General features: G+C 41.4%; 5 protein-coding genes across 10 annotated transcripts; 1 reads left to right on the forward strand and 4 right to left on the reverse strand.

Moving 5' to 3' along the window:
- Nucleotides 1-24,488: 24,488 nt before the first annotated feature.
- Nucleotides 24,489-142,301, forward strand: IGF2BP3 (insulin like growth factor 2 mRNA binding protein 3). 2 transcript variants are annotated; one of them, XM_042801782.1, is made up of 16 exons: nt 24,489-24,803; nt 25,287-25,508; nt 26,834-26,894; nt 50,180-50,228; nt 96,975-97,026; nt 97,119-97,182; nt 105,656-105,940; nt 108,106-108,240; nt 108,741-108,863; nt 111,362-111,497; nt 113,355-113,486; nt 129,173-129,292; nt 133,374-133,448; nt 137,127-137,258; nt 138,633-138,746; nt 139,620-142,301. In XM_042801782.1, exons 2-16 carry the CDS (start codon nt 25,334-25,336, stop codon nt 139,719-139,721), a joined length of 1,755 nt encoding a protein of 584 aa, XP_042657716.1. In that variant the 5' UTR covers nt 24,489-24,803; nt 25,287-25,333; the 3' UTR covers nt 139,722-142,301. The 2 variants fall into 2 exon arrangements, with proteins under 2 accessions (XP_042657716.1, XP_042657717.1); XM_042801783.1 differs by lacking the exon at nt 24,489-24,803 and having other exon boundaries at nt 25,235-25,508.
- Nucleotides 142,302-144,470: 2,169 nt separating this feature from the next.
- Nucleotides 144,471-152,435, reverse strand: MALSU1 (mitochondrial assembly of ribosomal large subunit 1). Of its 2 annotated transcripts, XR_006166205.1 has the most exons (5): nt 152,231-152,435; nt 150,297-150,475; nt 147,266-147,347; nt 145,295-146,071; nt 144,471-144,612 (listed from the first exon to the last, which is right to left on the reverse strand). XR_006166205.1 is itself a non-coding variant. In XM_032991443.2 (4 exons), the coding sequence occupies exons 1-4, from the start codon at nt 152,412-152,414 to the stop codon at nt 145,893-145,895; spliced, it is 624 nt and encodes a 207-aa protein (XP_032847334.2). In that variant the 5' UTR covers nt 152,415-152,435; the 3' UTR covers nt 144,471-145,892. The 2 variants fall into 2 exon arrangements, 1 of the variants encoding a protein (XP_032847334.2); XM_032991443.2 differs by having other exon boundaries at nt 144,471-146,071.
- Nucleotides 152,436-154,066: 1,631 nt separating this feature from the next.
- GPNMB (glycoprotein nmb) lies at nt 154,067-173,068 on the reverse strand. 2 transcript variants are annotated; one of them, XM_009974691.3, is made up of 11 exons: nt 172,831-173,068; nt 167,742-167,888; nt 166,884-167,027; nt 165,362-165,541; nt 164,113-164,271; nt 163,336-163,644; nt 162,040-162,162; nt 161,214-161,316; nt 160,094-160,299; nt 157,577-157,664; nt 154,067-156,756 (listed from the first exon to the last, which is right to left on the reverse strand). In XM_009974691.3, exons 1-11 carry the CDS (start codon nt 172,898-172,900, stop codon nt 156,603-156,605), a joined length of 1,683 nt encoding a protein of 560 aa, XP_009972993.2. In that variant the 5' UTR covers nt 172,901-173,068; the 3' UTR covers nt 154,067-156,602. The 2 variants fall into 2 exon arrangements, with proteins under 2 accessions (XP_009972993.2, XP_032847440.1); XM_032991549.2 differs by lacking the exon at nt 172,831-173,068 and adding an exon at nt 172,134-172,174.
- A 20,109-nt stretch (nt 173,069-193,177) lies between these two features.
- On the reverse strand, nt 193,178-201,351 carry NUP42 (nucleoporin 42). 2 transcript variants are annotated; one of them, XM_042801672.1, is made up of 7 exons: nt 200,869-201,351; nt 199,863-200,115; nt 198,491-198,585; nt 198,134-198,210; nt 195,931-196,017; nt 194,136-194,220; nt 193,178-193,986 (listed from the first exon to the last, which is right to left on the reverse strand). In XM_042801672.1, the coding sequence occupies exons 3-7, from the start codon at nt 198,564-198,566 to the stop codon at nt 193,418-193,420; spliced, it is 894 nt and encodes a 297-aa protein (XP_042657606.1). In that variant the 5' UTR covers nt 198,567-198,585; nt 199,863-200,115; nt 200,869-201,351; the 3' UTR covers nt 193,178-193,417. The 2 variants fall into 2 exon arrangements, with proteins under 2 accessions (XP_042657606.1, XP_032847335.2); XM_032991444.2 differs by having other exon boundaries at nt 200,798-200,969.
- Nucleotides 201,352-202,109: 758 nt separating this feature from the next.
- On the reverse strand, nt 202,110-227,527 carry KLHL7 (kelch like family member 7). 2 transcript variants are annotated; one of them, XM_042801671.1, is made up of 12 exons: nt 227,136-227,223; nt 226,571-226,785; nt 222,656-222,758; nt 221,619-221,712; nt 220,316-220,440; nt 218,299-218,474; nt 215,500-215,674; nt 214,118-214,260; nt 208,592-208,832; nt 205,411-205,612; nt 205,028-205,125; nt 202,110-203,374 (listed from the first exon to the last, which is right to left on the reverse strand). In XM_042801671.1, exons 3-12 carry the CDS (start codon nt 222,732-222,734, stop codon nt 203,091-203,093), a joined length of 1,617 nt encoding a protein of 538 aa, XP_042657605.1. In that variant the 5' UTR covers nt 222,735-222,758; nt 226,571-226,785; nt 227,136-227,223; the 3' UTR covers nt 202,110-203,090. The 2 variants fall into 2 exon arrangements, with proteins under 2 accessions (XP_042657605.1, XP_042657604.1); XM_042801670.1 differs by lacking the exon at nt 226,571-226,785 and having other exon boundaries at nt 227,136-227,527.
- Nucleotides 227,528-250,717: the final 23,190 nt, after the last annotated feature.

The following is a 250,717-nucleotide window of genomic DNA, read 5'->3' on the forward strand; positions in this document are numbered from 1 at the left end:
GCCGCCTGGGACCTAAAGCCAGAGCGGAGTGTCTCAGTCCTTAGTTTGAAAATCGTTTGTTTCGACCTAACAAGGATGCTGTTTTGTCACGAGCCCATGTAAAGTTGTAAGTGGCAGCAGCGTTGGATTCCGGCGTGCGTTCTGTGCTTCGCGTTGGCCGATGAGATCGAGTCCTTCCAATGGACGGGTGAGAGCGGTGATCCTTACTGGATTGGAGATACTTGTGCGTGTAGGTAACGTGTGAATAACTGTTAGGCTTCAGTGACCATTTCTGAAACTGTCAATCCTGAGGCGGGAAGGATCGTTTGTAGCTGTTCCTTCATTTGTGTGGGGGTTTGGGGTTTTGGTTTTGGTTTTTTGTTGTTGGTCGGTTGTTTTTTTTAACCGCAATCAGTTGGGCAGAGATCTCAGTGTTAGCAGCTTTCTGTAACTTCTGTGGCTTGCGTTCTCCCCGGGGATGGGAGCCACGTGTGCTTCATTGTGAGTGGGTTTAGGAACGCTGTTTATATAAGCTGCTGATTCTGTTCACGAAATAAAATAGCCTGGGTAACTCTTGACGCTGTCTCTAAACACAGCTAGTTAAACAGATACATACTTTCTCTAGCCACTTTTATATTTTCTTCAGTTCTAGATAAGGAATTGTAAGCATAGCTGACTGATCATAGACTAATGTTTTGCAGCAAAGTAAAAATTGGTCAACCTAAGTAACAAAACTTAGCGTTACTCAGTGGCAGTATACAATAAGCCCAAGTTCACGATTGAATGTTTTGATAATAGCTTTAGACAAACCTGACAGGCCATCTAGGGTTTTGTGTAGCCTCAATTCTAGGCTTAGGATATAGAACACGAGATAATACTTGTGCTTAAAGATACTGTGTTCCCAAATGCTTCAGAGAAGTGGCCACAAGAAGTTCACAACAGCTGCTGCACAGGCTAGCCCGAGACTCTCCAATGGAAAATTTGCACCCGACGGCAACAGTTAAAGACGTACCGGTTTACATGTTGGGTCAAAATAGCCTCTGTGTGTGTAAAAGTGATGTGCGTAAGATGAAGTTTATTCAGGCTGTAATTTTGTCTTTTGTCCTATATAACTGTACTTCCAAAAAAGCAGCTTTTTTTGTTGGGGTAAATGATGTGAACCGTTCCTCCTCGTGCGTGCAGTCGGCACCCATGTCTTTTAAACAGCAGCGTGAAGGAGAACATGAAATGCAGACTCGAGCCACGCTGTCTGCAGTACCTGTAGGCACCATTTCTTGCACTGCTCACATTTTACGTCTGCATAAAGTGTTTCAGGCAGGACTACCTCTGTCGACAGACAAGTTCAGCGGGAGAATGTTTTTCTGTATCATACAGAGCTGCAAATAACAACACTTAAATTGCATTTATGTAAAAAGCAGAGTTTCCTTCAAATAGGTCAGTAGTACGTCCAGGCAGCTCAAAAAGTACCATCATCACACCTCCTCAGTTTGGATTAAACTTGATATTAAACTGGAACAAATAATGCTTTCCCTTCTACTGCTTCAGATGCACAAGGTGACATTCATTAAAAAATCTGGCAGTTACACTAGTGGCCTAGAAAAGACGATGAGCCACTTCAGTGGGTCTGTTGAATTTCATGAGAAAGTGAGAGACCGCCTTACACAGAGTGATTTCTTAACCCTGGTGGTAGCAGCTGAGGGTTACATCGTTGATATCTAATAGCAGATATCTTTCACATTCAAATTAACAAACATTTATTTGGCAAAACATTAAACAAGATCTTGGTTAACGAAGACCTGTAAATCTCTCTTTAAATCGGTTCTTGAAGAACAAGTGACTGGTGGAAGTAAGTTTCCCGCTGCGAAAAAGGCTAGTGGTGCTTCGTGTGTAAGATAACTAAGCTCAAAAAGTAGTTATTTCTCTATTGTCCCTTTTATTATTATTACTTCTTTAGTGAAGCTTTTCAACTGCGAAGGTGTCTGATGCATTAGGGATCAAGAGTGGAGAACTGTGATCACAAAGAATCAAGACTGCTATAACCGTTCCACCAGCCTCATCTGTGATTCCTCCCTCACCTTTCTCCCAGAACTGCGGTAGGACCAGGGTGCTTATTCTCTGCACAACATCACAAATGCAGTAACTTACGATCTGCCAAAACTTCCAGGCACAAGATAAGCCTCTAAAAGGCTTCAGTACCTTTATCTTTCAAGATTTACCCCAAAGGAAAGTACTGACGGAGAACTCCTTAAATTGCGTACAGATGTATCACAGGAGCTTGCGTAGGTCTTTATATTTCATTTAAATGAAGAAAACAAACGTACAAACAAACAAAAAAACAAAACAAAAAAACCCCAACACCAATAAAAAGCCCCAAACCCACATAGAAACTCATTGGAGTAGAACAATGGATCAGTGCTATGCAAGGACTGGTCTTGCACATACCTAGCTGGAGGAACCGTGGGCTCTTTGGAACCCCTCTATTTCACTGCTCCATTTGTGCTCTTGTACTCAGCATGCTGATAAGTAGTCAGTCTTTTACTGGTTTGGTTTGTGGATTCGAGGTTTTAAGAGAGATGCTTATTTACAGTGCTTCAGTAACTGTAAACTGGCTCTCTTTGACTCATGGTAGAAACCTTGTAAACTCCTGGAGCTAACGAGAACCTGAAGGACGGCTAAAGGTGCTTATACCCTATATGATACTTGACTTTATTAATCTGCCGTGGCTCCACTCTCTTTTCTAGGTTCTGTGGAAGCAGACATCCAACGCTCAGCAGAGCAGGAGAGAACCCCCCCTGGACGTGGTTACTGGGTCACTCTTGTTGATACGTGATTCCACTGCACTGGCAACACAGATCTTTAACAAATACTGTGTAGTGTCTTATCTCACGACAAGCACACAGAACGCCTTCATCAGGGAGCGTTCACCTGGCTGATGGCTGTTGGGTGCACTGCTGGGCTCTTTTGGGATGATTTGGACTGTGGCAGGACGGCAACGGGAGGTCTCTGTCAGCACCTGCTGCCTCCTGCTTGTCGACTTTCACAGTCTAATGTGCTTTCCTAACACTCCTATTTCTCTTCTGCTCCTTGCTCCAGATGTCAGTTTTTCTCCAGGCTACTGGGTTCAGTGTGGGATTGGGCAGAGAGGAGCAACATCTAAGGAACAAAAAGGTGATCTGTTTCACACTGAAAAATCCCAGATGCCAAATCCCATGGTTGTTTTACAACAGAATTCCTCCTGGTTGAGGATCCTCAACCAATTTGGATTTCTGTATTGTGGCTTTAACGATATTGTGTATTAAATGCTTAGAATGTGGACTCTTAAAACAAGCAAAAACATAAAAAAACCCAGCAACAACAAAAAAACACAACGCGCACCCCCCCACACACCCCTCCCAAGATTTTGACAGCGGATCAAATACAACTTCAGTATGATTTAATTATTTGTATAATTCCACAGGGCATGAACACCTCTGACAGGTTTTCTTCCTTCAGAGCAACTTACTCACTTTAGAGGAAGGTTAATTACAAGGCACTCAAGCTTCCCATTAGTGGAACACTGACTTCCCCAGCTGCTGTCCCTAGCCAGGTACAGGGTTGCTGCTCAGCTCTCCTCATTCTCACCGCCTTTCTTCCCCTGCTGCATGGTGTGCTGTACAGGGTAGTGCACTGAATTCTCTGTTCTCCTTGGCCAGAAGAGAGAGGGGGGAAAAGCAGAGATAACAGGTCCTAACCTGCATCTCACGTTCCAAAGACTTTCTTCCTCATGTATTGGTGGACATCTGAACAGCAAAGATGCCAGCTTCATCTCAAGGAATGAGACGTCCAAAGGAACATCTGTCTCTTTAAAACAAGTAAGAAAGAGTTATTTGCTAAGCTGAAAAGTTATTTGCTAAGCTGAAGACTAGTTTCTTCTGTCAAGTTGTCCTTCATGAGTTTACAAATATAAGTAATAATGAAAGTGGTTGATGCTGAATCTTCTTGAGTGGCGATGGCAGCACAGGTAACCGCGGCTGTTGCTGTGCGGCTGGGGTGGCCCCGGCCCTCCCAGGGAGTGTTTGGTACCATCACATGAGCTGCTAGTGCTCGAGGGAAAAGGTAGTGAGAGCAAAGCTTCACTAAAACCCAAAAATCTAGTGCTGGGCTCACACTCACAGTGGAACATAAAGTGTAGGGATCTTTTCTTGGGTTAAAATAAAGCATCCTTTCAAAGTCTAGATTTCCAGACAGTTTTATATACAGTGTGCTTAATTTCCATCTACTAGAGGCTAGAAAGGAGCCCATGCAGCAACCCGTCTGAGGATTTCATAAAAAGGAGACAGGAACTTTAAGTCTTCAAAATATAAAAAGACAAAACCTTACAGAAGTTATCAATTGGATTAGTTATTGATATAGCTGAGAATATTCCCTGAAGAGGGAAGGTCAAGCAGGGTTAGAGTCACCTGATGTGGTGGGAATGTAGGAGGTCTGGATTCAGTTCCTTCCTCAGCCTGTGTGGGTAGCCTTGGACAGAATATTTAATCTCAGTTTTCCAATATTTAATCTCAGTTTTCCATGTGTGAAGACGAGTTTAATAAATGCTCTTCTTTCATAATTTTTTAATTTGTCTGTTCCAGCTTTGGAAGACAGTGGATGATTTGCAAGAGGGTCTGCGAAAGATGATTAAGCAACTTTATATAAATTTATAAAATCTGTACCAGTACTGACAGATGCAGAACATATAAGAGTGGCCACACGTGATATCCTTAAGGACTGGCCTATCTGGTTGCAAGCAGTCGCAGCAAAGAGGACGTGTTTTCAGAGAATCGAACACCAAGAGGTTTCTTCCTCATGTGGAGGTGGCTGATGAAGGAACACACAGCTTGCCTGGGTCTGGGGAAGGGGCTGAGCCCCATTTCTCAGCCCGTGCTTACCCCACCCCACCGCTGATGTTCCCACCCCAGTGCTGGTGGGGAGAGCCCCTCCTCGCTGAGCGCCCAGGCCGTGCCTGCAAGCTGCACGTTGCAGAGCAGTTGGAAACGCGTGCTCAAACACTAACGCTTTTTAAAAGTTACAGAATCCGTATTTTAACGTTCCCTTAAACTTCTGGGGTTTAGTGCACCTTCAATCATACCACACAGTTAGTTTAGCTCTCCAAAGCCAGATAAACCTGGGGTCTTTGCTACAGAAATGGTGGTTACCCGTGGGTTAATCAAAAAGCCGTTGTACAGCCCAGTACAGTCTCACCCACAAACCTCCCCCCAGTAGCACCCAAGTGGGCTCAGGCTCCTTCTCCCCCAGGCACCCCCCCCAGTGCCGCTGCCTGCTGCCAAGCAGGGGGCCCTGGGCTGCAGCCATTCCCCCCCCCCCCAAGCTGGGGGGCTGCTGCCACTGCTGTGGGCAAGGCCTGGGGGCTCCTCTCCCCCACCCAGCCCCGGGAAAGATAGAACACTCTCCCATTTCTCTGCTCCCTCAGCCACAACCAGGGCTCGAGCATTTCTAAGCTTGAAGCGCTGGTGCAGCTGAGCACCGAGCGATGCCGGCCGGGGGCACCCCGGGGGCACCCACCCTCTGCCCCCACCACTCGCAGGGGAAGGGGGAGCGAGAGCTGGGGCCCTGGGCCTGCCGGGGACCCTGCAGCTTCTTCCCCTGCGCTGGGGCAGCTCCCAACCCCCCCACCTGGCCCTGCTGCCAGCCCAGCTGCTCCAGCGGCTGCCTGGGCAGGTAGGACTGGGAGTAACCGGTGTCCCGTTCGGGTTGTGAGGAGGGGAAGTGTTGAGAAAGCTCGAATTGTGGCCATCGAATTTTGTTTGAGTCTTGGGGGAAGAAGGTGTTCCTTGAGCTCTTTTTTTTTTTTTATTTATTTTTAAATGGCCAGAGGGGTTCAGAGGTGAATGAACAAAAAAAAAATTAATTTGTTCCTCGTGAGGGTCCCCATTGCCCACCTCTGACAGGGGAACACAGAGCAAGAGTCACCCCAGCACCCCTGTCTGCTTCTGCCTCCTGCCAGCCAGCCCCCACCCCTCTGTGCTTAACCCCCTCCTCACCACACACCACCTATCCATGCCTTCCAGTCTGCTACCTTTTTCTTTGCCTTCCAGTTTGAGAAATGTATTTCTGTACTGCACCAACGAGGAGGAGTCAGCGGGGCGTTCGTGGGAGGCACAGGCACGCTGCAGCACTGCTGGCTCCAGGCGAGCCCACACAGTAGCCAGCTGGCATGGAGGGCCAGCTCGGGGGGCTCGGACCCCACACCCAGGCCCTCCCCAGGCTTTGCTGCCAGCCCCTCTGGGCTGTGTCCAGGTAAAACACCAAGTGATGGTTTGGCATCTACTATTTGTACTCCCAGAGGAGCAAGGGATAAACACGGTATCACCGGCTCTCCATGCCCGTATGCCTCCCAGCTGTCTCCTAAAGCAGAAAAGTGGGGGTCTCTGCTCAGAGCCTCCTGTAGTGGAGACCCCACTCAGGGCAGACACGTGAAATCCGGAGCCCTGGCTAGAGAGGAGACGAGAACAGTGAAACCAGGATGCTGATACCCAAGTAGGATGTATCAAAACTTCACACTGGGAAAACTTTGGATGAAATCATTCTACCTGAGTTCCCCAAGTGCAAAAAGGAACAGCTTCTCCAGGTAGTAGTGGATCCTCAGCTACTCACTGAGACAAAACCTTCATCACCTGTTGGAACAGCACAACAAGGGATGCAAAGGCTAGCAACCCCCTACTTCTTTTTCTTTGTGACTGCTGCAAGTCTTCTTTGACTAAGAGTATCATTAATCAATTTAATTAACAAATAGAGGCAGGTAGATGGGAAATTGCTAGACCTGTGAAGGACATGCCTGATTTTTAAATGAACTCCCAGCAGCAGGCAGATCCTTGTTTAATTGTTTCCTCCTTTAGCATCTTCAAAATATTTTCCACTGTGGGCATTGTACAGTTCTCCCTTGTTGTGGCCCTTTACACAGCCACTAGTGTCCCACTTTCTGGGACATTGTAAGTCGTGTTGGAAGTGGGAAAGTGGGCAAGGCATCTCTAATGCATAGGAGGAGTAAGTAAGCAAAAATAATGAGAATTAAGTAGATAATAGGGCTGGAGTAGCCAGGGTGGGAAAAACATGGAAGAACCAGCTAAATTAAAACTTAGCTAAAGTTTGCTGCAAAATGGGCAGGTCAAAACTTATCTAAAAACAAATGCTTTGTTTTCTAACCGTGGACCTATCCCTCTGCGAGGGATCCTGAGCCCAAACCCCATGGAGGAATGAATGAGCAGAAGTGCTGATGGTTTTGCACAAACCTGCCTCAGAACATGGGGATTTCCATACAGAAATGTACCTTTGAGGAGGTGGAGAGCATTAACACCAGCTTTGGAGCTTAGAGGGAAAGAAAGCCAATGGGAAAGAAGGTTTTTTAATGAGCTGGTCACCACAGAGATCTGGACAAGGTGGATCTTCAGGCATCCTGCAGACGTTGTCACGGAGGAGACTCCTGCAGTAAGGCTAGAGATGAGGGGTAGGTTAATAACAGACAAATAAGAACGGTCGCGTGCTGCCCTTAGTGACATATGTCACTCAAAATGCTTTTCTTATTGCTCCACTGTGACACGAGGAGCAAAACAGGGGCTTCTTTCCCCTACCCTGTGGTCAGAAACCTGCTGACCGTCCATAGGAGTTGGGACTCACCCTTCCAGACAGCAGAGAGCCAGAGTGGGGGAGTGTGGCTGTGATTTGAGTTACTGCCCTGCACCCCACGTGTCACCAGGAGCAAGGCTTCAGCTTTTTCCCTTCTGAGTAAGACCTAACTCAGCTCCAGCCTGGATTCAACCTCTTTCAAAATGCATTTTCGTCTTTTTCTTGACCGCAACATCTGGTCATACCTGTTTTTTAAGGAAGTGTTAATGGTGACTCCCTTTCTCCTGGAATAGGTGCAGTTTCTGTAAATCCCCGTGACATCTGTTAGTCTGCTAAAACAGAGGTGCTTCAAAGAGAAAGGAGGAGGAGGATGGGAGCAGGAATGTATCCTACCACTTGCTTCCCTGAGACAACTGCAGCTTCTGGCTCACTAGAGCGATAGACTGGGAGGTGTGGCAAACCAGAGTGTAGTATTTATTTATGCTCTTATTTTTAAACAGAACTGGTGAGGTTTGGCCATCTTTACCAGAGGGTTTTCATTTGTATAAAGTGTAGCAACCCTCTAAATGACAACAGTCAGTTCCAAGTCCACGCTGCCTGGAGTCATCACTCTTGGAGAGTCATCTCACCTCTGTCTGTCCTCCTCTACCCTGAAAAAAAAGCACGGAGCAGTATTTTTAAACAGTGAGCTTCCAAGGTGTCATAGGCGTTACCCTTTTTAAAAAAGCAGTCCAGATGATCAAATATCCCCTTTGAGAGAGTGTCACTCTGTCTCTCTACACAGATAGTCTGTGTTCCCCTGATGATGACCTGGGCTGGCTTAGCAGAGGATGAGCAGAACAGGTCCGATGGCTTCCCACCTCTGGGCTCTGGCTCCTGAGTTGAGACACTGTTTTCCTCCGTGGCTTCTGTACCCTGTTCAGCCCCTGTGGGACGTGATGTTAAGCAGAACTGCTGACACTCCAAGCATTTTAAGATACTCCTTTTGTAAGGTATGTATTTTTACATTAATATAGCCCATTCTGTTAATCTTTTTTGGCAGAAGGATGAAGAAGCAAAGTGTCCCAGGAGCGCTCTGTGCATCGTTTGAGTGCTGTGAAGGTGCCAGAGCTACCTTTACACGTTTGGAAACATACTTGTTGCTTGCAGGTGATTGGAGTACAGGAGTTCCCCTTTAGTAACACCATGGTAAAGTTTGCACACTCTTACAGGAGCAGTGTGGTTCCGAAGCTGTAACTGGGATGGCTTATGAGCACAAAGTTACTCAGGTGTTTTATGGACAGGAAAATTATGACACTATAAAAAAAAAAAAAACCTCTACAGCTTCTATAAGAGCTTCCTTCCTTTTGGGGATTGGTCTGGCTGCATTTTCCTGCAACACCTTGTTTTCTTCCCCCTTCTCCCTTTATCTTGTAAAGCACGCAGAGGGAAAGCATCCCCGGGAGCGCTGCGGAGAGCTCGTGCCTCCCACCCTGCCAGGCTTCCCGTCCTCCTGGGACAGACCAACACTCAGACCCCGCCAAAGCCCTGCTGTGTGTGTCGCAGCGATCCCTGTCCCTCTCAGGAGGAGCATCTGGCTCCTGCCCCCTGCCCTCCCAGCTTGTCCAGCTGCACGGTGCCGCGGGAGGAGCACCCGCTCGTGAGCCGCCTCTGCGTGTCCCCCCGTGGGCTGCAGGCGATAGAGTGACGGCTGCCTCCAGCAAAGTCCGTGTCCCAGAGGTGAAACCCACTCCCTTCCACAGCTGCTGGAGGAAAAAAGTAACTCCTGGCTGCTGCTCCTGTCGCAGCGCACCACACGGGGAAGCTTAGCAAAACCGAGGGAGAGGGCTGTTACCCTCTCTGGTTGAACGGAGAGAAGCTGCTGATGGATCCAGCTCTGGGCTTCACCACCCACCTACCCCACTGGGACTGGTGAAATGGATGGGGGGGGGGGGGGGTAACCAGGGTCTGAGCAGCATCTCTGCTCGTCTTCTGCTTAGCCTCGTAAGCAGCAGAGAGGATTTCTACTCAAATACTCCCCGAATAGCTAAAATCATCCTCTGCAGCAGGTGGAAATATAAACCTTCATTTTCCCGCCTGCGAAAGCCACCTGCTGTTGTCTCCTACTGTTTTCTGCTTTTAGCTCATTAGTTCCACCACGACTACACTGAGCTGTCTCGCTGCCTTTTACCGAAGGCATGTCAGAGGCAAATAAATGCATCCGAGCAACTGTTTGACCCGTTTGCTGCTGAAAAGCAGCGCGGACCAGTGTCGACTCCCTGCTGAATAACAGTCACGGGGAAGAAGCAGCCCCGAAACTCTGATGGCTCCAAACACTACCAAAGTCTTTTTGTCACAGTCTCTTCTCTAACATCTTCTGGGTGAGAAAGATGAGCCTCCGTGGCTATAGTGATAATTTTATGAGTTGGCTTCTTAAATATCAGCATGACAACTGCTCATTGAAGGGTGCTGCCAGCTTACTTTCTTGACGGCGATATCCATGCAAAAACTTCCCCTAATCTTCTACTAATCATGAGGAATGTGGGTGGGACCCTGAAGAGCTACTCAAGGATTTCCAAAATTTCACCAGGTGCATTAGATCAGGCTTAATGGCAAAAGGCTTCGCTTTGATTGCCTTCCTTGGGTGGGAAGGTGGTCTTCCTCTCTGACAAGAGAGAGCGTTATCTAAATCAGCATCACCTTTATACTCAAAATACAGTTCCTTCGTGACAAAGATGGAAGAGAAAAAGCGTCATGTGGAACAGAGTTAGACAGGCAGGGTTTGCTGGTTGTCTGGGTGTGTCGCAAAAGCTGAACGGCATTCATGAGCTTCAGTGGTGGGAAGAATAGTGAATGTACCAGAAACAGAGAGAAAGGAGGTGTAAGGAAGGAGTTTCTCATTGCTTTGTTAAAGCATACTGGAACATGGGCAAGGAGAGGGGGAAACAAGCTGCAAGGCTGAAGACAGCCGTGCAAACTGTAAAATTCAGAAGTAGCTCAGGCAGTGACTGAAGAAACAGGAAGGGGAAAGGGAAAGGGAAAGGGAGAGGGAAAGGGAAAGGAAAGTGGGGGACACAGTGAACAGGAGGAACTGGAGAGCAACGGTTTGTGGAGAGAGAAAATTCTGGTACACACCAGGGGACAATCACACTGAGGTGAGGGCAGGTGACTGCGGAAATTTTGTGATCGCTGCCTATGGATGAGAGTGGGACTGAGCAGGATGAAGATGTAGAAGACATTCTGTTTGTCCAAGAAGTGACCTCTGGCAGTGGATGACACTACCCGGAGCTTTCTGCTCGATCCACTTACCACAACCAGTGCTAAGACTTTCCCTACTTGCCAAGCCCTCTCACTGTCCCCTTGTCTCTCTGCAGCACCGAGAACTAAGTCACCTCCTTGCCTCCAGCAACAGTGAAGTTTCTTATTACGGAAAGTTGGTTTGTACTGAATCTACCTGTATGGTATTTTGCTGTGTACAAACTATTAACATTTGAATCAATAGCCATGGAACTTGTAAAATTGCAAAACAGCAGTGAGGTTTGCAGAGAGGAGAAGGTGGTGTTTGCAGTCGTAAAGGGTTAGTAATAATAAAGAAGGAAAAACTTCAGTTTCAGGGAGAGCTACAGAAATACTCTTAGTTTTCCTCTTGCAACTAATACCTTGTTTTTCTTATGGAGTCAGACAACTCTTCAGTTACTGAGTGAAGAATATGGATTTTTCACTATTGCCCTCCTCCTTTTTTTCTTTGCTTTATGCTGGCATGAATTTGCTCTTCCTGTCAGACATCAGTTACTGCAAACCCACAAAGATCTCATCTGCTTTCAACTTCCTCTTCTCGGCTCAGGGTCTGCACTGCTTCTTCTCCAGCATAGTGCCAGTTTCTTGCCAGAAACTGTCTCTGCTGTAGCCAGCATCTGCCCGAGCTTGAGAGCACGCTGACCCCAGCTTTTCCGTCGGCGGCAGCTCCGCGAGCCCACAGCTGCTCCACCCAAATCTCTGGTGAGACGTTACCACCACTGGAGTCCTCCTCACAGGAGGGCAGCCATCAAAACAGACCTGTAAAATATCCGAGTGCTGCTTTTGAAGAACAATCCCCTGAAGGGACTGCTCAGGCACGTTACATCGAACCACTCTTTCACTGCCCCTTGATACTGCTTCTTCTCTGCCCTGTCCAAACCCCAATTTGAACACACAGGGTTTCTTTCCCTAGAGCAGCAGTAAGGCTCCAGCAAACCTTGACTTTCACCAGATCTGTTCTGAGAGGCAGATGGGACCCCTGCAAACAAGGAAACCTACAGAGAGACGAGGAGTGCTCTTCCCCATCGTCTGTTGCCCAAAGCACAATCGTATTTGTGCTGATGGGAGCAAGCGTTGCACCAGCTACTGTGCCAGAAATCCTAAAAGCAGGGGCCAGGTAGAAGGCAGTGCCCTGCACAGGGATCCCCGGACAAGAACAGTGTGTAGAAATCCTGACAACAGACTTCAGTTTGTGACTTCAGCCTTCTGGCACGGATCAGGATGGCAATAGGATAAAACTCCTGCCAGAGGACATGGGTACCGACGCACAACAGGGCTGAAGCGAACTCCCCTTAAGGAGCAGGGGGATGGAGGCACAAAATACTGTTCAGTAAGGAGGAGAGGGGAGGGAAGCAGGTAGAGAGATGGAGAGGTGGAGATAACAGCTGGAGGAAGAAGATCGGGTGGGAGCTTAAGGTCAGTATTTGAAAAGGGAAATGGGGTGGAAATAAAACAGTTGAAACAGGAGCGACGTGGCTGTGAGTTGGGCAAAGGGAAGTAGACTGGGTATGAAAATAAGCAGCACCAGAGGTTCGTCATGCTTTTTCTGTGTAAATACACATCAAACTTCATGACTAGCTGCCTGTGTCGAACAGCAAGGATCCTGTTGCCCTGAGAACATGAATGTGAAGGCATCAAAGAGGATAGGACTGTATTTTACGAGAAGAGATGCTGAACGGGTCTGCAGTGACTGTGCCAGTACCTCAGGTGTGTTGAATCCAGCCTGTTTTGGGGTACAGCTCCCGCAAGGTGACTTGTTCTCTGTTTTAGTGCTTGCTACCCTTTTTCCTTTGGCTTTTGCTGGAGGAAGGGGAAGCACTTTGAAAATCATTGCCTAGGACATCAATCTTTCCAAGATCAGATTTACGTATAGCACTTGGGAAGGGTGGTGTGTTTTATCTATGCAGGCATGTAAAATCCACCTTCTTGGGAACCACACGTGTACACACTCTTCCTCTGGCTCCGCTATCTTCTCTTCAAGACCACAGCCAAAGAAAATAAGAGAAGCCAGCACCCCTGCTAGGGGCATATGTCTGAATAGGCACAAGCTTAATAACGTCCCTATTTAAATATGTATGGAGCCAATTGTGAATTGTTAATGTAAAGCACGAACAGGCTAAAACATTTTGGGGTGGTTTGGCTTTCCCTTGGCGCCAAGGTTAGGGCACCTTCCGCGAGGTCAACGCAAAGGAAAATATTGGTGTCTTCCCTTCTCCCGCTGCTTTGAAACCAGCATCTCTGTTGGTTTTATTCCCGGTCTTTTGTGACTACTGCAAAGGAGCATCGTCCAGAAGGCACCGTGTGCTGGTTCCTCAGCGGCTGCTGCCCTCCCGGCCCTTTTCCAGCCGGGGTCCCCTCGTCCCCGTCCCCCCCGTCCCCCCCCCCCCCCCCCGCCGCAATCTGCCAGCCCTCCCCGGCCCCGGCGGGGGCAGCCGGCCCGGCCAGGGGCTGCGGCCGGGAGGGGAAGGGGCTGGGAAGCCTTTCGGTGGGGTGTGAAGGGACACCGGGTGGGCGAGGGGGGATGGGAGAGCAGCAGGCAGCTGGGGAAGGAGGGGCGGCGGGGGGGGGGGGAACCTCGGGAAGGGGGGGGGGGGGGGGGGCCACGCTGGCGCGTCCCGGGGTGTGTGTGTGGGGGGGTGGGGGGTGGTTCCTCGTCCCGGCGCTCCCGCCGCTGCCCCACGGGCAGAAGCGAGCCGCCCCCGGCCCGCGGGGGCCGCCCGAAAGCCCACCGGCCATTTTTGGAAGGAAAGGCTCCCTCGGCTTTGTCTGGGTGGCCGGCGGGAGGGCGGCGCGCCCCGCGCTCCTCGCCCGTGGCGGGGTGCGAGGCGGCGAGCGGAGCAGCGCTACGGGGGTCGGGAGGGGGGGGTGTGTGTGTGTGTGTCCCCCCTCCCCGGGGATCCTCCGCACGTCCAGCCCGCGGGATGAACCTCACACGCTATTTCAATCAGTGAACCCCCCCCCCCCCCCCCTCCCCGCCTAAAAGCATCCTGACTGTTGTTGGAGGGGAAGGGAGCCCCGACGTGATCCCACGGAGTGTCCGACAACCCCAGAGCCACCTTTGTCCCCAGCGGCCCTGCTCCCCCCTTTTTGCCCGGGGTGGCATCAACCCTGGGCACCCCCAGGTCGAGCTCCGGGGCGGCTCTGCCTCCCCCCAGCCCTCCCTGCCCCGGACAGAAAGATGTCTCCTTCCCTGCTCAACCTCCCCAAGCAAACCGGTCCCCATAAGCTTCGGCAGGTCTCTTAATTAATCATTAGGTGGCAACTGTTGCTCCCAACGTGGGGGAAAAAAAGAAAAAAAAAAAAAAAAAAAAAAAAAAAGAGAGAGAAGGGAAAGCATCATCTATTAATTTTAAAAGCCTCCCCACTCATTTTTTGGGGTACTTTGTAGGGTCCTTTCAGTCAACAACCCACCTACTCAGCTGGATGTAGGGGAACCCAGCTCAGCCCAAAGAGTTTTCCGTTCAAGCGCCCGGCTGTGGGGGAACGGTGCCGACATAAACCCAAGTTCCACCACTGCCTTTAAATTATCTGTTAGATTGGCCGTGTGTCTGCAGAACCTGTTTTATGGGCTTGTAAACGCCATTAAATCTGTTGGGTTTTAGCAGGTACCGCACGTTTCTATCCAGCCTCTATTCGTGGACTTCCATAGTAAACCAGGAATATAGAAAATTTACATTTTGGAGTTAAAATGGTATATCTGGAGCCAGCTACCACCCACCATACCAGCATAATTTGACTCCACTGGTGGGGCATGGCTGTTCTTTTTGAAGAAATACTACACGATGAGTGGAAAAAGGATAGTTTCCCCCATTCCCAAAGGGCAGTTCTCCGTGGCCACAGGCAGGTGTTTTGGGATGCGTCAAAGAAAAGGCAGCATTTCATCTGTGATGCTAATGAGCTGCACTGGCCACTAGTGCTTTATTTTTCCTCTAGGACTTGGTTTCTCCAGTCAAAGGCAGCCCCACCACATCTATCCAGGACATTTCTTACTACATGACACCGTTGAGCTTTTTTCCTGAGAATTGTTGAACTTCTTCAAAGAATAAATTTGCTAGAAAGGAACCCATTCTTCTCTTAGGACAACTCCTTACTGTTAAGGAAGGACATCGGCCACAGCTGAAAGGCATTTATGATTTTGTGTTAACATATTCTCTCTCGGTGCTGTTTTCTGATGAATTTAGTTACATATAGATCAGAGTTTAAAACAGCAACTAACCCTAACGCAGGTTCTCCCTCTCAAGGCAAGGAAAGGTTTTCATCTGTCGCTTGATTTGCCACCAATGGGGATTTCTGATGCAGTCAGGAGTATGGTGTTTTGGCATATCTAAAACTTATTCCCAATTTATTTCAGGGAAGAGAATGGATTTCCTGGAAAGACTAAGTGCTGTATTCAGTATTTAACTGAAATAAATGCTTCACCTCTCATACAAAATAACAAACCACCCCTTTAATTTTACTCTGTTGTTGCTATTTCTTGATTTTTTTAGTTTATTTCTTAATTTTAGATGTACTTGTTCAGGACTTAAGAATGTTTGTATCCTTAAAGTGTATAAAAAGAAGATGAAGAAGAAGAAGAATAAAGATATAAAGTTGGGTTTGAGATAACAAAATTTTTTTAAAAATTTATCAGAAAATGTGTTACTAAAAAGTAATAGTAAATTAACACTTTAGCAAGAACAAATTAATCTAGGAGGAAAACGATACACTGACGGAATATAACGTAAGTCCAAAAGAAAATATTAGCTTTATTATTTTAGAAATTCCACAGTTTTGAAAATAAACCTTGGATTTAGTATGTATCCTTAAATTTTGAGTATGGGTTCTACATGTATGGTGTTTATAACCAGAAACAGTAATCTGATAACCAGATCTCGAAGGTGTTCAGAGCTTTCCACTGCTTGACCTACAACTTCAGGACTGCAAAGCAAGTCCTGTCTTGTTTTGCCTCTTCACCAGGCTCTGCAGAAGTTTTAAGATGAGACTATGTGTGCACAGATACAGTGTCCTGTGCTATAGGTTTTCCAACATCAAAAAAAAAAAAAAAAAAAAAAAAAAATCAGACCCCAACTTTTTGTACAAGAATAAAACTAATCAATTGCAACTTTATTTGCAGCAGATGGAAACAGTACATGTCTGTATACAATAGGGTTCTTGTGGGGATTTCAGGTATAAAATCTCCTATCTTTTTTGCTCCTTTTTTCACTCATAATTTATAGAGAAAACAAAATCTTCCCTTAGGCTACAGTTTGTCACGTTTTTGTTTTGGGTTTTAGTTTTTGGTTTTTTTTTTTTTTCCCCCTCTTCCTGTTCCAAACAGTTTCTAAGCTGTCTAGAAGCATGTATGGGGCAAAAAAAAATTTTTTCTTATTTGAAAAGAAGGTGCTGTTCCCTCTTTCCTAATTATTAAGACAATTGATCTTTGAAAGTCAACATTTCCCTGCTTCTCGTTAGAATACACCCATGAACCACTTCGAAGTTAGTTTTGAACCTCTGCAAGTTCCTTACAGGACATGGGGAAAACCATAAATTAGATTGACAGCATTTGCATCCAGAAAGCTGATCTGGTTTGTTCTGTTTCTTCAAAAGCCAGCATTTGAAAATCCCATTTACAGCTCGAGAGCACAACCTTTTAGCCAGGCCAGGGAGCGATTCCCTAAGAAACTGAGTGGGCACCTGTTGGCCTTTGACTTAACAGAGCAAGAAAACACTTTTGTCTTACTTTTGCCACTGCTTAGCTCCCTCTGCTCACACTTTTCTCTTTCTCAAAGTAAATAACAACAACTTGCTGAAAACATGTGCACATTCAGAACTAGCAGTATTAGAGCTCATTTTAGCTTCCTAAAGCTTAAGGCAGCGTTAAAAGTGTGCAATTAAAATTAAAAAGTCAGGATATTAAAAAAGTTATATTCAATCAAATTATTAGAATACTACTGAAATGAAACTTCCCCTTTTATTCCTATAATCTTAGAAATACAGGTTTAATTATTTTGATTTTTTTTTTCTTTTACTTTAAGAGAGAAAGCTTTTTTTTTACTAACTTGCCAGTGTTGCAGGAAATTTAACTAGAATTTCCAGATTTTCAGGGTTTAATTAAGCAACTTGAACACTCAATTCATTTAGGTTACTTTATGTCTGTGTTTCATTGCCATCAAAACTGATATTTGGATTTTTTTGTTTTGAAAAAAAAAAAAATTTGTATTTTGACTAGATCCATATTTCAGTTCAGAATTAGGATTTCATTACTGAGTATTGATATTAGAAACCCACACAGAGCTACAACAGGGAGGTACAAAACACTTCTGAATTTTCCTGGATGCATTATTTAATGTAGGAAAGGAGATTGAAGCATTCAATTAACATTTCTTTTTTCACCCAAAGAAGGAAAATAAATAAATTCTGGCATTTTTTTGTTAACACAAGTTTGGCTGTATTTTTACATTGTTAACTTATGGCAAATAAGGTAGGTTTTAGCCTTGCCTCTAGCTGTTGCCTATGAGAATGTTTCACTGACTGTTTACATATAGGCTAGGGCTTTATCACAGGTCTGATGCAAGAAAGCTGAATTTTTTCTCTGGCCTCTGTGACCCCATTATGGTACTTGTTAGTGTGCGTTCTGTGAGCTCAGCCTCACTCCTACAGCACGACTATAGGTTCAAACAATGGACTCAAAACAGACTTGCAAAAATAGCTTCAAACTAGACTTGCAGACTTCGGTTTACCTAAATATATAATTTGTTTCATGTTTTCCTACTTGATTCTCTAACTTTGGTTTAAGTGAAAGTTTAAAAACGTTTAAAAACTCACTTAAACTGTTTACTAATGCAAAAATTCACAGAAACAAAAAACATTTCCTGAAGAAAAATTTGAACCTGAAATTTGCAGAAACTGCTGCTTAGTCTAAGATATATTTGTGTGCCTCCAGTTGCATCAAGGATTGCTCAATTGAGATGTAAATTGAGCTTTAAAACAGGAATTAATTAGCATGAAAGTAACGCTATATGTATGCACTTCAATTTTGTTAGACTAAGACTTGTATTTATTTTCACAGGCTATGCCTTATGGGGGTGCAGGGAATTTCTGTTTTACAGATCTCTCTTCTCCTACTTAAATACTTACTTTTGTAGAAGTTTTAGTTACTTAGCTACTTTTGGCAATAACCAGGCTGAACATAAAATGTTTTAGAAAAAAAATGAGGTCAAACTTCATTGACTAGTTAACTGTCAGAGAAGCATAACTTGGGGGGGGAAAAAAAAATATAGGTATTTCCTCACATAAAAAGATTGTGCCAGCCATTTTATACTGACAATACCTACTCAAATGGATCTCTTGTAATCAAAGTTCCCTAACATTTTATGCCTAAAAAATATGTATGTTATACTAAGGTAACCCGTTGCAAATTAAACAGTTATATGGTATGGCTTTCATGAGGAACACAAAAGACTAATTTATTTTAACCAGATATGGAATAACTGAAACAAACTAATGGAATTATTCAGATACAAGCACTAATAAGATACTAAGCAGGAGGAGCCAACAATCCTGCAGCTCAGCCTTCAGCCTCACAGGTAGTTTAAAATTACCATATACTCTATAATTCACAGACTCAACTATTCAGTCTGTTTAAGAAGCAGAGCAAAAACAAAAACTCGACTGTATTTAATATTAGGTTGCTTTCTGATCTTGAGAAAAATATTAAGTAGCAAATTATAAAATATATACTGTGTTGGGAAAACACATTTTAAATACAAACATTTGTGACCACGTTCTTCAGAGCATACATGCATTAATGGCCAATTTAAACAGCTATTTTCATGAATGTTACATCAAAATTGGAACGCTTAGTCCTGATGAAATTTGTAAAAGACATAACCAAAATCTAAACCAAACTATTGCCTGAACTGGAAGGCAATGAATTCTTATCAACCCCAGGCAACAGAATAAATATATTTTAAGATATTCAACCAAATTAAAAGAAAAATAAAAAATAGTAAGCTCTAAATCTTCAGCAGCTAGAATCTCCAACTTTTTTTTTTTTTTTAATATAACAAAATAACTAATTTAAATCCAAAATAAAAATTTTTAATACTAAAACCAAAATGCTGCAGAGTCTCTTCAAAGGCCAGCATTACACCAGATTTTTTAGAGAACAAGAGGTGGACATTTTTTTCTTATTAATAAATAATGGCTACTTGGAAGGAACTCTGGGCATCAAAACCTAACCAATAGTAAGTATTAAAACGCAGATTTAACACTCTTTCCCTATAACTTTAAGATATGGAAGGTCCTGGGGCTGGATTCACCACAGCCCTATGATACTGCTAGCTGAAAACAGCACTATCGCACTAGTAAGGCAAAATATATTCTGGAGAGGAGGGTCTCATTGTTCTCGCCAAAGGGATTTCATGCTTGGGCTGCCGCCCCATTTCCCTCCCTTACTTGATAATTTTTTCCCCCCTTTGCAAAAGATCTCCTTGATCAAAGGAGGAGCAAACATGAAATATATTCTGATTTCTCTAAAATGTAAGAAAATAAAACAAAACAAAAACAGAACGAAACCCCATCTGATCTGAGTTAAAATACATTTAACTGGTGAGAAACACTTCTACTTCTGAAATAACACCTTCGTTTTCAGTTCTCCACTCCTTGTAAAAGCCCCACCAAATATTTTGTAGCTAGAGGAAGCCATGTTGGCAATTCTTCCTGTCACTTGATCAAATAAACTTCTGAATTTGTCTGGCTGTATTATACATGATATATTTATAATTTCTCCACATTCTTCTTCCACCACAATTGAAATGATCTCAGGTTTCAGATATCAGACTGAAATATGATAAGTTCTATTTTGAAAGCCCCATTTTAAATCCAGCTGTGCCAAGCAAAGTGAACACTGATGAAAAGTTTCTGTATATACGTATTCAAAAAGGACTGCAAGCTATTTTCACGTCACTTAAATGTACGTGATCAGGTTTTTGTTTTGCAAGATCTGTTTGCAAACGTTGGAAAGCTGAAAATAAGATAAACCTAGCAATCAGTACTCGAATAAAGAGGTCCCTGGACAAAATAGAAAAAATGAAATACTTACTTTCAAATCAGCATGCAGAGAATCATTCTAAGGCACAGTCACAATGTTTTATATACCGGAATAGTTATTTAGAAATAGTTTGTGTTATTTTAGTATAATAATACTGTGATAACGTCGCATGAGAAAATAAAGAATTCCTGTAACTTCCCGGTGAGCAAAACAGCACAGACAGCTAACCTCTTCATATATTTTTATTATTATTATTATTGGAAAAAAAGAACAAAACAAAACAAAAAAAGGACTCGAACAGAGCTGGCTACGATGTTTCATCTCAAGCCCTAAAACTTCCGATGCAACCGTGCAATTTATTTGTTTCCTTTCGCGACGGCTCAGCCGCCCGCCGCGCTCCCGCTCGCTCATTCACCGGCTTTTGCCGTATTTCGCGCCCGCAGCCCCGGGGCCGGAGCGGAGCGGAGCGGGTCCCCCCCCCCCGGCGCTCGGCGGGGCGCCTCGCCCTCCCGCCCGGGCGGCGCGGAGCCCGCCGCCGGTCCCGGTGTCCGGGCCGGCCGCCGGGGTTCGCGCTCCGGTACGGGCGGCCAGCCCCTCCGGTAGCGCCGCTCCAGCGTCCGCCGGCCGCCCCCCCCCAGACCCCGGTGGCCCCGCAGCTCCCCGGCGCGGGCACCGGCGGCGCTCCCCGCCGCTCCTTTGTTCGCCGCCCTCCCGGCACGGCTGAAGGGAGCGGCACCTGGGCTCCAGCCGCCGAGGACTGGAGACGCCCCCCCCCCACACACACTCCTCCCCACCGAAACCGGCACCTCAGCGGCGTGGCACCCACTTACCGCCGTCCAAAGCCCCGGCGCGCCGCCGGGCGGGAGCGGGGCCGGCTCATCCCGTCCCTGCCCTGCCCGGGGCCGCGGCCGCCTCGCCCCCCGCCCCTCCGCCGCGCCGCGCCCCGCCCCCCTCGCCGCCGCCGCCGCCGCTTTCGCGCCACGCGCCGCCGGGGCCGGGGCGGAAGCCAATGGGCGCCCGCGCCGCGGCGGCGGGCGGCGCTGGTAGGCGCAGGGCGCAGCCAATGGGAGGCGGCGCCGCGCCACGGCCCCGCACCGCTTTACTACGAGTTACTATGGCCGCCCGCCGCCGGGCGCGTGGGGCGCGGAGCCGCCCCCGGGGCTGGAGGCGCCTCGCGGAGGGGAGGGCGCGGGGCGGGGCTGCCCCGTCCCGTCCCGTCCCGTCCCGTCCCGTCCCGTCCCGTCCCGTCCCGTCGCGGGGGTGGCCGCCCCTTGCCCGCCGCGGAGGCCGGGAGCCCGGTGAGCGGGGTCCGCCCCGGCGGCGGTCAGCTCGGAGCGTGCTCGGCCGCCCCCCGCGCTGGCTGCCCGGCCCCCCGCCACCCACCGCCGGAGCGGCCGCGCCTCGGCCGCGAACCCAAGCGGGAGCCTGCCGTGGGCGGCGGTAATCCGAAAAAAAAAAAAAAAAAAACAAAACAAAAAAAACAAAAACAAAAAACACCCCCCCAAAAAAAACCAAACAACTACAAAAAAAAAAAAAAGAAAAAACCAAAAAAACACCGCCCTCAGAAAATACGTTTAGTGGTAAATATCGAGGCTGCGGAAGGTCCAACGTGCCACCCGCCCACCGTGCGTGGAAGGGGGGAGCCGGCAGGGGCGGGGCGGGGCGGGAGGGGGCTTCTGACCTGGGGAGGGGGGGAAGGAGGGAGCGTCGTGCCCGCCCGTGGCCGTGGAAGCGGGGGTGGACGGACACGGCGGAGGGTTTCCGCGGCTCACCCCGGAGGTGGGAAGAAGCACATGGTTGAGTTTTAATTCTAAATGGCAGACTGTCGTAAAAGCCCTTGCTAATTAAAGATTGGCTTTGCTTCCTTGTGTAGAATATTTATGTAAGTATTTTAACGTCTTCTTGGTTTGTGTGGGTGATAAACATAAACATGTGAAATCCAGAAAAAAAAAATTTAAAATTTTTATAATGCCTTTTCTTACAGAGGTGGCTCAAACAATGCGTTAACTGCGAGAGAGAATGCTCAGATGTGTGCTCATGCATTTGATTTGTGACTGCCAAAATAAATTACCTCTCGAATTGTAAAACTATATTCTCAATAACGTTAAGGTTTGGGAGCACCCAATTGATCTGAGCTGTGTTCATCTGTCCAGGGAAGAGGAGATTTGCCAGGCAGCATGAGCAAGTTTTTGTTGATTTGCCTTTTTTGGCATTTAAGATTTGGATTTACTCTTGAAACCACCAACCAACCCACTCTTCTTGACAAACAAAGCTATACATTATTTAGCTTTACAGAAAATATTTCAGCTTATTAGCAAGATGTTTTCAGAGTATCAAAAGAAAAAAAAAAAGATTGCTAATAAGCAAGGGCATTTTTTTCCCCAATCATCTGATTATAAAGCGGTTTATGATGTTGTTGGACAACTGGTGCATATTGTTATCATGAGCTCTCAATCTTAATTCCTTAAAAAAAAAAAAAAAAAAAAAAAAAAAAGGAAATCTTCCAGCAAAACAAATTATCAAACTAAAATATTAAATGAAATATATGCACCTTGTTTGGCAGTTTTAAGAGGAAATACCAGATAACGCTCTAGACCAACCATGTAGAAACGAGCACACGCAGACTGCCTTATAGATTCAGTACAAATCAAATTTATAAAGAATGCCATTAATTTGCAAGAACAGTGACTAAATCCTTTCACAAGTTTGACTGAGAATTCAGGAGTGAAGGGGGGGGCTGTTTTTAACTTGGACAGGCAATTGTTTATTTTAGCCAGACTACAGAGGATGGGGTTATGAAATAGAAATTCATTTAGGAAAAGTGCCACATCCAACATCGAAAAGTCATAACAGATTAATACCGTAGGAAAAAAAAAAAAAAAACAAAACAAAAACAAAAACCAAAAAACCACACAACATTTATTTCTATCCCCAAGACAATTATTCGCTAATTTTCTACAAAATGGAAGTTGTGATTAAATTCTGATGAGTGGAAGACAAAACACTCGCTTTCCTCAATCACAAGCTGACAATTAAAAGTTCATAAAAACAACACGGCGATTAAACAATGGCTTGAAATCCCCAATATTAGTTTTCCGCTAAGCCAAGCGCTTGGATGCGCCCAGCAGAAGGGCCGTGGCTCCAACTCGCTGCAACATTCCCCCCGGCCCCCGATCATCCCACAATGGGCTGGGGCTCCAGCCTTGATGGAAAGGACATGTCTCCTTGCATCATCCCACCACAAGCGAAATCTCCAGCGCCTTGCTCTCTCCCCCCGCGGCCCCTCCGAGCCCCGTGTGCCACCGCCGCCGCCGCCGAGCCGCCGCGGCCGGAGCCCGCGGGCAAAAAACCTGCCCCTCGCCCGGCTCCCGAGGGGATTTAAATCGCCCCCCCTTTCATTCTATACTTGCTAGAAGTTAGGCACGAAACTGTGAAGCGTTCCTGTTTACTACGGGTTTCCAGACGTACTACAGGACATGTGGAAATCCATTCACTGCTCGCTAATAAAAGCATTTAACCGTTTTCCGTGGATATACCTATTAAAACGTACCGCGAGCAGCCTACCACGGAATAAATGAAACCTTCGGCTAAAGTGCGTTGAATTATTAAACAAAACCTACTAGATCGCTATATTAAACACAGTGCTGGCTTTCATTTCCGTATCCTTTCTTCATCTTCAGGCAACATTTTGTTTGCACTGGAAAGGCTCCACACCCCCAAACCCCTCCCCCACAAGCCCACCATTGTATCTGTACGAATGTGGGGAATTATGAATGGTTCCTTAAACCGGGCCGGGGGCGGGAGGGGGGTGGAGGGGGTGGGGGGGGGTGGGGGGGAAGGAGGGGGGTCGCCAAATCCCTTTGTGTGCCGCTACCAGCCGAGGGCAACGGTGCCTTCGCGTTTCCCCCCGCGCCGTCCACCATTACGCAGATGGGAAGGGAGCGTGGTCCCCCCCGCCCCTCCCCGGGCCGGGCAGCGCCGGAGCGCGGCTCCCTCGCCCCAGGACTCTCCTCTTCTTCATCATCCTCCAACTCTTCTCCACCCCTTTGTCTTTTTTTTTTTTTTTTTTTTTTTTTCCTTTCTTTCTTTCTCTTTTCTTTCCTCTCCTTCTCTTTCTCCTCCTTTCCGTAAGGCTCAGCGCAAGGGGCACGGCGAGTAATGCAGAAACATTACCATATGGGGCTCCTCCGAGGCTGAAGAGACCCCCCGCCCCCGCCCCACGCAGCCCCCCCCCCCCCCCCCCCCCCCCACAGCACGCAGCCGCGGAGGCGCTGCGCGGGAGCGGATCCCCGCTCTCCCCCGCCGCCTTCCCCCACCCCCGTACACCCTCCCCCCTCTTTTTCTTCCCCCTCTTCTTCTTCCTCCTCCTCCTCCTCCCCACCCTCCCCCCCAGACCCACGGTGCCGGGGAGCGGGATCGCCCAGGCACGACCCCGATGAATAATCCCCACAGCCTGGCACGGCGGGGGAGGAGCGGGGCGGGGGGGGGGGGGGGGGGGGGCGGGCATTGCGGTGCCTTTTCCCCTCCCTCTCCGGGATCACACCCCTCTCGCACGGGGGGAGGTGCGGCTGCCCAGCCGTTTTTGGGCGGCGGGGGCGAGCGGCGCGGACTCCCCCGGTGGAAGGGCAGAGGCGGCGCGGAGCGAGGCCGGCGCCCACCCAACTCCGGTTTTCCTCTTCCCCCGCCCTCCAGCCCCCTCTAAACTTGTCCTGTCCTGTCCAGCCTCCCCCCAGCCCCCCCCCTCCCCGTCCTTCACCCCGGCCCTCCTTCTCCTCCTCCTCCTCCTCCTCCTGCTTCTCCGTGAGTGTGTGTGCGCCCCATCCACTCGCTAATTGAAGAGCTGGGATTCCTCACGTGAGAAGTTGATTTGTAGTTTGAACACGTGGCTCATTCAAAAAGCCGGAATATTCAAGTAATTTTTTTTTTCTTTCTCTCCCTCCCTCCTTCCCTCCCCCCTCCCCTTCTCTGTGTGGTTTTTTTTTTTTTTTTTTTATACTGAGAGGCGGCGCCTGCACGCACGTAGTGTGACATTTTCATAGTCCGCCTGCTGCTGCTAAAGGGGCTTGGGGGCAAGACAAAAAAAGTAGTTTTTTTTTCCCTCCCCTCCTCCTTTCCCTCTCCTCAGCCCGCCATCCGCGGTCCCGGCGCTGGGTGTTTCCCCCGCGCCCCCCATGCGCCCGGGTAGCACGGCAGGCACTTAGGGCTCCCGTTTGGATACGCTTTTTTTTTTTTTTTTTTTTTTTTTTTTTTTTTTACCCCTTGAGAGAGAGAGGGAGGGACACAAGCTGCAGATCTGATTTTTTTTTTTTTTTTTTTTTTCCCTGTCCTCTCTCTCTCTCCTTCCTCCATCGCATTTTGTTTTATTTCCCCCTTCCTCCCCACCTCCTCTCGCAAGACGAGGGTTGCAGCCCGCGGTGCGCGCCTCCCCGAGCCGCCAGGAAGATGAACAAGCTCTACATCGGCAACCTGGGCGAGAACGTCAGCCCCCTCGACCTGGAAAGTCTCTTTAAGGACTCCAAAATCCCCTTCTCGGGCCAGTTCCTGGTGAAGACGGGGTATGCCTTCGTGGACTGCCCCGACGAGACCTGGGCCATGAAGGCCATCGAGGCACTTTCAGGTGAGCGGCCCCTTCCACTCCCCCCCTCTCTGCAGCCCCGACGGCTCCCGCCGCCCGCGCTCCTCCGCGGCCGCGGAGCCGCTGCAGCGGCGGGCTGGGCCGCGCCGCCGCTTTGGGGATGTGTGGGGGGGGTGTCCCTACCCCCCCCCCCCCAGCCCCCAGGTGAGATGCAAACTGTTGTTTTCCTAGCGCGGCCGGAGCCGCCTGGCCTTCCCGCGGAGGCTTTGCGCGGGGCTTGCGCGGCGGTGGCCCCCCGGGAGGGGCCGGCCCGGCGTGGCGGGGGAGTGGGGCTGGGGAGGGGCGGGAGCCTGGGCCCACGGACCCGCGGCGCGGCGGCTCCCATGTTTTTCCACACCCCACGGCCAGCCCTGCCCGGCCGGGGGCCCTCACTGCATTGGGGGGGGGGGGTTCGAGGAGGGGAGAGCGGCGGGTGCAGTGAGGCGGAGGCGGGCTGCGGGCGCGGAGCCTTGCGCGGGGTGCGCTGCGCTCCGCGGGGCAGCGGCTGCACCCCCCCATCCACCCCCCCACTCCCCTTGGGCACAGCTGGACCCCCTCGCAGGGGCCGCCTCCCCCCGGAGCGGGCGGGGGCTCCCCGCGGCTTGGCGCAGGCCGCAGGGCTGGGGGCGAGCTGCCGAATTGCCCCAAACTTGGGAGGGGGGGGAGCCCTGCCTGCCCCCCTCCCTGCGCTGCCCTGCTCTGTATTTCGGTTTCTCTTCGCTGCTCTCACGCACCCATCACCGCCTCCAGCAGCGCGCCGGCTCCTGGCTCCGACATCCTGTTTTTGTGTGCTTAAAAAAAAAAAAAAAAAAAAAAAAATTTTTTTTTTTTTTTTTTTTTTTTTTTTTTTTCCGCGTGAAGCGGCTTTGCGGAGGTCTGCTGGGAGAGGCTGCCTCGGAAAAGATGGTCTCGGGCTGCGCTCGGTGTCTCGTTTCGGCTCCCTTCCCGCCCGCTTCCGCGCAGCAAACCGCCCGAAGTTGGAGGCCCGGCGGCGGCGCGGGGGGCGGCGGAGCCCCCGCTCTTCCCTCCCCCGAGATGGGGCCGCCACCGGCTCCCGCTCACGGCGTTTCACGGGGCGCTCGGAGCCCCGGGGCTGGGGCGGAGGAAGGGGCCCCGCTCCCCGGCGGCAGCGGCTCGGCCCCGGGCTCTGTCGCCTTCCCGGGCGCCGGGTCCCCGCTCCGCCGGTGCCCGGGCTGCCGATGAACCGGGCTAACGTGTTGCGCTCCCGTTCTCCGCTTTACACCCTTGCGAACCCTTTCCGGGAGATGGGGACGCGGGGGACTCGCAGCCGCGCTCCAATATTGTCCCCTTTCTGTTTATCTCTGCAGGTAAAGTGGAGCTGCATGGGAAACTCATAGAAGTTGAGCATTCAGTCCCTAAAAGACAAAGGTAATTCATTTTTATTTTTTTTTTTTTTTCCGCGCCCTTTGCCTTCGGTTACCCAGTGAGAAGCAATTCGAAAAATGCTTAGGTTGGTGTTTCTCTTCCCTGTAGATAAATGGACCGCTTTCTTAAACCCACAGGCGTGCACTCTGTGCTGTCCTAGAGGTTTTCTAGAATCACTCCATGTATTTCTAATGTAGTGTCTTGGCCGGGTAACAGTGGTAGTGTTTAATTTATGAAAAAAAAAAAAAAAAAAAAAGCTTTTTTGTGGGAGAAGCGAGTTATTATGGTCTGATGGCAAATGATTCAAAGATTTTTAAAATTTAAAGTTCTGTGAGAAGAGTTAAAATCTGGGTGTTAGCAGGAAATGAAATGTGGTGTTGTGTGAACTGTATAACGGGCAAGCACATGAGCCTTGCTCCAGAAGCAAAACGCATCTTCTAAATATACTGGTATACATATTTTTTTTTTTGATCCTGCCATGTTGGAGTCTGCAGCATTTTATAGGCATGTAGTAGAAGTCTCATCCGTATTTGAGAAGATTTTTCATCACTGTTTTGAGCTGGTCTATAGAAGTAGCAGGAAGAATGACTCCTTCCCAATAAGGACAGGATTTATGCATCCTTAATTTCTAAAAGTATGTTTAATTTTTGCAAGGCAGTAATTTTGTTGGGCCTCGTGTAGAAAAGCAATACTTGCAATAAAGCAGGGTAGAATTTTTATACTGCCTATAGCAATTCAGCCTGCTTCTTTCACAAATATTTAGATTATAGAAAACCTGGCATGCACTAGAGAGTAAAAGCAAAATAGATCAAACTTTCCACGTGCTTGTTCCTGTACTCCATTATTCAATCTGGGAAGTATGTCTGTGTAACTTTGTTAAAAGGGTCTTATGCTCTTTCAGGGTTATTTTTAAAAGTACAGTCTTTTTAAAATAGTTGTTTTGAAAAGGTGAATTAGCTGTCTTGAGGGACATTGTATCTTGGTATTTTGAGAAATAGAAGTTTAATCACTGTTTAGTGTTAGAGGAAAGCTTCCCCTAAAGTATGGAGGATTTTTGCTCTAGTTCAGGAGGGGAGGAACCACTCTCAGGACCAACTCATAGCATGTTAATCTTTATGGTAATAGATATTTGATACTTTTCATTGGAAATTAATATGCTGTGTGTGTTCTTTCTCAATATGCAAGGTATATGGTTTTGATTTACAGTAGCCTATATTTCAGATCTTTTGTATATAGAAATGCTGTTGTAGATGGAATATATTTTTAGATTTAAGAAGAAAATTGCACGTGACATATAAGAATTGATATTTTCCTATTAGTCTGTAATAAATAAAGGTATTATCATGCTTATTAGGCTTAAGCTTGCACAAGTAGTATTCTATTTATGCTGTTGAAAACAAATTAATTCATATAAAGGTAAATTTAAAATCACTGGTGCCCCCCCCTTTTTTTTTTTTTTAATCATTATTTAATGTGCTCGAAAGTATTTTTTTGTTCTTTCAGCTGTCAGCTGAAATGGTGTAAAAGTCCATTCTTCATATTGGGAAGCATGTCTTCCTATTTGTTTGTGAATTAGCAATTATCAGAAACATGCATCTGTCTAACTTGTTGAAAAGAATTCTGCACTGAACTTAAGCATTTTTCTAGGCATGCGTTGCCTACGTATAGGCATATTGAAAAAATTGGGAATGTAATTGTATCAGCATACCCGTATTGCTTCTCCCAAAGCCCTTATTTGTTAAAACACTACTTCATTGTGCAGTATCATGTTGGAATGTATTAGATATAGTTCAGATTTATACTGCTGTTTAACAGAAAATTAAATTGCATTTCTCATAACTGTACTTCATTCCCCTTTTGTTTCCGCTTCCCCTGTCCCAAAATCAAATATAGAAAGCCACTTAAATTTAATTGACTGGCCCCCGTATGTAAAAGTGACTATCTCGTTCCTTTTATAGATGTCTAATACTTTTGTTTTTTTTGGGGGGGGGGTGTGTTCAAAAAGTTGGAGATTTTTTCCATGTCTCTATAAACATTGCTTTCTGGGCTCATATTTAGAGTTGTTAGATACGTGTAAAAACAGTTTCCAAACGTTGACCATTTTGGTGAAGCTGGTTATTAAGGTGCTTTCAAAGTAACTTATTTGAAGTCTTTGTATCTTTTTACACAGGGGGAAGGTGTAGATGCAGCTGGGGTGTGGGGGGGTGTTGATCACCAGGCCCACCCAGTGTGTTTGCATGCTGCAGGGCCGGGGAGCGCTTTCCAGAGAGCCCTGTGCACTCCAGTGTGTGAGATACGGTTAGAGAAGTGACGCCATTTAAAAAAAAAAAAAAAAAAAAGTGGATGCGTCAAGTCTGTCTTTCAACATGAGTGTATGATTAATAGTTTGGTCAAATGATTACTTTATAAGAGCAAAAGTTGTTTTGTAGTGCACTGAAATTATTCAATACGTTGTATTGACCTCTGCTGCTGTAAGCCTGCTTCATGGAAAGTCCTAGCTCCCCTCCTTACAATCTCCTTAAATGCAATTTTTATTTTATTTTATTTTTTTAAGCAGAGTGCGTACATTATCACTTGCAAAGGTAGTTTGTGAGTGTCTTTCTCCAGAGGCCATTGAGGTGCATGGGAAGAAAGGGTAAGGGTTTGGTAATCCATATCCTTGTCACATAAAGGAAGGTCAAGAGGTGGTGTCAGCTAGGGTTGCCATAAAGTTGAGCTGAATCCAGAAGACGATGGAGTGTGCCTGGCTTGTTATTCGGGGTGAAATTCTTGGGCCCAGTAGTCACTGCATTCCAGCCCTTGCTGGATCTTCAGATTTGAAGTGGGCACACCCAGGTTTGCAAAATTACCTTCCTACCTGCTGTGGAAGGAAGGAGAGAGCCTGTGTGTGTGGCTTTCTCCCTCCCCTCCCCCCTGGAAGCGTTTAAAGACAGACAAGGGGATACACTGTCGTTGAAAGAAGGGGCCTGGTCAAGGTTTCCTTGATGGAAGGGTGGAAAATTATTTTTGGGGGAGGTGCAAAGTATTTAATAAGCTCCGAGTAGATTCCCGACTTACTATTGAAATCTCAAGGGAACGCCAAAGGAATGCAGCATTTCTGCATTCAGACCCCTCGGTGAGGAGGAAGGCTATTTCAGTATTTAAAGGTTTAGGTCACTTTATGCAAAAGTTGGAGACGGCATTGTGATAATGCTGACTGCTAGTCACGCTCTGCGAGGGAAGGCAGGGCACCGTTAGTCACGATCGCGACTTTGATGAGTTTTCTTCTCGCAGAGCAGCAGTGGCGGGCGGAGGGTGGTGGCAACCCGTAGCGTACGTGAGCCCCGTGCCCATGAGACCTGTGGCACGAGGCTTTGGGTACGACCTCGGCGCACTCCGAGAGCAGCTGGTATCTCGCAAGGCGGGGGGGGACCCTGCAATCTGATTATTCAAATGGCCCTGATGTCATTTGTGTGCGGTGAGGGGGGAGGGCAGGCGCTGACTCTGGGCGCCGGGTGCAGCCTCCAGGCCCCGGCTGCCATGTCCCGGTGGGCCTCCCGCCCAGGCCTGGCCTGCCCTGCCTGCTCCTGGGGCTTCCAGGTGCCTAAAATTCTCACACCGCCTCAGCTGTGGTAACGACAAGGTGTTTTTCCAATTAGAAGGTTAATTTTCTTCCCCCCCCACACCTGGAGGGCTCTTTGAGAAAATAGATTTAATACGTCTCTTGGGGGGGGGTTGGTTTGGGAGAGGAGCAGGAGAAAAGGGTAGCAAAGGTACACCTCGTAAGTAACTTTGCCTCTTAATGCGCTGTGCTACATGGAGCACAACGACCTGCCAGCTGCACCTGTAATGCTGAAATATCTGAAGGCTAATTTGAGGTAAACAGGCCCAAAATCCCTCATGTAACCACCTCTGTTCCAGGGGCGAGCGTTGCGCCGTTGGACGGGCGTGAGATTGTGTTGCTGATTTTCAGTATGATGAGGGTTTGTATCTTGTGCATTGCGAGGTGGTGGGAAATGACTTTGTGAGGCTAAAGTATGTGTGGTGGCTACAATGGTCACACTTGTTAAAAAAACAACAACAACAACAAAAAAACAAACAAACAACTCAGTGGTATTGATTTGATAGCTTGGCTTCTGTAAATATCAAGCAGGGAGAAACATGCTGAATGTAAGAAGACGTGATAGAAAATATGTCATGTATTAGCTGTATTTGTGCTCTTCTGCGGAAAGAGGCAGAGGACCACGCCTGAGTCCAAACTAGAATGTTTTTGAGAGTGAAGGGCCAAAACTATGCATAGTGATTTTTGGTTTTTTTATGCTATGTTTCCACATTTATTTTTGCAGATGTGAACAGGAATTTTTTTTTTTTTTTTTTAAATCTTTGAAAGTTTACAATTAGAGTGGAAACAAATCTGGATAGTTGTGATTCCTACACAGACAACAAGTCATTATGGCAAGAGCAGATAATTCTTCACTAATCATGTTAACTGTTATGCTGTTGGAAGTTTAATTTTTATAACTCCTCATACTGTTTGATCATTAAAAAAAATAATCCTTTCTTGTTGCAGTTTTTAAAAATAATCTAGTGTATATGAAACACAGCTCTAAACGTATGTCCTGAAAGATTGATCCTGTTCTCTTTTTGCTACCTTCCCTTTATAGAAGGTACACTGAGAACACACTTGTAGTGGATCTTAAACTGTGCGTAGATACGGTGAATTATGAAGGGGTGGAATAAAAAATAACATTTTGGAAGTGTAATTCAAGGGTATTAAAATATAATCAGGAAATGTTTAAAATTTTTTTTATTTCTCCTTTTTTTTTTCCTCTCAAGCATGGGGTAATAACATTTTCCACATTTTTGAGACCTTGAAGGTGGTATTTTTGTAAAATGGGGCTGTGTTCATTTCAGTTGCTCTTTTAAGTGCAGAGCATAGGACTCTACAGTGCTGGAGTCCTTTTATGGCTTCTGGCTAGCTACTGGGTAGACTTCAAATGAGTAGTTTTGACCTGAAAAATTCTTAAATGGCCTGGGATTTACCTACCTAACAGAAAATGTGAAGCTTCCCATAATGGCCATGTGAGAGGGACCCAGGCAGAATTAAAATACACCTAATACTTAATCACGAACAGAGCTAGCCCTTCAGGGAACCTCACAAAAAAGATTCTTCACTCTTTAACCTGCTCCTCTCTTTAATGTCGTCTCGGCTTTTAGGATTTGATTCTCCTGGGATTTTGGTAACATACATAGTGCCATGGAGCACAGTTAAAGACTCCCTTCTGGTGATTTCATCCTTACACGAGCCCTGTGAGATGGGCACAGGGCAATATTGATGTAGGATTTTTTTTTTTTCCTGTAATTTAAGCGTCAGATTTATTCTTGGAATTTGATTGTTCAGAATCAGTAAATAGATGGAGAATGGGTGCAAAAACTAAATGCTGTAAAATCTAAGTAAGGAAGATAACTTTTCATGTTTTATAGAGGGGGAAGGATAGGTGGAAAAGCTTGAATAAGATTGATGTACTTAGAGTTTAGTTCCAGAGTGCTTCAATACAATTCTCTTTCAATGCGTGTTCTCTCATTTTGTTTTCATACACAAAATGTTTATCTGCAGGTCAGCCCATTCTTTACTTCAGATGATGCAGTGTGTAGAATTATATGTTGAGCTATATGCTAATTACTGTTGAAAGCTAAGATAAAATCATAACTTTTCCTTATTTTGTCCAGAGATGTGGCATTGTTACCAGAAATACTTGTGCATTATTTGATAGTTTTAGTCTGAGGCTTCCATCCTTAACTTTTTTTTTCTTGGGCACGTCAAGTGTATGCATTTATTTGCCATTTCATCCCGTATCTTTCTGTATGAGTCTTATTTGCTGTCCAACTAACAAAAACATTGTTGAATGTGCTGTCCGGAATATCCCTGGGTGTACAGGTTTGGAGTGGGCTGGGGAGATCAGTAAGCTCAGTGCTTACTGGTGCCACCCAGCTTCTCTAGGCACTTTCATCCGTGTGGGTACTTCAGTGGCAGTTATTCTTTCTCATCACCTGAAGTAAGTAATTTGGCTTTGAAAAGTTTCTGTATGGGAGTAAGAGCTCCTGTGTGTTTGGGCATGTTTCACGTAATTAACAAAAAAAATACATTATTGTATTCTCTCCTGTTTTTGCTTCTTTCTATACCTGCAATATTGGTTTGTGAGTGTGTGTTGAAAGATGCATATGTTTAAGAAGAAAAACTTGATATTTGTACTTGGATACTTAACAAATGAAGTGTGTTATTAGGAGCAATATTAGAGTAAATATTAAAATACTGCACATATAATGGCAATAAGAATGGGGCTAAAAACTAGGTGGTGGTTTTTTTTTTTCTGTAAGTGCATTGAAATTTCAAAATGGAAAATGATATGAAATTATAATTGTTATTTTGATGAAGTGTATTATCATGGCAGCTGGCACAAGAGAAACCTATAGCATAAAAGCTGTCTCCTGTGCAGTGTAACCTTAGCTGCAATGTGCCTCCCCTATTGCCTGCCTTTTCATGGTGCAGTGAAATCAGCGTCTACTAAAACTATCTTTTTTCAAAACTGGATGGATGGAAAACTGCCTCTAACAGGTAAAATGAGGCATTCTGTATTTTTAAGTTAAAATTTGGATAAGAGCACAGATAACAATGAGTCAGGGATCTGACTCTTCTTGGGTATGGGACTAAGTAGTGAAATGACCCTGTCTTTAAATGAAAGGTCTTCAGCTGGGAAGGGCCCTACTTCACTTCGATTTTTTTTTTTTGGTATCTTGATCATTTTGTGACTATAGTCTGATTGGTGAGAAATAATGCAGAGAAGTGTTTCAAAGAGAATGTGTAAGTATATGTGTCTGTGTGTATATATATATATATATATACACATACATGCATTTCAAAAGATTATATTACCATAAAATAATTTTCAGTTTAAGACACCAGCTAAAAATATCTGGAGAATTTATAAAAGTAGTAAGGCTAGGGGTTTTTTGCTACTGCTAGTACACTTGAACACAACTGGAGCTGAATGCTTACTTTTGAAAGATTAACTTTCGTGCTTAGCTGAACTTTAGGAACGCTTTTTAAAAATATGTAGTCTACACCATGTGTCTAATACGTTTTTCCTTTTTGTGAAAATGGCAGTGCTTTGTGTTTTGGTAAACTGATTTTATTTTTAAATCTGAAATGTACAGGTTCTGTAGGTTTTCCATCAAAAATGGAACCCACTTTACGTTAATGGAGCCTTAAATATTGTAGTGCAGAAATCAAAATTCCAGATAGAGGGAACTCTCGTCTGTGCGAACAAAAATTTCTGATGAAAAAAAAAAAATTCAGTTATTAGTTGGGTTCACAATTACTTATTTTCTTGAAACTTCATGTTAAATAATTGTTAGGGATGAAGTTAAAAGCTGGTTGTGTTTGGATTTTGAATTATCTGCTAAATATCTAGCATGCATGGATCAAGACTGGACTCAAATTTTCTAGGGTTATGCAGGGCAGGAGAGCTAGATAGGAGGAGGACGGGAAAAAAAAAAATACCCCAGCTTCCAGTGAGTTGTGCTATGCTGTTGCTCCACGCAGGTTTCATCCTGGGGCCTGATCCTGTGTGCTCTCTGCCCCTTCTCCCCTGCCCTCGGAGGAAGTCCCCAGCATGATGTGGGGAGGCTCTTGGGAAACTGGGTTTGCAGAACTGCTCTAGCTTTAACAGGGAAAATGCATATATTGTCTAGAAAAGGCAAAAGATACAAGGGATGGTTTTTAAAAAACAGTAGTTTTAAAACAGTTACAGAACAGATCACCCAGAAACTTATTTTCAGTGAGCAAGTAGATTCTTTGGTTTATACATGTAGGGGGGATTCTCTATGTGATGGTGTCTTCCTGATTATAGTGGAAGAATAGTTCAATTTTTCCTCCTACATCTAGAGTAAAAATCACAAAACAATGTCTCTTTAAGGCAGTACTTGAAAAACATAATCTGTAGGATGTTTGAGGAATTTAGATAGTAGTTTAATCCAAGATAATAGACTATACTTATAATGTAAACCATGTCTTTTTCTTGACATGAATTAAAATTCTGATAAACATGCTTTAAATAATGATTCCAGTGAAAGTTTTGTGACAATCTTAAGCATGTAATGGTTAGGGGAAAAAAAAAAAGTAAAATTTATTTGTCTGTGTCTTGGAATATTGTTACTAATTTTGGAATAATTTTTCAGAGGAGTTCGCTAATTGCATATCAGCTTGCACAGATTCCCTTCTGTGTCAGGGTGCTGGTCTCTTACATATGTGTATTGCTGTGCTGTAAAGAGCGTGTGGGTCTTTCCTGCCGAGGGAACTGGACCCCTGGATGAAGCACATCTTTCTTTGTGGAAAACCAGCACTCCGGTGTGCAGAGGGAGCTATTCGCCAGGGTCAAGAGAGGGGGATTAAATGCAAAGTGTCTTTTAGTGGTATTGACCACAGTGGGTGCTGGTGCTGATCAGCAGCAAGAGTTCTTATGCAGTGAGCTTTGCATTAGGAGAAGTTCAGTTATTTAAGTAAGTTCTAATGGTAGTGGGCAGCAGCATAACTTGGTGACAGAGAGCTAAAAACTGCCATTACTAACCAGGAGGTACTCCTTTTGAGCCTAACAGAAGTGCTGGAATATCTCAATACTTGTTTGTTATACTGTTGTGTGAACTTTACACCCGCATTTTTCATGTAGGTTACTTTTCAGAAATGTGCAGCTTAAAGGATGACAGGCATTTAAATCTGCCCACAAATTCGGATTCTCTATCAATTTTAAATACATACTAAGAGATGGTAAGCACATGGTCTGTAGATCTATTAACACTTCATGAAGGAATTGGAGGATCCTAGGGTACAGCACAGGTATTTAGGTTGTTTCTAACAACCTGTACAAAACACATGAGAAATGGACAGCTCTTAAAGCCAGAGCAGAGATTTTTTTTGTAAAAATACTGTGTACTCATCATTAAATTTCATTACTGAGGTTAGTGCTGGTGCTCAGTAGAAGTGGTGTAAAATTGCTCTTATACTGTTAATACTAGTTCATTCGAAGATGCACCAGAATGCTTATTCTGTTAATTTTTTTAAAAAACAAAAACATCCCCCCATCCCACTCAAAAACCCCCAAACACCACAGCTAACACCCGACATTAAGTTGTAATAGTCAAAAAGTAGGTGACCATTTATTTATGAAATACTAAGTTTGTTTCTCAGTGGTGGTCTAAATCCTAATAGCAAATGGTGAGGTCCTGTTCTGTTTGGTAACTTTTTTTGTGTTCCTGCTTATTTTGTTTGCGTTAACAATGCGTTTGCTTAGAGGGAGTCATATACCTCTATTCAGAAGTTTTCTTTTTTCTTTTCTGCTATGCAGTTGAGAGGGGAATTTTTATAAAGGATGTGATTTCTGTCTTGCCTGCCGTCTTAAAGAAGAGGTGACTGTTGACATGTAAATATACCCCAAATCCTTCATTTAACGTAGAACTGTAAACTTTTATCTGAAGTTGTAGAGTATACACCCTTTGTACAAAAGATCTTGTTGACATTTGTTCAATTAAACTCGAATAATGAGCAAAATTAACTTTTCAGGTATGTCGTATGTGCTTAACCCACATAAGGAGTGATGGGTAGCTTCAACTTTGAAAGTAGTGATCCCGACCTTGGGAAAAGGTTTAGAAGATTGATCATTATAATTTGTAGAGTCCATCAAGCTTTTAGATTGATTTAAAGATTGTTTTATCTTTGTGTTTGACTAGCTTCAGTAAAATTACAAAATTGCATTCACTTTGCAGTGGTTGGTTTTTTGTCTGCCCCTGTGTCAAATAATAAGCTTATGTACATTGCTTTTCTTCCTGGCTCTTTTGCTCATATCACCTGATGCACATAGTTCACTTACTACGACTGTTACTGGTTTTGCATATGTTGGATTAAGTTCAGCATCTTAATGTGAAAATGCTACTTCTGAATGCATGAACGACAGTACAGATCCAGCATCGCATGTGTGGTTACGTCAGTCTCCCACTGTATAGCAGTGCTGTGTTTTGTACTGCAGCTCTTCAAAATGGCTTTTCAAATGAAAGTTTAAGCTATCTTAACTTTTTAGCTAGAGAGTGTTGTTAGAAATTGCATGTGGTTCTGTATTTCAGAAAGCCACTCTTTCATGTAGTTCTGCCTTGTGTCACTGGGTGTATCAATTTTGGCAGTACCTTTTTTTTTTTTTTAAAAAAAAAAAGAGGTAAAAAAGGGGAAAAAAAGACAAGGCATGGAAAAGTCTGTCCAAAACTTAGTCATGTTTCACCACAATGAAACCCTGCAAGTTCCTGAGGAAGAAATGATGTTTGAGCAGTGATAGTTTTTTGGAGATGGCTGTGGTGCGTGTCCTGCCTGATGAGACCCGGGCTAGATGAGGAGAGCTTGGCCTGGTTGTGGGGGGGCTGAGCAGGTGCTCTGACCTGTTTCTTTTCCTTCCAGCATCCAGCTCTCTGAACTTTCCTTGCACTCTGTGGATAACACGCATGTGGTTGCAAACTATTAAAGCATGTCTTTGAGGTTTGGGGGAGGAGATGGAGGGAGCGATTGCTTTGTTGTGAGGCTTTTGGTAGCTCTGGTTCTGGCTGTTACTGGTAGTTGTCTCATTGTGTAGTCCAGTACTAGGCATGAAACTGGTGCCAGCATGGTTCGAAATGAGTTGAATTTTTGGGGGTTGATGGTGGGGGAGTGAAGACATACAAACAGTAGTGTTAGCAGAAAATGATCAGTAACCCCTAAAGAAGGATAATTTCTTTCTGTGGTTGAATATTTATCTCATAACATCATAGTCTTCCTTATGCTGTTTTTGTTTGTTTGTTTTTGGTTTGTGGGTTTGGTTGTTTTTTTTTTTTTTTGTAATTCTGTATTTTTAGCTTTCTCCTGCTCTATTTCTTTAAAATGTTGTTCTTAAATCCTCAATTGTTAAGCATATCTATATGCAGGTGGAACAGTTGAATTTCAAAGCTTTAAAAGGCATATTTAAATTACGCCAAGATATGCTCTCAGGTAAAAGCAACTTGATCTACTTAGTGGGGGCAGGTACCACCTAATTTAGGTATCTCTGTTAATAAATCAGTACTGTATGATTGTAAAAATAAGATAGTAATTACTGCCTTGGTGTGATAATAAGTTTGCACATTTGTATACAAACTAAAATTGAAGTAATTAACTGCTAAATAATTTATTAAACTTGGTCAAAATTATCATCATCATTCATATGAACTTTGTTCCTAATCTCGATTTAAATATCTAGCAGAATGATGTGCATTTGAAAACTGCAAGTTACGAAATGCAAATAACCTTGATGTTAATGATGATTAACTTGTAAATTATACTTATGAATTAACTGGTTAGCTGTTGCATGATACAGGCCTTTTTCTCCATTTTGAAACGAACGCATCCAAATTTACAATTTTGCTCAGTTCAATAAAAAGTGAATTAAAATAATGTAAATGCCAAATGCTATTCTATGTTAAAAGTGAGGTTTTCAGTGCAGAACTGTAAACTATTTTTTGTTCTCTGATCATAACAGTGTATTTAAATATACAATGACAGTGAAAAAGTCAATGCTCACTGTGATCTTCATCCTCAAAACATGCACTATATTATGTTTTCTGTGAAAAAGGAAATGAGAAACAAGGCAGTTATTTAAAAGCTGATAGTGACTATCCTATAATTGCTTTTACGTGCTGCTTCTTAGTCAGGGCTGTTTTCTTAGAGTATTATGAAAACAGGGAAATTACTAAATATTAACTGTAAAGGTTGCTAAAGAAAATACACTTATACCTCTTATATTGAAAAAATCACTTGTATATAACTTGCCTTTGAAAGAAATCTTAAAATTGGAATGTTACATAATTTAAAATCTGTGAACAACTGAATTTCAGTTGTTGGCTTTTCCAGTTGGAGAGAACAAATTGATACTCTAAGGCTTTCATCAAGGCCTGGTATGAAACCTCAGGATTGCTTTCATATATTATATGTAGGCCTTTGTGCTCTCATCAAAGCTGTTATGACAAAAGCACAGAAGATTGTTTTAGTAAATCTTAAAAATGAAGTTTAATGAAAGATATATCTCTATTAAGTAAATATAAATAATTGCAAAAGACTTTACGCACAAGCTGTGGTGCTTTAACTATGCCAGTACAAAACTTGTGCTGTGAATGTGGATTTACTAGTGTGGACGTACTTACCTGGACCACAATTATAGCCCTATTAAAAAAAAAAGGAGAAAATAAAAAAGGAGAAAATAAACTTTGTAGAGGATAGAAAAACTTGCATGGTTGTTAGTACTTTATGAATTTAACTTCTTAAAACATGTGAATCAAAAAGTTGCATTTTTCTTTCTGAATACCTGTCTTTAGATCAAAACTTAATGTAGAATATGTTGTGGTTGTGTGCATATTATTTAGCTCTACACCCCAACTGGTACAGTGCATTCTACACTTTGAGGGTATAAAATTTTTTGAGGAGAGAGTATGCAGTTGTTCTAAATAACATGTAACTTCTTGCTGTCAATACAGATATGAAATAGTTTTATTTGGTGCTATTCTGTCCACACAGTTTTTGTGTAATTGCATAGGATTTCATTTTTTGTGGAGAACTCTTCAGAGAAAATTACTTAAAAGAAATGACAATCACATCTGAAAACCATAAGCCTAATTTGTTTCTCTTTGCAAGTAATTTAAGTATAGAAAAAGCAATGGCTTTTTTTAAACTCTGCGTCTGGTGACATTCAGCATAAAAATGACAAAGCCAAACAGCAGAGTGGTCACTTTCTGTGACTTTTGGGGTTTGATAGGGCAAGAGAAAAGAAGGAAAACTATTTGGTGATGATAGTTCAAAACACAGACATTCTAGAACTCCTAGGGTAAAGGTGTTATATCTCATCTGCTTTAGGTCACTTAATCAGTTTAAGGCCGTGTGGAATTGCCATTAGTAAGGGCCAGCACTTGAGTGCTATTTCTTCTTGTTGGTATTCAATTAGTTCAACAAAGTGTACTAGTAAAATAATTACTAGAACATCAAAGCAAGAATTGGTATCTGTGCAGTGTCTTAGCTATTGTGTGCTGCACCAGTTTATACTTTAAAAGTTTCTGTTTTGTTTGTTTGTTTGTTTTTTTAAACTTGTGTGAATAAGGTTTATTGTACTGAATCATTTGAGATGGAAGAACTTATTTTAAAGCAAAAATAATAGGGAATGTATGATAAATTTGATATTTCTTCTGTTGTAAAACAGATGAAGTATTCTACTTAATCTGTTCTTGTTATTGTGGTCTAGAAGATTTAAAAGAAGCTATTTGTCTTGCCAGCGCTTTTCAAACTTATCTTGGTTTGTCTTGAGTTTGAAGGGTGGAAAGTAGTAATGAGGAAATGTTTTTTTTAATTTAAGAAATCCTTAGCCACATGAACAGGCTAACTACAGGTCTTTGTTAGGTTTTGCTGGAACATCAAACTACGAGCATAGTGTATCTTACAAATGCTCAATTATCATGTCAGTATAAAGCTGTCCTCTTGCAAAGTTGAGTTATATACATATTTATGAAAAAAGTAATAAAAATGGAAGTTTCAGCCAGGATGGATGCAGAATGAAAGCCATGCATGCATGTGCATGTACACACAGACATGAACCACATTCTTTAAGGGTAGCTTTAAACACTGGAAAAAGCCTGAAATGTGCGGCTGTACATTTGAAAGTGTTGATTTATTCTGTGGTCTTGTTAACTTTGTTCTTTTAATCACTAGGACTCTATTAATATTTTTAGATATCACTATATAGACAGTTGTCTAAATGAAGTAGTTTGCCCTTGTTAATATCCCTTTATATCATGGGAATAGACTTGAAAATGCTAGCGAACTTGTCTATTAGCTGAAGTTTACATATACACTTAAATTCAGACTAAGCAAGATTTTTTTCCTTTGCTTTAGTTATAGCATATAAGCTTTTTGAAGTCAGATGGTGCTTTCAGCAGCATGAGTGCTTCAGTGTGTTTCCATTTCTCAGACCGCATGGGAATCTTTGTTTACTGAGATCATTTTAGGAATTGGACATTAATTTGTGTCATTATTTGTAAAGTAGCCTGAGAGTGGCAGAAAACAGTCTTTTCTTTAAAAAATTGTGTGTGTGTGTGGGTGAAACGGTGAGGCAGCGAAGTGTGTGCCAGGATGAGTCCTTGAACTACCCAAACACCTTGCTCAGTTCGAGCTCTAAAGTAGCTTGCTCTCAACCTGAAAGGTTGAAATCAGATATTATTAGCAAAAAAAAATAGCAAATACATGTTCTCTGCTCCATAAGCCTATGTAACAGAGGTCTTGCAATTGCATGGTCTAAGTTTACAGGCAGAGCAACTCCCACTGTTTCACTTCAAGACTTATTTTTCTCCCTTCCTCACCCCCCAAACCAGAACTGAATTTGACTGGTTAATCTGGAGCATACAGTGAATTTAAACTGGGTATGAACAACCTTAGTTTCACCTGAGCCTGACCTGAAAGGGATCAAAACAGCTTAGAGTCCCCGTCTATAGCTGTGGCATAAGGCGTCTGGAAAGCATTTGGGACATTCTCTGCAAACGCCGGGTCATGGTTGAGCAAGTTGGGCTCCGCAGAACGGTGGCTGCTAGTTTTATTTAGATGTTTCAATCTGAGAAGGGTGAATCACTGAGTTTTGGTTAAGAGAAGATCTAATCTGATGCCATACTTCCCGTACCAAAAAAGTTGCCAAAACTTTTGTGTTGTACGTGATATCTGGTCACTTATTTCTATCGGGCTTCTAACTGATGAGCAAATGTCTGTGTGATAAGCGATGGTGGTAGGGAAAATGTGCAAAATAAAAGCACTGTGAGGGTATATCCAGCAGCTTCTTCATGGAACAAAGTATCTTGTTGGGTTTTTGATTATTCAAGTTTTGGTACCCCTTTTTCTTCAGAAATGACACTGAAGTATCCTATACCATTTCTTTCTTCCTCCGGAGCTCTTTAAAAGGAGCTGAATTCACTGGAAAAAGGGGGAGAAAACCCAACCAAACAAAAAAACCCCACAACCAAAAAAAAACCCCAAAACATTCCTTCATTTCCTTATCTAGAGCTCCACAGTCCTTAACTTGGCCATGTACTACAGGGACATCATATGCAAGTTTCAGTCTAGAGCTGCTGCTTACAGCTGATGTAAAACTTCCTAGTTAGTCTGTAATGGAAATATTGACTACTCCAGCTAGCAGCTCCCATGGGCACTAGGAAAACAGGTGAAGGGAAAGAGGAAGCCTTTAGCTATTCTGGTGGCTGAAGGAAAGGAGGGGTGCGGAGGAGAAAGATAAAAGGTGGTGAGTATTGTGTCCCCTCATTAAGGGATTACTAGTTCATAGTGGTTAAGATTTTAAACCTTTTTTGCATGTTTAGAAGCACTTTTGCATTTAAAGAGGTTATTTTCAGTTTTTTGTATACCTCCTGAGTGTTTTCACTGTTATCCACATCCCAGTTAATTGCAAGTTAGTGGTGGGGTTGGAGAACAAATGGTGAGTGTCCATAGCTCTAATATGTTTGGTCAACAAAACCGGCTCAGTGGTTTAATTGTTTAAGGAATACAGACCCCTGCTCTGAGGAAAAGGTGGGAAAGAGAACCTGTGGTGCTTAGAAAAAAACCCAACAAAAAATCAAACCAACCAAACGAAAACCAAACACACGCATCCCCACCCAACAACTGGTGGGGGGAACACCCAAAACCAGCCCCCACAAAAAAATGCCATTTAAGTTTCTCCCAAGAGTTTTATCATGGGGGAAGAGAAAAGACCTGAAATGTCAGAAGCCACAAAGGTAGGTGAAAGCTTGTTTTCCTAAAGGATAACGGAACTTCCCATTAAATTTAAAGCAGTGCTTGATCCTTTAATTAAAAAAAAAAATAATAAACTTAACAGCTTTCTCTTGTTAACAACACCTGGAAAATGAAAGTTTTATGTGTGTGTTGGTGTGTGTTTTTTTTTTTTTTTTTTTTAATAAATGAGAAATTCAACATTAATATGGTAATGGCAGAAGCTTTAGAATTTTCTTTTTAAAATGTCTTTCTGGACCACTCAAGGGAATTTACAAATAATGAATATAAGCTTTTAGTCTAATTAGTGATGTGAAGAACTGTTAAACTGAAATCCTGAAGCAAATGGTAATAGGTGAAAGCCTACTATCTGGCTAATCTACATAAACATAAGACCTACAGTCAGGCTTACTTTGGTAGATTTACCTATTTTGCATGATGTAACTTGGAAGTGCCAATATAAATGTTCTGGTTGTGCTTCTTGAGCTATCGTATCCTGTCCACAAATACCCATTCTCTCTCCGAGTATTTGAGTTTATCCTGCAAGGAGGGTGCAGCCCTGTGCCCGGATCTGGCTGGTGGCTTTCGGGAGCGGGGCTGTGTGGTGTGCTGGCCCCGTGGACAGCTTGCCAATCGTTCAGAGAAGTAGTAAGCAAATGAGATGTTCGGCAGGCACTGGTAGGAAATTTGATCATCAGCACAGAGGGATCTGTGAGGTAATCCAAGAGCCAGATTTTCATCTTGAATGCTGAGATAATACACCTCTCCGAAGCGGCTACTTTGGTGGGTCGTATGTGCAAGATGAAAGGGGAAAAGTGTAGTTAGGAGCCAACCATTATGTCTTGCGTGAGCTTTGAGAAAAAATTTTCTTTGTGTAAATTTTGTGGAAAATCTTTATTCTGAATGGTAGTACAGAATGCTTTTAAATCCAGGTCTGGGATTAAATAATGAGGCAACACAAAGAGAAGTATTGCTGCAGTTTGCCTGTGGCTTAGCCAATCTTTGTCTGCTTGAATTGCTGAATTGGGTCTGAAATTGGAGCAGTAACATTTCCTCTTCAAGTATTCCGCTGTCCAGATCAGCGTGTAAAAAGAAAAAGTGGTGATATGTATTAACAAGTTGGTATTTGAAACCATTCCTCTTTTTTTCTGTAGGTAAGGCATCAAGATGAACTTTCTGGTTCACAAGCTAATGGTTTGATTTGATAAAATACAGTAACTGTGTCATCAGTGTGCCTTGTAATATACACTAGAAATGAATTACCTTTTAATAGAAGTGATACAAAACCCCCTGTTTATCACTTTACTGAACCTGAGTATGCGTTTAACAGAAATTCAGTATACCTTGTTCTTGGGTAGGGAGTGTGACCCTTTGCTTTTGTATTCATCAGAACTACTTGTTAAGAGTAGGCAAACTGAGATATATAATTGTGTGTGTATATACATATGTAATTTTATATATATAAAAAGATGGTTTAGAATGCACATTCAATAAGTTTTATTTGGATGATTTATTACTATTTGTTAGGTGCTTTCAGGAATCAAATATGAACAACTTAAACAGACTGAATAGGTTGTTTAAACCTCCAAAGTTTCAGTGTGAGGTGGGGAGGTAGGCAGAAACTGCAGCACCTCTTACAGAACAAGCTACTCCAGTGGCTTAATTTGTATTATTGCCTACATTTACCATGAAGAAAATGGTAAGGAGAGCTCCCTTTCCTCACCTTGTAACTAAAAATCTCCTCTGCTTTTTTCCCCCAACCACACTAATAGGAATTGAGAGTTAAGGATTGTTTATTTTGTCCTGTAAACCTGCTTTCCCACTAGAAGAGCATTAAAAACACTGATTCACTCTGTTGTGACCAAGCATCAGCTACTTGAGGCATCCTGAGGGGGAGAAACTAATAAACTCTGTGTGTGGGGGTAGCTTTTTGTGTTGGGGTTTTCTTGACTGTTTTTATTTTGGTGGCTGCAGAGTAAACAATAAGACACCTCTTCCCCTTCCCCTATAAATTCAGTTGATTACCATCAATTCTCCATTTGGCTCTAGGAGTTGCTAACTTTGTTTTTATGGCTGTTCAAGTCAGGATGTTTTATACAGAGGTTGTTTCTTACTGTATGGCATTAGCCACAGTCCATAGTGATGTTGTGTTTTTTTTTAATATTGCATCTCCAGCTGTCTATGTTAAATTTGTGTTGTCAGTGAAGTAAGCTTGAGAAACGATGATTTCTGTCTTCACGCAGCTCTTTGGAGCTGAGGGAGAAAGAGGTTTGTTTTGCCGAGTGGGTTTGCAGGGGCATCAAGCGTGGCTGTCGGAGCTGGGGGGCAGCACTGGGGAGTGACAACACGCGGTGCTGGGGCGCGTTGGCATTCTCTGCGCCTGCGCTGGTGGGCCCAGGTGCCAAGACTTTTTCGAGGCTATAGCGGTGCCTACCTCGGACGGACAAAATGAATAAGCACATTCCGAAGAGTGGAAAAGGTAGACCATTTACTTTCTCTCCCGGAGGTATTGAGTTCAAACAATTGAATGGACTAACATAGCCGATGCTCACTTGATCTCCTTTCAAACATATTTAACTCTTCACTTTTTTTTTTTTTTTTCCCCCCCTCCATAGACTCTTGTTTAAAAAGAGTAGGTTTGCGCCTTGCCAGTTTAAGGCATTAACACTGTGTAGATCATATGCTGCTGAAATAAGAGACTATTACGTCGTTTTATTGTTGAGAAATGGGAATTAAGGAGCAGGAGGCAGCAGGTCTCTGGGGGGAGGGAGGGAGGATGGTGAGAAGGGTCTGGTAAGCGCATGGGTACAAGGAAATCATTAAAGTGCAGTCACTTTGATACTTATGTATATGCTTCCCTCTCAGAGTAAAATTTTGAGACACGGTATATACAAGGTACAAAAAAATCTGAACTGTGAGCAAAAGCATGATACTTTATTGTTCTTTGCTTTATAATTGTCTGTCTTCTGTTTTTTTTTCAAATGATTGTCCCTTAAGGGGAGGTGTGGGTCTTATGTGATTTGCCTTTGCTAAATGTCACATAAAACATACGGTGAGATGGTATTATTGAGTGAAAGCGTATAGTGAAATTTTATTTAATGTGGGGATGTAATAATGGACAGTTTTTGCGATCTTTTTAACCCAAGAGGATTTTGATAGGTTAAAAAAAAAAAAAGTGATGTGTGTGGGGAGGGCAGAGAGAGGAAAAAAATGTACATGTAAAAGAAAGAGAATGCTGAAATCATGAGTTTTCTTCTTTCCTCCCACCACTTCTTTCCTCAGACATGTTTAGTGTTTTCATGTGTGTGGAAGGTTCTCATGGGTCAGGAGCACTAGTTGTCCCTGCACACATGTTCTCTGTATTTACATATGAGATCACCAAGATGGCTTTTAGTAAATTATCCATCTTTATGGTACTTCCCGCTTTCCGTCTCTGTGCACGTGTGTAGCACAAATATGCCGCTTGCTTTGTGAAGGGGCACAATTACATCTTTTTGTTTTACCTGATTTCTGTGTTGCAGAGATTTTCATGTCCTGCAAACGCAAGACTCTGTCTTAACATCCCCAGAATAAATATGTCGATGTATTGTCATCAGCAGTGGCTTGAAGTAACTGAATCCAGTTACCTGCATAATACCTGAAAAGAAGAATTAGAATACGTGCAATCCCTCTTAAGAAAAGCAAATCATTGCCAAATAATTCCTCATGGACTAACCTGATACAGAAGTTTTCTTCTTATCCAATAAAAGGTGTGTCTTTTGTAAAAGAGTAGCAAGTGGGAATACCTGCTTACACACTGTGAACTATATATAGGTAGCTTTCAAAAACCTTCATATGATACAGAGGATGCAATTTTTTTGCAGTTGACATCTATTTGCAATAGCTATTTAGAACGGAATAAATGAATTAAGAAATCTGCTTAAACTGGAAAAAGTGCATACACCAGGCTTACATGAGTCACATTGAGATATGCTGGCAATGTTTTATTTATTAGAGATCTAGGAAGTCTATGTGAGCTATATATTAAACAAAACTTTCATGGCATTTGAAAGGACTATTTCTTGTCTTACACAACTGGTGTGACTGCAAGTAGTTGTAAAGTAACAAAATTTAAGATTATTTCAAAACAAAAGAAAACGAAAACCTCCAGGTATTATGCTATTGTGTTGAGTTTTGCTCCTGTGCAAAAACGTGCTTTCTGAAATCAGAACCCATCCTAGCGGAAGCTGTTGCCACTCCGGTGAATTCAGTCGGAGCCAGCTTCATCCCTTACTCTTTGCTATACGCTTCCATTTGGTTTGGAATTTTTCTTGCCAGAGTGGAGAGCTGATTCCTTGTGGGTTCACGTGCAGGCAGCAGAGGGGACTGCAGATCGCTGTGCGGGGCTGCCAAAGCGCGGGAGAAGGACGGGAGGAGCGATATCTCCGAGCAGGAGCTGCGCAGGTTATCGCCGTGCGTGGGGATTCGGTCTCTGCCTGCTTGCTGCTAGTTCAGTGCTCGTTCTGGTCGTGGGAACCCAAAAATACCTCTGTTACTTCTGTCTGTTCTTTCTGTGTGGGGAGAAGGGCGGGGGGGGTTGGGAAAAAGGGTTACAAACTTTGTGTATTTTTAGGTAATCTTAAGAAATATGTATAGTTGTTTTTTTAATAGGAGCTGATAGTAATGGAGAAATCTCAAAGGTGCTTGTGATCTTTTATTTTACACTGATTTTGTGCGACTCCTCTCTTGGTTATGCAAAGTTTTATTCAATTTTTTTTTCTCTTACATTATTGCTGTATCACAATTAATATATAAAAAAAAATATTCACATGCATCAATAAACACTAGACTTCAAACTTGTGCGTTGGGTGACAAGCTAATATTACTTGCAGTGCAGCCAAGCAACTGATGAAGGTGTAAATAGTTTCAAATTAAATGGTTCATATAGCTATTCTTGTATTTTTGAAGTGACCTTTCAGCTTTGTACAATAGGTGTCTCACTATTGCCATGAACTAAGGTGCACAGTGGGACTGTACCCGTTTTGTACTTGGCTTGCCATTGCCTTTGGCTCTTTATGAATGTGGTAGAGGAACTGGTAATTTTAAGGCAGCATTTCTGTCTTGTTCCTCTCCCTTCTTCCTCCTCCTCCCTTTCAGGATGTTCAAGTTATTTCTGCGCTACAAATGTTGACTGGCAAAAGTTTTAAAGTGCATCAAACTTTTCAGACACTCGAAGTCATGTGGGAAGAAAAGAATCTCAAAACTTGATGTCCTTTATTGTTGAGTACATGTAGAGATTGTTTAAATGTAGAGATTGCCTTTTGTGTGTGTGTGTGTGTGTGTCTTTCAGGTGTCGGGCAGTAAAGGAGTGCATTATGTAGGTTTTCTTAAATGAAATGTGAGGTGGCAGTTGTGTTTGTGAAACGTGTATGTGCTTCTGAAAAGGACTTTTCCCCTTCTCACCAGTGGATATACACACTTCTCAGCATGAGCATTTGTTGCCGAGCTGGGGTGAGACCTGTTTTTGGACTGCTGGCTGGGTTATTACGTGCCTGGATCCTTCTGCGAGTGACACTCCTTGCTACGAAACTCATGAATTTTAATTTGAATCTACAAGTGTGAGAGACTAATGGCATGACACAGTTTGAAGCACATTGAATAGGGTATTGGCTGCCAATTTTGTGGTTTGGGATTTTTCTGCATTAAAATTTCCCAGTATTTTTAATATTGAATGAACATCCCTTTTTATGTTCTACTTTAGGACACAGCTTTCAAGTTTCAGGTTGCTGTGTGAGATTATTTTGATATTTCAGAGCAGAATATCACTACTTTAAGGTGATTGTGTTGTCGCAGTATCACTAGCTGAGATTATAGTTTAAGGAAATCTTTGCGGACTTCAAGGAAATTTCCTCCTCCCCCCCCCATTACAGTGGAGCAGCTCCTGACTCTTTCTTTGCTTTATTGGAAATGAAAGCTTAAATAGCGTTGTGTGCGGTTTGAGTTTTTGTTCTCCCTTCCTCGCCTATTTATATGATCAATCAAATGCTGAAATTGGCTCTTACTTGCTTGAGGGGGAATGAAAACAGCTGAGAAATGCTGCACAACTGAGACCTGATCATTTTTTTCTGGAGGAAGTGTGCTTGATGCTTGATCTCATGGTTGTTATAGTGTTGGGAGTGACACCTCCATGTAAGAAGTTTGGGCAAGGTGGCTTTGTGCTGTAAGCTCCGGCTGTGCCCCAAAAAAAGCCTGTTGAGAAGAGCATTTCAACATGTAAAACACTCACTGCAGGCCTGTGTGGGTGGGTGGTGGTGGTGTTAGGGAAAAGAGTGTATTTTAAAAGTATCTGAGGGGAAAAAAATGAAAGTTTTTGATTTTATTGCTAGACAGGAACATCTCTAAAACTTGTTTTGCTGCAAGATTTTACTGGCCTGTATAAGTTTAACAAACTTCTATTCTGTTATAAAAAGCCCTTAAAATGTGAAGCGTTTTTCTGTGAGAGGTCAGTATTGAGCAATTAAAGCACTAAGTAAAACTGAGTGTTTAAACACAAGACATTTATTTTAGCTGCTTTGGTGACCCAAAATGTAGTTGAGACCTAAGCTAGCTGGTTCTATTGTCCCCTCTCCCTTCCCCAGATCTTCCCAAGCCAGACAGACTGACCCAACAAACATGCCCTACCTGAGCCCAGCTGAAACTCTGCTAATCTACACATTCTTGCAAGTCCCAAGGGTTTTGTGGCATCTCTGGCATGTATTTGTTCTCTCACTTTGGGGGAAGGGAGGAGACAAAGGACTTGGCTGTGAAGGCAGCAAGCACATTGCCAGGCTTTGCAGTAGCACTTCAAAGTGAATGTTTTGTTTACTAGATAAGTGAAAACTGATGTAAATTTGGGGTGAAAATACAATGAATTTACTGATTCTTACCCCCTCCTCCTCCTGATCAGGGATGGAGAAGGTCAGATGTATAATTATTAGAAAACAGTCTGTTATTAGGTTAATGAGAAGCTTAATATCAAAGCAAATGTATTTATTAAAATTTGTATTCTCTTCCTTGAAGGGATGTAGAATCCTGAAGTATCTTCTTGGTGAATTAAGAAGAAAAAAAAAAAAGTGGAGAGGAATGCAGTACAAATACATGGGATTATAACCCATTTATAATGGAGACAGTTAGATACTGAGGGCCTTAAAGCTGAAATAGAACAAGTCTTCAAGAAAAGTGGAGACTCTATGGAATGTAACAACTGCCAAATGTGTAACAAGTATTTCTGTAACAGCTCTTTGGACTTGAAATTATTCTGACCTGACATTCCCCCGCAAGTGATCTGTTGGGTTTTTTGAGTTGTGTATTTGGTTTTGCCCCTCTTAGTACTACAGATGTTTAAATGTACTACAGTGCTATGTATAGTCTATCTTGCAATAATGTTTTCTTTCTGTTTTTTCTTAAACTATTTTCTTTAATTTATCTGCAGGAGTCGGAAGCTTCAGATCAGAAATATCCCGCCTCACTTGCAGTGGGAGGTAGGAAGTTACTTTAAAAATTGATATCTGTGCTTAAAACTGTGTTTCTGTTTCTCTCTTTATCCACAAGACTTCTCCCCTTCCCCCACCTTTCACTTGCTTCACACACCACCCATTCTGTTCTGGGGAAAAATCCTTTGGAAGAGGGAACAATAGAGCCTTCTAAGCAATTCAGATAACTGCCTTCATTTCTGCTCTCCGAGTTAACCATAAAAAATGTTGAAATGGATTCTTTGGTGAATGCTGACTTCCTGATGCAGTCACTCTCTTTGACTGAAAGCTTGTCCATTTTGGACCTTGCTGGTGTCTGGTGTATGAGTTCAGTAAATTTAACACAAGTTCGTATTTAAATACTTGGCCAAAACCTTTACAAAAGCAGAAATTTAATGCAGATCCTTTTTCTTTGATTTTTCTTGTTTTTGTTTGTGTTTTGGTTTTTCCTTGCTCTTCTACAGTGGTGGCATTATGGCAAATCATTCTTTCGTGCTATTACGGTTATTGGTTCTCACAGATAGGTGGTATACTTGCTGTTCACACTCCACAAATAGTGCTACAGTTTTTTCAGTAGATGGACTACTGTGAAGAACAGATCTGCTTTATTTACTGTTTTTCTACCTTGTATGTGTTTAAAACATTGTTTTCGCATTTTGCTAGTGATAAGTCATCCTTTTGCCTGAGGGAGATTAGAGAGGTGGAGGGTTTGAGGATAAAGCTCCTGTAGCATTCTCTGAACAGGTTTGGTTTGCCTTCTTCATCTGACTTTCTGCAGCTACATCTTTGTTTGCACTGCCTGCTTGCTTCCTAGTTTTGGAGGAAAAAATGGAGTCATTGCTCTGTCCAACTAGACTGTCAATGACAGGGTTTCTGTAAGATACCAGCACACACCTGCTCTCATTGCTTCAGCCTGTCCTTCTGGTATGTGCTGTCCATGTAAGCATTTCCTCTGTGCTTCCTGAACCTTGTGCTGCCCTCAGTTGAACTGTATCCACCTGATACCTTTTATTTCAAATTCATAACTGCCTTTTTTGTCAAGCTTTTGGGAAGAGTAGTAATAGAAATGGTTGAGGGTGACTGATCTGGGTATTAACTGATATTTTTGGTACAAACTTCCTCTGAGGATTTCGTGTAGGTGCAGTGAGTATCAGAACAGAGGCATATGAGTCAGAAAAATTTGAACAAACATGGATGTAAGCACTGTTGAGGAGAGTACATCAAAATGCTTCTACCTGCTCGTCCCTCCTTATGTGTATGCAGTTATTACTGCTTGTATGTTATAGGTATCTACCCTGTTTTCTATCTGCTTCCTGATCTTTAAATGATTTCTCTCTCCCATTACTGCTGTTTCTGTAGTGACATCTGGTCTTAGACAGATGTTCCCTCTGCCCCACCTTTTTAAAACACGGTGTCTTCCCAAAGTTTCCAAGGAAGAGTTAAAATTGTCCCTATTAACATAATCTCAGCCTTGTCTAGATGTCCTGAATTTGCTTGTACAGACATCACATTTTGTCTGGGCATGGAATTTATAGGGATGAGGCCCCAAAATAATGTCTACAATTCTTTTGTGTTCTCTTGCAACGTTAGGGCTGCTTGTCAAGTATGGTTTGTCCAGAAACTTCCTAAAGTTTCTCTTTGTAAATGCTGATGGTCTGTCTTTTCTACACTAAGCAGGTAAGTTTTGTGTGTTCTTAAGAGTGCTGATGACAAAATACGGCAACTGGTGACTAAATCCATCAGGGAATTGCCTTATGTCAAGTTTACCTTGGGCTCTGGTATCTTTGTTTTGGTGCTAAAGCACCTTGGAAAAACTTCCTCTGAGCTCTGTAAGAAAGTTTTTGATGATTCTCCCTTAAAACAAATCTTTCTTGCAACCAGTTGCTTGATAGGGAGAGTGAAAGATTATACATAGAGGGATTTATGTTCTTGCATAATATTTTCTGAGGGGATGGAGTGTGTGTGTGCATGTGTGGCAGCTGGAGCAATTTTACTTAAATTGTTTCTTATAGTCCCTCTGTGCCAATCTGCTTGCCTTGTCACTCCTTTGTTAATTGCTTGAATCAAGACTGACTTCTAATGGTTGTGAAATCCTTAAAACTAAACAAAAAAAAATTAGAGGTCTATAGGTTGGTTCAGTCTATAAGCCCTCATGTATGTTTGATCTTGAAATACAAAACAGAGTACCCTGCAACACCTTTCTTTTTACAGTGACATAAGGATATGTGAAAAGAACAGAAGGATTAATATTCTTGAGGTGGTTTTTTTTTCCTAGTATAACCATTATTAGGAAGGTTACCTTATAATTCTTTGCAAAAGTATTTTCTGTTGAAATAATTGTATTTTCTTAATTTTGTTCTTTATTGAAAACAAGCATTTTACATGGGATGCCTACAGGTATGCCCCTAGCAGTCGGTGTGCCTGTCTCTAGTTTGGTGCTTTGTAGGTTGCCAGTGTGTTACACAGTGGCACCTCTAAGTCCTGGTCCATGTGGGATTGGGACCCAGGGAGTGTCTCTGTGCAAACCCACACCCAACAGAGCTGATGTTTGGTTTATAACAAATGACCCACAAAACCTGTTGTAATAAGAAAGGTATCCATAATGTTCTCAAATGCAGCTTGTCAGGTTTGGAGAAAGCAGGTCTGGAAGACTGGTAGGGATGCTGGTCCCATGGGAATATTGCTGAAGTGTTTGTAGTGTGAAGTGTAACAGAGTTTGGTAGTAGCTCCCACTCCTGAACACCCCAGAGAATAGTATTGTCTCCTGGCTCTCAAAACCAGAAAAATACTCAGGAAATAAATTGAAGCTTAATCTGAATTGTGACTTTTTTGTGATACATCAGCTGTGGAAGGTGCTCCATTGTTGATATAGGGGCTTTGTTCTCCATGCAGATGGGAGCTGGCTCTTTAGATTCATGAAATGCTGGGGTAAATGAGTTTACTGTGAAAACCTTTAAACCGCTTCAGTGGTGTACCTTCTTAGCTTTACAAGAGGCATGTGCATTTATTTAGTAAAATCTAGTGTCTTGTAGTAGCGTGGAGAAGAGAAAACATTGAACTTCAGTGTTAAAAAAACCTTGACGCTTGACCCATTGTCATTACATATAGATTGGGAAATAAACAGTGGGTGTAAATGGTCCCAGAGTAACAAGCATTTGTTAACAAGACTTTTCATAAACCAAGTACACAAATTCAGATTAACTATTTGCTTTTCTGGAGGAAAAAAATTCCAACTAGTTTTTTCCTTCAGATAGATTGATGTTACCAAACAAAATACTGACTCTTACAACCAGTCACAACAATTGGACTTGCAGTTGTTTCCTCTGGGTAATGTGAGAGTTCACTGTGTACTTAACAGACCATCATTGTAAAAGTAAAAAAGGTAAGATAATCCTTTTAGACCATATTCTGGGCTAAGTGCTAGAATAAAGGAAGATAATGACCTGCTATAATCTGCGAGTACTACATTGAAACAAAACCACAGGGTTGCTATCCTGAAGAGCTCACTCTTAAAGTGCAGCTGTAGAAGATAAAATTCTAATGTATTCCAAGGCATTCAAGGTTAAATATGTACAAAAGTTGCCTGGTAATTAATTTGAACTTCACAAGAAGATTTTTGGCAAGGTTCTGCAGGCTTCTGTACCTGTGGGTTGGGTACTCTTGTACTCTTGGCCCAGCTAGGAGAAACTGGAGGTGGAGGGAAGGCAGCATCTCTGTCTGAACTAAGAAAATTTAGGACTTGCTTCAGACTGAAATTGGAGTCTCGACTGGTAGGGGCTTATCCAGGACATTGTTCTCTACTCATCCGTGAGGTCACTTCTGTCTTGCCCCTTTCCTTCCCTGGACTGTCTGGGTTTGAGGACTCTGGACCAGTGCCCATGTTCCATAAAAGCATCACCACTTCTGGAACACATCTTCTTCCTTTCATTCTGTTTGCATATAAATTGCATATAAAGTTTATTGTATCACTTTTGTAATTTGAAGGACATGTGCGTGATCAGAATCAATTGGTTTCACTTGTTATAAAGTTTGCTTGAAGTAAACCCTCAAGCAATTAGTGCACCTTTTTTGGTGATAATAGGTGGGTATAATTTTCCCCCTTGTTTCCTTACTCATCAAATACAAAGTCCAGATTGATGGTAAGAATTATGACAAGAGAAGGATTTGGCACATCACCTTTTCCAATTCTCCACACATCAGTCTCATCTCTTCCTCATTGGATACAAGCACCCTGGCTCTATGGTCTCTGCAGAAAAGTACATAGATCTCCTTACTCTTTCCTGAACTGCAATCTGCAACACAGTGTTTTGAGTCCTAATTTGTAACTACAAGTAATCTCTCACTTAGCTTGTTGAGTATTCAGCACTGAAGGTGTATTTGCAAGACAAGACAATATCCTTTCTAGAAGGAAGTCTAGGTGTGGTGATTTAAAACTGAAGTGACCTAGAATTTGTTTCTGATTCAATGTGATAGGGATCCAAGTAAAGTTCTTCTAAGAAGAAACTTATGTGAAAAGTCACCTTTTTTTCTTTATTTCTTTTAAAACATTTTAAAACTAGCTTCCTCAGTGTAGAAGATGCTTCAAGAGATTTTCTTTCCAAATATTTTTTTTCCATGTTTAGTGAATAAAGCAGTAGAGAACAGACTTTCAGGACACAGATGGTGCCAGAAACAGCACTTGCTGGCTCAGCAGGAAGGTAGCTGTTGAAGAGTTCCCACTTATCTTCTGTGGGCTTATTTCCTTATCAGTTTGTATGGAGCAGATAAACAGATACAGTGTTGACGAACTTCGTAACAAAAAAGGTAGACTAAAATCCCAGCCTGCGGAGTGTGAACCTGTTGAGTGAGCAGAGAAGTAAGAAAAATATTGTGAATGTGTGTTCCTAGCTTTGCTGTGAGACTTGCAGGTTGCTTTTGGGGACAGAAATGTGTGGGAAGGGAGGTCTGATTTAGCTCTTCCAAAGGCAAAAGGATGTTACTAAACAGGGTTTGCTTTTCCTCACTTTTTCATGGAAATGAAAAACAAAGTTTCATAGTTATGCTGAGACCTCTGGTGTTTTAGATTCTCCAAGCAGAAATAGTAATGAAAAGTATTTCTGGATCAGACTTGCAATGCGAGTGCAGGCTCTGCATTGAGATTTCTGTCAATGCAAGAAAGGTTTGAGCCATCTCCACCCATCTACATGTTTTGTAAGACAACTTTCATGTTTTTTTAAAAGAATCAAGAATGATTCTGATTGTGAATAAATGTTAGTAAATCTTCTAACAGTGCCTATAACTGACCTGAGGATCTGTAGTGGTGTATATAGTTTCTTTGATTAAAACAACTAAACTGTGTGGGGTGGGTGGTTTGTTGTTTGTACAGTTTTTAAATCTAGGGATGTGGCGTAAAAACCAATCTTGCTGAATGGTTATGGTGCAGCTTGTTCTAGAACACCAAGGATATGAAGAGAACAGGTGGGAAACTTGTGAAATTTAAGAAAATAAATGAAAAACTTGAAACCATTGCAACAAAGACTAAATTGGGATTATACAAAGCAGGTCATTCTCATAAAGCAAGATGTAAAGGGGAGATGCTGGAATGAGCTGAGCTACAATGAAAAGAATTCTAGAAGAAAGAGGAATCAACAGTAAAGAGGTTTAAAAAGTATTGAAATATGATCTTTCACCTGAAGCCTACTTCAAGAATCCTAACTTAATGTAGTGCTATAAAAATAATGTATAGCTATAAAAATGCTAACAGAATGCTAAGCATGCACAAATTATCTGCTGCTGTCTGCTAGGTGTGGGAATCTCTGGTAGGGATCTTTGTTTTCTGTTTCTTCCTCAGAGTGCTACATCAGGCACTAAGTTGTACTTTTTGCCAGTTACTACTAGTCCTACTAGTCGGGAAAAAGGAGAACATATTAGTCTGTTCTCTGCAGCAGTCTCTTTACATATGTGAAGACCTGTGATGTTTAGGGAGAGTTAAGGAAAGAGTTCTTTCAATCTCATCTTGGGACTGTTCTTCTGTCTCTCACCTGGGAATGTCCCATATGACTTCTCCAGAGTAGTTTCTGTAATTTAAGATCACTTTGAGCTCTTATCTTGTTCTCTGGTATATTTGCACTCCACTTCAGCCTTGTGCCATCTTCAGAGTCAATAAACACAAACCTGATACAACACCAGATGCGGCGGTCCCTGCAAACCCTGTGCAGTAGAGTTCTTTAGTTTGACAGTGGGCTGGTAATAACTATTACCTGGCAGTGATTATGTCAGCTTCTCGCCTGCTGTTGTAGCGTTGGTTGTGTTTACCTTATGAGTCTGCTATAGGGGACAGTGTCAAAAACCTTCTGAAGAGAGCTCCCCACCCACACATAGACTCTTATAATTCTCTTATAATGAGAAACTGGAGAGATTTATCAAGAATTATGCCCATCAAACAAAGGTTGAATGTTGATCACCTGCTTATTTTGATTTTTAACTGCAGGATAGAGGGTTGAGCAGCCCCTGGGGCAATGCAGAGACCCCGGGCAGCACTGCCTCCTCCTGGTCTTGGATCCATACCCAGGGGAGCATGGGGACTGCCAAAGGGAAAAGAGAGGATGGGCATCTTTCCTTTCTGCTATCTGACCTGGGCCCCACACTCTGAATTAACTATTTTGCCTGAGCTGCATGTATTTCCCATGGTCTAGCTGGGCTTAGCAGCAGGTGAGGCAATCGGATATAACAAAGTGACCATGTCTGTGGCAGACCACCCAGTTTTGCACTTAAGACAACGTACTAGCTTATGTGGAGATTTTAATTGCCTGGCTTAATTATAGGGAGGTGATATTTACAGGTATATGTGAGGTAATAAACACCTTTTGCAGGTGTTTAAAATACAGGGTGTGGGAGTGAACGTCCTTGGATAAACATGCAATAAGCATATTTCTCACCGAGAATGATTTATTCATACGAGTGTGTTGGCTACAGCAGTGCTGATAATCGTCTTACAGTTGTTATAAACAAGGGGAGAAATTTAATGGGGAAGGTAATTTTCTTTGGGAATTGGGCTACAACATTTTTTTACTTAAATCAGGATCTTATTAAAAGTAGTTGGTAGTGATGTTTTTATCAAAATCTGCCCCCATTTAAGAGTTAATATCCCAGGTGCTCTCACTGAAGATACTTAGAAAAGTATCATTGTCTTAGTTAACAATTTTTTCTTTAGGAAACTTGTATTGCATTAACTTAAGTAAGGAATAGAGAAGTTAGAGGTGAGGTCAAGGCTCTGTTGTGCTAAGCACCTAGAAGATATGAAAGGTGGTCTTCTAACCACGAGAACTACATGTAATGTTAGGACTCTGTTTCAAAGAAATCAGAAGTTATGAAGTCAGAGCTGGCTTGATTGACACAGTTTAGAGGTGTGAAAATTGTTCTTCCTCCAGGTGGCCAAGGTGATAAATTGAAAGATTAGGAAGTGGAAGACTTTGGCCTTGTGTTGCAGGAAATGTGGTGTCAGGCGGTTGTTCAGGCAGCCACTTTGACTCATATGGCAGAGGCAGGAAGGTTGACTGAGCAACTTTTGAAGAAGGTGCAGAAGTGCCACAGCTTTTTGACCAGAGTATTAAGCAAGCTTAGAAAAACTGCTGGCTTCTCTGAACATGCTGAGTAGTAAGCTGCAGTGACTTCAGGGCATGGTTTGTGAGTTGTTGGTTAACCCTGCTGTGGAAGGAGCAGGACAAGGGGTGGAGGGAAGCAGCCACTAGGACCTGAGACTTGTAATCTGTTGTCTCATCTGAGCCACACAGCTTTGTGAACCAGTGAGTTGTCTATATCTCTGTGTTAGAGTATGAACTGCTTTTGGCTGTGATGGACTCTAATGTCAAAGTGCAGAAAAACAGTGAGTTTCAAGTGTTAAACGTGGCCATTCCAACTATGACATGCAGATTTCTGTCTTTGGAGACTACGTTTATGGGCCTATCTCTTACTTTCCTTCCAACATTTAGTGAGAGAAATAGTTAAGTGAAGGGCTGAAAAAAAATAAATTTCAGTGTCACTGTTTGAGCCGTGCAACTGTTTGATCCAAACTTTGCCCCCATCCAAATCTGTTCCACTGTCCTGTGACTGAGATGGGAAAAATTATGTTTTCCTGAGTAGTTTTTTATTTTCTAGGATAAAGGAAGGCACAACCTGTGATCCCTTAACTTTTCAGAAATGTTCTAATACTTAAAACAGCTGTTAGTGTGTAACAATTTTGGCATTGTCACCATGGGTTGGTTGGCACTATTAGAACAATGTGTTGCTCACAAGCCTAGAATAATATGGTTACTTGTTTACCCTGTCACTAACAGTGACTCTAAAACTTGAGAAATCTTAAAAGACATGCAAAGCTTTCTTGATTCAAAACACTTTTTGGGAAACCAGACACCAAATCTTACTTTTATTTGCAATTCTAGAAAGGTGTCTGTGAAGACCTTTGTTCGAGGGCTCAGCTGCCAAAGCCTTGCACCCCTTAGCTGTATTTTTTACTTAAGGAGTCACTTTAATAATAGTGCAACCTCTTTATCCAGTGTTGTGATATGTCCTTTCACAGAATTACAAAATCATTCAGGTTGGAAGGGATCTCAGGAGATCTGTAGTTCAACTTTCTGCTCAAAGCAAGGTCTGTATTGAATTCAAACCACACTGCTTAGGGTTTTGTCCAGTCTTGGAAACCTCTAGGAATGCAGTTTGCGTAATCACTCTGGGTGACTAGTTCTAAGGATTAATTATTCTGTTAGTGAGAATTGTTTTCTTTATGCCTGGTGAGGACATCTGTCATGTCAACTTAAGCCTGTTGTCCCTTGTCCTCCCACCCTGCACCTCTGGGAAGAGTCTGGCTCTAGCTTCTCAATAAGCTGTGGAACAGGCTATGCTTCCCTCAGAGCTCTCTATTCCTGGGCTCCACAAGCCCAGTTCCCTCAGCCTCTTCTCACTGGAGAGGTATTCCAGCCCCCAACCATCTTGGTGGCCCTTCACTGAACTCATTCCAGGTTTTCAATGTGTTTCTTGTACTGGAGTTCCCAAAGCCAAGTGGAGTATCTGCATATGATTGATTATCCCCTTTTACTCAGTGTTCATTAACTTTCCTGCATCCACTGCCCGTGCTCCTGTTAACACATCCCAGGTTGTTGTTGACCTTTGCTGCCAGGACACAGACCTGGCTCATGTTCAGCTTGCTGTCCACCAACACCCTGCATAGTCTTTTCAGCAGAGCAGCTCTTCCACCAGGCAGTCCTTAGCCTTGTACCAATTTGCAGATGATTCTTCTTTCCCCTGTGCAGGACTTCAAGTTTGACCTTGTTAGATTTAATCAGGTTTCTGTTGACCCATTTCTCTACCCTGCCTAGGTCTCTCTGGGTGGCAGCCCTGCCCTCTGGCATGTTGACTTTTCCCCTCAGTTTGGGCTCAACCCCAAACTTGAGGAGGATGTGCTGCAACACCTCCTCCAGATCATGGACAAAGATGTTAAGCAGCCCCAGCCCTGGGACAAGCCACTTGTTACTGGCTGCTAGGAGCGTGGCCAGGTAGAGCACTGGCCTCTGAGCCTGGCTGTTACTCATTATAGCATGATTACCAGAAATTAAGCTGGATGTGGAGTCTCTGCAAGTCTGTCACCTGCACGCATAGGAGGGGAAACATGTCTGGCAATGGTACTGCATCTCTTCAAACAGAACCTAAGATGCATACCGCTGCTGGCTAAGTTTCCTTAAACACAGTGATAAATCAACCCATTGTTCAAACCATCCTTAAGTGAGACAGCCCGGAAGTGAAATAAGCAGAACCAACACACTGCTGCTTTCTTCATTTCACATGTAATCGTGATCTTGTTTCTGATGATCTTGTTTCTCACTGGTACTCTAATAACGTAAACAAACCACCAAGGGAGTACTTGGTGAAATACGTAGCTTCTGAAAACTCTTTCCGTTTTGAATGCAACCTCAGTTTATTTATCAAGTTGTAATGAAAGTCCCAAAGTATGTTTTTGACCTATGAAAGGATATACTTTTTTTGATAAAAAAAAATGTACTCATCCCTGTCAAAGCTATTGATGTAGCTTTTCTATGTGTAAAATTAGTCTATCCTAATCAGTTATTCATGCTGCCTGATATCTTAAATCTTGCCCACTTTGGTTCCTCATTTCACAGATTAAAACTAGTAGTTCTTACTGGTGTTTGTTTTTTTGTGGAAGTGCTGGTTTTAGATGCTGGGAGTGCAGCCTAAAAAATTCCTGATGAAATTAGATGTCAGAACCTTCTTTATTGGCATGTATAAAGCTGCTGATAAAGCTACATGTTTTTATAAACAAAGATGTCCTTCAAGTATTGTAAAATTAATGTGATTAAGAAACTAGTTACTTCTGTCCTGCTCCTGAAATTAGTTTAGAATTTCTCCAGTTACCTGCCTTGAAAGAAGATGTCATTATCAGGGACTGTCTCCAGACTTATTAGTTATATAATTTGAGAAGAATTGAAGGAAATGCACAAATGCATTGTGCCTCAGGCAATAATAGGAGAAATGTTATGATCTCCTGTTGATGGTAACCAAAGGAATAGAAAAATGTTAACTTCAAGTGGCCTCAGTGATTCTTTTCTTAATCCGCTTACTCAGCTTGTGCATAAAGAACATAAAACTAACAACACTAGGTCAGAAAAAATGTTTATGTAGTCTGGTATCCCACCTTTACTGTGCTTTGGGAGGCGTATGAGAATAAGGGTGAGGATATAGTGAGAGTTCACCAGAGCAGTCTCCTGGCTTTCAGAATTTTACAGCCCTCTAACCTACTGACCCAGAAAGGATGCCTTCGTATTTGACGAAGTCATCTAGAGTTTCTGCAAATATGTTGTTGAACCAATACAAACTCCTAGCACACACCATATACTGCAGTGAAGAATTGCACGGTTTTAGCACATGTTGCGGAGAGAACCATCTCATCTCTCATGCTTTGAACTTCCACCTGTCTCCCAGCTCCTGTATTGAAGGGAACAGTGAATGGTAGTACCTCTATGACCTTTTTCTTCCTCTTTCCCTTATTATTTTAAGGACCTTTATTCTTCAGCCATGTCTCTTACAGACTGGAGAGCTAGAGCCTACTTAGTTGTTTTTGTGTGGAAGCTGTTCTCCATCCTCTGATTATCTTTGTCCCATTCTTGGAAATGCTACTGAGTGATTCGGAGTTGAGGAACTGAATCTGCACACAGTTATGTCATTCATTTTATGTCCTTCTACTTTATGAAGGTAGTTGCTGTTTGGAGACCTTTGTGTTTGTCATCTTAGGTTTTGCTCCTTTTCATATACATATATATATATATAACAAACCAAATCAAACAGAAAACCAAAACAAAACAAACAAAAAAAAAAAAAACCCAAAACAACAAAACAAACCAGCAGTGAAAACAGTGGAAAGCTGATCAGCAGAATGGGGTTTGCTGCTTATGTCTCGAAAGATCAGCAGACTTTTTTTATAACAGCCATGGGAAAAATTGACATTATCAGTAGTGCAGATCCTCCTCTGGGCTTGCTGCTGGTTGCCAGGAAATGTTATATTTGAATCATATGCGTACCACATGTTGACCTAACTTTATGCAACTGGCTCTTGTGTGGAGGGAGGGAAACAAAATGTGCTTATTTCCAAGGGGTTGGCTAGTTCCAGCTCAGTTGATTCTGTAAAGCAATGGTAGTCAGCACATCTCTCCTCACACTTGTGCTTAGGTGTGTGGGATTTTTTTGTCTTGTTCACTAGACTAATAGAAAGTGGTTCTCCGGCTACCTCTCTGATGAGCAAGTCTGCTGAGACAGTTGTAAAGGCTGTGGTGCTGCTACTGCTATAAGCCTTCTACTTCACAGCTACTTGTACGAACACGGTGCTTCATGGCCTCTGCATTCCCCTTCCCCAGTGACTGTTGTGGTTGCAGTGTTGAAGTGGGCCATCCAAGACTGAGTCCCCATCTAGGTCTCTTCTCACAGCTCCTACTTGCTCTCATCTAGTACTACAGGAAAAGTCTTGGGTTGTTTTTTTGGATGTGTAGGGAATAGGATCAAGGTGAGCTCAGCTGCAGAATCTCCTGCAGAAAAAGGGAGATACGTGACCGAGGCAAGCAGTAAAGCTGTCGTACCAAGGAAGGGGAAATGCCACAGGCTTATGGGAAGGCAAGAAGGAAATCTACACCTGCATACTGCCATTTCATCCAGCAGCTAGCGCTCATTTCAAGAGCCTGGATGCTGTGGTGGGTCAGGTACTGGCTGCTGGGTTTGAGGCCTTGGAAGAGTGGCAGTGAGGACATGAAGAATAGGTAGGAGATCTTTAAGATGTAGGTGAACACCAGCGGAGCCAAAAGCTGTTGAGCAGGGGGAGGGAGGTGAAGTTGTGTTAATCTATTTCATTTTTTAAGTTTTTGTGTTATTCTAAAGCCTGAAGCTCCCTCTGATCCTGTGTCCCAAATTGGTAGCCAAGTACATGTGGGCAGGGAAGGAAGGGAATGTAACTTGAAATAGCTCCCTTATTTTCAGATGCTTTGGATGTTGTGGCAATCAAAAGGGGGGATGTGACTAAAAGCCATCAAAACCACTTCCAAGCATATGCTTTCTAGTGGAGCAAATGAGCAGGATTTTTAGAATATAATACAAACAGGAAATCACTCTGAAAACTGTAGCCCACCATTAACTTGGGGGGGAGGGAAGATATATTAAAACTATCCTTGCGAATAGCTGCCTTGTTATAAAGCCTAATAGGGGATTGAATGCATGTGTAAGAAACAAATCCAAATCAACATTTCTTGGGACACCTTTTATTGGGTGTTGGGGTTTTTTCGTTGCTCTTAGTAATAGAGTCAGGCTGTTATGTGAGTAGTAGATAGCTATTCATGCAACACTTTCACTTATTTGCTCACATAGTTCCCTTACTGAACTCAGTTACCCAGTGTGAGCAGCAAGCAGGAGGCCAACCTCAACTCTAGGTACTCTGAAGTGGAAGGTTCTGATAATGTACCAGTGGCTTCTAGGTAGGTGTTCCTTACTCCTTTGTTGCACTGGATGTATAACTGAATCTGTAGGCTTGAACTGATGCTATATGCATCTGTGCATATAGCAGCTGTTGCCATTTTTTTATGTGGTCTGAGTTACAAATCTGCTGTTGATGTTAGTGTGTGCTAGTGTCCTTTTGTAGGTTCAGCAAGCTTTTGGTCTGGGAAGCTTTCACATGCTACCGTGTCAGCACACCTTTCGTTTTCTTGGTATGTTGTTTTATGGTAACTGTTTCTCTGTCTAAATATGTAGGAACCTGTAGGAACCATTATTGTGAGCTTACACTGAAGTGATGTTTATTATATCCTAACTACAGGAATTCCCCCCGTTTTTGAGTATGGGACTTCTGTGGACCTGTAACATTCTTGCAGACAGTGTGAATACAGCTCATTATCCCTAACTTTATGATTTGTGGATATTTATTGTTGTACCCCAAATGGTTGCTGGTTTAGGTTACTATCACAAGCTGGGATGACATACTTGTTAAGTACTTGAGTGACTACATCTTTATAGGAAACTTTCTTGTTGCCCTTTCATATCAGACTCTTATATTCAGTAATTAGTGTCTTGTACCCCATCAGTAGGTTTGGGTTTCACACCCAGGAGGCATCTGTTCCTGGTGACATCCTGTTTTTTTTAAACATGTGGTAGAAGAAACAGTGCAGTGAGGGAGCTACTGAAGACTCGAAGCAGCTTTGTGTCTGGGACTGCAGTGGGTGTGTGCAGAGGGCATTCATTCTAGATTAGTGATTGGGACTCCTCTGACTGCAATCTCCAATGAGTTGTGATGGACTACAAACAATTTTAGGAATACATGCAGATGGCTGTATAGCAGATACGAATTTCCCTTAACTATGCTGTGTATACCCGCTACAACCAGCCCTCAGATCTCTGTGGTCCACAGCTCACTGGCTGTGAAATCCATTGTGGGATCTAGGAGGAGGGTAGAAGGACTACAAAAGGTGTCAGAAGAGAACCAGGACTTTTGCCAGCTCAGTAGTTGCTCCTGGGTATTAGAGACAAGTGCTCATGACTTCCACTGCTTTGCTATGTGACTTAACTTCTGGTCTAAGCCAATGTTCAGTGATGCCTTTGGACTCTGTAGAAATGCACATGTTGGTGATTGTTTTGTGTGGCCATATTTTAGGAAAGTAACTTCTGTCTTAATAAAACAGATAGGAGAGCTCTCAAAGTGATGTTCTTACCTGACTAATGAAATATGCTAACCTGCTTCAACATAGAAGTATGGTTTTATTTACAAAATAGATACAAGCTATGCAATGCTCTGTTTCAACATGTCAAACGGCAGTCTTGCAGCTTTCCCAGTTTGTGTGAAGCATTAATGTTCTTGCAACTGTCCTTTGCCTTACTCTTTAAAGTCTGAAGGCAATCCTCTCCTCCATCCTTCTGGGAAGTTGTTGTCTGTTGCAAAAGCAAAGACAGGAAGGACTTATTTTCTTATTTTCAAGGAATACATGATTTTCGTGAATCATGTACAGCTGCATGTCCAACAGTTCCCATTAATTTGCCAGAACCAGCCTGTTTAGTGGCCACCCTTCTGTTTGTTCACGAAACTACTATTAATTTCTCCACCATTCAGACAGTGCGTTAATGCAGCTTCACAGAGGAGAGCCAAGCAGTGGGTCATTGAGACTGTTACATGTAAGGGATGTTAGAGCCACCACCTCCAGTATCCTCGGGCTGCGTTGACTGCACTGCTCCCAATCCTTCTGCGTGGTATTAGCTTCTGAGCTTTGTGGGATTAAAAGCACTACCCTATTACATGTGGCTTGTTAGATGTTTGTCTTCTGCTTGATGAAGAAGGTACAGCGTTGCCTTTTGCATTTTTGTTGCAGCAAGACCAGCTGTTTTAGTAGTTGATGGGAGCTTCGCAAATCCAGAGGAGACTTTCTGGCCTTGAGATTAGGGAGGGAGCTCATCAGGTCTGTCTGATCACATGTGCTTTCTTGTGCTGGTGTAGTGGTGAGTCTGAGAATTTGCCCCTAGTGATGCCAGGCTGCGGATGCAAAGCTGCTTGGAGCTGACCCCAAGCTTATGCAAGGCAGGAGGTGTTGAAGGACAACAGGTTTGGGATGGCAGAGCCCAGAAGTGCTTGCGCTGCCCTCCTGTCGGAGATGGCTCCTGCAGCTCCTGAAATCCATCCCTTGCAGCGCCCTGTGCCAGGAAGGGTTACTATATGCACATGAATTACCCTGTTAGTGTGGTAGCAGACAAGCACTTCTGTAGCATGAGCGTATCTCCAAGCATTTTTAAGGCCTTTTAAAAAATATTTCTAATAAACATGAACACCATTGGATCAAATATATAAGCAAAAAGACCGTAGAGCTTCTCACTTGCAGCAGAATCTTGCCCCTTTGAGAAGCATGTGGTCAAATGGTGGAGTGGAAGTAAAGTTATATATGGTTTTCTGTACTGACACAATTGAAAAAAATTGCATTTGGGGAATGAGCAGATTGTAGATTGCACTGTAACTAGTGGAGTGACAAATCTGAGCTGCACTGGCATTTGATGCTTGCTCTTTGGATTTTTCATTTTAGTGGAAGTAAATGCAACCAGAATGATCAGCAGTGGTTCTAGAGGCACTTTGACTACCTCCTAGTGTGTATGTGGTAGAAAATATGGCCTCCCAACCTTCTTACATCTAACCATATCCAGGTGGCTGGGTTTGGGACAGGAAATTTCCATTTTGCAGCTAGTAGGAAAAGGTTGCCTTCAGTCTCGATGGGAAATTTTCAATGAGTAATGATAGCTCTAGTGCGTAAAATGTAAGAGCAGGCACTGCTGACACTTCTGCCAGAGGGCTGTGTGCATGTGTGGGGGAAACCCCTTAAAAAACCCTACTGACTTCTGCAGCACGTCAGCTTGGTTCACTGTTGCTCCTTTCAGTCGTGGCAAATCTGCTTTAACTGTAAAAGAAGAGTTTGAAGTTTTTGGAAGTGTTGAAAAAGAAATGCATCTTGAGAGTACTTATCTTTTGAGATCTAATTGGAGCAAATAAAGGTACCAACTTACTTCCTCATGAGTTTTCTCTCATTCAGGCAATGGTAGGTTTATAATCAAGTGAGGGATCATTTTAATAGTAGGTTTCAGGACAGTGATACCATCGCATTCAAATTGTGACTAACAAGTTAATTATAGATACTGTATATTAGTTCCGCTTTTCTTTTTGACATCTTAAACTTGGCAAAAGAAAAATGTAGATTATAAAAAGATTGAAAATGAAAGTCTCTAGTTGAGCTCCAACATTTCATGCACAGTGACTTAAACGTGAAAAAAAAAATCTTTTAAATAAATCTTTCCAGAATGTTAGTCTGATGCCAGGTGAACGGTTCAGGGGTATTTCTATAAATCAGCAAAAGAAAACTTTACCACGAGATGAATCCCAAATTTTGTCTGCAAAGTAGAAAAGTTAAAAAATCAAAACCTTCACACAAACAAACATAAAAAACCAGCCCCAAATGCCCTCCTTTGCTTGTCTTTGAACTTGCTAATAGGCATTTTCATAACATTATCTGAAACAAAACAACTGCGTTTGTCCATAAATTATTCTTTCATTTGAAGCCCCTGCCTTCCTCCTTGCAAAGTATTTGCTATTGACCTGTCCAGTTTTCTCTCTGAGCTGAGCAAAAAGCGAGTAAAATAAGCTTCCATTAACTTACCAGTTTGCTAACCTTTCTAATGTTGATGTTAGTAGAAAAGTAAGTGTAGTTGATGCACACCGGAGTCTGTTTTTTCAGCAGGCAATTCAAACTATGGCTTCTATGCTTTCAAACTGACCCAAACTATTGGGTGAGGCTTCTTACCTGAAGGCTTACTGTCCCAAAATAAAACTCCTAGCCTGTAAACCAAGGTCCTGTCTTTTTTGAGGGATAAGAGTGCTCTGTAATTTCTGTTTTCTTTCCATTTCAACTCACTGTTGGAGGAAGTGGCATTCTTCTTATGCTGTATTCTTTGGGTACTAGAGATCCACCTGGGATTTGTAGGACATGCAGCTTTTCTGTGGGTTTTGCTTCCATCAAAGACCAGGGCAGGGATGGGGACAGAGACCATCTCTTATCCTCATCCTCTTTGCTGGGGACCAGTGTCCGGTCACATTGGTACGGGGAAGATGTTTTATGAGCTTAAACTAAAGAGCTTTGGATCTGTGTGCGTGGATTTTTCAGTTTTTGTGTTTTCCTGATGCCGAAGCTGTAGTGCTTTCCAAATCATCTGGTAGTAGAAAGCTGGAGGATACAGAGACAGTTACCATACCAGCAGTGCTTGAAGATGCATATAGCAGAGGGGTAGGAAATCTTAAAACTATTATTTATTGAGAATATGAGGAATTAGTAGCTGGAACTATATAATTGTGAGTCTTTATTCCACAAAAATAGGTAGTCTTTGTGTTTTCTTGTTCTATTAAGAACATGACTTTAAAATGTTTTAGAAATACCATAGTTGTTTGTAGGCATAAGAAACACTTAGGGACGATGTTGCAAACTTTACTTTAGATTTAATAGATTACTACTACACTAGCAACTTTGTGGATACTTCCTATGAATTCAGTCTAAAATTTCTACTTCTATTTAATTTTAAGCAAAACTGGAATTAAGTTTCTAAATGCAAAAAAAAAAAAAAAAAATTCTCTATAACCAGAACTGCAAGGAAGTTTTATATTGTGCTGGCTAAAGGAGGTGTTCTTAATACAAAACCTTTATATTCTGTGCTAACCCACAAAAGGAATCTTTGCAGCTTTGATGTGTCAGCATGTATATCAGATGCACACAAGATTCTAAATTATTAAGACTTGTTATATTGTAGCTGTCTTGTGAATAAAGCTATAACCTTCATAGTACTCTGCCTCCATCAACTGTTTGAGGTCCATTAAGAGGACAAAAATCTACAAAATTGAATATAGAGGAGGGAAGTGACCATAAGTAATCATGCAGCTCCTAATTCCCTATCCATTACTATCAAGTCAAATTGTCCTACGGTTTTAGCAGATCAGTTGAATTCTGGGGGTGGGTGAGGAAATAAAATAAAAATTATTAGCACTACAAATGCTTCCTACAGAACTGATTGTGGGTTACATGGTTCTGCAAACTGCTTTTGGAATCAAATTCTAGAGGGATTTCCTGCAGTTCTGCAAATTACCTGCGTGTTCAGAAAAGCATGAGTAACACTTTCCTTGTTTACACTTTTCAAGGTCTACCTTACCTTGCTGTGTTCATAAAACTCCTTTTCTCACCCTACTGCATGTGCTGCTGCTTAACTATCCATCAGCTGACTGTAACTAATTTCTAGTGATCGGTGTGTTACGGTGATGCTTTTGTTTAGTCTTGCCAAGGTATGGTAATCACAGAGGTAACTATTGTGCTAATGTGCATTAACTTATCTTCTCCTTTATTTTTCCTAGCAAATCCATCTCATAGCTGCCTCTTGCATGCTTTTGTGGCTTTGGCATATCTGACAGCATATCTTGCAGAAGCGTTGCTTTTCATTTCCTTCTGAGAGCGATCCACATGTAGTAATGCTGTCTAAGGAAATCCTGCTGCTTGACTTCAGCTGCATCTGTAAGGGGGGTCATTAACATGGTCTTAGCTCTTTTCTGCTGCCCTGTGCTATTGTAGTTGTTGTCTCCTCTGTTGTGTGTCTGTTGAGCAGCCCACACCATCGCAGCTTATCAGTGAGAAGAGCTTTACTCCTGGGACCAAGGCGACAAAAAATTGGAGAACTGTGGTAAATTAAAGCATGTAGCTTTCTCCTTTTTGTTTTCTTGGGACTTAAGGTATATACAGTAACTTCAGAGTGCAAATGAACGTTGAATTTGTTTCTTACTCTTCATGGTTCCTTCATCAGAATGATCACTGAGTACCGTGAGTACATGCACTATCATTGAAATACGTGACCCACAGAGCCAGCACTTTGTAGGCTGCAGATACTGTGGTACATACAGCTTGCACTGGTATGATCCATATGAAGACTGTTTTGGGATCATAAAAAAGTAGTTTTAATGAGCAGGGAATTTACTCATTAATGCGTGACCTGCAAAAGGATGATGAGATGTTCCAGTGATTTTAGTGGAATCTGGAGTTGTGTGTAGATGTAATACTCTCCATAAATAAAGGTATTTGTTGTGGCTTTCTAGTTTTCTTCAGGTGAAGAATATATGTTTTTTACTTTTCGTAAATATTCCTGAAGCATGTTGGACATTTAGAGATTCTTGGCAGTGTCCTCTGTTGCTCAAGAAGAGTCCACTCTGTGTTTTGCAGTTTTTCATAGGTCCTTCTACAATAGTTGAGGGAAGTCTGCGTTCCTTGTTTTGTAACCTGTGATACTTCATTACAAAGGCTTCCCACTTCATCCTCCCTTGGTTTCTCTGGGCTCTGCTGCAGCTGGTGGGGCTTGCCAGGGTGTAGAGATGTGGTTTCCATCTTGGCAGGAGTCCTCTGGGTGGGTCTTGAGGCGTGCAACCCTCCCCAGCACAGGCAGGATCCCCGGGTTCAGCTGAGGCTGAGATGTTCCTAGAGTGCGAATGATGTATTTTGTGTGATCTGGATTGGGAGACTGCCCACTCAGCTACACCCCTCCCTTCCTCCCTCCCTCCCTCAGTAAGGGCCCAAAATAAACATTGCGCAAATCGTGTGTCCCTCAAACAAGCAATCAGTGAAAATTGCTGTGCTTCCACTAAGATTAAGACTAATCAAAGTGGTCAGTGATTGCAGGAGTTGGTCTTTGCTTGGAGTTTGTTCTAATGAAGTCTCTGCTGCCCCATGAAGGCACGGAAAGAATATGAAATGACACAACCTACAAAAACTTTACCACTAATTGCTTTTTGTGGTGTTCTGCTACACCACGTTCTCTCTTGGTCTCATTTTGGTGGAAAGCCCTTCTGGTAAAGAGGAGAATTTTGTGTAGGCTAAGTAGGAGACATTAAGTTTTTGCTGTGAGGTGGAACAAAACCTCTATGGTAAATGTAATTTTAAATTGTCATTAGTGAGCAAATCTTTAAAAAGAAAAAAAAAAAAGAGGGGGTGGGGATTTAAATCTGTAGATTCCTGTGTGTCTTTAATTAGTTAAAGAGTGGAAAAATAATTTGTATTGGAAATGTATACAGTTTCATTTTATGAAGTCTAGTTTACTGTGTGAATAATTTCTTATAAATATAGCTAGTGATTTAAGAGATGACTCATTAATGGTTTAAAAGCAGTATAGTAAAAATGAAACTTGGTTGTGTGTGAGAGCTATTTTTGTGTGGTGGTTTTTTGGTGGTGTTTTTTTTTTTTTTTTTAAAGTTATTTTGGGAGTTACTTTCAGTGGAATCCGTCTAACCATTCTCTACTGTGTAACTGTGACTGCCTACCTCACTGTTTTTTTCTTTGCCTTTAACACAATAACAGCAAACTGGGAAATGTTGATGTCAGGAGAGCAAAGTATGGATAAACGCACAGCTTAAAGGAAAGGCTAGAATGAAGCTGATCTTAAAATTATGGAAACTTTTGTTACTTGTTGCTGCACTAGATAATATCCTGTGACTGTACTGAAATCATGACTAAAAGCCAGTATAATTCTAACTTCTTGTATGTCATCTCGGTGAGTGAGGTGGTTGGTGTGCCTGACTTAACGCATATAGTTTTCCTTCCCTTTTATGTTTCGGTGATCCTTGGCTGACCAGTTCCACTATATGCAGGAAAATTCTTCTCCTTGAACAGCAGTAGTAATCTTAACAAGAAGAAGTTGTTCAGCTGTCATTAAGCTTGAGAAGAGTTAAAGCTCTGCATCTGTTCTTATATATGCTGTAATACCAGTTCTTCAGAGTGGGGCTTCTTTTTATGAGTAGTTATATAAATCACTCTGCTTTATTTGGCACTTTGCTGAGAGTATTGGACTTAAAAGCAGTATGCATATCTTCTAACATTTGCATCAGTATAGGAACTAAGTTACACTGATTAAAATAATTAATGTATTTAAATTTCAGAGAAGTGTCACTACCTGTCCATTCTTCTACAAAGGCTTGTCTATGCATGAAGTTGCAGGAGAAACAATTAATGGAGGCTGGGTTCTGCACTCGAGCAATGTGTCTCAGGAATATTGTTGCCTTCACATCTTCCAATTAGCAGAACTTAATTCTAAAGATAGACATTTAGGCTGGGCTTAAAGTAACGGGAACTCCAAATTCAGTGACTCGTAGGAGGTTCTAAACCAGTCTGCTTTTCTCAGCCTTGCCTCTTCATGTGTGTATAATCAGGTCTTGAAATCCATAGTGCTTTTCCATTATCTAAAAAATGTAAATGGTTTTGGGTGAAACTTCTGTCAGACCCTCTGCTCATCTGAAGAAAAAAAAAAAAAAAAAAAAGAAAAAAGAAATACCTCACATTTTCAGAACACTTCCAGTGAAGATTTGGAGTATTAACTGAAGTTTTAAAGTAAAACACTTGCCTTGTATAATGTTGTAATATTTTACTGCTCTGCAGATTAAAAGCACTGAGCTGTGATCTATAAGCAAGCCTATTGACTTGTTGGATATTCAGTCTGACAGTTTTAACAGATGCCACTGAAAAGTTGACGCATTTGTATTAAGACAGGTGGTCCTTTTAAGTCAATATTTGCCTTTTTCTAGGCAAATTAGTTCAGAATTCAGAATTTGCTTTTTGAATTACTTGATAGTTTGAGGCAAAGTGGAAAAATAACAAGTGTGAGCATAATCTTGATTCTTTCAACTTTATGCAACGATATACCTATTTCTTTCTCCCCCACAATTTTGGTGGGGTGTGGTTTTTTTTTTTTTGTTTTTTTTTTTTTTTTTTTTTCTCTCCTTTCCTGCTGCTTCTCTTCCCCGATTCTTGCCTGTTCTCCCTGGTTCCCTTCTCATCAGAGAGTGAAGCAGCACTGATGGACTTGGCTCCCGTGTGCTTGCCCCCCTCTCAAGGGTGCCCCAGAGAGGCAGAGCTGGTGGGCCAGTGGTGCTGGTGGGCTTTGCTGCTGGCAGAGGGTAGTTGAGGTTGGAACTGAGGGCAAAAAGGTGACCTGGGGTGAGGCGATTTGTGCTTCACATGATTGGGAGAGGTGGGAGGAGAAGGGCAAAGATAACCACATGCAATACTTGCAATCAAGGTTTTTAGGTCAACGTGCAGCTATGCAATTAGTAACTGCTTGGGTTTGGAGGGCAGATTACTCGTGCCCCTCACCCCTGATTTGTGGGCTTTAGACGGGTGTTCCTTCAGCAATAGGACATCCAAAAGCTGAAGGGTTGGACTCTCCCAACCGCAGCCATGTGGGTGCTCACAAAGCGGCCATGCTGGGCTGGTTTGTTAAAAAGTAAACTATGGTTTGTACAGATCACCGGAGTAATGGCACGGGAATACCATCACATTTAAGTATCTGGGGAGAGAAACTGTAGTATCGGGATCAGGCCTATGTCCCACTTTGTTTAAACAGGCACAGAAGTATCTTGTAACTTTGAACTGGTTTTTGTTTTATTCTGTTTTCCTTTGTTCTTTTAGCAGCATGTTCTGTGTAACGCGTTCTCTACAAGTGAGTATTGAAACTGAGGTGGTGTTAGGCAAACATCTGTTCCTATGGAAAATTAATGGGTTTTATGTTGCTCAGCAGCTTATTTACTAATGCAGCCAAAAAGGAGATGCAAATATCTCCTCACTCTCTTCTCCTCCCCCCTCCCCCCCCATGTTGGGCTTGTTTGCTTGCTTTGCTGGCAACAGTAATTTTGCACACTGGTTCCTGTGCTGTCCCTGTTCACTGTCCTAACAGCTCACTATGCAGGTAAGTCACAGCAGGCAAGGCCACATGAAGCTGCTAAAGCAACGCTGTCAGTCTGGTAACTCTTTAGAGCCATGTCTGTCTGCATCCTGTGCTGTCCATTCCTGCTTCCAACCTGTTTGCTGGTTGACCTTGTCTTCTTTCCTGATCTTTGTCTGTTATAGCACTGAATGTAGTTGTCACAGGTACCTGCTGTTGGAATATTTGTAGTCTGGGACCATACTGGTCAGCACACAACACTTAAATGATTCATTATCTACTAGAGTTGAAAAAGAAAACAATTATGTAAAGTTGTTCTTGAAAATCCATTGTAAAGTTCCCTAAAACTAAACTTAAAGTAATATCTCAAGCTAGTGAAAACAGATGATGAGTCAGTGTAGTAGTTGTGAAGAGTTTCTACACAAGTAGAAAATCCTAAATAAACTGACTAGGCTGGTTTTGGTTTTGTTTTTTTTGTTGGTGTGTGTTTGTTTGTTTGTTTGATGTTTTGTTTGTTGGCTTTTCGTTGTGGGTGTTTTGTTTTTTTTTTTTTTTTTTTTTTTTTGGTTTTTTTTTTTTTGTTTTTTTTTTTTTCCAAATTCTGTCTTCTGGATTCAGTCCTCATAACAGCTGAACAACCTCTTCCATTAAGGCTCTGGAGAACATGTAGCAGCTAATCTTAAAATAGTCTCTGACTTGATGTTTGTGTTTAGAATGTGCAGAGTGTACCACGGGCTATTAATTATTACCTGCTCTGGTATTTCTGTTCCTTGCAAACATGTTTAGGATGATGCAACCCATATACTTACTAAATTGTAAGGATTCTAGGTGGAACAAGAACAGACATAACTTTAATAAACCAACTTTTGGATACAGAAACCATTTAGTACCCTTGGGTAGAATGCTGCTTCTCTAGCTTGTACCTTTGTCCTATTAAAATAATATTTTTTATTTATTGTTGTGTTTATTGTCATATATCAGGTGGCTTAGTGCTTCATAGTTGTTCCATTCATTTATACATGGCATATCCTTTTGCTAGCTTTCTGCTTCAACCAGTGAGTGTTTGGCTACCTGACCTTGCCTCTGGCCAAATAATTTAACTGCTTGTAGGTGGCCTAAGCACAGCTCTCCTGGCACCCTTGAGCCACCAGAATGGAGGAAGAATTAATTTATATTCAGTTTTCCATACTGTCGTAGTTGCTTTGTTCATCTTTTAGTTAGCTGTTGTCTTCACCACTGCATAGCTTATTAGCCAAGTGTAAGGTTACTCAGTGAGTCTGCCAGTGCCGCACACTAAAGAATTTTCTTGAAACCATTCAAATGCTGTTTCAAATAAAGGACACTTGCTAGTGAAAAATGCAGCAGACTTGCCTGGGAGAGTGATTAGAGATGGTTGCAGGTGTATAGATACTACTTAAAGGTTATCTAGTAGCCTTCAAGTAGTATCTATACACCTGCATCTAATAACTTAGAAGGTTAAATGTTATATTTATTGGCAAAACCTTTGTTGTTTGATAACTAGTTTTATTAACAAATGAGAACTACTAGATAATGCATGACTTCACAGTATTATGCATTGTGATCTAGTTTTGGAAGTATTGAATAATATTAGAAATGGTGGCCAAGGTGGTAAGACTTTTTGATTCCTTTAGATGACTCTGTACAGACTTTCATCCACAGATGAAACAGTTTTCTGTTTTTTTTTTTTTTTTTTTTGAGTGGCTGATGCTGGAGGTACAGAAAAGTTTGATAAATAGTCATATGTGGAACCTAAACCAGATAACAAGTGTGGAAGGCAAGGGCTTTTTACAGTTATTCATTTTTTTTTTTTTTAAATTATTTTTGCAGACCCTTTATCATTCTTGCTTATCTGAAATATTTATTCTTCGGTTGAAAGAAATTAATTTAGTGCATTTGCTTTCAGTTTGTACTGCTCCAGCCTTCTTATGCTGTTTCAGGATTTTGAGTGCTATGCAGCCATTTCCTTCTGATAGCATCAATAACATTGAGTTCTGGGGCTGTCCTGGTGAGTCACCTGGTAAAACCAAAACAGTCCCATGAGATTCAGGCTCATCTATCTGTAAATAAGCATGTGCTTGTCTACCTTGTTTTTCCTGTAAACTGCTGAAGCAGTGAAAGTGCTTTCTAGGCATGTGCCCTTGACACACAATGCTAAAAATAGGTCAGTTTGGCATTGCTACAAACTTGCAGGCTTTGTAGTTGTCTAAAAAGATGCTCCCCTATTTAAGCAATTATTTGAAGGGACATGTGGGTGTTGGCTTTTTTTTTTTAATTTGTTTTGGTTTTGTTTATTTACTCACTTTCAGGAAAAAAAGTACTCAGATGTTCTGGTTTCTATGTGTCGTGTGTGTTGTTTTTTTTTTTTTGTGTGTGTATATGACTCAATACATAGAGCTTCTGAATAGATTTCTTCAAATTACAAAAAAGTTAGGTGGCATATCTGTTCATAACGCTCTCAGTAACTTTATAATCTCACTGGGAGAGAGCAGAGGTTGGTTTCAGTCTTTTTAAGGCATCTATGCTCGCTCTTTATGATGATAGTGCTTTTCTGACCATTCTTAAGTGGTGTTATTCTTGCTCGTGAAGTCACGTCGTCTTTCACGCTGGTTATTGTCACTGTTACTGAAACTACTTCAGATGCAGTTGAGACCCTGTTAGAAGAATAATCAGTTAAATTGGCCAAAGCTTTTCTATTTTTAGGACTGTGCTTTTGTGTCACCTTTCTTCCAAAAGAGCTGAACTAGTTAAGCCCATAAAAGCATTTCACGCTGTTTTTTACCAGTGTGACACTGTGTGCATCACGTGAAGGTTGCCATACCTCCCTCAGATGCATTCCTCAAAACCTGTGCTTTGGAGCCATGCGGTTTTGCTGTGTTACCAAACGGCGTTTCCCCCGGTCGTGCAGGAAGCGATCCCTCAAAGCACAGCCCAGGACTGATTGAAGTACAAAGCCCACGTCAGAGCCTGAACCAGAGAGGCGGCTTGCTGTGCTCAGAGTGGGAAGAGGGATGTTTGGAGCTGGGTGTATGACTCCTGGGGGAAGGGGAGGGGAAGAGAGATTTATTTTAACTAACTGTAAGCTTTATGTAGCTTCCTTCCTTCCTCGTTTCCTTTGCCCCCTGCTTTACCTTTACGGTAAGAGCATACAAGAGTCTATGTGGCTTTAAAGAAAGTTATCGCTGCTGCCCGAAAGCAATGGGTGTGTTTGCCCCAAATGGTCCCCAGGGTGCCTGTGACATGGGTCGGTGGTGTCTGGGTGGCAGACGCCTGGACAGGGGGGAGGGCTGGGACTGCAGCCCAGCTCGCTTCCCTCCGGGGGCGGCTGCTGTGCAAGGAGCGGAGCGAGGGCTTGGCCTTCGTCCCCCAGCCCAGGGGGAGAGGAAACACGGTGGTCTGGCAGCCCTGAAAGCTTGAAGGCAGCAGAGATGTGGTGTGTGGGGATGGGAACAGGCTGAGCAGCAGCATCCGTGGAGCGGGCTGTGAAAGCACAGGGTGATGAAAGCAAGTGCTGGTTTTGGCAAGGCAGGGCTTCGTTTTGCTACGTTGGTGCTGTTGCTGCTGATGAGAGAGCAGCGGCAGTGATCTCGTGGCCTCCTCACGTTGCCCCGCTGTTCAACCTCCCCTTCCCTTGGTGTAGTTGTAGCCTATTTACAGCTCAGCAGATCCACTGCTGAGGTGAAGCTCCCTGTGTCTCTTCTCTCTCTGCTCCCCCATACAGATCTGCAGACTGGAGACTTCCCTCAGGCTTCTCTTTTTGCTGCTGGTATGACTGCAAGTGTTTCCGTTGTTTTGTGGAGGTCATGTTTTGGGGGCTTTGGAGGGCTCTCACTCCTGTGCTGCAGATGCCTTTAAAGCAGTTTGTGTGTTTCTTCAAGTGGTGGCACATGGTGAGCAACTGGGGCTGAGGGGAAAGACCCAATAGGACTAGCTGGGGAGAGGGAAGAGCCATTGCAGGTTCAGTGCTGGGAAACAGCATTTACTGAGTCTTGTCTCTGCAAATATTATCTGACTTATTCCAAACTGATTGCCCTTGCAAACAAAAAGCTCTTAGTGCTTGTGCCGTATCCTGCCTTATACCAATTGTTAGTGTTGCACTGGATACCTTGACACCTATATCCATCAAACTCTTGAGTGGATTTCACTTTAAAATAATCCAAGATCCTTGGGAAAATGAATGTTTAGTCTCTGTACTTCATCATTCTCTATTGCTTTAGAAGCAGAACTGAGGAGTTTGCAAGCTGCGCTTAGTTTCCTTCCCAGCTTGAGCCACTATAAAGTACAAGTTACACAGCACTAAAAGACAGAGACCAGGCTGTAAAGCAGTCCAAATTAAGCTGTGCATTTCTAAATTGTGAATAATTCTGAAAACCCTGTTGTACAAGAGAAACGCATGTCCCTGTTTTGGCATTTTTGAATCAGATGCAGAAACAGCGTATGTCTGGGACAAAGAAAAAGAGGAAGAGGAATGTGACTTGTGGTGCATGAAAATATATATTTTACTGCACTCTTACAGCTCATAAGCAACAATCTGAAAGGAGAAGCAGCACGATTTTAAAGTAAAGAAGAATGATCTGTGGGCAAAAGGGCTCCCTTTGTCTGGAGCCAACAGGTTGACACCCTTGCTGGGGTGGCTGCTCAGCTGCCTTTTAAGTGGTGGCAGGGCTCGCTCGGTGAGGCTTAGGGCCAGCAGCCCCCGCTCGCCCCAAGGCTGGGCCGGAGCTGCGGTGCGGAGCCACGGTGTGGGAGGGCGCGGGCCGCTGCCAGCGGAGCTGCAGGCGCATGTCTGGCTCCTGCCTCCGACTTTCCTCCCTCCTCTGTCCCTGTTGCGAGGCTGCCTCTCCCTTCGTGCTGCTCCGGGGCGTGGGCGAGGGGCAGCTCTGCCCGCCGTGGCCGCCGCTACCGGGGGTCCTGCACGGGAAGCCTTTGAGGTCCGTTTTCGCCCTCGCGTGCTGCGAGCGCAGCCTCCTCGGCACGGATGAAGGTTGCAGGGCACGAGCTCGTTTTCACGACACTTCACACAGCTGCGCGAGGTTCGTTGGCTGTTTCTTGTTGCCAGTTCTGTGGTCTTTTCTAGCTTTTCTGGGGAAGTTATTGCTGTAAACAGGCATGTGCTTCACATATACGGTTTTGTGCTGGTGTTTCTAATGAGGAAAGAACATTGCACATTACTGGTGTAGCGTGTATTACAGTCGATATACAGATGGCCATATCCTCACGTGGTCTGTTTCATACCAGATTTACAACTGCGTGTTCATTATTAGACTTGGAGCTGTGTGCGAGTGGTGTTTGTGTAGTTGCCTGCGTATTTAGAGGTTATGCAGATACTGTTCTTCTTGGTAGTGCCTAGTAGAGAGCAATTTTCTTTATCTCATAGCAGACACTTGGAAAAAATGAATCTCAGTATACTTGCTGGGGGCCTTTGGTTTTCTAAAGCTAAATAAGTAAGACTGGACCCATTTTTGAGGATCTGGAATATTTTCTGTTTCTGCTGAGGCCAGGGGTGCTGAGCTCTTCTGCTGACTTGTTTTGGATTAAGGAATTTAACTTTTGACATCCAAGTTGGAAAACTATGCATTTTTTTTTTATCTGATAATTTGGTGGTTTGTAACCACTGTTACAGCACAACTTTGACTTGCATGGGGTAGTTTAGAAGTATGCACAATGGAGCGTTTATTCAGTTTTTATTATTATTGGCCAGTGTGAAGAGGTGATTGTATTTTAGATGAGAAAACATAATATTTCATCCTCTCCATGCATAATTTACCAGTTGGAATTTTGTAATTATGGTTCTAGTTAAGCTTGCAGTTGGTAACTCCAGAACTTGAACTGTTTGTCTTCTCTCTAACGGTTAGAAAATGAGTGTTTAATTGAATGGTTTATAGTGACCAATGTCTGCTCTTTCCTCCTGATGTAACAACTGAAGGACAAACATACAGATAGTTTCCTGCCTGGTATGTTTGTAGTGCTTCTTGGGGGTGATGGGCTGGTGATGTATGCTTATATATTGCAGTTGTAGCTTTAAAATTGGAATTGTAAGTTTTCCCCAAACTTCTCTAAGCAAATTGAATAGTAACTTTATTTTTCGAAGCTGGTTACAGTTAAGCATAAAGGATTTTGTAGTCCCTGATTGTGGTTCTCAGTGCACCTCTTAAAAACTCAGGTTGTCCTCTGTTGCATTCATAGCATTGCCACAAGTGGTAAGGTGTTCTCATGTTGTTACTTGCTGTTCTGCAGTGTTCTGAGTGCTAAGCGTTTTATGGTCAGTTCCTGTTGCCATATTTATAGACCTCAAAAAAAAAAAAAATCAATGGAAAAAAATTAATTTAAATGACAAAAAAAAAAGGGTCAACCTCGAAACCCTTAACCTTTACTGTCCTTTATATTTACAACTGTGATAAGCTGGATGTAACCTTAGCATTCACCAGGTCTAGAGCTTTGTTTTCCCTTTTTCTTCAAACCACTGCATACCTACTTGATACTCTTTCAGCAGTGCTTTTCATCTCCATTTAAGAACGCAATAGAACGTAGATTTTAGAAAACTGAAGGGGAGGAAAATGTCTAACTTGTTGTAAAAGTGCTTTTTTTTCCTTATACATTTTGTATTTTAACTGCAAGTGTGTTTACACAGCTGTCTGCATTCATGTACATGTCGGCTCCCCCAGTATGTGAACTGTGGAATAGATGGATGATATGCCTGTACACTCACATATAGATTTATAATAACAAATCATGTTTTGCTTTATGTCCCAGTTTCTGCCTTTTAATGCTGCATAACTTGCTCTTTATAGTTGGCTCAAACTGGGAATGAAACTAAGGAGCTTGCAAGCACCTTAGTACTGTTTCTAAAGCAATAGAGAATGATGAAGTGCAGAGTCTAAAACATTCACTTTCTGAAGTATCTTGGATGATTTTAAAGTGAAATTTATTCAAGGATTTGATGGATATAGGCTTACTCTAAACCAGTTACTGATACATCAAGTTATATTTGTAGACACAAGAGGTTTAGCAGATGATATTTTCCCAGTGCTGAGTGGAATGGCTGTAGGTATTTCCCTTCACTTCCTACTGCCACCTCCTTTGAGACAGCCGAGAGTCTCCCTGGAGCCCTGGGTTTGCTCTTCGTGTGCCATTGTAAGAAATATGTGGGCAGCTTTGAGGGCATCTCCAGTGGGGGAAGTAAAACCCAACTGAAACATGACCTCATAGAACGACCTGAAGTCGTTAAGTCTTTCCACTGTCTTCTGTGGAAATTAAAGTCTTGAAGTGTGTAACATGTTTTAATGTTTGTTGTAGACAAATGAAATGGTAGAAGTCTTAAATAATAAACATAAAAGATACGTTGATATGGGAAGGGTATCTCTAGCGGTGGGTGTCTAGAATTCATTCAGAAATCTCTGGTGGTACAGATTCAAACATTGGCTCAATTACTGAGATGAAGCTGATTGTACCCTATGCTGGGTAAAATGACTTGTTTAGATCTTGAGTAGCTCTGGTGGTGGTGTTTCTTACAGCTGTCTCCAGAATTTGGGGGTGGCATACCAGAAGTCAAAAACCACTTCAGTCCAGGATCTAATTCATTAGACCAATCTCAGTTCCAAAACCAGGTAGCTGTGGCTGTTATGGGACAAGTTCTAGATCTGGTCTTCCAGCTTCAGTCTTACTGTGGCATGAACATTGGTGGTTGGACTGACTGGACTTCAGCAGCTAGAGAAGGCCATTAAAAGCACTTGAACTTTAAGTCAGTGCTCTTTGCGTGCAAATTTCGGTGTGTCTGTATTGACATTCTCCTCTTTGAAGTAGTGGGGGATAAAAAAGACTGCAGGTCCCTCAATATTAGGATAAGGGAACACACGTACAGGGTATGTATGTGTACAGAGTACAGGGTTTCTGTGTCCCATGGTAAGATGCACATGAAGCCTGCCAGTTCATGGGGCTACTGTACATCTGTTTCCAAATTAGTCAGTCTTGTTTCTATCATGTTGTAAAACTTTTCCTGGTAGACCTGCTCACAACTGCTGATGTGAGTTCTAATCATGTTTTTTCCTCTTTGTCTGAGGAGTATTTAATTTTTAATATCTCTAGGAGGCCAGCTTGAGCTCTATTTATCAAACAGTTCAAGCCTATGATAAGATGCTGAATTCAGTAAACAATATTCCATATGTCCTACCATACTTTGAGATGTCACTTTTTAAAATGAGCCAATCATGAGTGAAGTGAACATTATTCATCTTATGCTAATGCAACATAGAGTTCTTTGAGATGTGTGTGCTGTGCACACATCCCACAACCTATATTTTTATGCCTGAAGCAGCTTCTCATATCAGCTTGCTCTTCCATGCTCTGAGTCCTGCTATCCTGCAAGTGGGTGGGATCTGAACGAATATGTATAACGTGTTGTGTGTGTGTATGTATGCATATGTACACAGAAATATATGTAAAAAAAAGCTATTTAAACTTTAAAAATAGTAGTAGTCAGCTACTCGAGCACAAGCAGCTGTAATTCACATCTGTAGCAGTGGTAGTAAAGACAAATACAGGAGTGTGGAGAGAAGTGAGGGGCGGGACCACCTTTGCGAAAAAATTTTTAAAATCATCCTGAGGATGGATTTGCTAAGACTTATGTCTGTCAACTGCAGAAACCAGCTTGACTGTTCTTCTAAGAGGATTCTAGGAGAATGTACTAACGGTTAATATGACAACTATATTTGTACTTTGAAGTATTTCTGTTTTCATTCTCACCCGGTACAACTGGAGGTGAGTAAACCACTATCTTCATATTCTTCTTAAAGCCTGCTTTTAGCTTTTCTCTTGTGATGAAAATCCAGCTGAAGGTACTGATACCTACACCTTAATGAGAAGCAGATGAGAAGTAGTGGTTAATGTTTATTTGTTGTTGTTGTTTTTTTTTTTTTTTTTTTAAAAGACTGATTATTTATGTAACATGTAGTCACAGATGTAGTCAAAGTGCAGATAAATCAGGCTTCCTTTTTCCAGAATTTAGACAGAGATCTCTTGAGTTATTGTTTCCTGATTTCTTGTCTGAAGATATAAAAATACCACAAGCACTGAAGCTTTTAATGGTAGTTTTAATGCAGCCAAAACAGTGAGGAACATAATATCACACAGGCACCATTGTTCAGAGACTCAAGTTCTCTATCAGTGGCACGTGAGCATTTATTTCTTTTCTAGCTAGATATTGGAGGGGAAAAAAAAAAAGAGGTGGGGGGAGGAGAGAGAAGAGTGGGGTGGGGTGAGTGATTTCTGATTTCCTCCTCCACCCTGCCCTGGAAAGCCCATTGCAACCTTTGAGCTGCTTATTGTTTGGTTATCTCATATTAGATACCTGCAAGTGTCATCCCTTGTTTTTCTTGTAAATGCACTGAGGAAAAAGGCTTGTGTCCTTAATTGTTAGGCAAGATTCACAGAAGGAAAAACAAATAAACCATAAACAAAACAAACAAAAAACATTTCAGTTAGTACTGAGGTGAGTTCAAGGGAATGATTACCAGAGTGGAACAGTTGATCCGTCATTACAGAAGGATGGTTGTCTTCCCATCTAGAAATAGGTTGCTGCCATTTTTGTGTGTCCATTCCTGTAACGATTCTTCTGAAAGGGGCAAGAAAAAAAAACCCAGACAAAAGGAAAGTGAAATCTGTTTGTCTCTGAGTCCATATAAATGAACATAAAATGAACCCGTTTTATAAGTTTAACCTCAGAAGACTCCAATTGACTGAAATTGGATATCAAAGACTGTATCCAAATGACTGTCAGAAAAAGGAGGATCCAATCTAATTTTCAAAAGTTGAGTTTGTCTGTGATAATGCCCGGTGTGCACCTTAGGAGCTGCTCTGGGATAGCTACTGCTGATATAGGTTAAGGGATGCCCTGCACGTTACTGGTGGGAGACAATGCAAGGAACGAAGCTGATATGTCTACTTGTCATTATCTATTCATATTTTCAGAGCGTTAACCCTGGGGCCATTCCTTTATCATATTGGAAAGCATGAGAGCCTTTATTAAACATAAAGAGGACACACCTCATGCATGTTGTAGTGTGCAGAGGCAAAGTGTGTCTGCCTTAATTGCGCTTTTGTTCCTGAACCCCCCAGAACCCAGGCTGGAGGGTGACCAAGGGAGTATCTGGGTTGGGGTTTTTTTCCCTCCTTCTAGGAAAAGCTAATATAATCATCAAAATATTCTTAACTATATGCCTCTTTCTTGTGAAACCTCACTGTTGCAGATAAGGTTACATGCAGAACTCTTCCCACATGCCAGTTGGGAGTAACAGCAGATAACTTGGAGCCCGCAGCTAAGATGAGCATGTTGGAGTGTCTGTTTACAAATCAAATATCGGCCTGGCATGGCCTGCCCTGGCAGCAGAGCTGTGCGCGCGCTAAAATTAAAGAGGAGGCTGGAAAGGGAGACATTCCTCATGTTCTGGGCTGGTCTCATTGGTTCAACAGCATGTACCACTACTGCGCTGCTGGCATGGTAGCCAGCACAACTACAGTAGCACATTGTGCGCTAGTGGGTAAGAGCTCAACAATAAGGGACTGGAAAAGACTGCTTTCCATAGAGAGGTTTTTAGAAGGCTGAATATTACCAAAATAATTTCACAAAGCTATATAATCTGAAAAGCAACTGAAGTGACTGCCCTTGATCTGCTGCCAGACCTCATGGGGTATTGCTTTCCACAGGCTGCTGCAGCACACTCGGCCATGTTACCCCATCCCATAAATTTTTTTTTTCTGCCATAGCTGAGCTTACTATTTATGCTAGTTTGGAAGTTAGGCATGCTGTCGGGTGAGCAGAGGGAAAAGTAATTTTACTGTTGCTATGTGGAAGAATGGCCAAATGCTTGCATGTATTTTTGGGGTGGTATAGAGTGCTTAGACTTTAAATTCTAGCCAAGGGTGTTCAGGTTTCTAAGCCAGCCTCTGGGGCTGGCAGGCAGAAGCTCTTCTAGTGTTGTCAGCCCTGCTGCCAGGGACGTTGTGACGTCCTGCAGGGAACAATATGGCAGCCTCTCTGTCTGAATGTCTCAAATCCATTTGAAGTAAAGACTTTAAAAATGTTGGTAAAAGGTCCCTGAACCAGGGGGATATTTTCTCTTTTAAAGTTTTAAAAAAAAAAATAATTCTGGAAATAGGGTGTCCTCGGCTTCTCTTCCCACCTTGCAGTTGGAAGCAGTAAGTTTGCAGAAAGGTGCTGTTTGTAGTGCTTCCAGGAGCTGTGCTGGTGCAAATGTCTGTTCTTTACATTCAGTGTCCATATTTTATTTAGAGTTTCTGACACATTCTTGTTGCTTATTACAAAGTTTGCTTCTAGCATCACAGTGGTTTGGGCTTTCGTGTTTGTTTTCTTGGCTTTTTAAATATTTCTCTTCTCCTCTGGGATGCCATGTTGTATGCATCTTGTGGTCGTTATTCATAATTTAAGAACCTGTCTTCATAGTAGAACATGTTCAACGGGCCCATCTTTATTCAGTAAACTCTTGTCTGAAGAACATCTTGGAGTATCTCTGTGCTGAGCACAGCTCTGCAATGCTTTGTTAGAGGATTTCATCTGTCATGTTTTTGATTTTTTTTTTTTTTTTATTTCATTCATTTTGATCCTTTTTGAGTATTTAGGCGATAAAAATAGTCATCAGTGTTTTGTGTCTCATGCTTTCCAGCTTCAAGGTGTCTTGTATGTGGCTGCTTCTGTATGCTGAGCTGTTTCCATCTACCTGAAACTGAGCATTGGTGTGTGTATGTGTGGTGGTATGTGGTTATACAAGAGTGTATATTAGTTGATTTCCGAGGCTTCTGCTACTGCTTGTCTCCATCTCTCTCATTTACATTCATCCTACATTCCCTTATACCCAGAAGCTGCTCTTGTGTAGTCACTGACCTGGGATCCTGATCTTCCTATCTGTTCCCTTCTCTGACCTGGTTGTGATGCAGCTCATCCCTAAACTCTGTTGTTCAGGCCTTTGGAGAGCTTGCTTTCGTAATGCCCCTCATGGTTTAGAAGCACTTTCAGTACTTATTATTCCCACAGTAGCTGGTCTCTTCCCCTGTGGCCTTTCCTACACAACGTAGAACCAGTTCCCTGTGACATCTCTCCTGGGCACTTCTGCCTCACACTTCACCTCTGTCCTCAGAATTCCAGGAGAGCACACACCACACTTGGAGCAGGCCAGGCTGTCTGAGGACAACCTTGAATTTCAGCTGAAAGATCAGGTGGATGTTTCCATTCCTCCTCTCCCCAATACTTCCCCATATAGCTGTTGCACCCATTGCCTACACTGTGCAAGCTCTTTGAGCCAAGGGCCACCCTGGCTTGTTGCTGCTTTTGTTATGCATAGTCACTGTTTAATACAAGAGGTGTGTGCTGCTAATGATTTGAAATCAGTTTTTCCACTGCTTCATCAGTCCTCTGCTATTGCTCTCTGCATCTTCTTGCTATGCTCAGCTCTGAATAGCACATGTTTCATTCTCATCCAGATGCCATGAACAGGGATTTAAGAGCTGTGGCTCCCTAAATATTCAGCAGGCGAATAACCAAGATTTCTTAGTTCCTCTTACACCGCCTCCTCTTTCTTCTCATGTCAATAGCAAAGCACTGAAGTACTCTTTCCCTCTGTGCCTAAAAATCTAGTTCCCCTTCTGTTGGGCTGAGCATTTCGCTATGAATCAGTGAAAAATCAGAATGAAATGTGCATTCATACAGGCGTGTACTGGGGATTTACACTCCCACTTCCCTTATTTTAAACAGTGCTGGCTTTTTAAATGTCAAAAAATTTAAATTTTAAGCTTTTTAAGGAGGAGTTGTTTTGACAAGAGGAGGTTGTTTATTGTGTAGTAAATGTGAAACTGGTAAATGGCATGCAACTTCTTCGTGCCCTGAAGTATTCTTCACCTTTACTCTTAACTTATTACTATTACAGATGTTTTTGATTCATGTTCAGGAGCATATTGCTGTAGGAAGTTGAAGTAGTTTTAGCAGAGGATAGCTTGTGGAGCTAGTTATGGAGCAGCAGTGAAACAGGGCTGGAGCCACTTATCCCAATACTTTCAGTGCCTGCTTCATGGCATAAGGAAGAAGTTGCATTGAACTGAGTGTCCAGGTTTCTGGAAAATAAGGGGAGATATGTGGAGTTTCTTTGTGTGTGTGTGGGTTTTTTTTTTTTTTTTGTGTGTGTGTGTTTTGTTTGGGTGTTTTGTTGTTTGTTTGGGTGTTTTGTGTGTTGTTTTTATTTTTATTTTTTGTTTTTTTCTCTTTAAATGTAACAGCCTAGCACTGGTGTTGCCAAACTGCTCAGATGCTTGCACAAGGGTGACTTTTGCAAAGGCTGGCTCTAATGGCTTTTTTAGCTGTTAAAGCCTGATGTTTTGGGCAGAGCTGATTATTTAGTTGAATTGAAACTTGGTTATAAGTTATAAGGCAGAGACTTAGGTCTTAGAGACTTTCCTGTGGGACCAGTAAGAATAGAGAAGACCTCTACTGCACTGTATTTGATTTCTTGTGCTTTTCATAAGTAGACCTGAGGAATAGCAGGTGACTTAACTGTGTTCCAGGAAAGCAATTCTCTTTTGAATAAAAGAACAACAAACAACCCAAACCCATATACGATCCATGTTAGTTGGTAGTCCCTTTTTCCTCCATGAATTCCAGTGTTTGTGAAGAATAAGGGTATTTCAATTTTCAGGTTTGTGCAATTACAGAATATTAATTCATGCAAAGTGAGTGGAACAGTGTAAACTTGCCCTTTTCATGATTGTATCTCTTTTGTTTTCCTTTTGTAAGAAGGGAAAATATATTCTCACTGTATTAATAGTGAGGCTGTACAATGAACTATGGAGTCAGAGACCTTGCTGGTGACTGAATATATCCTGCAAGGCTGTGAATGGAAAACTTCCACCTTTCTTCATAGGAGGCTCTGAATGCAAGTAGGTGGAAGTGGAGATTGCTCTCGAATCATGTTAGGTGTAGTTAACTCATTTAACTATGGTGGTTCTCCTTGAATTGTTCCAGTCATCTTGTAATTTGCTCCTTCAAAATTGACACTTAAAAGTAATTTATAGTCTGCAAGCTGTCAACTAGCACTCAGCATTCACACTCTGAATTGTTTTGTTTGGGTATATATAGGTCAAATTGTATTAACATAGTGCATCTCTTGCAATCTTAATGTCTAGTTTAGATAATAACATTCGGAAGTTTGTTTTTTTGTAAACATCCTCTTAAATCTTAACTTGCACGTTAGGGCATGAGTTGGCCATAATGCTGTGATACTTTAAGCTAGACTTGGAAACCTCATAGATCTTGGTACATGTGTCTTTAACAGAATTTCATTATAATATCTCTAACTTTTAGGGTTTTTTAATAACTTGGTTTTGAGTATTTTAAATACATATACTTTATTTTTATGCCCATCTGAATGATTAGGCAGCTGATAGTTAATGTGTTTTACCACATAAATTTTCTACACTCAATCCTGTGAATCCCCTTTGCTCCAAGGTTCATGTTTCTACAGCTTGAAGCCTTTGACAGCACTTAATTGTTGGTGTTTGCAAAGCTTTCATCTCTGCATTAGCACTGTAGAGACCTTTTATTGTAGATTTTATTTTAATCTGATTCTGCAGCTCCAAGTTATTCAAATACTTGCAGGTAGTGTTCTTGCTCTACCAAGATTTCTCCTTCTTGCTGTAAAGCGTATATGACTTGTATTTTTGTCTGACCTCAGGCTTGAGTTCTTGAGTCCCACTCCAACCTCCTCTACTTCTTTCAGTGCCCAGTCCCCATAGCAGGGACTAGAGATAAGATTGTCCTGTTTCTTCCCTTCTCCCTGAAAATAGCCATACTAAACAGGAGAGGTAGGTTGAGAAAAACTTGTCTCCTCCAGTTGTTCGGATGACTTTAGTAATTCCAGGTGTAGGTATTACAACTACTCAAGTGACTGAGATGCCCTGTGTGTTATGAGGCTGCTACTGATGATCTGCATTCAGGTACAGGAGTTTTGCCATGCCAGCAAAATAATTAGGAAGATGAGGTAGGTGACATGTACTGACAGCTTGAGGGAAAGTTTTGTACGAGAATGTCCAGCAACCCAGCCCATGTGTCTGTAAGCCTCTGTAAATACAATTCCCTCGCTTCGGTAGTCTCTTGTATTTCAGAGACATGTTGTTTAGAGGCCAAACCGTCTATTAAATGTCTGGTCTGCAGCAATGCTGTCCATTAGTAGGACTTCTGGGAAGCCAAAGGCATGGCGTGTATCTTATGGATAACCAGTTTAAAAAGGGGGAAGGGGAATCCTGTATATTTAACTCAAGTAAAATGCTTCGATCTTTTTATAGTTTTTCCTGGTTATAAAGAGATCCAAAATATTCATGAAGTGGTTGTTAAGGACTTATCTTTTTCCTGAAAGCCTGTCATCTTGAGTCTTGTGTGCAACAGAGTGAACGTCTCAGATGTGATCTCCATCATCTGAGTTCTAATATACTTTATTTTTATCTGCACTGATCTGTGAACGAAATCCATTTTACAGGATTTTCCTCTATGATTCCCTCTACCATTTTTAGATAGTTACAAGCAGATCCTAGGGAAAATGCTTAATGTTAGAATATGGGACAATCTTCCTGGGAAAGATTTCTGTGATATCAAGCACTGACTTGGCTCTGTTTCTATGATGCGCCAGCATACATGTACCAGAAGGAACCCTCTGGTATGTGGCCTCTTTGTGAGATTATCCCTGTGCTCTTGTCAAGAGATTTCTTGGAACTTGTGGTTGCTGATCAGTTCCAAAGATGATTCAAAAATTGATTTTTAGTCTGACAGATTTCTGTTATAGTTGTATGTTTCCAACTTTACAGAAGGCTTTTTTTTTTTTTTTTAATGAACGAACTATTATTATGCTGAAACTAAAAATATGAGACTAGCACCAGCCTTGTAGAGCTATAATGAAGTGGCACTAAGACTTTTTAATAGCTACAGAAAATAGCTTTCAGGAGTGCCTTTTCCACACACATGTGCACACACAAAGGGCTAAAGTGTATAGGAGAAATACAGTTGTCCCTGATAAATCTTCCAGTTAAAAGGAACACGTATTCCATAATGCTATGGAACTAATGAAATTGGGAGGATTGAAAGGTTGAGGGGGGAAAGGAAAACCATGACCATTTCCTTTCTGATTTTCATGGCACTGAGCAGGACATTGCAAGTTGCACTGTGGGGCTGAGCAGCAGTCCTCCTGAAAGAGACCACTGCTGGGTGCATCTGCAGGAAGGTGTTGAAACAGTCAATAAAGCACCAACTGTATTTTGATATAGTGCTGTGAGTGAAGCAGGAAATTCATTCTTTATCCTAGTGCATTTTCCAAACATTCTTCTAAAACTTGCTGGCTCCCTTGCTTTTCTGTAGTGTATCGTTTAATCAAAGTTGGGCAATAGATTCTCCCTGGATAGTAATGCTTTTATAGCTTTCTTTTTTTTCCTTCCCTTTGGCAATCTACAAATGAGATTGTAGAAGTAGAGAAGAGTGTTTCCACTTAAACTGGCCGCCTCGATGTGAGAGGAGGCAGATGAACACGAGCTAGTGTCGCTGCTGCTTCCCACCACGTTTCACAACACCCATGTGCCAGCCCAGCATGTGACCCTTCCCTCACACTGAGCCACAGAAATGTCCTGGTAGTCTGTCTGCTGGGGAGGAAGAAGAAGAGGAGGAGGAGGAGGAGGGGGGGGCCTGGCAGTGCCCATGAGGAGATCCTGGGAATGGGGATTAGCTATGTAAAACAGCAGTTGATGCATTTAAGGATCGAGCTGCACGATGGTGCTTTTTAATTTTGTGGAAATCAGGAAGGGTACTGAATCAGGAGTGTTTGCGTTAATGTTAACCTGGTTCATAAATTCTGACATTATCTGAAACTGCTCTTGAAGTTACACCTTTAGCGTGAGGAGAGGGGAGATTAATGAAGTATTATATCAGTTATTGTGCGGTGCTTAATTGCATTCAGATAATGTTTCATGAATACTTATTTCTCTGTGTTTTCAAACTTGTTTTCATTTAATTTAGATGAAGGGTGAATAGAAGCTGCCAATTTGGCCATCTCTACATGATTCGTTATTTCATAATACCTGTATCATATTCCCTCTCGTTTCTTTCCAAACTGAATTATCCTGTTCCCTTTAATCTCTTTGTGAAGGAGGCCACCCATGCATCTAATAAGGGTTTTTTCCTTTCTCTAAACATTTCTCAAGTACTTTTTTTTTTAAACCCTGAAGACCATTTAATGCCATTTGTCAACCTTGATACTATGATTTTTTTTTTTTTTTTTTTTAAAAACCCATATCTCCTTAGTGTAATGCTCACTAATCTTTCCTCCCAATCAGACATTCAAGAGACTGTTTCCAGTTTAGGATCTAATGTGGGAACATGAAAGCAAGCAAGAACTTTTTGTTTGCTGCATTCAGTATCTGGGCTAACTTTGTAGCCCAAAAATTTCTTTTGCAATTTCTTTTATTTTCAGAGCTTCATTAGAATATTCTCTCAGTGAATTTTTCCAGTGTATGAATTTTTATTTTTAAAAAGGAGGGAGAGGGAATTCTGATGCTGATCTTCATCCGTAATGGTTTACCATGTTGCTTACACTTGTTGGATTTCTCTTAATTTTTTCTGTAGAAGTTAAACTTCTTCTATCTGTAAATCATGCTAATTATACTTTATGTGATTTTTGACTTAGCGGATTTAAGGCAGGTCTTTTTGAATGTTCTTGAATATTAGTGTGATCCTAAAGCATTTAATCCTCTCTCTTTCCATTACCTTTTTATTTTATATACATGGGTGGGGTGTATATAAATTTAAATGATCCAGAAGTATTATCTGGAAATATAAACACATGTAGTATGTGGAGTTGGTTACAATAGTTGTAGTCATGGCTGTATGTGCTGTTTTACCTGAGCCCTATTTTCAGTTGCTTTATATTGTTTGCTTAATTTGAAACAGTGAAGCTGAAATAGTCCACATCATCTCTTACCTCCTTTTTTTTTTTTTTTTTTTTTTGAGCATCTCAGATATTCCATTATAAGAGCAAGGTAAATAGGGAGCTAGTGTGTTTGCTTTTAGCACTCTAGGGAGGGATGTTGGTGTGGGCCAGTGGGTGGCCCTGCTGTAAACTAAACAAGTCCAGTGTGTGCAATGAAGATGACTTGTCTGCAAGAGTTGTGCCCCCGTTACCACACACTTTGTTGAATTTTGCAGCAAGTCGAGGACTTTTGGCAAGACAAACCCCTTTGGTTAGGGGAATCAAATGCTGCCATGGCAAATCGAATTCTGCATCTTCTAGTCTCTGGTACTGGACAAACTATTTAAGCAGAAGTTGCCATTAGTTGCTAAGTGTGCCTTGACTCAGTTCGTCTCATGTGACTAGCTTCAGGTCTCTCTTGCAGAAGAGCTGTGTTCTCCTTGCTACCGAAAGTGGCTTTGAAGCTGCACTTTGAACACAGACATGCTGAGCGCTGTGGAAAATCTAGCCCTTGGTGTCCAAATTGGTCACTCAATTAGTAGTTCCTTTTGACAATTTTGGCTTTGTTCTCTGTGGTTCAGCTTTACATTCTTAAAACCCTGGTAATGCCACCTAAACAGAATTGTATTATAGGGTAAACTTATTAATAGTTTTGAACATTTGGATATAACTGTAAGTTCCCAGGAGAAGAATTCACTCCAGGGTTTGTATGGGATGTGGTAAATAAGCCAGAGTTATTGTTTTCAGGCGCTGCCTTTCTGGTGTGTGCAAACAATGACTTCAGCAGCTTCCAGACTTATTTTTCTGATTCTTCCAGACTATGGTCATGGTTTCATGAGACATGGGTATTGGAGGGCCTACACGATGAAAAACACCATCACCACATGTTGCAATGCGTTGAGCCATTGCAAACTGGTGTTGCCTATTCAGATGCCTTCATAAAGCTTTGGAGGGATAATTTTGTCCCAGCAGACTGCATGCTGGTGTGGGTATTCCATTCCCAGGCTTCTCTGCCTTTACAAGGGACACATGTGCTCTGATCTTTTTTTGGTGAAAATAGGCAAAGCTGTGGTGCTTCTGCTCTGGCAGACAGGCTGGGAGGGGTACCAGGGGACCTTGTACCACCCTCACCGATCTGCCACGGACTCCGTGCAGGTGATGCACCGTTACCTAGTTACACCTTTCAAAAATGACTGCTTCCTTAGAGATTTATTAGGGCCTTCTTTGAACTCAATTTTCTTCATAAAGTCATGCTAGCCCCTGTTGGGGATGTGGTTTTTACCAACAAAGAGACTATGCCAAACTGAAGGCACTTTGAAAAGCCTTTTTAACATTGTCAGTTGTCAACAGATGATGGGGCTGGAGAGTGATGGTGGATCTGCTAAGGTCCTGTTTCAACACTGAAGTCAAGAAATACCAGCTCTGCTCACACTATGCTGCATTCATATAATGAATTTAAAATTGCATTTTTTTTTTGTGGACTTAAGTATACCAACAGGGCAATTGAAGTGTGCAGGTGACATTAGTAGTTCATCCAGGCTTAATATCTGAAGTGATATGAGCATTGCTATGCACCTCCGCCCCCTCCTTTCCTTACCTGGCTCTTTCATTTTCTTTCATTCCACCTCTCCACTTCTAAGTTAAAAAGCCACTTGCGTTAACAACTTCTTCTTTTTCCTCATGTTGCCTGACTTTCTTCACTTTTTTTTTTTTTTGTTGTTAAATTACCCAGAGAGCTCAAACTCTTTGCAGCCAAAAATTTCCCCATGGTCTTATACTGAATGACCCTAATCCTTCTGTCTCTTTTTCTGTCTCTGCTATTTGTGATTTCAATGGTGTTGTCTAATTTTAAGTCCCAATCAACATGCCAGGAGTCATGGAGACAAGGGTGGTGGTCTAATGGATTTGCTCTGTGTGAGTGGAGGAAATAACTTCAGGTTCTACAGCACCACTGTGAAGTTCCCATTGATAAGTGTGTGTGAGAGAAACATTATGGATAACTGTGCTTATGGACCAGATGTCTTGAGACTAATTTGCTTATGGTGTAGGGCAGAAATCTTACAGCACCGTAAGATGATATGTATGAAATAGTCTGTTCTGAAAGTGCAGAAAACAGCAGCTCTGGATTGTTCAAAGGCGCTACTTTTTGAACCTGAGAAATCTGCATGAGAACCGGGATATTTTAATGTGTGCTTCAAGCTCTCAGCTCTACTGAAGAGTAACGTTTCCTTGTTTCTTTTTTCCTTGTAAAGCAGCCTTGATTTGTGGGGCTTGGTGTAGGGTAATGCTGTTTATAATGAAGTCAGAATTGGCTTTTAGAGCGTGATGAATGAAAGTCCACAGCATAAGACTGCAGCTTTTTGTGAGAGAGACATCTGTGCTATAACAAGAGCAGGAGACCCAATTTAGACAACTGCTAGAAGGAGAGCTCAAGAAAAGGAAAGACTTTTTTTTCTAGCTTAGATTAAATATTTGTACAAATAAACTTTTCTTTTCAGCTGTTCATCAGAATTGCTGCTGCACCACCAACTTGGCTTTGAATTTTGTTCTGATTGCCCAACAAGGCTGTACACGAAGAGTGTTACGGAAGAGCAGCTTAAACAAAACATGTTTGTTTTGCAGCAGAACTAGAGGCTTGGGGCTAGAGAGGAAAAAATTTGGGGAGTGGGAAAAGACAGTGCGAAGAGAAATATGAACAAATGAGGCATGTGATAAGAAACTGGCTGTTGCAGTAAATACATGTGAAGCAAGAAATACATGCAGGAGTAGAGTTCTGTGTTTTGGAAGTGAGTTATGATACAGGATCTGTCTTTGAATACAGTTGCAACGCCTTTTCCTGGCTGTATCTGCTGGTTCAGTTAAAAGTGTTCTTACCCATGAAGCTTGCTCCTCTCACACACAGGTATACCCCAGCTGCTGTTGTAAGTTTTTTACTAGTGCATTTTAAACAAAATCTGGCTAAAAGTCTACCCCTGTGGTATTGATCACACTTAAAACCTTGCTGCCTGAGACTGATTGTGATGAAAATACAAGCATCTGCTTGAGGACAGTGCTGTGGTGAGCAAGTGTCTTTGACCCAAGAGGATTGTTTCTCATTTCAGTTAAAGCAAGATCCAACCCTTTGAGGAAACTTCCCATAAATCTGTTTGGTAAAGCAACTCTTTTAACAACATGGGAGCTTGAGTCACTTGGATTAAAGCCCAGATGGACACTGTCTCCGACTGAAATGGCTCAGAAGAGGATTAAGGATCAGCATAAGTGGAGAACTGGTGAAGAGGGGTGGGATGCTAAATGTGCCACCTTGGGCTATTGCTCAGCATTAACAGCAGAGGAGCTTCTTGGTTCTTAGGCTTCTTGGAGCAGATGCAAGGTTAATGTGTTAAGAGGTTTTTGATGGCTGATCAGAAACATGCTGAAGGTAGTAGTTTTTAGAGAGAATGTAGTGTCTTTAAGAAGTTGTGTGGATTCAGTTTTAAAGCATTTGTTTTCTTGGTGAAAGAGGTGACATTAATGCATGGGTCTTAATGTAAAGGTATGCTTAGCCCAGAATATAAATTTAATATTAAAATAGCTTACAAAAAAATGATTAATCCAACAAAGTCTTGTACCTCTGGCATTCCAGCTTTGCTCTTTTCCTGTATCATTAAGGATGAAAATGAAATCCTGGGATTTTGAAGTGATGCAGCTTTGGGGCAAAGTGGGCATGAGCTGGTGGTCTGCACAGTCCAAACGTAATAAAAATTTGTCATAATAAAAGATGTTAGTTCACACTGTAGTACAGTCTGCTGTGTAATAAAGCATGGGTGTTGACATACTGTAGGGACAAAGAAATTGCATTATCAGACTAATGAACTCTTCAGTATCCTATTTCAAGTAAACAGAATGGATCTCTAAGCCAGGGACTTGCTTTGCTTTTCTTGTTTTAAAACCCTGACCCCCACCTGAGATTCTATTCACCCCCTGATATCAGGGTAGGCACAATTATCACTTAAGCCATCTGTGGAAGAAGGCTTTCCTCTAATTGCATGCAGTGACTCCCTGGCTGGTGTGGAAGTATGCCCTCAGACCTGCAAAAGATTTCTCACTTCTCCCACTTGTCTGTGCTGATGTTTCAATTGTCTTAAGAGGATCTTCCACAGACTTTTTTTAATCCCCTGGAGCTACTCTGCTTCACTAATATTTAACAAATTTCAGAGCAAACTTTTCCTTAGAAAGTTTCAAACCCATCAGATCTGAGGAGTGGCAGAAAACTAATTTTTAGGGGATTGAAAAGGCAAACTCTCACACTAGGCTAATCTCTACTTGTATGAGGAGAGGACAATTAACAACTTGTCTATGAAAACAGAACAGTTGCCAAGAAAACTTACTAGACCCTACACAAGAAGGATGGGGAAATTCTGCAGTTTGAATTAGTAATGCATTGCTCAAACTTGGCGAGCGGTGCATTGCCTTTTAAATACTTGATTTGAAATATTACCACTGAAAATGTCTATGTGCAATTACAATTTTAGAAGGGTGGTAAAGACTGGATATTATATGGATGTAAATTGTCATTAAGTTTGGGCATATAAACTGCAATTTATCTTAAAAATTTCTTTTATATTGTAGTAAAAGTATACCATATATTAATAAATTATAACTTTGAATTCTTAATCTTGTGAGGCTGTAGACTCTGAATTTTATATTTTTAGGGACTGGGGTTTTGTGCACACTCAGTTGCTGGTTATAGCAAGAGGAAGCATACTGCAACGAGAAGCTGCACAGACGTGTTTTCATGCCTACTGCTTTCATTCTGTCCTTGCTTCCATGTTTCCTTCCTGTCCCAAAAGGATTTCCTCCCTTTCATACTGACATTTTGCCTGAAGAGACGTACCAAGGTGAAGAATGACACTTTGGTCACAGAAGAGATTGGAAGTGTACTTTTCCATTTGCTGGTGCAAATCATGTACTTTTCCAGTGTTGTTTTAATTCTTAAGACAAAACATTATCATACAATAAACCACAATGACGCTCTTGTGTTCTGTGCTAGTTACTGATGCAGTGACTGTTTTCTGGAACATTATTTCTCACCTGGAAGAAAATAAAGTATATACCATGTGAATTTTAAAGCGATACAACTGTGGGTATTTTCGTGTTTTTACTGGAGTATTCTGACATCTTGATTTTCCTAAAAGTCTCATTGTTTCTTGTTCTTTCTTCATCCTCCACCTGACTAGAAAGAACCAATTATGCCAAATAAAGCTACTTTTATTTGGATTTCTTTCTCCCCGTCACATGCCTTTACCTGTTTCTCCTTCGCTTTCTGCCAGTTGACAAATTAATTGTAACTTTCAAATAATTGTGAAGATACTGTTGCGAGTGGTTCCTCTCAAATAGTTGTGAAGACACTGTTGCGAGTGGTTCCTTTGGAATGGGTCCGTGGGAAAACTGTCAAAACAATTGTGGAATGGGTCTTGATGTGCTGGTTATTCTGGTTAAATTCTCTGTGTAGATAAGCCTCCACTAAGTAAGAGAATAAAATTTTCAGGTATGACCTAGGTGTGTTGGGAAGAAAAAAACCCAAACACCAAACAATGGCAAAGTTACATATATGCACTTCAGACAGATGGAAAGATTTTATTCCAGATTTGCTCTTCTGTAATTCTTCCTGCCTCTGCTTTATTTCACTCTGGGAACAGGTGAATTGGAGGTTTATTTTCAAAGTTTGAGACTTACAGTGCAGTGTGACTTCTTGGAGTTATGTTCTGTATTTTCATATTCACAAGGTTTTAAATGAAGATTTTCTGATGTGAGAAAGAAAACAAGCACTGTCCTAAAATAGTTAATAGTTCTTCCTCATTGGAATGCTCTGTGTTCTGATAAAATTTTTACAACTTTCAGTGATTTTTACACTCAGTTTTGTTAATCTGGTTTGAAATTGAAACCTGTAATTTCTTTTACCTCTTGATAGGTGCTGGATAGTTTGTTAGCTCAGTATGGAACAGTGGAGAACTGTGAGCAAGGTATGGCTCTACTCTCAAATCGTTTTTAAATCTGTAGCGGGAAGTGAGTGCACATGGAACTTAACCTCTTCTCATTGTGTTTTCCTCTCTAGTGAACACTGACACGGAGACTGCAGTTGTAAATGTAACATATGGCAATAAGGACCAGGCTAGACAGTAAGTGTCTTATTTACTTGTTACTGTCACCTGACTTGCATTTTGGAATTAATGTTGCTGTGATTCTGTATGTAACGCTGCTTCTGATTAATTTATTGATAAATTGATCATGTAAGCATTAACTTTTAAGAAAGTCTCTTGTTCTTCCCCTCACCAAGTCTTGGGTGCTTTACCATATTTTTTTTTTTTTGGTCAAATTTTCCTCCACTTTGATTAAAAATAAATAATTTTGAAAATTGAAAACCTAGGCAAAATTATTCAACTGGGGAGGGAAGAAAGCTAGTGATTTGCCAATGACAGAGGACAGGAATTATTGCTCAATGATTTTTAGCTATGTCACAAAAAAGCTTTGTGATGTCCTCTTACAGTGTTGATTGTCCCATGTCTGTCTTCTGGTTAGAGTCTGCGTTCTTTTTATTTCTTTCTGTTGTTTTGCTATGATTTTTCCCTTAATTTTTTTTTTTTTTAATCAGAAAACTAAATGCTGCTTCCAGAAAAAATGAAGGTCATAATCTGAATACTTAAAATAATTTAACTGGGCTTTTTGAACTTTAGAACACATATTTTATGCTTGCTTATATTTTCAGTAATTGATAACTTTTAATCCAGTTATTAAAATTTAAAAATATAATGCTTTACTTAATCATTGGTTGTATATCTTTTTCCTTTAAACATCCATGTTATATGCTACAGATTTAATTTTACTTTTCTACCACAGATGGAAAAAGACTTGTGTGTTCCTTAATTTTTAATCTGGTGACATAAATATATTTTCCCCCCTCTTTCTAGCCATAGCAAGTTAACAAAACCAAACCCATGGAATAACCTACAATGATCTTTTTATTTTAACTTTGAAATTTCTGCCACCTTGTGGCTAACTAAAATCATCAGTTAAGATGCAGAGTATGCTTATGGTATGCATTAATTCAAAATTACAAATGAAATAATATTTGTACATATAATTAAGTAATTATGACTTCTGTGTAACTTGAATACAACACATGTATTTAATCTTTCAAAGTGTTAGGTTACTTGTTAGTGTATTCTAAACAAATGTGGTGGAAAACTTGTGTCAGTGGTGTCTCCTGCGTACACTGGAGCTGAAGTAAACAATGTTTTTTCTTGAATTCACTCTTAAACTTTTCTCAAAACCTGATTTGTTCAACAAGTTCTTCTTCAGGTTCTTCTGTTGTTTTTAATTCTGTTGCACAATAATTAAGAAAAATGTTGAATTTCTAGTTCTGGAGAAACTTATGGTGCAATGTGAAAAATTAATGCTGTATGTGCCAGTTCCTTATTTGAAAATGTAAGAAGGAAGTACCTAAAATACCATGGAAAGAAGCATGATATATATTGTGAGCTGTCTGTCATTTGTGTAGTGGGTTCCTGGACTTGTGTATTCCCTACTGAAGCTGAAAACAACAACATACAGTTTTTCCTGCCTCAAACTCTACTTGTTAAATTTTAAGGTCAATCCTGAGGAAATGCTGAGATAAACCAAGACTGTGAAGAAGCATCCGAGATAAAATTTTGTGTTGTATGAGAAATCACATGACAATAACTGAAAACATCTTGAGTCTGAAGCAGGTGGATTAGCATCCAGCATGAATGTTGGAGGAGGACCTGAAGTGACACAGGTTGAATGATGACATACGGTTTGGTTGGCTTGAACAGGTAGGGCAAGTGGAGTAGCCTTGATTTGCCTTTGTGAATGGTTTGATACAGACACAGGGGTTTCCAACAGGGTGAGTGCATTTCTTGTTAGCTCCGACTGTCTGGGTTCAGGATGCAGCCTTGCAACCGTTTAGAAACCCCTAGGAGAAGCGGCTGGATGGAGATTTTTCTGGGAAAAAGCTACGAGGAATTGCAATGACGAATCACTACAGGACCTGTGCGTGTGTGGCTTTTCTGTGGGGACTGTGGCGATGTTTCATTTGAATGGGTTTCCTAGACATGACCTAGCTTTGCTGCTTGGAGCTGGCTGTGGTGGACCGCAGTGGCTGCGGAGGGGAGTGGTACATGGGTACTGATAGTTGATAAAAAGGTGTGTTGGTCAGCCTATGCAGTGCAAGGAGTAACAAGAACTGACTTTATCGAAAGCTGTTTTAGAGTCATTGAGCTGATAACAAACTTTGCTTTTTGCAACTTGGCTGTTTAGGGTAAATGATGCTCCTAACCATGACTTTTGGAGCAAACACTGTGACATGAAGTTTTCTATGCCGCCGCATACAGTGGGTCCCAGGTTCTAATTGTGTCTTTTCTGCACTTTTTGCAACACATATACTAACCTCAGAGATAGCAGTGCTGGCTGACAAAATATGCAAAGTTGGCTACTTCCCCGCTGGATAGACTGTATGGCATTGCTGTGTTGGAGTGTATACCAGCAGTGCTGTGCTCTGAAGGTGCTGTAACACAATATGGAGATATTTTTGATAAGCAGTTCTAAACAGGTGTGGTATGCATTGCTTGGAGGATGTTACTGTTGAACAAAACTTTTGGTTCCACCCAGCTGGGAAGCTGAGCCTTGCAAGTCTAATTGTTGTGGCAGAGGGGTGTTTTTTCTCAAAGCTGGTACTGCAGTTGCAGCATATTCAATACAGGGCTGCATCTAAAATTAACTTGGAAACTGAAATTGGTGAAGAATGCTGCACTCCTTTAGAGAAACAGGTCTAGGACAGAGCACACAGCATGCAAAATCTGAGGTGCGCTCAGTTATTGTCTTCTAGTTGGAATGGAGGTCTGTGGCTTTGGCCCGTTGTGGTGATACCTTTGTCTCCTAGCTGGAGAGGCGTGAGGTTGCCTTGGCAGAAAAAGCAGGCTGCTGCTCCTTGCCTTTACAGGGCCAGAGGAGGGGAGCCAGCATGGCAGATCAGGTGCTGGTGGGGAGCCCGCTGGGTTTGCGGAGAGGTCTGCAGCAAGCGCAGAGCTGTGCACGGGCCTGGGAAATCCTCCCCTTCTCTCTCCAGCACTGTAGGCAGCAAGGAGAAGACTGGGACTGCCAGGGCATCTCTGTGACCCCATCCCTGCCCTCCTCTCCTACAAGCGCTTTGGGGGAAGGAGGAAGAGGGAGTTGTTCCAACTTGGCAACTGCCCCCGCTGCCATCCCACCCAGAAACTGGAGTGGGCCTTACAAAGCATGGGCACGCTACTGTGACACACAGAGTTACTGAGCATCACGGCGGGTTATGGAAGATTTGGAAGGGAGGAGTCGAGAGGGTGAACGGCAGAGGCTGGAGCCTGCAGCTCGGTTCGAACAGCGTGCAACAGCTTGCACGTAGATACCGAGGCAGCTTGGGACCTGCTTGCCAGAGGTGACCCCCTCTTCTCTCGGTATCGATCCCTGACTGCAACCAGCAAGACGTGCTGAGCGCGTCCTTGTGACGTGCTGACACCTAGATTATGGCTGCTATCTTCAAAAGTTACACCACCTCCTCTTTCCCTCCCCAAAATGTTCCAGTGTGTAGGTGTCTAGTACATGCTACAGGATTTAGCTCTACCCAGGATTTTGGAAGGGAAATTCTGTGCAAAGTTGGCCTCGCATATATGGAGTGGGTGTATATTGTTTCAGTATGGGGCTAGGCGTTTATTTTTTTTATCTTGCTCTTTAGCGCAAGAATGAGGTATGCGTGTTGGTTGTGTCTTGTAACTGATGGTGTATTTTAAATGCGGGCTGCCATGTGAAGAGCTCAGGATCTGCTGTGTCTTTGCAGATATAAGTAGGTATATTACTTTGAGTGTTAAGATACTGGTGGTCACCTTTAAATTAGAATGCTTGCAGAAAGAAAGGGTTTTTTTTTACCCTTTCAATGAAGCACAAAGCTGCGTGTGTGCACACAACGTGTATCCTTGATGAATGAATAAGAGATCACATAACTAATACTTTTACGTGCCATCCTGTGTCAGGGCTAATGTTGCCACAGGAACAATAATACTGAAAATTCAGTGGTGTATGATTATAAGCTTAGATTTAAAATATTTTTTTATTATTTTCAGAAATATTAATGAAAACTATATTTTTATGTAATGCAAAAAAAAAATCTTTATACTAAAGAAAAATTACCATGTATATCTGTCTTCTCAATATGCAAATATATCTGTTCAGGGAGGAAAAAAGGAAGGTGGTATATGTACAAGCTGCATGGGGGAGTGAAATATGTTCTCCATCTAGTGCTTAGTGTCATTGCACTATCAATGGATGAATGATTTCCAGCACAAGACTCGGTGCTTTTATTGTATTCATTTATCTAGGATGTTTTACCTCCACTAGCATCAGAAGGGAGAAGGCTGGGCAAAAATCCTCTCATAGGGAGCTCACCAGAGGACAGCGGTGAGATGTCATTTTGATGGGAAAAACTCAGGTGACTAATTTACAAAATATTTGTTTAAAGGTTTCACTTTTATGTAGAGATCCTCTTCTGAGCAGGTGTCATGTGAACATAAGCCAGGCTGTTGCACATCTTAGCAGAGCATAGGCAATAGCTGCTACGGTCTAATGGATTTGTTTTATTAAAAATTCTCAACTACATGGAGAGTCCCATGTACCAGCTCCTGCTGGTATGTGAAACGGAAACATTTTCCATTTCCACTAAATGTTAATTTTAAAAGAAGATTTGGGGGAGGAAGGCACCTCGATGAAGAAGTTTACTGAATTTTTTTCCATCTTTGTCCTCATTAAGTGACTCAAAGGCTTTTAACCCTTCTGTAAAAGGTGGTTTGTGGGTTGTTTCAATAGGTACCAGTAGTGCCCTCTGACAGAGGTAAACTGCATGGCCTTTATTAACTTTTGGTCACGGAAAGAGACCCCCAGCCTTTTTTGGGAAGGCAGAGGTGATTTGGATTTGAGTTTTCGAGGGGGTCAGTCAATAAGAGTATGTGATTTACAAAAGGAGCTGGATTTAATGTGTATTTTGTGGACTGCAACAATGATAGTAGTCTTGACAGAAATAGGTGCTGCTAGTGCTGTGAAGAACCAGTCACTTGCTTTCCTTGGAGGCTCAGGCTTTCCAGTGGAAGGAGGATGGCTCTCCTGATTGCAAGTGTTGTCCTGGATGCTGTTTTACATCTTTTGCATCCATCTAGAAGATGGTTTTTAATCACTCACCTCTCTTCTTCTGGTGGTGTTTGTGTTGTTTTGTTTTGTGTTGTTTTTTTTTTTTTCCCCCCCTTTTTCTTCTCCTTCCTTTTTCTTTCTTTTAATCCCAATCCCACCCAGCAGTGTCAAGATGCTCTAAAATTTTGTGCCTGTTATGGCACTGAAGGACTGCTGAGCCATGACCTTTCCTGATTCCAGACCTATGTTTTCTATGACAATACTTTAAAAACCTAATGAAAGCTGTCAAATGTTGGAATGTGAAGGCCAGGTTCAACAGCCACAGTGACCTTTCAAAAGGTGTGGGCTTGTGTCTTCTGTAAGAAATGCACCAGAACTGTGTATTTGCTGCATCACTGAAAATGATTTAGCTTGACATTCCCCTGTGTATGCCCAAATCAGTGCAGAATGTGGGACCACCTACTCAGGAAACACCAGTTCCACAAAAGGCTTGGGAGAGCAGTGTTTACTTATTGACTCTTCTGAATTCTCATCACTTGAACAAGCCAAATTATAGAAGTCAAGCTATAAAATACAGATAACTCTCTGATTCAGAGGGCAAATTAGTTTTTTTTTAAGTTTTCTCTATACTACTGTAGTATCTCTAGGTTACTAGATAATCTAGTATACAGTACTGCTCATACTACAATACTAGTATGCAATACTACACATACACAAACAAAAACCCTAGTCTTTTCTACCCTGCCACTTCTAAGGAAGAGTGAGGTCTCACAGACTGATTTAATGTAAAGTTTTGTATTAGTGCTGGGATTCTGGTCTAAAATGTTTTAAAGCCAGAGGAGATGGAAACATTTTGGGAAAGAAGCAATGTCTGAACTTGTCAAATGAATGCATGGAAGGGAATGAGTTGGGCTGGATGTCAACCCGGAGCCTACCAGCACGTTCACAACGTTGTTGGTGCTCGCCTCTCCAACATCTTGAGGTTTGATTCCAAAAGAAACAGGGCTTGTGCAACTGCACTGCCTGGTGCTGCCATTTCCCTCCCTGGTAGCAATTCAGCTTTATGGGTGACTTTAGTAGAACTCAACCCAGAAACAGACGTCTCAGATATTTGCAATCGGTAAGAACTTAGTATGTTCAGGCTGCATAAAAAGGAAGGGCTCCAGACTCCTTTCCCAGGTAGGATCTCTATGGAGAGACAATTCAGCAAAATGCCTTTCAGGCATTAGAAATCCATGCGGAAACTAGAATTTGAGAGACAAATCCATAGGAACACAAGTTTCACTAGTCTGGCTGTTCACTGCCCTTACTGTTTTGTAAACATGGCTTTCTGTGTAATAAATGCTTTTTAAAGTCTATGGAGTAGAAGTTGAGAAATGTCAGTTTTGGAATAGCCTTGGCAAATTTTAATCCAGTTCTCTTTTGCTATATGCTGTAAGAGATTCTTCTGTTATGGGAGCAATTACACTCCCGTTTTGTTCCCAAAGGACCTGTCTCTCATTTGGTGAACAGAAGTATTTAATGAGCAGTGATCAGTTATTCAATATTTTGCTTTCCTTGTTCATTGGCATTGCCTTGGGCCTTGTTTATTACCAGCCCTTATTAAACAAAGTGCTCCAAAGACACAAACTACTTGTTTTCTCATAAGCTCTTTGCTCTCCAGCTGGAGTACTCAAGGACACTGGTTCACCCCTGGGAGATGAGGGGCATGTTATCCTCAGTACCCATATACTACCTCATACCTGCAAGGTCGCTGCTTCATTTCAACGGCTGCTTGAGAGCCAGACTGTCAAGTGGGACACCCAGGGGACAAATAGTACTTTTCACTGGTTACCTTCAGAAAAAAAATGGGTGATTGGCTAGCATCATCCTTTATCTCTGCAGTAGAGGCAGAGGTGTGGCTGAGGTTATCATTTGGTAAACTGGTGGTAACCACCTTCAAATGTGTGTGAATGCAGGGACTGGCTTAAATTTCTGAGTTTCAGAGGCCAATTACCGAGTATACAGTTATTGGAGCTTTTTAATGAAAATGTTAGTGGCTCTTTGACATGAGATAGAAGCCTCTTCCCTCCCACTGCTCTTTTTAATTTAAAACTGTCTTTAAACAAAATCTATCGGTAACTTTTGGTCCAAGGGTAAGCCTGGTACTTATAAACTACCCCAAATCAGTGCATGTTAAAGTGATATCAATACATTGCTGATAAACTGAATAACATGCCTTCTGTAGCAAAATTAGAGATATCTTTCTTGGGCAAACATGTTAATTTTATACCACTAGCTTACCAGTGTGTTGTGTGTAGCTTAGTTATCCCTACTGTTTCCTGGATCTTTAATCGTATTGACTCTAGTCTGTGAGTGGAAGATCTTCAACCCTCCAGAAATCTGTCATTTTTAAGCTGAGAATTGTGCTCCCTCTGCAAAGAGGAGACCACCAGCAGGCCAGGTTGACTTGCAAACTTGGCCTCACCTTGGTTAGAAAGAAGGGCTGGGAGGAGGGAGAGCTGAGTGGCTGGGTGGTGGTTCAGTGTGACGGACCACGGTGTGAGTGCCTTGTGTGCGTTTGGGCAATATCCCTCTGTGATACTTAACAGAGGGCTCTGCCTTGCTTAAAAGCACAAGAGAACTTGAAGCACCATTTAAATGCCCTCTAACACCTTTATATCTATGGAGGTTTTATCAGACATGTTGGTTTTAATTTCCTAGTTAACTTTTAAACCTGCTTGTACTATGATTATTTGGTAAGTTGCAAGGTGCTGTCATGGTCTGCTAAGTGGTGTTTCAAATGACATTGACTGGCTTTGAACGCTTTCTTTCCTGCTGAGAATGAACCACAAACTCTCTTTCATATGCTGGGGTTTATTTATTTTTTTTTTTCCTGTTTCTTTTTTTTTTTTTTTTTTTCTTCCCTGTCATAGCTATGTCAGTTATTGCAAAAACTCCAGCCAAATAGCTGTGCTGGCAAAAACCCTAATGAAGGTGCTGTGATAGCAGCTAAAAAGTTTTCCCTCTGGTGCAGCTTTAATTCTATTTGGGGAACTGATTTAAATTAAATCAGGCAAAAGAATGCTTTTGAGTGTATAAGCTCTGTCTCCTGTGAGGTTTTGCTGATAGGGTTGCACCAGCAAAATCTTTAAAGTGCACAGAAGCCCGGAGCAAGCAAGAACTAACTTGTAGTCTTTAATATGGTGACTTTTTTTTTTTTTTTAAAAAAAAAAGAAGTTGTGTAATCAAAATTTTGACTGGAGAGTTCTGAATGTAATTTTTCATCTTGGAACCAGTTTTTAGCTTTGTCATGCAATTTAGAAAGAACAGAAGTCTATATCTAAATGACTTGTCATTTCATAAGGCCATGCATGTGATTGTGAGGGTTTGTTTTTTGTTTTTTTTTTTCTCTCCTCTCTCCTCCCCGTTGCAAATAAACAGAGCAATAGAAAAACTGAACGGGTTTCAGCTTGAAAACTATTCCTTGAAAGTTGCATACATCCCTGATGAAATGGCAGCCCAGCAACCTCCACAACAACATCCCCAGGGAAGACGTGGATTTGGACAGAGGGGTCCTCCGAGGCAAGGGTCACCCGGGGCAACCACGAGGCAGAAACCACAGTCGGACGTTCCTCTGCGGATGTTGGTTCCCACACAGTTCGTAGGAGCCATTATTGGGAAAGAAGGAGCAACAATCAGAAACATTACAAAACAGACACAGTCCAAGTAAGTTACTTTACAAAACTGTGATTGTAAACTTTAATATTGTGTCCTCATCTCCCATATAAAGGGTAACTTGTAAAACTTTACAATTAACTTGTGTGGTCAGGAAGCAAATGAAGATAACAGTGAGTAGGAAATCTTTTCAAGATTTATTTAAGGACTGGATTCTGTCCTTGACACATCTTCAAATACGATCTGATTCGTTCTCCCTTTAAAAAACAAACAAAGAAATCAAATTAGGCAGTGCTAGTAGGACAGTACTTGGTGCTGGAGAATTTGTGTACAGATATACTAATAAGTTTCTGGCACAAAAAGTGAAACTGAAAGAGCTGTAATATGTCAGTCTTTAGAACATACAGTCAGTGTGGTGACATATCCAAGGCTTTAAGGGTTTATTGTAGCTTTAGTTCAATTTAGGGCATTCTTAGGGTTTATAAATATTTTCAATTCAAGAGGAGGAAGAGGAGAAAGAAAAAATAACCATCTCCCCTCACTACTCCTTACTACACCTCACCCCCATGTATTTGTGGTGAACACATTTGTTGCTATCAAGTTGCAGACCACACCAAAACACAGATGGGGGAAATGCATGGGAGGCAAAAGCAAGCTGCTAAGTGACCTAAGAAACTTAGAGCACTGGGGTCTGGATATTGTTTTCAGTGTGTTAAATCCCTACCCACAAGGAAAAGCTCAGTGAAGATGCAGAGGGAGGTGGGGGTCATGTTCAAAGAATTCTTCCAGGATGCCTCTAAAAGTGGAGAATGAAAGGCACTGCCTTCAGTAGTATGCTGGCATGAGCCCCCTGTTCTGTCCGTACCTCAGGCAGGACCTGGAAATGAGCTGTATGTCAGGGGTATAAGGGTGAGTGGGCTTCTGTTTTAAGAGTAGTTAATGAGGATAACAGAGTCCTCTCTAATTGCACCCTCAGACTCCCACAACAAACAGGCTCCCCCTCCTCGCCCAAACTCGGGATTATCATGATGTTCCTTCCAACCTCTCATTAGCATATTGTAACTCAAGAGAATATTTTTTGTGTTTAACAGCACAGGTTTAAGAGATTTGTCGTGTCTTGACAAGACTTGGTTGTAGTTTGTCTATGAGATACCAGTTTTCCAGGTGCTATCTAAAACATCTAATTCCCATACTATAAAAGTCCTGGAAGATTGGCGTAAAGAAAGTTTTATCTCTTCAAAGAAGGCTCGATAGAGCAGAAATAATCACAGGTTGCTAACTTTACAGATACATGACTTCAAGAATGATGTTTTCATTGGTTTGGGGATAAAAAAAGAAATGTCATCTACTTCCAGTTGCACCAAGGATTGCCATGGGCTTCCTGGAAAATGCTGTATTGTGAAACAGAATGAATTTTCAATATCAGAAAAAACTGGAAAAAATAAAGGGGCTTATTAAAAAGCAGCATGGTTGTTTCAGTTTGGGGGAGAGAGGAGGAAGCAAAAAGCAGAGGTGGAAAGAATGTGACCTGCAGTTATTGGCAGAAGACAAATAATACCCAAGATGTCTTAATGCAGTTCATAATCAATTTTTGTTAAATTCCTAGAGCTAAATTAACTGTGGTGTAGACTAAGGCTAGTAGTTTAGGGTGTTAGAGAGTAGAGCTAGAGGAAAGGTAATGTCAGGACAAATTTTAGGCTTAAAAAGCCTAGGGAAGTAATCGTAAGGGTGAATGCAAGTACTGTGATGCTATTTGCTATGAGAGAAGAGCTAGGAAACTTTGTTGCTGAGGTCATGAAGAAAGGCAAGATGGGGCAAAGCCTGTCTGTACTGTAGCTGCACAGTCATTATTAGTGGAGCTACAGGGCTGGTGATAGAGCATTGGGAAAGCTTGATGAAATGTTGTCTTCAGTGGTTTATCACATCATCTATCTAACAACTCCCCTGAATACCTTAAAGAGAGTTTAATGAGGAAAGGAGGTCCCAGTGTCCACAAAGATGGGGTTTAGCTGGTAAAATCAGGACAGGAGAGGTTCTTTATAATACACAAAAAAATAGTGTTTAGGAGGTGTTTAAGTAGTTGTATACTTTGCAAAATAAAACCACTTAAATGTAGTCAGTGTTAGCTCAAAATAAATTAGTTTTATGAGAGTTGGAAATATGAAAGGCTTACCATAGAGTACATGGCTACACTTAGTGTTTTTCTTTCTTTCAAGAATTGATATTCACCGTAAAGAGAATGCAGGTGCTGCTGAGAAACCAATTACCATCCACTCAACTCCTGAAGGCTGCTCAACGGCTTGTAAAATTATTATGGAGATCATGCAAAAGGAAGCTCAAGATACTAAATTGTGAGTAAAAAGCATTTAATTGTGGAAGCATTAAAAATTCTGAATTCTTGTTGGCTCCATTTAAAGATGGAGACTTTAAAAGCTGTTAACAAGTGAATCTGTTGTCATTATCCATATTTAAGTAGGTAAAGGAACTAAGACTTTTTTTATTTTCAGGACAGTCCACTTGCTTAATTAGCCCCAGCACACATCTATGTTTTTGGCCATTGTCTGGCTGTGATTTTGAGGTGAACTGGAGCAAATACGGAAGTTTCTTGAGCAACTAATACCTTTTAATCTGAGAGAGCATAAAAAGTTGTGGGGTCTCACTAGAAACTTGAAGCTATAGATGATAGTGCTGAAATATGTATTGCACTTGGACTTGTTCTGCTTCTGGTATAAACATATGTAATTGAATGGGATTTGTAGACATTTCTATGAAAATAAAATGTATCCATAACATGCATAAAAACTTGCACTCTGGTCTCCAAAAGTCTCACTGGGTATAACTTGCATTACAGTACAGAAGAAATTCCCTTGAAGATATTGGCACATAACAACTTCGTCGGCCGACTTATTGGCAAAGAAGGAAGAAACCTAAAGAAAATTGAACAGGATACAGATACTAAAATCACGATATCTCCGTAAGTTTTTGGTGGCCTAATCTTTTGGTGAGATATCTCAAATAGCAGCAATGCCACTGTGGTACATTCAGGTACAGAGTTATTACAAAAAAATTGTAAGTTTTGAAGGCTGAGATAACAGCCTTTGGAGGCTTTTCCATAACGTGGATTAAACTGTTACTTAAGTTCAGTTAAATTTAACATAAACAGTGAGTCTTCATTGTAAACTCAGTCAAGAGGAAGCCTAAAAATAACATAGGCTATGTAGAGCCTGTGTTAGACTATATTTTAAGTATTGGTTGTTTTTAACATATTATACCATATGTAATGATGACTGTTTGAAACTATAAGCCTGGATCCATTCTGAGCTAAGTGTGAAAGTGAGTGAAACTATTGGTGTTTTAGTTTCTGGCATAGATTAAATTTTTGGACAATAGGGAAAGAAATAAAGCATGGGAATACTGAAAAGAGTATTTTTAGTAGCAGTTCTGTCTCTCTTGGCCACTAGAAGCCAAACTAGGATACACTGACTAGTCGGCTTCAATGTAACGCTTTTTGGTCTGAGAGTTTGTGGAGGTAAATGAGACCTGTTCAAATTTAGCTGAGACTAAACAGGAGTTTTCACCTTCACTGGAAATCTGCAAATCACTGATTAGATTGACGTCTCTGTAGAAGCTTGGCTGCTAATAGCAGTTTTACCCTAGAGTAATATCTTCAGAGAACCTCCTGTTTTGAATAATGAATACTCTGGCGTGAACTTTCAAGCATTTGAGGGCATCCTGGACTTAATCTTCAGTCAGAATGGGTGAGAATAAGGCTTATTGGTTGTAGGAAAGGGTGAGAGTTTGGAAGACACATGAAGATGTATGAAAAGGTGTGAGTTACATGCAGGAGACAAAAGAAGAGAGTGCACTGTAGAAAATAGCTCAAATGAAGGCAAGGAAGCTAAGAGTTATTGAGGTTCCTCAAAAAGAGGAAATTCAAAATTGGGTGAAAGAACCCGAGACCTTCCTGAAGGTATGTAAATGTTTATGGAATTGGCCTGGGCAAGAGAAATATATCAGAGAGAAAGCACCCAAATAAGTATGTTTGCAGAATAGTTTTGTAAGGCTGTCATGCTTCCTTAAATGTGTTGGCATAAACATTTTGTTTGCAAACAGTACACAGACTTTTAATGCTATTTCTTAAAGGAAAGAAAATATGCACAGGGTAAATGAGATAATGGTCTTCATTCTGTGAAACCAACTTGTCTTTATTGGTGATGACAGAAATAACACATTGTCTGTAAACATTCACAGAATATTTTTTAATTTAGCAAGTTAATGGCTTATTTGCATTAAAATCTTGACCTCAAGATTTTACTTGTCATGCTATGCCTGAAATAGCCCCATGAAGTTGCCTGGTTTAATCAGTACGTAACAGAGCGCATATATGCCCGTTGATTCTGCTTTGTCTAATTAGTCTTTCTCCTGATCTCTTAATTTAGGCTTTTAGGTAAGCTTGTCCATAAAGTTAAAGTAAGGCAGCTGGTTTGGGAAAGTGTTTCCTCTCTTCTTTGGGGTGTTTTCCACCATTTTCCTTCCCGAGGCAGTAACTCGGTGCTCATACACCGGAAACCATTGCTTTGTGGATGTATTTCGTGCTCGCTGCTGCTTAACTGAGATGTGCAGGTTGCCACACTGCCCGCTGTGCAAGGAAGCAAGCCTTGCATGATTCTTCCTCTTTCCTTTCTGCCATGGTCTTCCTCACCCCTCCTGCATCCTGCTCTGACCTTTTATACCTTTTTTTTTTTTTTTTAATCTCTTCCCCTCCGCCAACCCCCTCCTTTTTTTTTTTGTTGTCTTTACCCCTTCAACTCATCTTTTCCCAGTACATAGATAATGCCATGGCTTCCCAGCTGGCTTCTTCCATTTTACCATATTAAGTCAGCCTTTGTTACCTAACAAAGCACTAGTTTAATGCTGTAACCCTTCCATTTTCCCTGAGGAGTTACCAGTGTGTTGCAGCAAATGTTGACTTGCACATAGCTTCCTGTTATGAGGATTTGGAGGCTCTCCTGCAGTTTCACTGAAGGTTGGGCTTTTCTTCCCTCCTTTCTTAAGGAATCCACTATTGTTTTCAAAGAAAGAAAGTTTCTTACTGTCTGTGTTCTCTGGGATGTCTAAAATGTCTGAAGCCCTCTCTGTGTTAGTAGGGCTGCTGTGGAGTCTGAAGCTGAATGGTGCTGCACTGCTCTGCAGCTCATGTTCCTACAGAGCGAGATGGTTTCCATCTTCTGTTGCACCTAAACATGTCATAACTATCTGATCCCAAACCTCGCTGCGGTGGGTTTTGTTGCGTTTACTGTGAGGACAGTTTCTCCAGATTCTCTTGAGAACTGTGTTTGAGCTCTGTTATGAATTGATACTACACTCTTTAGAGGGCAAACTCAACACGCTCGGATTTTATCACACTTGAATGATAAACCTGGATTACTCTCTGCTCTTTGCTAATTAACTGTGCTTCTGATTCATTTGCAGATTGCAGGACTTGACACTCTATAATCCAGAAAGGACCATTACGGTTAAAGGCAGTATTGAAACTTGTGCCAAGGCTGAGGAAGAAATTATGAAGAAAATCAGGGAGTCCTATGAAAATGATATTGCTGCTATGAATGTGAGTTGTCTTGTGTCATGGGCCTTTTCTGGAACTAGAACCATGGAAAGATTTAGGTGTGAGGGACCTCTGGAGGTCGTGTGGCCCAGCAGGGATTTTGCCCAATATAGGTCCTGCTTCAGAGTGAAGTAAGGTTGTGTAGGGACTTGTCCCCTCTTGAACATCTCCATGGGTAAAAAGTCCACAACATCTCTGGGCAGCCTGTGCCCTGTCTCACTGCTCTCATGGTGAAAATTTCTGTGCTAATATCACATCAGAATTTCCCTGTTACAACCTCTCTCTGTTGCCTCTTGTATGAATTTGTAGGTCTTGGGTGAGGTTTTAAAATTTATTTATTTGTTTATGATGTTTTAATGAAGGCTTTTTTCTGTCTTACTTTGAGTAGGGGAACTGAGAAATTGATTTAGATTGAATGAATGAGCATTTCACTTTTTTCTTGTTTCAAAAAACGAAAGGAATGTATGTTTATGTACTATTGTGGTTTTATGTGCTCTAGTTTGTATATGTTTCTTGAAGTAGTGATTCCTAGTCTCTTCATGTTAAAAGCATAATAACATATGGAAGGAGGATCTCTCCTGCTTTCAATTATTTAATTTAAGAAGGCTTTATTAAAGTTTTTATTGATATAGATGATAAAGGCATTTAGTTATTCAAAGATGATTGGTGATTATATAATAAAAACAACACACCTCATTAGTTTGCCAAAGTATTACTAATGCATATTGAGAAATGATTGAGTGTTTTGATTAGCTATGAAGAGCTTTTTGTGTATGTATCCAAATTTTATGGTCTAGAATCAGACTGGAAATATTTTTTCAGTTTACAGTTAGTCTTCGATTTTTCTAGAAATGGCTGTTCTTCATGGTTTTCCTACCAGATGGAGAGAATATTCTCCCTGCTTTTCCACTCCCTCCCACACTATAAGCAAATGGCATGACACAAACTACACACGAGGACACAAAGTATTTTACAGTGGTACATTTTTGCTTCATATATCGAGCAGGGACATGGGGTGAGCTTGAGGCTGCTCTGCTGTTCGGCAAGGGTGTGGTAAGCAGAGAGTTACCTCTGTTACTGGTTGGATTCAAAATTTTGTTTGTAGTGATTATTAGGGTTGTGTTTTAGATGAAGTCTTCGGGGTTTCTTTGGTGTCTCATGATTAGCTTATCTTGATGGCCTGAGCTGGCATCTGTCTCTAGCTGAGCTATTTCTAAAGCATAGCCATATTACTGGCCAATAATCTGGAAAATTGAAAAAAGGGTACTGATGAGTTTTGTATCATGGGCAGAAAATGCTTCTTGCCACATGATGCTGTCACTTTTCTCAGGTGTGGTCAAGCAAGGGACATGCAACTTTATAGTTGCTTTCCCAGCAAACACTGGGAGTATCCTTTGCAAGGCATGGGAGGGAAGATGGGGTTAGAGTGCAGTGTGTACCCACAGTCTATGAAAAGCCAAGGTTTGTGCATGGGCTTTCTCTGTTTCTACAGGCCTGTCTTTTTAATGTAAAGCCAAAATTATTATATTATTTCTCTGATAATTTTGTTCACTCTGAAAGTAAATTTTACTATTGCCTGAATTTCTTGATGCAAAGTTTGTCATGTTTCACTGCTTAAGTTGTAGCAAGTGACTCCCAGCTGTCTTTCCTGCTACATGTTTTTAATTTTATTGGTCTGTACATATGTCTGGGAAATAGGTTTGAAGCAGAGTCCTTGGGGTAGTAGAGATGAATTTTTTTTTTTTTTGTACATAACATACTGACATCTTCTCAAAAGGTTAATAGCCTATGCCAGCTAGGATTTTGATTAAAGTTAATAACCAGGATTGTAAATCTTAAATAACTCTTCTGTCATTGCAGCTTCAAGCACATTTAATTCCTGGATTAAATCTGAATGCCTTGGGTCTGTTCCCACCTTCTTCTTCAGGAATACCACCTCCCGCAGTGAGTGTTGCTTCCGCTGCTGCTGCTGCTTCATATCCTCCATTTGGGGTAAGGGAAGTCTCTGATTTTGAATGGTTAATGGATGATGGTACTAATCTGTACAATGCTGCTGTTCAAAACTAATCAGTTTGCTGTATTTTTGCCAAATTATCTCAAAGATCTGGGAGTGGTGTTTTAGTAGCTGTGTTCTGTCAGTTTTTTAAATGTTGTCTGTCATCCTGCTTTCACACTGAAAATATTTCATGTGTCTGGTTGGGAGCAGACATTCATTGGTCACTTAGTGAAATGCTCAATGAAACCAGAAAATGGTGTTTCTTAGAAAACTTAGATTCTATTTGCTAGTGAACTTGAATTGTTACAGAAAGAAATTTCATACAAAACGGAATTCAAAAGTTGTTGGAATTTGCATTTAATAATGCTAGTCTGCAATGTTTTCCTGTTGATATGGAAGGAAAAAAAAATCTCTTCTCATAAATCAGGGATCTATATATAGCTGAAATTTTTGTCTGAATGTAGTAGTTTTATAAAGGTACAAGCCCTATTGAAATGGAGTATTTCTAAATATATATATAGGATTTAAATTACATGGGTTAATTGCCAGAAAGCTGTGATTTACATTTCTCTCTAAGAAATATGTGAAAAAGTTTAATAGAATCTTGGTCAAATCCAGTGCTGATTAGTAATCATAAATGAGGCCTTTTGCTAGGGAGCAGAAGATAATTTGGTGTACCAGAAAGCTTCAGAGTCTTTCTGGAAAGAGATGGTGTTCTGATATTCAAGAAGAGACAATCTTATTACACAGACAAAGTGATTTTTCATCTTTCTTCCCTGTTTCTGGTGGTGATTGTTGTTAGCTACTCAATGGAAGATTAATTTTCAAAATGAACTCTAACAAGCAGATGACAGAGCTTTACAAACTCCTGGCATCACTGACTTTGCCCTCTTCTTTACTTAACAGTAACACCTTGAGCCACTAAGTCTAAGACTCTCCATGAACCAGAAAAGTGAAAATGCAGCACAGCACACTGAACTTTATCAAATAACTCAAGTGGGTCTATATATATATTGCACTAAAGGGTAGTTGTTGCCTAAATATTTTTCCCAGAGGAAGAAGCCAAGAAAATGTCACTACAAGGAGCAGGAAAAATTCCACACTCGTATCACTGTTTGTGGGAATGAACAACTTGGGTGTTATGAATGTATTATAAACAATATTGAGTATAATAGTGGCTTTATCAGGAAAAAGTGCTCCAATGAAAACTACAACGGAAATACGTTCATACCCGGTTATTTTACTACTAATAGCAGTGCCTCTATGACAAAAAAATTCTCACTGCCCCACTCCCTCTGCACTTTGATTAGAATGGTAGACTAAACTAAAATATACAGGTTTCTGCTTCATTGTATTTGTATAAAATGTCATCTGTGGTAATGGATTGCCTCAGTTTATTTAATCTTTTTTTATGAGAAACTAGAGGTGATTTGTTAACAGTATATAACTCTCTCTACTTGAGCAGTAATGAAAAGGATAGCTTTTTCTTTCTTTTTACTCCAGATTTGCCGACTACTTTGCTGTTCTTGACATTCATACTGTAAGCCTATGGTTCTGTTCCTCACTTGGTTTATTTTAATTTCTTCCTCACTTTTTCCTGTTGTTCTGGTTCTTTCTTGTTTTTGCTTTAAACATGCACCTAAACAGTGTTGCATTTGGGGATTTTGGTATTAATTCCTGCCTGTCCCTCTGTTGCTAGTGCACCTTTATCCCCCCCAGGTACACCTTTTTTCGCCTGCTAGGATATCTGGCAGTTTCCAGGTTTCTGGAAATAGGATAGTGGCAACATCTGGAAAAAGGCATCAAGAAAGAAATGTCATTGTGTAAAAGTGTAGAAACTTTGCAGCTGGAAGGACCACACTGAACTCGCTCCTGCTGCTGCTGTTTGCCCAGTCGTCTGAATAAGTTCTCATTCCAGACAGCCTAGATGTATGACAAGCTAACATGCAGAAAGAAGGGATAAACTTACAGATTCAGAGAATAAACTCTGGCTTTTGTGAAGGTGAGGGGTGATACCAAGACAGCCCCTGAACCTGATGCTAAGGCCTTCTGAACCGAATGCATGAACAATCGAAACTATTTCACCTTTTGTTGCTTACATGAGACCTTATCTGGAAAAAAGCAGGTGGTTCTGTGGGATTCAGGCGCAGCCCCTGAGATTACTTGGAGTAGCTGCCCCTCTCTGGGTGGGAGGAAAGCAAGGAAAGGCATAAGTTTATCTTTTAATGGATGTAGTTTTCCAGAAAAGAAGTTCCCTTTTTTTTTTTTTATTTTGTTGGACAAAGATTTTAAATCTTCTTTGTGTATGAAGCTAGTTTCTGTAATTTCTGAGTTTTACTCCTCATTTGCTTTTAATGTAGTAGAACAATTTTTAAGACACTGATTAAATAGGTTACTGGGACATGTAGAAGTAGAAGGAACAAAAGAAAAGGGCTGGCTATATTTTGAAGAAATTGAAACAATTTGAAAGGCTAAAGGTAACTGCAGAGGGGAATTTAGGAGAGCTCATAAGAGATTTAAAAAATAAAATTTTGTGTGAGTAGAAGATGCTTCAGAGAAAGGAAGTCTCAGAAGAAGCATTAATGACAAAATCACAGGCAGACTTTATCCATTTACCTATGAGCTATTCATTACCAAGTTTCTTATTTTTGCAAAAGTGTTTGGGCAACTCAAGTCCCTTTATCTTGTTTTGAGTGGATGTCCTTCTCCGCATGGGAGTACTGGTTAGCTGGCGTTTAGGATATCTCTTTCAGACAGCTGAAAACCCTTTCTGAAAACACTGTTGGCATCAGGGTGTGAGAAGTGTATCCTGCTGCTGTCTTGCTTTAATTTGTTCAAATTTTGCCTTCTGCTCAGGGCTGGACATGGGTAGTTCTTCCCCATGTCCTGCTTGTTTGACTGAGCAAAGCTGTGTTCCTCAGCAATTTCAGCTACACCGTCATCAGGGGCCTTTTGGCATTTAATGTCATTGAAGTCCTTTTGTGAATCTACGCTTACAAACCATATACTGAGCTTTGGGACCCCACTATGATGTACCTGAGGGTTACAAAGCCTTTGTTTGAATATCTTTGAATGTTTGGACCCTTTCTTCACCTTGTGGGGATTGACTCACAAGTGACTCTCCCTTGGGTCAGGAGAGGTAAGTTGGGTGATCTCTGGGGTTTTGCAGAAGAGTTTCCACATGGAGCTGATCCTTCATATGTATTTTCTAGTGACAGTGTTGCCGTGACCTTGTGTAGAACTTGTTCCCAAAGAAACTGAGGTTTCATCTTAATTATTGAAACAAGTGCTGTCACATTCCTGATGCTGCTTTTTTTTCCTACACGGGTGGAAGGAGAAATATCTGCATAGTAAAGAGATCTAGGATTTTGTTACCTTGCCAGAGCTTAAAGTGACAGATCTGAACACTCATACATACAGCTGTAGCCAAGTATTCCTAAAACTGAGTATTCAGGAGCTTGGGAATGAGTAATTAGATAGCTTTAGCTGAGTTAACATGGTCTGTGTGATGCTTTATCCACTCTCTCTTCATGCAAAATTTCAAGATATATTTGATAAGAGCATAAGCACTGTTGTGCAGTTGCTTCAGGAGTAGTTGGGTGTCTCAAACTTAAGACATGGTGATGTTATCAAACACTAGTTTGCATTTAGCTCCTTGGACTTGGTCACATTCAGGAGAACAATTTCCACACAACTTTTTCTGTGGTCCATCTCCACAATTGTTCACAGCAGTATGTAATACCAAAGTCTTATTGCATAGACCCTCCTCTAATTTAGTCTAATGAGATGCAGTTTCTTTCTCACTAAGAATCTGGTGGTTACTTTACACTTCTTCGTGGCAGTAGAGTCCATACAGGAAGGCACAGGCTGTCCTTGGTACCTGTCAGTTTATATCTAAACACACATGTGTGTACACGTCTTCTGCGCATGGCTGACAGTGTCTGAGCACCACATCTAGTGCAGGTTAACCATTCTTTTTAATATTTACCTGTCACTAGCAACAACTCTTGATATTGCAACTGTGTAAGTTATCTGCAAAGTCCAAGCTCTGTTTGCCTGTTTAAAACACTCATTTTGTGTCGCTCTTTAAAAGGGATGCAATGGAATTGCATATGGTGTTTTGATTTCTCAATTTTCCTCTCTCTCTGCAAAAATTGAAGATCTGTATACTTTTTTCTGGCCTTCTAAAAGACAAGGAAATTGGAACATGTGGGAATCACTGAAAGGTTTTACACTTTGAGGAAAAAGTAGGACTTAAGAAATGTCTCAGTTAAGAATATTAGGAGTTTAAAATCCTTTTTACTGTCAAATGGGAATGATTTTATTCTTACGTTCATGGCGATATGATAAAACCAAAGGATTTTTTTTTTTTTTTTTTGATGAATGTATCACCATACTAAGGACTGGTAGCCTTTCTGTGCCTATTTTTATCTGATGTCCTGTCCAGCTGCTTTTGAGTCTGGAGAACCACCACGCTTTGTTTACCCTTAAATCTTTCTCCTTAACTCTGCACTTAAGTGCTTGTGTGTATTGCAGTCCTGACACGATTACAAATAGTTGAATTATTCTGCCCACTGTCACTTGTAATGAATCTCATGAGTTGAGCACCAGCGTGAAGAATTGGGATTTGTATGAGGAGGAGAATAAGATTCTGCAAAAGTGAATATGCCCCATGCTTATGTTTTCCAGAAAATATGTTGCCACAAAAAATGTTTTAGTATTCCAGTCAAACTGCTTCAGATGTGGTGTTGTACTGCTCAAAGCTGTTTTGATGAAGTTGTTGCTTCTGTCTTCTGAACTTTAGGGAGAATATGCACATGCTTGTCTTTCAAGAATAGAAGTTTGTTCTCATGCAACACTTAAGATTTTAAAGCTCCAAGCAAACAAGAAATCCTTGTCTTAGGGTTCAACTGTCATGCAATTAAATACACCTGGCCCATCTAGTGAGGTTAAGTGGGTTGCACCCTTCCTTTTGTAATTGAAACTTTACATGTTGAATTCTACATCTGACTGCATTTCTTTTGTAGCCTTTGGGTCTGAAATTTGGCATTCCAAGAGTACAAGGGAAGGAGGGTTAACCTGTGGAGAGCTCATCCTGCCCTCAAATGTCCTGAAACAGGGCAATAGAATTAATTTTCTCTGTTACATGGTAGATGTACTCAAACATATAGGAAGGTGAGAAGTAGATAACTTTCCTCCACAAGAGGAGTTCAGGGCAGCTGCTCTTCTGCATCTATAAGGTCCTGTAAGAGACAGATTAGTCCTCTGCTCACAGTAGAACTGCTTTCTCTACTGGTCTTTTCATGTACCCGTTGTAGCTTCTTGAAGCTCTACCCCCAAAATGCACTCTTTCTAACCTTTTCTTTAGCCTCACAGTTAATTTTCAGGTTGTGATATGCATAAAGGCTTCTAGGAAGATAAAAAAGGGGGGGGGGGGGCAGGGGGGAGGGGGAGGAAGGGAAGGAAAAGGTAGTTTCCTACAATAAACAAAACCAAGAAATCAAACCACCATTTTCTGATAAGTCTTGTACAACTCGGCTGATAGGTTGCTTTCCTTTGTTCTTTTTGCCACCTCTTGAAGCTTTTTGTTGCAGGTGAGGAACATGCCAATGGAAAACTTTTTCCTTAGAAGATGTTGTGGTCGAGAGATTCCTTCTTCATTCTCCGGAAATTTTTTAAAATAATAATAGTAAAGAAGATATCTTCTATGTCACATAGATGTAAAAGAATAAATAACTGTATTGTGCTTTTGGCAGGAAAGAAAAGTAATTTAAAATGAAAAATTTCTTCATTGAGGGCCTTCATTTGATGCCCTGAGCATAGATGAGAGACAAGGAAGAGGAAAAACTGTCCTATGTTTTCAGGTACTTTGACTCTTACTTGGTGGAGTTGGGCTCCTTTGGATGTCTGGGTTTGGTAGGATTAGTTTGTGCAATGGTTACACCTAAACTACCCAGGGGTAGTAATATATGTACACCTATACTGTGTGTAGTTGTAAGTGGATTTGCCCTAATTTGGCTAGCTTGTTAAGCAGTAGATGATTTTCTGAGGAGCTGTCCTGCAGCCAAAAGAGGATGTGGTTTTAGGGGATGAAGAAGGATTTGCAGTGTTTTTACAAAATGGTTTTATATCAGTGAAATGAAAACCTTACATGTGCAGCGCACATGATCTTGAGGAGGGCAATATAGGACAACAGTATTGTCTGAAAAAAACACTACCAGCTAATTAGACTTCCTTTGAAGATTTTAACCTTAGTGCCTTGAATATACCTTTCCTGCCGCTTAGTTTCTTAAACTCATTAATGGTGTATTTTTGACAATAAGAAATTTGCTCCGTGGTGCAGTGCCTGACCTTGGGGGATAGTTCTGCCCTGTGGAGAAAATGGTTGGTCCTCCTACTGCCTCGAAGTCTCCTGCTCCTACCATGCTGTGTTGGCAGGGACCCATGTCCGGAGTAATCAGAAACCATTCTGCCTCTGGAGATGGGCTGGCCCCCAGTGAGGGAAGCAGAAATGCAGTTGGCACCATATCATGTACAAATACCTGGCAAGTTGACAGTTGGTATTTTCTCCTGAGGTGTTGAAGTTTCCAGTTATTCTTAATAGCTCTTTTTATGGTTCTGAGGTTGTCGTAATGCAAATATCATCGCTTGCTAACTAGTAATAGACACTTTTTAAAATAAAAATGGCTTCTTCCCCACTGCAGGTTTCAATACTTGTAGTAATATTTGTAGTTCCTTGGGACAAGAGACAGGAATTTGTGTTAGTCCCCTGCTCCCAGATTCTTGTCATGGGAAGATGATTTAATCTATGTTCCTTGAACATCTTAGGCTCACAAGCTCTAAGTACTAGTCTCATATTGTGAATATTAAACTAAATGGGAAAGTTAAGTCCTTAAGGTGCCAAATTACATTCTGTTACTAGAGTATGCTGAGCTCCTTCAGGTCAGAAACAAAAACAGGTCAAGTCCTCATTCTGGTGTAGCTGGCTCTATCTCTGGTTTGTTTGTTCATTAAACATGATGGGAAAATGACCTTTCTGTGTTTTCACAACCTGTTTTTCTTGCAGCTGCCAAGGAATCCGAGAGCAGTGTCTTTGTAAATCAGAGCTGATGAGTACCTATATCTTTCAAAGCCACAGATTTCATGAGCATCTTCTAAGAGTCTGGAGTACCCGTGTGGCTGGTGTGTCACAGCCACAATTTTTGAAGTGGAAATGTTTCTGTACATAAGCACTTCTGTTTTTGTGACCGTGCGGTGTTGCAACACCAAATACCTATGTTTGTTGCTTGTGAATGACCAGCAAAATTCCTGCTTACGTAGTTTCCCAATCTGTTCCTTATGTTGATTTCTGGTTTTGGCTGTCTACTCAGAATAAAAGGTGGCAGATTGCTTTTTTTGGCATTGTGGCCAATCAGATTTTGCAAAAACAAAAAGTTCATGCCATGTTCAGAAATATGTCAGACCTGTTCCTGCTTGTGGATGCCTTATAACCAGCCTGCCAGAAAATGTTCCTTCTCTGCTTCTGTGATTTTTACCCCCTCATTCCTGGCCAGATTTTCATGTTGGAAACACTTCTGATAGGCGTGGTTCTGTTACTGACTTCTAGTAGTCTGAGGAGATCCCCGTGGCTTGCCAGGTAGAAGATGGTGATGAAAAGTACTGAAGTCGAGAGCCAAGAAGTGGAGTGAGTAGTACTAAGTGAGATGATTTTAGTAACATCTCACTTAAGGTACTGACCATTGTGTAATAACCAGCTGTTTTTTGAGTTTCAGGTGTTGAAATGCAGTAGTCCCCAAATTGGAAATGCAGACAGAGGTTACTGCTTAGGTTTTCAATGAAGAGGAGAGGACCAGTTCAGCTAGTTGGACAGAAGGCTCCCACCTGCATGGCATACTTTCTGAGTGTCCAGGACTGAATTTGGTGGGGAGGGGAGAGGGGAAATAAAGCTACATGACCTTGCCATGGGCTGATTGCCTCAGAAAGGGTCATGCTTTTCGTTCATCTAGTGACATGGGTGTTTCTTACATGATACTGCAGTAATGCTTGCAGGGTAACGGAGAGCCGGCTCTGCTCTGAATACATACAGCTGGTTGTCAGCCCAGGGACCCGGATGGTGGAGGGAGGTGGTGTGATGAGCTCCTGGTCACACTCGGAGAAGGTGGCTGCAAGTGTGGTGTTGAAGCTGCTGTGAGGGAGTTCCTTGTCGTATTTGGAAATCCTTCCCGCCCCCCCTGCCTCTCACATCAGTCTGGGGTTCATGTGAACATGAAGCTTGGGTGGATGGTGGCAGTACCGTTCGTGCCTGGGAAAATGGGTGATGCTTCAGGGTGTCCAGAGTGAAGTCAAAAATACACACTGCTGCTTTTAAATTATATTTTGCTAGCTCTTAACTGACTGAATTCAGCAGTGAATAACTCTCTAACCTTCTGAGTGTAGTCCTGGCTTTTCAGGTAGTGAATATGGCAGAAGGTTTTAGACTCGCAGCATGGGCTTAAATCTGTTCTAAATAAACTCGAAAAACTCAGCAGGTGGGAGGAGCTCAGGCTTCAGATTAACTTACACTGGCAGCACCACTTTAGCTGATGTACAAGATGGTGACCTAAGAGGTGTTTGCACGGGTGATGTAAAACTGTGGATCACGTTAGCCCTATCAACCAAGACTTTAAGTTTTCCTTAATGAGCCTCTTGTTTCCAATGAAGGCTTAAACTTTCAGCATTAGGATTGGAAAATGAATACACTAGGATTTCTTTCACTAGTGTCAAAAGCTTATTTTTTATTAATGTATTGAATCCTACTGGAATGTCTTCAAGGATACTTGGCTTAATGTTGGTTTCCCCTTGCTGCAAGTTTTTATTATTAAATAAGTAAGAGCATTTAGTATAGCTGTAGGCCAGGATAATTCTTCACAGTATATTGCAAAAGCATGGTTTGAATTTTGGCTTTGGATCTGGTAGGGGGTTTGAATAAAACGATACCTCCTTCCCTGACAAAGCACAGGGTATTCTGAAGACCAAGTGAGTCATCTGTAAATCTGCCTTGGTGATAGTGATCATTGCAGTTAGGAAGGGGGAGAATGGCAAAAGAGAAATTTTTAACGCAGTCATCTACTGGTTGTGTATTTTACTTTACAAAGTAGATTTTTTTTTTTTTTTTTACTGTCTAAAACAACCCCACCAATAACCCACTAGGCTAGATTGTAGCCAAACATTGGTTGAGACTGTTTCTTGCAGTCTTAAATAGTTTTTATTTATTTCTGCCACAGCTAAAAAAAAAAAACCTGATGCTGGATAGAAATGGATAACATGACTTTGTGACTTAAAATGAATGTCTCATCCAAAGGTAATTAATTTGCAACACGTTTAGAGTAAATGAAAACACGTACTAGAGATGCATAATGGGCTTAGAAACCAGGAAAGATCTGATTCTGCTCCCATTATGTCTGGCACAAAATCCAATTTACTTCAGTAGGTACCATATTTTTTACAGATTTACAACCTTATCCCAAATGTTGCCATGGATTTACCAACTATATACATTTGATGGAGCAAGGGGTCTATGGAGACCCTTAAAACATGGCTGGAAAGTAGTTTATACTACTGTTAGGCTTGCAGAGAAAGACCTAGATAAATGCTCAAGTTAACATGAGGGGTATAATAAACATGTTCCCTTCCTAGTCCTGCGCTGCCCGGGATCAGATGGTTACACGGATTGGGGGAGCTGTGGGCTGACCTAGTAGCTGCATCAGCTGAAAATAAGAGAGGGGGGTTCATCTTGGAAGATCTGAGGAGGCAAAACTTTTTTTTTTTGGTGGTGTTTGAGGGGGTTTTTTGTGGGTTTGTGTGTGGGTGGTGGTGGGGCTATTCTGTGGTGTGATTATTTTTTTTTTTTTTTTTGGTGGTGTTTGTTTTTGTATTTGGGGAATGGTGTCTGAAACAATGTCCACTCTCCCAACTCTGGTGGTTTGGGACCTACTCTTTTACCTACCAACACTTATCTGAAGAATCACAGCTTTATTTTTCTGAGTTTTCATTCTTGCCTGGCCATGCTTTGGCTGTTATGCAAGTGTGAGATAAGGAATGTTTTCCCTTGTTATGATTTATCAGGTAAGGAAAAAGCTCTCTTTGTGTGTGATTTGGGGCAGTTTGTAGAACTGTTGTACCAGGCCTTGGTAAAAGAAGTGTTACAATAATAAGCTTATCCCAAGGGTAGCCTGTTGGGTTCTACAAATTCTTCTAACTTTGCAAGCAAGAGTTGCAGAAAAAGGAGTGAATTTGCAAATTTTCTTTGCTGCGAGTCCTCAGTTTCTGGCTCTGGTGTGAAGTAGTAGCCCTTGTGCTGGAGGGCATGAGGCAATATCACAAGAAGGGGAAGAGCCTCACCCCAGCTGAGGCTATGGAGACTAAGAAATGATTGCTCTGCTAAGCCAGTTTGTTAACAGTAAACTATAACGTGGTAGGGATGGCAGCAGAGAAGTGATTCTCCTGGGAAAATCTTCTGCCGGGCTGTGGAGTCTGGTTGGAGTGAAGGGGACTGTCCTGATGGTATGTGCAGTGCAGGAGCTCCAGGCTCCAGCCTCAGTGTAACAGGGAAGCAGCCAGGGGTTACAGGATTTAGGAACAAATTAGGCTAGATCTTGGATGGAGGTGATGGGAATTTAAAAAAGAAATAACATTAAAAAAAAAAAATAGTTGATATGGACTGTTAGGCTGGGCACAGATGGCTGGTGTTCGGGGACTTGCAGGAGGTATGGAAGGAGGTGTATCCAAGCTGGTACAGGAAAGAGAGTTGGACTGGTCTAAAATGTTAGAGCTATTGATGTGCAGAAGCAGTTGCTTAGTTTCACCCAACGGGGTACATTAATTTACATCTCTGTGTTAGGTCACTGTTTTCAATCATGATTTAAGTGAACAAACAGGAAATCTGATTTAAGTTGACTTATCAAGTTTTACATCTGTACTTTAGTTACCTTTCTGGAAGCCGTAGTGTAGTCTGTGCCACCACAGCCACCTTTTGCTAACATAGTGAATATCTTTCTATTTAAACAAGTATGCAGTTTACCATTTTCATTGGTTAATATATTTTTTCCATTTTCTGTTAAAAAATGATGAATGGTGCTTTTCTTATTTGCTTGATTAATTTTTAACTTCTGATTTTCATCGGGTTACATTTGGATGGAAATTGGAATCCAAAGAATGAACAAAACCAGCATTTAAAATTGTTTTCATTAGTTAAACGTGCCGGATATAGACGAAAATTCTTTATCAAGCCTGCATTGTGTTTAAAGAATACTGATTTTTGTAAAAACAAAGCAAATAATATCAGCTGCTTAGGAACTGAATTAATTGTTTCTGGTCACCATGTTCTTCAATTATCTGTTTCTTAGAATTCAGAAATCTTGGTTTCTGAATCTCTGTTTCTGGAGCTCTTTTTTAATTCTAAGAAACTCAAGTTCCCCATCTGAGTGAACATCCTGGTGTTGTCTGTGTGCCCCAGCTACACAAGACAAAACTTCTCTCCCCAAAGCCACATTCCTCAAGTGTATGCAGGCCTCCCATCCCACTGCCCAGAAGAGGATGTAGATTGCTTTATCTGTTGGGACCTGTTCAGTGTTAGGGTGGACTAATCCTGAGCTCATCCCACAGATATTGCTAGGGCAGCAGAGACATCCCAGTGTATCGCAGGCCTCTGAGACAGTTACTCATGAATTAGGCTGGATGGGTGGATATATAGACCATACATCTTGGAGAACCTAGGTAACTCTTTTAGTTTTTTTTTTTTTTTTTTTACACATTTCTGTCAGTTGCCAGGGTTGGTCTGATCTTGAATAAACTATTTGCCTATGACATGGGGGGGGGGGGGGGGGGAGGAAATAAAGTAAATGGGGAAGAAGAGAAAATCGCACAGAATTCTCCATGTATAGGAGACCTCACTGTTGTCAACTAATTCCATAATTTAATGAACTTTATAACTTCAGTAACGAATGCACACTAACATTTAGACTGAAAAGTATTTGAATTTATAACTATACTGTTAAGGCCCCTAAAATTATGAAGTGTAAAAGATGAACTGCAGGATGCTCTCCAGAGTCATTACAGACAGATATTCTCCAAGATATATATACACATATATATTTTAGCTTTTAAATTTTAAGTATATGTTTAAGCAAACTTGGCCTTGTTAAGGGAGTGAACGTTGAAGCTCAGATTCCATACAGTGGGAAATTAGTTCCCTAAATTTAGTGCTTCTAACATATGTTTAAGATCTAGGAATCTATTTCTGATATAACTTATGCTAGAAGTTCCTGGAATGCTCTATGACTTATGTGGCATGGCATGGGGAAGATTAAATTATAGTTGATTTTCTTCCATCCTAAAATCCCCAGAAGCATCTGTAAGATTGATGGGTGGTGTAGTCATTGCATTACATTTTGATGTGTTTCTTTTGGAGGATAGTCTTCCAGTAAATACAAAAGGATTTCAAAATTATTGTGGGTAAGGAGGTGGACAGATAATAAATTGAACTTGATGTTATGATACTCTCTTAAAAGCCTTAGCTAGACTTGATTTCTGCCAGAAGAAAAAAGAAAGAGCTGTTGTTTTTGATGTTCATGCTTTAAAACAAATCAAACAGTATGCTTTTTGAGTGGTTAAAAATCAGTATGGGTAAAGAAATGGACATAATTTCTCTAAATTGTGTGATGTTATAGTGAAGATGTATTTAGTTATATGTATGTGCCAGCGTGTCTCTGCAGACAAGAATTTGAAAAATTACAATGTATAAACAGTTCAGTATTGACAGATTCTCCACAGTTTCTTAATAAACATATATCACTGTTATACCAAAATGGAAGTCTAATGTTAAAGAACCTCACTCACACAAAAATAGTTGAAATCCTTTAGGAAAAAAGAAGTTGAAAGGTATCAACAAGTCAAAATTATGAGGAGGGATTGAGGGAGAGCACTGCAGTGAGCTGACTGTACAGTTGGAAAGACACATGTACATCTTCTGTCTTTCACTGCCTTTGCTGCCCATGTTTAAGGGTGAGGCAGCAGAAAGGAATTTCAGTGGTGAATTGAATCTAGCCAAGAAAGTGGCTTGAAATCAAGCTTTGGGAAGAAGAGGGGAAAACTGTGCTGCAGGCAGATGGGCAACAGAGGAAAGGCAGGAAATATCTGCAAACAAAAGTAATGAAGTTTGATTTGTTTCTGTGGTAGAGAAATGTGTCTGGAGGTGGGTTTAGGTAGAAGCTGTGTGAATTCTTGAAAACCAGGTCAACTTATGTGTTTGATTTGTAGCAGCGATGTATGAATTACCTGGAAAGTTTGTGTGTGTTAGCTCAAAGTTTAGCAGGAAGCGGGCGGCTGGAGTTGCGTGTGGGAGGAAAAACTTTGGCAGTGGACTTCTGCAGGAGCTGGAGCGTGTGTGGACAGTTGAAGGTAGCTGTTAAGGAGATGAGCAAACTACGGGCGGCAAAGCTGGCTCCACCTGGATTGGAAAGAGAGGTTGCCTCTACACCCGTTGCAGTTAGTATGGCTCCTTGCAATCGAATCAGAAAAAAACCAATGCCTCGTGAATTTGTATCCACGTAGAAACGGTTTTCCGAAGTGGTGAGATCAACAGAGTACCTACAGCAGCATTTCCAAATTACTGGAAACCTTGCTGGATTCACAATGAACATATAAAAGGACTTACTATGAGTACACTCACAGGATGTTTGTAATAATAGTAGAAGGAGAAAATGAGTAATCTTCTGGAAAGCAGTTTAACATATATACTGAAGTGACTAGTATCTTTTATTACAAATACGTTGTTCCAGGGCGTAGTTTTAAGATCATTTTAAACTGATATGTAGCCAGGTTAAAAGGGGCGTTCCCGCCTTTTCCCATGCCCTGACCTAATTGTTGCTGGTTCCTCCCTTGGTCCAGGACTGCCGCTTTTCTGGCGCTCTGGTTATTCGGGTCAGGGACCCACCGTCTGCCTTAAAAATCAACTGGCCCGGCAATCCTGTTGGCCCCAAAGCACACAGGGTAGCGGGGAGGGCTGCGACCCGTAGGCTTAAACCAGCATAAACTGACTGTGAATCCTGATGCCTTCTACTTGTGAAAACACAGGGTAAATTGTGCAACCGTTGCAATCACCTAAAGTGACTGGCAGAATGTGTTTCTATTCTCGATATCCTATTTTGGGGTTTCTTCACCTGGTACGTGGATCTGTGCCTGGAATTTGTTTCCCCCTGAGGTTACAGTTGACTTGTGTTTACCAAAAATACAGTGGTAAAACTTGGAAACAAGCATTTTGTTCTGATTTTTTTTTTTTTTTTTTTTTTATGGTTAATGTACTGGGACTCTGTTTCTCCTTGAAATAAGTTACTGAAATTTAAAAATAATTGGAGATAGCTTTTTTTTAGGATTGCAGCTGCTTTTTGTTTTGTGTTGTATATAGCATATCTTTTTCTGAAAATACCCCAGGAAAAGCTGCTTCGGTAGGCTTCTGTATGTGGGTCTGTATCCCTACCAAAATACACAAGGGAGCGAAGCTAAATGAGCGCGGTTGTTCTGATGTGCTTTGCTCGCTGGTGCTCCGGCTGACCGGCATGGTGGGCACGGAGAGAGTGAGGATGAGGATGGCGGTGTTGTCTTCCAAGACCCCTGCAGGAAAAGGGCTCGTTGGCTTTGTTTTGTTGAGGGCGAGCAAACCAAATTTTGAAAATCCGTAAGAGGGCTACGTAGAGGAAGAAATGCTTTAAAAGAGGGGGTCTTGAACACCTCCTAGTTCAAAGACAGGCTTGTGTGAAATGCTTTTGAGGAGTAACCCTGACATAAGTGGATGGATTAATGGGAGGGTGGCGTAGTGGGTACTCGGCGGTGCTCCATTAGTTCAAGACGAGCTCTTCTGAGGCTGGTAAAATAGTTATGGCTTATTGTGGCATATGTAACCCTGCAGTTCGATCATTGCTGTGCAGCATGTAGAGAGGATCTCAAGTGTTATGTTGTGCTCTCCAGCTGCGGCATCTGCTTGAAAGCAATAGGAAGCTGCAGTGGTGCCTGATATCCAGTGGGTGCAATGCGAGGGTCCTCTTGCTTTTAAGAATGCCTAATCTGATGTTTAATTTACTAGCCTGCTTGAGGCTGGCTGCCAAGGCTCCAACTGTTGCATAATGTTACACAGGAGGAATCGCTGGCAGTTTTCAATCTGGCTATCATTCCAGATCACTCCCACACAAAGGAAATTGTAGCATATATGTAACTCTGAGGCTTTTTGTGCTGCGCTCAGCACAATCTAAAATTAAAAAAATAACCAGGAAAACTAGAAAGAGTTTGCCTGCTCAGGCTGTAGCCTCATCTGCAGTCTTGCATATGGAAGAGAATCCAGACAGTGACAGGTAAGAATGAAAGTCCTACGAAGAAGCAATACCTCAATAATTTTTAAAAAAACCTGTAAGCATTAAAATTGTAAGTATTTTATAAAAGATGAAATAATCCTCTTTTGGCTCAAACTGTTCTTTCATGTTGTGTGAACTCTGTGATTCCCAGAAAAAGCCAGACCCTAATACTGAGACATCACAGGACATCATAAGATTTCCCCCTCATTTCCATGCATGCCTGTTCTGTACCCGTTTTCCTGTCAGTCTGATTCGTAATGTTCAAAAACATTCACTGCATATTTCCTTCTTCCCCACAGCAACAGCCCGAGTCTGAGACTGTTCATCTGTTCATCCCAGCCTTGGCAGTTGGAGCTATTATTGGCAAGCAGGGACAGCACATCAAACAACTTTCTCGTTTTGCAGGCGCATCTATTAAGGTATTATTACACTGACTAACTTTCTGTCTATTCTACATGACACTTTCAGCAAGTTTGCACAAGCCATGTTTTCGTGAACGTCCTCCCCCACTCTGTGCTTAGAATGTGATGTGATAAATGGTACATTTGTTTATAAATCATCTTTTAATCTTCCTTGAGACAAGATAATTAGAAGCATGTTTTCAAACGTCTCCTGAGGTGTGAAATATAAGCTGCAAGGAAAACTACTTTGGTGGTCTCAATTTCTTAGAAATATACTTAAGTCTTAAAGGCTTTCTTCTTGCTTTCGGTAAAGCAAAAACTGGTGAGGTAAATTCCCTTTCTAAAAACAGCAGCACAGGTGAAGCCTTCTGCTGCTGTGGCCACTCCTGCGGGTCTGTTCCACACGGGTCGGTCTGTGCTGTCAGGTTTGGATGGTTCCATGAGGAAATGTTCGCATTTTAAAATCACCCAGGTTACTCCAAGCTCCTGGGGTCGGTCAGTTCTTTAATATGATGTCTACTTCAGCCCTCTGCTTTAACATCCAGCTGTTTGTGTTGACCGCCTCAACGTAGCTAAGAGCAAGATGGTTTGCAGACATTGACCCAACAGTAGCTTCAGCTTGAATTTTAGTCAATTTGGTGAAATCCTCCTTGGCTGTGTATAGGGATTAGTACCGGCTGCAGTTTGTAAGAAGGCCTAGTGTTTCTGCTACTAACGCCCTTGTAACCACAAGTATCTTCTCATAGGTACCTGAGCTTTTTTCTTGTAAATAGCCAGTTCTGCTATTCCATGTGGTAAAGGTAATATTTTGGGCTAAATTAAAAAAGAAAAAAAAAAAAAAACGAAACAGATTGATGTTTTCCTGCACAGATGAAGCAAACGTTTTCTTCTTTGAACTCTTCTTGCTCAGGAGATGTGGCATATTTTGTGAGCGTTACGGCAGGGATTTGCCAAAGGTCAGGTGCAGAGGGGCAGGAGTTGGCTGTGCTGAGTTGGGCTCAGTTAAGCCAGTGGTGAAGCTGGACTTGGTTTGGAAGGTATTCATCTAAGTGTGCGGAACAAAATAATCGGGGAACACTTATGAATGAATCTTGCATGTGGTTTGCCAAATGCTGATCCATTTAGTGGCCAGTCAACCAACTGGCACGCTGCCCAATTCCATCCTTTATTGAGCAGTACATTAAGTAGTTGTTACACTACCCAGATGGTTTACATTACTAGAGTACTAATAATCATATTTTTTAGGGAAAGAAATGGAATAGAAGAAAGTGAGAGGTGTTGATTTTTCTTTATCAAATCTGTCTTGCATGGAGGTGTGATGTATCACACGTATTTCTCCTTTCTCTCTCCATTCCCATAGTTTGGATCTATAGATTAAGTGGTATATGGAAGGTGCTGTTAGATGGAGAGAGAAATGTGAAATAACCTGGACCTCCAAGAACCCGTCCAAACTAGTTCTTTAGTTGGTCCTTGGAAGACAGTTTAGTGGAAAGGGAGTTTCCAGTGTTTCTCACGCATCTGGCTACCGGTGGCCTCAGGCTTCCTTTACTGGCTGGCACCCCTCTACCCAACACACTTAACATAGCTGTGTTAATTGAAATTCATCTAGAAGTTTGCTAAAGCTCTTGTCTTTTGTTCCTTCGGCAAGAATAAAGTAAAGAAGATTTTTGTGGAAATAGGATTAAATCTTAACGAAGCTGTACAGATAGAGAGGGTATGCTTGCTAAATTGGGAAGTTTCATGTATGCTGATCAATTAAAATAAAAATGCGTCTTCATCTGTGATCTGACAGAACAATATGGAGCAGCATGCTTGCTTCTGTGTGATGTGCTAAATGTGACTAGTAACTCACTCAAAACTTCTGAACTCGCCTTGTGTTGACCACCTGCCCTTTAACATAACTTCTGAGGAAAAATCATAAATTGTGAACTGTCAAGGAACCTGTGCTTTTAGCTAAGAGTTGGAGGGAGTGCTGCCTCAGTAACTAATTTCCCAGCCTGTAGTAATTATACTTCGTGGAGGAAGTAAGTCTTTGTGTACAACACTGAACTTGTTTTGAGATGTGCTGTATACTGTCACAGATGAAAATGTTTTACATCCCCACGCATCTTCCTCGTGCTCTTGCTGAACTTTGTAGATCTGATGAAACCTGTTAGCCACCGAGTAAGACTACCCCAACTGCAGGTGTGTAGGGGTTCCGCGTAAGGCTGCGGTGTCCAGCCTGTCACTTCAGAGGTGCATGTGGCTGTTGGTGAGCTCAGGTTGTGTCCCAGTGCTGGCTGTCATTGCTTGGCAATACAGGCTCCCTGTGGGGCTCCGGCGGACTGAATTGTTCAGCAAAGGAGCCAGGCAGAGATTTCTGGGCTGTCGTCTGCCCACCCTGTACTACAGCACTGGGTCCTGTTGGAACCAAGCGTCTCCCCGGTTATAAACGACTCCCGGAGTAGCCCTTCCTGTCTTTGCAGGAGTTGGGATGACCACTGTAGGGTTTTGGGCGTATGAAGTTGTCAGCTTGTGACTTGGCATACGGAAGACTGGTTGTTTTCCAGTTAGGAATGTAAAACTATTTCTCTCAGAAGCTAAAAATTCACCACTTGGATACTATTTGTGTGTACGTAACTTTTCTTTTCAAGAGCAGACCAACAAAATTCACACTGAAGTCTCTTAGGTTGCCCCTTCAGACACCACAATGTTAGTTGGTACATGTTTCTTCCACGGCCCTCGGCCTTATTTTACTCCAGCTGCTGAGAACAGGACATTTTAAGATAAAAGCAAAGCAAAAAATGTCCCAGGATGTTTAAACACATGTAAGATGTAACAAAGGCTTAATGGAAAATATTTTTCCTAAAATTTCAATAGAGGCACTGATATTCACTAAGAAAATATGAGGTGACAGAGAGTCAAACTACAGTGTCCATTTTACATGAATGGCAACTATCAGACTGAGCTCTGTTCAGTCAGCTGCCTCCGAATGTGCCTTGAAATTTTGCCTCTCTAAAACACTTGTGTTCCAAAGAATGAATGGGTTTAGTCTGTGCTTGCCCTTACCACATCATGTCATATAAATGTATGGCTGTAAAATGAATGTGTATTTTTAGATATAGCCAATTGGAATGCAGTAATCGCATGAAAAATAAATATGCAAACCAGATAACTAGCATGTAATGTCTTCTCCATCTTGGGCTACAATATGAATAATTATATAAACTTTCGTTAGCAAAATTCTTTAGTGAATATGATGCATGGTGACTGGTAATTTGTCTGAAATAAACTACAGCTGTTAAATATGAATAACATCCCTATGCCAACAGCTAAGATGAAATCCTGTAGTGTTTAATATATTGCCCATTCAACAGCAGCTATGTAATACTAGCTACAACAATGGAAATGTCAGTTGTGATAAACAAAAGATTCATCCAGAATGTCAGAGGCTAGTTTGAATTATTTAATGCCACTGGAGTCTGAGAACAACACCCACAGAAATGTTACTTTTGTGGTGACATGAACTGCTAAAGACCCTGCAGGCCTCTCTGTCCCAGCTCTGGTGGAGCTTAATTTTTATTTGGGTGACACAAATTGTCTGTAGATAGAAACCCCTTGGAAACTGCGAACTCATTGTCCAGTATAGAGGAATGTTTTGGATCTGATTAGTTACAACAGTAAAGCGATCTTCTGTTCTCAGGGGGGACAGATGCAAACTTTTGCTAATGAGCCAAACTTGTTAGCCTGTTTAAGTTAGTGGGCAGGGATTGGGAATCTTGGTCTATTAGCCATACTCGTCTTTTTGAAGGCTACATGTCTTACATCACTCATAGCCACATGAAAATGGCTTGTGGGATTTTGCCATATGTGGATGAGTAGCTATGCTTTTAATTTTCCGAAGTAAATTTGCTAGAGTTTAGCCAATTTCTCCGTATTTCATTATAGCTAATTAATGCACTTTAAAGAGAACAAACCCGTCATGACTGAAGTGTAATGCTGCTGCTGTAATGAATAATTTTTCACTCTTGAACAGAATGTGAGACTAAAATGGGGAGGAGGTGGCTTTAAACTATTCCTTCAAAAGACAGCTACCAAAAGCTATGTTTATCCATTCCAGATTGCCCCTGCTGAAGGACCAGATGCCAAGCTGAGAATGGTTATCATCACTGGACCTCCAGAAGCTCAGTTCAAGGTACAACATAGAAAAGTGTGTCAGTCTGTAGTGGCCTTTGGACTGTAAGGGACAACACTGAAAACAAAACACTTGGTTCCAAGCACCATTTTATTCAGAAATTCAGTAAGCACTAGATTTCTGCTTTCCTTTTGTCAAAAGCTATCCCATGAATATGAGCAATACAGTAGTATCACAGGCCATATTCTGGCCACCTGAAAACTGGTGGGAGTTTCGTGTAAGTTAGAATCGAGTCTAGCATGAAAATATTGCCATATTACATTCTTATTTTCCCTTTTATCTACAAGCACAGTAGTTCAGTCTTTCAAGACTGTCTTAATACAGGCAACAGTTTAGTGTATTTAATTGAAATAACAAAGCTGACAAGATGAGAGACTGAGTTTTCCCAAGTTACTGTTGTGTGCCAAATGGAAAATGCTTTTCTGGGTAGCTCTACAGACAAGTGCAGAACTTCTAATTGTATTTCCACTACAACTACAAGGAGGTACTCGACCTGATTATCCCGTTTGTGTTCAGAGTGAGTCCTGGGGTGGCCTTCTGCCTTAAGTGCCAAGGGATAAGTCTAGTTACCCCAAAAGGGGTTTGACCATGCTAGGGGTGATGCAGACAACTCGGTGCAGCAGCCTGGCCTCATCACAGATGAGGTGCAGAGCGGGTAGAAAGTCACTTGAGAGTTCATGTCCTGGCATCGTTCTCTTGCCTGTTCTCGTTTCTGTCTTTGTACATTTGCTTCAGGGTATCTTGCAAGAAGGAGGTGCACAAACTTCAGGCATATCTAGAATCAGATTCATTAATGCCTTTAGGAGTTTTGGAGAAGTATCAGGGCAGGTATTTTGCAGTAGTAATAGTGAACTAGATGCATTTGGGATTATTGCTCAGTTACCATATGCATTTGAGAAGTTATCGAAGGCAAAGCATAATTTAGAACCTCTGATTCCTTGAGGTTTTCTGTGTGCATGTGGGCTTGGCTATATGACGTGTTCCACATATGGGCTGATCTTGTGATCTGGGATCAGCACAAGGTCAGATTCTGGCTACCTTTTCTTTCCACCAGATATCAGTGAACTTACTCTCAAGCAGTAGTAGGCTGAAGTAGATTTGGACATCTCTTACCCTGACTTTCACGTAGGCAGAGTCCTCAGGCTTCCTCCCTAAGATAGACTTGAATTCCCACAGAGTTCTTTTGCCAGCTCTTCTCCCCACCCTAGATCATGCAAGGAGCAGAGTCTCCCATTTCTGTACCCCACACATTGGTTAAAACCACATCAATCAATTTTTTCCTCCACATTTGAGTTTCTGCTTGCAAAAGGAGGGATCAGTGTACCAGCACAGCTGATGCCCCTGAGTATGCTGGTCTTGTGAAGAAGGGTTATCCCCTGGGGCTTCCTTCAGCTCCAGTCCTCGTAATCTTTTACTACTCTGAGCAACACTCTCTTGACTGAGATGGGCAGAGTCCAGTCCTTCCTTTTATCATCAGTGTTAACCTGAAGCAAGCCTTACGGTCAGGGCCAAGCTTCACTAATGCTGTCCTTAAGGTCTGTTTAAGAAGGGTCTTTTCTATCTTTGAACATGGACTACTGCTTGTTAGGCACCAAAAATGTAATCTGGGTGCACAACAACTTGAAGAGGCAATAGCTGCTGCTCGGACGAGTAACCAGCTCTTGGAGAGGCAGCGTCATTCCAGAGCCTGTGAGTTTGGCATCCTTTCCCTACTACATTGTGTTCTGCTGTTTGTGATTCATGTCCGTGGTAGCTGCAGTGGCTGCACCCCTTTCTTCCTCAGCTGCAGTAGCCTGAGGGTGTTGCGGTATGCAGGGCTATTTATTAGCAAGGCAACAGGAAGAGAATATGCCACTGTTTACAGCCTCTGCTGCAGTGCTCCCTAGAGCTTCGGCATACCCGTGACACCGATGTTCAGAGATGATCATGTTGCCTCGGATATGGGACACGTGCAAGCAAAGTGGAAGCTAGTGTAGGGAACGTATTTCAGCCACTATTTTACTGTTGAAGGAGCTGCAGCCCAGTTAGGTGGTTTCCTTCTCTTAAAGGCTTTTCAAGAGCTGAAACATTTGGGATGTTGGAAATACATCTACAGCCTTTTCAAAAAGTCAGCATCCCACCTGGCTTTATAACTCAGCAGTAACACACGCATTTTTCCTGTAGCACCTCTCCCACTGAACCCTGTAGCCTGTGCAGGTTGTCAAGGTGTTACGCACACGAAAAGCATTGCTGTTGAAATAAGGGCTCCGCTGCCTCCTCTCTGTGTCTCAACAAATTTGGAAATAGTTTCAAAATCCCCAGCTCAAGATGATGGCTTGGAGTAGCATTAGATCTGCTCCTGGCAAGCAGTTTTGAAGTGTTTTTCTGATTCTAGGGCTGTTGATGCTGCCAGAACATGGTAGCTTTTGTGTGGCTTTTTTGTGTAGTCTTTTGTCTCGCTGGATAGATGACAGCTTTTGTCCTCTGTGACAGGGTCCCATGACAGTTTCCCATCTAGGTCAAAGCCATGCGTTAGAGATTCTTCAATGCTCTTCAAGTGCAGTTTGACTTACCCAAAATACTTTCAGCTCCAAGGTCACAAGACGTCTTTCATCTTACCCTTTCTAGGGTAACATGAACTTGATCAGGCTTTTAGGACATGAGCTAGAAATAAGATAAAGTAAGCTGCCACTATTTAAAATGATCATCACATCATGCAATCTTTTTGGACTTTTCATATTCCATTGCAATGGTGGCCTGTAAGACGGTTGGTTTTAGCACGTGTGCAGCGACAGGGCTGGTGGCTGTGATTTAAAGAAGGCGATAAGGAGTCTGAACTGGAAAGGCTTTTGTCATCCTCGGTTTATGGTCATTACAGAGCATCTCTCTTCGGTGTGTCAATAAAAATGTTCTTTTGATGCCTGTAGGAGATGCGGAGCAGAAGATCTGGCTACCGTTCTCAAGAATTTACTGATGAACAGCAGGGCATGAGGAAATAAATATGTTTAAAAAAATCAGCAAGATTCACGAGCTCAGTCTTGGTGGACATTCTTATTGCCACCTGGCACTTGTGTGTTCCCCAGAAAAGGGAACTGTGTGGTGGTCAGAGTAATACTGTTCCCATGGTGCTATTTAGATCCAGGCAGTTTGATTTTTCACTTCAGAAAACTGAGCAAGCCCAGATATATTTATTTTTAAACAGTATGTTTTAATGGATTGTAAAAGCAAGCTGTTTGCTCTAATTGTAGTCTTTATCCCATGACTTGTTGGGGGGAGCTTTTTAAATTTTTTTAGCTTAGCATCCTTAAAAGAAAGGGTTTCTGAGCCAATTAATTGCATTCTATACTTCTGGGTGTAATAAAAAATGCTTCAGGCAGACAAGTTCATCTCTCCACCACTCTTCTACCTCTACAGAGATGCAATAGTTTCTTTTAAAAGCAACATTTCTACTGAAAAGCGTAATAATAATGATCTCTGTTAAATTGCTCTGTGATTCCCTGGTTTGTCATGCAATCTTTCAAGTTGGACAGTGGTATTTCCTAGTTTGGTACAAAGATTTGTTTTAGAGAAATAGTTATTGTTTGTATTAGGGGAAATGCTTTGCCAGGGTTGTGTACTGAGAATTCTTCTTACTGTGGAATTTCTTGAAGTTAACTGGACTTCAATAAGTGCATTCTCTAACTGGAAGAATTTTTGTAGGCTCAAGGAAGAATCTATGGAAAACTTAAAGAAGAAAATTTCTTTGGACCTAAAGAAGAAGTGAAACTTGAGGCTCATATAAAAGTGCCATCCTATGCTGCTGGTAGAGTTATTGGTAAAGGAGGCAAAACAGTAAGTAGCTGAAACAAAACTTTTAGTGGTGTTATGTTTCATATTTCAGTGTGTGTGTGTTTGTGTAAGGCTTAAACATGTAGCTAACTAATAGCTGATCCTCTGAAGTTACGTTAAAGCAGGTGCTGGTCTCTTAGCTGTACTTGTTCAGATTTCCTTTCTTCTAGTGTGGAGTCAAGAGAAGCTGATCTCATATAATGATTTATTTCATCCAAAAGAAAAAGAAAAGAGGGGAGGGGGAGAGGCAGCAGTCTAACAAAAATCAGTAGTCCCAGTCAGACCTGCAGGGATTTATTAACAGAAATGTAGTTCTTTCATTTAGAATGAATGCACTCATACTCGAGACCTGCTTCTGTGCACCTTAGTTTATTCCAGATTTTGCAAAAAGATTTTGCTAATCTCATTTAATGAAATCAAATCCAATGTGTCCAAAGGTGGCATTTCTGGCCAAAATGAAGTGAAATCATCATTTCTAAATAAGTGTCAGGAAATTAAGACATAATCAGACCTCAATATTACCAAAAAATTAGCTTCAACTTAATTGATGGCATTTCCTAGGCTCAGTTTTTTTGCATAAAATAGCATCACTGAGATTTTTCAATCCTGGAAAGGTGCTGGTACTCGAATATTTTCGTACGGTTGTAAGTCAGGAGCTAGCTGATATTTGTAAAGGAATGGTTCAGTCTTGGGTGTCTCTCCTTGAGTGCAATGAGGTCTTGAAGTTAAGTGTCAGGAGGCAACATGGCCTCTTTCATTACTTACAATGGTAAGAGGTTCAAGGACAAACATCTCTGAGAAGTTGTTCATCTAAAACATGTTTGAATAAATAATGCTATGCATTTCTAAAACAGAATTAGGGTAAACAGGATAAAGAGACTAACCTTACCTCTTCTTAACACTGTGGAAGCTGATAGGCTACTGAAAATATTTTGGACACTTCTCATTGTTCTACTTGGAGTTCTCCATCTTGCGGAGATTTTTCAAGGAAAAATGTATAAATGCTTTTTTTTTTCCCTTCCCTACATCATACATTGTATGAGTTTTCTGACCTTAAACTTGTAAACTCAACTGTAAACACCGTGGCATCTATTTCCTTTTTTAAAGTCGTGTATTTAGCACCTTCTGTGTGTTGTATTTAGTCTTTAAAACACTTCTACAAACCTAGAGAACTTGGTGCTAATTTTTGTTAGAGATACAAGAGGCTCATCTCATAGAGTGCACGGTGCTGTTCAAAGATGCTTTCTGTTAGTGGGTTTCTTTTTTTAAACATAACTTAGAGGATGATGTTTCTGTAGTCAGTAGGCTCTTTGAGATTTGGTGGTTGGGGGATATTTGTTTGTTTAAGATTTTCTGACTGCTGCAATCTATTTATAGGTAAATGAGCTTCAAAACTTGACAAGTGCAGAAGTTGTAGTCCCTCGTGACCAGACGCCTGATGAAAACGATCAGGTGGTTGTGAAAATAACTGGTCACTTCTATGCATGCCAGGTAGGAGGACTGGAATGAATTTCTGTATTCCCGTGATGTTTCCATGATCTTTCTTTTACATCCATGTGCTAGAGCCAAGGGATGGAAGGCTTTATTTTGAGGATGCAGAAAGCACTGCTTGCCAGGCTCCTCTAGTTGTCTTGCTGCCATGAAATTTCCTCATGCCTTGAGAGAGATTTGTAGCAATATTGCACTGTTACATACGTAAAACCATCTCCTTAAATTCTCCTCTTGGTATATGTGGGCTCTGGCACTGCTAAAACATTACAAGCAAAAGAAAACCCAAGTTGTGATTGGACTGAAATTCGGATGGGAGGGAGGTACGAGCCATTTTTCATAGTACATGGCAAGATCTACATCTACAATTTGTCGACATCAGCCAATCTGGATTTAGTATCGTAACGAAAAGGATCAGAAGATCCCTTCCCCTCACCTAACTCTTAGTTCAGACCAATTCCTTTTGATACTTTGCTACAGGTCACTTGTAGTTCGGAAAGGTGATGTCCACTCTCTATTCGAACAGTGGTTCTTACAAAACACTAGTATCTTTGGAGGAGTAAAATGACAGTAGCCTGTAGCATCAGTGATCTTAATGTTGGTAGTCATCTTCCCGTGCCCGTGCTTTCTATATTCCAGATGTGAAAACTGACCAGGCAGGTAGGTACGGGAGGTGGAAAAAGAAAAACTAACAATTTAGTACATCACGACTAACCCGAGTCGAGTGTATTTTAGCTCACAAGTAATCTTGTCAGTACTAGCAATTTAGTTATTGCAGATTTTCTTAATCTAACTAGCACCTACCGGTGGTTGTAAACAGCCACCGCCGCCGCAGCATGGCAGCATGATGGGTTGTTTCTTCTTTCTGTCCTTCAGCTTGCTCAGAGAAAAATTCAGGAAATACTGGCTCAGGTAAGAAGGCAGCAGCAACAGCAAAAAACATTGCAAAGCGGACAGCCTCAGCCAAGACGAAAATAAAGGTTTAGAAAACGGCCCATCAGAGACAGATGCCAGACCAAAGACAGACTGTGCGACAGAGAGACGGGTGGTGAGCACCTGTTGACGTTATATGCAGAAGATCCACCAAGCCAATCACCTGTTCGAGGACCAGGCAACCGTTGAACGCTGTCTCTGAGAATGTATTCTTTAGGCTCTCTCAAACTTTTGAAACCCAGCTTTAAAATAAGGACCCCTTCACTTCCCTTTTGTTCTATTCTCACAATTTAACATAAACTCGTTAGTCTTTTTTATTGTTCTTATTATTCCCCAACAATTTTAGAACTTGGTTTAATGAAGCTTTCTCTTCTGAGTTCACTGGTTTAAAAAAAAAAAAAAAAAAAAAGAAAAGAAAAAAAAAAGAAAAAAAAACAACAACAAAAAAAGAAAAGGCATTGCTCTTATAGGTCCAGTTGTAAAAGAAGAAACACATTTGGCGGGTGGGATTGCGGGTGGGCTGGGGTTAGAGCAAGGGTATTGACAAGAGTTTAAGTGTTAATCCCAATGTTGAAACAAGTGGCATTTTTTAAAAATAATTTGGTTGCATTTTTACATAACACTGCCATGAATAACCTAAGGGAAGTGTTGAATGGTGTTGGCCAGGGCATAAAAAGATAAATATGCATTTTACTAAACTACCTCAGGCATTTAGTACCTCAATGAGAAATTGTTCCTTTTTTGCTTTTTTTTTTTTTGGTATTTTGTATACTTTATAAAGCTAATAGTTCTTGAGCATTTTATTTTTTTAAAAAAAATTAAAATTTGATCAGCCACCAGCCAGGAGTACTACAGACTTATCGGGGAAAAATATAGTAGAGCACTTCTAGCTGCTGGCTGACGGGAGTAAGGTGGGTAAAAAAAACATAGCCTCAGATTTTCTGAGGGCTTCAACACCATCATTTGTTTAAGAAAAAAAAATTCAGTGAATGTTCAAAAGATAGTGAATGATGCCAACATTCGGATAGCAGCAATGCCGTTTAGTTTTCTTTTAAGATGGGATGAAAAAGTTTGTGACGGTACTTTTTTGGGAACAGGACAAGGAAGTGATGGCAAGAGGCTGGGGTTGGGGGAAAAATTTAGAAGGCTGCAAGAGGCTGAATTTTTTTTTGTGCTACTTGATTGAATGCATGAACCCTTTGTGCCTTTGACCATCACTACCTAATAATGCTACATTTAACCATTTGCAGCCCATTTGGACTTTGCCATTTTGTTCAAAGAGCAAGCTTCATCTTCAGTTTGATAGAACACTTGGTCTGCTAGAGAGTATTTGAGGCCGCGAGGGTCTCTGTTGTCTGCAGATCACATCATACTGCTTTCAGTTACCACGATGGGGGAAGGTCAAACAGTGTTTGATCACATTGAAAGATAATGAAAGGCTAAGTTTACATATCCAGCCGCTGTTATGGGCCACACTAAGCCACTTTGAAGGTTTTAAAAATTATTACAAGGAAAAAAAAAAAACACAAACAAAAAAAAAAAACAAAAAAACAACCACCTCTAGCCTGGCTTATAATAGATGCAGCAGGATTTATGCACGTTCTGCAACCAACCATTAGAGAAGAAAAAAATGTCAAAAGGCAGGGATAACAGGAAAGTTACCAAATTTAATTTCCGAATGTAATTTGAATGATGATTGTGGTAATAGTGACACATTCAAGTTTCTACAATAAACTTCAGTCTACCTCAATTTAAGAAAAAAAAAAAAATATGTGGCAACACATGGTGCATAAAGACTGCTGTGTGTGTGTGTGTGCGCGTGCGCGCCTGTATGTGTGTGGTCGACAGAGCCATGCTATTACCTCTGAACCTTTTTTTGTGATGTTTTTTGTGCATGAGATGATCAGAATCACCATGCTGCACTGATTTGAGGGGCACAACGAGCAAAAACATTTGTTTCATCATTTTGTTATCTACCTCTTAGGTTCATGTTGAAATAGAGGCATTACTACATAGACTTAGATAATCTTCCCAAAGATCATTGTTGTACAGATTAGATAATTTTGAAAATGGTCTGAAGTGTTTTTCCTGCATCTCTTCTTTACTAATTGGTTTAAAAACCACAAACTTATGTTGTAGTTTTAGCAAAGAAAAATTGAGTTTCTTTTCCTTTTTTGACAGTGACCTTCATCTAGCCTTTAGGATAATTTTTTTTTTTTCTTACAATGAATTTAAAATTACTGAAGTATGAAAAGTCATAGTATTTTAATTTTTGTTGAGGCTTAAGTCAGTCTGACGTTCCTTTCTTAACGTTTGAGAAGGATTTGACTTCATTATTTTCCATAAAAATTACTTTACAAATAGGCGCTGCATTTACATCTGTTGATTTAAATTCTGTCATATCTCTTAAATTTCTAGACTTAGTATGGTAAATCATGTTTTTCTTTTCAATTGAGACTTGGTAATTTGGAGTATTTGGGAATAGCTAGAAAGTAAATACTGTAAATGATTTCAGTATCCACAAAGTATGGATCATTTTTCATCTGTAATGTGCCCCCCAATGCAGCTCCACTTGCCAGATGCCTCTGAATGGAATAAAGAGTTTAACTCCTATCATCAGATAAAGTCGTGTGGTGTTTTTTTAAAGCTAATGAGGCGTAGGCACAGACTGCTCTAAGTAGTTGGGGTACTTTGATCAAGTTGGTTTTCTGTCCGTAACGCTGACTGGATAAGGATGAAGAGTCACCCGGAGGGCAAGCACTAACCTGGATGCCCTTCCCAATACAAGCAGGGACTTCTGTGGCGCTTAGTTCAACTTCTCTCTCTCAGCTACCAACGTTACAGCCTGTACTACACCCTGCAGTTCATGGTTCAGCCCTACGCAGATTGCTTAGGCCGATCGGCCGTGAAAGGGATTTGTACTCGGCCGTCCTGACCCGGGGCAAGCTTGAAGGAATCTTTAATGGGTTTGAGTTGAGATCTGAACTGTAGTCAATGATTTTCTCTCCTGGCTGCTTTTTCACCCAATCTTTACTTTGCTCTCAGCGTGATGAAGCTGTGTAATGAAGACGGGCCTAGAAGCTCAGCTAGGCAGAACCAGTCCCACCAGCGAGCAGCTGGGATGGCAACCGGTACCTCGCTCCTCCTGGCCCCCACCCAAACACAGGCCCCTTGCCAGTGAGGCCGTATCACCTCACCAACTCGATCCTCCTTAAAATTCTTTGGAATGGAAATGAGACTAGGTGAACAATTCAGAGAGGGGGGGGTTGGGGAATGAAGCTCTGTCATGAATAATATAACGCTGTATCCTTTGAAGGGTGGAAAACCAATCTTGCAATCCTGTTTTCCAAACTCTTGTACCTGCCCGCTTGTCTTCACAGCTCGTTTACTGGGACCAACCAGCAAAAAGAGGGAACTGAAATTCTGTCTGCAGGAGACACCGCACGGGGTACTGCATTCCACAGGCACCTCTAAGCTCACTTTTCCATGCCAATATTGAACTATCTTCTCAGAACCAGCGTCTGCCCTTTGAGCAACATAAGTTAAACCTTCCTCTGTATTGCTACTGCATTTGTGGCAGCTAAACTGTTTTAAGCATTTGTTTAATCGTGATGCTTTTATTTGTTTCTGACCTTACGAAGATTTTATTCCTAAGCTGCAATTTCAAAGGCATGTGCCCTTTGTATTAGTTTCCATTAAACAAAGCATGTATGCTGTGCAGGACAGTATGGTCTCAACGTGGTACTAGAGCACGGGATTTTTAAATGAACATGAAAAATTGTAGAGTAAGCACTCGAGCTGGGCTGCAAGAGATGTTAGCTCACCTGCTGGACACAAACGCTGCTCAATAACAAAGTTACTCAAATGCAGTGCAGCAACTTAGTGAAATGATGACAAAAGTTCCACCTTGATAATTGTTTCTCCTCTTCACCCCATCATCAAGGGATCCTGCACAGAGCTGAACCTGCATCTACCTCTACAGGAGGCCTGAATGATCAATCTATAGACTCCCTGGACAAGCTGCTCGGTATTTTTATTTTACACCAAAATCACCTGCTCCATAGAACTGAAACCATTCCCAAATGTTTGCCTTCCAGAAGGGGTTTAATGCTGCACAGTCCCGATCACTCAGACTTTGTTAACTCCTAGGTGCCAGTTTCCAAGAGGCTGGGGCATGGCCAGCCCAGGTTACAACTGCTGCTGTTAATTGGGGGATGAAGAAATTCCTTCCTTGAGCTGACACTTCGGTTTATTTAACAGAATATATAGCTCTATAGCTCCTTTTCACAGTGTGTTTTCGCAGTAACTTCAGCTAGACTTGTTTATTTTACTGGCTTTTGTCTCCTCGTTTAATTTCTGGTTTGTTGGGTTGGGTTTTTTTGGTCTTGTCTTACAGACTATTACCCCTTTCCAGCTCTGAGTGTCCCAGTCTGTTCAGACAGAAACTGTTCTCTATCTTACTGTTCTTTTCTGGGTGCTACTTTTGTTACTGTGCTCTTTGAGACAGGATACTTACTGTATACAGTTCTGGTTACTAGATGTGGGTCCACACAATGACATAATGTTTGCTGAGCCTGCACTCTATTAATTCTAGTATCACTTATCTGCAGCAGCAGCAGCAAAAGGCAAATGATTTCAGGGAATGATCCAAAGTTACTCCTGTTTATCCCTCCTAGGGGAAAATGTCTGATTTAGAACCCATCACTCCGTAAGACAGCTGTTATCTTCCCCCATGTGGATTACTTATTGACAAATATCATGAAGCATTTTGAAAATCTATCTTTGCAGTCAGACTTACCATCAATATCTTTATTTTGTGGGCAAATACGCTTTATCTGCATAGTTTACATTTAATAAATTCTCCTTGCTTAATCTGCAGTCTGCTTCCTCGTATCAACAAGTAGGTGCACTCAGGGGCAGTTATTCCTGAAAGAGGCTAGACACAGCAAGAAAACATGATCAGTCTGAAACAGAGAAGGTTTTTTGGTTTTGCTTTTTAAAAAAAATCAAACCACCCCCCTCCCATTAAACAACTCAACCCCAGGCACAAAAAACAAAGTCACTTTCTTTAAGCATTTTGAAATAGTTTGTGTGGCTATGGAGGAAAACGGTGATCACCCTCAGGATCTGCTGTTCCTGTTTCTTGACGCCTGGCAGAGCAAGCTCCTCCAGAAGGAAGACATCCTAATCTAGTGCTGAAAGTCCTGTCCTGGAGTGGAGAAAAGCATCTTGTTTTACACAGACAAGTTTTGTTGCCATCTTGAAGCTCTTCTAACTGTAATAGACTATGCAGCAGTCAGATTAAGAACACGCTGCACAATGACTTCTGGAAGTGCTGAACAGTACATTAGCAGCAAGCTATGCTCAGTGCCTAAGGACTTTCACCTTTAGAACTACTTTCACCCACTTCAGAGGAGCTGAAGGTTTATACTACCCTAGCATTTTGCCTCGGTGTCATTTTTCCAGAAACTAGGTGAGCGGAAAACTAGGAGAGGTGCCAACTGCACACTCAGAATGAGTTGAATGTTTTAACGTGACGACAAGGAACTGAAGCTCTCCAGGTTTTTTTTATTATTATTAAAAACAGCCTGGCCTTGGCTGAAAAAAAAATGACTTACTGTTCTGTTAGACACATTTATTTGTCACTGCTGCTCTTCACTTTTACATGCTCAGGAACACTAGTCTGTTTTCTCTTTCAACCCAGAGCATGACTTGCTTCATCTTGACCAGAAGCAAATGGTTTAATACAAGAAGCCTCATTTAAACTGTACTATTTCACCTGGGTGAAATAGTAGCACTTGGGTCTCTTTGGCACTGTCACTATCAGCAGGTCATTCAAAGATACTAGAAAAACAATTACTGTAGAGGCTGAGCATGAGTTTCAGTGTAAGTAGCTTAAGCAGTTGTCTTTGCTTCATTCTTTTCACCGCAAACTCCACCGAGACAGTAACTCCCCCCAGAAGCTCCCTTATGATAGGATTCCTTCTTTGACATTTTAGGGTTGGATTTGATCTTAAGGGTCTTTTTCAACCTTACTGATTCTATGATTCTGATAATTTTTGTAGCTCGTTCAGAACTTCACCTAGGCACATCCAACAACTACACTGTTTTGTACTGATCAGTTGTAATGACTAGTATTAAGTCAGTAATCATGGTGTGTGTGTGTCTCAGATCCATGAAGGCACACTCCTCTCTCTTTCCAACTCAGCAGCTGCATTACATTCTTGTCTCAAGATGATCAGTGTTGTTAGGAGTCAGTCCAAATATAAAGTCTTCTGGCAATGACTGTGGAGTCATCTGTGCTAACTGGTCATCGTAGGAACCAAGAGTCCATAGCTTCTCCAGTTCATAAACCTCTCGTGTCTCTGGCAGCATGAGATGCATCACTATGCTACCTGCACAGAACAGAAATTCACAACAACTTTCCGTTAACTGTAAAGCGCTACCAGGTGTGTAGAGTTCAAGTCTTCCACCCCCACTGTGGCTAGATATAACAGGTCAGCTGATGGAGGTTACTCCTTAAGCTGCTGATTCCACTTCTTGAATAGCTTTAGGAATTGGTCAGTCCCTCAAAAGACTCTGAGGCTACAGCCAGGAGAATGAGAGGGATAATATTTGGGTTTAAATTAAAATGCTACCACGAGGCACCAGACCAAAGAAGTTATGACTGCTAGGGGAGAGAAGAATGTCAAAAGAAATTTAACTTAAAATAGTCCCCTCCTTGAGGTTACAGATGGACTTTCAGCCTTCCTCTATCACCAACAACATTCAGCTATAGCCAAGTAATTTCCCTGAGGTGTGTTGCTCACCCTTCTCAGATGGTTTTTATAAGGAAACAGGTCCAAACTTTGACATAAGGTTTTTCTTGCAGGTTTTCATTAATTCTGTGCAAACAGCAGTGGATTATGTTAATGCCAGTATACTTCTAATGCACTTTTTTCTCGTTATGCCCTTAAATTTCAATTAGTTGCCAGTTATGCTACCAATATCATTGAGAGTAAAGTAACCAAGGCTTAACGTCCCTAGCTCCCATGCTCCTCACTCACCCATGCTCTCTTTTAAGCCAAAACACAAAGTCAGAAGGTGAGATTCTAGAGCCAGCAGTGAAGGAGAAATGCTTTCTGAATGCAGCGTTTTTCCTGTTTGTATAAACAGTTTCACATTTGTAGAATAAGGAACTAAACTCAACTTCTTAGGACTGAGGTTTTACCACGTGCGATCTGGACAGTGGAAAAGTCTGTTCAACAGTTCACTGCTGAGGCAGCATACAAAGAGCCCCCGCTCACCCGAACAGGGATTACATAAACCTGAGCAAATTGACTGAAGTAGCTCTCCTGTTTCCATTACTGTTTCCTGCAATGGATTAAGACCTGTTTTAGCAACTGAAGAGTAGTTACTGCTCCCTCCTCAGTGACAATGATCTTGAGTGAAAATTTATTTAGTATCTCAACGACTTCGAGCAACAACTGGAATTCCAAAACCTCAGAGTATTGTGAACATGCCACAGCAACCAGGGTTCATTGCAAGATGCTTCCTTCAACACAGAGCTCATGCAGAACCTCGTATTTATCAGATTCACAAATATTTACCAAAATCAATGCACAGCCAGTCATCTGTCTCTTTCCCTTCAATCCGAGTATGAGGATCACTTTCTTCTTTGTAATGCTTGTACTGAGGGAAGAAGCAATGGCAGAAAATGAAATACTCTGCATTTATTTAAAAGCACTCAACAGATAAATTGGGCTCTACTGAGTTGTTTTAAATCTTAAATAGGTTAAATTACTGTACAAGAATAACATACACTTGCAGCACTGGAAAATAAGTACAGATTTCTCAATGGGATTTAGTATCAAAGCTGGAATCCTGATGTTCAGAATTCCCATACAGTTATCCATGAATTTCATAGGTGTCCATTTTTTCCTCGAGATAAATACTGAATACAATTGCTCAGCATTAGTCTTTCAGTTATCAGTTCCCTGTAGCTCCTATTAACACTGAAGTTTTATTTCCTTTCAGAAACCTTTAACTGTTGTTTTACATTGGTTAGCTAAGGATGCAGAAATGGATATGCCAAGCTTATTCTCTTTTCAGACGGAAGGGAGTGAAGAGAAAACAAGTTTCAACCCACGCCATGAGGAAAGCATTCAAACAAGGCTCCTTGCTGTTGAGCGCACGCTCTCAACGTTCACTGCAAGATGGGGGAAAGCACGACTGCCCCCCCAGGTTTCCAAGCTATGAACCACTGTGAAACAGGGGAGAGGGCAGCTCAAAGCATGACTGCAGACGCTCAGCTAAGGCAAGGTAGGTAGTTCCCTACGCAACGCGGTGGCGTTCATAGATGCCAGCTGGAAAGGCTCAGCTCTCCCCACCTAGTACATAAAGAACCTTCACCAGAAGTGAAGAAATTTGCCAACTGGAGGCTTAAGTACTGTCACTTCAGGATCTGGCCATAACCTGTTTGCTTCATCAACAACCAAAAAAAAAAAAAAAAAGAAAAAAGGACTGAAGTCAACTGCATCTTCACAGAGTTCCTTATTCAGATTTCTACTTTATTTCTAGTTGAAACAGTCAGCCAAAAAATATGGAAATCTTTTTCAAGCTAAATTTAAAAAACAAAGCAAACAATATCTATTTCAGCACAAGGCCACAAGGAAACGGGGAGTGAAACTGCATGGCTCTAACAGTCCTTCCAGCCATGAAAGACAAAATACAAACTAACAGGTTGTAACAGCATGGCTGGCTAGCAAATGAGTCGCTTCACTGGCAAAGCAATTATCACAAAATGCAACTGTTTCTGGTCATTTCCACACAATGTTACCTGCCAGACAATGGCCCCAGTTTGCAAACCAGAACAGAGAACTTCCAAACTATAATTCAGAACTAGTTCTACCTTACTTTAAGATAGCCTATGAGATATCCTCAAAAGCAGGTAATTGTCAAAGACTCCCTGAAAGTCTGCTTAAAATACTAAAGAGCCCAGCATGCACTGCCATCAGCTTTGTAATTGAGGTCAGAAAGGCTGATCTCCACTGCAAGTTTCCTTCAGCCTTGTCTTTAAAGGCTGTGTAATGGGGAACAGATTATAATGAAGTCAAGCATTAATTTCTTCCTCTAATATGAAACCAGAGGGGAAAGGGTAAGCAGTCCCCAACTAGGGACTTTGCCATTTATGAGCTACTGGAGGAAAAGCAGAAAGACCTCACGCTACCCATGAGCGCCTCTGCATTTTACTGTAAATCATGACTTACCAGAACGTTTTAGGTACTGCAATGGTAAAGCTAGCCAGCTGCCTAGCAGCACTCCTGAGCACCTGCTCTGCTTTACATCTGAAGCTTGAGCTTATGTTTTGCCTAGAAAACTGTCAAGGCCAGGCAAGCTGAGCCACTCTTGTGTACTCAACCAGGTTCTCCAGGAAGACACCACGTTTCCCCGGAGAAGAGCTGCTCCTACAGCCACCAGAGGGAGCAGCCAGTTGTCACACATGCATGGTTTTGCAAGGGGGGGGGGGGCATTCACTGCTCTCTCCTGGGCTGGGGGAGATGAGGAGCTGTTGATTTAAGACTAGCAAGTCATACAAGTAATAGAACACATATTAAGCATTTAAATTTAATACAGTCAAATCGCACTAACACAACCTCTGCCTTAAGGCAAAATTTTAGTTTGCAAAGGTGCATCAGTTCCTGCAGAGAACACGGAAACTTCCATCACCTGCTCAGAAAGGCACTGAAAAGCAATACCACCTCTTCTTCTTTCCTTCCCTCCCTCAAGTCTCACAGCTGAAATCAATAGGACTGGAAGGAAGAAAGTAAAATCAAGAGACAGGAAAAATGAGGTCAGGAAGGGGAAGAAAGTGCACGGAGAGAAGACAAACTACAGGTTGGGTACAGACAGCTGACTGAGATGCGGCTAGTCATATTCCTCACACTGTGCTTTGTGGCAGTCAGCTGGATCTTTTCTGGACATAAAGTTTCTCCCTCCCGAGTCTGGTCCTTATGCCTAAACTCTGCCTGTATCTTTATTCTGACCTCTATTTTTGTACTAAAAAGTTCACATTCTGCCAAAGCCAAACAGTGCAAGATTTCTGTGCCAGGATGGCGGCTGCTGCTTCTCCTTTCCTTCTGTACACGCACAGTATGGTGACTATTAACTAGCAATTTGCTTCAGTAAGCCCACAAGGGGATCCTGTGCCTCATAACATGACATCTTTTTTCCAGCCTCATGATATATCTGAAAGCCTGAAAATTTTAGGGATTAGGGTTTGAGAACAGTCAGATTAAGCTATTTTGAATGAGTGAGAATAGCTATGAAGCTTGATGGATGGAATATGAAACTGGACAGAGGTCATCATGACCGTTTCATATCACTCTTGTTATAGCTAATATCACCATTGCTCTACATACAGGGAGGTCTGTTTTTAAAATATATTCTCTACATTTTGAGTAGTGCCACCAAAGGAAAAAAGTACAGTTAGTTGCTAGATGTATTCAGGATTAAATGACATAAGGACCATTAGTTTCATCTTGCCTACTACACCCCTATATGTACAAACCTGGGGAAACTCCTTTCACAACATTTCAAGCATTCCCCAAAACCCAGAGAGTGCAGTGGGAACTGTCTTACCATTTTCAGCATGTAATGTGCCATCGCATGGAGATGTCGTGTTGAAGATCCACTCACAATTATAAAATAATCACAGTATTTTATTTCTGGAGGTATCTGGATCACACAGATGTCTTTAGCATTTTCTTGCCTGAGCAGAGATACAACAAAGTCGATGTTGAACTTTGGAAGAACAGTACCTGGAACAGACAGAAAAAATAAAAATACAGTAGCAATTATCTTTTTAATTCCAAAAATCAACCACTTAAAATGATGTAAAATGGCAATTAACTGAATTATAGCCTAAGCTAGCCACTCACTGTTGAGTTTGGTTTGATACTGACAATGCAACACGAACTGCAGATTTTTAAAAATCATTTTTAAAACCATCCAAGTTGTGAAATAAGCACTCTTCTGGTAAATAACACGCTATCACTAGCTACAGCAGTTAGCAAACATCAAAGTTCCTTTTAGGTAACTTATTTCTTGTTGTTAGTACTTAAGAGTCAATGCTATCATCAGGTATTTGTCAATTAAGACATTATTACAACAATGGACAAAATTAAAAATATTTCAGAACAATGCTTTTCAACAGGTCTGTGATAACACACGGTGATGAAATTACTCTAAAATCTTAAGTAGATTAAACCAATATATCGAAAATAGAGCCAATGTGATGTGTGAAGGTACTTTGTATCTTCATGCTGAATAAAACCACTTCTTTTTCTTTTTCCTTACCCTGTTCTGCCACAGAGGATTACAATACTGTAGGCAAAGCTGTAGTCCTTCAACAGTTTAAGATAGCCAGTTTAGAAACTAGTAAATTAGTGCAACTACCTTCTGTCCACACCATGAGATCAGTTTATTTCCATTTTGCCCTAATTAGGTAGATGCAACTTATGTGCATACTTAAGGAATAATTTGAATCTGTCAGCAATGCATGCCTGCCACTATAAAGTGAACATTAGTGCAGACTGAGCATCAGCACAAAGCCAAGCTTTATATTTACCAATATAGAGAAAAAGCCAAACAAAAGAACAATAGCTACATATTATATGCATGAATGGGGATATGAAATTGGATCAGATCTCTGTAAATGAAAGCCTTTGAGCTTAGAGACTCAAGCACTCTTTCAACTTCTGCTGTGGTCACACATGCAGAAAATTAGCAGTGGCCACAGCTCCTCCAGACGCAGCAGTTACAAAAGTTAAATATTTGCCTGGTAGCCACATGTGAAGTCTCTAGTGCCTACTTAAAGAACGAATGGTTTAAACAACCCCAGGCACACTCTGCCACACTGAACGTCACAGTCAGCTGCCGGCTACAGAAGATTTGCAGAAGAGCTACAACAACAGACCAGCTCCGTGCACATGATGCTCATGGCCATAACCAGCCCCTGTGCTACTAGAACGGTTATCTACACAGAGAAATTTCTTTGAGAGCGTACATCAGAGAAACACACCTCCAACTCAGCACCACTACCCTCATAAAAGTTCCTGTACACACTGGCTCGGTCTACGCGAGCCAGCAACTCCACACTTTAGAGCAAGACTCGGGAGGGGATGACGGTTCTGCACAACCACCGTGACCCTTCAGGCCTGTGGTCCCGGCCGAGGTAAGGGCGATTCCATCACACCAGGCACTCCCAGGATCCTCCCGCTGCTGCAGAATGAGATTCCGCGCGTGCCGAACAGCTACTTTCCTCCCGAGGCGTCACGTTTTGCTGAGGGCACCATTTCGCAGAGCTGGGGCCTTCGGGTCGGTGGCCCCCTCGACATCCCGCCTCACGACCACGCTCGGGCCTGCCGGGCCAGCGCCTCGCCTCGCCCGGAGGCCGCGGCACCGCGGCAGCCAGGGCTGCGCGCCCGCGGAGTTACCAGCCCTGAGGGCGCCTAGGCAGCCCCCTCCCGCCCCGGTTTACCCCCGCAGCTAGGCCGCCCTTCGCTGGGCCCTACCTGCCGCCTGGCGCCGCTCCACCGCCCCCAGCGCCCCGGCTCTGAGGCCTCCCACGCCCCGCGCCGCCGCGCAGCCCCCGCGGGGAGCCCCGGCCTCCCGCGGAAGCGGCTCCGGCCGTGAGGCGGCCCTCACCGCGGCGGACACAGGCCGCAGCAACCGGCCGCCAGCCGCCGCCCGCCACATGCCCGCCGCCGCGCTCCGGCACCGCGCCCCGCCCTCCCCGGCCGTGCCGCCACAGCCATTGGCCGGCGGCAGCGACGCCCCTCTCGCCTCATTGGCGCATCCTGCCGTCCGTCGGGCAAGCGCCGTTGGGCGCGTGCGCGGCGGTTGCCCTGAGGCGGCCCGGCCCAGCCCCGGGGCGGCCCCGCTCCCCCGTCGGGGAACCGATGTTGGGGCGTCGATAGGGAACGTCGGGGCGCGCAGGGGACACGGCCTCGCCCACCCCGAGCCTGTTGGCCGCTCCTCGGCAGTGTCTTCTGTGGGGTGTCCGAGCCACGGGGCGGTGAAAGGGGAGGGATCGTGGAGAAGGGATGGGACCTGGACACCGGTAACCGGCGCTCTGGTGCGATGGTTTGCTGGGAAGCTGGAAAGGAGCAGACCCCCAAACGTCGACACTGCCATATAAACCCTGATCACGTATCCCATTTCAAGCCTTTTGCCCACTTTTAAAGGCCTTTTTAAGGCCTCAAAAATTGCAGCTAGTTTGAAACATATATTTTTATTGGGAAACTGTATTTCACATTTGTGTAATTCCCATGTAGTGCTAACAGGTGCAGGGTAGTAGTCTAGCTTTGTTTTCTTATGGAGAATTGTCGTCAACGGTTAAAAAGCTATTTGTATTTCTTGAAAAGTATTTGTATTTACTGTGGGTGAACCATGTTTCCTTCCACCATGTACCCCTGGAGATGTTGTCATTTACACTGCCAGTAAAATAAAAAGAATTACTGTTCAGATTGTTTTACACTCCCTCACTGAAAATTAGGGTAAAATAATGGTATTAAGACATAAAAGGCATAATCTTGTGAATTATAAAGCTTTGTAATGATAAAAGCTTTAGCTTTGAAGGAGATTTGACTATGCTGTACAGGGCTGGAGGTGGTCAGTTGTACTAATAGACCCCAGTGTCTGGATGTCTCTTGCAAAGTCATAGCATGATTTCTCTACAGTTCCTTCAGGGGCTGGTATTTTTGAGCCTTAGTTTCAGCTTAAAAATACTTCAGGTAAGAAAAAAAATGCTACATCTGATGTGTGTCTTAATTGTGTGTGATAAAAAGTGTTCAAGAAGAAAAGAGGGGAGGAGCAAAACAAGCAGTTTGAAATAATACTTCAATTTTTAAAATATTTTTAAACAAAGTTGTTACCCAACTAATGTTTCTGTTTCCCTTGACGACATGTTTGAAAAGATGTTCTTTCTAAAGATGATGTGCATTTATGTTTGATGTCATTCTTTGATGTTACTTCTCCAAACGGGATGTCTGAAACCTGTCTTGTAACATTTGCTGACGTTCAAAAATCTGTTGTTTGTCAGCTGCTCTTGCCTTTGAAGGACATGAAGTTCATTTGTGTCTTGATCTGTGCTGAAATTGGGTCCCTCAAGTGTCATCTGGTTGTTAAGAAAGTCTCCTCATTTCTCAGGTTTGTGATGCCATTGCTCTGAGTACACTTGAAAGGAGACTGCAAAAACAGCTAGATAACCAATGGTAGTACCAGCTGTGCATAAGTGAACTAAGACTGAGGTAAATCCAATTGTGTTTTCTGGAGGTGGATACTGTTGTGATCGGTCATTAGGCAACTTGCTTATCTCGTGGTATCTCTGAGAAAAAAGAAATGCACACTTTAAAATCATTAGACGGTTTATTTGTCAATGCAGCAGTTAGATTCCATTGTATAAAAGTAAAGATGTATGAAATGGAAGTTACAACTGAAAAGGCAAAATCAAATTATAAAAATTTAATACTATGACATGATATTTAAAGGAAGATAGTGCAAGCTATTCTACACACATTATATATATATATTAAAGGATAAAAAAAGTCCTTAAAGTATATGAAAGCTTAAGACGTCTCTGAGCACCTAACATGCACTGTTTTGCTGAAACAAGATGCTTTCTGCATATAGCCTAGGTCAGTGGTAGCCTGTGTCTTCATTGATCCTAAGCATTATAGCTGTGACAGATTTAATTTTTTCATGCTGCATTACAGGTCATCTTAAGCTTTCCACTAAACCCCTGTCCTGCCTCAAGCTAGAGCAACAAGTACAAATTACAGTTCTTCCTATCAGCAGTCTGACTGATAACAGAGGACATAACAGACAGTAATTTTTGCAGGAAATGTGTATTTTTTAAGTCAGAATGTATTTTTAGATGCCCAGTTATGCTTAGACAATAGGATGTTATGTATAAGGAAGATGGAACGATGGCAAATATGGTGCTTTTAATAATATAACTGAAGTGGCCACAAAATAATTAAAATAATTGGAGAACCTGGAAACAAAAGAAGAAAAGAGGCTGTTGAATTTTAAAGATAAAGAACTGATCTCAAAGGTATGTTTGAATCTGCTTTTTTAATATTCTTAAGTCATTTAAAGGTGTCTGTGCACACTGGGGAAGTGGTAGTGAAGACTACATTCAGATTACAAATGATGAGCATTCGACAGATCTGCTAAAATACCAAGAAAATATGTATATGCCTGTATATCACCTCAGGAACTGAGAACAATATGTATCAGAGATGTTCCAAGACACAGTAAATAAGTTAATTATATCAATAATAGAGATCTTCAAAGAATTTGGTGTTTAGAAATTGATTGTGTAAAGTCATTTGCTCAGCCCCCAGCTGAAAGTTAATTTCACTTTGATTATAACCTTTAATATTAACATCAAGGCTCTTATGGAACTATTTAAAGCATTTTCGGTCTGTTTTCTCATTTCAGTGAATCTTTTTAGCAACTTCTTCCCTTCTACAAATAAGATGCTCTCCTTTTCTTATCATCCAGTAATCCAGCCTTCAGCACTTTGCTTCTGGTCTCGCACTGTGAAACACCACGATGCAGAATGATGAGCACACATGGCTAGAAGACCAGATCACTTGGGAAAGGCCACAACATGAGTTTTCTTAACACAGAATTGGAGCTAGAATGAACAAGTGAAGGCACATTGATTTTGCAGAAGTTTGCACTTTCTGAGCTGCATTATGCAAAAGCAGAAACTGGAGCATAGTGTTTTATTTCTACTGGGGTTTTCATTTATTTGATTAAGTGGTTAAAGGCAGGGGAATGGAGGAACAAGCAGAAATTAATGTATCTGTACAGCCAGAGAGGAATGAAAAGAGAAGGGGAAAAGGGAGTTGAATGCTGCCCCTTCCTGATAGAACCCTCATTCTGCTGACCCTTGCACATGGAGCATGTCTGTCCTCTGGGGACTGGTAGTTCCAGGCCAGTGTCTCAAGACCAATGGAAACAGAGGAGACGAAGGCAGCATCAGCAATTGCATCTAAGGATTTTACATGTGACTCTGAATAAAAGTTTCAACAGGGAGAGCCAAGCAGATGGGCCTCATCTTGTTGCTCGGGTGTCTGTGGTCTAGTTTATAGTGAGTCTTGTGCACTGGTAGCCATGTCCAGTAGGAAACTAAATATGTCCAGCTCTGTTTTCTGGTCCTGAGGCCAACTGACATGTAATGAGCTGCATCTATGCTATTGAACCCTGCAAAACATGGTGGCTGCTGCCAAACTCCCAGTGGGGAAGAGTGCCTCCAGTGGTTCCCAGAATTTGGGGTTTGCTTGGTGGGGAGCTAGGATGCCTGGGGCAAGACTGTTCTAGGACCTCCTGAACAGTGTAACAGTGTCTATGGTTCACTGTCGATGCCTGGGAGTAGGCCATGGCATGTTTCAGTCCACAGACATAACATGTGCCTGCCCTCTGTGTCTCTCTTTCTAGCAAAGGCATGAGTCCTGCTAAGGCAGTAAGCAGCTATACCGGACTGACTATTTCAGACTAAGTATTTACAAGCTGTTTGTTTGGGGTTTTTTAAATTGACCTTTTTTCCCTCCTCCAGATTATGGATCTGATTAGATTTGCAGGTAGTTAACCTAAAAGTAAGAAAACCCAGATATGGGAGAGGCGGGTGTTAGTTATTCAGAAGAGTGTATCCTAGATCACAAGCAAGAACAGCAGGTGCTCAAAACTACCTCATTGTTTCCTATGAAGGACTATTTTAACATTTCTAATTGCACCAAGCCCCTCAAAGTTACCATCCCATCTATATGTGCTTTCACCTTACCCCTTGTTTTTTTAGAACAAGAAAACCCCATCAAAGTACAGCTCAGATATGAGTCTTGTATGTAATCTAATAGTCAGTGTTACACTAAAAGTTTAAACAATGCCTGGCTTGCTTTTCAGCAGAGGATTTCTCTCCGTGCTACTAGGGAAGAAAATCGCTTTGAAATTGCTGAAGTAAGCAGTTAGTCCCTCCTGGTTCTCTGCTTGTCCTGTGCTTCTCTCAATGGGCTTGTATTGCTTGTATCTCCTGCAAGGAATGCGCACAGTTAGTTGCTGAAAGACATTTAAATGAAAATCGACATTTAGCATATGACCAGTACATGTATTAATCATGTACTTATAACATATTCTCTCTCCTCCTTCCCTCTTCAATCCCATCTGATGATGAACAGCCATAGGTCAGTAGTGCTGACTGAGGCCTGATGAATGAGAAGGCTTCGTTGCTTAGTGGAGTGCTGTGGCTCTGTGGAGGTTTTTCTTTCTCAATACTGACTGTGAAGGGTGAGCATACTCTCGATTCAGGAGTCTTGATGCAGTTACATGAAAAACATCCAAGCTAATAATGCAGTAACATGTGCCTCTGTTTACTTTCCTGCATGCCCAGCACCTTTTCCCCAAATAATTTATTTGTCAATTATTTAATGAAGAATTTTGATGATTAATTCTTGATCCGTCAGTCATTTGCAAACACTTCTTGTAAGAGTTTTAGAGCTAAATTAAATTTCTGTTTGCTAGGTTTTACTGCATATATAAATCACATCATGCAGTTTGAGTTTGCTTACTGCTTACATGCAGTTCCCTGGCCTTCTAGTATTACTATTTGTGCGTATGAGCACAGAATATAATTTTCTGTTGAAGTCTTCAACATTTGCATATTTTCCAATGGTTTTTCAGTTTAAGCTAGTAACCTAATTTTCTTGAATATTTGCCAGAATATTTGTGAACAACAATAAAAAAAGAAACAAAAATATAGCTAATGCAAATTTAAATTGTTGGTTTTGTTAATTTAAACAAATATTTTTGACAGTTCCTTGAACTGTTTTTAATCCTAGAAACTAGCAACTTACTTGTAAAGGACAAAAGCCCCAATGGCGGCAATCACTGCCAACAAACCAAGGAAGATGAAGACACCTTCTGTTGTTCCTGATGATGATCCTAGAGTTCAGAAAGTATTTTGATTAAAAGTTAGCCTCGTTTTTACAGTGAGTTAGATTTTCTAAAGAAAACATCATTTTTGCTTGATTGCTGTATAGATTGAAGTACACTTGATACTTCTAACGTGCTAAGCTCTGGAGGTGAGTGAATTTGGCAGGGGGTGGTGCTTTCACATCCTAATCAGTCTAATTGGCAGTTCCACCAGAGTGTGAGTTAGGCTGTGCCAGTTTTCTCACATGAGCCGTGCTCCTGAGACACGTGGCTGCCCTTCCAGCATGGAAGAGAATGGAGGGTCTTGCTGGCACCCCATGAGGTGAGGCTAATTTACTCCTTGCCAGTTGCTATGCCAGGGAAACATTTACACTGAGAGTGTAAGAGATGCAGTCTCTTTGTAGGCTTTAATGTTAGAATCAGCTTCAGCTTTCTCTCAGGGATGATCGCCAGGGGGAAAGGGGATAAAAAAGGAGTTTCTTAAATGTTTTTTTTTTTGCTGCAGTCCCGTATGCTAACATGGCAGAGTGTGGCTGAGAGCTTGATGGACTTAGGCTTGTTTGCCTTATCCAAGAGCTGAGGGCTCTGTTTTTTTAACATGTTTACTCTAGGAAATTACATGTGAGCTCTGCCTGTCATCGAACTCTGCCTTCTGGTTTGCCATCAACCATTTCACTCACATTTACTCCTAATTCCATTATATTTGATGGAAGAAGCCAAATCATTACAAGTATCTTTTAAAAATATGTGTTAAATATCTTAATTTCCCAGTCCACAGACTGTACCTTTATTGAGTTTACTGACACTGAGACATATCCTTGGTCCTCATATTAACAACAGTGTTTATACAGTGAAGTAACCTAGAGGTGCATGTTGGCTTACCTTTCCAGTTATTAATTTATAATTGCTGCCTATGAAAATCGAGATATCAAACCGGGGTTTACCATTTCCTTGGTACATATGCCTCATATATTTCTCAGTTTGTTGATACAATTGTTTGTGAAGACTTGACCTCATTACTAGTTTGCACAATATTTTTGCTGAGACTGTATGGATTTACCTTATTTTACGAATAAGGTAGGTCCTTGGACTAGTTTGCAAAGCAACACATACTGATGGGATGGGTCTAAATCATAGGACTGCAACCCCTTCAACAGCAGTTTAAGCAAGTTAAGAGTGGATGTTTTGTGCATTGCCTATATAACCCAGGCACAGTCCTGCCAAATTTCAAGGGCCAGATGTTTGGGCACCAAATTATGGGATTTTCAGAAATTCATAAATATTTGCCATCTCTTTAAATGAGCAGAAAATTGTGGCACAAGAGAAATGTTTGCAAACATTAGATGGGCTCCTCCAGAAGGTGACTCAAAGCAGCAACCTCTCTTCAACCCTAATTCTGCTTTGATTATAGTGGAAATGCCAAAGTACAGTTTAGCTTTGCCCTCTAGAGGAAGGCCTTTAGACCAGCCTTGGGCTAAAGTTAGCCTAGGTGAATAGTTTTGAAAAATCCTACTGCATGCTGATTTTCATCTTTAGGAGCTGGAATGCACTTATGCGTCAGGCATTGTGCCTTAGTCATCATGAACTGATTTTGGTATAGCTAAATTTATATCTAGATTAAATAAAATCAGCCAAAAATACTGTGGCAAATGACCACAAAGGATTGGTTGCTTGGCTGATAGTAATTCAGAAGAGTCACTAGCACATTGCAGTGGGAGGTCAGGAGGGCAACGCAGTGGGAGCAGAGAGACAGCATGATCATTTAGACTTCTGTCTGAGGCAGAGTTTAATACCTGGTTCTGCCAAGACTGCTTGGATAACCATGACACAGTGACACTCATCCAACCACAGGTAAACCTCCTGTTCTGAAATAGTCACCCTGGGCAGACTCTGTAGTCAATTAATGTTACGCAGATCTTTCCAAAATCTGATTCATCTTATCCTCATGTAGAAGTGGAAACCTGGTCAAGGTCAATGGGCTACAAAGAGAGCCCAGGGAAGCCACCTCAGCTACAGACTTTGATTCTGCCTCAAGTGAGCTGAAATCCTCTCTGTTTCTCCTATTTCTCCATGTGTGGTGTGGGCTGGCTGACATGTCCCCCACCTGCTTTTCTGCCCAATGGAGTTATTCTGTGGAAAAATACATTATGGCTTAAAAACTGTTAATATTCTGTGATACTGAAGGGTTTGTATAATTACTGTACTCACTGGATGGTAAACATAAATCAAACCACGTTCTAACATCTAAAATTACCGTAGGGAAAGAATCGTGTCTTTAACTTTGCATGGACTCCCACACAAGCTGGCACACTCTCAGCTGAAGCCTCCAGGCATAATAAAAACCCCATATAAATTCCTGTGCTCTTCCCCCCTGCAGGGAAATGACCACAGGGAGAAACTGTTCACAGATGACCCACATCTGCTCTGTGTGGACTCACCTCCATTTACGGAAATCAGCGCACTGGCAAGGGCTTGACTCGTCTCATCCCCCAAGGTGATGTTTATACAATATGTTCCAGGTTCCTCAAAAGCTCTCCTGATGGTGAGTAAGCATTCATCAGTGACGACGATGGGGTCGCATACCACACTCTTGGACACCTGGCACGTGGGGTCAGAAACTACTGTGCAGACATCTGTGGGGAGGCTGGGGTGGGAAGAGAGAACACATTGCATCTGTGGGGTCCTGTTAGCCCAGCTCATAGACACATTGCACTGATGCTCTGGTTTTATGCTGGTGCCTGTTTATTGAAATCAGTGGCACTATAGACATTTAAGAGTGTTTTACTAATACATCATATATATATTTTATACATACCTATAAATTTTATATATACATACATGTGGATTTTATATAAAATTCATATATACAATGTATAAAATTATCTGCTTGTTTTACATATCATTTCACATTTTATGGTGATCATAGAATTACCTGCCTCAAATCAACTTATAAAGTCCATTACCTTTCATACACATCATTAGGAAAGAACTGCAGATTCTTATATGTAGCATCACATGCCAAAAAAAGGAAATGGTTACTTGAGAGGTTAATTGTTTTCCAGTTGCATTACCAAGATGATTCTTGTACTTCTCAGTCCCCTCAACTCTAATCCCATTCTAGGAGCTAGGACTATTACTAAAAAGTTTTCCTGTCCAAGAAATTGCTTGGACATGCCCATTTACTTTAAGTGGCAAAAAATCATGGCCAAAAAGAAAGGGTTTCCTTCCAATTTCAGCAGACTGCTTCCAATTTTACAGTAAGTGCTGAAATCTTGTCTTGGCCAGGAAAATATAGAATAGTTTTCCCCACTATCTAGTTCTCTTATTTTTACTGAGGTTTGACATTTATTCTGAATCCTAAGAGCCTGGCAGTAACCTCTGTTACCATAGTTCACAAATGAGACTTGCATTATCTTTAGTTCCAGTCAAGAAATAGAAGAAATAGAAACACTGCCGTTCCCAACTTTTTTTCATGCAGCTGCATCTAAGCTCAGACAGCATTCCAGCACCTAATTAGTTTTAAAGAGGGAAGATTGACAGTTTCATTCACACACTTACCTCCCTTGGCAGGTAACAACAAAGTCAACCAGTGAGTTTTCAGCTTGACTTTCTGTCATCTGGATGCTCATCATCTGAATAATATTTACCTCAAGGATTCCCTCTGGGAGAGGAAACAGATGTCAATGATAGGACACATGACAAGCTCAGAAGTCTGTGTGTACAGAACCTCATATGTTTGGCTGGTGCTCAGTTCAGGTCTTGTTTTCCACAGCCTCCTTCCTCCCTTAGCGCTCCGCTTGAAGGTTTTAAAAGCTGAGAAATTTTCCAGTGCTTTCCCTGTGAGGCTGCTCCTTTCTGCTCTGCTTTATTTTTTCCAGTGTTATTATTTGCTTATTTATTTTACTAAATCCCTTCCCTGCCCCACTACCCATGACTACTGTGCATGCCATGGTCAATTCAACCTTATGTGATCCCACCCAGCCAGTATCCTTCAGGTGTGGCAGGTTCAGAAGCTGCTGATATAGAAAGTAGTGGTACGGTGCACATCCCCCACCAGCCATTTTCCAGCCCAAATGCCTGGAAACACCACATGTACCATGAGGGCAGCCATCAGCAGGTATCCAGACCAAGGCCCAGCCTCACACACCTGAAACCAAGGGGCCATAAATCTCTGCCACTAGGTCCTGTCAGAGTGCCTGAAGAAACCAAAGTCAGCCAGTTAGTTGTCTGTACATTAAAAATGTCAGCTAGATCCAAGAGAAGGATCTTATTGTGGATTTCATGTATTTGGTAGAAGGGACCCTAAATAAACATTATCTCTACCATACACTGTTGTACATTATTAACCCCATTCTTCTGTTTAAGTGTTGACCCATGCCCTTACCTACGACAGAGATCCCTGTTCCATAGTATCCATTTCTGTAAATATGGCAACCTTCATCAGGATTATCTTCCATTGATTCAATAGTGGTAGAAGAGTCTGAATTAGAAGATGCTCCAGTTGTTACTGTTTTGTTGAGGGAGAAAGAACAGGTACGTATCTCTAGAACAAGTTCTGCTTAGAGGTATTCTGAGCATGGCCATATGTTTCAACTGTATTCATTACATAGGTCAGTAGTGACTTTGGTTTGCAGCACTGCAGTCATGTATGTATCTGTATGGGATCACAGTAATAAGCCTTAAAGAAAACACACATGCTCAGCTGCAGAGCCCTGGAGTGTCCTGGGTAGCCTTGCTCCAAAAGCCACCTTGCTAGTCACCCATCTCTGCAATAAAAGTGAGATTGCAGGTTTGATATAATTAAACACTTCTTTAAAATTCCCAAATCAATTACAGAAGAAATCCAAAGGCCAATAAAAGGTTTAAAATGCTCTCTTTAAAAGCAGGTATTTTCCTATTGCTCTATATCACAGCTAGTGGAAAAATGAAGAGGGGAAGTGGTGAAAATTATACCTTTCCTTTAATTTTTCATTCTCACTCAACATTTTGGTAAAAGCACATATTAAAATTCTAAAATTTGAAAAATATAGCCACATTTACAATTTAATAGTAGTAGTATTACAACTACCCAGGCTGAAACTGCAGACCTTTTGCAAACCTCAAAACCCTCTGAGATGATAAACCAATGCTGAATATGGTGAAAGTTATTCTGAAATACGATAGTGCATAAATTTAAAGTGGAAAAGTCATTCTGGGTTAATGCCATGTGGAAATCCCATATTTTGGAATATGAGCAAGTTTTTTCTAGTTCAATCCAATCTTACTTAATTTTGGGTGGAAGCTAATGCAAACCAGAAATAAACTGACTATAAGAGTGTTCTGAAATACCTTTCTCACATAAAATTTACATCTTACCTCAGAAGATGACCTTGAGTAGGCAAGGCTAAAAACACCTGACCTGGTGTATAAAAACAAATTTATATGTACTGCATGTCCACCTGAAGACCTCTGTAGGCTGTCACTGTGGTGGTAGAACTGTATGTGTAAGTGATGCCTCTCATAGAAGAGTTTATGCTCAGTGATTCTGTCTCTAAACCAATTTAAAGAGGGTTTGCAGAGCATTACAGCTCTTTCACTGATGACAGTAAAACCTCTGAAGATATGAACATTAAATAACAGAATTTAGAGTTTTAGCATAGCTCTTAATATCACTGCTAACTGCTGTTTGATAAACTCTTACCTGCTGAGGTGGGCGGTGGTGCAGTGGGTGTTACTGGCTTGCAAGGTACAGGTATAATGGCTTGGACAGTTACATTTGTAGTGAAGTTTCCTTGCAGAGTATAGGTGTGAGATGTAGTGGGACTGCTGGCTACAAATAAGCCACTTCCATCTCCAAAGTTCCACTTGTAGGAGATGGCAGAATTATTAAGATAGTAGCTGGGATCATGGATCTTCACATCAAATATGATTGGTGAGTCTTTGATAAAAATGGAATCTGAGATGTTCCGGTCATGTTTTTGGTACATACTCACAAGTATTGGAATTTTGTCTGGAGGGGAAAAAAGAAGTAGTGAATAAATGAAACATACATACCTGGCTGCAAACAACAAACACCTCCAAAGTCTTGGAACAGCAACAGTCAGAATGTGAGACATTTATATCTTTAACATGGGTTTCTACTTTAATTCTATTTACTGATCTGGGGAGTGAATGTCAATAGGAAAGAGTTATCCAGAACAGTATGGGAATAAATGAGGAATCACAGGCATATGTAGAAGATTGTATTTCCTTTTGTAAATATTTTTTCATTATGAAGTAGAGGTGTCACAGCTGAACCAGATGCAAAGCTAAATTACACTACTCAAGGCAATTTACCATAAATTCCACATTCATATTGAAAACCTTTCTCAGGCCAATGTCTTCTTTTCGTGCCAGATGATGCTTGCACTGAATTCTTTTAACACCTCAACAACAAATAGCCCCAGTATTTTATAACAGTTTATTCCAGCACGCTCACCTGTTACAACATAGGCAGCACTTGCTCTTGCAATTGGAACATATGCTGAGTGCCCTCTCCTGTAAATGGATACCACCATTGCGTGTTTGCCGAGAGTGATATTTGCTGTGTTGACTGAAAATGTTGTGGAAGATCGTCCAATTGTTTGGTAGTACTGACCTGAAACAGAACACGAACTTAGATGTTTTCCCTTCAGCCTAGCTGCAAATTGTTTTATGAGAAGCAGTATCTCTGTGAATCTTGGATTGTCTAAACCAAAATTAATAGTTTAGAATTCTCTTTCAGTTACCTGGCAGGTGTTTTAGGAGGACTGAATACTTTTACCATGTGTTTACTCCCATTATTTCTGTGGTTTTTTCAAAGGTGTCAGAAAGATGCCCCAAATTTCACTAACCTAAGAAAAGTTTGCCAAGGCATCCACATCTTTCCAAAATAATTACATTACATTAAGTCATGGGGATTATGTAGTGGATGGTGTTACCACCTAGGCATTTTAAGCGATCTTGTGTCTGTACACCTTCAGTGTAGCAAGAAAATGTAATACCTCTTGCTTCATACCCTAGAGCTCGTTGTGTACATTTGCTTATTTGTCTTTGTAACAGCTGACTGAGGTAAGTAAATAGTAACACCACCACATAAAATTTGGGACATTATTATTATTATTACTCATGCTGATACTGCTGATAATACTTACTCAGTCAAGCTAACAGGTTATATGTAGCCAAAGTCAGGAACAGCCCAATCATTACATACTCAGGAGCTGGGAACACTGAAAATCAGCATCTGTGACCAGATCAGTACCACACAGTCAGTGGCAGTTTTCACCTCCCCAGGAGCAAGAAGTGCTGTGCTGTTAAACTGATCTGAAGACAAACAGCGCTATGGTCTTTCTTAAATTTAAGAATCTGAAGTGGCAGTGAGCAGTCAACAAATCATCTGACTGACCTGCTCGAACCTTCTGTTTTCCTAGCAAAGGATCTTGAGTACTACTTAAAGGACATTAATTTTCTTCACTGGTAGTACTGTGAATACAGATTTAAAGAGAATCTCCTGGTAATCCATGATTTCCAGACTGAGCAGCTGATGGTCACTCTGGAAAGCGGGGAATGGGTTCAGGATCTCTACTGCAAAGCATAGAATCCTTTTTAAAGGACTTTTAATAAAACATGCTCAGCGAATGAGTTAGTGTCCAGAGTGAATATAAGCTTTGCAGCATCAGCCAAACCGAGGGATGTGTTGCAGTACTAACCAAACGTGTGAAACACGTAGACAAAGTTCCTTCTCCTCCAGCCAGGATAATGAGGGAAAGGTCTCCCATCTGGGAATACATTATGGCTGTGGTTGCCTGTGCAGTTTTCCCAGCCACAGCTGTCGATCCATTCAGTCCAGTTGTAGACATAGATTTGCTGATTCTCGGAAGCTGGAGGATCTAAGTGTAGAAAGAGGACATGTTCCCGGTCAACTGAGAAACGTGCAGAAAGTCAGGAAACAGAAGGCAGACACCCCAGGTTACAGCAGTTATTGCACTTAAGCAACAGATTAAGTGGGGTATTTTTAGACTACCATTTTGGGTTTTTTTTCTGAGATTGTGCTTTGTTTGGTTTTTAATGTAAACAGCAAAATGTTCTGGCTTGGCATTGTTTTATTTAGTAACTTAAAAAAATTTTACTGCCTCATGGGCCAGACATGATTTAATCCCAAGATTAAAATTGCTTGCCCAAAACTTGCTGTTGGCTAACCAGGATGCTGCTGTTTCACTGAGGTTCGTGGGGCTACCTGAACATTTGGCAAGAAGAATCTAAAATTTTAAGCAGAAATAGCAACTGTGGAAGCATTATGAGGAAGTGACTTAGTTTGTTTTGTCCGAAAAGTTTTCTGTGGCACCTTTAAATAACTTAGACAAGAATTTCAGTTCCTTTCTGAATAATAAAAAGACAGTTTCCTTCTCAAAACAGCACAACGGATATTAAGTAGGGAATGGATATCAGCAGTTAACAAAACATTAGACAGTCAAAAAGTAGAAACTCAGGCTGACAAAAAAAATTACGGATATGCCTTGAAATGAAAATTACTTTGACCAGTAAAAAAACTTGTTGGGCATTTATGAATTCAGAGGAAGAACATACTACAGCCTGTTTCACTCTAGATCCAGCATCTTCAAACATGGGAATGATGATAGCTTTTTTGCCCTGTGTAACAGTAAATAAGATGAAAGAAGGTGATCCTCTGATGAAAAGGTAGCTTGATTTTGATTTTTTTTTCTTTTTAATTCTTAAAATGTGGGAATGTGAGATTTACTCTTTCTTAAGTGTTTTTCAAGATGCAGATGATGGTTAGTGAGTTCTAAAATTCCTTATTGAAAAAAACCTCTATATATGTTTTATATATTATATATATATTTATATATATATTATATATAAAATATCAATTTTATAAATTGACAGCCTTATAAATTTGGAAGAAAACAGTGTGACTGTGCAACCTTGTGACCAAGCTGAAAAGCAGTAGCAGTTTTGTTAGGAAGCCAAATTAACATCACTGTTTTGGGAAGGCAATTTTATAGTGAAGGCAAATCTTAAATTACCTGGTCATTGTACATAGCAAGTGCTATAGCTGGTGTGGCATGGGTTAGACACAAGTGTAGTTATCAGTTAAAAGCAACATGGCTGCTGTTTGTAGGGTGCACCTCTGATGATTTCAAAGATTCATGACATGTTCACACCAGCACCAGTGTGAGATGTGTGTAGTGTGGGTGCACTGCTGTTACCTACCCTGGGTGCAGTTTCTCTCATATATTATGTTGCCATCATTATCTTCTTTCTGGCACCTGGGGAACTGGAGAGTCACAACAAAGGTCATGTTGGATCCTACCAGCGCTGGGCTATCAGTGTTCAATTTAGCTGTCACCCTTCCACCTGTAGAAAATAAGATTGATCTTCACTGTAGTGAAGGAGGCATCAGAGCTGCAGCAGCTACCTTCAGCTGTGCACTATTTACATTAGAAAGGCTTTATTGGTTCCTCTATTTCCAAGGGGTTTTGTGTTCCTAAGTCACTCACACTCTTATCAAAACCACAACTTAGAACAATCAGAGGGACTCATCATGTCCCCCCATATCACTTGCTGACCTGTCATTCATTTCCTTCTTAGAGCTAAGGATATGGTTTTTCACCCATGGGGGTCAATATATTCCAAAGGAGAATATTTTTATTTCTCCCCAGGGATACAGCCCTTAGACCTTAGCTCAGACCAGCTGGTAATAAACAGGGTCTTCACTGAAGTTGTCAGCTGAAGCCCACCATGCCCTTCTGAGGTAACAGTTGAAACTATTTGTCCTCTAGGGCATATTTCAAATAATGGATTTTCCTAGAGCCCTGGTCATCAATACTTCTTAATAAGTATTAATGTCTATGAGTCATGGGAAAGCATTTACTGTAACAATTCCCTGTTCTGCTTCTTCAGACAATGTACTGGGAACGGTATCAAAGCCAGTCATCCATAATTTACTATTCCTTGCAGCACTGGTGGATATTGCACCTGTGACAAAGCACTATAGCACCTGCACTCTTCAATGAGGTGGATTTTCTGGACAATCTTCTCAGTGTCTTTGAAATGCATATGTGCAATCACCTTTCCAGCAGTCCTTCCATCTGGGATCTCCTTCTTCCCAGAAAGGATAAAGCTTTTCGTTCCATTTATTTTGATCACTAGACCAGCCTTGTAGTTTCTTGTAGGACATGACAGGTGTTCTTCCATGGCTCAGCACATCTTGAAACCCTAGAGAGAAAAACAAACATGCAATGTAAAAGCATTTTCCCTGTCACCCTGTAAAGACATTTCTCTTGTGCTAAACAGCCTTCTTACTATGACTATATTCTTGTACTGATTAGAAAACTCTTCACCAGTAGAAAGTTATGGAATTTTATCATCGCAGCTATAAACACATCAACTATAATCAACATAAAGACAATTCCACCACTGACAGACTGACATTTTTCTACTTGTACTATTGCAAACTTTCCAGAGAAAGAGTAAAAAGGTTTACCACATTTTGACCATATCACAGCACTTGTTTGTATGAATGGACATAACCCTGCAACAATCAGGCTGGCTGTACAGAGGTTGCTTGGTTGCTGACTGCTTTGTTCTTGCCTGGTAATGAATCTATGAGTAAAAGGCTAATGGGATAAATTCACTTTGTGTCCAAGTTGTGCTTTAGCAGCAGTTATGCCAGGAATTAATTTTGAACCAGTGAAGCTTCTTTGGTGAGTTGGCTGGTGGTTTGGGTGGGAGGGGTGGAAACAATTGTAACAGAAGCTGGTCTTTCCAGAAAAGGAAATATATAGCTGAATAGTAAATTCAGTGTGTTTATAATATAACAACAAAAACATATTAGCTTTATGCCTCTTACTTGAAAAAGGCTCAGATATTAAATAACTTTAATAACCTCTTTCTTCTCACATTACTACAAATGATGGGCTCAAACTTTTCCCAGGCCTTCTAGGATTCCTCTTTCTGTCACAAAGTACGTAAAATGAAAAGCAAAGTAAATATCCAAGTAACCTGTAGGAACATGTAGGAACACTGTAGGATGCCATAAAAATGTCTTCTTAAGTCGGCTCATAGGCAGAGTTCCATTAAACCCTGGAGGCTTTTAAACAACTCTGTCATGTTAATCAGGTAACTGCTGGGTGTGCCAGTCTGTAACAACATCAAGGGAGTTAGGATTTCTGCTTTTCATGGCTTTATTTTAAAGATAGCTGATGCTGAATGCTTCTGAAATTTATACCCAAGTGCAACAAAGACCTGGATGACTTAATGGAAAATGCAGAGACCTGTAAGAAGGATGAGAATGGCCCTCTGCGCTGTAACGTAACTGGCTGTGTTGGAATTCCTCTGAGTTTTGGAAGAGGCACAGAGCAGGTGGAGCCAGTCTAAGCACGGTCTTTATGGACATGTGACTCCTAATTTTACTGCAAGGGAGAGCCAGAGAAACAGCACTGAAGAAGAGGCAGGAGCTGTTTTCTCTTGATGTTTTTTTGTCCAGTGAGATTTCTGCTGGGGAAGAAGGCCATCCCTTGGCCAGTCCCATCTCAGTGGTCACTCTGAACTGGTGCTGGTAGCTCTCTGAACTGAGCTAGAGTCTCTCACTCAGAGGCATATTCTCCCACGGTCTTTCGCCCTACAGGAACTCCCCACAGACTCATTTAAATCACTTGAATCAAGTCTTTCCTGCAGTTTTAATATATTTTGATGTGAGCAAAGCATAACACCATGACTGGTATTTACTTAATAGCCTGTATCACATGCTGTATTGTTTTCAGTCTTGGTCAGAAGAAGAGTTGGGTAATGTTGTCCTTCAGAAACTTTTCTCAGGAAAAGAACAGATTAGCAACTATAAAAGTATTTTACAAAGGCTTATCAAGTTCAATTACATTTTAGGTAATTAAATTAAAGTGTCCTCTTATTTTGAAAGTAAGTGACTAAGGATTTTTCCTAATATTTTTTTCCCATTCTCTTTGATTTTACCTAAAAAATATTTTATGAATAAAAATGTTTTGATATTGTCAGATCAAAACATTTCAATCCTTTTTTTTTTCCCAAATGCTCAATTCATCAAAAAGAGCTGGAGCAATTTTAATTTTAGAAATGCTTTTAATTTTGAATATTCAATAACAATCCTTGAATTCAGAAGTCATTTTCTTGTCCAGCTTTGGTAATAACTGTGGTCACTGCTTCTAAATCATGAACTTCTTAGGCATTTCTGTGCCTCCCTGATGTGCTTTGTTTATTTCAATCGAATATAAAACGTTTCACAAGCTTCAGGACAAGACAAAGACATTTTTTCAGATGAGAAAAGACTTCAACACTAGTTTCTCTAACACATGGAACTGAAGATTTTCAGTTGCTGAATTTAAAGGAACAAAAAGCTTTAATGTATTTCTTCTTTAACAATGAAAACCACTCAAGAACAGATGTTGGTCGTAACTAAAATTAGAGCAATTCACTTCAAAATAGACAGAGTAATATTACACTCCAAGAAACTGATTACTGTAATAGTTTTGGTGAGGTGATCATAGAAGAAAAGATCTTATACTCTGATTGTCTTCCTTTTCATTCTGGTTTTCTTTTTGGTGAAAAATGTAGCAAATGAAGAAGTTCATCATTCCTTGTGATAGTGTGTTAGACATGAAAGAGAGAATGAAAGCCAATGTTAGAACAACAGCAATGAAAAGATGACCCATCCAAAGAAGATGAAAATGTATTAAAAGTAAAAAGGCTGACGTTATGGCCAAGACAGAGAATATTGTAAACTTTCTAAAGTTACAGTATAGAAACGTAATAAAGCAGGACAGAAAAGAATTTGAGGAACAACTTGCAAAACATAAAAACTACTAATTAATCTTTTTTTCAAATACAAAAGTAGTGGAAAGCTTGCCAGAAAGACTGTAGGGCCAAAAGATGATGTAGATACAAAAAAAGAAAGCATTCAGAGAAGATAAAGGGATAGCACCAAAGTCAAATATGTTATTTTATATTGTCATCCACAAAGGAGGAGCATAAGAAGTTTCTGTGCTAGAAATTTTCTTTACAATGATAGAGAATCTCTCTCAAAATGAAGTGTTGGCACACAGAAAAAAGAATTATAGCACAAATCAACAAAATGAAGACGTTGTCTAAATAGGCTGGCTCAAAAAGTATGGAAGTTATTAAAGAGTGAAATAAATGAGCTATTAAACATAGCATGTAACATCTTGCTTAAAACTGCTTCAGTGGCCAAGAAACAAAAGTTGGCAAATGTGATGACAGTTTTTAAAAACACTTCCAGGGAAGATTTAGAGGATTACAAAAACTTTGAGGCTCAAATTGGAGGAGCTCGTAGAAACAGCAGCAAGGAACAGAATTAGCAGATACAGTGGATTAATATGATATGCCGTAAAAGGAGTGCATTCCTCACAAATATATTTGAGTTTGACTGAGGGAGCCAGAGAGCATGGGAACAAGGCTGACCTGCTTGTTATAGTCGGCTTGAGATCCAGACAGTATTTGCTGAGGTCTCTTGCTAAAGGCACGACAAGGAACTAAGTTACCGTGGGATAAGAATGAAGGCTTTCACATGAATAAATAATTGATTAGGATATATGAACCAAAAGCTACAAATAAGTGGCCAGTTTTCTCAATTGTTTAAATAATTTTAAATGTTCATAATCTGGAAAACAGGTAAACAGCAAAGTTCTTTAATCTGCTGAAGACAGCATCTTAAAGTAGTAGAGGGGAGGACCGTATGAGACTCAATGACTCAAGAATAAAACTATATGAAATTCAGCGTAGTTAACTGTAACTTTACTTGAAGAACAAGGGGCTCTAAACTAGCTATTGCCACTCAGAAATGAGATCTTGTAGCTTTACAGTTTTGAATGCAGTGCTCACTGGTAGTTGAAAAACTAGGAAAAGTCTAGATAGAGAACAAAGATGAAGATGCCATGACAGCATTGTGCGACATGTGTATTCATGTCTTGAATACTGTATACTGCTCTGTTCTCTGCAGCTCGAGCAGGGTAGGAGAGAACTGGAAAATATACAGAGAAAGGTATCAAGGATGCTACAAAGAGATAGAACTGTTTCCCTATGAGGAACAGCTAAATAGACTGTATCTTGAGCCTGGAGAGGAAGTGACAGAGAATATAAAAACAATCATGAACAGCATGAAGGAAGAAGCAATTTGTCACTATTTCTTAGAGTACAAAAGTTAAGAAGAATCAAAGGAAACCAGCAGGTTACAGGTTCGAAGTGCATAAAAGATATTTCCTCATGTAAGGCACAGTTAAGGTGTGAGATTTCTTCCTGACAGGATGTTGTGTACGCCAAAAATGTACACAGGTTGCAATCAAAACCCAAGTGCATGAGCAGATGGAAGAAACTGTTAAATACCATGACTCTGCATCTGACAGAGGCAGTTCTGGTGCTATAAATCATGGGAGGCTGGGAGAGTGTTGTGAGTAAATACCAGTACACACTTACCCAGTTGTACACCCATTACCGTTTCCCACTGAAGACAGGTACAAGGCTAGATGGGTGCTCAGCTAGACCTCAGCTTTTAAGGTCTTCAGTTTCCTTACTGTAGATTCTGGAATTTGAGCCTCAAATCCCATTTTTGGGTTCCCAGCCCTGAACTTGGGGAGTCAGCCTGAGACTTGAGTCAAGCTGAGAGCCCAGAAAGAAGCAGAGGACCAGCCCAGTGCCTGCCCACTGTGGCTTGAGGATCTAATTCCTTGACTGGGCTCCCTGAGGTTGGGGATCCAGAGGTGTGGGTGTCCCAGCAGGGAGCACTGCCTCTGGCCTGGCCTCCCCGCCACAGCTGTGTGGAGCCAACTGGGAGAAGTCTATTCTGAATCTGCCTTTCTAGCCACGCCTGAGCTGGGGAAATGTTGTTAGAAATTTGTTGAAAAGAGCCAAGGCTTAGCTTCAGTCGGCTATGTGTGTCTGAGGAGCACAGGAAATAGGTAACTGAACAGCTCTTGGCATATTTCTCCAGCTCAGGTGACGTTTCTACCCAGAGCCAGGCAACCCTGAGCTGGAGCTAGCTGTTGCCTACCAGTTCCCAAGCGCAGCTCCAGCAACCGCCGCACGTGCAAGGAGCAGCCGTTTACACTGCACGGGCTCGGGACGTCAAACCCACAGTGGCAGGGAGAGAGGACGGGGTGAAGGAAGCACTCACGTGTGGCGGCAGCACCCAGCACCGCTTCGGCCAGGACCAGGAAGCTGAGGTGGCGGCGAACACCGCTCATGGTGCCGGAGACCCTGCGTCGGCTCAGTGCGCGCAAAGGAGCAGGGAGTGCCCAGTGCCTGCACCCAGTAACTCCTCTGGTCCCCACTGAGAAGTGAGAATGAAGTTTCTCTGCTGCTCTGCTCTCCGATTAAATGAAGGGCCCCGGGACTCATCATGTGATGGAATTAAGCAGAGATGCATGATTTTGTCTTCAGCTTCTTTCAGCTCATGTGCTTATGACTCACTCCTTTTGCTTTCAGCATTCCCTGGGATTTCTGAGAGACCTGTTTAGAACCACACCATTTACCTTGCAGGCATTTTTTACTAGTTTTGCACTATGATCAATTTTTGTACTTAATTTATTTTTAAATTAGGAATGTTTATTTCCAGAAATCCAAATTAACTCTTGCCTCAGCCTGATTTGCAAGTGTTATTGCAAGAGCTCACTGCATCTGACAGACCCATCACTACTTAATCGTGTGTCTCTCCCCAACATGCTGGGCAACAACTGTAAACTAAATGGAGGCTGTCCAATTCTAACACGTCCCTGGACTTGGCTCCTGATCAGAGTTGATTGTTAAAGAAAATGTTCTTTAAACTTTTAGTGGGCACATGCGTGTACCGTCCGACCACAGCTGCACAATACAATGTGCCTATGGTTAGAGGTGTGATCACAGACCATCTGTAGTGACAGCCTGTCAATATCTAGCTCACAAGTTGCCATGTCCTACACACAGCCAAGTAGTTCATTGTATCTACTTCATGGTGTGTAGAGATAAACGAAAAAGAAACTTTACTGCCCAACTGAATAATGAGGTAAAACCAATGGCTCAAGAGGAGTAGGGTAATACAGGCAAACACTGCACTTAGTGGTTCAAATTCAGGTTTAACGTGCTTCACCAGTCCAGGTGTTCTTCTGCAGGCAGTACAGCAACTGAATTTCATTGCAGCCCTGGCAGCCTCATGAAGTTTCATGTTTTTGTTTGCAGCAAAGAACAAGCTTTGTTGAGACGACATGGCATAGAAGCAAGTATGGTCCTCAAGACAGGAGTTCAGTAGTGGTTTCAGTGATCCCAAAATATAGCACTGGCAACTGAGACACTGGCTAGCCAGAAACCAGCAAGTTGGGCAACACTAAACCGTTTTTATTTTGGGCAGGGCAGGTAGAAGTCTGTAAATCCAAGGCACTGTCAACAGAATTAGGAGACTGCACAACAGAAGGAGATTTTAGAACTGTGACTACTTCTTATTTTTAATTTTTGATGTGTCCTTTGTTTCTTCAATTTTTCTAGAATTTTCTATTAGCTGTGTAAGTTCTTGTCACTACCTGGAGTGTCCCCAGCCATCATTTCTCTCAGTAATGCAGGCTCTGATGTCCAGTGCTGTGCATCTTGCCTAAGTAGACTCCATGCTTCAGCATCCTCCTGGCTGGATCCAACCCTCCCTCCTACTGCCAGCCAAGGAAAAAGGTGAAGGCAATAGCCTTAGGGATACCAGGCTTGTTTAAACTAAGCCCTCATTATCTGGCAGAAAGGAGAGGGTGCATAAATCAAAGTCAAAGCTGTGACTGACTATGCAAAAAAATCATATGACTGCAGCGTCCTCATGTGATTGTTGCTTTTTTGTTGTTATTAAATCAGCTACATTCCCACTTGAAATGTCAGATTTTGAAGCCATTCACAATCATTTTTTAAACCGTGTGGGACATTAACTTTAATTGTGTTCCTTTGTTTCCAGGTTGTTGATCCTATAAGTGAAAAGTGACCTTCAAACACTATGTTTCATCACTGGGGGCCTGATCCAAAGTCTGCTGGGGAGAAAGGAGGTTTGAACACTTATTCCCAACAGGGTTTTGAGAACCTCCAGAGGAAAACTGCAGACAACAAATGTCTGCTAATTAAAACCAAAAATTTATCAGCCTAAAAACAATAAAGTTGGTTAGGACAGAGTTTTTTGCCATGTTATTTGATACAATAAATTGTTACATAAATATTGAGTGACACTCTCAATAAGGGCCAGCTGGTGGAAATTACTGAACACGTTGTAAATAGACTTCAGGGGCACTGAGGATCAAGCCCGCAGTTAGAGGAATCCAAACCCATCAGGGCTGGGGTAATGACTAAAAGGTGTCTGTACTGCGATGTGCTGGTCCTTTGCATTCTCCCACCTCAGTTCTTGGGCCTTAGACGACACGTTCCTGGAGGGCTGTCACAGAAAATGTTTGGATCCGCTTGCGTTGTGGATGCAGCCAACAATTTTAGCAAGAAAAGAGGGGAGGAGAAAGCTGTTTAAGAAGGGGAGAAAGAGCTAGGAGGAACAGAGATGTAAAAGAAGTGAAGAGAAGAATAAAGAAGCCAAGGAAAAGTATGAGAAGTGAAGACTGAAGTGACCATCTGAAAACTGAGCTGACTTCTCCAGTGTCCCAGCTGTAGCTGTCTGTGTCTGAAAATGAGTCCATCTGAAACACTTAAGAGTTGCTTGAAACTGGTTGATCACCACCAGGTCTTAAATTAACTTTATAGTTTTTACATTATTATTCTTGGTTCTGAGAAACAGCTTCGCAGTTGAAACAACTGAACTGAACGGTGCAGCTGTAAAAGATAAAAGGTTTTAAATATATCCTGAATATTCTCCTAGCAAAGAAACACACATTCAGAGACATTTAGGGCTTAATCTGACAAAGTGGGTGGGTTGGAAGTGCTTGGTACTTCATAGCTTTAGCGCCTCAGTTATTAAAACTTATCGAGGAGATACACATCTCTGCTACCTGAAGGCCTGTCAGATGACAGGGTGTGAGCACATCATGTGTACCTGCATGTCTAGACTGTGATGGAGCTGGCACGCTCACACTGTTATCACACCGCCATCGCCACAACACGAGTACAGGAATTGTTAATCACTGCCCACGGGAACTCTTTTTTTTTTTTTTTTTTTTTTTTTAAAAAAAAAAAAAAAAAAAAAAAAAGGGATTTGAAGAATGAATTTTACTTTTGGCCAAGCCAGAAAAGGAAAATGAGACAGTCTTGCTTTGGCAACCACGTACTGGTTGCTGTCTGCCATTACTGGTGGTCTCTTGAGGGAACTCTGCTTTTAAGGCTGGACTGTCATGGTTTAAACCTGGCCAGCAGCCAAAAACAACGCAGCTTCTCACTCGCCCTGCCTAGGGGGTGGGGGAGAGAATTGGAGGGGTAAAGGTAGAGAGACTCATAGGTTGAGATAAAACCAGTTTAATAACTGAAATAAAATGAAACAGTAATAGCAAGGATAGAAAGTGCAAATGGGCAATGCACAATGCAGTTTCTCACCACCCACTGACTGATACCCAGCCCATTCCCAGCTAGCAATCCTGGAGAAGCCAAGATCCCAAACCCACAATCCTGGAGGCGAGAGGGAACCACCCTTTCCTGACTGACCTTCTTCTTTTTGCTGAGCATGACATTATATGATATGGAATATTCCATTGGCCAGTTTGGGTCTGGTGCTCTGGCTCTGCTCCCTCCCAGCTTCTTGTGCACCTGCGCACAGGCAGGACAGGGGAAGTTGGAAAGTCCTTGATTTCTTAGCAAGAACTAAAACCATCAGTGTGTTATCAACATTCTTCTCATACCAAATACGGTACTGAATCCAAAGCACAGCACTATTCTAGCTGCTAAGAAGAAAAATTATCCCAGCCAAACCCAGAACATGGACAAATTCCCTTTCTGGGAAAAATCATCTGTGTCTCTCTTCACATGGGGCAGTGGCTGACAGCTGACTGAGCTGAACACATAAACAAAGCTACCTTAGCAGCCTGAAATCTTTCTTGCCAGGGGGAAAAAATGCTCTACAAAAACTCCTGATCAGTTTATGGCACCATCCAGCTCATCTTATCACTGAAAAACAAATTAACCCTTGCAATCGGACAACCAGGCTGTTAGTAATTCCAGAGTCTTCATTTTTTACTTTTGTGGTAGCTGAAGCTGTGCATTTTACCATTTTTTATGGGTAAGTATTTCCTTGCAGTCATACTATTCTCCAAATTCCTGTGTTGGGGTTGACGTTTTCCAAACTTTGCACTTGACCATAGCATATAATTCTGGAGATTTTTTTTTGTGATAAAAGTAACTTTTGGCCTGATGTCCTCTAAAGGGAAGGCTTGAATGAGCATGCCAGCTCTCCGCCTTTTTAGGGGTGTCTCTCTGTTAGTCCCTCCCTATGAACACTAAACTCACAGCTCAGTCACAGCCATGTGTGTGACAGTGCCCCAAAATGCCTCATGAAAGCAGCTTGTGGGGAAGGTAGGGGAACTCAAGAAATCGTCTGCAGTGCTTTGACATCAGCAAATCCTCCTGAGAGCTCAGCCTTGAGATACAGACCCACAGAGCCCCCCCGGTCCGCTCATGTCCCACAGGTGGACTCGGCTTCCCTGCCCACGGGAGTTCTCACTAATCCGTGCAGATGACCAGGAGTTGAAGACAAAGCATGGTAACAGATACCGACCCTCCAGGCTGCACCACGCCTCTTTTTTTTAAGGTGTGTAAACAAAGCAAGCTTATTCAATGTCTCTAGGCAGGTTTTGTGATTTTTTAAAGTATGGTGTCAGTGCAAGGAGGAGGTGTAGCTCTCCTGGTAGTCCCAGTGCTCTGCTGCTATAGCCCATGGTCTTCTAAAGGCCCCTGTAAGCTTCTGGCTCGCTCTGTGTGCACCTCGGCTGATCCACTTTCAGTTTTGAGGCTGCCACAGTTCATTTATAGTCTGGACATTGGTGTTACTGTACTACTTTTCTCATACTTATTTAATGAACTGTTAGTTACGTGGTTTATATTCACATCAAGGCATAGTCCTCTTCCAATCGGGAGAGCAGATAATTGCCGTGAAAGTGCATGATTATGACTGTGTGAGACCCATACTTTACATCCTATTATAATGAAATCCATTCAGGCCTCCCTGTTGCTCAGAGAGGTTTTAAAAGATAGGTTTTGTATCATTCAGCTCAAGAGATAACAACTAAACTATTGATGAAAAGTGCTGTTTTCACTAAAGACAGTCATTAATGTTTTGGCTAGGAAAAAGAAAAAAATTTCTTCAAAAAAGGTAATCCAGGAACCATCAAACCAGCAAAACTCAACCAAAAGGGCGGTGTATCGAAGAGAATACACTTAACAAGAACATCTGCTCTGTAGTCATTTTCATGGGAGGACACTAAAGGAGAAGTAGCGTCCCAGCCAAAGTCTGATTCTTTAAAGCTTTTCTAAGAAACAGGGTAAACTGAATATACTCAGTTCTACTTCATTCCCTGTATATGCTATGTTTCACTTATTATGGGCTGGGGATAAGAGTTCAGCACAGAAGCTCAGTTGTTTTATGGTCCAGTGAAATTGCCTTGACTGCTCAAGAAATAACCTCAGCACTTCCCTGAAATAGGATTCAGAATAAATGAAAATTCTGGCAGCTGAACTTCAGCATAATATACTCTTTAATGTGTTAACAGCAAGAATATGGGCAAAATTCTGCATTTTTTTGACTGTATTCCCACTGACTCATGGCATTAATTCCGACAATAACCTCCTCCTTAGAGGCTAGACTCAGCAGCGAATATAGCGGCAATGGAGAGGGGAGAAAATAGATTATGTATTATATACCATCCAGCTTTCTATCTAGAAGCACAATTTAGATAGTAACATTTATGGCATAAAAGGAATGCAAACTCTGAGCAAGTGGAGCTGTTGTGCTCCTGGTGATGTGTTGCTGTCACCCTAGGACTTAAATCCACCCGAATCCTCCTTCTGCGGCTGACAGCATTGAGGAGGAATCATGTGGGGGCCTGGGGGGAAATAGAAGGAAAAAGGTCATATGTGTTTTGGTCTAGTTTGGGTTTTTCCAAGTTTACTTGCTGCTACTTGCACAGAGTGGTCGCAGCTGGCTGGGAGCACAGGTTAACCGCTGAGGCACCCGAGGAGCACTCCGGTTGTGCCGTGCCCCTTCCCACGTGCATCGCCACGTCGACAGGGCTTGGGGGGGCAGGATCAGGCCCCGATGTCGCAGGATGGTGCTGGCAGGGGAGGGGGGGAGGTCCACGCTGGTAACGGGGCTGTGCAGCCCCCGGATCAGCACAGGTTACCGCCCCGGCCCTCCAACCCACGGCTGGAGCGGCTCCTGCCTGCAAAGCCTGCAAGCTGCTGGTTTTCCTTCAAACTTCAAAACTGCTGGTTTTCCTTCACTGGGAAGAAAGCGTATTTTTAACGCCCTGTTCCCAAATGCATTACGTCATAATCTTTAATAGTTCTGATGACATGTGGGCAGGGAAATATAGCATTACATAAATACAGAGGAGTTGATCTTTTGTCTTAAACACCAATATCCTTTATTTATACTCTCTGCGATAATAGCAGTAAATCTGCACTGATTTTGTTTTAAATCTGCATTGGAATATGGATATTTTATTTCAACTTTCTTTGGAGTACTGGAAAACCTAACATGACTTTATTACTTTACTGCATGAGAACCAGAAAATTGATTTAATGCAGCAGTCTACTTGCAATCCCTGGCTTAAGTGAAATACTAAGGGTAAAATCTGTCTAGCTTGTATAATGCACTGATCACCAGAGCCATGTGCTCTGCACGTGAAATACTGTATGACTTGATAAGAATCATTACAGAAGATGTGTGTGCATCATGTAACAGAAAAATCTGGTTCTTAGATCTGTAGTTTAAATTGTCTCTCCTAAAAGAGCAAAATAGCTTAACAAATCTTCCCTCAGCCATGCTGCTTAATTGCAGCTGGTAGCTTAGACCACTACTGTACACCAGTGGTCTGGAAGGAAGAGAAAGCTCTGCCGTGCTTAACACAAGGGGTTACATTTTCCCTGCAAATGGTTCAGTTCTGCGGCATGTGGAAAGAAGTTGTACAGTTATAAAGAATAATTCAGATCCAATGTAAGATAGTTGCAGTTCTTCTCAGTAAAGGACATTATATCCAATTTGAATAGTTCAAATTTAATCCTGTACTCTAAGTGTCTGATACCAAAGTATAAAAAATGGAATAGTCCTGAAGGAAAAAAAAGTGAAGAAATGGGAAGTGTAAGTGGAGGAAAATGGATTGTACATTCAGACTTCTGTAAATTTACATTGATTTTTTATGCTGCAGTTATGGTGAGTGGTGTTTGGATGAAGGCAAAAATTTATGTTTTTATGAAATAAGAACAACGTGATAAAATGAAAATAGATGTAATTTGATCTCTTAGTTGCCAATTGTTTGCTATATTTCTGAGTACCTAGTTCTATTATTACACAGTACAAGAGAACTTTCAGCAAGAAAAACTGGTTATCAAATGGTGCTTTGTAGAATGAAAAATAAGCACAAGAAAAGTCAGTGTCTGCTTAGACATCAAGGAAACTCAAGTTGTAACTCACTCTTCACTGAGTAATTTTTTAACAATTCAACTTCTGTGGATGTTCTGATAACAAACAAAAACCACATCAGGTGGGTGCTGAGGACAGACTAATTAATTACTAATACATTTCCATGTATTTGAATTTTATTCAAATCAGGAGGTTTAATCGAGACATTGACAAATGTAAAGAAATGTGTACAGCCTAAATGGCAATATTTATTTTATTTAGAATATAACGGGAGGTCAGATCTTCTTTACCTTGTCATGGTGTTTGTTGTCTGGGATGAAATTCCAAAGTCTGAAGCTGGGAACAAACTCGATGAAGCTGCTTACCTGTTTTGGCAGCTGAATTACTGGATTTCACCCAGATACACATTTATGTTCCCTTCTCCTTCTGTGCCCCTGTATTTTTACTTGGCACATACAAATGTTTACACTTCTAGGCAGACATAATCTACTGAGTAGTAGAACTCAGCTGGAGGTCACTGATGACTGAAAATGAGCAAGTGAACCTCACAGTGAGAACAGGGTCTGATGCCGTCAGCTGCGGGGATGTTGCCGCTTGGCAGCAGGGTGAGAAACCAACATCGCTGAGTCTCTGTGTCACCGGGCCCCAGTGCTGGCAGCAGCTGCCACTTTTTGGATCAGTATTTTGCATGGATATGGTTTTCACCAATACCTCAGAAGAAATCCAGTTCTGGGTTCTGGTAGGTGTCTTTAACTGTAAGTCGTCTCCAAATTGTCTTGTTAAACCACGACTGAACCATCAGAACAGTGAGATCAGTTTGTTTGCTTTAATTTTTTTGCCTGCGTCTTAACAGCACAGAAGTGACTTACAATGCATATCGCCCTGTCTAACTGAAGCAAGATAAAAAGCTTCATAGTAAACGCATAGGGCCGTGTGGCTGAGGGGAGAAGGAAGAGAGATTTTTCAGAAAGAAAATGTTAAAAACATCGCTACTGTCTAGGGCTGCTTTGCAGAGAGCCTGAAAGACAGGGTTCTTCATCATCCTCTCCATCTCAGCCATCCAACCAGCAAGAGGGAAAGCACGATGAGGTGGGGTGTTCAAAATATCTTCTGCAGCTGGGAAAAAGATGCATGAATACGAAGAAGGAGACTCCGCTGCCACTCCACTCTTTGGGTAAATAACTTTGCTTTCTACAACTATGGGAGGAAAATCAAGAGGAGGGAGGGTTAGTAATACTTTAAGAAAAATGAGGGCCGCAAGCATAACAGTAAGTAAAAGTACCATGAAGCTGTATATGTAATTATCAGTAACCACCATCAGCTCTCTGCCCACTGCGCTGAGGAATGGCAGCGTGTTCCTGACCCCGTACACCCACCCAGCACCCCCAATACCCCGTTAAGGACTCATGCTTGCAGCGGGTGCAAATGTTTCAAGGCAACTTTGCTTTATTTCTTTAGTTCCTATGAAATGGGAAGGTTATGAGAAAAAGTGATCAAAGATGACGTTTTGGTTGAGTGGAACAGCCCACCGAAACATCACAAACCATCTCCCCTTCCCTCTGGATAACCCAGCATGGTCTTCCCAGGAGCTAATGCAGTCTCTCCACAGGATGGGCACTACACTGGCAACTGCTCATCTGTTTAAGCAGCTGAAAATGTTTCTGGCTATCTAAATTCAGTGGAAAACTGTATGAAAATGATGAAGTATTTAAGAATTTAGTGCCAGGTCTTCAAGGCTCTTAGAATTACTGCAACTATAAATAAGACAAGGAAAGAACAAACTGCGTTAGGAAATTTTTGAAGTCAAATGTAGCCAAGGCTTAAGGACAATATTTGAGTATCTTGAAAGGCACAGGGGGGATCTGTTCCATAGTCACATGCTTTGGACACCGGGTGACATTTGTTGGAAAGCTTCAGGATGGTATAGTCATGCAGATAGAAGTCAAAAGCCCCAGAAAATACAATCTTCTTGAAATTTTTGCTCAAATTACAGAGCCTGCCTCTTCATCACAACTCTGTACTGAAAGCAGAGGGACGTGCAAACGCATTTTTTTTTATTTACCAACAACATGTTTTGTAGTTTTCGTTCCTGCACTATTTGAATACTTTTCATGTGTTTTCAGATTATGCAGAACTCTCTCTCATAATGTATTAGTAATAGACATTATTTTTAAATTTTAAAAAGAAAAAAAATTCAGGTTATTTACAACAGAAGAAAGGTGATTTTCTGTTGGGTGGGGACCACCAAGTCATCCAGAGCTTTGAGATGGCTTCTCCTTAAAGCAAGCATCCCCGATACTCAAGAAAGGCTTTGGCTTGCAAGAACTACATTTGGCTAGAACATAAATGAGAACTATTCAATATTTAAATCAGAGCAAATATAGACTAATACAAAGCAGTCAGTTTAAAAGCAACTCCATGCCTACTCATTCCATTCTCACTGGATGGGTCCTTTTCTTCTGCTACGCCTCAGTCTAGCGACATTTCAAGGGCTATACGGGCTGTAGTAATGTCTGTAAGGGTCTGTTTCCCAGTAGTGACCTTTGGTTCAAGTCCTTTCTGAATCCCAGTTCCTTCAGTGTTTAAGTCAGTCCTCTAATGCTTTTGCAGAAGGTTGTGTGGCGAAAGAGTTGGTGGACACAAGTTTTCTGCTAATAATAATTTAGAGAGATAATGCTGAGAGCCGGCAGCTCTGTGCTTCAAATGTACTGCACAATCTCTAGGCAGAGCTTTTAAATTTGGTTAAAAAATGACTGGCCTGGGGGGTTATGGTGGGCAGTTTGGGAGACCAGAATGGTGTTTAATTCGATTTCTTATGCACCTGCAAACCACTGAAAGGAAGCAATTTCGTACCAGTCTCCATAACCTTTCATTTACCTTTAAAGTCTCCATGTAAGCATGTATTAATTTCAACCTTAACAGCCTACAGCAGGTTTTCAAACTGAATAGTGTGAGGATTTTTTAAATGTCACAGGAATAAAGACAAGACTTATCTGGTTAGGGAAAAGGGTTCCTTTGATGCTCTTATGTTCCCAGGTTTCTCTGTAATTAAGAACTGGTAAAACAAACTTGCTAATAGAACACTTAGTGTTAGTACCACAGCAGTATTTAGCAGGTATAATCAGCTGTCACTGCTTTGTGCTAAGCATTTCATGACCATACGGTGATCATCCAGGCAGCCGAGTGCCGGCATTGCGGGAGTGGTTCCATGTGCTTTTGTGGTTCTACGTATTGGCCTTGGCTCAGCCAGTCTTCTACCCTGCCAGCTTTGGTGCCCTGGGTAAACACAACCCTTCTTAGTACTTGCCTATTAGCTACATAATTCATTGATCGTAAGCAAAGGTTGCTCTTGTATTATTAACTCCAGCTCTTGTGGTAGCCATAGGACCAACAGGTAATCTTTGGTGGCTTCCAGCTTGGCTAATACAGGTGGCAACACTTGGGAGGCAGGAAGAGAGTGCAGCAGCAGAGATTGAGAGTAAGTAGTGTAATTACGCCTTTTTTTCATATGACTAGGGTAATGCTGTGCTGATCCAGGACATAACCACTAGTGGAACCTACGTGCCCACGGAGAGAAGGTGCATAGAGATGCAATCCTCTGCTAGGGACCCAAGCAAACTTTTAGTCACCTTTTTCTCATTATCATTGTAAGGGACTTCTCAACACCTGGTTTCTTGTTTTCACCCTCTCAGGCTGCAACGGGCCACAGCTGAAGCAAGCAGGAAGGAGGCTCTGCCCTCGGCCGTGCAGGTATTCTAGGAGCCATGCAATAGGGCCAAAGGCTTGATTTAAGGTTTTTCTTCTCTTTCTCTTTCTTTTGTTTTACACTTGAACAGAGGAAGTTTCGCCTGACTGTTTCAAAAGTTTCGTTAAGCTTTGTATAACTGCGTAAGAGGTCACCATCTGGAGATGATGGTGTATAAGCAGGCAGAAGCTATGTCGAGCTAGAGGAGATGTGGTTACTGGTTTAACTCTGGTTCCTGTGGAAAGCCCAGTAGAGCTGCGTTCTGGAGTCTGCCCAAGCTTTGGTTTACCGGTGAGTCTGAATATTCTTACTTAGACCTGGGTTGCCTTGAAAGTTTTGGAGCCTTTTTTGGGGGCTAGTGGCTGCCCTGCAAAGTAAAGGAGCCCGCATATATTGATGCATGGTCAACTCTCTCCAGTTTGAACAGAGGGAGCCAGTGGCTGTTTGGGCTTCTTGAGTCCACTGTGTATGATGGAGAAACATCTCAAATTGTCAGCGTTCATTCACATACAGACTCTCCTGTACCTTAAGCCTTGTGGAGGAAGTTTTGTTAGGTTTAAGATTAGAAGATGAATGAATATGTTGCAAATCTCCTCAGCTGATATTTATAGCCAGCACCTTCTTCAAAATAATCGGAGGATATGTAAAATGTCTTGAAAAATTTCACATGTGTTTTGGCAGAAATGGCATTCTCTGCCAAAGAAAAGAATGATCAAATTAATATAGTGTGTCATACTACATTAATGAAGGGTTAGTGATACAGTAATGGGTTAGTGAACAATTATTGCTAGAAACTGGCCAGAAGGCAAAAAACATTATAACCATTGTAGTATTTTAGTAAGATTGTTATTTTCAGTTTCATTTCAGTGAAAGATCACTTATGGTTTCTTTTTCATTCTAGAAGACCTTATGCAGTCAATCTGGTTTCCCCATAAGCTCTGGGAGGCTGGAAGGTCCTACAATGGCAGGATCCTAGCAATGATGAGGCTTGGGTTCCATCAACACAGCTCTTGGATCATGGATAATTTCATTGGTTTCAATTAAGTATGAAATTGGCAGCAGGTTAGCAATCCAGTGTGAAGTCAGAAGCCTCAATTCTTTGATATATCTGAACTTACAAACATAGTATTGCTCTTTGTTCTGGGTTAATTGAATGTCTGCACATGGTAGAATTTTGCTTTGGTATATGGAACAAGTTAGTTTTGATCCTCAGAATGTGCATATGAAACTTAGTTTCTTATTGGTTGGTGACCTTTGTTCCCTGTAATACCCCAATGGGGCAAAAGTCTCTCCAACTGCTCTCGATACTAGATTTACATGGGTGCAGCTCAGCCAGCCATTTGCTAAAGGTATTCAAAGCAGCTGAGTTTTGCCTGTTTTCCTTTCAGTTGTAACACTAATTTTGGTCTCCTTCTTCATCCGGCTGCCAATTCGTACTACAGCAATGAGAATATAGTCATTTTTGAGACTTAAACACCTGGAAATTGGCCATGGGATTAAAAAAAAAAAAAGTGACTGATGCAGAAGGAGTCACAGACAGATGATCAGGCAGTATAATCAAAACCATGTTATTTTCTTAGGAAACCTGTTAAAATTGAACAAACCAGAAAACATCATGAATTGGACCTCAGCATTTTTCTGGCTCTTGTGCTCTATGTCAGAAACTTAAATTGCCATTTGGAAGTCCTGCTTCCACAGGGAAATTTTTAGATGGCTAACAGCCAGCATCACGGCTCTGGGGCATCTTGTCTAGAGATGGGTCCGTGCTGAGGGTCTGCGAGAGCTGAGCAGACCACGCAAGATGCACAGCGTGCGCTGGGGCTTCTTGGCTCTGGAGTCCTCCAGCTGACCTCCGGGGCTGTGTGAATCATCACAGACCCAGCGTCAGAGGTGGGAATGCTCTAAAACTCAATTTATTTCCTCTTCCTGTACACCAAGTATTGCAACATATACAGACTCCTAAGTAAATGATCTAGGGTGCATGGCTATAAATCACAGCCACACATACACTAACTAAAGATTTTGAAAAACAAAAAAACCCACCACATATTGTTCTCATGTATTCTTTAGTTACTTTATAGGACTCCCTCTGTTTGTGACTGTTTCTGTTATGCTATTGTTGGAAGAATAAACCTTCTTAAAGTAGATCATCATAAGGATGGAATGTGTCCAGTGACCACTTAAGCAGGAGAAAATCTCTTTGCCGCCAGAACCAGTTTATTGCAGCTGCGATCGAGAAGCATCTTATGTGCATTTATTTATTTGTTCTCCAGTACTGTATTTAATATTGAGACACTCTGCTAATCTCTTTAATGTTACCCAATATTTTTCCATACCGAAAGTAGATAAATAGAGAAGAAAAGGTCAGAGAGAGCCCCCTGTTTTTTCAGCACAGATACGACAGCCTTATGTGTCATCAGATGTCCAACATAACTTGGTTTCTTCAGTATGGACCTATTATTGACAACCAGATGTATTTTCTGCTGTGAGGATTAACCTATATTGCTTGTGTTACTTGCACAATGTGTGCTCTTTGATAGGCACTGCTCTGTAGTTTTACTGTGAAAAGGATGGACTTGTGCTTCAAACATATGACCAAAAGTTAGGATGTCCAGGCTTTTTTCCCTGGCGGTACCATGGATTTCAGCAAACTTGCCTGAGTATTTTGTGCCCCCCTGTTGGTTTTTTTTTTGTTGTTTTTTTTTTTTTGTTTTTTCCCCTCCTTTTCCTCATCCTCCGTACAGCATTGCTCAGAAGGAGAAAGTGAATCTGATTGTGAGCAGATACAGACAAATAAGCAACTGCAAGCAGACAGATTACAGTCATTATTGTGTGGAGGCCCAGAGGTGCTTCCTCCTTCCCTGAGTTGTGCACCTGATGAAGGACAAAATGCTGGTGCTGTCACTGCCTCCACCGCACAGCCCGGGATAGAGACCATCCCTGTAGCACACTCCCTTCAGTAGGGGTGGGGGACTAGAGGACAAGCCAAACAGAAGGGTACATCCCTCTATCAGTGTTTTTTAGGAGAAAAAAAACCCTTCTGACCTGTTTCAGACAAGCGTCTGGAGAACCAGAAGCGCTCTCTTGTCTGGGGCAGGGAGGAGGTTTAGTCTCTCTGAGTTTCTAGGCGGAGGCAGAGACAGCTGTCTGGGAAGAATGGGCAGGAAGAGCTGACCTGTGGTTATAGGAGATGATTAAAGGTTAAGTGGGATTAATTTTGCTAGAAGTCTCATATGATATGCAGTTTGTGTGAGTAAAGGGCACTAATGGGACAGAAGCTTGAAACAGCACCAGCTGGAAAGACAAGTCATGCTGGAGCTGTATCAGTACCTACCCGTGATGTGGCTGTGTTCTTGGGCTGGTGTTCTCAGGCTGGCTTGGAGGAGGCTCAAATAACTCATGAATACTGTGTCCCAACAGGGTCATCAGCATCAGCACACGTGAACTCCCACGTAGGCTTCAGGAAGAGGCAGAGACCTCTGGAGAGGGGGCTGTTCTGGTGGCCATTTCCCTCTGCAAATCCTGCGTGGGGGAGGCCAAGGGAGTGGTGACCCCCGGTATGCAAAAGCAGGGGCCCAGGGAGGCTGGGGGGAGTGGGAGGCACACAGGGCAGGGGGTGAAGGCGTCAGTCTCCTGGAAGTCAGGTAGGTGAGATGCAGAGATGTCTGAAGCAGGCTCCAGGCAGGAGGAGCTACAGGGAAATTTGAGACAGCCTTTATCTGGAGGCAGGGAGATCTGCCTGCAGGCTGGGTTTCTCTCTTATGCTATGCCAAGTTCCTACAGCGAAGTTCAAGCAGCGCTTGGTTTATGCATGTGCCTGTTGGTCCCCGGCCCGTGGGAGCTGCTGAGCAAGTGCACAGGCCATGGGAGAAGGCTGAAGGTTCTTTCCTGCCCAAAAGAGTTAATGTATACCCAATGCAGAGGGCTCTTCTCCATCTCATCTACTATCCATTTACCATACAGAAACAATAGGTGATACTAGGCTTTTTTTTTTTTTTTTTTTTTAAACACAACCCCTGGTTATAAACTGCTATTTCAGTTTTATATAGTATTAGTTCTATTTCATCATTACAGATACTTAAAGAGAAGTTCGTATTTGCAGAAGTAAACTACAACAGCAAAATCTCATGTGACTATAAGGAGTGCTTTAATACTGAAGTGTCTCGCAAACCAGACCTGTACAGATACTGTCAGGCTGAGGAAAATGCAACAGGGCTAGTTAGATAGAAGAGGTAAGCTATCAGAGATCAAAACTATACTTCATTAATTTCTCTTTAAAAGTGATGTGACGTGGTTTCACATGCACACATGCAAATGTTGCTTGTTTGGCTCATACAGGAGGGTGGGTTTATTTTGTATAATTAGACCTAATCTAATTACTTTGTAGGGCATATGCAATGGGCACATTTAATGTGATTTGCAAAGATAAGTCTCCGTGGAAGACTTACAGAAGAATGACTTGATGCTGACTAGAAAGCATTTAGTTTGCTAAGCGTGCACTGCCATAACGAAACAGAAATTCAGGTGGAACAGGGTAGAATTGCTGCAGGTACTTTAAAACCACCAGATCACTTTTCTGATGACTACTATGTAATTAGCAACATAACAGATCTGCCTGCTGGAAGGGGTAAGATGTAAAACTTGTTTCTTATGTCTCTCATGTGACATGGTAAGAACAAACCCTACTGCCTGTGGAGGGAAGACAAGTAATCCGTGTACTTGAACAAAAATGTTGATCAGCCTGCTGACATTTAAATCTCGCTGTTCTTTTTGTTCTTCTTCCCTCCATTTTAAGATCTGCCATCGCTCCTTTTCAGGAGGGTAAGACCCACCAAGGAGCCCCTTGCATGATACAGTGTTGTAAGACTGTGCCTCACTTTATTCTGCAGACCAAACTGAAAACTTGCAACAGCATTGCAGATTAAATAAGAATATTGCCTGAGGTTGAGTTGCTGAGAACTATGCTCTGATTTTTTACTTGGTTATTCTTAACAGGAAAAACAGGCAATTGCAAGTGATAGTTTCAAGACCAAGAGGCATATTCACTCCCAGTGTCAAGGAGCCAATCTGCCTCTTTAAACTCAATGGAAAGAAGTTCCCTCTTCATGGCCAGCCCCCTGAATCATTCCCAGGAGAGGTGGCTGGCACGTACAGCTGCCTGCACCAAATGCTCAGCATTGCACTCTTGTCACTGTCTTCACAAGTATTTCATTTCAAGGGCAAGGGATCAGATCTACTTACATTGACTGCAGCACCTCTGAGGACATGTACTGTTAGTCCTGACAGGAAGGGATTTGTTTCTAGTGTGTTGGTTTTGGCTTGGCCAGATCTTAAGAGGAAGAAAAGGACTTTCCCAGGTGGGAAACTTCCCAAGACATCTCTGAGGAAGTACCGCAATATTCTGGTAACTAGTCAAGATGCCTTAAAAAAAAAAAAAAAATCCCATTTCTTCCTTTCTGAGAGGGTACCCTTTCAATAAGATGGTTGTTCCATGCCATAGCCTCTGCGTTCACCAAGCATTAATTATTATTCATCTCTTAAGTTTCCTTCTAAATCCTCATTTCCATTCGCTTTGCTTGCTCTCTGAATCTCCTATTTGTTACGCAGCTATCTGGCAACTGCCTGCTCAGAACCAAGTGCAGTGTTACCACAGATGTAAGGGATTCCTATGACTCAAACTATATTTCGCTGTGGCTTCACCACTTACTGTCAGTACCTTTCAACTTTAGTTTTCCTGTCTCTTGTATACTAGTAGTTTAGATTTTTCCTTCAGCTGCTGGCTTATATTAGGTCAAATGCAATTAGAGATCTTCTTAAATTGTCTAAATACAACCTATGTTTGTCTTCTTCCACTATTGCCCAGGTAAATATCAAACTACAGTTTCTCTCTATCCTTCTGCATTAGGACATGGGAGGTGGATTACAAACAAAAAGCTTGTTCACTTTCTTGTCAATGTTTCTGACTGCTAACCCTAATCACTGGTACATAAACATCTGACACCTCTTAAATGCCTGTGACAAATGCCTTACTACAAGCCAGATGATCTGTCTTTAGAATCTTCTCAAATTATCTGTAACCATCAACAAAATAAGTACCTTTGCTTGCTAAGGTACATTATTTCCCCAGTCTGCTAGTACATTCCTAGTGCTCTATCACTTATTTGAATAACCATCGGAACTACAGCAAGTCCATTAGCCGATTCCTTTACTGATCAGTACAGCAAATTATCTGGACTCTGTGCTGCAGTAAGCTCACATTTCTCAAATATTTGCTTACTTGCCTTTTATCAGTTACTGCATTACATCCTCATTGATTTTCAACTGTCCCTCATTTCAAGTGGTTTTTTAAATAGATTTCCACCATTTCAGAGTTATCAATCTCACTTCAGTGCTCCTGTATTACTAGGCCTTTTGTATTCCTTTCCCCCTGGACATGTTTGTGAAAGCTCTTCTTTCCTTATCCTTCTGGCTGTTGTTAGTTTATTGTTGTTGATGCCCTTAGCTTTATTCTCAGAGGCTTAAATCTAGTCAGTTGATTATTTACAGTCCATCTTCCTTCATTCAATGTAATGCCAGTCTCTGCTGCATATAGTGGAACTACAGAGCACATGGGTAGTATGACGCTTAGCTTTTAAAACAAAATTGTAATGCTTTCTGAGGCTTGCTTTTTTTTTTTTTAAAAAAAAAAAATGCTATTAGCTCACATTGTGAGATCTCCCCATGCTGCTAGTATCACTTGGAAGAAAAAGGGCAGAGAAAATTCCATTTGTTAGATGCTGGGTTGCTGCTTCTGCTGGGGCAGTGGAGGGTTTTTCTCCCGTGTACGGCCAGTCTCAAGTGCTGCTGTCTGAGGATTAATTCATCATCTGTTGGAAACCAGAACTTCCAATCATTCTTCAAATTAGTTGTTTGTATCACACCGCAGGAATTTCAGTGACTCATAAATCCTGTTATTTCAAAGTGAGGGAAGTACTTGAAAACATCACGGGGAGTTTGAATGTTCAAGCCTATTTCACAGACCAAGTTCTTCTACTAATCAGGACACGTTATACCTCTCTGCTTGGACGTTCACCTCGTGTTTCCCGTTGTCAAATGAAGTACAGTGAGATGTGTGAGTTTGCTGCCACCCTAATTGTGTTTTTATATGCCAGACCATAATGTTATGACTTTCCAGAGAACAGCCCTATACCAAACAAAAAAGCAGCTGCAAAAAGGGAAAGTTAAGAAAATTGAAAGGATTGTAGCTAAAAGGAAGATATTATTTAGTCACCTTTGTACTTGTAAGTAAATTTGTTATCAAGTATACCAAAAGCACAACAGGATGAACAGCAAAAAAAAAAAAAAAAAAAATACAGTGCAAATGCTGGGAGATTGCTTTGATCTACTGACAAATGGCTGCTTATTTTCTGTGGTTTAGTAAGCCTGCTAGAGCAATACTATTCCTTTCTATTCTGTTTTATCCTACCCTACCCTTATCTCTACTTCTGCAGCCAAATACACAGCTTGCTTTTTGCTAAGTCAGTCATATCACACTGCTTTCTGCCATCTTTCTAGCTGCTCAGATTCCCAGTTGGGATGAAACACCAAGTCCTAGTATCTCTGTAATAGTGGGGTGGGGGGCTTTTTGAGGGTGAGATGATCTGATAAAACCCCCACATTTGTTCAAAAAATTTGAACATGATTTTTAAAATTTATTGTAATTTAGGTTGGGAATACCTCCCTTAACCTTTCTATTTCATAATGTCAAGGTCACCTAAGACTTCAAAATTCCCTTCTCACCTTAGGTCCCTGTGGGTTAGAATGATGTTTGAGAACATATAGCCAATGTTCTTTTGGGTACGTACAGTAGATTATTCAGATTTTTCGCTGCCTTAATTTTTGTTTTAAGCAAAAGCACTTCCATTTAAAAAAAGTGCTTGCACACTTTTGAGTCCTGAAAGCTCTTAGTGCAGCTTAGCAGCAACAGTCACAAAAGGGTTTAGTTCATCACTTAAGTTCAAAAGCAAGCTGTTTTAAGCTCTTACATAGCACAGCAGCAGCACTGAGGTAGAGAAGCTCAAAAATCTCGCAGTGACCTTGTGTAAGGATAGTGCTGGCATTTGTCAGAAGTAGCCTATCCTTGGCTGAGAATGTTCCTCTCTTTGTTAGTTAAAGAGGATGAGCATTAGGGAAAAAAAGCACAGGTGACTTCAAAACTATTACTACTTTAAATGTAAGACATAACCATCCACAGTCCTCTAAAGCATGTCATGGGATTCTTAAGGCTATCAACAGGACTTTATTCTGTATCTTTACCTTAAACTATACTCTTGCCATGCTAGAATGCTGCTTTAATATAAATAATAATAGAAATTATAGAAACTTTTTAAAAATATTGTAGCTTTCTGATACAATTGGGTTTCAGAACCATTAAGGCTTCACAAAGGAAATATGGGAAGGGGTAGAGCATGTAATAGAATGACTTCAGGCAATTAGGGAAGTCATCTGACAAGCCACAAACATTTTTTTGTTTGTTAAATATAAACTTTTTACAAAAGTTAAACAATTTCTGTAAAGATGGGGGATTTCTACAACTCCAGTGGTTTAATGGATTTTGGTATGTTCCTCCTTTCCCGTGTCAAAATCTGAGTAACTGGCATAAATGATCCAGAGCTAAAAGAGCCCTGACAGATGCGTGTGTCTTAACTTGTACAAGTCCTAGCACCGCTGCGGAGACCCCCTTCAAAAAAACACGCCTCACAAGCATTACATGGAACTCTGGCCCCATGTATCAGTATTTTGTTTGTGAGTTACAGGAAGCCTGCCCTGGGTCATTAACAACAATAACAAAAACCAGATGCCTTATTTCAGCCACAGAACAATCACCAGAAAAATCCATGTAACATAACGTAGGCAAGTTTCTGGTACATCTACGCCGAGCGCACAGGCTGAGGTAACTGACTCCTGAGTGACAGGAGCACGGAGCCAGGTACCGGTCACAGAGGAGATCTTTACCTCCAGACACAATTGTCAAAGGCTGCACGAACCCTTTAACTGAGGCAAGAGAAGGTGGTCCAACAAGTAGTCTTGCATAGCAACTGTTTTTTTTCCTAGCATTCTTCTCACAGTTGGCTGCAACTACCTCAAAGCACTCTTACTTTTGACAAAGCCTTTTTAATATGTTTTTTGGCCCAGAATTTCACAGTACAGAATATAAAAGGGAACTTTATATTTTAGTTTCATCAGTTTATTCCTTGGAGGTAAAAGGTCCATTCCAAAATAACCAAGATATTCTAAAATACAATGTTCAAATGTTTATACCCGTGAGTTTATTATTACAGAAGACTTAAAGATGAAACAAAAATTAACTCAAAGGGATGCATTTTATTTCATTACTCAACGACAAAATTGTGTAGTCGAGGTATCGAAGAAGTTACCCAAACACATTATTTCAGAATAAACTGAAAAGTCCTAAACTTTTAAAAGTTCTAATGGTGGTGGCTTAAGAGGAATCTTTCCCATCGTAAACCTTTTTGCTTCAAATTGTTTCAACTCTTCAGCTGACAATTCGCTCGTTGGTGTAAATAACTTCCCTGATGTAGTATTGTCTGTGACTGCAGAAGACTCTGATGTGCTGTTATATCCAGAGGCACTGGCAGTCTGTCCAAATAAAGTATTGCTTGAATGGGAGGGAGAAGCTGCTACTGCTGCATTAAAAGCTCCAAAGTCTGTAAGCGGGGCGGTGCTCGAAGAATTCGCAGCAGCAGAATTGCCAAACCCTGAAAACCCAGAAGTTCCAAAACCACTAGCTGTTTCAGAAGTTTTAAAGGAGAAGGAGGCTGCAGATGGAGTCACTGGGCTGCCAAAACCAACAGGATGGAATACGCCAGGAGAGGAGGTCACACCAAACGCAGGAGGATTGCAACCAGCAGAAGAGCTCCCGAAAGCAGGGCGGCTTCCAGAGGATGTGCTGACGAGACTGGAGCTTGTTTTAAAGGAGAAACTGCTAGCACTGCTACTGCTGCTGTTCGCAGGAAAGTCTGCAATTATAAATTTTATAAGAAAGTGTTAGAATGTGCACACCTGTGATACTAAACCACTGCTGTATTTTCAATAATGCAGAAGAAAAAAAAAAAAAAAAACACCTCAAGAAAATGTTTAACTGTTGATTCTTAATGCAGGAACTTACTTGACAACCCAAAGCTCAATGTTTGCTGTTCTCCAAATCCAAAGGCAGGCAATGATTGAGTGACCGTGTTCTTTAATTCAGACAGCTTAAAAAATTCCAAATACATAAATGAGAACTAGATTCCAAAACAGGGAAATATCTTTCAATAAATACTTGAAGCAAAAATAAAGCTTCCCAGTCCGATTTAATACAGATTAAGCTACGTTAGACACGGATCACTTTCATCACAATTGCTTGCTCTTGCAGCCACGAACACAATGCTTTAACATTATTCTCTGTAAAACAGTCCAGAAACACAAATACATTAGAATTTACAGATTTTTGTCTGTCAGTCTGAACACCTCTTCCAGCTTTCCTTCTTCTCTCTTACCTATTTCAGTTAGTGCTTTGTGACTGACCCTAGCTATGTCATTGCTTTGACTTACTCTGTTCTCCCCCTTTGGCACATCTGGCCTTCTGTGCCAAAGCCCAAATCCCACTTCTTCACATTCAGCATTGAACACACCAAGAGGTACGACCATATTACTAAAGCTTTAATGCACTTCATGCAGACTCCACTTAAATCAAACTTACCCTATCTCCATGATCATTTACTACTGTCTTTAACTCAAACCTCCTTTTCTGACACATCTAGAATCACAGGTGTTTGTCACCTTCCCGGGAAAAACTACTCTTTATATCTTCAAATTTTATCCAAGCAGTTTCTGTCCCATCTATCAATTTCTCATTCTGGCATTACTGAACTGCTCTATTTATCCTAAGATGGCCTGGAGGACAACTTTGGTCTCATCTGCTGATTACCTTGGAAGAGTCAACATCAGCACAGGGAAGGAGGGGTGGGGTGGATATTTGCCTCCAACTATACATGCACTTGACTAGATCCCAACCTTGAGCTATGGTTACTGTCACATGGCTAGCAACGACAGCATGCCAAACTTGGGATCCAGCTGCTGCCTTGCTAACGTGGAACCATCCCGATTCACTACTTTCCTTAGTTAACTAGAGGATTTTATAACACCCGCCTGCAATTCACTGATTTCATGATCCCAGAGAAAGGTGGATGTAAGACCCAAAACTATTTCCAGACTTCCATGTTCATTTGTCTCAGGCAGCACTAGAATATTCCGTCCCATTTCCTATTGCCCATAAAAACCACAGAGATGGAGAGATGAGGCAGTTTTCAAACTGCAGTCATTATTCTCTTATGTAACTCCTCCTTATACCCTTTCCACTTTCTCTTATTTTCTCAGGAGCATTCTATTACTGCCAAGGTCTTCACGCAGCCAGTCAACCAAACGCTTTCATGCCAAATGTTTTTCAAGGCTGCAGTGTCAGAACATGTCACATTGTAGTTGAGATTTTCAGAATAGTTCATAGATCTACCATAAAACTGCCAATGAATCTAGGAATCAAACATTTTCATGGCTCAGCTATTTAGGTGCAAACAAGGATGTCCTACGAGAATCATGTGTATTTGTAAAATAGAGTATATCCTGAGACCTTCAAAGCAATACCTACCACCTAGTTATATAAAGTTAGCAGAAGTGTAGTTAAATAGTCTGATAACAGCAAAAGTTTCTATGGAACACTTGTAATATCTCTTCATTAAAAACAAGGTGGCATATTCCAACTATCAGGCCTTACAAATCTTTGTAGCAGAAATTAACGTTGGCATTTGCAGGACAGCTTGGCGGAATGTGTCTAAAAAAACACGAATCCATGAAAAACATTTGCCGAAGAATAATGAAAAAATGACATCAGGAACAGAAATGTTTTAACTTTCATTAAAACTTACCAAAGCTGCTTTTGTTGATGCATTTAAAGTTTTCAACTGAACCAGGCGACTTTTCCATTGTTTTGCTAACTGTTGGACAGAATTTATCTAAAAGGGGGGAAAAGAAAAGCATGGGTTTATTATTGGTGGAGACTTGAGAAAAAAAAAAAAAAAAGAGTTATCTGACAACTAAACTGAAAGATTTCTGGAATTAAAAAAGAAACATCATTAAGCAAAGACGACAAGATTTTTGCTTTCCTTAAACTTCAAGGTGAGAAGCTGAAATTTTTGTTATTAACACAGAATCCCTTCAATTCTCTCACTATTGTCCTTAAAGCAACATTTTTACCTCACATAACAGTAAGATTAAAAAAATGTCCTGGGGCTTTCTAAATCTAAATTCTATCACTATCTGAATTAGGTGCTTGGGAATAAAACCAAAACCAACAAAACCCCAAACTATAACAACAAGCCACACACAAAACACATAGGTTTTCAGTATAAAAGAACAAACTCTTCAATCCTTGTTTTATTTCTGGTTTGTCCACTTATGTGCTCACTCATTAAGCTGAAATCCTAAGGTTTGCTCTAGTTTCTCCCATGTTTTCAGGAAAAAAGAGTCCACTTTCAGAACATTATAATTCAGAACACTTTAACAGTGTTTATCATCCTAAAAGATTTAGCTTTGCAGAAATTAACTTCCTTAATTTAAATCAGTGCCTTTAATGTAATCCAACAAATTACTGCACAGAACATATACAGCAACAAATAGTACCTGCATCTTTCTGATAACTGTGATTAAAATATTACACAAGAAACTGGAAAGCCATTAAATAACTTACTTTACAGGAACTTCAAACCTGAATTTACTATATTTAAGTTCATCTACACACCTTATTTGAAGCCTGGCCTAATTGACTTTTCACTGAAAACTAACCAAGTAAAATACATAGTGTTCCCAACGCCTGCAAGAGGGCAATGAGTAATCTCTTTGTAACTAAATTCCTTAATTTTTCAAAAGGGTCTTACATCACAAACTTCAATAATTCTTTTGTGTCTAGTCACATGCTAGAAGATCATGTTGCTTGGTATCAGCTCTTATGCAACAGACTGGAAAAATTCAGATTTTGTCCCAGTTTAAGAATAGAAACACATGCTTTGGAAAAGACATGTTGTACTTCAACGTTTTGTGAGAGAACTGTATCATACAGTTATCATCTATATACTCAGACTTTCATGAACTTGCATTCAGTGCTTCACTTAGGCCACAAAGCTTTTTAATAGCCAGGCAGTGTTTTGTTTAATCATTTCAGTTTATTTTTTTAATTGAAGGTTTTTCTAAAAAATATCTCTCCCATCTCTGAAAATGCAATTCTGGTAATTCTAAACATGTGAAGGAAGAATGGTGTCAACAGAAATTCCTTCTGCAATACAGAACCAAGGGGAAGAGAAAAAGAGTGCAATGTATCTTGAATTAGTTTGTACTTGTGCCTATCGAACAGCCCGATTCTTTTCCCGGCACACCACTGAACTGTGCCAGCCTCCTTGAGATTGACAGAACTACAAGGGAGGAACAATACATATCAATTTAGAGATACATATCTCTCTCTATAAAGCCATACATATTGCTACTTATTTGCTAGAAATGTATGTACGCCTTTAGAAGTATCTGCTATTTTCAGCATTAATTCCCTGCAGTAAAGGTATGTAAAAGAACAAAGTCAAATAAACTTCCCCAGTGCTCTACCTAAAGTGCTATGCATCCAGCTCTAACCACCAAACTAACAGCATAAAGCATTAAATTTTTGAGACGGGTTCAAATAACTTCTACAAATAACACACCAGAGCAGGAACAACACTAAGACAAGGAGTGTCATGGTTAAGAAAGATCATATGTTTAACTGAGACTAGCTAAGTCTATTGCCACCACTCTTTGTAGGAGCTGATGTGTGTAGACACTTTTTAGGCCACCAGTTTTAGGAGCCCAGATCTGACCGTTTTAGCCTGTGATCTCAGACAGAAATAAGAATTTATGGCAGAGCATACAGGCTAGCAGCTGTTTTTGCATTCTATCTGACACACAGTAATTTAGAAATACTTTGGCATTCTGGTAATCTCCTAGAATTTGGTAATTAACGAGTCAAGAGTTGCCACCTGAGGAACAATAACAAGTTCTATCTCGAAATGCATTCACAGCAAAAGTTAGCATTTTTTAAATACTTACATAGTTCTGGATGTTATTGTTTGCTCTGCAGTTACAATACTCCAAATGCAACTCTTCTGGAGAGAAATCTGAAAATCCTGTAAGGAGAGAAATAATCAAAAGCCTCCAAGAAAATACATTAATACTTCCAATCGCCCTCAGTAATTATGAAGAAATGGGCCTTCTCTGTAACAAGTCAGTCGCAGCTAGAGACACAAAAAGGATTCATTACAGAACTTCAAAGATATGAATGTTCAAAATGAATTTGGCATAACCCAAACCCCTGCAAACGGTTCCACAGAGGTACAACAGTGTGGACAGGTGTAAGAAACATCCTAAATAGCAGCAATATGTGGCACCCCTAAAAACGTTACCTACCCGAGACATTCGGCTTTTCTTTCATCGGCGAATAAGATGAAAATATCCATTGTCCTGAAGATTCCCAAGTTTCCATGTCTTTCACTACACTTTCGCTAGAAAACAACACAAAACCACAGTTGAGGGTGAAGTTATATGGTCAAAAAAAAACCACCGGAAGCAATTGCCTAACTTGAATCCACAGTCAGATTCAAATACCCGCTAGCATGAAAATTAATAAAGGGTGACACGAGTCAGAATGAACAAGTCCTCAGTTCTCTACAGAAACGATGCGCTTAATTGGCAAGATACATAAATGTCCCTTCAAAGCATTTTACTTTATCATCTAACTGCAAGTAAATCAAACCAGATCTTAAAAAAAATGCCAAAACACACAAAGTATTTTTAAATCCCTATATGGCATATGCTGTCACAGGATTTTCCCTAAAGCTGTAGGTCACAATGCAGTTTAAAACCTTCTCGATACTAACTGACTTGACAATATAAATGAATATGCACAGTACTAAATAGCAAAATTCAAAAAGGGAAAAAAAAAAAAAAAAGATCCATATAGGCTTTTGGAAAAGATTCAAAAGCATAAAAATCTAGATATTGCAAAAGCAGAGAAATAGAAGCTACATCAACAAAAGTAAATCTAACTGTAAACAAACGGTGAAAGGGTAAAAACAGAAGTGGACAAGCAGATTACTGTACAGGAACAAGCAAACAGAAATTCTAAGTATTTCAGATGTTTGTAATACACTATACATTCATGTTTGAGAAGCCAAATAAATAATCTGTTAAGCTTTTTCTTAATGTAATCTTAAAAAAATAATGGAAAGTAGTTCCAAAACCTTGCTCCTTTCGGAAATCACACTGCTTGTTGCTTCTCACCACCTGCGCTGTAATCATCTTGAACCTGTTGGGCACTCTCAACTGACTCTAGCACACACACGTGTGAAACCAGGTTTCAATAGTTTTGCTATTGGCAGAACAATTTGTTACCTTATGTATCATAAAACCCACGTCAAAAAGTTCATTTCCTCAAAGAGGTTATTTTTAATGGTTGAAATGCTGCCCAAGGGCCTCTGACCCCTTATTTTCAAGTACTGAAATCTTTGTTTCTTTCCTTATGCTCCTGCCCACAGCTTAAATACCACACCATCTTACTAACATCCCAGCTGTCTAGCTGCCCAGCCCAGGTTCAAAGCAAGGGTCGCTTTCTTCCCTTGACAGCGTAACTCAAGAGAATTAAATGAAGTAGTGTTTTCTATGGTTCTTACTACATGTCTCAGCCTCCTGCTCGTGATCACGGCCTCTGCATTAGCTCTAGTCACTAAGCTTTTGAACTGCTCATTCTAAATGCTTTCAGTGAGACAGGACTACAACTTACAGAAGTCTCTCCTCTTCATCTTTATAGCCATCAGTGATATTCTGACTGCTCGCTAACGCAGAGAATCTGTTCTGTGAAAAGTCTGCATTTCTGCTGCTGCTGCCGGATGATCCAAAATCAGAGGAGCCAAAAAATCCTCTTCCGTGATCTCTGCTGCCACCCCATGTATTAGACTTAAAGGTAGATGGCTGGATAACATTCGTGTATCTCTGGTTAGCAGTACCCCATCCTCCTCCTCCTCCTCTGCTCGTACCTTCCAATTGGAAAAAAAAAAAAAACAAAACAACAAAAAACCCAACAGTCATAAATCATTAAGATAAACCAATGCAACGCCAATGAAAAACTGAAAGTATAACTGTTCTTATGGTGGCAACAAAAAGTTTGAAACGAAAACGTAGGTTTTTTCCTAATAAGCGAACCTGATTTTTTAATAAGCTTAACCTAGTGCGTCACCCAGGGTAGTTCTGGAATCAAAGGTAAATGTGAACTCCTCCCCACATCACGCCAACACCTGGTTGGCACTGCAGAAAAGGGACCATTTCCGTGTTACTTATGTTGTTTCATGAAGTACCTTCCCCAGCAGAAACAAACAAAAAATAAAAAATTAAGCATATAGGCATCAGGGGCTCCCGCCTACCCAGCCACAGCAGCGGCTCTGTTGCACCCTACAGGCCCCCCACGTCAAGTTTCAAGGCCTCGGGTCGCGCCCGTTTGTCACAGGCAAACCCCGACCCTCCCTCAGCAGCCCCCCCCGGCTCCCCGCCACTCCCCCTTGCGCCCCCAGAGCTTCCCAAGACCCGCTCCGGATTAAAACAACGCTCCCAGCGGGGCAACACGCGGGCGCCTGGAACCTGCCGCCTGCTCTTACGGCCGCGAAGCCCCGCGGTTCCTTCCGCAGTTTCCCGTTGCCCCCCCGCCGCCGCGCCCGGGGGTACCTTGGCAGTGGGGCGCCGAGGGCCCGCACCGCCCCCCCCCCCCGCCGCCGCGGGGATGCTCGTTCCAGCACCTCTCGCCGAAGCGGCAGCGGCCCTGCAGGAAGAACTGACAGATGGCCATGGCGGCCGCGCGCCCCGGCGTCCTGACGTCACCGGCGGGCGCCGCGCGGCAGCGGGGGAAGAGGCGGAGCCCCGGCGTCTGACGTCACGGCGAGCCCAACGGCCGCCGCGGCTGTGGCGACTGGGGTTGTGGCGGGGCCCGGCGGGCGGAGGAGGAGCAGCGCCGGCCGGACCGCCTCCCGGAGATGGCCGAGCTTCGGGGCCGGGGAACAGCGCGAGGTAAAAGTCGATGCACAAAAAAAAAAAACCAAAACACCCAAACCAACCCCAAACTACCAGGTTTACGTTAACGGGAGCATCGTCACGTTGCGAAAGTTGCAGCGTTAGGAAAGCGCAGCCGGGCCCGAGGGGGAGCAGCAGCGGACGGCGCCGGCACCCGTGACAAGCTCCTCCGCGCAAGGCCCTTCCTTCTCCGTACTTGCAAGGTTTTCCGGTGGCTTAAAAAGAATTATTAATCCCTTGAAAATAAAGGCAGAAAAAGGCGCTTCACAGTTTTAAAACCAAGTACAAAAAAAAAAAAAAAAAAAAAAAAGGCCTGTAAAACCTAAAAAGGGCACAGCTCACGCCAGTTTTTACAGTATTTTTGAATTAAGGATCGGACACAGCAGTGACACATTTGCTTCACGGCTCAGAAAAAGGAAAAAAAAAATTTATAGCATTCACTACTGAATAAAAAACCGAGTTGCAGGAACCACTATTTACCCCATGAGTATCTACTGTCCGTACATGCAGAGTTGTTAGGATGTGGAAGAAAACCAGGAGGAAGTCTACAAAGAACCGCTGACTTTGAAAAGTAGAATTTACGCTACTTGAGAAAACTTACAGGATCTTCAGAAAACAGACTAAAAATCCACACCACCAGTGATGCACAAGGTACTGGCAGACAAGCACCAACTTTTAAAGTTAACTCGATAGTCTCACAGAAACAGATCTGAAAAAACTAGGAAGTTAGAAGAGAGGTGACAAAATTAGGATGAATATATTAATAAACTAGCATGGGAGCGGGACAAATGTACATACATCATTTGTATGGTTTTGCAGAAGTTGGAAGATGTACACAGTATTGAACACCAATAGCTTGACAAGCTGAACCTCTACTCTGGAAGAAACTTACTATCAGTTGTCTGGAAACCTTTACAGAACTATATGCTTATAAACCAGAGATTAATAACCATGTGCAACTTTAGAAGACTTCTATAAAGTATCTTTAATGACTTTGTTCATGCCATTTTAAAAACAGTAATTTTCAAGAAGAAAAATCAATACATTTGTTGTATTGACTTTGCTTTCCCAGTCCTGTTCCCGTCTTTGCTAATCATTGGGCGTCCACACTACGTGCAGTCTGATGCCTGGGAAGATACTGAAAATTAATCCCAAGTTTCCAGCTTGCTAATTACAGTGCACAGTTATTGCGGACTTCTCCCACCATCCCCCTATCTCAGTACAATAAAAAAATGAGTCTTTCTCTGAAAGCTTCCCAAAATGCCAAAGATGTCGTTAGCAAAGCGTTTCTCTAATCTACATATATGGCCTGTCTAACTTTAGAAATTGATGTGTAGTCATGCAAATGATGGAAGAAAGTCACTGGAAGAGGGCAGCTATCACAATCTAGAGAGCCGTATACCTTTCCCCATTCACCATGGGAATCTTTATTACACTGCTGTCCTTGGTCTTTCCTGAGGAAGAATCTTCATTGCATCCTAGTAAGATTTCTGCAGGCAGGTATAAACGAGAAACATTTTTGTTCTTTTCTCTCATGACCCAAACTGCATTTACTCACCTTTATTAAATGAAGAATCTCTGCAACTGAGCTCGGTAAAGTGGCATTTAACCAGAAATCTTATCTTCATCAAATGCTTTGAGTTCTTCTAAGTAATTGGATCGGGTCTATTTCTGACAAGGCCACACACAGACTCCTTTTAAAGGAAGATGTCATATGATCTCAGCTAGGTAAGTGGATTCTCAAAACACATCCCCATCTCTTAAAACAGACAAGAAAACGGGCATGACAAAATCCATGTTATACAATATGCTGTATATACAAATTGAAAGACTGCATCTCAGTTTTTCCCAGTACTCAGTTTAACAAGATCCAGTAAAACATGGAAGCAAAGCACCAATAGCCATCTTTCCCCAAGTCCTTGAAGAATGTCTCAGCATCTCCTACAGGTCTTCAGGTCTCTAAAGTTTCTTCATTTGCCCCACAAGTGTCTACAACACAGATTAAACAACTTGTCACTGGGAAAGCACGGACTTTGGAGTTGGCTATCCACTTGTCTGTTTCCGTATTATATTCAAGAATATGCCCTAATCGACCAACACCCTGAAAACCAGCCAGGACATAGACTATAGATCCCACAGCAGCACACTTCACTGTTACACCCTTCCATGGCATTGGAGACACCATCTTCCATTCATTCATCTTGATATCGTAATATTCTACATTATCAAGGCCACCTACAAAGCAATAAGATAGATGACTGCTTATTACATTGTACCATATGGGCTGAACTAGCGCATATAAATGCTTCATTAAACTTAGTCTTTATTTTCAAGGTTCAGATTAAAACAGTAAAACAAACAAACAAACAGAAAAAAAGGCCATAGGTTTCTAAACTAATGGTTTACCATTTTATAAATACAGAAACTCGTAAAAAGGCCGAAAGTGAGGTGTAACAAATTATGCATTATATGCTTTCTAGAGATTAACATGTTACTTCATGAACAGAAGAACTAACAATGCTGAATTTTACGGATTGGTGGCTAATGACTAAAACATGGGAATCCACCTGAAACTTTTCTCCAGTGAGGGCATTTCATTCTAGAGGGATCACTGGTACCTTTACCTAAATTTGTCATTTACTGATAAGAGGATGACTCTCCTTCATTATGATACTAAAATCACTGAAGTTTAAAAGCCTAATTCCCTTTGAAAAGGACCAAGGGAATCAGAAGTTATTAGAGAAGAGTAGACCTGGTGACTAAGATTTGCTTGTTTAGGAAGTAGGCTAGTAATTTCACTTCACGGTATCTACAAGCATCCTGTTATCCCTATTTAGCAACTGTAGTAAAACTCACAGTTTTCACTCCCAGTCCTGAATTGTTAGATCTGGGAGATTAAGAAACCTTTATATGATGTTAACAGGTATGAATATTTCACCTCAGACATAACTCTTGCCCATTATATTACAGTAAGAACAATTAATCAGTCAGGCTACAGACTATGACCAGCAAAACAATACTCTTACTCGTTCAATAGAACACACTTCTAAAATAAGCAGTCAGTGAATACACTAACTGTGCAAAATGGCAGCTGTGGCTATAACTGATTGATAAAATGTTTGTGCAAAAAAGGCATCTGCTGATATTTTTGCATTAGAAATCAATCATGCTGGAAAATATTTAGTAGCTAAAATACAAGCTATATTCTAAAACAGCATTAATCTGAAATCAAATATTTCAATTACTGTAAGTAGTTATTAATAAACCTCATAGCTGAGAATTCTCCATTTGGAAAAGCACTTCCGAAACTCTGTGTAATTAAAATTCAATTATCCAGGGAAATAAACTATTATTATTGTAGTTTAAAAGACAAGGAGTTAGGCAGATCATAAACAACCTGCCCATGACAGTAAGTCATATTTCAAAACTAGGGCAGTCAAGAAAGTTCCCGCTTTTACACCATGTTAAAATACCTGACTAGCTCCAAATCTTTAAACTGAAGTTCCAAAAATAGTGGCTACACCTTTACCCATCTCTCAAAAGAATGCTAAAATCCCTCAAAATACATAACAGCTAAAAAATAACTAACCAATATTGTCTTTTCAGGTGACTGGTTTCGCCATTTTAACTACTGCAGAACTGCGCTACAGTATGGGGTGCATATCTGATTTTGACTGTACTGCCATTAGTGAAAGAATCTGAAAAATTAGGTGAAAAAGGAAGGTGAAAGAAGGGAGGCAACAATGATGTGACAATAACAGGACATGTTTTGTGGTACTGCTCAAAGTTCGTCAGCTGAACAGAGCAGAATGAATTCTTTGCAAAAGCAAAAAGGGGCCCCCGTGAAGCCTTGTGTGACCAGCTAGATAATTAATAGAATTCAAGTACCTAAGCCATTTTGTCCACCCACAGCAAATATTTTGTCCTTTACAAACACCAGCCCATGATTTTTCCTGGCTTCAATCATTGGACACAGCTCAGTCCACCTGGGGAAAAAGAAAACCAAACAAACCAGGGAAACTCACTGTTTAGTTCCTAGAAAATAAGTATAAAATAAGTTAACAAAACCTAGCATTAGGAAAATGAAATATGGAAGCAAGCTGCTTAAGAAAAACTACCTTTTAAATAAAACTACAAATAACTGATTCATTACTGCTTAACTTGGGAGAATTACCACATACAATTCTTCCTATTCATCTATATTTCGGTTATTTACACAGCAAGCAAAGTCACGAGCAACCAAAAATAGTCAGAATTGATGCAATACTTACGTTTCAGTGGCTGGATCATAGACTTCACAAGAATTTAGGACTCTTCCAGAAACATTGTTTCCCAAGCTTCCTCCACATACATAAATGAGACCATTCGCCTCGACCATTCCATGGCTGCATCGCTGAGTCAGCATGCTGGGCTTTGTGTGCCAGCTTTCTGTTCTCGTGTCATAGCATTCAAATAAATACAGTGCAGAATTTCCTTAAAAAAATAGAAACCCACCAAAGTCGCATTAATTTTTATGGTTGTCTTTCAAGGGAAGAATCTAACAGTAATTATCAAATTGATGCTTTATTTGTGAGTTGAAAAGGGAAAGCTGCTTTCCCACTTCCAACAGCAGAACTAACCAACTTGAAACTTGGGACTAGTCAGAAAGTACATACTGGTCATTCTTTTGACTCTTGTTACAAAATATGCACGTAAGTTTATAAATTTGCTTTTTACGTTTAAAAAGAAATTATGAGGATTTTTTTTTTTTTTTTAGGTGGGGAATAAGTACTGAATAGAGATATATATAAATTACCAGTCATATTGTCATCATCTCACGCTACTCTCACTACTTGGGAATATATTGAACTTTCATACGTGAAGATGCAACCAGCTTTATAAACTTGGTATAGATTCACATGAGTCTTTTTCCTCTGAGCAATGTGACTTGCCCAATTCCCAAAATACTTGTTACCTTTGGAATTAGATCGCTTGATTATGTTATAACATACTCCTGAATTATCGGCAACCACAAGACAGCTACCCCTCACTGGTTTACTTTCTTCCTGGGGACTAGCAAATACTCATTATCTGGAAGTGCAAGGTCCCTCAAGGGCCAATAAAACTATTACTGAAATCAAAAGCAATTTTTCTAGTGAAGATAGATGGGAGCTTAAAGACTTGTGCTCAGGTAACTAGCTGAACCATAGCCAAAGCAGAGAAGGCTGGATACAACTTCCTTCGAACAGAGCCAGGATCCTCCTCCCCTTTGTTTCAACGGATATATTCACCTAGAACAGTTAAAGATGCCTTTTCTTGTACCTCTTCTTCCTTGACTTTCTACTTCTAGAAATTAAGTGTGTCACACTGGCAGCACTCACTACCAGCTGGGGATCTGAACCCTCAAAACAGTGCTGTTTCCTGACCCAAAATACAGGAGCAGACTTCTATAAACTGTGAGTTTGTTTACTCCTACCATGTAATTCTCAGTATCACTAAGAACTGTATAGAGTGGGACATATTTTTTCCTTGATGTAAATAGACATCCTTATTGCTTTGAAGTTGTAGAAATTCTCATATATGGGAAATATAGCAGAAGTGTTTAATATCTTTTTTTAAACAGGTAAAAGCTTCCATTTTCAGTATGCTGTCAGTATAAATATTTTTCCTGCACTTAAATATAGTGGAAGAATTTACTACGTTTAGCGTCCAAACTCTGCTAGCTATTGTGAATAAAACGGTACTCCCATCAGTTAAAAAAAGGGGAAATAAACCCTGTTTTCTGTCGTGGGCTGTTACAGTAATTTGTTTTCCAAATTCTTCAATCAATGCAAAAACCACACGATTTTTATATTTCTCTACAGCTAAACACATTTCAGCATTTTATCCGATTAATGGTTTCACATAATTGCCTGCTCCAAATTGGAAAATACTAGATTCAAGATGGGCAGGCTTTTTCAAACAAGCAGTGCTCACTGGATTCCAAGGAAGAAAAAAAAAAAGTACAGGCAAAATAAAAACCATTATTAATTTTTAGCATTTACTATTCTGTCTTCAATATTTATGGAAAGCAAAGTGAAACTGTGCAGTGACGTGAAGGTAGATTTAAAAGGAAACTCCTAAATTAAAATTTCCATTACAGTTGAATTAACTAATTACAATGTATGAGAAAATAAACTACACAGTCCAAGTTTGTATCATACTGCCTCATGAACTGACATGTGGGTAAGCAGGAAGATTTATGAGAATTTGTAGTGTTTAAAGTTTCCCCATGCAGCCTTAGTTAAGCGTATTGCAAGTAACAGGAAAGGTGCTATTTCACATTTACCACAGTAGGTGGCAGCTAGGAACCGTCTAGTACAGCTGGGAACTGTCTGATCTGCTGCTACATGAGACCTCTTAAAATACTTTAGCAGTCAGGTAACATTACCTAAATGTCACAGCTTCCCATTAAGTGATTTATCAGTGTTAAGCACCGATTATGACCCTTTTTTCTCTACTCACCTCCCTCTGCAGCAAGGTAGAACGCAGAAGGATCTACCAGAAAATTTCTGCCTGGCTCTATGGTTTTCCTTCTTTTTTTTTTTTTTTCTTTTTTTTTTTTTTTCCCCAGAACACAGCTTTTTCTAAAGTTCTGTATTTTTATGGATATAGCATACCTACATTTCAACTTTTGGTATGTTGATAATGTATCAGATTTAGACAAAATGCATTTTAAAATGTTGCTATAACACCATTGCATAAGTCAGCCATTAGTTTTTTAGGGGAGGAAAAAGAAATCCAATGTTGCTTTGGTTTGTTTGTTTTTTTGGGTTTTTTTTTTTTTTACTATGATGAGTAGTAACATCTAAAGAATGTAGTATTCTCCATTTACTGAAGCAAACAAACAGAATAACAAACTAACAGAAGATAACTTCTGTCATTTGACAGAAAAATTGGACAAATTCCTTTACAAGGCCAAGTATGATTTCACCACCAAAAGCAGTAGTTTCAAAAGCTTTTTTCACCCTTTTTTCTCCTTTAAAAAACCTCATTAGGCCCAATATATATCGTATATGAGGAATGCCATTGTCAAAATGCAGCTATTCTGGACATAGATCACAGATAATTTTAAACCACATTGAGTATGTGGATTTATAGAAGTAAGCTAAAAGCAGACTGGGACTCCCAAAATATATTTGCTTATCCCTACTTCACTCTTAAGAGTTACAGTGTACTTTATGCTCTAGTTAATGTAAGCATCAATCATTTCAATCAGTGAAACCGTTTTAAAAACACAACAGAAATAGGTTGTTGAATTGTGGGGAGGATAAAATCCTAAATATGGGAAAATAAACTCATTAGGCTAACATGGCAACGTGCAGTTTCTTTTCAACAGTCATGCAAAAACCAGAAAAATTTCCAGGTATCTCTGTTTGTGCTTTTTTTTTTTTTTTGTTTGTTTGTTTGTTTTAAAGATTTTTAGTGTCTTACCCACTTCTGAACCACCAGATGTATAAATTTTGCCCTCAGCAGCACAGGCTGCAAGGCTATCTCGAGGTGTTGGAGGTCCTAGCTTGGAATACCAGCTATCCTTCACCACATTGTAGCAGTCCATTCGCTTTATAGGGAAGAGCTGGGAACCACCCAAAATATAAACTACGTTGTCCCAGAAGACACAAGCTGCATCCCTGCGCTTTTCAAAGGGACATCGGATGTCTGTCCAGCTGTAATCCTGCATTACAAAGAACAGGTAATGTCTAATAGATTATAACACTTACCTGCACAGCGAGTGTTTTTCAAACAGAGCTTTTCATAGAGATTTAGATACGGTCAGTTTTAAAGTTCCTTTTCAAAACAAACATGAATACTGTTTATTGAAGAACACTCCTCAGGCGTACTCTTGAAAAATTCTCTTAGACACAGACATAGTTAGCTGCAATGAACCATGACATTATGAATTTCTATTTCCTCATTCCCTGTGTGCACCCAGTACAGCTTCCCTGAAAAACAGATTTATTTTTTTTCCCCAACAGAATTGGCCTCCTACTGCTACCATGTCAGAAACAATGCATGTGATCAATTAAGTAGGATTGCATTTTCTTTTCTAGGAATAGAAAAAGACATCTTACACATAGTAACAGATTATTTCTAAAAAAAAAAAAAAAAAAAAAAAATAAAATACAGAATGTACCAAACAAAGGCGATGGAAAAAGGAGAAGATAATATCCAAATTGACAAGCAACTCAGTTAAAAAGCTCTGATACATACTTTATTACCATGACAGCTAGAAGCTTATTTACAGAATTTACAAAACACAAATGATCTATAGCTATCCACAGTTGATAGCATGAGAAATAGAGTAATGCTCCATCACAAATACTGGCAGTCACGTTGCCTAGAAACTGATTTTTGCATGGATTGGCAAAACCAGCAAGTATCAAATATGGGCAGTAACACTGCCCAAAGCCATAAGAACACCAAACTCAGCAACTGATGGCAGACCAGGATAGCATACAGCACAAGAAACACTTCTTATATTCCATGAGCATAGCTTGTATCCTGCTCTGAACAGGAAAGTATGGGACCTTAACTGTTATCTGTGCCACCTCAGGATGGTCTAGCTCAACCTGCTGAATGACCTTCATTGTAATGGTTCACACAAGACGTTACATCATTACATTTTCTTAGCAAGGACATACTTCAAACACCTTGGTCAATGAGGAAGAACAGCGACTCCTACATGGGGGTTCAAAGAAAGAGAGGCAGAGCATGTTATAGTCCAAAACATCTTACAATCTTTTCTTGTGGCATCCCCCATATCAAGAAGAGCTGGCAGGTGCATGTGGCCCTTTATGGTGAGAAACAGGTCCTGGGGCATCCTAGAAAGGAAAGCCATACTACAGCATGGCAAAATAAATAGCTGCATAAATCTTAAGAAAATGTCTTAGTGCATTGTGCAAGATTAACATATTTTCTAGCTCAAACTTCTGGCACTTTTACAAAAAAAAAACCCTGTTTTTTTCCCCTTTACTGTTATAAATGGCTGTGATCTGATCCACTTTTATGGCTTCAGTTCATAGCTACCATTTCATCCACACCTTTACCAAATGAAACGCCATAACCTGAGCATGTTCAGCAGTGTCCTCCTCTTTCTTCAGGAGGCAATTTGGGTCATTCTCTTGTCATGCTCTTCAACGTTAGTCTGCACCACATAGAACTAATTTTAATTTATGCATTTTACACATTTAAGAATTATGCAGAAGAGCTGCTTTATGCCACAGTCAGGATCCACACAGCCCTGGCTAGTGGCAAGCCTCATTTCTGGGGGCTGTGTAGGGAAGGACAGAAGAAGATTGGTATATGGTGACACTTTCCCTGCTGATCTTTGTTTTCAACAAATTGTGATGCAGGACACCAGAGGCAGAAGCTGTATCCTTGTTTTGAACTGGAAGGTTTTTTCCCTCTTCCATGAACTTATTTAATCACTTATTCAAACTATCTGAACTCCTAGCAGCCACAAGACCCTGTGACAGGAATGGCACATGTAATTATGGGCCATGTGAAAGTACCTCCTTTTGTTTAAGATTTTTCCCTCATTTTCAGTAGATACATTCTCTCCCAAGTTTGTCAGTGAAAACAGCAGACATGCCTAATAGGGACAACCTCCCCACTAATACCTTATTGACTACAGCTTTATCTCCTCACAAAAGGTGTGCTGGTTCCTTGGTTCCTTTAATCATCAGGAACTAGGGACACCAGGCATCTGTTACTTTATACTTGCCATTGCTGGATTTTGCACTGTTGAAAAGTTAAAACTTCCAGCCATTTCTGTCACAAGAGACAGCAATTTCAAAAGAATAAGCATATTTCTGCCTTAAAATCCCATAAGGTCGTGTATAAATTTTTATCAAGAATTCATGAAAGAAAACAAAAAGTATTTTATTCCCAACCTGGGGAAAAAAAAAAAAAAAAGAAGCTTTTTAAAAATATTATGTGGAAAATTCAAGAAAATGCTTCCTACCACCATTAATAGGACATCTAGGATTTCTACTAGTATTCTGAAAACAAACAGCTCTACTCAAAGTAGTGCCAGATTGCTCCACAAGTTTTATGCCCATTTGCATCTGTCCTGTTGCATCATTTTGCTCTCTTGATGAATTACATGCATCAATAGAAGTATCAGTTACAGTGCAACAAAGACGACAAATACAGACTTAAAGTAATACTGCTAACAGTCTCAACAAATAACATACAGTATCCCATCCATTCTTATGTACAGAACCCTTTCGGACAACAGGGAAATGAAGATCAACGTTAAGAGACTTATTTTGCATGCAAAGCAATCAGTGAAAAGTTTTTTTGCAATAGTTTTATAGTGTTAGAATGATTTAAATTTATATCACAACTGAGCAAATATTTTCAGGAGAAACATAACATTTGTTTTGAACTGTTTCTTTAGCTGACATGTAAGGATTTAATTAAATTACTGAATTTAATTAAAACCAAAAGTGAAGGACTAGGTCACTATTCAAGCAGTTCAACAGACAACAAACAAAACTTAAATCTGTTCCCAAGGTCCTAACCTTGCAGAAGCGCATACACAACCTTAATTCTCTGCTCTGTGACACTCCCATCATCTTTTCATAAGACTAATTAAAATGAGTTAAACGTGATACAGTCTTTGCAGCACTGGAGTCTTACATCCACACTTATTTTGCATGCATAAGATGCTAACCCCACAGGGGTTCTGGATCCTTGCTTTGTTGCATTTAAGAAGCTGTTGTCATAGCTAAAGATCAAATTCAGATACTCAAGCAAAACATCCAGAAAAGGACCTTTAAATACCTTAGAGTTGAACTGAAGTAAGTAAAAGCTATTCAGCAAGACATGACAGGGTAGCTAAGAATACCCGCGAAAGGATGTAAGCACTAGGAAAACATTCAGGGAAGACATGCTTGTTAGAATCAAGTTCTCCAACTACCCACTTTTTTTCCTTCTCCTTCCCTGTCCTCCACATCTCCCCCCATTAATCCACATGGCAAGGCCATAAAGCTTGATCAAGAGGCAGTTCTGCACAATTTCTTCCAAACTCAGTTCTTTTTTGGTGTTATATCTGGACAAATAGTCTATTAAAAAAAATGAGCTATTTTATCCTACACTTTATGTAGACTCATATAGATACGACTTTTTGTCCACAGAACAGATTTCTTTGTAATATTATAGTTTAGGTCTGACTGAAGATCACCTAACTACATACATAATTTTCCTTTTACTTGTAAGTCTTTGCCTGTTGCTCCCACTCAGCATGCACCAAGATTATTTTTCTAACAAGATTAAGTTTTCAGAAAATACATGGTGACAACTTAAGGGGGTTATAATAGTTTATAAGGAGTGAGGAAGCAACAATCCCCATCTTTTGAGTTCTGATCACCACTGACATCAGGCACTTACGGAATTTAACCTATCAGTTAGGTTGGTAAAGAGACCACACGCATGCTATGCTGATAACACCATTGCCAATTAATGACTGGGACAGTAATACTCAAAGCTAGTTTCCATCCTGCCTAAAATCAGCTTTGTTCTAACATAAGTAACCGGAGATTAAGAAAGAGAAACTTTGATCTGATTTCCTTCTAATAAAAGAAAGGTCAGAGCATATTGGGTGAATTACAACTTGTTAAAATGCCAAAACCAAGTAACTGTTTGAAAAGGATGAACGCCCTGATCAAAGGCTTCCCCAGCTCAGACCTTGGAAAGAATTATCTGCTCTGTTCCCTTCACCTCCTTGCCCTCAGTGGGAGTACTGCCCTCAGCTGGAGTATATGTATGAAGCAAAAAGGTGGTCATTATTTAGAAATTTGGAATTCCCAATAAAAATACATATTAAGTGTTTCTCAAACTAAATCAAAGCTGGTACCTTTTCTCTTCAACGGGTGCTCAAAGAAGGTCGCTTCAATTTTATCTTACATAAGGGAATGTGAATGATGAGTTCAAAGCACATTCCAAGGGCTCGTTCATTTTGAATTAGATTTGACAGGGCTCACACTGACTATAAAGTTCACACAGATAACACACAAAAAACTGTTTGAAATTATAACAAACATTTAATGTGCTAAGTTAGAACAACCAGAATTTCTGCAACAAAATATTACATGTATGTGATCACATAACTTAGAGAGCCCTGATATTTATGTGGTAACTTTTTTCCGTATTACTGCATATGCTTGCCTGGTAAAACAGAGTTTAGATAATTCTTTTGTGCGCAGCTGATGTTTCTAGACCATCTAGTCTGTATAGCTGAAATATACACCATACCTGTGGCTTGATTTTATTCAGGAAACATGGAAACAAGTTTCAGGCAAAGCTTGCTTGCTTGCTCTAAATTGGCCATCTCTAAGTTTTTTGTTGTAGAAACTCACTCTTTTCCACTTACAGAATACTTGGCTCCCAATTCTTCCCCATATATATGGAGTTCTTAAGAACTAACAAAACTGCGAACCATTGGGATTTATAAGTGGTTACATATTTATAATAAATGCACTGAAAAGCCACCTTGCACTCTAAAACTGGATTCTACACTAACATATAGCCAATAATTTAACTTGTGTTAAAAAGAAATTGCTTTGAGTTATTCTCTGAACACATACACACATGCACATGCATACAGACTTTCATGTATTCCTAACCGATTGCTTGATGTTTCAGTGACCTTTTATTTAGTTCCAGCTGTAGGATGCACATACCAATCAAATCTCAGCTCAGATGTATTTAGCAGAACTCCATAGCTAATATTGCCAACACACACATAGTCATTCTATTAAAAATCAAGTATTACATCTAGGTACACAGATATGAAAATACCTAATTAACCATACCCTTCCAATTGTATACCCAAGAGACAGGACATACATCCTTCCTAATACCATTTTGTAGATGATTAGGTCTTAATATCATCAGCAAATAAAACATTTATCATTACAAACAGTGAATCTTAATGCATTCTGAGGTAACGATTACCTTTGGATTAAAATATCGGCAGGACTGGGGCTGTGAGCCTCCAAACAAAGCAATGCGATAATCATGTTTTTTTCTCCTTGGCCGTGTACCTTCCACTAACTCTTCTCTGTCTTCTGGGGAAAGTAGATGGTATCGCATCCCACCTGGAAGGAAGACAACAACCGTTTGCAGATCCAGGGTAGCTCGTACGTGGGAAGAGATGTTTCAGAGGCAGGGATAGGGGGGAGCGGGAAAGGAGGTAAAAGGGGGGGAAAACAAGTTGCTACATAACATCTTTGATTTAAAAGGGAAGAATGCACACCAGCACGAGGCTGGGAGCATACATCCAGATTTATACTCTATTTCAAATTGCCTGCTCCGTGTGAAAACAGGACATGGCTACAGACTCACATTATACACCAACTGATTGTACCTCATGAAAACACTTCTGTACTTAGCTTGAAAATGTAAAATATTAGTTACAATTGGTATAAGAAAATAAGCATTCTCCTAAGACGCATTCCAATGAATGCAAAAATAGTGAGATTGCAAGCCACTAAAACAAGACAAAAATCCTTATGTCTTAAACAATGCACCCAACTCCATGTCACACAAGAAGTATGACTGAGGTGTTGATGGTCAGCAAATACTTACCAACATATAGGTTAATTTAAACCTTGCTCATTGAGGCTGAAGGAAAACAGTTGCATACCGGTTTTTAGATCTACACTAAAATGAAGCCAACTAGTTAACCACTAACAAAATTAAAATATTTCTTTCCAGTATCTTTATCAACATCTTGGCTTTTCTTTCTTACATGATAAAATTTCACAAACTGTGTCTAAAAGCAAATGGGGAGCTTGCTCTCCATCTCATCTGCACCTTGAGAATTCAACTGTCTGTAGGCTCAACGGTCAGCATATATTGGAGATATAGAGATATATTAGAGATAAAAACACTGCAACAAATACGTAACATTCTAGTTTCCTTAGGAAAGCTTTATAATATTCAAAATTTTGACATAAAACATTTTGTTTATTAATTCACATAAGAACATGAACAATATTGAACTTACTAGCCTGTCCCAAAGGCACACTAACACTTCCAATTATCCTAACAACTCATTGACAAAACCTCCATTCCATTACTTGTCATGGAGTTCAAGTCATTTGCTAGGAGGAAAGAAATGAAAAGCCACACTCTGTTACATAAACTGCGTTTTATTTACATGATAATCTACTAATCCAGCTTCAGCCCAACACAGCATCCCAGGGGGAACACAGTCTGATGAATTTAATGAGAAAACCTTGTCAAAGCATTTCAAAGCAAACAATTTTCCAAAATTCCACAGCATTTTAAAAATTATACAGAACATTAAAGATTTCAGCAAGAGGTCAACTTACTGATCACCATTTTAAGGCATTCTGGGTTATCCTGAATAAGTGGTTCAGCCTGAACTGTTTTACTTAAGAAGTTCTTTGATATAAGAGGAAATCGGACTTTAGCAAGAATATCAACCATGTATGGCTGGCGATTTGGCTCATCGTACTTCAACCATCTGACTGCTGCATCATAAACCTTAAACAAGAGAGGAAAGAAAAGGATAAAGTACATCATCACACAGTAAAACAATTAACTAAACCTTAATGCTCCAAATTGATTCTTCTGCCTGTTGGAGGTTAACTTACACTAACATTTTAGTATGTGGGGATCCAACACCATCTTCCAAAAAACCCCAACAAAATAACCAAACTCCAAAAAAGACAATGCTCAGTCTTGAAGTAAAACAAATGCACAACCACAGGATAAAACCCACCTACAAACTTAAAAACAAACAAACAAACAAAAAACCCAAAACCACCCACTACTTCTATTTAACGTTTTTCTCCTCCAACTGGGAAGCATGAATCTGCAATTCACACATTTATGTGGGTAACCCCTGTACCTGGTGGAGTCTAACGTGATTTGAGTTCCATGCCATAACACAGGTAACACTTCACCAGAAATGTTGAAATAGCTTCTACTTCTACTTGATATAGACTGTTACCGAATCATAGTGTTGGGGATCCAAATACATTGCTATTTTTGTGTCTTAGGGAACCATTTAAATTAAAGTTTTTAGCTGCAGACTACTGTAAATTTCCCATTCAAAGAACATTCTCTTTACAGGAAGAGATAATGGGTTTTCTCAGGGGGCAGGGAAGACAGACCCAGAGAAAGTAACCAAGAAATCTGCTCTATTTATGATTGTCCTCTGGGTCAGGAAGGAATGAAACGAAAATCCAATATTATCTATGTACTAAGATACTTCCATGCTGCTCTCAGACCTAGAAAGCTTATCTACTATGTGCCACTTCAAAGTCAGCACTAACTTCATTACAAGTGATAACACAGTCAATACCTCCTCCTGTAGCTGGAACTGATCACAGTGATCAGTGGTGAGTGACTGAGATATAATACGGAAGGACATTTCATGGTAGAATTAGAGTTATTCAGAAGGACTGCTAAACCACCTCAGCTCTAATTCTGCAAAATGATCAAGGGAGAGTAAAGAAAAAAATATTTAAGGCTCAATTCCACCAGCTAAGGAAATTCAACTGGGTCAATAACATTGTACCCCTTCATCAACAGAAACTTTACTTGTGTACAGGACAAACAGGACAGTAATTAAAGATAGCTTCCTTTTTTTTGCTAAATGTGAATATGTTTTACATCAATACAAAAGTTAGAGTATAATGTCAATTTTCTAACAGTACTCCTGAGAAAAAAAGATTCCTATAGTATCACTGGCAAAACTTCTGCAGTTTCATACTGCACACGGAGGAATTTCTAGAGGAATTTTAATGATGCTACACTGCCTACACAAAATTTCTACCGCTGCCACAAAGTTAAAGAACACCATTCTACCTTACCAACAGAACTTCAAGAATGTAAATTCCAAAGTGTCATTTTGGCTGCAGGACAAACACCACTTCCAGCTTTGAGACTATTACCCTGTGACCTGAACTTTTCCCAGCACGTGGCAAGAATGTTGAACTGACATAGTTGATATTTATACTTCTAACTAGCCAACTATCATAATCACCTGATATTACCCCTCACTCTTAGTAATTCTTATTTTCTTTAAAGCTTTTTACTGCAACAGATACACTGAAGAAAACACATTAATTTTGTGAAAGCTAAACTTCACAGTCAGGAAAACATCCATTTCTGAGTGGATACACATACCATCTTGGCTATGAGATCCCTCTGTTGCACTTCAAAGGTATGAGTCAACTCACGATGACATAGCCAAGCAAATTACCTAGTTCAAACACCAGAACAGCATAGCCTGAAAGACAAGATTTCCGTTTGTTTTCAACAGATTTGACTGAGAAGCTACAAGAAGTACCCAGCAGCTCCAACCACCCTGCAATCACCTCTTTGGGCTGCAGTGCAGACACCTCTATTCCTATTTTCCTGCAAGAGGAAGAACAAGCTGGCAAACAAGCACTCTGGGCTGTGCTATAAGCTGAATCAAGCTTTCCAAATGGGACAGCTGTGAATGTAGTTTCTACCACAGGTTACAACTTTTAATTGAGTGAAACTCCAGGCTCCTTTCAGCCACCTAAACTTTTCTGTGTCCAGTCCCTACGTAAGGGCCTTCCACCAATCCATCACTGTCAATGCATCTGGCTTTCAGTGTTTTGTTCATCTTGCTTCCAAGTCCCTCAGTTACCCAGGCTTAACTTGTGCATGCATGCGTTTGGATCAGAAGCAACTCTTCTCTGAAATGGGCTGAGGCCATACTTCTGCAGAGACATGCAACCATTAAAGTGCAGTTTGCTTATCACTGAAGTAGTTTGCTTTCAACCCCAGTCTAGGGGCAACTGCTGTAAGACATCAAACTTAATTCAGCTCACATACTGTGGAATCAGAAGCCCTATAGCTATCTTGATAAAGGAAACTGTTTTGCTTACCCCCTTTATGACTTCTTTCTAGTTTGCTGAAACAACACATATAGCAACCACATTGAAATGTGGATATTCATTAATACTTGGTTTTGACCATGCTAGGCTGCACCTTTTATTCTACAATTTAGCAAGCACTACGTGCATCATATACTGTAAGAACATCAGAAGCAAGATACTTTAAACCAGTTCTTGATTAAAAAAAGATAGTGAAGTTCAATGCTCTTAGCCGGTATGAAAGAGGGATCTCACCTGGTCTTCTGCCCTCACTGTCAATGTATCTTGGTTCAAGAGATGTGTCACACGCTTAACATCAAGCTGAAGAAACTCATCTGTCTTGTAAACTTCAGTGAAATGCTGATGGATAAAGTCATCTGCAGTAGCTTTCAGTTCCGGACAGTCTAGGCATTCTGCTAATACACTTATACCTATTAAGGAAAAATTAAGAAAAAACCCTTCCAAATTTGAATTGCAATTACCTTTACTATAGTTAAATAGAATAAAATTACAGTAATTTCAGTGATACTTGCAACCCTAGTTCAATATTTTTTACTATGCTTTTTCTTTCTTTAAAACACATGCTGTCATAGTTTGTCTGGAGTTGCAGATGAGTTAAGATAAGCACAAGCTGCTGATCCCATCTCTACCAAACTAACTGGAGTCAGACCTGCAGCACTTGCTGTATTAACTATCTCTCCAGCACTATTTCATCGCTGCTTCTTTCCTCACTACAAAGCAGGTAACAACAATACATTAACCAGGTCTGAGCCATATCACAATAACTAAGTCTAACCAGAACAGCTTGAGAAACTGAATGCAGGTTTTATGACCTCCCCTGACGTGCTTGTGAAGCGGCAGCTGCTAACCAACCCCGGCTTCCTCTAAGGGTCACAGTGAACTGAGCCTTTTCTGTACACATAGCACAGTCAGCTGCAGACCAACACAAAAAAAAGTCAAGTTGATGCTGCTGCAAAGGCAGAAGTTTAGCATCAAGGTATGAAAAGCAACTGCTATTGAGAAGCATCATTTCCATTCCCATTAGAAACCAGGTAAGCACAGCTTTCCAGCAGCAACTTTTGCTCATCATGCTACAGTCTTCCTCCTCCTTTTATGGAGGAGATGGCAAGTAGGGTAGGAGCAACTCACCAACCCATGGACTGGAACTAGCCTGAGCTGCTCTAAGCAGTAAAATACAAACTAGAAAAACAAAATCCCAGTCTATCACCTTTTGACAAAATTTCAAGCATTTCAAAATAACCCATGGTTTCTTTCAAATACACTTTTTAAAAGAAAAAAACAAGGAACTGTGGACTTGCCTATGAGTCTGCACAGAACAATTTCAACTTGTAAACAATGCCTTGAGGAAATATTGATTTAATCTTTATCTCACTTTTTGCTATAAATTAGCAACAAAGAATACAAGTGTTAGAAACCGTAATTAATTTTCTAGTTAACAGAAACCACAGAGAAGAGAATATGACTCAAAGCAAGCGTAAGTGGCATTTTCCTTAGAAGGCAATGTCTTTCGTCCAGCAGTTGTTTCAGAGCCACAGCTGTACTGCACCAAAGTGTCAGCTGAATCATTATAATTCAGATTCTTTGCAAAACATTTCTATTGATGTTATAGCATCTATAACATGATTAAGATGTTACTAGGAGAATTACATGACAAATGTCAATAAAAAAACCCTATAAGCCAGTTTATCTTTAATCTCTGATCAAATTAAGTGCACAAAATCTTAAGCATGAAAAAGCATTTAGTTCTACTTGCTGTTTATCGTTTCCATAATACCAAGTTCACATTAGGGCTACAGAACATACTGAGTATCAAACCTGCCCAGATGACATTCATGTATTTCAGTCAAAAGGAGAGGCAACTAAAAACAGAAGTAATCTAAACTTATCCTGTTCATACTTTTAGAACATATGCTAGTTTTGTAGAAATTACAATTATTTCAAATTCTATCTCCAAGTACAGTAACAACAACTGAAAGCTCCACCTTACTGAACAGCTGAGGTTCTCTGACAAAAAAGAAGCTCCAGGGTGCTGCCAAGCTGGGATGAGGCCTAGCACAGTCAGTGTACCCTGACACTGGCAAGACAACTGTCAGTTAGTTTTGTCTATAGTAAGGGACAACCATTCAGATTCAGAGCAAAATTATTTTTACATGCCTAGATTTAGCCAAATATTACTGTCTTTTCCTATGCATTTTTCAGGAACAGCACAGTCAAAAAATAGACAGTAAATTTAAGTATGCATTTCTCTTACCAAGACAATTGGAAGCATCAACTTGTTCTTTTAAAAAGTCCACACACATTTTTTTCACAGGTTCAATCTGATACTGGTTTGCTGCATCTAGTAAAGACTGCACATTATTGCTGTTAACTGAGATTCTGCAAAACAGAAGGGGTAAAATTAGCATCACTGAAATGACCTGCTTTGTTGTAGTAAAAAAAGCAACTTACACCAATTCACATAAATAGCAAAATTACTTCCCTGCTAGTTACCCAAGAATCTTTCACACAGTCTGAAGACACGGCCTCCCTTCATGATCTTTCCAAATTGTTTTGATTTGCTCTACTTTACTGAGGAAAGGCAAAGGGTAACCAGTCCTGGATTCTGAAGAATTAGCCTTTAACACAGGCCTTCTGCAGTCCCATACTATTGCTCTGACTTGTGTGATTAGCCACTTTCACAAAACAGAAAATGAACAGAACCTTTTTTCTGACAGACTCCTACTCCCAAACAGGCATCAGCAAAATCTGTCTAAACTCATTGTCAAGACTGCTCTGGCTGATTTGCCCAGAGTGCACAAGCAGAACCACCAGTCTGGCAGTGCTTCATGAAAAGGTACAGAACCCTCAGACAAGGGCCTGGGCACCAGGGAAGGCAACCACATGGCTGGGGTGCTGACACAGTCTGTCTCCCACCACTGATAGAGTATACAATAAGATTCCTCTCAAAGAAAGGAGAAAGCCTTCCTAAGGAGAGTTAATCCCATTAATACAAAGATGAAAGGCCTGACATCCATTGGACATGAGAGGTGATTAAGAAGCACTGTTTATAATCATAGTTTTCTGCACAAGCTCTGTTTAAAGAAAAAAAAAAACAACCCACAACAAAAAACCACACATGGACAACCTGAGATAGGAGGGAAATGCTGTTCACAGAACAGTTATCCACCCTACTTGTCCTGAGATGAAGATATAATTCCTGGAAATGGTTCTGTGTGATAGCTACCAAGGCCATAATGAGAAACCCTGCTGATATCAGTAAGGTCCTGAATTTCAGAACAATGGTAAGTATCATTTGACTCCAGCACTGAAGTCAAAAGCTTGAATTGCTTTCTGGAGACAACTACTGCTCTTTTTAGTCTGTAGGGCTTCCTATAGATTAAATAAAAAGGAAAAGGGAAGAAGGATAAAAGTCTAGTCACATCAGGCTTTAAACAAAGTAAAGAATCATAATGGTAAAAAAACCTGATGAATCATAAAAGTGTTATTTTAAGATATTATCATTTACAATTGTCAGGCTTCCTAGAAAAAGTATCAGCTTCAAATAACAAAACTACCTTGCAGTATAAGCAAACTCCACAAGCTGTTCAATAATGTCAGGTTCTGCATCTTTTAGCTCCACTTCAAAGGACTTTGATTCAAGCATATTTGCTGCAAATAGATTAAGAAACAAACTAAATCAATAAGCCACTCCAGTTATTGTACGTTTTGCAAACAGTAGAAAATGAAGTGATTATACAGTGTGAGAACCTGCTGAAAACTGCACACAGTCGATTGCTGTTTTCCCAGGATTACTAAACCAGGTTGGGAAAGAGGCAGCAGGACAAGCAAGATAATTGGCATGTGTGCATGCTTGTATTATGTAAATTATAGTAAACTGTATTAAATAGAAAAGGTCATAGATGCTGTTGACAGCAGTGCAGGCTGCCAAGTTAGCATTACCAAAACCAGGAAGCACACGCTGCACTGTCAAAAGCGATTTCCACATTCAAACTGGTAACAACAGAGACAGCTCCGAGCTCCCCACATCCAGGCACAGCACTGTAAGTTTGCCCTGGCAGTTACAAACTGACCATTGGAGGCATGGTTATTTCACTTCTACTCAACTGAAGTGTGTGTTTTATGGCACAGTAATTTTACAATTCATGGGTAAGGCATAAAAAAAGATAGATACTACATGTTTGAATTTGTAAAGATAACATAAATGCAAGAATATTTACACTTCTGAAAGCACGCTTTATATGTGGAAGCGCCTAATGGTGGGAAGCAATGGGGCAGACAAATTCTGTCGTGGGAGTAGAAACTCACAATTTTCAGGGTAAGGGAGGGAGACTAATTCTAATACAGTGTATGGGCCCAAGCAACAGGAGAGCTTACATATGAAGTAACACTTGACTTGATCAAGAGAGTTAAAAGGAAAATGAGGGGAAGGGTGAACAGAGATGAATGGAAGAAGGGACACAAAATGAGGAAGTCTTCATTTATACTTATCCCTGAAATTAATCACATCCATAAAATAAACAGCTTGTCAGCCACAAGTCTAACAGAATATAATCACAAAAACTTATAATTAATCAATTTTGAAAAGACTTACTAGTAAACATCAAGTTGAAAAAATGACTGGCTGAAGCAAGCACAACACGATGAGCTGGGATTTTTCTTTCTTGAACCATAAGAATGACATCACACAGAGTTTTCTAGATCAGAGGAAAAAAAAAAAAAAAACAAACAACAAAAATGCAAAGATCAGCATTTTCAAAAATCTTTCATCAATATCTCTTTAAAAATAGCTTATGGAAATTAATTGTTTTCCTTAACCCACACAACTCAAGAGTATTATGTAATAAAAGGATTTTCTGAAAGTTGAAGTTAAGTTCAGTAACCTGGAAAAGTAGCCAAATTCTGTTTACCCATGAACTTGTGCCTTAAGGATGGTCACAACATATGAACTCTCATTAAAGTTTTTTCTGTGGCATTTATATCGGCCTCCAATAACACAGGCTCTGCAGCACCTAGCAGGGGCTGCATGTATGTTACATTCTTTTCATCTATTAGTGGCTCTCTACTCAGCTGCCGATTTTCAAAAAAAACTCATAGGAACCTTATATCTGAAGACTACCATCATATTGCCCAACCAGAGTGAAAGTGTTGAACAAGTTGAAAGCACTCAGTGGAACATTTTTAATAAAGTGTATCTCCAAAATACCACTTCATTGGGAAGGTTTGACTGGTCACACTTGAGCAATTAACTACCAGACAAAAAAAAAAAAATCACTTTTAATTCTCATTTGTTTGTTATTTGCATGCAAGCACATAGTCTTCCCCCTACACATGAGCTGTCATGCACTATAAGAAGAAAGGAAAGTGACAGAACTTACAATAGGCGTCAGGAAATATGAGATGGGAGTAAGGGACTAGGGTAAAAACACATCATTTGAATGGAAAGGATACCATTTAAGAATCTAAGAACATATTGAATTAAATAAATGTACACCATACTACAGTTAATTATAACATCCTTTTTATTAAGAAAGAAAAACAGCAGCTCTGCTTCCTAGAAACAGGAATTCATTTTCAACTACTACCTTAAGTTCATGGAACTACTTTCAGAAACACCCACCTACACCCATCCCAACAGTAACCACAGAAAAGACTGCTTCTACTCTCGAAAATATATATTTGTTTAGAACTATGTGAGAATGTTTTCCACATACACACAATATTATCTAGGGCACACCTCAGAAGGCTGATAATCTATATACGCAACTTATTTGAAATAAGCCAATTTTTTAGTTTCTTTAAGCAAAGAAGCATGTGTTGGACAAAATATAATACATTTAAAAAAAAAAGTTTTAATTAGAAGTTAGATGGGGCGGGTGACATACTGCTTCCTTTGTACATCTATAGCTTTAAACCATTTAGGATAGAAAACCAACGAAGAAACCATTCAAGAAAAGTTTCTGAGGAAATCCTTTAAAGCTGAAATTCTTTGCACATCTGGTTCAAAACAAGCATCAGAAACCAACAGCACAAGATACCATAAAATCCTGCCGCCAAGCTTTGCTAAGACTTGCAACCACTGCCTGAACTCCACGTTGACTTTCTAAGACACATTTAAGGCCTTAGCTCACCATTTGAAGCACCGCAGATATTCTAAGGCCTCTCTGGGTGTGGGAAGAAATATATGTCAACCAAAACAGACCATCATTTTTGTTTCTTTCTCTGGGATGTTTCTGGGTGTGACTGTTCCATTTCAACTAATACTCTTCTGAGGATTTCTGTACTTCTTTCCAGAAGGACCCACTGGTGTTTCTGAGTCACCTCAACAGGGCAAGAGATGACTGGTGTTACATTAACCAAAGGACACACCCGAGCACAAGCTTGTGTTAGGGCACTTCATCTTCCAAATAACAGGTCCAGCAACACCTTGCAACTCTGTCCCAGCTTCATTCTCAATTACTTCACTCTTGGCTGACGTCCCCTCAGCTGTAAAGTTGCAACAAAGGCTTTAGGCACATGCTGTCAAACAGCTCTCTAAAACCCACAAAGATGTGGGCCATTTCATGTTGGAGATGAGCAGTAAGTCCTCCAAACACTAAACATACCTGCCCCCACCATCTTACCAGTACTAAGGACAGGTATGTTTACTCTAAACTCCCATATGCATGGAGGCTGCCTCTACATCCCAGCTCACACAAAAAGCAGCCTCTTTAAAATCAGCTGTACTTTCCTATCAGCCCACTTTCCTACAGCATTAAACTAATGCATTTAAATAGCAACATGCATGTGGAGGAATAGGTATTTCCGTCACAGGAAATTTTTAACTCGTATCATATTTAGGTTTTACAACCACAGCACAGTTCTTGACTTAGCAAAATACAAAGGCAAGCTGCCTATAAATTCTCTTAAACTTTAGCACAACTAATCAGCTGAACTAGTATGTTTTCCTCTGGCTCCTGATGACTTCCTAATTTTATCCTATATAATCACACCTCCCCTTGCCCCTCCAGTAATAGTTAACCTCTTCTTACAGACATCTCTTAGAAGAATCATGAGTGTCATGAACTATACAATAATTTCTAGAGCAGTCAGCACTGGGTGACATATGCAAAGCCACCATCTGCATCTGGGTTCCAGGAATCTGACAGGAGGCAAAATTCAGAGTTGCACTTCCCCAGGCATAACAGATTTTGAAATTCATACTGGAAGTATACGCAAATTTCACAGCACTTGATCCACTCTCTCTGTTCAGAGTAACTTGTAACTAGATGAGAGCTGGCACTCTATTATACTGAAAGATGAGGTACTTAAAACAACGTGGTGCCATATACTGGAGTACTAACATGGCAAAGCACTGTGATTTTCCTGCGCTAGGGACTGCACATCTAAGGGAGGGCAGTATTTCCTCTATGTACTTACAAAGGATAAAAGCATCTGGCATTCCCCTGTCAGCAATGACAGGGGGATGAGCTAAACAGTGATGAGTTGAGTTATGAACTCAGCTACACCTTGGAATGTGTTTACCCAACTAGAACAGAAACAAAACCTACATGGAACAAGAAGATCACAGGCTTTAAGTCTCGACTCCTCTATCTGAAGTCATTTAAACCAATTTGTTTTTTCATACATAGGAGCTTAGTTGCATGAAATGGCTTACACAGACAACACAACTGACTGCATTAGTGAGAGAAGAGCGGAGCTGAAGTGCCAGAGAAAAGCAGAATCAACACTATGTTACCATGTGCTAGGCCAGGACCCAGAGTGCTAATGAACACATCACTAAAATCTGGACTGAGCCTTTGGCAATACTAACACTGGGGGACAAGCAGCTAAACCCTAGAAGATACAACTCATGGCAGTGTCAAGAATGAAGTGCCCAACTGTTCTTAAACTGCTGGCTTCAGAGCCAATTTTAATTTTGGCTCCACATCGTTTTTAAGAGAACAATAGTACCACAATGAAGTCAGCTTCTCCTCCACCAAGAAAGATTTCTTCATATGGAAGGAGTTACACAGATCATCCTTCTGCTCCTGTACCAGAAGTCTAAGCTTTTTACGGGGAGAAAAACAATTTAAAAAATCAGCAATTCTTTCAGTTTGGACAGCTCAACTGAAATCGACTTGCATAATTATAATTCTGGTTACCACTCTTGCTCTTTCTTACGGAAGAGTCACCTGTAATAATCATTAGGCTACTGATCTAGGAATCTGATCTGTCAAAAAAGTCAGAATTTGCAAAGATGAGGCCACCAGCCCCCTATACTGCCACTGGCTTCTAAGTGAGATGGCCCGATGTAAAGTGCAAGAAGAAATGCTACCTGTGAAACCGAATCATGATTTTCACAATCCCTCTCCACCCACTGCAGCTTCACTATACCGATACCCTTTCCAGGGGTACACAGTCAATTTGTTCTGAGAAGAGCTGCTAAGTCCAGCAGCAACAGATTTTTACTCCCCTCAGGCTCCTGTTTGAAAAGGGCTGTGTGAATACTCTCACTGGAGAAACTCACCTAAAATTTTTCACAATGAAAACTATCAGCCATTGGACTGATCTCCCCAGTGGCTTCCCTGACATTGGTCACTTTTAAGATTCAGCTGGACAGGGTGCTGGGCCATCTTGCCTAGACTGTGCTTTTGCCAGGAGAGGCTGGACTAGATGATCCTTGAGGTCCCTTCCAATCTGGTGTTCCACGATTCTACGATCAACCGCAGCTTTACTTCTCCCCTACCACAGGCAAGGTATTATTAGATTAAGGAAGTGGATCCACCGCGTCGTCTGCCTTCCGCACCACCACCACCAACAACCCACTGCGAGCAAAATCTGGATTTGTTACGCCCGTGTCGGCGCCAGGGCAGCGTCTGGGAGCCACCCCTCCCCGCGGCGGCCACCGGAGCTGCTCACCCCCTCAGCACCCCGGCTTGCGCTCCCCGCGCCCCAACTCCGCGGACGGGAAGCCGCGGCGCACCCTCACCCGGGCGGCGGGCAGCCCCGGCAGCCTCGGGCGGCGGCGCCGGGGGACGAGCGGCCGCCGCGAGCCCCGCCGGGCCGGGGAGCGGCCGCCGCCGCCGCCGTACCTGCTTGCGCATGGTGTTCATCACCCCCATGAAGCTCGCCAGCAGCTTCGCCTCCTCACGGGCGGCGAGCTTCTTCTCCGTCTTTTTCTTGCTGCTCTTCTCCGACCCGGGGGCGGCCATGCTCCGCCGCCCTCACCGCCGCGGACACCGGCGGCCCGCCGCCACCCCACCCCTCCCCCCCCCCGCCGGGGCGACGCCCGCCAGCTGCCGGGGGGCGACGGTCGGCACCGGGGAGCGCGCAGGCAGGCAGACAGACAGACGGACGGACGGACGGACGGACGGACAGGCGAACGGACGGACGGAAAAACAGACAGACAGAACCCGCCTCGCCAACCCCAGCGCGACGCTCGCCGCGGCGGAAGCGGCCTCTCCGGCGGGGGGCGGGGCGCGCTGACGCCATCGGCCGGCGCGGGGCCCCCACGCGGCATATAAACAAAGAGCGGAGGGGCTTAGGGGCGTCACGTGAAGGGGGTGCGCGCGGGCGAGGTGGGGGACGCGGTCCTGCGTGATTTCGGGGGGGGCGACATGGGTCTGGCGGGGCCCTCGCCGCCCGTGGGTGCGAGGCAGGCGCTGCCGTGGCGGGGTGGCAGCGTGTCTCGGGCCCGCGCGCTGTCCCTCTGCAGGGCCCGGGTGCCGGTGTGTTCCACAGTTGTGCGAAGATGGGTGCCAGGGGGGTAATTCCACGAAGCTGGCACGCTATACAAAGAAACTACACCGTATTTATCTTGCTCCTTGGTTAGTAGCCTACCCAAGCTTTCACTCTTTGGTCCATAATTGCCGCTCCATCTGCTATTGTTTAATTCTATTTAAATTAGCCTTGCTTGCTGTGTAAATTAATATGCGTGCCCCTTACAGGTGTAGGAGGCAAGTTCCCCCTGTTACCACATATTTTTTTTCTGATAGAATGCTTCTTGGGCAGCCATCCAGCCTCTGGTGCCTTCTGGGGCAGGATGTTTACTTCTTGCCACTCAGCTCCTCTTCAGTGGCATAGTTGTTAGCAAGGCCCACGTCGTATCAGTCTTACCCAAGGGAGCCGGTGATTAGTGGTCCCTGTGCTTGAAGAGAAACATTTGTGCAAGCCGAGAAGGGAAGCAAACGTATCATAGGCAACCGCTTCCATCTGGGTGTCTGCATCCACCCCTCTTCAGAAATAACGCATTGGGCAAAATATTTGGTGCTTTGATCCCAGTTTTTTGAATAGGGCTGTGACAGCCAAAGCTGCTGTTTAGTGTAAATTTGCTGTTTGTGTGTTTGTATGATGTTTCCAGTTTTAATTCCACAGATAACAAGGTCTGGAACAGCTTAATGCAGTGATTTGAAGGGAGAGAGATTTGTGCGTGGAATAAAGTGAGGCTTTGTTTTGTTGATGAGTGAGTGGTTTTGTTCCTGATACCACGTACCTTATGGCAAGACTTAATAAGATGGATTTTGTTTGATATTATGTGGTTCTGCCATCTAACAGTTATTACTACATGGAAGCAGTAAGTATTTTAACGCATCTCTCCTTTATTTAATTGAAATAAACAGACTGACACAGCTATCACTTGACTTTCCAGATCTTGGTATGTAACAGTAAAAATGGGAAGTTGACAACTCTCCTGCCACAGTAATAGCCTGATAATGTACATGTGGCCAATTTCAGATTTCATGGTGTAAAGAGTTTACCTGTAGAGTTTTAATTTCAGGTTGAAAGGAAGCATAGGATGCCTTCTTTATTCACAGGATACACAAAAATAGCTGTGCTGGGCCCCTGAGTGCATTCCCCTGTTCTGGGAGCTTAGTCAGCTGAGTTAAGGAGTTCAGCTTGCCATGTACAAGGTCGTCTCCTTTGCTGATAAGAGCAGTGGGGAGGAAAATTAAAAGTGAGGGCCTGTTCCTCCTTTCGCTGGGGAGCTGCTTTTAAGCAAAGAATTTACGGATGGCTCCTGTTACACTGATAGACACCACACAAGCACTTCAGTACACAGATACCACACCTGTGCTCCCTTCCTTTGTACTCTGCTGTCCCTGGGGTGGGCAGGGTTACTTGACCTAATGATTAGCATGAGTATGTAGCATTAGTCATAAAGCACAGTCATATAGTGTAGTAGCATAGCCCCATAGAATTAGAGGAGATGTCCAGGGAGGTGCCTGTAACGCAGGCAGGCAGCTAACATGGTGTCTGTATCCAGATCAGGCCCAAATAAGGGGTCAGCCATACCCACATCCTGCGAGCAGCTTCAGTGGGATTTTGGGCTGAGGGTGACCTGTGATGTAGGGAACCTCTGCACACCATAAGGGGCGATGTACCACAAGGCCAGTTTTTTTCATGGTGTCTGCGCTACTTCAGGCCACAGTACAAGAGGAACAGGTTGTGAGGGAGCAGCGAGGGCCAGATGCTCCAAAATGGATGGCGAGCTGGCAGCAGAGCATAATACCAAGGCAGGTGGGCATGCTATATAAGAGCATTCTAGATTTACTTTAAACTTAAATGCTCTTGAGACTAAATGTCATTTTAGCTGAGCTAAGATTCTATATTCATTTTTGAAGAAAACCAGCTGTCACTGTGTGTGTGTACATATGTAGGGGTACATACACTGCTATGTGTAATTAAACAAAACCACACAGGAAGACCATGTCAAAATGAAAAAAATGTGTAAACATACAGAGGTCCTAGATTTCAGGTCTAAGATATCAGAATCTTGGAGGGGTGACAGAAAACACTGTAATCTCAGGGACAAAGATACCTTATTAAAAATTTTGAGGTGAGGATTGGAAAGAAGAGTCAGCTCCTTGTGAAATCTGAGAAATTAAAATAATTTAAATGAATAGGCAGTTTGTAACAGGTTTAATGCAAATGAAAGTATCATAACGTGCTGTGTCTCTTCTAAACACATTGTTATTCTCAAAGCACTCTACAAACATTAATAGTTTAATGATATCCCTTGATTCACAAACTGAGGTTAAAATTAAAAATGGAAAAGGATTATCCTATTCTCTAAAGATCGTTTTATTTCTGACTTTGACAGGGAAACCATTGGCCTGGCACGAACAATACCATATCCATTGTGGTTTTGGAAGTGTATCAAATTACATTTTGAGCAATCGCCTAATGCTGCTAAACGGGCTAGTGCAGGACAACTGGATATCCTGAAATGTTTTAGTGAACACTGCTTAATCCAGTAATCTCTAATCCATAGTGTGGTAGAGATGTTTCCATAAAGGAACTGAAGTAATGAATGCATTATATTGAAATATAGGAGATAAGCAAGGCCCAGCTCTGTGGGACAGATTCAGAATGACACAGGTACTGGTCGTGTTCAGCTCTTTATGCTAGCCTGGGACTGAAAATTAGAATATATACAGCATCCTTATCTCTGGGGTGCATGTGCTTCTTTGGGCAGGAGGAATGCTCCTCAGTTACTTTGGCATTGGGGTGAGATTAATTCCCCTTGGCATTAATAATTTATTATATACTGTCTATAAATAGTAACAGGTCACCTGTGTCTTGTTTTTTCCAATTCACAAAGCAAGACAAAAAGTATAAATTCTGAATCTGAATGTATATGCTATCTCATTATGTCGCAGCGATGTGGACTCGGTAATGGAAACTGCTGCCACAATATGGATACCTCTGTCATTCCAGTTTTGTCTCTTATTCTTCTGAGCCTGGATCTACTCACCCATCTCCCCATGCCTCTTCCTTGTTCAGATGAAGCAACACTGCTCACAAGGCCTCTCCCTTCTTTCCTTTCTGATTCTCTTGCCAGCATTTTGTGCGCAACATGTGCATGCTTGGAAAGATGAGGAAGCTGAGAAGAGCTAATAGGAACGTGAGGGAGAAGGGACATGGAGAACATCTCAAGCCAACTTGCAGTGCAGCTTTTGCCATGAAAGAAAGGCTCCCAAGGGAGCCCTGTGCTCTTCCCCCAGAGACCAGGAGAAAGCCCTCCTTCCCATGCCAAGCCACCTCCCTTCAAAAGCACAGTGATCCTCTCTGAAAGATTTAATGCTATTGCGGCACTTAATGGTATTCCAATCCTATTTCTGTCAGTACTGTAGCAAAAGACTCAAATCCCTTGGGTCAGCTTTTGTGGCAGGCCAGGTGCCCTCTGCTTGCACCCGTGTGGATGACTGGTGGGTGTAAGCAGTGCTGCTGTCATGAATAGAGCCAACAACCCAGGTGAAGCAATGAAATCAAACAGAAACCTGTGACTTGGGATTGGTAACAGGCTCTGTTCAGTGTATATAGAGTGTAGAAGAGCTGGCACATTCAGCATGAAAGACAGGTTGTCCAGGTGAGGCCCTATTTATATATTTAACAGACACCGCTTTTAAAACCAGTTCTCCTCTTGAGTTTGTGATCAATTTGTATTCAGTGGATTAGAGAAATACGAGCCAATGTGTCATAGCAGAGAGCAAAAAGGTCAATGACAAGCACTCAGATCAGACACTACTGGATTAGTGGAAATATGACATCAAATATGGAAATAGATGTTTAGTTGGGGGTAGTATTAAACCAGGGATTGTCAGCAGATTTGACTTTTTGAAATGGACTGTGAGTGGGTCTCAGGTATATTACCTAACAAAGTGGCAAAATACTTTCCAAACTGTGATGTTTCTGATTCTTTTCATTTTAACCCATCCCAGATATTTTTTTTTTTAAAAAAAAAAAAAACACCTCAAGGCTTTTCTTCAGAACCAGTCCCTTTTTTTGCCATACAGCTACATATAGGAATTTTAACTGTGTTATGTCAGGAGCGCCAGGACAAGTCATAGCATTGATGCTCACAGGAGACATAAACTTCAAGGGGAAAATGAGATTATTGCAGCTCTAGCCAGGGTGCCTTACTGTATGCATCAAGGAGATCAGATGTTTATTTCCTTGTACTCCCAGTGTTACCCAAAAAGCAGATTCATGCCTGGCGTGCAATAAGCCAATCTTAACATGCTCAGGAGAGATACTGTATTTTATTCAGGCCTGGGTGCTCAGTGGATTTTCCACAAATCAAGCACCCCTAAAAGCAGGTTTAAGTGCTTCTTTTATACACAAAAATAAAGGTTAGTACTTTTCCAAACACGCCTATTAGATAGTGATTGGTTAGTGATTATATTACAAATTACGTAATGCTTTTATCACTGCACTTGCTCAGGGGAAAGGTCTTTAGCCTGGGAGGGGGGCGTTCTGACCTGGGAGTGTGTTTTTTAGTATTATAATGAAGGTATTTCACTCTTAGGCCACTTAAAACCTTAGTTATCCTGCCAAGTTAGTTAGTCGATTAGTCACTTTGTCAGGTTGTCAAATAATTCACCCTTAACACAATCAATCCCTGGCATTTTTGTTATGATTACATGATCTATCTATTATCTAGAGACAGAGGTCAGAGGCTGCTCCTCCTAAATTCCTTATTCCTAATCAGGGTCATCTTGGCCATGATTCTCAGTTTTGCTTGACCAATCTTTACAGCTCTGTGATTGTCTCCATATGTTCTGTAACTATCACTAACATCAAATTTGGTGTATACTAACTATTGTCTATAACCACCTGCAAGTGTGGAGTGTACTTCTATCAATTATTAACTACGGCCACCTGCAAGTGTGAAGTTTACTATATCAGTGTACTATATCACCAAGAGCAGTGGGAGAACTTAGACTTCCTGAAATCAATATTCTGGGTTTGACTGGCACATTTTTAACTGTTGCTGGTCTTCTTGGGAGCATGGTCTTACTGGGTGCTGGCGGCCTCTTCTGAGCAAGGATGCCTTGTCCCATCTTTTGTCAGTCCCTCTGACCTGTTGTGCCATAGCATGAAGGGAATTTGGTCTGAATGGTTTCCTCATGTTTGAAGTATTTACAGGATACTCCCTCCTGTACGGTTTACTAGGGGTCCTGATTTCTTGGTTTGGAGAATCATTTTAATGTCTTGAATAAAGGCTTTCTTGCTGCTTGTTTCTAGAGTACCATTTTCACATGGCTTTATTTCATTTTTTCCTAATGAAATTGCTCTCTTTTGTAATCTCTCTTATGTTTTAGACTTGTGCCTTTAGTGCTAGTGGAGGGGAGACTCATTTTCTTACCATGCTGTGAACTGTGGGTTACAACATCCACTGGCATCCCATTCTTTTTTCTGATAGGTCTGCCAGTTGCATTAAAGCTTTAAAGGCAAAGGGAAGGAGGACTAAAATAGATTTATACTTTACTTATTCACGATATAAGGATGTTTGGGTTTTTTTTTTTTTGCTTCCTTTTTGCATTAAAGATTAAGGTCCCCCTTGAAAACCTGGAACATGAAATAATTTACAAGCGAATCCCCAAATGGCAAAGTGACTCTTTTTTACACTGTGTAACTGCTGTGTGTACTGTTTAATTGTTACTGCTTGTTCACCCAAGCAATAATGCTTATCTGAAAGCAGCACATTTATGCCAGGCAGCGGGAAGAGCGGGGCTGCCCCCGAAACGGGGCTGCCAAGGAGACCCCAGCCCGGCAGGGCAGTGCCCTCACGGGCAGGGTGCTGTCCCCCACATCCAAACAGGGCCAGGGTGGTGACGGGACCTGCCCGTGGTCAAGTGGTCATCAGGGGAGTCGAGGTGACAAGAAGCTGCAGCCCCTGGGCAGCGGGCAGGGGTCCTGAGCAGGGGTGGCCAGGGCACCGTGGCCTGCCCGTGTGCTCAGGGCCCCGACGGGTTGCACGAGGAAGGTTCTTCCAGTGAGACAACACCTAACGTATTTGGTTTTGAAAGCGTACCTCCTGCGTTCTCCCAGGCTGAATGTCATGCTGCTTAGTTGTGTTGGTGTAATATAACTCATCTGTATTTCAGTTCTGAGGCTTGGGACATGAGGGGTTAAGGAGCCAGTGCAGCTTTGTCTTGGCAGCCCAAGTTGGTACATGCCTTTTGTCAGGCAGTGGTCCTTTGTCACACTAGGCTTCCATTTTAGCTTATTGTGGAGTGACTTACTGCCAAAGGCAGTCAAAAGAGGCAACCGTGACAAATGCATGCAAATATTCTGAAAACAATCTCCTTTCAGGAACAGATAAACAAGACAAGGAAAGCAGAGGACTCCCTGGATCCTGGTTTGCCTCACCCCAGCCATTTGGTGGGATGAAGTTAATCCTGCTGCAGGAGCCATTGCACGAAGTTATTAACATCTGTCGTGGACTGAATACCTCTCCTGGGTTTTGGTAATGTTTGGAACTAATTCCAGACCTTTTCCTTCATTTAGCTTTTCCTCTCTGAAGAACGATAAATATTTAGGCTGTGTACAATACTTCTAATCCAACACACTTCTCTGCCCCTTCCTCAAGAAAAAAATAGTATTTGATGGGTCTTCAAGTCAGTTCAATAGCTGCTACTTCATGGGTTATAACAACATAGCAGTAGAGCAGCTGAACATAGCAAGCCTGTCTCCAAAATACAAGGATTTGGAGTTGGCTTCTCCATCTGCCAGTAGCACAGGCTGCTGCCCTCCAGAGCTGATGTGTGGGAGCTCGTCAGGGGCTGGGCCAGCAGAGCCTGAACCTACAGCTGACTTTCTGGGTACTGCAAAAGCCCTAGGCTTCCTTGCCCATGAGAGGGAAAAGCAAGCAGCCCTAGCGAGGGAGATTTTGTAGCAAGGTCATAATAACCATAGGATTAAAGAAAATGAAGTCCACAGGTGAATGAATTGCAAAGAAAAAAGTACTTTTTTTGATTTTGTTGTTTAAAGTTACTGGGCATCAACTCGATGAAGACTTAAACGTGTGTTCTTTTTAGTGAGTTTGAAATACTATACCCTTAAAGCAACAGCATACAATAGGATATTGCCTGTCTTCATCCAGTATGTCTGTCCTTCTGCATGTTCTAGCAACCAGAGCCCCCACCAACGGCTGTCCTATCCTCTTGAGAACTTGTCTTTGCTTGGGAGAAATCTAGTGGAAAAGGATTTCCTGCACCTAAATAGCTCCTACTGGGGATAGTTCTCAGTGTTAATAAATCCATTTGCAAAGTAGGGGAATTCAGGCAGTATTTGTTTAAACGCCTGCACTTGTTTAAGCTTGCAGTAGGTTAGCCTCTGAACTGGAAACTGGATGAGAGAGTAGTACAGCTGTTGCGCAAAAGTCTGAATCAATGGGTAGAACTGCTGCCTTGTGTTACAGAGAGCGTCAGTCTCTCCACAACTAAGGTTCTGGCAATTCAGGGTTTTATTTTCAGCCAAAAAATACACCTTATTTGACCTTCCAGTAAAAATCTGTATTTGAATTCTTTGAATGTGACTGTTTTCAACATGAATTTGTAACTTAGTAGCTTTAAATTTTTATTTTTTTTTTTTTTTAATCAGGAACTTACGGGACAACATAGGAACGGTGAAGCCCAAGACTGAGTTTATCTGAATTACCTTCGTATCTGTGAGCTTTACCCACAGCAAAACTGAGGTACAGAAAAGGAGCATAACAATAACAGTTGAGCGAAGTTTATGCCATCTCACCTACCAGTGAAGACTCACAAGTGTTGGATTTCAGCAACAGAAAAAGTTGGTATCAGCTGGTCTGATTCACAGCTTTTTACAAATTTCTCAGGGTGAACAAGGTATATTCCTGAGACCCTTTACCTGAACAAGCCAATGAATTACTTCTTGCTCAAAGACGGAAAAAAGGAAAAGAAAGGATTGCCTTCGCGTAGAGAAGACCCTTAGGGGGGGACAATTTTAATTTTTTTGTAGCAGCACACTAGGAAAGAGCAGAACTGTCTTTATAGTCTTATTGGATTCTGTCATAAAGGAACTCAGAGCCTCTACGCCCCGCCAATACATGTGATGATAGTTCTTTATATACATTTTTAAACAAATCATATTTTCCGATTCCAAATGCTGCCTGGAATGGGATGCCTTCAAGGAAACAATGTGTGAGTCATCCCCAAGAGACGTGCAACTGAGGCACCTCCTTTGGAACAAAGTCATGTATATCCAGCTGAAATATCCAATTATAAACAGTATTTTGTTACTCACATAATTGCCCAATGGCCTTAGAAGCAGTGTGGTTTTTTTATGACAATAAGAATTAATGCTGAGTTGTTGATGTTAAAAGTTAGAATAACATAACATGAAGATTAAAATGCCATTTCAGTGATAGTTTGCTCTGAATTATGTTCAGAAAGGAAGTATGAGCCTGTGATCATTTAAGACTTGTGAAACTTTTACTCCTTGTTAAACACTTGTTTGAATGTCTGAATGTAAAAGATACTTTCTGAGGGTTAATTCTCATGGGAACCTCAGGATAGATGGAGAACTCACTATGGATTTTGGTGGGTAAGGTAGCAGCACTCAAACTTGTGTGGATTGTTTTTTTTTTCTGTGTACGTTTCTGTGTTACAAAAATATTGTTATAGAATAGATTTTCACAAATTTCCAGTCATACGTGGGCTTAATGCTGACTGTTTCTCAACCCCTTGGTCTAGTTTTTAGTTCTCCCACTCTGAGAGGTATGAGAGAACTAATGTTAGAGCCTGCTTGTTGCAGGTGCAGGATAGAGGGTCTCACAAATTATAAACAAATGGTATGGCTTATTTAGGAGGAGTGAAATCATTTTGCATGACCTGATGCATTGAAGTTCAGGGAGTATAGCATCCATATGTCCAGCTAGTGGGCCCCCTGCTTGGCTGTAATACTGCTGCTGTTCCATCCTACTACTAGAATAGTTCCTGTTGCTCTCTTCATTCCTGAGATAGCATGCATGTGCCATATGGAGCTAGCACAAGAGTGAATGATAAGCCAAACTTAACCCACTCTCCAGAGAATTGACAGGACCTAAGGTGAATAATAAGGGCTGTAGAGGGAACTCAAAAAACTGGTTAGTTAGCAAAGTAAAGGGAATACACAGACAACCTCTGTCATTTTGACATTTACTTGAAGAAAATTAAAAAAACTAGCCTCTCCTCTCCTCAGTCACCCACTGGGCTGAGTTTTTTGGAGGTTTTTTATAGCACAGAGGTGGGAGACCTTCAGATCCTGGGAGCAGCGGGGACTCTGAAGGAGTGGTGAGCCTTGGTGTTAGTAACATGTGTGCTACTGGGAGTAACTAGCTTTGAGGAATCATCTTGGAATGACACTGATGGATTTGTCATGTTCGTTTGACGGCGTATTTGTTTTGCGGGTATGAAGAAGCTGGTTTTGAAAGAATGATGATTAAAGGAAGCTGTTCCGCAGTCTATTGTATCTACTTTCTGGAGCAGATCATGAGGATTGGTGGATTGCCATCTTTCACCGAGTCCTCCAGTGACAGTGGTATCTCCCTGTTGCCCTACCTGTAATATTTTATGCCTTTCCTTTTCAGTGTTCTTCCTCTTTGATTCTCTTGGAGCTCTTAACTACCCCTATGCAACACTCCTACCTCCGTCATTTTCTCTTCCTTTATTTTGACTGGACTTTCTCACAGCTTTTGGTCACAACCTAGCAATTCTCTCAGAAGTATGAGCCACGGTTATGCAGCTAGGCTGTATCAGATTGGATCCTTGGCTCACACAGCTGAATCCCTGAGGGGGGTGGGAGGTGTGTGACAGAGGAGGGGACCAAGAGAGGACTGAAGGATGCACTAGATAGGAGGGGAGACTGCAAAATGCAGTAGATCTGTCTGGATCCAAGCCCCAATGGTGCTAAGTGCGCACATGTTGCAGGGATGCTGGGAATAGTATGGCTGCTTTCAGTAGCGTATTGTATTATCCGTTTAGAAAATAATCTGAAATTCAAACAAATTAATAGAAGCCTTTATGACTGTATAAAGGTCAGACTGCGCCTGTTTCACACTGACCTGTGATATCTTGCTTCTTCAGTACCTCCTCAATCATACACATGCAATGGGGATATAATAGGGGCTTTACTGGTTTCCACTGGACACACAGTCACCAACCCACTTTTTATCTGAAACAAACAACCCTTCTCTCTCCCCCACTGCAAACGATAATATTCTTAGATCCAAGGCCAAATTCATGTTGTTGTGAACAGCTGCAAATCTACTGACGTCAGCAGAGCTGTAACCACTTAGTAAAACAGCAAATCCAGCTCATGGTGGTTTTTCAGGTGAAATTCAGTGGAACAATTGCATTCTATGTATCTAAAGTTCTCCTCAGTTTTTCTTTAGATGGATATGTTTTTCCATGTCCTGTATAGTGCTGAAGTGTGCTGTCAGGCAGCTACTCGTGCCATGTAAGTGATTCTTGCATCTCTTTACCGTACAGAGCAGATTAAAGTCTGACTGGATCAACTAGCTACATCATGGATGTAGAAATGGATGAGACTGTAAAAGGAGAAGTAAAGCTTTGTATCTTGAGGGCCCAATAAACACAATACCCCACAATGCAGGAACTATGAAGTGTACTAGAGAGGTGCAGACCCTACATGGCCAGCAAGAAGGATGACTATAATGTTCAAAGGGCTGCTCAAAATAGTCTTAATCTTACAAGATGCAGTCTACTCTGGCTTGACCTTGCAAAGTGTCTAGAAACATTGGTCCCAGTGACATAGACCTCGAGTTACACAGATCTAAGTGAAGCAGAGAACCAGCACTGTAGAAGTTCAAGTTTAAGTACAGTCACTGCTGGCTGCAAGGACTTATTATGTTCTCTTGAAAAGAAGGGAAACTCTAAATGGAAGTGGAGAAAGTTCTGGGAGTGTGTAATAATCTCCAGTGGCTTTAGCACCATTATACAGACCAGCGAAGCTGTGCCTGAAGTACGGTGGAGCGAGCTGTTTCACCTTTGGCACAAGAAATTGCTTCCGATAGACTGTGTCTACATTAGGTTGGATTGTGCTGATCTGTTCCCTCATCAGAGCAGCTGCATGGGAGTTGGACTCCAGTTCTTCCCATTGAAGTTACGCCTGTCTCAGGAGTTTGCATTCTCTCTGTTGAAATGGTAGATAAGTAAACAGAATCTTTCAGGGAAAAAAAAAAATACCGCTTCTTTTAATTTAGTCAAAATGAGTTTCTGTGTGGACATGTGTAAGAAAGAAATTCTGATAGTGTACAAATATTCACAGATCTAATTTTCATTTAAATTATGCAATGGAGTATTTACAGATTAGACTTTCTAAGGCTGACATGAGCATAATACCACATCAGCAGTCAGGGTCTATTGATGATGTTCTTTGTGCAGAGTCACATTTAGGCTGATCTTTGATCCAAACAGTGTGAATGGTGGTGGTTTGGGATGCTTACAATGGATAATAAAAATGAGGAGATGTAATAAAATTCTTAGCACCGAGATGCAACAATTTGATGAAAGATACATGGCTGCCGAGAGGAAACACCATATGTACAGGATGAATTCTGAGTGTCCCGTCTTTGTCTTGCGTAGCCTGAGGCTGTGGGAAGAGCAAACAAAGAACATGTATTTGTTCCTACATGAGAACAGATGAGCCTACATTGAAAAGATAATGAGTGGAACTAGCAGGATTCAGGGACATTACATGCAGTCCAAGGAGAAACAAAGTTCAGTCCGAGACCTTGAAGATCAAAAGAAGTCAAAACACTTATAAACCCTTTGAGAAGACACAGGAGGGGAAGATCACCTTTCAGAAGCTCCCTGTGGAGATGAAGGGACAGAGGCAGGAGAGAGATTGCGAAGAGAATTTAAATACATCCAACCTTCCTAGACCAGGAGGATGGCAAGCCTAACAGTTGTATGTGTGGACAGTTTCAAGGTTTTAGACATATCTTTATCTTTCATATGCAAGTAACAGATAATAGGATTTAAGATGGCCATTCGTTACCTCTGTCATTGATACTAGAAAAAACAGAAGTACAGTTATGTATGAACGACTAGGGCAGTCATAATCAATAGTCTGGAAAGTGCAGGCAGGGATCCAGCAGAAAGCAAAAGCATCATGATATTTCACCACACACACACAAAAGATGATAGCTAGAGGTTTGGGATGTGGGAAGAAACCTGCTCAAACTGAGGTCAGAGGTATTTTTCAGGTTTAGCAATGTTAATAAGCAGCTTTCACACTTTTTTAGAAAAATGGAGCATGTTCTTCCCTTCATGTCTTCTTCCTACTTCCTATCTGTAGCTTTATCTTTTTCTGTCTCCTCCTTTTTGATAAATACAATCCTCCTAAGGGTAGTGTTGTATGTATGGGGGTGTTAAATAGTTGCACGTACTAGTAGTTCTTGTGACTACTACTCCAGCTATGTAGGTGATGTCCTTCAAAGAAAAGGCACTAGTGTTTCCTAAAAGTGTGGCTTAGCTTAATTGTTGGCCAAGTGGAGTTTGAAGAAACCTTTTGTAAAGTCCTTTTAAAGCATCTGTTTTTTTTTTTCTTTTTAATAGAGGTATGTTATTTACTGGGTGTGTGGTGGTTTTCTTTCAGCTGTGTGACTAGTACCTTTCAGCACATTTCAAAGCTGCCAAGCACTGACAGCATGTTTCTAGTCTGCCAAGCCTAATACCTTGGGCAGTAGATGTCTGCTTTTAGCAGCAGTCATCTGCTGCCAAATTACTTGGCCAATGCTCTAATGATTTCTAGACAGCCTGAAATCCAGGACAGGCATGCTCAGGGAGTTTGACAAAGGGCACATGAGGCTTCCTACCCATTCGTAGACTGAGCAGCTGCTCAGCACGTCATACACAGTGCTCTTCCTTGTTGGCCTCCCAGCCGTGGATATTGCTTCTGTCTGGTTTGTACTGCATTATCTGCCACTTCTGTCAGTAGCAAGAGCTATTTTTTGCAGTTAGAATCCTTCAGTGTATCTTTGCCTGTTGCCAAATTTAAGAACCAGGGTCTTGCCATCAAAGACCCCTGTGATACCCACACTACTCTGATTTCCTGTCCTCTTGCTTTCCACCACATTTCTTTCACCACTGACGCCAACTGCAATGATTCCTTCATGTTACTCTGTGCTCATCTCTCTCTATTGTTCCAGTGGATTTCCCTCATGTGGAAGAAGTTCCTGTCTTTGTATATTGTGATTTTTCTGAAGAATTCATTTATTTCAGACCACCCGCTCATCTTCAGGCAGGTGTTATTGTTTCTTTTCCTGCACAAGAAGGACTGGGGAACTCCAGGAGGCAAACAACCTTCTTTTGTTAAATTAAAGCCTTTTTTATGTTATTTTTTTTATTTTTTTCCAGTGAGTCTGGGTTCGTGCAGCGTTAAGCTGCAACTTTATTTGATCAGGACTGGTTTGATTTGGTTTGGTTTCATGGCAAAATCTGGCCCAGTGTGTGCACATCTTTCCTGGGAAATTCTTCTATAAACTTACTCAGAAGCAACAGCCAGAATCCACATCCAGAACCCTCTCCATCCCAGGCACAGACCGACCCTGCAGATATCACTTGCTAGCACGCAGCATTTGGCCCACATCATTATTTTCTGCTCTTCTCCATTGAAAAGGAACAGAGTGAACAAGAGGACAATAGACAGACTTGGCACATGTCACCCCTTGTGCAGGCAGCGGACCTCCTCAGGCTGGGAGGAGGCTGCCAAAGGTGTGCACAGTGTCTAACAGTGATGAATAGGCTTGAAGGAAAGCAAGTGTACTTCTCTGCAAAATTTTATTTTAAGAAATCATCTCAAATGGTTGGCAACTCCAGTTTCATTTGAACAAATTGCAGGAACTCATTTCCAACAAAAGAAGTTAGATGTGATGCTTCAGAAAACATGCTAATTCTCAATTATTCTTTTCAGTTATTGTGAAGATCTATTTGCATTTGCATTTGCAAATACAGAGTGAAAGTGTAGCAAGAATATATGCTATTTTTTCATGCAAACGTATTTTTGTTATGGAGAAAATTAAAAATCTTACATGTAAAGCACTATATATATTTTCTTTTCAATGTATACTGTTTTGCATAACTGATTTCTAATATCTCATCTGTTTTAACAAACCTATGCTTTAGATTTGCATATATTTGGAGTACCACAATAATACATCGTCTTCTGAAGTTAATGCTTATTTATATCATTCAAGAGATATCAAGAGATAACAAGTTTATTTCCTTTTCATGTAATAATTTTAAATCTGCTGGCTGGGCCATTTTCATTTATGCAAATTAGATCCTCTAATCCTTTTTTATCATGTGTCTCTCGAGGGAGCTGCAGTTTAAAATATCTGTAACACTAACATTGTCGTGTTGCTTTCCGCACATTTCAGTACTGTAGTATTTCATCATATGTGAATTTGCACCAACCCTGCTGATGCTTAGAAGCATTAAGGCTTGGACAGAGAAATCTGTGTTCAACCCTGTCCCCTCCAGTAGATGTCATCCTGACAATGGAGAATACTGCTGGGGATACTGGTGGTGAGACCTGTGCCAAGGTAGGAAAAAAGCTTTGCTGTAATAGACTTTGTTTCTGTCCAAACAAGGTAGTTCTCTGAATGCTTAGCAATTATTGAGAGCTTTACATTTCTATAACACTTTGAAAAACATGGTGACTATTAAAACACAGTCACCAGTGAGGCCACACAGGGCTGTGGTCCATGGCGGTGGTGTCTATATGTTCTGAAGGTGGTCATAAATATAAATATACATGGGCAGACACAAATGTGCAATATTCAGTTTGTCGACTGCTTTTTTTTTTTTTTTTTTTCCAACTACATAGTTTTATTTGTATGACACTCCTTGCTCAAAGCCATCTCATCCTTTCTGTTATACTTCCTCCCCCCACCACAATCCTCTATAAAAGCAACTTGTCCAAAGGAAAATCCAAATATTCCTACTTCATTTTTACCAAGAATTAATCTCTCCACACCCATCAGCACCTGAGCTGCTGGGCATCCAGTCAGTTTTAAGGTTCATAGCTGCCTGAGCGAGCGATGGTTATTGAGTGGTGAGTAAATCCACAACCCTATATTATTATGAGGTATAATTTAAATCTCTCAAACAGAGAACAATTCCCCAGAAAAGGCAAGAGACAAGTCAGTCACTGGCAGTTTTACATGCACAAAGGCTGTAAGGCTGCAACATACTCATCTACAAAAGAATTTGAAAAACATGTTGAAAACATGTTTAGCTATTGTTAAATAACTAATCTGAGTTTCCCAGGCAAGATCATGAAGTTCTGGCTTAGAAAAAAAAATCAGACACCTTTTCCCACCTTGGAAGTCCCAACAGTTTTGATCGAATATGTGATACGTATCTACTCTGTGTGTGTCCCTTTTTAATTTCAGCCAGTGCTACACCTGTGTTCTTCATGACAGAATGACAGCATGTAAGATATCATCAGATAAAACAGGCAAGTTGAGCCCAGTGAAGCCAGAAAGCTGCTGAGCTGAAATGTGGCTTTCTAATAATCAACAGGGTGCAGCTATATCAAATACTAAGTCCATAATTGGAATGTTCTCTTTTGTCTAGGTAATAGCCCTATGAAGAAGTCGTTTTTTTCTTCTTTAAAGTGTCAGGCTTTGGAGAAGTAGACAGCAAGAAAACGGAGCAGTAATGACACTAAAGAGTCTGCTTTTTCTCCTTAGTCCAGTCTTTGAGACTGAAGCAAGTGTCTGCAATCAACGCTATAAATTCTAGGGAAAAGAGCCAAATGACTAAACCAAGTTTGTGACTTCCCACACTAAGAGGAAAGCAAGTCTTACTGGCAAGATTTTTTTTATTGTTCACACTCTTAAAAAAAACGTTGGCTGGAATTTTGTCCTTGACCAAGTGGAAAGGTTCTCTGCTGGCAGGAAAACAAATCAAAACAAAGCAGCTGACGCTCTTGACAGAGCAAGAACAGACATCTGGCTGGCCGGCCTGAGTAAGCAAAACCATCTCAAAATATTAGAAAAGCCCCATAAAATTCTATTAAAATAAATGGGGTAATGGGAGGGGTGCAAAGAATGCACTTGTTTGTAAGTTACCATCTCATTTGGGCACTGTCAAAGTAGTCTGGAATCGGGGGAAAAAAAACATGTCTTTATCCTCAGGAAATTTAGGGTACTTCATTATCAAACTTAATAATGAAAGCAAACTAGAAAACCTCACAGTAACATTTTGAGAACTGGGAAGATACACCTATCAACTATAAAAGCAGGAGACAAACAGCTATCATCTATCAGAAAAGGTAACAAAGATAACTATCTACCTCATGTTTGCTTTGGATTTTTCTTCAAATATGTGAGTTTTTGTTATGCATATATTCCTATTTAAGAATACCTATGTTCCCATTAACAGTGTTCCCCTACTTATTCTAAAAGCATTTCATAACACTGTAATTTAGCACTCTGTATTTCACTTCAGTCTTAAAATATTCAGTCTGTAACCCATTACTTTGAGAGGAAAGTGTAAGCCTGGCTGATAATAGCCCAGAAGACCAGAAGATAATCATGAAGATATATCATTCAGTTCTCAATATCTGTCCTAAAGCAGGGTCAAATATACCTAAGCTGTTCTTAAAAACCTGAGCTGATGGTAATTCCACAATTCCTTCCAGTCATCTGCTCCAGTTGCAGTGCTATCTGCACAGTTAGAGCAGGACTTCCTAATGCCTACCTTCTGCCTCCCTTGCAGCTGAGCCCTGTAATCTGTCACCCTATCTGCTTTAAAATAAACATTATCCTCTCTCGGGTTTATGAAACTTAGTAATGTAGCTGAAGCCTTAACTTTCCCTGGGGGAATGACCTGAAACGTGGAGTCTTCAGACCAGTGCTGGATCTCGTACCCTGGAAGAGCTGCAACTGGGAGTAGGATGGGGCCATGGCAGTTGAAGTGGGTCAGACCAAAAAGATGTTGCTGTTGCAGACACGCTGGTGCTGCCTTTCAGGGCTGCCTCCGCCGGTTCTGTATGGAGCCAACCACAGTACGCGTGCTAAGGGCTTATTAACACAGGTCGGGTGTCAGGGCTTCCAAGCAGGACATCAGGCTTCTTCCCTGGGCTAGCAGAAGACACGTTTACTTTGTGGGCTTGGATGGAGACTTGGGGTTTGGGGCTAATGGGATTACATCAGAAGGGAGGGCTCCCGTTATAAAAGTGTGTGCACGCACTTCTGGCTCTTGTGATTCAAAGGAAAAGCTGACGAGCATGACCCGAGAGTAAGCAGTAAGGAAAGGTCAGCTGGTAGCTCTGAGCCCAACCGCACTCTCTTCATCAGCCAAACCACATGCCGAGGGAGGAAGTGGCGAGCGTGGCCCGTGTGGGTTGTGCAGCCTCGTACGCGCCGAGCACCAGGCGAGCGGCTCTGCCCCGGCCCCTGCCCCACGGGGACAGGGCTTCTCGTGGGGGAGCCCCCCGGGGCCCCGTGGGAGGCAAGGTGGGACACGGGTTGGCTTGCTCACTGGGAGACAACTCATGACTAGGCGTCTCCTGAAAAGAATATGCAGCTCTTGGCGTGGTCAGGGTGTCTGATAGCTCTTGTAAACCGAGCTCTTCATTTTCTCCAGTCCCGCAGCAAGACAATAAATACACACACTCAGATTACTGTCAACATGCCCAGACACACGTGGGCTGGGAGAGGAATTTTCTGTAGGAATAACAATTAATGAGCATCTGAAAACCCATGAAAATGTAAAAATCCTTGGATTGCCTTGCATAATTTTTTCCTCATCTTTCTCCCTTACACTTTCACAGCATTCCAACCCCCCCCCGCCTCCTCCTTGTTTATACAGCAAGGAGGAACCCCCCAGTCAAGTACCACAAACAGTTGTGGCTAGGAAGAGGAAATCCAGCTCAGTTGTGATAATTAAAATAGCTGTGAAACTTTAATTGAGCTGCTAATACCACTGTTAGGATGTTGCATAAAAGCCCTGGTGATTAGCAGCGTTTCTTTTGGTACTCCTCTGAGCAGGGAGGACTGTAGAGGTTTGGGGCAGGGGGATTTGCTGTGGTGGATCCTTGTCACCTTCTTCCAGCTTCCCCCTCCCAAATGCAGCCTTTTCTGCTCTCACTTCTGTCATGATGTTGTGTGTTTGGTTATACTTCTTCTGACAGCAACCTGCACATAGTTCTCCTCTTCCCCTCCCTTACCTCAAGGGCTTGTTTCTAGGGTTCTGGGTGACGTGAGGTGTGATGCTTGTCACTTTCCACTCAAACAATTAATCTTGTGAACTGCTCTGCTTACAAACCTACATACATGCTTTTAACCTCTGCTTTTAAAGTGTGAGGAAGAAGTAATGGATTTCTTAGATCTCACGTAGTAAGGATAGTTTATGCATTATTTATAGTTATTATTATTTGATTGCCATGTTTTTTTAAAATTTACCTTACTTTAGTGGTACAGTAAAAGAAAGCTTCTTCTGTTATCAAATTCTCATAGTAGCTTCACCTTAAAATTTAATCAAAATCAGGAGCTACTACATTTTACTTTCTAGTGTTGTAATCATCATCCCTTACTGCAAAAAACTGTTATGGAACATATTGTTTAGAGAACTAGCCTTTAGCAGCAAGTCAGACTTGGTTTTAAATTTGAGTTATGTGAATTTAAACTTTTGGAAAGCCTTTGACTAGAAGAATAAATCAATTATTTTTTTCTTAATTCTACCGTACTGTTTTTGTAATAAGTATTGCTTTGCAATATTAGCAAATCAAGGCTTAGTAGCATCGTGCTTGTGTGTAAGTTCTGCAAAGAAAAAGTAAGAAATGAGACCTCAAGAGAATGCCAGGTTGTCAGGAGAAGTCTAGGCCAGTGAAAAGCATAAGATAAAAGCTATTTTTATCTAGACTGAATAAAACTTATCATAAATTATGAAGTAAATTAAATATTTTTTTTTATAGTTCTGTGCCAATGTGTGTTTTTTAAAATTTGAAATCCTATGTAAAGGACTATATTCAATCAATTGACCAATAAAATGTTTATAGAGGCCTTCTTTCTTTTACATTTTCCTTTAAGGTGTTTTGTGATAGTGTAAGAAATTTGAGACTGTGAGGTCTTCAGTGTTTCAGAGTCAAACAGATGTCAGTGATTTTTCACTTTGCTAGAAGAACTGGTAAAGAGATTTCTGTCAAAACATGGACTTGATAAAATATAACTTTCTGTAGGAAGATAGCAGTTTCATTTATGTTTTCAAGAGAAAGCTATAAAAATACTTTATTCATAGTTGAAACTAGAATATTAAGAGGGAAACCATAAGTCAAAACTAAACATCTGACACCATCAAAATATTCTATTTGTCAGTTGTTTCAGAGCTCCCAAAATAAAAATTGCAGAATTTCTGTTTTTGCAGAAAGTGTTGACTTCTTATTTTTGTTTGAAAGGAAATTTCAGAATGTTCATTTTTTGTTCCTAGGCCAGCATGATTTTCTTACTTTTTTGCCCTGACTTTTTACGTGCTTTGGTTACTGAAGCAGTTTCGATGGAGCTTGTTAGACCAGGAGTCTCCAGAGCCCTCTGCATTTGTCACAAAGCTCTTGGAACTCTGCTGACTTGAAGAACAACTTGATGCTTCCTCATAGTCCGAATTAGTGAAGTTATCAAAGGCTCTGTAGGAGAGCAGTGCAAGTTCTGGGCATCTTTGAAACTGTTAGCTGAATTTCTAATCAAGACTACGACCTGCTCTTCGTTCTGCAGTGAGTGTTACTCCATCCTAACCGGAACAGAAGGGCTGCTCCGCAGTGGTGCTGCTGTCCATCTAGCAGCCGGTGCAGTTTTTACGATCACAGCCAGCCTGGCCTAGACTGGCACTGGGACAGAAGACCAACAAAATGTCACTCCTGGAGTTCTGCCTCTTTCCCTAGACAGTGCCCTTCTCAGTGTCTCACAGGCTACAGATTTGGTGTGAGATCAGATGACTGGAAATAACTGCTATTTTTTTCCCCGGGTCCAGATGTACTCTCTTTTAAAAATGGACTGTGTTGAATTGAGCTTTAAGAATGTGGTCATATGACAGAGATTACAGTTGTTAAGTATTTGTTTATCAAGGATTTATATTTTTAAAGAAGCTTACAACTCCATTATAGCTTACAATCTAAATATAACAACTTGCAATGAAAAGGTGCAGACTGAAAATAATGAAGCATGCAGAAACTGTGGGTTCCAAATGATGTTCCTGAGAAATGAGAATGCTTTATGAAATCCAAAGGAAACTTCTTCCTGGAAATACTGTTTCTGAAACAACACTGAGCAGCTCTGATTGCTGGGGAAGTGTAACAAAAGCTCTGATTCTTTGTAGCCCTCCTCTTAGAGGGCAATTTGAAATTGATTGCTAATGGCAAAAAACCTGTCATAAACACAAGACTAAGAGGCAGTCAGTGATGTGCAGATTTATGCACAGAAATATAAACACAATAAAAAGAAAACGTATTGCATATGGTTTTGTGCATTTAGAATATATAAGGCTAATGTGGTAAAAATGCCTGAAACACTAACATAATTTTGGAGTTATTAAAGTCAGTGGAAGTAATTCAAGGTGAACTATCTTCTTTTGATAATGTGACCTGACATTGCAGAACTGTTAATGTGTCATATGCTGCATGTGAAGAATTTGCCTGCCTTTTGTTTGTGGATGATTCATTACTTTTACCAATCATTAGAGTCACAACACATCAATAACAGTAAAATGAATAACTAATGACGGTACGATGTCAGTACATCTCTTTGCAGTTTTCAGGGTCACTTCGTATGTCATCTGTGTCACAAGCTGCCTCAGTACCCCGGCTCCCTGCTGACGCAGTGTGTGTGCTGGGTCTGGGGATGCAGGCTGACAAGCTCCTCCTGCACTGCCGTGCCTTTGCTCCCATCGCTTCTTCTTTGGGCCATGCTGCTCTCGGAACTGCAGGACTGGGCGGTAAACCAGCGCAGGGAACAGAACTGTGTTTAAAAAACTTGTTTTTTCTACTTGGTTCTTTGCAAACTGAGGTCACAAAAACCAGAAGCGTCTCAGGAATAGGTATGGGCAGCAGGTGGGAAAGACATTGTGATGGGAGCTGTGTATGCCTGCACTGTTGTTGGCTGAAATAATGGTGGAAATGCAGAGAAACTCAGATAAAGAGCTTAAAAACCAAACCCATTAAGTATTCTGGCTGTGATTCAGATGTATATTCCTTCTAAGGTAGAAATTTATTATCACACTCATAAAATTCCATTTGGTTGTTCCTAAGATTATGGCATTTAATTGTCTCCATCTTAGTAAAATAATGAAGCTCTTTTACACCTTTGTTGGAACAAATATCATCTTTCTTTTCAGGAAAACAGACCTATTTTATCCAGTGTCATAGAAACTGACGCCAGAATGAATTTAGACCATGACACAGTGGGAGTATTCTAAAGACAAATGGCTTAGTAAGAAAGACATTTATATTCTAAAAGCAGGTTTTATGTATTATGAGTTGTATTATAAAAGATCATTGAATGTAACACATATATTTTGTGGTAAATAAATTAAAATTATATACTAGATACCTGTGGAAATGAATGGTACAATAGCTCAAGTCTAGATACAGCTCAGACAGAAAGATTCTGATGTATGTAGGCAGGATGGCCAGGAAATCTTGAAGTGCATGGAACCTGCACTTTTCTCAGGTTCAAAGCTCCAGGAAAGTCAATAAACTTTTATGTGAACACATTATCTACCTGTACAGAGTCATTTAGGAAATTAAGTCTGCTGAGGCATAGAAGAACATGGCTTCTAAATGAGTAATTGTATGGGACAACGCTTTGTGACAGTACGTGTTGGTGGAGCTAATCCAGGCTCTGTCATTACATGGTATTTGACACTGACCAAATCACAACCTCCTTGCCTCAGTTTCACCACACAGCAATTAGATTACTGATTGATTTAATCTTTATTAATCTTGAAGATTAACATAAGCATGTGCTTCTGAGGATTAAAACTTAATCCTCAAATCATACTTGCAAAGAAACTCTGGTCGTAACAAAAAATGTAAACTGAACTTTAATTAAAACAAAAAGTGGCTAATAATACAGAATTCAGTTTTATTTCACAATCAGTCTTCAGAGCAATCAAAGGATGAAGTCAGCAAAAAAAAGAACTGCAAAAAAGAGAAAAGCACTTGTAATTGAAAAAGGCCTTAGAGTGCTGTGGAATGAGACTTGCCCACATTTGCTCCACTTTGGGAAAGCTGATTAGAATCCAGTATCTAAATAATAATAAAGACACGCGTGATAAAAATGAAGAGGCATTCAATTATTCTCATTAAGGTGCCTGGAAACATCCCTTGCGGAGCTGTCAGCCGGTATAATCGTCTCTTTGTTAGGGCTGGGGAAGTTAAAGACTTTATTTTGCTTCACAGCCTCATTAGTGAGCCTATCGCTAGCTCTATTTTTATTTCTAAGCGATCGTGGCCGAGCGGGGAGGTGGGGGGAGCGATGTGCGCGTGTGTTTTCGGACAGCGGTAAAATACACGCACCTGGTGCCGGCTCCCTCACACCCATCCCGAGCGCTGCCGCTGCGTGTTCCGTTCCGTGTGACAGCTCCCACCCGCGCTGGCAGGGCAGCTTCGACAGCGGCCGCCTCCCGCGGCCCCAGAAGCAGCATCTTCTCCCCCACCCTCCCCAGGCCCCGGGCACGACCCTCCGCGGGCCCCGCCTCAGCTTCCCCCGCGGTGGGGCTGGGTGCTGCCCGGCGCTGGAGCCTCGTTCGCGGTTCATCCCCGGCAGGGAAACAATGACTTATTTTCCACCTTCCCCTCCCTGGGGCTACCGCCGCCTCTCCCGTTTCCGGGCCCGCGGTGGCGGGACGCGGTGGTGCTC

This window comes from Tyto alba, unplaced genomic scaffold, assembly GCF_018691265.1.
Source record: "Tyto alba isolate M040663 unplaced genomic scaffold, T.alba_DEE_v4.0 Super-Scaffold_38, whole genome shotgun sequence".
NCBI classification, from domain to species: Eukaryota; Metazoa; Chordata; class Aves; order Strigiformes; family Tytonidae; genus Tyto; species Tyto alba.

Bases quoted from the DNA above. Each gene is read 5' to 3' on its own strand.
- IGF2BP3 (XM_042801782.1), top strand. From the start codon at position 25,334: ATGAACAAGCTCTACATCGGCAACCTGGGCGAGAACGTCAGCCCCCTC. The intron at 97,027-97,118 runs GTATGGCTCTAC...TTTCCTCTCTAG, and splicing joins AGTGGAGAACTGTGAGCAAG to TGAACACTGACACGGAGACT. The intron at 113,487-129,172 runs GTAAGGGAAGTC...TCTTCCCCACAG, and splicing joins CTTCATATCCTCCATTTGGG to CAACAGCCCGAGTCTGAGAC.
- MALSU1 (XM_032991443.2), bottom strand. From the start codon at position 152,414: ATGTGGCGGGCGGCGGCTGGCGGCCGGTTGCTGCGGCCTGTGTCCGCC. The intron at 150,476-152,230 runs GTAGGGCCCAGC...TGTCTGTTCCAG, and splicing joins GGAGCGGCGCCAGGCGGCAG to GTACTGTTCTTCCAAAGTTC. The intron at 147,348-150,296 runs GTAAGACAGTTC...TTCTTCCCTCAG, and splicing joins CACATTACATGCTGAAAATG to TACAAGCATTACAAAGAAGA.
- GPNMB (XM_009974691.3), bottom strand. From the start codon at position 172,900: ATGAGCGGTGTTCGCCGCCACCTCAGCTTCCTGGTCCTGGCCGAAGCG. The intron at 167,889-172,830 runs GTGAGTGCTTCC...TTTTCTCTCTAG, and splicing joins GCTGGGTGCTGCCGCCACAC to GGTTTCAAGATGTGCTGAGC. The intron at 160,300-161,213 runs GTAAGTGTGTGA...TTCCCACCCCAG, and splicing joins GTTGTTACCTGCCAAGGGAG to CCTCCCCACAGATGTCTGCA.
- NUP42 (XM_032991444.2), bottom strand. From the start codon at position 200,918: ATGGCCATCTGTCAGTTCTTCCTGCAGGGCCGCTGCCGCTTCGGCGAG. The intron at 198,586-199,862 runs GTAAGTTGTAGT...GTTGTTTTCTAG, and splicing joins GATGAAGAGGAGAGACTTCT to CGAAAGTGTAGTGAAAGACA. The intron at 196,018-198,133 runs GTAAGTATTTAA...CCCCCCTTTTAG, and splicing joins ACAATAACATCCAGAACTAT to ATAAATTCTGTCCAACAGTT.
- KLHL7 (XM_042801670.1), bottom strand. From the start codon at position 227,255: ATGGCCGCCCCCGGGTCGGAGAAGAGCAGCAAGAAAAAGACGGAGAAG. The intron at 221,713-222,655 runs GTAAGTCTTTTC...ATCTATTTGCAG, and splicing joins TTTCAACTTGATGTTTACTA to CAAATATGCTTGAATCAAAG. The intron at 208,833-214,117 runs GTAATCGTTACC...TTTGTAATGCAG, and splicing joins GCCGATATTTTAATCCAAAG to GATTACAGCTGGACAGACAT.